The 251,460-nt window shown below is 49.5% G+C and overlaps 4 protein-coding genes across 5 annotated transcripts; 1 reads left to right on the top strand and 3 right to left on the bottom strand.

Annotated features, from left to right (window-relative positions):
- Nucleotides 1-21,400: 21,400 nt before the first annotated feature.
- TPX2 (TPX2 microtubule nucleation factor) lies at nucleotides 21,401-83,167 on the bottom strand. Its single transcript, XM_063147449.1, has 18 exons — nucleotides 83,164-83,167; nucleotides 55,769-55,873; nucleotides 53,982-54,101; nucleotides 50,652-50,775; nucleotides 45,926-46,054; nucleotides 44,294-44,347; nucleotides 44,045-44,137; nucleotides 42,782-42,915; nucleotides 39,675-39,829; nucleotides 37,435-37,609; nucleotides 35,435-35,573; nucleotides 34,247-34,466; nucleotides 33,256-33,360; nucleotides 32,681-32,857; nucleotides 29,513-29,659; nucleotides 27,413-27,524; nucleotides 23,661-23,827; nucleotides 21,401-21,511 (listed from the first exon to the last, which is right to left on the bottom strand). The coding sequence occupies exons 2-18, from the start codon at nucleotides 55,863-55,865 to the stop codon at nucleotides 21,401-21,403; spliced, it is 2,259 nt and encodes a 752-aa protein (XP_063003519.1). The 5' UTR covers nucleotides 55,866-55,873; nucleotides 83,164-83,167.
- Nucleotides 78,131-139,023, top strand: BCL2L1 (BCL2 like 1). 2 transcript variants are annotated; one of them, XM_063147448.1, is made up of 3 exons: nucleotides 78,131-78,253; nucleotides 84,755-85,425; nucleotides 135,794-139,023. In XM_063147448.1, the coding sequence occupies exons 2-3, from the start codon at nucleotides 84,880-84,882 to the stop codon at nucleotides 135,929-135,931; spliced, it is 684 nt and encodes a 227-aa protein (XP_063003518.1). In that variant the 5' UTR covers nucleotides 78,131-78,253; nucleotides 84,755-84,879; the 3' UTR covers nucleotides 135,932-139,023. The 2 variants fall into 2 exon arrangements, with proteins under 2 accessions (XP_063003518.1, XP_063003517.1); XM_063147447.1 differs by lacking the exon at nucleotides 78,131-78,253 and adding an exon at nucleotides 83,154-83,260.
- A 2,315-nt stretch (nucleotides 139,024-141,338) lies between these two features.
- On the bottom strand, nucleotides 141,339-167,293 carry LOC134413303 (cytochrome c oxidase subunit 4 isoform 1, mitochondrial). The gene is made up of 5 exons (XM_063147464.1): nucleotides 167,187-167,293; nucleotides 160,853-160,949; nucleotides 149,503-149,664; nucleotides 146,527-146,658; nucleotides 141,339-141,841 (listed from the first exon to the last, which is right to left on the bottom strand). Exons 2-5 carry the CDS (start codon nucleotides 160,947-160,949, stop codon nucleotides 141,708-141,710), a joined length of 525 nt encoding a protein of 174 aa, XP_063003534.1. The 5' UTR covers nucleotides 167,187-167,293; the 3' UTR covers nucleotides 141,339-141,707.
- A 6,900-nt stretch (nucleotides 167,294-174,193) lies between these two features.
- On the bottom strand, nucleotides 174,194-219,576 carry LOC134410579 (bactericidal permeability-increasing protein-like). Its single transcript, XM_063143959.1, has 17 exons — nucleotides 219,570-219,576; nucleotides 209,877-210,026; nucleotides 208,263-208,377; nucleotides 207,775-207,903; nucleotides 205,037-205,192; nucleotides 201,402-201,465; nucleotides 198,151-198,204; nucleotides 197,436-197,496; nucleotides 196,881-196,972; nucleotides 192,874-193,050; nucleotides 186,553-186,612; nucleotides 183,596-183,763; nucleotides 181,528-181,616; nucleotides 180,809-180,851; nucleotides 177,767-177,827; nucleotides 177,576-177,652; nucleotides 174,194-174,235 (listed from the first exon to the last, which is right to left on the bottom strand). The coding sequence occupies exons 1-17, from the start codon at nucleotides 219,574-219,576 to the stop codon at nucleotides 174,194-174,196; spliced, it is 1,545 nt and encodes a 514-aa protein (XP_063000029.1).
- Nucleotides 219,577-251,460: the final 31,884 nt, after the last annotated feature.

Here is a 251,460-nt window from a genome sequence, read left to right as displayed (position 1 = left end):
CCAAAGCAAGCGGGCAGAATCGCTATTGTCTCAGCTTTGTGCGGTGCCAGGAGGCAGGCAAGCTTTGCGCTCTGAGCGGACGACAGAGGTGCCGGGGGAGGCTCCCTCGCCTCCCAGAGGGGCTGCGGTCTATATTAAGACCAGGAAGGAAAAGGGGGTAGTTTGGATGGGGAAGTTGAGGATCAGCTCGGGCGGCCATTCCTAAACTCCGTGTCACAAGAGAGACATGCTATTCAACAGTTAGGAACTCCTGGATGCGGGCCTGGCCCTACCATTAGGCAAGGCGAGGCAACTGCTTCAGGAGGCAGATGCTGGTGGGGACGCAGAGCAGTCGCATGGCGTTGGAGGCCGGAGCTGCGTGCACCATGCAGCCTGCCGTGCGCCCCCTAACCTAGCCTCTGCTGCCTTCAGCTGCAGTGGAGGCTGCTGTCTTGTCACCTGGGGACATCTTGTCCCCTGCCTCAAAGCCCAAAGTAGCTAGGGTGACCCTATGGAAAGGAGGACCGGGCTCCTGTATCTTCAACAGCTGTAGAGAAAAAGGCATTTCAGCAGGGGTCCTTTGTAGGCATGCAGCGCCTGCTGAAAGTTCCTCTTCATCACAACAGTTAAAGCTGCAGGAGCCCTGCCCTTTTGACCCGATACAAAAGAGGGCAAGGCTCCTGCAGCTTTCACTGTTGTGATGAAGAGGGAATTTTACCAGGTTCTCTATATATACAAATGACACCTGCTGAAATTCCCTTTTCTCTACAACTGTTAAAGATACAAGAGCCCGGTCCTCCTTTCCATAGGGTCACCCTAAGGTAGCCACCACAGAGGAGGCTGCTGCCCCACAGCAAACGTGGATGATTTGCTTCTTCCCCAAAGCATCTTGCTAGGGCGGGGGTGGGGAAGCTCTTTCGGGCCAAGGGCCGGATTCAGTTTTGGAGAAGCCCCCGGGGGCCACATTCCACTGGTGGGTGGAACCCAAGCCAGAAGAGGCGGAGCCAAAGATAAGTGGGGCGGGGCCCAAAATACTAAACATACCAGCATATTTCAGCATTAGCTCTTCCTGCCAGTAAATAAGGGCTCCTTTAAACGAGCGATTTATAGCACATTTGTGACTGGCCACTCACAGACGTTCCCGGATAATTCTGCTGTTGGCGTGAGCCCCTGGCGCTTTAGAGATCAGGTGATATAAATTTGTGAAGGAGAGGTCCATCAACAATTTGCCAGGAAAAGGAAAATAGAACCTCCAAGTGCAGACAGTGTGCATCTGAACCGCAGACACTGGGAAGAGCTCTGTCTTCATGCCTACGGTGACCATATGAAAAGGAGGACAGGACTCCTGTATCTTTAGCAGTTGTATAGAAAAGGTGTCCTTTGTACGCATGCAGCACCTGGTGAAATTCCCTCTTCATCACAACAGTTAAAGTTGCAGGAGCCCTGCCCTTTTGACCCGATGTAAAAGAGGGCAAGGCTCCTGCAGCTTTCACTGTTGTGATGAAGAGGGAATTTTACCAGGTTCTCCATATATACAAATGACACCTGCTGAAATTCCCTTTTCTCTACAACTGTTAAAGATACAAGAGCCCGGTCCTCCTTTCCATAGGGTCACCCTAAGGTAGCCACCACAGAGGAGGCTGCTGCCCCACAGCAAACGTGGATGATTTGCTTCTTCCCCAAAGCATCTTGCTAGGGCGGGGGTGGGGAAGCTCTTTCGGGCCAAGGGCCAGATTCAGTTTTGGAGAAGCCCCCGGGGGCCACATTCCACTGGTGGGTGGAACCCAAGCCAGAAGAGGCGGAGCCAAAGATAAGTGGGGCAGGGCCCAAAATACTAAACATACCAGCATATTTCAGCATTAGCTCTTCTTGCCAGTAAATAAGGGCTCCTTTAAACGAGCGATTTATAGCACATTTGTGACTGGCCACTCACAGACGTTCCCGGATAATTCTGCTGATGGCGTGAGCCCCTGACGCTTTAGAGATCAGGTGATATAAATTTGTGAAGGAGAGGTCCATCAACAATTTGCCAGGAAAAGGAAAATAGAACCTCCAAGTGCAGACAGTGTGCATCTGAACCGCAGACACTGGGAAGAGCTCTGTCTTCATGCCTACGGTGACCATATGAAAAGGAGGACAGGGCTCCTGTATCTTTAGCAGTTGCATAGAAAAGGTGTCCTTTGTATGCATGCAGCACCTGGTGAAATTCCCTCTTCATCACAACAGTTAAAGCTGCAGGAGCTCTACTAGAGTGACCAGATACAAAAGAGGGCAGGGCTCCTGCAGCTTTAACTGTGGTGACAAAGGGGAAATTTCACCAGGTTCTCCATATATACAAATGAGACCTGCAGAAATTTCCTTCTCAATACAACTGTTAAAGATACAGGAGCCCTGTCCTCCTTTTCATAGGGTCACCCTGGGAGCTTCCAGGGACACCAGGATTGGAACAGCATGCTCAGCTGCATGGTCTTGATCCATCAAGACAGTTTCTGCACTCTTACAGCGGCTGGGTAACCTTTCAAACAAATTATATGGAGGGTGGATCTTCCCTTGTTTGATAGTAATACAGGCTAAAAATGGAACCTCCACGTTCAGCAGCAGTTTACCTCTGATCATAAAGGTAGTTGGGGCAAACTGCATGGCCTTTGCCGGTCCATCACGCCCCACTTGCGAGCGCCCCAGTGGACATGGGTCAAAGCAGAACGGTGGACGAGACGCCCAGCATGGCTGTGCTTGAGGGTCTTGGGTTCTTGCACATCGTTTTCGCCTCTTTCTCTCCTGGCACACACGTATGGGAGCTTAGAAGTCCAGCACGGAGGAGGCTGCCCTGGCCAGCCCTGGGCCTGCTCAGGAGCCACCAGAGCTGCCCTACTACCACGCCAGTTGCTCTGCTTCTGCCCAGATTAGCCAGCATCTGGGGTTTTAGCAGCGCAAGATCTCGGCTGCTGTCTGGGTCTTGCGAGAGTTCCTGCGAGACTTCCCAGCCAGCAGCCGAGATCTCACAAGAGTTCCGGCGAAATTAAAGATGACCACTGTCCACCGGGGAAAATTTAGGCCAGTAAGTTGGGATTGTGGTTGCCGCGGGCCCAGTAACCGCAACCCTGTTACTTTGGGCCCTAACTCCAGTTCCTCCGGATCTCCCCGGAGGTTTCTGGAGATCCCCGGAGGTATGGTCAGGCTAGCGACGCCTGCGCAGGAAGGAACTCCTTGTTTGCAAAATGTCAGGCACGTGTCCTGTGCGGCTCTTGGCACAAGAGCGGAGAGCCAAAATAAGCCTGGATATGGACCAGAGATGGGCAGGGGAGGTGAAGAGGGCCTCTCAAGCAGGGAAAGAACTGCTGTTGGTCATCGTCGGAGTGTTGCTGGGCCTGCACCCCTGGACCCCAGCACCAATTCGATTTCCTGGGCCTTTGGATCTACTCCACAGAGCCCTGAGTGTCTATTGGTCTTGAGTTTAGTTGCCATGCAGGGGGAGATTTTCAAGAGCGGGTGCAACTGGGGAGGCAAGGGTTAACTCTCCCTTCCTCACATGGTGCAACACAGCCTCCACCCCCAAATCTTTCCCTGCATGGCAATTATGTAGGGTGACCCTATGAAAAGCAGGTGTGGCCTCCTGTATCTTTAAGAATTGTATAGAAAAGGGAATTTCAGCAGGGGTCATTTGTATGCATGCAGCACCGGGTGACCAGATACAAAAGAGGGCAGGGCTCCTGCAAGTTTCACTGTTTAGATGAAGAGGGAATTTCAGCAGGTGCTGCGTGCATACAAATGACACCTGCTGACATTTCCTTTTCTATACAACTCTAAAAGATACAGGAGCCCTGTCCTCCTTTCCCTAGGGTCACCCTAAATTATGCTCAGAAACACACACACACACGTTTTATGATGATCTGTGCAAATTAATTGTAGATTTTACCTATTAAATCTGAAATTATTTCAATGAGGAATTTGATCTGCCTCCATCTTGTGTGAAATTGAAGAAAATACGAGGGACGATTTCTACATGTGCATATAGCGGTATAAACCAACAGATACACATTTGATGCAGGCTTGTGCCCAAGGGTCCTGGCCACTGGAACAATGTGGAGTAAACCCACCCCTGGGCATCATAATGGGAAGTGGCAGGCCAGGGAGCCGCTTTGACCTTTCCAGCCCAGCACCCGGCAAACAATCAGCCCCAGTGTGTGTGTGTGTGTGTGTTGTGTGTGTGTGTGTGTGAACAAAACAGAACAACAACAAAAAACCGTTGTGAAAACAGAAAGAAAATACATTACATGTACAGGAATATCCTCGTTTTTTCATCTGCTATACCATTAATTAAAAAAAAGGGGGGGAGAGATTTATGCATAGGTTTCAGGAAAAGCAGAAAAACTATCCATATACAGAGAATCATAGAATAGCAGAGTTGGAAGGGGCCTACAAGGCCATCGAGTCCAACCCCCTGCTCAATGCAAGAATCCACCCTAAAGCATCCCTGACAGATGGTTGTCCAGCTGCCTCTTGAAGGCCTCTAGTGTGGGAGAGCCCACAACCTCCCTAGGGAACTGATTCCATTGTCGTACTGCTCTAACAGTCAGGAAGGTTTTCCTGATGTCCAGCCGGAATCTGGCTTCCTGTAACTTGAGCTCATTATTCCATGTCCTGCACCCTGGGATGATTGAGAAAAGATCCTGGCCCTCCAGTTGCAAGTTACGACTATATAACACACGTTCAAATGTTGAGAGCGTTGTTAAGGCCTCAGTCCATTGGATTGGAGGTAAACTTTTATCCTTCCAACATGATAATGTAAGTCTTTTTGCTGTCCTAAGGGCTCTGATGATCCATTTGCATTGACCACACTCAGCCTCATTTTAGGGAGCTTCTGAAGAGCAGAGATGCCACCCAGAGTTCCCTTCTCCTTCCCATCCGAACTGGAGCTGCGCCGGTGCCAGATTTAAGGCCCTCTGATGCCCTAAGCACAGCCCCATCAAGGTGTCCCCTTGGCCCTTCCATTGCTTAGCCAGCAAGACCTTAAGAATCAATAAGGGCTGAAGGTGAAATAAGACATTAAAAACCTCAGTTTCCTTCAAGGTCATCTCCCACGCCAGAACACACAACGATATTAAATATAAACTGTTTTTTTATTATATTTATTTAACACGAAATAGCAGCAAGCAATATAATAGCAGCAAGCAATTTTGCAGCTTGTGAAAAATGCAGCGGCCAGATTGATTTCGGGAACCAGAAGGTTCGACCATATAACCCCTGCTCTGGTCCGCTTGCACTGGCTGCCTGTATGTTTCCGAGCCCAATTCAAGGTGCTGGTTTTGACCTATAAAGCCTTACACGGCTTGGGACCACAATACCTGACGGAACGCCTCTCCCGACGTGAATATACCCGGTCGCTACGTTCAACATCTAAGGCCCTCCTCCGGGTGCCTACTCCGAGAGAGGCTCAGAGTGTGGCAACAAGGGACAGGGCCTTTTCGGTGGTGGCCCCCAGACTATGGAATGATCTCCCTGACGAGGCTCGCCTGGCGCCAACGCTGCTATCTTTCCGGCGCCAGGTTAAGACTTTCCTCTTTGCTCAGGCATGTAGTGGCACATCTTAATCATCCACATGTTTAGTTTTTTAATGGTTTTTAATTATTTTAATTATTTATGTGTGTATGTTCTGTGTTTAAAATTTTTAAATTTTGTATACTTGTTTTTATCTCAATTTTAGAATTTCTGTAAACCGCCCAGAGAGCTCTGGCTATGGGGGCGGTATATAAGTGTAATAATAAATAAATAAATAAATAAATAATAAGCCAATTACTTATAACTAGGCAACAGAAAAAAAATACAAATTTTCATCCCTGTTTTATGCATTTTTTAATAAAAGTGTTATGGGGGGGGGGGAAACGCAAATGCAAAAATGTATCAAAAACGATTTTTAATCACCCTCCAAGAGATTATAAGACAAGATAAGATCTGATATTATTATCTCGACTGGAATGATGTGATCTCGAGGGCATACTTTTCGATTTGGGTGGTGCCCCCCCTTCCCTCGGCACCCTAAGCATGTGCTTGTAGTGCTTAAAGGTTCACCCGGGGCTGAGCGGCAGAGGTGCGGGTGGCGAGGAACGGACTCATCTAGCAGGGAACGTTGTCTGTTCTCCTGGACAGGAGGACTCGGCGAGGGCTCCCACCCTGTCTGGCTGCCAGCTCCAGCCTAATTAAACAAGTCATCCATCCGCTTCCTTTGCTCTCGTGCCGGGAGTCGGATTCGCTCAGCGAACGCGCGTGCCAAGGATCAGAGGCTACAAGGGCTTTGAGTGAGCAGCTGGCTGGGCCCAAGCACAGAAGCAGCAGCACACGCACCGGCTTGCGGGGGGCCGGCAGCGGTTCTCCGCAAGGCACCAACAAAAGCGGCGCGTGATCCGAGAGGTTGGGCCCCAGCGTCTTTTCGAATGTGGCAGAAGCTATTGGGGTGCGCTGCCCGAGGCGCATGATGCGCCTCTGTGCCTCGTGGGACTGGTGAGAGGAGACACTTGGTGAAGGGACGGCAGCGGTCCATGCCACTTCTTCAAGAGGCAGGGAGTTCCAAAGGGGTTTGCTTAGGACTTTTCTTGCTTAATCTGTTTATTGGCATGTTGGAACATGGAGAAGACAGGCGCTTAGACTACCGGACCAGTTTATGCCACTCCTTCTTCACCCAAAGCAAACACCCTCCGCTTGGAGTTCTGACCTCCTCATCGCCCCAGGGCTCTTTGGTTCCAGCCAGCTGAAAAGCTCAAGGATTCTGTTTGCTTTGCTTTGCTAGGTAGATCCCAGCTCCGACTGGGCCGACTCCTGCAGAACCAAGTGTGAGCCTCTGCATTCCTAGCTGTGATAGCTAGTAGCCGCCAGCAATCAATGCTCATGAAAGAAACACACTCTAGACATCAGGGACATTGAGCAAGCATCTTTTGCTAGCTCTAGCAATATCACCTGGCCGTCAGTGACCATTGCTTCCCAATCAGGCATATGGCCAACTCTTCTCTTGACAAGGCACATTCGCGAGTGAGAGGGGAATATTTTCTCGGGATCTTAAACTCTATTTAACTCTGTTGTCATAGAATCATAGAATAGCAGAGTTGGAAGGGGCCTACAAGGCCATCGAGTCCAACCCCCTGCTCGAGGCAGGAATCCACCCTAAAGCATCCCTGACAGACGGTTGTCCAGCTGCCTCTTGAAGGCCTCTAGTGTGGGAGAGCCCACAACCTCCCTAGGTCACTGGTTCCATGGTCGTACTGCTCTAACAGTCAGGACGTTTTTCCTGATGCCCAGCCGGAATCTGGCTTCCTTTAACTTGAGTCTGTTATTCCATGTCCTGCACTCTGGGAGGATCAAGAAGAGATCCTGGCCCTCCTCTGTGTGACAACCTTTCAAGGATTTGAAGAGTGCTCTCATGTCTCCCCTCAATCTTCTCTTCTCCAGGCTAAACATGCCCAGTTCTTTCAGTCTCTCCTCATAGGGCTTTGTTTCCAGACCCTTGATCATCCTGGTTGCCCTCCTTTGAACACGCTCCAGCTTGTCTGCGTCCTTCTTGAATTGTGGAGCCCAGAACTGGACGCAATACTCTAGATGAGGCCTAACCAGGGCTGTGAGGCCTAACCAGGGTCCTTCTCTCGCACAGCCTTTTATTTTTCCCTGATTCCATGCGCAGTTGCTCAGGTGCTGCCCACAGGCTACTAGCTTCTGTCTGAGGGTCAGGGCCGGTGCTACCATAGAGGCCACTCAGGCAGCCGCCTAGAGCGCCAAGCTAAGAGGGGCGCCAAGTCCCACGTGGCACTCACGCGCGTTGTTGGCTGTGAGCAGGGCCGGCCCAGCCCGAGGATTCAGCTGGGCCTGGGCGGGCGAGGTGGCGCCCTGCACCCGCCCAGTTGAAGTGACACTGGGGTGGGGTGGGGCTCCACGTTCGGACTTCCGCCTGGAAGCCACCCTCCCAGAGCCGGGAGGCCGCCACCAGAAGAAGAAAAAGCACATGGCAAACTGGACCCTGGCCCAAGCCAGCCTCTGCCTTACTCCCGAGTAAACGGCACTGGGTCACCTCGCCTCTCTCCTCAAACAGGCCACAATGTCCAGGCAGGCGGGCAAGCGAGACTCCCTCTCCCTTCCCCCAGGAAAGCGAGGGACTTGTGGACTCCTCGCAAGGCAAACTCTCCTGCTTCCCGATCCTGCACGCCTGGATCAACGGGACTTGCATCCGAGAAAGCGTTGCACCGGGAGGCACCAGTGCAGCCCAATCGGCCTATGCCTCCTTACTTGGAAGCCTTATTCCCCCGAGTAAATGTGTGGAGGGGATCGGGACGCCCGGCTGCATAGCGGGTTGCGTTCCCACGGAAGTAAGTCCTGGTGAATTCCAGATGGCTCAGTCCCAAATCGAAGTGAGCCAGTCCCAGCTCTGCACTCGGCGCACACGTTCGGACTTCCGCACAATTTGGGGGGGGGGGGCCTTGCAAGTAGCTCGCCTTGCCTAGGGTACAAAATAGTCGGGCACCGGCCCTGCTGAGGGTCAGGCATTGGAGGGGGTAAACTCCGGAACTAAGGAAAAAATGTGTCAATTTGCCTTTTAATGTGATTCTGCCTAACTGGCACTTTCTGAATTCAATAAGCCAAGCAAAGCGAAATGCAGTTATCCTTTGGTATTTGCATGCCTCCAAATTTTGCAGTGGTGTTGGCAAAATGCATGTTTTAAGAAAAGGTGCACAGAAAAAGGTGTTTGCTAGTGAAAACAATCTGCAAAAACATGCTATATTAGGGGAACCGGTGTGCAAACTATGTATAGATTAGGCAAAATTGTGTACAAAAATGTGTATATTTTCTTTTAAATACATTTATATCTCACATTTTTCTCAGCCCAAGGCTGCTTACATGGTCCTCCTCCTTTCTTTGTTATCCTCACAACAACCCTGCAAGGTAGGTTAGGCTGAGAGTCAGTGACTGGCTGGGGGATGCTGGGAGTTGAAGTCCAACACATGTGGAGGGCACCAGGTTGCGGAAGGCTGTGATATGCTTTCTGCATGTAGGTTGGAGTGTGTGATAATCTTACATACACATGTGAATCACTACACACGCATGTGCTAGGAAAGCACAGAAAAATCGCAGACTCTCACAGTTCAAACATGCTGTGACTTCCTTGTGCAGGAATCACCCAAATTTAATTTGATCTGCTCTGTGATCACTGGACAACTGCGAAAACATTTTTCCCAGGCCTAAACAGAGATCCATGTGTGTGTTCCTAAGTGTTGATTCTGGACAACTGGGCCATCAAGGAATGCCACTTTTGAGCTAGCTAGATGGTCTGCCCTCTCACTCTCGGCTGAGAGAGTTGTGGCAGGTATGTCAGCCATTAGGAGCTGCCTATACCACATGAACCAACCCCCAGCCTTCAGAGCAGCATCTGGGGGCCTCCTCTTGGCCCCAACCTTAAGAGATTCAGTTGGTGGGAACCAAAGAGAGGGTCCTTCTCCGTGGTGGCCCCACATCTATGACATTCACTCTGCTGACTGTTAGAGCAGTACAACAATGGAACCAGTTACCTAGGGAGGTTGTGAGCTCTCCCACACTAGAGGCCTTCAAGAGGCAGCTGGACAAGCATCTGTCAGGGATGTTTTTGGGTGGATTCCTGCATCGAGCAGGGGGTTGGACTCGATGGCCTTGTAGGCCCCTTCCAACTCTGCTATTCTATGATTCTATGCAGAGAGATTCACCCTGTCCAGTCCCTCCCTGCTTTGAAACACACACTGAACACCTTCCGATATTCGAAGCCTGTTAAAACAATTATTCTGTGTTTTACTGGTCGCTTCTTTAAAATTGCAATTGGTTCCATCGTAAGGTTTGTTGAACTGATTTTTTTTAACTTCATTTAATGTGGCATTTATATTTTTAGGTAAGAACATCAGAAGAGCCCTGATGCTGGATCAGGCCAAGGGTCCATCTAGTCCAGCACTCTGTTCGCACAGTGGCCAGCCAGCCGTCGGCCAGATAGCGCACAGAATCTTAGTATCGTCAGCTTCCTTGTGACTGTTTCTTGCCTTGAAACATGAATGCCTATAAGGCATACTACTACTTGGTATGCTCAGACTGAACGTATGAAATACTTTTAACTTGTTGGTTGTTTTATGATGGTTTTAATTTTTGTGAACCGCCCAGAGAGCTTCGGCTATTGGGCGGTATAGAAATGTAATAAATAAATAAATAAATAAATAAATAAATAAATAAATGTGTCAGAGCAGGGATCCACCTAGACTGACGTTGTGCTCTGAGGTCTATCCGAAAACAGCAGTTCAAGATGCTTTGGAACGGGAACGCTTTTGCACACGAAACATCAGAACATCAGAAGAGTCCTGTTGGATCAGACCAAGGGTCCATCTAGCCCAGCACTCTGAGTGGCCAACCAGCCGTCGGCCAGGAACCAAGAAAGCAAGACACAGGTGCAACAGCACCCTCCCACCCATGTTCCCCAGCAACTGGTGCACACAGGCTCATTGCCTCCGATACTGGAGGCCTCACACAACCATCAGGGCTAGTAGCCATGGATAGCCTTCGCCTCCAGGAATTGATCCAACCCCCTTTTAAAGCCATCCAAATTGGTGGTGCATCTCGTGGTAGCGAACTCCATAACTTAACTCTGCGCTGTGTGAGGCATGTGCTAGGACCATTGACCCGTGGCCGTGACCGACGGCCAATTAAGGCTGTTGCACCAGCCACGCACAGCCGGCTCCTCTTTCCTTCGCTAAGAACAGAACAGTGATTCATACATTGTTGTCTGCGGCATAGCAGCGAGTTAACACCCCCAAACTATTCCGCTCACCTCATTAGCCCTAATCAGACTGCGCCACGCGCCAGCCAGCAAACAACGGCACAGGAGCAATTGTCTAATTAGCGTAGGCTTTCACAAGGCTAACGAGGCCGGGCAGGTTGGGAGCTGCCGTTAGCGCACCCGGAAGACAGCAGAGGAGGCCGCAAAGGCTTAAAAAAAGAAGGCAGTCCTATTTGGCACGAAGGGAGCGGGCCCTAAGTCCCGGTGAAGGCCTCTTTAAAAAAAGTGGTAGACCAGCACAGGGCAATCTCAGGCCATGAGCCAAATCTTGACCTCTTGGGAGTCCAATCCGGACTGACTGGCCGCCAATCAGATGGCCACACTCATTTTCCCCTGACCGTTTGGTGCAGTGGAGGCTGGCGGCGCCGCTGTCAGTGGGGCGGAGAATCCGCTCCGGGTTTCAGTCAGAACTCAAAAGGAGCTCTCCAAGGTGCTCTTTTAGACTTCTGGCTGAAACCCGGAGCAGATTCGCAGCCCCACTGACAGCAGAGCCACCAGCCTCCACTGGTTGGGGGGGTCTTAGAGTTTTTGCACAGTTTTTCTCCATTCTAAAATGTTTCTCCTAAGGCTTAAGTTGCTGGTAGCAAGAGCTTCAAGTTAAAATATGCAGGTATTTGGGGGCTGTTTTTTTGGGGGGGGGGTTCCACCTGTTCTCCAGGTGGAATTCAGCCCTCGTACTGAAGGGGCCAAACTCATCGACTGAGTGATGGACATTTGCCATGAGATCCCAGTAGAGCTTCCATGATGAGCAGTTCTGTGCCTAAAGCCAGCTTTTCCCCACCTGATGCTCTCTAGATGTGTTGGACTTACGAGAGCTGCAGCCCAGCTCATCCAGAAGGCCCCAGCTTGGGCAAGGCTGCCTTGGGCAAACATGTCATAGAATAGCAGAGTTGGATTCCTCAATGCAGGAATCCACCCTAAAGCATCCCTGACAGATGGTTGTCTACCTGCCTCTTGAATGCCTCTGGTGTGGGAGAGCCCACAACCTCCCTAGGGAACTGGTTCCATTGTCGTACTGCTCTAACAGTCAGGAAGTTTTTCCTGATGTCCAGCCGGAATCTGGCTTCCTTTAACTTGAGCCTGTTATTCTGTGTCCTGCGCTGTGGGAGGATCGAGAAGAGATCCTGGCCCTCCTCCGTGTGACAACAATTTAAGTATTTGAAGAGTGCTCTCATGTCTCCCCTCAATCTTCTCTCCTCCAGGCTAAACATGCCCAGTTCTTTCAGTCTCTCTTCATAGGGCTTTGTTTCATCCTGGTTGCCCTCCTCTGAACACGCTCCAGCTTGTCTGATAGTGTGTACTATCTTTCTTGAAGTGTGGAGCCCAGAACTGGACGCAATACTCAAGATAAGGCCTAACCAGGGCCGAATAGAGAGGAACCAGTACCTTACGTGATTTGGAAGCTATACTTCTATTTATGCAGCCCAAAATAGCATTTGCTTTTTTTGCAGCCAAATCACACTGCTGGGTCATATTCAGCTCGTGATCTACAACAATTCTAAGATCCTTCTTGTTTGTAGTATTGCTGAGCCAAGTATCCCCCATCTTGTAACTGTGCATTTGGTTTCTATTTCCTAGATGTAGAACTTGGCATTTATCCCTATATCCCGGCCATGCCTATTGTATCAGTCTGCCTGCCTTTAAGCTTCTGACTTGCCTCTGTCGGAGACAGGACACTGGGCTAGATGACCTCTTTCTTTGACCGGGGAAGGCAGTTCTTATTTATTTATTTATTTAATTTATTGCATTTATATACCACCCCATAGCTGAAGCTGTCTGGGCAGTTTACAAAGATAAAAAACCTGAACATTAAAAATCAATATACAAAATGTAAAACCATAAAAATATAAAAACAGCTAACATTTAAAACAATTTTAAAACTCTTAGCCAGGCCAAAGACAGTTAACAACATATGCTGTTAAATGCCTGGGAGCAAAGAAAAGTCTTGACCTGAAAAGATAACAGTGTTGGTGCCAGGTGGGCCTCATTGGGGAGATCGTTCCATAATTCGGGGGCCACCACAGAGAAGGCCCGCTCCCTTGTTGGTGTCCTCTGAGCTGGCACCCGGAGGAGGACCTTAGATGTTGAACGTAGTGCACGGGTAGAGGCGTTCCATCAGGTATTGTGGTCTCAGCCTGTTCTGTTGGTTCTGAGTGGATAAAGAAAGGGAAGGAAAACCTGCATGCAATATGATGACCGGACGCATTCTGGAAACATGGAAGCTTCCAATCCCAAGAGGAGGAGCGTTAGGATTGAAGCCAGCCGTTAAAGACAGAGTCAAACTACCAGGCACCCCACCACCACAACTACACAGAGAGAGAGAGAGAGAGAGAGAGGCTGATGATGGGCGTGCTTGTGTGGCATTCTCTACCAAAGAGGAGAAAACAAGAAAACAAACTCACAGAGAGAGCTTTGGCTCCGTGAACAGAGCTGGAGGCCGGGAGGGTGGCTCCAGACGCCGCACAGAGTGTCCCGGAGAGTTGGCACCACGTCAGGCATGCCGGTTCCCCTGGCTACGCTGCCGTCACAGCCTCCGGCAGGACACACTTTAACCTTTCCGCTCTTTCCACCGGCCTGAGAAAGCCGGTGGAGCAGCCAGGCCTCAACCCCTCCAAAGAGAAACTCAATCCCTTGGCTAAATCGAGCCGCTCAGCAGGGCAGCTGATTTCAAGATCCGAAAGGGGATGTGCGGCCCTTACCTGAATCCCAGCCGCTGCCCCATCTGTAACCCGAGAGCCCGGCAGGTCTGCGGAGAACAACTCTGTGATGTAGTCAACGGCTTCTCAGCTACTTCCATCAGCGCAGGGGGCTTCCCCGGCGGGGCAAAAGCGCCGGGAACATGTTTTGACAACTCTTGAAGAGGGTTGGAGGACAAGTCTATAACGCTTGGCCTGCCTCACTCTTGAGGCACTAAAAAAAGCAACGCTATTTACAGCCAACACAATCGCAGGAATTGCTGCCCTGCGGCACCCAGGTCATCTGCTCTGAATATTAGATTTGCTTATTCCTCCACTCCCACCCATAGGAGCCGGAATTAGGGCAAATGGTTGTTTTGGTGTTAACGGCTCTTTGGTAGAACTGCTCTTGAAAATGTCAACCCAACGTGCGGCAGCTGTCAAGAAGGCAAACTCCATGTCAGGCATTATAAAAACATAAGAACATCAGAAGAGCCTGATGCTGGATCAGACCAGGGGTCCATCTAGTCCAGCACTCTGTTCACACAGGGGCCAACCAGCCATCGGCCAGGGACCAACAAGGCAGGACGTGGTGCAACAGCACCCTCCCACCCATGTTCCCCAGCAACTGGTGTGCATCGGTTTTGTGCCTCTAATGCTGGATCAGAACATCAGTATAGCCCTGCTGGATCAGACCCAGGGTCATAGAATCATAGAATAGCAGAGTTGGAAGGGGCCTACAAGGCCATCGAGTCCAACACCCTGTTCAATGCAGGAATCCACCTTAAAGCATCCCTGACAGAGGGTTGTCCAGCTGCCTCTTGAAGGCCTCTACTGTGGGAGAGCCCACAACCTACCTAGGTCACTGGTTCCATTGTCGTACTGCTCTAACAATCAGGAAGTTTTTCCTGATGTCCAGTTGGAATCTGGCTTCCTTTAATTTGAGCCCGTTATTCCGTGTCCTGCACTCTGGGAGGATCGAGAAGAGATCCTGGCCCTCCTCTGTGTGACAACCTTTCAAGTATTTGAAAAGTGCTATCATATTTATTTATTTATTACATTTGTATACCGCCCAATAGCTGAAGCTCCCTGGGCGGTTCACAAAAATTAAAACCACAATAAAACAACCAACAGGTTAAAAGCACAATTACAAAATACAATATAAAAAGCACAACCAGGATAAAACCACACAGCAAAATTGATGTAAGATTAAAACACAGAGTTAAAACAGTAAGATTTAAATTTAGGTTAAAATTAAGTGTTAAAAAACTGAAAGAATAAAAAGGTCTTCAGCTGGCGACGAAAGCAGTACAGTGTAGGCGCCAGGCAGACTATCATGTCTCCCCTCCATCTTCTCTCCTCCAGGCTAAACATGCCCAGTTCTTTCAGTCTCTCTTCATAGGGCTTTGTTTCCAGACCCCGGATCATCCTGGTTGCCCTCTTCTGAACACGCTCCAGTTTGTCTGCGTCCTTCTTGAATTGTGGAGCCCAGAACTGGACGCAATACTCTAGATGAGACCTAACCAGGGCCGAATAGAGAGGGATCTGTTCACACAGTGGCCAACCATCTGTTGGCCAGGAACTGACAAAGCAAGACACGGTGCAACAGCACCCTCCCACCCATGTTCCCCAGCAACTGGTGCACACAGGTTCATTGCCTCAAATACTGGAGGTAGCACACAACCATTGTTGGGTTATTGTGCCAGAACTTTTCTCTTTCTGGAACTCTGTTTGTGCTCAGAAACAAACACACATCACGCAGGTCTTACACAGCAGAGCTGGTTTATTTTCTTCAGGCTTCTGTGCAGTTCAATTCAGATCAGTTCAGATCAGCACACTGAGGCATACACAGAGAGCAGTGATCATAGAGCAGTGATCAGTGATCAGTGATCAGTTCCATTTTACACAAGTGAGAAACTATATACAGATCTACACAATTCTTATCTACATTACATACAGCTGTGATGAGGCTAACTTAGAATCTTGGCAAGGTTCCCAGAACAGCCTCTATCTCAAGGTAATTGCCCACAGATAGACTTTCTCTGTTTAACCCTGAGATAGCCATACACACACAATTTTAATGACTAAGCAAGTATTTCTTTCATATACTTAACAACCATCAGGGCTAGTAGCCATGGATAGCCTTCACCTCCTGGAATTTATCCAACCCCCTTTTAAAGCCATCCAAATTGGTGGCCATCACTACATCTTGTGGTAAGAAAAGGAATTAAGAATAAAACTGCCGGTATCATACTGCCTTTATACAAATCTATAGTGTGACCACACTGTATATAGTTCTAGTCACACCTAAAAAGAGAAATTATAGAGCTGGAAAAGGTGCAGAAAAGGGCAACTAAATTGATTAAGGGGGGCTGGAGCATCTCCCCTAGGAGGGAAGGTTGCAACAGCTGGGATTGTTTAGCTTGGAAAAAAGGCTATGGGGAGACATGATAGAGGTGCACAAAATTATGCCTGGGGTGGAAAATGTGAATAGGGAGACATTTTTGTCCCTCTCTCAATATACTAGGACCCAGGGTCATGCCATGAAGCTGATTGGTGGGAGATCCAGGACAAATAAGAGGAAGGACTTCTTCACACAGGGCATAGTTAAATTATGGAACTCACTACCACAAGATGTAGTGACGGCCACCCATTGGGATGGCTTTAAAAGTGGGGTGGATCAATTCCTGGAGGCGAAGGCTATCCATGGCTACTAGCCCTGATGGTTGTGCACTATCTCCAGTATTCGAGGCAGTAAGCCTGTGGGCACCAGTTGCTGGGGAACATGGGTGGGAGGGTGCTGTTGCACCAGGTCCTGCTTGTTGGTCATTGACCGATGGCCGGGTGGCCACTGTGCGAACAGAGTGCTGGACTAGATGGACCCCTGGTCTGATCCAGCCTCAGGGCTCTTCTGATGTTCTTCTGACATGATTAACTGCAGGGCAGAGGAAGCCTGCTCATAAGAGTGGCTATAAAAGGAAGGACCCCTCAGGCCTGCTTGTGCTGCTATCAAGAGTAGGAAATTGCTTGATGCCGTCTAAAGGGTAACCGTCTACATCAGCCTTCCTCAACCTGGGGCGCTCCAGATGTGTTGGACTGCATCTCCCAGAATGCCCCAGCCAGCAGAGCTGGCTGGGGCGTTCTGGGAGTTGTAGTCCAACACATCTGGAGCGCCCCAGGTTGAGGAAGGCTGGTCTACATGAAAGGTATTTACACACGTATTTGACGATGGACAACATGGGCAGTTGTCTGGGCTTAATTATTAATTCAATTTATATCTTGCCTACCTACAAAAATTTTAACTTCACTATTTTAAACCTGTACTAATCTCTGCATTGCTGCTTGTTTTTATCCTGGTTGTACTTGTATATTAAGAACATCAGAAGCGCCATGCTGGATCAGACTGAGGGTCTATCTAGTCCAGGACTCTGTTCACACATTGGCCAGCCGTCCGTCGGCCAGGGACCAACAAGGCAGGACATGGTGCAACAGCACCCTCCCACCCATGTTCCCCAGCAACTGGTGCACACAGCCTTACTGCCTCGGATTTTGGAGGTAGCACATAACCATCAAGGCTGGTAGCCATATCCTATTTGTTTTATATTTTGAATGGTTCTAACTTTTGTGAACCGCCCAGAGCTTTAGATATTGGGCTGTATAGAAATGCAATAAAAATACCCTAGGCAGCACAACATGGAGCACTCAAGGCCAGATCACCTGGTCCTCTCCAGCTGCTTGGGACTACAACTGCCAGAATCCCTGGATATTGACCAGGCTGGTTGAAAGGTATTTATTTATTTATTTATTTATTTATTACATTTTTATACCGCCCAATAGCCGAAGCTCTCTGGGCGGTTCACCAAAATTAAAACTATTAGGAACATAATAAAACATCCAACGAGCTAAAAACCCAAATACAAACTACAATATAAAAAGCACAACCAGGATAAAACCACACAGCAGAAATTGATATAGGATTAAAATACAGAATTAAATACAGCAAAGTTTAAATTTTAGATGTTAAAATACTGAGAAAATAAAAAGGTCTTCAGCTGGATGTATGTTGAGCTGAAGTCCAGCACAGCTGGAGGGCAGCTGGTTGCCTAGATCTGCAGCATATGCTTTGCATGCAGGGGGTTCCACAGGCTCAAACTCTAGTTTAAGAACAGGAAAGGCCCCCGCCCAAGCCGTTGGGAGAGCCGCCACATGGGTTAGACGAACAGAAGGTCTGACTTGACGCAAGGCGTTTCATGATCGGGTAACCTCCCTTGTGGACTGTGGGAATGCTGTGGACATCATATATCTTGACTACAACAAAGCTTTTGACAAAGTGCCCCATGATATTCTGATTAACAAACTAGCTAAAAATGGGCTAGATGGAACAACTATTAGGTGGATTCACAGTTGGCTACAGAATCGGACTCAAAGAGTACTTCTCAATGGAACCTTCTCAAACTGGGGAGAGGCAACGAGTGGGGTACCGCAGGGCTCAGTCCTGGGCCCAGTGCTCTTCAACATTTTTATGAATGATTTGGATGAGGAGGTGCAGGGAACGCTGATCAAATTTGCAGATGACACAAAATTGGGTGGGAAAGCTAATACCCTGGAAGATAGCCTATCAAGTGATCTTGATAGGATGGAGTGCTGGGTTGAAAACAACAGAATGAAATTTAATAGGGATAAATGCCAAGTTCTAGATTTAGGAAATAGAAACCAAAGGCACAGTTACAAGATGGGGGATACTTGGCTCAGCAATGCTACAAACGAGAAGGAGCTTGGAATTGTTGTAGATCGCAAGCTGAATAGGAGCCAAAAGTGCGATACGGCTGCAAGAAAGGCAAATGCTATTTGGGGCTGCATTAATAGAAGTAGAGCTTCCAAATCACGTGAGGTACTGGTTCCTCTCTATTCGGACCTGGTTAGGCCTCATCTAGAGTATTGCATCCAGTTCTGGGCTCCACAATTCAAGAAGGACGCAGACAAGCTGAAGCGTGTTCAGAGGAGGGCAACCAGGATGATCAGGGGTCTGGAAACAAAGCCCTATGAAGAGAGACTGAAAGAACTGGGCATGTTTAGCCTGGAGAAGAGAAGATTGAGGGGAGACATGAGAGCACTCTTCAAAGACTTAAAAGGTTGTCACACAGAGGAGGGCCAGGATCTCTTCCCGATCCTCCCAGAGTGCAGGACACGGAATAACGGGCTCAAGTTACAGGAAGCCAGATTCCAGCTGGACAGCAGGAAAAACTTCCTGACTGTTAGAGCAGTACGACAATGGAACCAGTGACCTAGGGAGGTTGTGGGCTCTCCCACACTAGAGGCCTTCAAGAGGCAGCTGGACAACCATCTGTCAGGGATACTTTAGGGTGGATTCCTGCATTGAGCAGGGGGTTGCACTCAATGGCCTTGTAGGCCCCTTCCAACTCTGCTATTCTATGATTCTATGTGTTTTAACCCTAAAAATGTGTAGTTGTGATGATGGTTATTACCTTTGGTGTCAGGGGCAGGGCGCCCATGTACACCAGCTGCTGCAGAACACGAATAGGAGGGCGATACTGGACTTGTGTCCTGCTCGCGGGTTTCCCATTGGGGCAGCTGGTTGGCCACTGCGGGAACAGAATTCTGGACGAGATAGGTCTCTATCTCATGTAGGCCTCTGCACCAGGCCTACACGGTTCCTTAGTTCAATGCCTAAGCAAGAGCAATTCTGTGCCACGCAAAGTCTGTACCGTAGCTTGGGTTTTTTTCCTAGAACCATCTCTGTCACTTGAGGCTCAGGTGGCCTCCGTGGCACGGAGTGCTTTCTACCAGATCCGGTGTTTGGCCCAGCTACGCCCCTCTCTGGACAGGGATAACCTAGCTTCAGTTGTCCATGCTCTGGTAACTTCCAAATTAGATTACTGCAATGCCCTCTACATGGGGCAGCCTTTGAAGACGGTTCGGAAGCTGCAGCTTGTGCAAAATGCAGCGGCCAGATTGATAGCTGGTGCAGGGAGGTTTGAGCATATAACACCGGTTCTGGCCCGCTTGCATTGGCTGCCTATATGTTTCTGAGCCCAATTCAAGGTGCTGGTTTTAACCTATAAAGCCCTACATGGCTTGGGACCGCAGTACCTGAGGGAACACCTCTCCCGACATGAACCTACCCGTACACTGCGCTCAACATCTAAGGTCCTCCTCCGAGCGCCTACTCCGAGGGAAGCTCGGAGGGTGGCAACAAGGGAGAGGGCCTTCTCAGTGGTGGCCCCCCGACTGTGGAACGATCTCCCTGATGATGCCAACACCGTTATCTTTTTGGCACCAGGTCAAGACTTTTCTCTTCTCCCAGGCATTTTAACAGCATTTTAAGTTAACAGCATTTAACAACGTTAAGTTTGTTTTTAATGGACCCCAGAACTGTTGTTTTTAAATGGATACTTTTGTTTTTAATGTTTCTGATGTTTTTTTTTTTTTAATTTTGTATACTTTTTAATGTTTACCATTTTTAACTGTTGTAAACCGCCCAGAGAGCTTCAGCTATGGGGTGGTATATAAATGTAATAAATAAATAAATAAATAAAATAAAATAAATACTTTGCACGGTGATTTACATTTAAAGCCAGCTGGACATCATCTAAATTTATTTTATTTATTACATTTATATACCGCCCCACAGACGAAGCTCTCTGGGCGGTTTACAAAAAACAGCTTCAGTTAAATATGTAAATCGTGGGGGCAAGTCAAACCGTGACAAAGCATTCATAAATGAGGGCCATCTTCAGCCTGAATTTACAGAATATAAAAGTAGGCACGATTTTCCTCCGGAGAATTGGATGCCCCGACCGGGACATGCAAGTAGGCCCTTGAGCCATTAACCCACACTGTGTACCAGGGCACTTGAGAGTGTTGCGAAGTGGGCTGAAGTGGGCCTGGAAACATTAAGCCACATCGTTGGATTGATCCGTCACTCTATGGGTGGAGCAGGGAGGCCCGGCAAAAGATTGGGCCATGGCAGCAAAACTAACCCCAGGGAAGGTGCCCGCCTTGCAGATGCAAAGGAAGCTGAGAAGGATCACTGCTGTCCAGTTCTTCTTCGAGCCCTGACCGAGTGGGCAAAGGGAACACCAAGGAGGTGAGGTGGACCACCCTGCAGGTAGATGCAAGCCCGTTTTTTGGAAAGGTGACCAAGGATACGTTTGAAGTTTGGGGCCTGCTTCCGGCTGAAACAAATCCTCTATGCAGAGTCAGTCAAACACAAGAACAGCTTCTGGGTCCTCCTCTGTCCTACAGCTGTGCGAAATCTTCTATCACTACCCACGAACGTCCCAATGCCATCATGGCCCTCGCTCAAGAGACACACCCCAGCCTGATTGCATTTCATTTGTATAATACTAAATAGGTTTATTTAGAACATGGCCCTCAGGCAGAACCAGCAATGAGGACAAACCAAGACCAGAAATACCCCAGAATTCTCCACTTGTCCGTTCAGTCTCAAGCGATGTTATTTACAGGGCGGGGGGGGGGGGGAGGGGGGGAGATGCAATCCCAAGTGTTTTTGGGGTTGGGTTTCACACTTGGGAAAGAAACAGAAAAATGATTCCTATACCTCCCAGGGGGCAGTGACAAACCCTCTGAGGAGTAAGATTTCATTTTGCTCATGAATACAATAGTTTATTGGGGTTACGTAGAAACAGGCCCACCTGGGAAAGGGCGCGCCGCTAAAAAAAATATATGCACACAGGCTCTAAAAGTGGCAACACGTTAAAACAAAGTCTAGTCCTGTGCCTCGTAAAATTCAACTACAACAAAAAGCCACCAAGGGGAAATTTAAGGAAGTCTGTATTAAGAACGCCAGCTGAGTGAAGCAGCCCGCAGGCGGAGAAAAAGAGGGCCCTCTCTTCTTTGTACACACGGGCAGATCTCCGCTCCACACAGCCTCCCATCAGCGCTGAAACCGGTCGGAGAAGTTGGGCGATTTCGGGACCGTCAATGACTGTTCGCTGGGCTTCAGCTCCACATTCGAATACTTGCGGATGGGGTTGGCTTTGTGCACCTGGGGAGAGAAAGGAAGAAGGTGCTAACTGTCCTGGGGTTACAGGTTCAGCTCTGGGGCGCACGTTGCAATTTGGGAAACTGTCCTGGGCGCCGCGCAAGAGGTGTGGCAAAGGACAAGGAACTTGCCCTGTACGCCTAAGGGCCTTGCTACACCTACCTGATAATCCGGTGGGGAGTCGGGGCGAGGCTGCGCTATAGCTAGCGCGGGCCGTCGCCCTTTTCTACACGTAACACACAATGGGGAAAGGGGAAGCCCCGTCGCGTCCTCCATTTTTTTAAAATTAAAGGGCCATGTGCGCAGGAGCGCACCAACAGAAAGGTAAGGGTTTTGTTTTTTTAAAAAAATAAAGGGTTCCCCGCTCCCCCTGATTTCCCCCCCACAATGTCTGATGCCCCCCTGCCCGCTCGCTCGTCCTCCCCCCGCTCGCCATGTCCGCCCCCGCTCGCTAGCCCGTCCCCGATCTCCTTGCCCTGGCCCCGTTCTTCTCCACCCCCGTCCACCATGTCTGATGCCTCCCTGCCCGCTTGCCAGCCCACTCGCTATGCCCACCCGATCACCCGCCTGCCATGTCCGATGCCCCCTCCGCCCCCCCCTCTGTGATCTCCCCCCCCTGGCTCCGCTCTTCCCCCCCATCTCTCCTGCCGGGTCCGCTCTTTCCCCCAGCCCCCATCTCCCCCCCGTGATTCCCCCCCCTGGCCCGATGGGCACAGCGCTCCTATGGAGTGCTGTGCCCAGTGCGCAGCTTCTCCCGGCTACTCGCATGTAAGCGAGCAGCCGGGAAAAGCCACAAAAGTAGCTAGACCTTCCGCAGCCCCGGCCTCAGCCCGGGGCTGTGGAAAAACCGGGCCATAAGCGGATCCGGTTATCCCGGGTCAAGGGAGGATTTAGCCCGGCCTGACCCCGGGATCCCCTGTGCGTCGTCTGCACGCACAGCAGGGAGCCCAGGCCTCGCACCGGGCTAAGTCCTCGTCTAGCAACGGCCTCAGACAATGGCCTGACTCTTGTAGAGCTTTTATATTAAGTACATCGGAAAAGCCCCGACTCTTGCAGAGCAACAATGGCCGGACTCTTGTAGAGCTTCATGTGGGAAGAGGCCAGGATCTCTTCTCGATCCTCCCAGAGTGCAGGACATGGAATAACGGGCTCAAGTTAAAGGAAGCCAGATTCCAGCTGGACATCAGGAAAAAATTCCTGACTGTTAGAGCAGTATGACAATGGAATCAGTTGCCTGGTGAGGTTGTGGGCTCTCCCACACTAGAGGCCTTCAAGAGGCAGCTGGACAACCATGCTTTAGGGTGGATTCCTGCATGGAGCAGGGGGTTGGACTCGATGGCCTTTTGGATCCCATCCAACTCTGCTATTCTATGTTTCTGTGATCTCTAGTAGCACAGCTCAAGACTGATTGCGCCCTGAGCAAGATGCAAGAAAGATAACGAGGAACTTTAAAGCAGATCTGCTCAATGGCCCTTTCAGACGCCCTCCAGGGTCTTGAGCCGACCATTTCCCCCAAAAGATCTTACAAGCAGTTGACAGAGACAGAACTTGGAATGTCCTATCCAGGACACAAGAGCTTCCCATTCAGCTACAGGCCCAGCTCAAGTGGTGAACCACCAAAGGCTGATACGCACCAGGGATAAATCCTGTTTACGGATCGGTCTGCATACTTAGGCACGGGTTGTTGTTATTATTATTATTGCTATTATTGTTGTTAATAATGTTGTTGTTGTTACTATCACCAACCTTCATCAACAACAACAATATCTATATATCGCTCAATTATCTAACACAGATTCCACAGCAGTGAACATAGGTATAAATAGTAAAAGAAAGTAGATTAAAAAAGCAAATTAAAATTGTTCAATTTAAAAACAAAGGAACCAGAAAAACAGTGGATGGTCAGTTGAGGAAGGCGTCTCGAAACGGTTGTTTTCAGGAGGCGCCAGAAGCAGCCTAGTGTTGGTGCCTGCCTGACCTCCAGGGGCAGGGAGTGCCACAGAGAAGGGGGCCACCACACGAAAGGCTCTTCCCCACAGGCCCACGTGGACCCACCAGGAGCACGCCCTCCGGCGACCTCGGTGATCAGGTCATATTATGACCAAGGCTCCCGTCCCTCGATCTCTGCCGGCCCAATTCGGGACTCACTCACCAGCTCTTCTCGGAGCGTGGCCAGCTCCGCCCTGGCGCGCTCCTCCTCAGCCAGCCTGGTCGCCTCTTCGAGCCTCACCTTCTCGGCTTCGAGCTCCGCCAGCCGGTTCTCAAACTCCCGCCGCTCGCGGGCCCGCCGCTCCGTGGCCAGCTCAAAAATGTCAGGGGCTGTGGAGTTGAGAGAGGACAGAGGGAAGCACCGCTGAGGCAGAGCGGCACCACCGGCCGCGCAAAGCACGCCCAGCCGGCATCGCAACGGGCAAGGGGATCGAGCAGCCTACACGGATCCAAGAAGTGTAAATTCTGCAGCTTTGGGGTTGGGCAGCTTCTCACATTAGAATTCCGTGAACTGAACAAGAGGACGCTTTCATCCCCTAAGAGCAGCCCTGCTGGATCAGACCAAGGCTGCGCCCTTTTCCTGGTTTCCCCACAGTGGCCAAGTAGAATTTCAGGGGCAGAAACCAAGTTTTGCATTCAACCCTGCAGAGCAGCTCACAAGAACATAAGTAGGAGGAGGGCTTTCTAGGAGCAGGGCCTTCTCCGCTGTGGCACCCCGGTTATGGAATGAGCTCCCCAGAGAGGTCCGCCTGGCGCCTACACTGTACTCCTTTCGTCGCCAGCTGAAGACCTTTTTATTCACTCAGTATTTTAACACTTAATTTTAACTTGAATTTAAGTTTTACTGTTCTAACTCTGTATTTTAACCTTATATCAATTTTGCTGTGTGGTTTTATCCTGGTTGTGCTTTTTATATTGTATTTTGTGTTTGTGCCTTTACCCTGTTGGTTGTTTTATGATGGTTTTAATTTTTGTGAACCGCCCAGAGAGCTTCGGCTATTGGGCGGTATAAAAATGTAATAAATAAATAAATAAATAAATAAATAAGTACCTGCCCGGACCCTAAGGTCATCCTCAGGGGTCCTTCTCCACAAGCCCCTGCCAAAGGAAGTGAGGCAGGTGGCTACCAGGAGTAGGGCCTTCTCTGCTGTGGCACCCCGGCTGTGGAATGAGCTCCCTAAGGAGTTTCGCTAGCACCTACATTATTGAAGACCTTTTTATTCTCCCAGCATTTTAACAGTCTATAAAGAAATTTTAACTTGGTGTTTTAAATTTGTAATTTTGCATTGCCGCTGTTTTGATCTGGTTGAGCTTTTGTATTGTATTTTATATGATGGTTTTATACTGTTGTTTTCTCCTCTGAATATTTTTAGTTTTTGTGAACCGCCCAGAGAGCTCCGGCTATTGGGCGGTATAGAAATGTAATAAATAAATAAATAAATAAATAAATAAAGTGCCCTGCTGGATCAGGTCGAGGGTCCACCCAGTCCAGCACTCTGCTCATACAGCGGCCAACGAGCCACTGGCCAGGGACCAACAAGAAGGACATGGTGCAACAGCACCCTCCCACCCATGTTCCCCAGCAACGGGTGCACACAGGCTCACTGCCTTGGATACTGGAGGCAGCACATAGCCATCAGGGCTAGTAGCCATGGATAGCCTTTGCTTCCAGGAACTTATCCAACCCCCTTTTAAAGCCATCCAGATTGGGGGCCATCACTACATCTTGTGGCAGTGAGTTCCATAGTTTAACTCCATGCTGTGTGAAGAAGTCCTTGCTTTTATTTGTCCTGGATCTCCCACCAATCAGCTTCATGGGATGATGTCCCCCTTGGGTCCTAGTATTATGGGAGAATTATTATTATTATTATTATTATTATTATTATTATTATTATTATTATTTATTTATTTATTTATATAGCACCATCAATGTACATGGTGCTGTACAGAGTAAAACAGTAAATAGCAAGACCCTGCCGCATAGGCTTACATTCTAATAAAATCATAATAAAACAATAAGGAGGGGAAGAGAATGCAAACAGGCACAGGGTAGGCTAAACAGGCACTGGGTAGGGTAAAACTAACAGTAGGAGAAAAATGTCTCCCTGCCCAAATTCTCCACACCAGCCTTCCTCAACCTGGGGCGCTCCAGATGTGTTGGACTGCATCTCCCAGAATGCCCCAGCCAGCTGGCTGGGGCATTCTGGGAGATGCAGTCCAACACATCTGGAGCGCCCCAGGTTGAGGAAGGCTGCTCCACACCATGCATACTTTTGTGCACCTCTGTCATGTTTCCCCTCAGCCTCCTTTTCCCCCAAGCTGAACCATCCCAGCCGTTGTAGCTTTCCCTCATAGGGGAGATGCTCCAGTCCTTAAAGGGCTGAGAAGGCTGCAACGGCTGGGATTGCTTAGCTTGAAAAGATGCCTTCCCTGCAAGGCACAAGTTATGATGTGGGAGAACTGCTCCCCCACCCAGCAGTGCACACACATATGCCTGACCCGACCACCAAATTTGAGGCTGGGGCTGTAAAGTCACTTGCACACCCTCCACCCAACTAAGCCAAGCAGGGCTGCGTGTCTATTCCAATTCCGTGGGAGCACAGAAACTGACTGGGCACCCCCACCCACCCACCCACCCCGGCTACGGGACTGAGCTCAGAAGCCAGCTTTGCAAGAACGTCAGCTCTTGCTTAAAACAAAAAGGCAAACACGAAAGAAGAAGAGGGCAGCCATCATCGCACGAAGACACCCACGGCCGACAATGCTGTGCGCTGCCGGTGAGGCTCCCGTTCCCTGCCAAGGTCCACGCCCTTCTTCATGATTAGCAGGCACCCAATTATGCAAATAAGCCCAGTGTGCATAACGGACGCAGGCCGCGGAAGGGAGCCTCTCGACCCAAATGATGTGAGATATCCAGGTGCAGAATTCTCAAAGGTTTTCCGCAAAGAACAAGCCGTCACTCCAACAACTCCCCTGCACCACACCCTTTCCAGCTTTTCTTAGAACAGCGGCATGCGGGAAGCCAAGGCACTCCCCGCAAACTGCTACGGGGTGAACCCCATGCTCCTCTCCTCCTTGGAAAGGCTCCTTCCAGATCCAGGCTTTTAGAGAGCAGCCATAAGCTAACCTCTTTGACCTCGACGAGCAGACAACGGAAGGGAGGGATGAAAGCTGTGGTCAAGATTGCCGCTTGCTCCTTCTGCCCGGCCCAACTTCACCCTCCCATTAAAAGCCGTGGGGCCACGCCACTGCCACGAGAGCAGGCAAGGGTGGCAGAGAACAGCCTCTCCCACCTCCACCGGGCACAGAAGCTATTACGAAGCTACAGCAAGCTGACCTCACGCAAGGCCCAATTCAAGGTGCTGGTCTTAACCTATAAAGCCCTACATGGCTTGGGACCACAATACCTGATGGAACGCCTCTCCCGACATGAACCTACCCGTACACTGCGCTCAACATCTAAGGTCCTCCTCCGAGTGCCTACTCCAAGGGAAGCTCGGAGGATGGCAACAAGGGAGAGGGCCTTTTCAGTGGTGGCCCCCCGACTGTGGAATGATCTCCCCGATGAGGCTCGCCTGGCGCCAACATTGTTATCTTTTCGGCGCCAGGTCAAGACTTTTCTCTTCTCCCAGGCATTTTTAACAGCATTTGAACAGCATTTAACAACATTAAGTTTGTTTTTAATGGACCCCACAATTGTTGTTTTTAAATGGATACTGTTGTTTTTATACTGTTTTTATGTGTGTGTGTGTGGTTTTAAATTGTATACTTTTAATGTTTACTATTTTTAAATGTTATAAACCGCCCAGAGAGCTTCGGCTGTGGGGCGGTATATAAATGTAATTAAATAAAAATAAATAATAAATAAAGGCGGCACCACAGGGCCGGCATGAGAAGTGGCCAATGGAACCTCACCTGCAAGAAGTTTGCTGTCCTTCCTTGGCACAAAGGGCTCCTGGTGCACCACGGTGCTGGGCTGGGCCTTGAAAGAGGCGGCTTCCTTCTGCCGTTTCATCTCTTCCTTGAGCTGCAGGGGGGCGAGGAGGAAAGGAGATTTAGAAGGATCCCCCCACTGGGGCAAATGAAGGCCACAGAAAACACCAAAAAGCAAGCTAGTATCCTTGGATTTGGGTTCAAATCCTCACCTCTGCCATGTATTACCCAAGGGCCAATTTATACAGACATTTCGCACTGGTACCCAAGTGCAAACAGTCTTCCTGTTAAGGCTCAGGGACACGAGCGCATATAGGACAACGTGCATTTTAAAACAACCGTGGACAGTTTCGAGGATGGGACCAGTCACCCGCTTCCGTATTGTTTTGAATGGGTGTGCACTGAGTTTAACTTATGCATAACCTTCACACGAGACGAAAGAGATGGATATTTTGTACTTTGGAATTTCATGGTATAATAAATGACATAGAGCAAGAAGTCTCCTAACCCTCACTTCCCCATTTATACAAAGGGTACCTTCAGAGGAGGGCGACCAGGATGATCAGGGGTCTGGAAACAAAGCCCTATGAGGAGGGACTAAAAGAACTGGGCATGTTTAGCCTGGAGAAGAGAAGATGGAGGGGAGACATGAGAGCACTCTTCAAATATTTAAAAGGTTGTCACACAGAGGAGGGCCAGGATCTCTTCTTGATCATCCTGCATTGAGCAGGGGGTTGGACTCGATGGCCTTGTAGGCCCCTTCCAACTCTGCTATTCTATGATTCTATGATCCCAGAGTTCAGGACACAGTATCATGGGCTCAAGTTACAGGAAGCCAGATTCCGGCTGGAAATCAGGAAAAACTTCCTGACTGTTAGAGCAGTACGACAATGGAACCAGTTACCTAAGGAGGTTGTGGGCTCTCCCACACTGGAGGCCTTCAAGAAGCAGCTGGACAACCCTCTGTCAGGGATGCTTTAGGGTGGATTCCTGCATTGAGCTGGGGGTTGGACTTGATGGCCTTAGAGGCCCCTTCCAACTCTACTATTCTATGATTCTATGAGGCCTGCTTCACAGGGGTGTTGCGATTGTGCTATTATAGAATCCTCAGTGCCTCAAGAAGTATTTGAATCCTCGTTCGCTAAACGAATCATTACACACAGCTATCTCCAGGGATTCACACCATTCAACAAGAAACGCTTATTTCACAGACCCCACAGTTAGAGCTTTGCTAGTCAGTGTGAGCCAGTGTGGTGTAGTGGCTAAAGTGTTGGACTGGGAGTTGGGAGATCCGGGCTCTAGTCCTTACTCGGCCATGGAAACCCACTGGGTGACTTTGGGCCAGTCACAGACTCTCAGCCCAGCCTACCTCACAGGGTTGTTGTTGTGAGGATAAAACGGAGAGGAGGAGGATTATGTACACTGCCTTGGGTTCCTTGGAGGAAAAAAGGCGGGATATAAATAGAAGAAGAAGAAGAAGAAGAAGAAGAAGAAGAAGAAGAAGAAGAAGAAGAAGAAGAAGAAGAAGAAGAAGTAGAAGAAGAAGACAGTTTCCTTCTGACTGTAACACAGGGGGAGTTTTGGCCAATAGAGACGCGGTTCTCAATTTGACCAGATACGTGTTGCACATCTCTGCAGGCCACTGGTTTGCCACTCTCTGTACACACATACCACCTTTGCTTCTTTCCTTCAAGGGAAAGGAACCCCCTCCCCGCAGACCTAGTATCTTTCCCCCCACGAGAGAGCAATTTTAATTTGGAAAACAGCCCCAGGGGAAAGAATTTCAGATCCTGCCTCACATTAAAGCCAACGTGCAAAAACCACCGGAGTCAGGAAAAACTCCACATTGCTGCCACTTCGGCTCACAAAAAGTGTTACGGGAAGAGGCCTCTCGGGAGCGTTCCATCCCAAACAGGGTGAGGGTGCGAGATCAGCCCTGCAGGACTGTGCTGAAGGCCTTGTCTCATGACAATTCCCCTTCCAAGGGCAGAGGCAGAGCAGTCAAAGGTACCAAGCAGGCCTCCGGGCCCAGGGGACAAGACCCGGCTTCCGCCGCGCAGCTCCGCAGCCCAGGCCTCTCACCTGCTGCTGCCACATTTCATGCTTCAGAGCCCCTCGTGCGTCGATGGCCAGCTGGAAGGGCTCCGGCTTGGTGGCGCTCTTCACTTTCTTCTCCGGCAGGCTGATGTGTCCAAACTGAGGCAGGGGGTGGGCTTTGAACTTGGGCACCTGCCGACAAAAAATGGGGCACAGAACAGGACTTAGCAGAGCGGCCGAGACGAAGGCTGACGAAAGCGGCAAGTAGGCCACTACCTGGACCTGGAAGGGGTGAATTGCTTTTGGTTTTCCATAGAAACGTTCCCAGTTTCATCGGTTCACTAGTAACAATGAATGGACGCCAAGCGCAGCAAGTACACTATTAGGCAAGCTCGCCGTTTCAAAGTTGTAATTAATGTTTTTCAAGTGATTATCCCTAGTAGCAAGTTTGTCAGAGGGCACATAGATATCTCAATGTGAAACTAAACTAATATGTAATGGCAGAAAAACCGAGGGTCCTCCAATAACCTCAGCGGAAGCAGGTTGAACTCTGTTGAAACTGATGAGTGGTTGTCTGCTTATCATGCACAAGTCTCTGGGTTGCTAAAAGGAAATTCGCCTGTTAACAGTTTTCAAACTTTGAAAAACAAAACAAAACTATGTAATATAAAATATAAATCACGCTCTGTACTTTAATTTCCCCTCCCCCTCAAATATTTTAGGACAAACACTTGTGGTATAGTACTAAAAGGCAGCACATTATTAAAAGGCATCTTAACATTCAAGTGGGTAGGCCGGCCGGAAGAGATCAGTCTTCATGGCTGATTTCTGGAAGACTGTTAAGTTGACGAATCTCTTCCGGCAAGCCATTCCACAGTCTGGGAGCAACAAAAGAGAAGGTCCTCTGGGTAACAGTTGTCAGCCTAGTGGTGGCTGACTGGAATAAACCCTTCCCAGAGGACCTGAGTGTGCAGGGCGGATTGTACGGGAGAAGGCGATCCCGCAGGTAGCCTGGACCCAAACCATGTAGGGCTTTAAAGGTGATAACCAACACGTTGTATTTTGCCCAGAAACTAATGGAACCAGTTACCTAGGGAGGCTGTGGGCTCTCCCACACTAGAGGCCTTCAAGAGGCCGCTGGACAACCCTCTGTCAGGGATGCTTTAGGGTGGATTCCTGCATTGAGCAGGGGGTTGGACTCGATGGCCTTAGAAGCCCTTTCCCACTCTACTATTCTATGATTCTAATTGGCAGCCAGTGAAGAGATTTTAAAGTTGGTATAATATGGTCACCCCTAGATGTACCAGTGACCAATCTGGCTGCCATATTTTGAACTAGTTGAAGTTTCCAAACTAGGCACAAAGGTAGCCCTATGTAGAGCGCATTGCAGAAGTCGAACCTCGAAGATACCAGCGTGTGCACTACCGTCTGTAGGTGTTAGATGACTTTTTAAGGCATCAGAAAAATTTCCGATGCAAACCACCCTATTAAAAATTGCTAATGTGCAAGGAATTTTTTTTAAAAAATGCACATCCCTGCCTATATGTTACCTTCTTTTTATTATTATTACAAAGGAACTAGTGCACATTAGAGGTCAGGATCAAGACATTGTTCCAACATACCTTGTTGGAGCAAGTCATTATTATACTTTGCCAATGTACTACACTCACATGAACATCCATTTAGATGCCACGGAATCCCCAAGCAAACCAGGACTGAAAGGATTCTTGGACTAACATGAATCCTTTTAAAGAAAGAAAGTGTGCGGGGTGGGTGGGTGTGGAGGAGATATTATAGGATGGAATGGACTGCGTAAACAGAATCAGAAGACCTTAAGACGGTTGTGCACGCGCTGGTAACCTCAAGGCTTGACTTCTGCAATGCGCTCTACATAGGGCTACCATTGTACCTAGTTCGGAAACTTCAACTAGTTCAAAATATGGCAGCCAGGTTGGTCACCGGTACATCTAGGGGTGGTGAGCACATTACCCCAACATTAAAATCACTCCACTGGCTGCCAATTAGTTTCCGGGCAAAGTACAAAGTGTTGGTCATCACCTTTAAAGCCCTAAATGGTTTGGGTCCAGGTTACCTGCGGGATCGCCTTCTCCCATACAGTCCGCCCCGCACACTCAGGTCCTCTGGGGTGAACTTAGTTCAGTCAGCTAAAACTAGGCTGACATCAGTTTCCCAGAGGACCTTTTCTTCTGTCGCCCCCAGATTGTGGAATGGCCTTTCCGGAGGAGATTCGTAAAATTAACTCTCTGTGTGATTTTAAGGCAGCTTTAAAGACTAGCCTTTTCCGGCAGGCCTATCCAGATCAATGTAAAATCAAGAATTTTTAAGATGTATTGATTCCTGTTCTGATGTTGTTCCCCGCCTCGATCCAAAGGGAGAGGCAGGTAAGAAATAAATAAATTTATTATTATTATTATTATTATTATTATTATTAAACGTGTAGTTTAATGAAGTGTGATGGAGGGTTACAAGTAGGTTATGAAAAGATGGGAAACTTAGCCTGGGTTGACAACCTCTTATAAGGGGCAACATGGAACCTTACACTTATTTATCTCCTTATATTCTGAAACCAACGGCCAACCACTAGGTCGACTGGAGGAATCAGAAGCCAACCACTTCCCCACAGGTATTTTAGCACCTGCCTACAAAGCAGATGGCAAAACCAAGAGAAGAGAGTCTCCTCATTGAGGTTCCACAGATGGGAACCTCTGGCTCTCTCCTCCCGTGACAAAAGACATTTTGAAGAACATCAGAGCATCAACGCCGAATTAGGCCAGGGGTCCATCTAGTCCAGCCTTCCTCAACCTGGGGCGCTCCAGATGTGTTGGACTGCAACTCCCAGAATGCCCCAGCCAGCTGGCTGGGGCATTCTGGCAGTTGCAGTCCAACACATCTGGAGCGCCCCAGGTTGAGGAAGGCTGATCTAGTCCAACATTGTGTTTAGCAAGTGGTGTACAGAGGCCTTCTGCCTCTAATACTGGAGGGATGAGAGGCCAGCTTTTTAGAAGCTTGGCCATAATGCAATCAGCCGCAAAGATACGGCGTCAGCGCAGCCCAGGCAATGACCAGCAACTACCCCTTTAGTTGTGCAAGGATCAACCTTTCATATCTGGCAGCAGGCCACATAGATGAGGAGGGCGACCTCCCGGCCAGAAGAACACATCCCCAAGGTAGGTGCCCTTTTGCTGCACCTACCTCTTCTCTCTGCAGCTCTTCAATTTTCTTCTCTTTCTGGAGCAGCCTCTCTTTGTCCCGGAACTCAAAGGAAAAAGGGCACATCTCCACCTGCCTTGGCTCTGCGGTTTTAGGCTTGAAGGGCACCCCAAAGTGTGGCATCGGCTTGGCTTTGATCACAGGGACCGCTTCTTCTTCCTACAGGAGACAACAGCGTCAGGAACGGACCCGGGAAGTGAGGCAAAGGAAAGAGGTGGTCTGGCCTGCAGCCCCCCACCCCATCGTAAGAGTTTCGTCTTAAGAAGGCTGCGAGAGAGTTGAATGGCTGTTATCTTGGAAAGGCTCAATGTGGCCACAACGGGATTCCCGAGAGGAACTCCAGAAAATTACTCTACCGTCTGGATATTGTCAGCCCAGCAGAGCCAGCCGGTGGTCCAGGGACAGCCTGGTGCGAAACGAAGAACCCTTGCTTGCAGGGGCCCTCTTGTGAGAAGGGCTGAGACGTTTGTTTAGCCATCAGCCTGCAACACTCCGCACCGCCACACCCTGGCTGGCTACTGCATCAAGCTGCCGCTCACTACAGAAGTAGGAGTCACCTTGTCTTTCTCCTCCTCTCGAGCCAGGGCACCGACTCTGTTCTTCAGGGCAAAGGCTGGGGACTTGGGAACTGTGATAGGAAGCGGCTTCTTCTCTGGAACACCCTGCAGGGACAAAGTAAGTTGCAGTGAGCCTTGCCAGTTCATCAGGGAATAATGAGAACGCACCACCACAATACCAGGCGTTTCAAAACTAATCCTTCTAAATCCTTCCCCGTGGACAAGTCACATTGCCCTGGGAACCCAAGGAAAACACAGTTGTACCCCAGGATCAGGCCCAAGAGACACCTTAGAGAGCAGAGTTTGTGTGCCCTGCACATGGGAACATCAGAAGAGCCGTGTTGGATCAGACCAAAGGTCCATCTAATCCAGCACTCTCTTCACACAGTGCCCAACCAACTGTTGAACAAGGACCCACAAAGCAGGACATGGGTTCCGTAGCACCCTCCTGTCCATGCTCCCCAACAACTGGTGCACATAGGAGGTAGGGTATAGCCATCAAGACCAGTAACCATGGAGGGCCTTGCCTGTGTGCACCAGTTGCTGGGGAACATGGGTGGGAGGGTGCTGTTGCACCATGTCCTGCTTGTTCATCCCTGGCCGATGGCTGGTTGGCCACTGTGTGAACAGAGTGCTGGACTAGATGGACCCTTGGTCTGATCCAGCATCAGGGCTCCTCTGATGTTTCCTCCTCCACATTTTACATTTCTTGGGTCTGCCCATTAAAGGGAGCAACTGGTAGCTGATGGACACACTGTCTTCCAGGAAGCTTGCATGCCATTCCTGATTGACCAGAGCTAGCCCAGCGTGTCGACCAAGAGACTGAGCTAAGAAGCTGGATGTCCTTGGTTCAAATCTCACTTCTGCCATGAACTGACTAAGGAAAACCACCCTCTTCCCTTCTGCAATATGGGGTGAAAACTGAGCGACAGAGCAGACCTGGCTATTTCCCACTTCTCCTTCCAAGGGACACGCAAGCCGCAAGACTCACCACCACATCCTCCAGGATTCTGGTCGGACACGGCCTCGAGTGGAACTCAAAGCGCTCCTCCCCCTCCTGGGGCTTCTTGCTCTCGCGCTCCTGAATGCGTTTCTCTATCTCCAAGTTGAAGCCGATGGGCTTCGTGAGCACCTTCAAGGGAGGCTTCTTGGGCAAGATCGGCCCACCCTCCAGGATCCGGTGGTTGAGCTCTTGAGCTCTGAACCTGTACCTGTCGAACAATGGAGCAGATAAGGGGGCTCTCCCGTGCAACGTAGGTCAGGTTGCTCTGGGACACCTGGAAAGGATCGCCTGCATCAGGGGTTGGTCGGAGGGGCCCTCCACTGATGCTCCCGGAGCACAGTCCGTTGCACCATGGAGGAGACCTCAAGGGCAAAACAGCGTGACGTTGCAACACAAATGTAGAGTGTGGAATTGGATGTAGAAAAGCTGGAGCGTGTTCAGAGGAGGGCAACAAGGATGATCAGGGGTCTGGAAAGAAAGCCCTATGAGGAGAGATTGAAAGAACTGGGCAGGTTTAGCCTGGAGAAGAGAAGGCTGAGGGGAGACATTAGAGCACTCTTCAAAGACTTAAAAGGTTGTCACACAGAGGAGAGCCAGGATCTCTTCTCGATCCTCCCAGAGTGCAGGACACGGAATAACGGGCTCAAGTTACAGGAAGCCAGATTCCGGCTGGACATCAGGAAAAACTTCCTGACTGTTAGAGCAGTACGACAATGGAATTAGTGACCTAGGGAGGTGGTGGGCTCTCCCACACGAGAAGCATTCAAGAGCATTCACTCTGTCAGGGATGCTTTAAGGTGGAATCCTGCATTGCGAAAGGGTTTGGACTTGATGGCCTTATAGGCCCCTTCCAACTCTACAATTCTATGAACCACTGAAGGTTCCCTTCTACACCCCTGCTCAGAAAGAGGGCCACAGCAGGCTTCACCACCATTTCTGCGGTGGCTGTACAAAGCTGCCTTATATCAAGCCAGGCCACGGGTCCATCTAGCCCAAGTGCTGGCCATTGTGACCTGGCCGCAGCTCTTCTGTGTCTTCCCCAGTCCCGCTCTCGGAAATCCTTCGCTGGAGATGCCTGGGACTGAACCAGGCGTCTCCGACGTGCCAAAAGCACGCTCAGCTCCAGCCCGCCAGCCGGGCTTCAGGCGCAGCCTTCGGACAAAGCGTTACACTCACTGTTGGAGCTTGGCGATCTCCTCGGCCTCCAGTTCCGCGGCGCTCTTGCAGGTGACCGGCCTCAAGCGGCTCTTGGTTTCAAGGAGAGGAGTTTGTGGGCGGGTCAGCTTGGCCTTCAAGGGTCTGTTTTGAGCTACGCCTACAGGAAAAGGCCCTGGGCAAAAGCACACAGCGCACGTCCATGACCCAGACAATGGGACCCAAGCCTGAGAACCTTTTTTAAAAAATTGATAGCTAGTTTGCAATGAATCCTAACAGCTAAAATCATTAGGAAAGCCGGCAGGGCAGCCCTGACGTATTCCGCCCATGCAAGAACCAGCCACCACTCCCCTCCTGAAGTTTACGCCCGGCATCTTCATCCTCCCCGCTCTGGATAATTCCACATTCTGAAAATTAACATGCTTTATTCTTTATTCAGGCTTTGAGCCTGTCATTTTTCTAGGCAAATTAAGTAAATGCCTCCATTTGAGATTCAGATATTTGGAGAAGCTTTGCAAATGATATGCCAACTACGCCCTTATCTGGACAGAGATAGCCTACCTACAGTGATCCATGCTCTGAAAACCTCTCGTTTGGATTACTGCAATGCGTTATACGTGGGGCTGCCTTTGAAAACGGTCCGGAAGCTTCAGCTGGTACAAAACAGGGCAGCCCGTTTACTAACAGGGACTGGCCAGCGAGATCACATTACGCCAGTCCTTTTCCAACTTCATTGGCTGCCAGTCCAGGTCCGGGCCCGATTCAAAGTGCTGGTATTAACATTCAAAGCCCTAAATGGCTTGGGGCCAGGCTATCTGAAGGAGTGCCTCCTCCCATATGTACCTGCCTAGACCTTAAGATCACCTACAGGGGCCCTTCTCTGTGAGCCCCAGCCAAAGGAAGTGAGGCAGGTGGGTACTAGGAGGGCCTTCTCTGCTGTGGCACCCCGGCTGTGGAATGAGCTCCCCAGAGAGGTCCGTCTGGTGCCTACACTGTACTCCTTTCGTCATCAGCTGAAGACCTTTTTATTCTCTCAAGCGCTCCTCCCCCCTCCTGGGGCTTCTTGCTCTCGCACTCCTGAATGCGTTTCTCTATCTCCAAGTTGAAGCCGACGGGCTTCGTGAGCACCTTCAAGGAAGGCTTCTTGGGCAAGATCGGCCCACCCTCCAGGATCCGGTGGTTGAGCTCTTAACCTGTACCTGTTGAACAATGGAGCAGATGAGGGGGACTCTCCCATGCAACGTAGGTCAGGTTGCTCTGGGACACCTGGAAAGGATCGCCTGCATCAGGGGTTGGTTGGAGGGGCCCTCCACTGATGCTCCCGGAGCACAGTCCGTTGCACCATGGAAGAGACCTCTCAACTGAGGTCTCAGTTGAAGTAGCTGCAGGACCGCGGATGGACGAAGGTAAGGGGGAGGAGGGAGGGGGGTTTACTTGGCCCTGCTGCCGCCACTGCCCGTGCAGCGACGGCGGCAGAGCCAGGTAAGGGGGCAAGGAGGAGGGGGGTCTTACCTGCGTCCGTCGCGGCCCATCGCCTGCTTCACTAGAGCTCGTGGCTCAACCCGGAAGTGTAGGCCGCAAGCGGGGCCTACAGTTCCTGGTTGAGCCGTTGGCTCTAGTGAAGCTGGCAACGGGCCGGGACGAACGCAGGTAAGGGGGAGGAGGGCCTTACCTGGCACCGCCCCCCGCCGCTGCGGAGCTCCAATTCGGAGCCAGAGCTCCACAGCGGGCCCTAGGCGGATCATGGCGGGGCGGAGCGGGCCCGATTTGCAATTTGCGTATCTGGAAGAGAAGAGGATCAGGGGGGTCCGTGCACAGCCCTAGTCTGAACTGCAAATGTAGCTTTCACCTGAACTTAACACTCAGTAGCTGTGGCTCTCTGTTGCCGGGATCTCCTGCAGTAGACACCAAAGCTTGACCGGGAGCAACATTCAGAGAGCGAGTGAGTGGATAATTCCACCAATGATTGGGGCGTCCCAATGCCACAAAGGGATTCCCCTCGAACGCATGCGCGGTCTTACCTTCCTCCTCCTCCTTCCTGCTCCTCAAATGGTAACGTGGAGGGGTGCGTTTATGGAAGTTCTGAACCTGCTGAGCGATGGATACGTACTCTGGGGCAACCTCGTCAATCTTCCTTTTGTTGCCCTGAGATAAGTTGAAGGGTTTGGGGATCGTGGGTCCCTTTGCCATTCGGGCCTGCGAGAAGAGACGGCAGATGACAGAGCGGCTTCTGCAGAGCCAACGGCTCAGGCACCTTCACTGGAAACACAGGACTAGAAGGAACGGTGTTTCCCCAAGCATCGATACATCAGCTGTACACAAAAATTACTTAGCCTGCAAGTCGATTAAATCCAAAAGCATCTTAATTCTGTGCAAGTTTAGATAGAAAAAAAGTCTTACAACTCAACTGTTGTGGGACCTTCCCCCCCCCCCCCCAACTGAACATGCATAGGATGGTGCCCTTAGCGTACTATTTATATGTAATAGTAATAAATTATACTATGTGGTCTCTAATCATCTTCAAAAGACTACATTCATTCCATGTATTGGTTTTATACTTTCTGCTTTTTTAAGGATTTTTGTATTCTGCTTCAAGTTCTGTAGATGTAAGCAATTTATAAATACCTGTAAATAAATCAAATAAATAGAGATAGGAGGGGAGCAGGTGATGCCTGTACATACAAAAAGCGCCCCTCCCCACTTTTTAAAGGCACAGCCCAAGAGTCTGCTCCCACACTGTCCAACCAGGTGCCCACGGAAAGCCCACAACAGGACACAAATGCAACGGCACCCTCCCACTTGCGTCTCCTAGCAACTGGTATGTATACTAGATGGTGTCATGGGCTGGGCCAAAAGGTTGTCACACAGAGGAGGGCCAGGATCTCTTCTCAATCCTCCCAGAGTGCAGGACACGGAATAATGGGCTCAAGTTAAAGGAAGCCAGATTCCGGCTGGACATCAGGAAAAACTTCCTGACTGTTAGAGCAGTACGACAATGGAACCAGTTACCTAGGGAGGTTGTGGCCTCTCCCACACTAGAGGCCTTCAAGAGGCAGCTGGACATGCATCTGTCAGGGATGCTTTAGGGTGGATTCCTGCATTGAGCAGGGGGTTGGACTCGATGGCCTTGTAGGCCCCTTCCAACTCTGCTATTCTATGATTCTACGATCTTTTGCTTCATCTCAGGGAGAGGGGTTTCTTTGTGTCTGAAAAGGGAGTAGCAAGGGAAATGCCAAGGCCGCGCTGGGCGAGAAGCGCCTGGCATCTGATAACGCCTCCCCGGGCTGGTACTGGGGGGAGAGTAACAAGTTGCCGCTGTGCAATGTCTGGGAGCGTTCCCCCCTCCCTTTGGGAGAGGTGTGGGTTGCTATGGGGTTTCTATTGGTCAGGGTGGGTCTGGTGACAAGGGGGTCCCAGAAAGGGATAAAAGACCTAGGCACCTAAGGGTCCGGTCTCTTTCCTGTGGGTGTCAGGAGTCCAGTGTGTGTGTGATGAGTCAGAGCATCCAAGCCGGGCCGGCTGGATGGCAGAGGCTCCACGCGGCCGCTGAAGGAAGGAGTCCTAGTTCGAGTGACGTAAAGTCAAGTCGGAGTGAGCAACAAGGGGTTGAGTTGCAGAGTTATATGTTTGTTTTAAGTTTAGGTTTGCATACAAGTGGGCAAGGGACCTTGCCGGAGTTACTGCTGGTGGGTGGTAAAAGTGGGGAGTGGGTGCGAATTCTATTAGGCTTGAGCGTGTAAAGGGGGAGGATAAGGTATTAGTCCCTGCTGTCCTGAATGTGGCATTCCTTTGTCCATGTTTTCCCCCCAAACCTCATAAGTGTTTACCTTAATGTGTGGACCCTTTTGAAAGTGTGTAGTGTGAAGAATAAAAGTGTTTGGTCCCTATCTCTGGAGTGCGGTGTGCTTCCTTGAGAACCTAGACTGCAAAGGGTTAACAAGCGGCAGTGAAGGGGTGTGTGTCTGGGCTGGCTGGGTCAGACCCCCCCCTTCTCCGGCCGGGGAATCGCTGGGTCAAACAGAGCGATTCCACTACAGATGGGTCTTTGAACAGAATTACAGCCATACTGGATTGGACCAAAGGTAACACCAGTGGAAGACCGGCACACGATCCAATAGCACCAGCCCTCGCTCTTTTTAATTTGCGTCGGCTCTCTACAGAATTTGCTCTTTGCAAGTGTTTTCGTCTGCGGCTTCATTCCCTGCCAGAACTGCCACAGCGGCCAGCTGATGGCCCTCCAGGCCGTGCTGTCCCCTCTCACCGGAGATGGCGGGTGCTTCCGCAGGGCAGCTGTGAAATCCACCTCCTTGTACTCGGTGGCAGGCCGGCTTTCCCCGTGTTGTTTAATCCTGTCATCTGTGCAGAAGTGGATGTCAACTGCCTTGGTGATATGGCTCACAGGCTTCACAGGTTGCCCTGATCGGGGAGGAAAGGAGATCCGAAATGTTAAACAGGAAGCAGCTATGAACCCACGGAGTTTCGCCCATTAGACTCAAGCTGAAGCCCTAATGTTCCATCTGGCCAAGATGAAGCGGCCTGCAAATATACTAGAGTAGCCTTCTCCAGCCTGGGCCTTTCTAGAAATCCCAGCCACTCCCAAGACATAGGATAACCTGCTCTAGGTAACATCAAACCAAATTCACGTGAACGGGGTGGGCAACAGCACAGTTGAACCTGAGAAAGTTTTTAAACACACAGCAGATGGGAGGCACGCAGTCAAGCAGGGCTTCTGCACTAGTCTCATTCAACAAGTCGCCAGACGGCTGATTATGACACTTCTGTACAACTTAAGGGACATAGAAGGTATCTAAAGAATTCCAGGGACTGAGAGATCCTCCCTATGAAGGAAGGCTTTGGACAATTAGTTCCCTCATTGTTCTTCCTCCAAGTCTCCTCTTCATGTCTGCATCTAGACTGTTAGGCAGAGACCTGTGCATTTTATGCATGTACAGTGCCTAGCATAGTTTGGGTGCTTCTATAAATAAGCCATGATGAGAAGAACAGCCATCCAGGGGGGCATAGAGGAGAGCAACGCGAGAGGTCTGAAAAGCGATTCCCCCTTTCCGCTTAGCTCACAGAGCGGAACATGTCTCACAGCACCAGAATTTGGAATCATCCAGTGAAACTGACAGGCAGCAGGTTCAAAGTAGGAAAAACATCAGGAAAAACTTCCTGACTGTTAGAGCAGTATGACAATGGAATCAGTTACCTAGGGAGGTGGTGGGCTCTCCCACGCTAGAGTCCTCCAAGAGGCAGCTGGACAGCCCTTGTCAGGGATGCTTTAAGGTGGATTCCTGCAATGAGCAGGGGGTTGGACTCCATGGCCCTGTAGGCCCCTTCCAACTCTACTATTCTATGATTCTAGGAGATACTTCACACAACTTTTGGTGCTCTCAACAAACAGGTTAAGAATTGCTACCAGTGGTCCATGATGCCCAACCTGGTCTTTAGGGGCTGGGACTGAAGCCTGCATAAGGCAGCATATACAATACTCAAGCATAAGTTTCTAGGAATGACACATGTCATAGAATCATAGAATAGCAGAGTTGGAAGGGGCCTACAAGGCCATCGAGTCTTGTAGGAATCCACCCTAAAGCATCCCTGACAGATAGTTGTCCAGATTTAGCAGTTGTCCAGATTTAGCAGACTTGGGCACATGCAGGGATGGCCAATAGACCAGGAAGATGCAGCTGTTTTGGAAGGCAGGCAGACTAGTCCATACACCATCACCTTCTACCGAAGCCCTCCTGCCACTTGCAGGGTGGCGGATGAAAACATGGGAGATACTCTCAGCTAGGCGCCCTACTTGGAATCCTCTCCCAAGGAAGGCTTGCCTGGTGCCTACGCTCGTCTTTTTGGCATCAAAGGTCTTTCTTTTTTCCCCCTTTTTCCAGGCTTTTAATTTTCGCCATGTTCGGCTATGTCTAACCCCTCTCGCGTTTTTAAATCATTTGTGGTTTACAAATGTCTTGTAAGCTGTGCTGAGAGCTTTGGCTAAGGGGCGAAGGTATAGCAATGTAATAAAACAAGTAAATAAATATGCTGTTGGGTATTTGTTGGCTGAGCTGGTACTTCCTTGCCTGCTTTTATTATATATATAATATCAGTTGCCTGGTGAGGTGGTGGGCTCTCCCACACTAGAGGCCTTCAAGAGGCAGCTGGACAACCCTCTGTCAGGGATGCTTTAGGGTGGATTCCTGGAGGTGGTACCTAACCCCGATTAGATTGAATAAGATAAATGAGCAGCATTCAGCAAATTGTTGGAGAGGTTGTGGGGAAAAAGGAACGTATTTACATATGTGGTGGGAATGCAAATATGTACAAAGATTATGGAAGATGGTGTTTTTGGAAATCGAAGAAATAGTGGGAATGAAAATAGAACAAACACCAAAGATTGCATTACTGTCACTATTTGAAGATTTAAAATCTGGAAAAGAAACTAAAGAGTTGATAACGAGTTTGCTGACTGCAGCACGATTGATGATAGCTAGGAACTGGAAGATTCAGGGGGAATATTCTATTGAAGAGTGGTATAGAGAAGTTTGGGATATAGCTATTAATGATAAATTGACTTGTAATATTAAGTGGAGGAAAGGCATAATTAAAATAAATGAGTTTGAAGGAATCTGGAAACAGTTCCTAATATTTGTGTTTACTAAGGGAAGTGGGAAACCGCCAGCGGAAGAAAATATGAGATTCTGGAAGCAGGAATAGATCCCGAGGTGGGGGGTGCACTTTTATGTTTAGTATGATTATATATGTAATGATAGGATAGGTTATGGTTAATATTTATCTTTTATATGTATTCAACATTTATTCAAAATGTATGTAGTATGTTGTGTTGTTGTTTCCTTTCTGTAAGATGTTTATTTGTGTGTCTTAAAATAAAAATTAAAATAAAAATAAAAATAGGGTGGATTCCTGCCTTGAGCAGGGGGTTGGACTCGATGGCCTTGTAGGCCCCTTCCAACTCTGCTATTCTATGATTCTATGATTTGACCTAAGGTGGAGGGGAGGCGGGAGGGGGATCATAGCAGATGTTTGCTGAACCAAGACCTCTTCTGCCAGGATGCTCTCTCTTGGCACAAAGCACTGCAGCAGACCAGCAAGGAAGGGGGTAGCCCTCGCAGGGCAAAAAGCAGCACTCTGACACCGTGTTCACCTACGGACAATCGTAAGCACAGCACAACTATATATATATATTTGTAAACTGTTGTGAAGAGGTGTATGGAAGGCTACAGTCCTGGGCACCAGCGTGCTGAAACAGGATATATAAATTTGGAACAAAGAAGTAAAGCGCAATAGAGCTGACCGCAACCTTTGTAAGCCACTATCCCGGCACTGGCAAAAGGTTATTTCCAAATTCACCTGGTCCGGCGATGGCCACTTTTAGAGACTCCTCGTTCTTCCTGCGCAACTCAGTCACCTCTTGCTGCAATTGCTGCATTTTCTCTAGCTCCAACTCCTCTGTGGACTTCCCTTTGATAGATGGATTCCTCCTCCTGAAAAATAAAGAGCGCCGATCCGTTCAGCAAGGAGAGTGGGACAGACACGGCAGCTCCAATGCGGAGAAGGACAATCACAGCTACGTGAGACCATGTGAGAGATTTATTCTATTTGTTTATTTATTAAATTTATATATCGCCCCATAGCCGAAGCTCTTTGGGAGGTTTACAAAAGTTAAAAATAGTGGACGTTAAAAAAAGTATACAAAATTTAAGACCATCAAAAAATATATAAAAACAACAGTATAAAACAGTATCCATTTTAAACAACAACAGTTCTGGGGTCCATTAAAAAACAAACAAACTTAGCATATGTTGTTAAATGCTGTTAAATGCCTGGGAGAAGAGGAAAGTCTTGACCTGGCGCCGAAAAGATAACCATGCTGGCGCCAGGCGAGCCTCGTTGGGGAGATCATGCCACAGTCAGGGAGCCACCACTGAAAAGGCCCTTCCCCTTGTTGCCATCCTCCGAGCATCCCTCGGAGTAGGCACTCGGAGGAGGACCTTAGATGTTGAGTGCAGTGTTCGGGTAGGTTCATGTCGGGAGAGGCGTTCCATCAGGTATTGCGGTCCCAAACCGTGTCCCAACTCTCAGCACAAAACAGAACCCTGAGGATTTTGCTCATTAAGAGCGACAGAAGACTAAAGCTGTTCTCATTCACCTAGTTATTACAGAGGCCAACCAGGGATAAGCTACCTAAACAACTTGGGACCAGGATACCTGAGAGAGCTCTGCCTTCTCCCCTACCGACCTCCCCTGTCACTGAGGTCATCCGAGGGCCTGCTCCTGGTGGTTCCACATAGACCCATCCTCCGATTGGAATCCACCAGGGGAAGAGCCTTCAGCGTGGTGGCCCCCCTCCTGTGGAACTCCCTGCCTCTGGAGGTCAGGCAGGCTCCAACCTTGTACTCCTTTCGGCGCCTCCTGAAAACATCTTTATTCCAAGAAGCCTTTCTTTAACATGCAGCCTTGGATTACTGTTATTGCTTCTTTTAAATTTTGTTTTAACTGTTTTTATTTTCATTTTACCTTGTACGCCGCTCCGAAATTTTTCAATGGGGAGCGGTATATAAATATTCTAAATAAATAAATAAATAAATAAATAAATAAATAAATAATACCAACTTTGGTGTTGCAAGTGCGATGGGCACTTTGGCCTTCACTGGCGAGACAGCTCTGTTCACGGGAATTTCAGCCAGCTTCTCCCGGTTATTAGATCTGGAAGACAGGAAAGGAAGGAGGTCAAGATCAGTCCTGCTAGCCTCAGACTCGCCACCGTGTCCCTCTCAAGCGCAAGAGTTTCCTGGCTGTCACCATTGTGCAGATAGGCCCCAAACACCAGTGCTGGAAGGCAATCCGAAACGTTAACCTTACCTCCACACACGGGCAGGTGCGCAGGGCTTAGTTTTCTTAGGAAGTCTGACAAGGCTGGGGAGGGAACGGCACAGGACGGTTTACAGAGCTGACGATCTCTTCATAGGCTTACCCTGAGTGCGCTATGGCGAACGCGGGCAGCCCCTCACCCCAAGGGTACCCTCACCCCCTCTCCAGAAAGGGAAAGACTTTCATCTGCCGCAGCAGATTTGGGGCACAATGCGCTGGGCAGGTTCCCCTGAACAAGCCCCCGACTGAGATGAACTGGGCTGCACAAGGAGCACCGCTCGGCAGCAGATCGCGCTCCAGCACTGATACGCTTGGGAAACGGCTCTGTCGGCACCGGCTCCCTTGTCTACACAGGCAGCTGTGGCAGCACGTTATCGGTGATCCGTCTATCAACTAAATTCTGCAATAGGCAAATTGGTTAAATTACTTCAGCCTTCCCCAACCTGGTACCCTCCCAGATGTAGGAAGCTGCCTTATCCTGAGTCAGACCCTTGGTCCATCTAGCCCAGCACTGTGGACAGACTGGCAGCAGCAGCTCTCCAGGGTTTCATAGAATAGCAGAGTTGGAAGGGGCCTAAAAGGCCATCGAGTCCAACCCCCTGCTCAACGCAGGAATCCACCCTAAAGCATCCCTGACAGATGGCTGTCCAGCTGCCTCTTGAAGGCCTCTAGTGTGGGAGAGCCCACAACCTCCCTAGATCACTGGTTCCATTGGCGTACTGCTCTAACAGTAAGGAAGTTTTTCCTGATGTCCAGCCGGAATCTGGCTTCCTGTAACTTGAGCCCGTTATTCCGTGTCCTGCACTCTGGGAGAACCGAGAAGAGGTTCTTCTTAGCCCTACGTGGAGATGCCGGGGATTTATTTATTTATTTATTACATAAATAAACCGCACAGAGAGCCCTGGCTATGGGAGCGGTATATAAGTGCAATAGGTAAATAAATACATAAATAAATAAATAAGAAGCTGCCTTATCTTGAGTAAGTCCCTTGGTCCATCTAGCCCAGCACTGTGGACACTGACTGGCAGCAGTGGCTCTCTGGGGTTTCAGACCGGATTCTTCCTAGGATTTCTCTAAGATCTTCTGGAGAAGCCCTTCTTTCAGTCCCACCTTCTTCACAGGCGCGCTTGGTGGGAACATGGGAGAGGGCCTTCTCGGTGGCTGCTCCAGTGCTTTGGAACTCTCTTCCCGGGAAAGCTTGGCTGGCTCCCTCCTTGATGGGCTTTCGGAAGCAGGCTAAAACTTTTTTGTTCAAGCAGGCCTTTGGAGAATAATCCGGCCCTCCATCCATGTTAATGTCTTATAATTTTGTTGTGTATTTTTTAATTGTTTATGGTTTTGTTCCCCCCCCCCATGTATATTTTGAACTATGTAAGGCTGCCTTGAGGCCCAGCATTGGGCAAAAGGCGGGATACAAATAAATAATAATAATAATAATAATAATAATAATAATAATAATAATAATAATAGAGGCCTAAGCAGGGCAAGTTCCTGGAGGATTTGAACTCAGATCAGACATGTCCAAGCACTCCAGCCTGAAGAGAGCCTAGAGAAGGTGGTGGTACGATTACCACCAGCTAATTCAAACTTGCACCACCCGCACCAGCAATGTGTCAGACTTACATTTTCTGTTTCTTGGGAGGAGGGGGATCTTGTTCACTGGCCAAGGGAGCAGTACATTTCTCTGCATGGCTTTTGGCCATGAGTCTGCGCTGGGCGCTCTTCCGCCGAGCGGAGAGCATTCTTGCCACCCTACGGAGTAGAAGAAAAAGGTCAGGTTACACACTGAAACCACTGGATGGCGTGACGGGGAAGAGACACGGACTCAAAGATACCAACAAGTTCCACCTCCTGCAAAGGTCTGGAGCCACTTCTGACCAGTTGGTAAACGTAGGAGACATTGTGGTGGCCAGCGAACATTGGGACATTAATTCCAGGGCAGCGGCCCTTGGAGGTTCTGCTTCGCATCCTGTCCAGGGCTGTGGAGTCGGAGTCGTGAGCAATTCTTGGGTTACTGGAGTCGGAGCCGGTAAAAATGTACCAACTCCGACTCCTAATAAATTTAAATTGTATATAGATTTGCGATATGTATATTCACTTGAATTTTATATTCAAACGATACTTTAATCTCGAAAAAGGTTTATAGAATCATAGAATAGCAGAGTTGGAAGGGGCCTACAAGGCCATCAAGTCCAACCCCCTGCTCAATGCAGGAATCCACCTTAAAGCATCCCTGACAGATGGTTGTCCAGCTGCCTCTTGAAGGCCTCTAGTGTGGGAGAGCCCACAACCTCCCTAGGTCACTGATTCCATTGTCGTACTGCTCTAACAATCAGGAAGTTTTTCCTGATGTCCAGCTGGAATCTGGCTTCCTGTAACTTGAGCTCGACATTCCGTGTCCTGCACTCTGGGAGGATCGAGGAGAGATCCTGGCCCTCCTCTGTGTGACAACCTTTTAAGCCTTTGAAGAGTGCTCTCATGTCTCCCCTCAATCTTCTCTTCTCCAGGCTAAACATGCCCAGTTCTTTCAGTCTCTCTTCATAGGGCTTTTGTTTCCAGACCCCTGATCATCCTGGTTGCCCTCCTCTGAACACGCTCCAGCTTGTCTGCGTCCTTCTTGAATTGTGGAGCCCAGAACTGGACGCAATACTCTAGATGAGGCCTAACCACGGCCAAATAGAGAGGAACCAGGACCTCACGTGATTTGGAAGCTATACTTCTATTAATGCAGCCCAAAATAGCATTTGCCTTTCTTGTAGCCATATCTCACTGTTGGCTCCTATTCAGCTTGTGATCTACAACAATTCCAAGATCCTTCTCGTTTGTAGTCTTGCTGAGCCAAGTATCCCCCATCTTGTAACTGTGCATTTGGTTTCTATTTCCTAAATGTAGAACTTGGCATTTATCCCTATTAAATTTCATCCTGTTGTTTTCAGCCCAGCACTCCAGCCTATCAAGATCACTTCGGAGTTTGTTTCTGTTTTCCAGGGTATTAGCTATCCCACCCAATTTGGTGTCATCTGCAAATGTGATAAGCGTTCCCTGTACCTCGTCCAAATCATGAATAAAAATGTTGAAGAGCACAGGGCCCAGGACTGAGCCCTGCGGTACCCCACTAATTGCCTCTCCCCATTATGTTACTTATGTACCTAACCGAGTTCATTTCTTTTAAAATAGTCATTTGTTAAGTTGCTTTAGGTGTTCAATTGTGTTTTTTTTTTACTTTTTTGTAGTTTTGACTTTGATATCAAAGTATATACTTTAGATTTTTGAACTAGTAGAGAAAGTTGTTCCTGGTTTTCTTTCATAGTTTCATATCCTGTTACGTTATACTCTATAGCCTTTTGATAAACCGCCCAGAGAACTTCGGCTATGGGGCGATATAAATGCAATTAAATGAATAAATAAAAATATAACCTCATTGTTTTCATTTTTGGGCTTCTTTAACAAATAAAATAAAAAACCCAGAATGTCTTTGCTATAGCCTTTAGACCCAGGCTTTAACAGGTTAGGCTTCTAAAAAGTTTCGTGCTTGCAGTCGATGTAGGAAATATATAGGAAATTTATTTCCTATATCAATATATAATTAAAGGAGTCGGAGATGCCATGAATAAAGGAGTTGGAGGTTTTATGTGCTGACTCCACAGCCCTGATACTGCCTACCCCTTTGAGTCACGATGGCTATATATTGCCTCCTGGGACAGAGGCAGTTTGCTTTTCGATATCATGAGCAGGAGAGGGCTTGGGCACTCATGTCCTTGTTGGCCACGGTGGGAACAGAAAGCTGGACGAGAGAGGCCTTGGGTCAGATCCGAGATGGGTCTTCGAATGTCAAGAGCAGATTGGTCGTGGAGGTCAGGGGCACCCAGTTGGAGAGGCAAAGGCACCGGAAAACAGTGATCCAGGAAAGAGCTTCATTACTCCGCAACTTCAGATTTTAAACCCTCTGGCTTTGAAATGCTACACAGAATAGGCCTGTCCACACGTGGTCATTAGTCTGACGAAGAGGGCCTTCGGACAATCGTGTTGGGGAAAGACGCTGCCATGGGTTCACTGCACATGTGCCCACCGTTTGCATAACCCCCATGATGCAGTGCAAGTCAGCATGTGGCGGGCTGTAGGGTGGGTATGAAGCCCCCCCTTGCTGCCCCACAGTCACGTGACACCCAACCCGCGTCGCATGGCAGGGAATTATGCAAATGCACCCCGTGCAACACGCATGGGGTGGGGACAACAAAGAACCCACGTGGGCTTCTCCTGCAGTGCTCATCCAATCACAATCAAACACTAATTTTTTTGGGGAGCAGCTGCTGAGAAATGAAAGCATCACTTTGCAAGAACGCATCTCATGGGACAACGTCCCCTCCTCACCTGCAAACCTAGACATTTCCAGCATGTGTTTGAGGTAATGAGAAAAAAGTCTGGTTGGTGTTCTCTTTAAGGACTGAATTGTATCCTAGATAGAGATTTGAAGGCCTGGAAAAAAAACAGGAAAAATTCAGGGGGGAAATGTTTTTTTTTCCGAAGCCTTATTGTTTTCCTGAAAAATTGGAAAAATTGAAAAAAATGAAGAAAAAACGGATTACGGGATGTTTCATTTTAGCATGATGAATAAAATGTTTAAGACAAGGTGTTCAGATATTTACTTCTCCAAATGATTTTTAAAAACTGTACAGGATCAGATTATTTCAATGTCTGTGCACCAAGGACAAGCAAGTCCTAGGTTGCAAAATGAGACTACAACTCTCCAATGCAAGGGGAAGATGCATTTCTGCCTCTAGGGGGCAGCACTGCCACGGAAGCAGAGACTGAAACTAATACTGATCGCAATAGGTCAGGAAATGAGTCTGATTAAGTTTCATGCATATTCATTGAATCTTGGTGTCTGTCCCCCCCACCCCACATTTTTCTCAGTTCTTTTTATGGGAATGGGGGCTTTATGTCTTGACACTGGAAGACTAGCAGAGATAGAAATATTTTTCTTTGTTACTAATGTTGGTGGTTTCTTCAGGTTTTTTAAAATAGTTTTTTGCCTGCTCCTCATAAACTGGCAGAACCAAAGAGGTTCCTTACAGTTCAGGTGTTCCTAACAGTTCAGGAGCTTGCAGCTCCATTTGTTACCAAAAAAAGTAAAAAAATAAATTAAATTTGTAGTAATTGTTTGAATACGCTACTTTTAATAGACCAAATGTAATAATTTTATGCCAAACCAACTTGGACATAATTACATTTTATGTTCCTAAAGTAGCAAAGTGACTTTCAATCTGTAAAAAGTGCTAATACCGCATTATTTCCATTTTTCCCGAAAATTTCCGTTTTCCCCCGGAAAAAAAAAAATTCCGGAAATTTTACATCTCTAATCCTAGAAAGATTCCCCCACCCCAACTTTGCCTATGAGAACTGTTTCAACGCAAATGAGCCAACTGGCTTCAGAACTAGATCACTGGGCTAGACGCCTGCCATCTCGCTTTATGAATTCAGTGACCTCACTTGTACAAAATGCTCTGTCAGAATTGCAGAGAATTCTGGTTCATCAGTAAGAAGTCGTGTGCCGATGACCTCTAAGCCAGAATTCTTAAGTCTCCATGAGTGCTCGCACAGCCACCCTTTCAGCGTGCCTGAGAACAAGCCAACTTTAGACAGGAAGCGCTCTGCGGTGCAACTTGTATTTATTTCCATTCAGATAGTTTTGCAGCTGATCAGAATTACGAACCCAGAACAGAGCAATGGGAGCAGGGTTCATAGGTCAGCTGGGAAGTCTCAGCAGGGCGCTTCTTGAGAAAACAGGAGGAGGAGGAGCACTCGTGGGACGCTTAAGGCATCAAGGCCGCCACGGTCTAGGTCCACGCTTGCCAGCTGCATCAACGCAATATCACAATACCTGATGGAACGCCTCTCCCGACGTGAATATACCCGGTCACTACGTTCAACATCTAAGGTCCTCCTCTGGGTGCCTACTCCAAGAGAGGCTCGGAGTGTGGCAACGAGGGACAGGGCCTTTTTGGTGGTGGCCCCCAGACTGTGGAATGATCTCCTTGACGAGGCTCGCCTGGCGCTAACGCTGCTATCTTTCCAGCGCCAGGTTAAAGACTTTCCTCTTTGCCCAGGCATATGGCAGCACATCTTAATCACCCACATGTTTAGTTTTTAATGGTTTTTAATGCTTTATGTGTGTATGTTCTGTGTTTTAAATTTTTAAATTTTGTATACTTGTTTTTATCTCAATTTTAGAATTTCTGTAAACCGCCCAGAGAGCCCCGGCTATGGGAGCGGTATAGAAGTGAAATAAATAAATAAATAATAAAAGTCCTGCAGGAAGGTGGACCGAACTGGAGATTTGCACCCTTACCTTCCTGGGGCCCTTGTAGAAGCCGCCACCGCCTCCTTGGACGCGCCGTGCCACTGTGCCATGGAACCAACCACATTTGGTGGCACCCCGTTCGCCAGTTCCATATTTTCGCTGGGATGCTCACCTAAAGTTAAAGATACCTTAACTGTATTTTTCAAGATTTTTTATCCTCTTCAGAGTCTCATGCCAGCTAAGAGCTTGCGCAACAGAACAAAAGACCCCAAGGGTTAGCCACACAAAACCTTTGCGGCAAAGACATTTTGGGAGTGAGCTCAAGGAACCTGCTGCGCAGCTATAGGAGGAGACACTACCCAAACCAGATGAGCCTTGAACTTGTCAAAGGAAGTGAGGCAGGTGGCTACCAGGAGCAGGGCCTTCTCTGCTGTGGCACCCTGGATGTGCAACGAGCTCCCTAAGGAGATTCGCTTGGCACCTACATTATACGCCTTTAGACGCCAGGTGAAGACCTTTTTATTCTCCCAGCATTTTAACAGTCTATTAAAGAAATTTTAACTTGGTGTTTTAAATTTGTAATTTTGCATTGCTGCTGTTTTTACCTGGTTGAGCTTTTATATTGTATTTTATATGATGGTTTTATACTGTTGTTTTATACTTTGAATGTTTTTAATTTTTGTGAACCACCCAGAGAGCTCCGGCTATTGGGCGGTATAGAAATGCAATAAATAAATAAATAAATAAATAAGGAAGCGAGGCCATGACCTCGAAGCTTCTAGCACAGATGGGGAGAGATTAGCACAGCGACCTTGTGCGAGCTTCGTCAGGAAAGAATTCATTTGTGCATTTGGGGTTGTAGCTCATCTGACTGTACTTGACAGCCTGCACGGCACCCTGCTTGGTGCATCCAGCCTGGCCACGGGCTCCTTCATAAGGCCTCCCTTTAGGGACATTCAATCCTAGGCTGATAGGGTGCAGCCTTAACATGCCTCTACTGCAGCCTTCCTCAACCTGGGGCGCTCCAGATGTGTTGGACTACAACTCCCAGAATGCATATTATGACAAGCACACAGCACCTCTTCCACCTTTGCAAGTAGGAGATAGGGTCAAGTTGAAAACAGCTTTAGGTGGGATGCCAGCATCAGTAGCTCAGAAAAGAAGAGAGCCACGCTCATATGTAGTGGAGACTCCCCAAGGTCAAACTTATAGAAGGAACAGGGGGCACCTCAGGAGGGATTGCTTTTCCCCTGTGGGTGCAACCAATGTGGATCTAGGGGTTGCAGAGGAGCTGGCGTCCCCTGAGGCAGTGGTCTTGCCAGAAGGACCTCAAAGTGAGCTGGAGCTTTCGTCAGATGTAACAGCAGATGGAATCGAACGGGCGAGAAGTGAGACTACCAGCAAAGTTTAAGGACTCTGTTATGGGATAGTGGTGAAGAGCTGAGATTGACGAGTTAAGATTTAATTGAACAAAAGTTATTGTTTTTATGGAGAAGGGGGGATGTGATATGTGGATGTAGATACCTTTAAGAGGCCTGTAGCTGCTAGTCTCCAGGTCCTCATGGAAGGCCTGGGCGGGGCCTCTGTTTCAGCCACTTGGTGGTGTGGGCCTTGCTACAGGGTTTTGGAGTGTCACTGTTCTAGGAGGTTTTAGTAATAAAGGAATCCAGCAAGGAAAAGACTCTGAAGTTATGTTTGCCCTGTCCTGGACGGGGTTGCACTCCCCCTAAAGGATCGGGTCCGTAGTTTGGGGGTGCTCTTGGATCCAGAACTGTCACTTGAGGCACAGGTGAACTCAGTGGCAAAGAGCACCTTTTATCAGCTCAGGCTGATATACCAGCTGCGCCCTTATCTGGACAGAGATAGCTTAGCTACAGTTATCCATGCTCTGATAACCTCTCGTTTGGATTACTGCAATGCGTTATACGTGGGGCTGCCTTTGAAAACGGTCCGGAAACTTCAACTGGTGCAAAACAGGGCAGCAAGGTTATTAACAGGGACTGGCCGGCGAGATCACATTACGCCAGTCCTTTTACAACTTCATTGGCTGCCAGTCCAGGTCCGGGCCCAATTCAAAGTGCTGGTATTGACATTTAAAGCCCTAAACGGTTTGGGGCCAGGTTATCTGAAGGAACGCCTCTTCCCATATGTACCTACCCGGACCTTAAGATCATCTACAGGGGCCCTTCTCCGTGAGCCCCTGCCAAAGGAAGTGAGGCAGGTGGCTACTAGGAGGAGGGCTTTCTCCGCTGTGGCACCCCGGTTGTGGAACGAGCTCCCCAGAGAGGTCCGCCTGGCGCCTACACTGTACTGCTTTCGTCGCCAGCTGAAGACCTTTTTATTCACTCAGTATTTTAACACTTAATTTTAACTTAAATTTAAATTTTACTGTTTTAACTCTGTATTTTAATCTTATATCAACTTTGCTGTGTGGTTTTATCCTGGTTGCGCTTTTTATATTGTATTTCATAATTGTGTTTTAACCTGTTGGGTGTTTTACTGTGGTTTTAATTTTTGTGAACCGCCCAGAGAGCTTCGGCTATTGGGCGGTATAAAAATGTAATAAATAAATAAATAAATAATAAATTATTGCCTGGTAGTCTAGGGGCAAGTGGCAGGCTGAGCAGGTAAGCTCACCCGTATGGTCCCTATGCCTGAGGGGCACTACTCTGCCCCAGCAGAGCTGGCTGGGGCATTCTGGGAGGTGCAGTCCAACACATCTGGAGCGCCCCAGGTTGAGGAAGGCTGCTCTACTGGGAATCGTGCTGGCAGAGGACACCCAACCCAAGCAGACGGCAAGGCACTCTGAAGGGTCCTCTCAGAAAACAAGAAAACAGGCAACAAGAGCAGTAAAGGAAGCACAACGCAAGCACAGAAGAGACGTGCAGCGCAAGAAAGCATTTTCACACTCATGCACAGCGGGGGAACTGGACTTGCTGCGACTATCCAGGGAAGATCAAAGTCATCACGGATAGCTTAGTGTTCAGCAGGAGCCGTGAAGGAGAATGGATTCCACAGTAGAGAAATTAGTGGCTGAGGTCACCTGGCTTGCTTCGGACCACACCCAGGGACCTCCCAGGTTTCAGGAGGTACGGGGACGTATGCTCTCCTCAGGTACTCAAGTAGCAGAGAGAGAGAGGGAGATTGAACTTCCTCCTAGCCCTGGATCTTGGGTCACATTAAACTGGTATGCAGGAACCAGAACAAAATGGCGTAGAGGTAGCTCCCTCAGGTGCCAAGCTGGGCCGTCGCCGTCGCCCGCAGAGAGCCAAGGCTCAACTGAACAAGTTTACAGGTGGTTGCTGGATTAAGCCCCCTACGTATACTTTAACACGATCACTTCGCAAAATACCATTGGTCTTCACTGCTGCAACTTACTGGATTTCACCATTGGCGAGACAATGGCGTGGGGGAGATTAGCCCTTGATGACGATTCTTTCTGCGGGAAGCCCATTGTCGACCCTTCTCTTGGGGTAGTCAGAAAGGAAGCCTTGACATCTACAAGAATCAACAACAACGCTACTAGGCAGGCACAGCGCCATGCGCATTACTGCCTGCCCTTTCCCTGTCTGAGAGCGAGGTGAGTGGGGAGGAGACTCCCGGAGCATCTTTCCAAATGCTCTGCTCCTTTTCCACCTATGGGGAGAGCGAAGAGTCAGAAAGGATGAAGGACCCACGGGTGGCTGGGCCTTCTGGACCGCCACCCCCCCCACACAAGGAGAGACGCTCCAGATACTGGGCAAGCTCTCTTGCCTGAAGAGCTGAGATAAGGTAGAGACACAATCCTGAGAGGAAGAGCCCCCAAAAAGTATTTGCTAGGCTTGAGAGCAGTCAGGGTTACTGATCCCGGTTTTGACCAGGGAACAGGTTAGGCGCGGATGGAGAGACTAGCTCTGGTGCCGATAAAAGTGATTAAAATCTTTAATAATTCTTGTCTGCGTCCAGACGTTTCGGATTAAAAATAATCCTTCTTCAGAAGCTGACGCTGAAAACCTTATTCTTATATTTTAAATATTTTCTGGAGCCTTTTTCCTTTTGGAGCATTCTGCTGAACTGCCTCTCATCAAAGAGTTCTGGCTCGTAGCGGCAAGTCCAGAGCGAGTTTCTCAATCCGTGCCTGCACAGTGGGGCCTTCTGACCCTGCCAACTACAGCGAACAGGTTAGCCTTTTTCCTGCCGGCTCTGCCTTTGTCTTATAACAGAGAATTTCCAAAGCTCAACGTTCCCAGAGATGGCGTGGAGAAAAGGCTCTAGCACAGCCTTCCTCAACCTGGGGCGCTCCAGATGTGTTGGACTACAACTCCCAGAATGCCCCAGCCAGCTGGCTGGGGCATTCTGGGAGATGCAGTCCAACACATCTGGAGCGCCCCAGGTTGAGGAAGGCTGCTCTAGCATTTCCCATGGTGTCTCACAGCTGGTTGATCAAACAGCACCACCCACCACCCATACACACTCCCTGCCCTAGGTGGAGCCAAGGCAACTATACCTCCAGGGGCCGTCATAGGGCACAGCAGGCTGACAGTATTTGAGGAGCGAGCACTCAAGGCAGCACCCCAAATTTATTAGGCGGGTCTTTGGCATCCTACGCCTTCCCCACAGCCAAGACATGCCAATTACCTGCAAAGAACCACAGGAATCCAGATCCAAAGTCCACATGCAAGGCAGCAGATCTGCGATTGGATATGCCAACATTTCTAAAAAGCAGGAACACCCAACACCTGCCCATGCCACAAAGGGTCCTTGAAAAGGTAACGACAGCTCTGGGACAGGGCGACCGAGACTGGGGAAAAGGCTGAACATTGCCTGCAGGCATGACGTCCCTTTGGTACATGTTTGTGGGTCGCTTTTCTAGTGCTCCATTGCATCACTTCCTGAACACCATGCTAAATGTTGTCAGTGTTAGTCAGAGAACAGGTACCCCAAGCATGTGAAACCACCTGGCCGATAGTACAGCAGCCCCCCTACCTACCAGAAGCATAGAATCATAGAATAGCAGAGTTGGAAGGGGCCTACAAGGCCATTGAGTCTAACCCCCTGCTCAATGCAGGAATCCACCCTAAAGCATCCCTGACAGACGGTTGTCCAGCTCTTGAAGGCCTCTAGTGTGGAAGAGCCCAGTTCCCCATCTTAACCTGGCAGAGAGCAGGGGAACTCTAGATACTCACCAAACCAAGCATCAACACCAATTGTCACATCCTCATTCATGTCTTTGAAGTTCGTACATGTATCTGGGACGTCAAAGGAATATGTCTCCTGAGCCATTTTGTCACCTCCTCCAGGTTCCTTCCCAGCAGCTTTGGAGCAGACACCTGAGAGGGAAATATATATAAAGCATTTATGGCATGGCAAAGAACTCACAAATGCTAGCTTATTCACCTCCGGCAGCTCTGGCAAAGCCAATCAATTATCTATGGTTGAGATGGGGCTGTTACCTAGTCCAAGTCCATTTCCCAGACTATCACAAGTGGGGCACTTTGTAACCAAAAGCATTGCGAGAGAAGAGGCCAGGACAGACGTTTGAGCTCCAAGTATTCTACACCTTTACAGCGGTCACCGTAAAGAAGGCAAACTCCATGTTAGGCATTATAAGAAATGGAATTGAGAATAAAACGGCCAGTATCGTACTGCCTTTATACAAATCTATGGTGCGACCACACTTAGAACACTGTGTACAGGGTCACCACACCTAAAAAAGGATATTATAGAGCTGGAAAAGGTGCAGAAAAGGGCAACGAAAATGATTAAGGGGCTGGAGCATCTCCCGTAGGAGGGAAGGTTACATCAACGGGGATTGTTTAGCTTGGAAAAAAAGGAGGCTAAGGGGAGACATGATAGAGGTGTACAAAATTATGCATGGTTTAGAGAATGTGGACAGGGAGACATTTTTCTCCCTCTCTCAAAATATTAGAACCAGGGGGCATCCCATGAAGCTGATTGGTGGGAGATCCAGGACAAATAAAAGGAAGGACCTCTTCACACAGCGCATAGTTAAATTATGGAACTCACTACCACAAGATGCAGTGATGGCCACCAATTTGGATGGCTTTTAAAGGGGGGTTGGATAAATTCCTGGAGGGGAAGGCTATCAATAGCTACAAGCCCTGATGGTTGTGCGCTATCTCCAGTATCCGAGGCAGTAAGCCTGTGTGCAACGTTTGCTGAGGAACTTAAAATACTTAAAAGGTTGTCACACAGAGGAGGGCCGGGATCTCTTCTCGATCCTCCCAGAGTGCAGGACACGGAATAACGGGCTGAAGTTACAGGAAGCCATATTCTGACTGGACATCAGGAAAAACTTCCTGACTGTTAGAGCAGTACGACCATGGAATCAGTGACCTAGGGAGGTGGTGGGCTCTCCCACACTGGAGGCCTTCAAGAGGCAGCTGGACAAGCATCTGTCCAGGATGCTTTAGGGTGGATTCCTGCACTGAGCAGGGGGTTGGACTTGATGGCCTCAGAGGCCCCTTCCAACTCTGCTATTCTATGATTCTATGAATTTCTCCCATGCAAATGACCCTATGGGGGAAAAATTCAAATTCGTTTTTTTCACAGGCCCCCCTCATCACCGGTGTTGGCACAGTGCAGCCCCCAGAACTTCCACAAAAGCCATCAGCTTGCGCTAAGTCAGTGGATCCCAAGTGGTGGCTTCGCTGAAGACAGGCTTTGAGCGCACGGCCTCCTCAGTCAGCCAAGGCCCAGGGCAGGATTACTGCCGGTTTATGTGCTTTTACAAAGCTGGCTTCGCTCACATGTGGGAAGGCTGCCCAGATATAAATTACAGCACCATTAGCAGGTGCCACCCTAATTTATAACCCTCAACCTCCCGTTGCCAAGCTATGGAACGCTGCCACATGCCAGAGGTGAAAGAGGTCTCCGAGAACACGAACCGGCTGGAGGCAGGCAGGATTGCGGGGGTCCTCCCGCAAGAAAAAGAACCTCCCCAGGGTTGCAGAGAAGTTGGGACGAGAAGTCAAGGTGCCCAAAAGGAGGGGAGGGGGAAGTGACAGGGTGCCAGAGCTCCGAAGCCTGGCTGGAATTAGATCCCTTCTTAACCCTGTTGATCGGGATCATGTTTCTGTCAACACTACTAACTTTAAAAAAATTAAAGTGCGTCATTGACGTTCTTTTCGCCCACTCGGCCGACAAGTCAAGCTGTCAAGAGTGGGGCATCGCATTTCAGAGATGGCTGGACCCGAGGCTAGCCTGCCTGCCTGCCGCCCCAGCCCCTGACTCAGAGGTGGAGTGACAACAGGCGTTTCATTATCAGGAGACGGCCAGGCAGCTGGAGCCAGAGGAACACATTCACTGGGGGCCCAGGCTGGGAATCCCCCCCTTCCCATGGGAGGGTTCGGTTACCAGCCCATTTCCATGTGGGGCGGCAGCAGCAGCCTAAGCAAGGGGCTTACCATTGGAGGGCATGCTGGATGCCACATCTCAGGGAGGGTCTGCAATTTGGGGGTCAGGGGTTGGGCCCAAGCGACCACTTCTGGTCGGCAGGGCCAGCGCTAGAGAGACTAGAGCAGCCTTCCTCAACCTGGGGCGCTCCAGATGTGTTGGACTGCATCTCCCAGAATGCGCCAGCCGGCTGGGGCATTCTGGGAGTTGTAGTCCAACACATCTGGAGCGCCCCAGATTGAGGAAGGCTGGACTAGAGGCTGTCATCCCCTCGTGCTGTGTAGCAGAAAGGCCAGGCTACAAAGCAACGTACATCCAGTTCAACCCTCACATCCAGTTCAACCCTCACCCTCACCTACCCTACACCAGGTAGCCTCAGGGAAGCCAAAACAGTTCAGCGTTCCAGCCCTCCATTTGCAACTGGGGAAGAACGACTTCGCTTACAGGGTTGTTGTGAGGATAAGACGAAGTTTAGCTCTTTCATCACCTTCAGGGGCCATACATACACACACACCAAGTGTTACCTTAAATGGGAAATATTCTTACGAGAACCAATAGTTGTGAACTGAAAACCTCAGGCCAGCCTTTCCCAGTATGGTGCCTTCCAGATGTTTTCGGGCTACCATGTCCACCAGCTCTATCCAGCAGGGCCAATAGTCTAGATCATAGAATCACAGAATAGGAGAGTTGGAAGGAGCCTACAAGGCCATTGAGTCCAACCCCCTGCTCAATGCAGGAATCCACCTTAAAGCATCCCTGGCAGACAGATGGCTGTCCAACGGCCTCTTGAAGGCCTCTAGTGTGGGAGAGCCCACAACCTCCCTAGATCACTGGTTCCATTGTCGTACTGCTCTAACAGTCAGGAAGTTTTTCCTGATGACTAGCTGGAATCTGGCTTTCTTTAACTTGAGCCCGTTATTCTGTGTCCTGCACTCTGGGAGGATCGAGAAGAGATTCTGGCCCTCCTCTGTGTGACAGCCTTTTAAGTATTTGAAGAGTGCTCTCATGTCTCCCCTCAGTCTTCTCTTCTCCGGGCTAAACATGCCCAGTTCTTTCAGTCTTTCTTCATAGGGCTTTGTTTCCAGACCCCTGATCATCCTGGTTGCCCTCCTCTGAACACGCTCCAGCTTGTCTGCGTCCTTCTTGAATTGTGGAGCCCAGAACTGGACGCAATACTCAAGATGAGGCCTAACCAGGGCCGAATAGAGAGGAACCAGGACCTTCCATGATTTGGAAGCTATACTTCTATTAACGCAGCCCAAAATAGCATTTGCCTTTCTTGCAGCCATATCGCACTGTTGGCTCCTATTCAGCTTGCGATCTAAAACAATTCCAAGATCCTTCTCGTTTGTAGTATTGCTGAACCAAGTATCCCCCATCTTGTGATGGGAACTGTAGTCTAAACCGTCTGCGTGGTACTCGGTTGGAGAAGGCTGCCGGGAAGACCCTCCTTCCTTGCGAAATTAAGCTGGCTGATGGCTAGCTTATCCGCTGCCACTGACCCATCTCCCTCCAAATCAACTGAAGGCCCCAGGCCTGGCCTGCGGGTGACGAGAGTAGGGCAAGCACAGAGCGCCCGCCCGCTGCCAAGCAGCCATGGCCATGCACGGGCTTCCTCCGTCTTCCCGGTTACTCTAAAGAGATCAAGGAGCACCTCCTGCAGATGTAGCTTCATGCCGGCCACCACCCGCCCCGACCCCCAGACACTAGGCCAGTCGAGAGAGCTGCTCTTTGACGTGGTTAGCTGGGCCCCACCCAGTATCTTGGGTTACTGCAGTTTACCGGCCCGTAATGTGGCGCAGAGCAGTAAAGCAGCAGTTTCTGCAGCTGAAACTCTCCCCACGGCCTGAGTTTGATCCCAGCAGAAGCTGGTTCTCAGGCAGCCGGCTCGGGTCGACTCAGCCTTCCATCCTTCCGAGGTCCATAAAATGAGTACCCAGCTAGCTGGGGGAAAGGGAATAACGGCCGGGGAAGGCAACGGCAAACCACCCCGCTATAAGGCCTGCCAAGAAAACGTCAGCGAAAGCTGGCGTCCCTCCAAGAGTCAGTAATGACTCAGTGCTTGCACGAGAGGTTCCTTTCCTTTCCTCTCAACCTGAACATGGCCTCTTAAACACACTCATTAAATTAAGCCGCGCACCTGCCCACACGTATGAAGGCAAGCTCTTTGCGGCAAGCTAAAGGCCCCTGAGAACCCACCCTTGCCATTTTCGAAGATGCTTCCTAAATGCTGCCTTATACCAAGTTAGACCCTTGGTCTATCCAGCTCAGTATTGCCTGTACTGACTGGCAGTGGCTCTCTAGCGTCTCAGACAGGGGACTTCCCCAGTCCTAGCCGGACGTGGCGACTTTCGTCCCGCAAGGGACTTACTCTGCCACTGAGGCACACTCCTTCCCTGCGTGGCTGCCTGGAGACGAATCTTACTAGGCACAGGCTGGCAGGCAAGTGGATCTTTAGACGCCTACACAAGAGAGCACCCCGCTGGACTAGGCCAAATGCCTCTGGAAAGCACACGAACAGGGCACTCAGCCAACAGCCCTTGCCCAACTGCCCTCTTCTCAGCACCCCAGATGCCAATGTTCTTGCTCACACTCTTGCCTGCCCTCTCGTATTGTGATGTGATGGGCACAGGGGCACCTAATACGCCTTAGTGAAGTTTAACACAGCTATCGATGGAGAACTTTTATAAAAAGCTTCGGTCAACTCGCTCCTCACAGGGCACCTTCTGCTCTTCTGCGGGAAACACCCTGGCTGAAAGGGTCCAAAACAGGGGTAGGCCCCTCAGAACTTTCTTGGGTGCCCACCAAGGTGTTTTTTTTAAAAAAAAAATTAACATATTTTCTTACTAGCAGCTGGGATTGTTGTGAAATAGGGCTCTGCTCGTACTGAAAATGGTGGGTTCAAAGGAGTTTAATGGATTGGAGCTCAGACCCCATCACTGCCCGGGACTCAGGCTTTGGGGCAGGTTCCTTGTCCTTTGCCACGCCTCCCGTGGCCGCCGTTTGTGGTAGGGCCCACGGCTGTTCCCCAAATTGCCAAACGTTGCACACTCCCGGTCTAACATCTCGCCTTCACAGCTCAGTCCCATAGGCGACCTTAGGCGCAATCCCAACTTTCACTGCAGCTACACTCAGCATGTCGAACACAATCGCCATCAATAAACGGAGGCTGGGTAACTGCAGGGAGGGATGAATTACACCCAAGGATAGAAGTTATCAAATTCTGCCCCCGTCCTCCGCCCCAGCGTGGCACTCCTCTTCACATCCGAGCCCACGCTCCTCCAACGGACGATTGTGCAACACCATACTTGAGGACATGAGCAACGGATGCTACAAATAGAACATGCTGGCAGGGCTGCTGCACAGGCCACTTGCGCTGTCGCCCATTTCCTCCGGACAACGTGCAGCCTTTTTTCCACCCAAGGGCCCACAACCTTCCACAGTTTAAATCCTTTAAGTATTCAAGGTTTCCTTCATCCCAAGGAAGTCCCGGTACAACTCAAGGCTTCCAAGTAGGAAACTCAAAAGGTAGATTGAATATCTCAAGTGTTTTAGATCCTCAGCATCTACTGAAAGGACGACCGCCTGGCCAATTCCAATCTATCACACGTATTCTGCGCTCTTGTCCCAGATCCTAGAATCATAGAGCTGGAAGGCGCCTCTAATGCCATCGAGTCCAACCCCCTGCTCAATGCAAGAATCCACCTCAAAGCATCCCTGACAGTTAGTTGTCCAGCTGCCTCTTGAAGGCCTCCGGTGTGGGAGAGCCCACGACCTCCTCTTTCCTTCACCATGCAATCCCCTGGTTGTAAAGGTAATCCTCAGGTGTGCGGGACTATTCCCGCTCCACCTGAGCAAGCAACGTGTAGGCTATCTGTGAGGTGCCTTTTGGTTTTTAGGTCAACTCCAGATATGGGAGAGGTCCAGGAAGTTTGAAACCAACAGGAAGGAACTGAAAACACACATTTGGGATAAGAAGCTGAGAAGAATGCACTATAGGCCGAGATTCTAAGAACACAAAATGCACTATTAACCTTAGCATGTAAAGCTAGTAATTTTTGTTATATTGAAGCATGAGTTCTGTAGTTTTGTTTAGGTCGTTTCAAATATAGCTAGAACTGCAACAACCGTATCCTCATTTTCCCCCTCTTTATAATCTGACATCAACTGGCAAAATACATTGTAAAATAGAACCCATTAATCCTGCTGTAAACAAAAAAGGACAGTTATGGTGTTTGGGTTGGAAGTAGAATGTAGATTCCATATTCTAACGCAGAAACAGGAAGTATTCCAAAATTAGAAGGAAAAGGGGGCTCAAAACGAACAACCCAATAATGCAATTAATATTGGCTAAGTTCTTAGGATAATATGCCACTCACTTATTAAGCCAGGCCATTCTCTAGAAATGCTGAGAAATTGACCTTTATTGAAAGAAAGTCCTTCTTCTGTCCACGCACCCACCCAGGTTTTTCCAGGCCTTTCTCTCTGGCAGACGTCCCCATGTAGCTGCTTTGGGATGCCATGCAAGGTCACTTGCCCCCTCAGCTGTGAAAAACCCCTCCTGATGCACAGCCTTTAACATAAACATCTGGGAAGCCCTGCATTAGAAGGCCGAGATGCAAGTCTGAAGTTGCCAGCCTGTTGGATCTGCAATATGATCCTCAGCTAATTCTGCTTATCCGTCATGCTTGATGTTGCAACAGACCCATTTGTGGAACAGGGACAGAGTCAAACGGGAGAAATACGGTGCCAGGATTTCCCAGGCTTCCAAACGCCGCCCCCCCCTCCCCGCTATAGTTAAATATCCGTGTCTCCCTTCCCAACAACCCAAAAATAAATGCCCCTGACACCACATGCCCTGTAATTCAGACCCCACAAGCTCTAGGAGACATCAAGATGGGACAAGTTAAAAATAGGCGTTAAAGGGACAGAAGAAGATTTGGGGCTGATGCATTGAACTTGGTGCAAAGGAGAGCCAGAAATCTTCCTTGGATCCCCCCCCAAGGCTGCCACTGAGAATGCCAGGCCAGCTTTTACCTAGCTGCCCCACAGATATTTGCTGCAAGACAGGAGATGGTATGGGAAGTGGGGCAGCTGAAATCATGGCTCGATTGTCATAATACAATCCATTCCTGTGGACACCACGCAGCCAAAGATTTGGCTGTTTACTGTGAGTCATAACGTTAATTCCAGTTATGCGCCCATCCTCTTGTCCAACATGAGTTGAACAGTGTTTTAAATCAGAGGCAGTGATCAAAAGCCCGCTGTTTTTAACTCTTCTGCCCCTCCTTGAGCCATGACAGTCATGACAGTCTAGAGGACCTTACCTGTATCAGGACAGCTGAACAGAGAGGACGTTGCCCCAGGGATGCATACTAAAGAGAGCAGATCAATGTTCCAGAACATGTTGGCAACTGGACTTAGAATCATAGAATACTAGAGTTGGAAGGGGCCTAAAAGGCCATCGAGTCCAACCCCCTGATCAATACTGCCCTTTAACACAGATCACAGATTAACCAACAGGTTAAAAACACAAATACAAAATACAGTATTAAAAGCACAACCAGGATAAAACTATGCAGCAAAATTGATATAAGATTAAAATATAGAGTTAGAACAGTAAAATTTAAATTTAAGTTAAAATTAAGTGTTAAAATACTGAGAGAATAAAAAGGTCTTCAGCTGGCGACGAAAGGAGTACAGTGTAGGAGCCAGGCAGACCTCTCTGGGGAGCTCATTCCACAGCCGGGATGCCACAGCAGAGAAGGCCCTCCTCCTAATAACCACCTGCCTCACTTCCTTTGGCAGGGGCTCACGGAGAAGGACCCCTGAGGATGACCTTAGGGTCCGGGCGGGCACATATGAGAGGAGGTTTTCCTTCAGATAACCTGGCCCCAGGCCATTTAGGGCTTTAAATGTTAATACCAGCACTTTGAATCGGGCCGGACCTGGACTGGCAGCCAGTGAAGCTGGAAAAGTACTAACATAATGTAGCTTTGTTGGCCAATCCTTGTTAACAATCTTGCTGCCCTGTTTTGTACCAGCTGAAGTTTCCGGACCGTTTTCAAAGGCAGCCGCACGTATAACGCATTGCAGTAATCCAAACGAGAGGTTACCAGAGCATGGATCACTGTAGCTAGGCTATCTCTGTCCAGATAAGGGCGCAGTTGGTATATCAGCCTAAGCTGATAAAAGGTGCTCTTTGCCACTGAGTTCACCTGTGCCTCAAGTGACAGTTCTGGATCCAAGAGCACCCCCAAACTACGGACCCGATCCTTTAGGGAGAGTGCAACCCCGTCCAGGACAGGGCAAACATCACCTCGCCGGACAGATGAACCACCCACTAACAGTACCTCCGTCTTGTCTGGATTCTCAGTTTGTTAGCCCTCATCCAGTCCATTACCATGCCCAGGCACTGGTTCAGAACAGTCACTGCCTCACCTGGGTTTGATGAAAAGGAAAGGTAGAGCTGGGTATCATCCGCATATTGATGACACCTCAGTCCACATCTCCGGATAACCTCCCCCACCGGCTTCATGTATATGTTAAACAGCATAGGGGATAAGATAGAGCCCTGCGGAACCCCATGGCTTAGGAGCCATGGCACAGAGCAATAATCCCCCAGCACCACCTTCCGGAATCGGCCATCCAAGTAGGAGCGGAACCACTGCAACACAGTACCTCCAACTCCCAACTCAGACAACCTATCCAGAAGGATACCATGGTCGATGGTATCGAAGGCCGCTGAGAGGTCCAGGAGAACCAAGAGGGTCGCACTCCCCCTCTCTCTCTCCCGACAGAGGTCATCCCACAGGGTGACCAAGGCAGTTTCCATTCCAAAACCAGGCCTGAAACCCAACTGAAGGATTTTCTCACCCAGACTGACACGGGGAAAAGTGTTGGTAAACAGGAAATGCTAGGCAGGAATATTAACTGCAGCGCAAGTGGAAGCAGCAACAGAATTTGCAGTGTGGGGCGGTCCTCTATACTGTTCCAATCAGCCAAGCCCACCTCCAGGATACTCCGTTCCATTTCTGCCCCCTTCTTCTGCCAGTCAGCATTTTGGGGCCACTGGGTGCAGGGCTGTTTTTCCCTCGCCACCGCTGCCTTTCCCCCTAAATATTTTTTATACTTATGCAAAACCTTGCAAGCCCCACACCCAAGATTGCCAATACTTCTCTCTTCTGCGTGGATAGCGCCATTTTGGCTCCATAAGCAACAACGCTCACCTCTGGACATCAGAAATAGAAGGGATGATTTAATTTGGGGAGCAAACCAGTTTGCAGACTATCTCGGGGTGGGGGGAAGGGAAGGTACATTCCAGCACAGCCGAATGCAAAAGCAGTGGGGCCAAAATCCCAGCATATTTTATATTAAAGTTCTTCCTGCCTGTCACTATGCCTTAGGAGAGGCATTTCAGTCTTTTAGCATAGCAGAAAACTACACAAAAGCTGAAAAAGCAAACAATCAAGGGTTTAGGGGGAAGGGGGCACAGCCTGCACAGGATTCTGGGATGGATGGATTTGGTCTCCCGGCTTGAAGTTCTGCACCCCTGACTTAAATAGTGAGTTCTGAACAGCACTATAACATTCGTCCTCAGGGTCTGCATGCCATCTCTAAGCCCAAATCATATAGCCTTCCTTTGATTTCGTACATCACCAACAAATTCCCAGAAAGGCTCTATTTTTCATCGGCTTCAAGATTTCTGGTTTCTCTAGGGCAGGAGACTTTGGAGTCGCGGGTTCAAGTTCCCATTTGGCCATGAAGCCCACCGGTTGACCTTGGGCTAGTTCCCTCTCTTTCTGCCTCACCATGCTGCAGTAAAGATAAAAAGACTTCGCCCTATGCCTTCCACTTTGAGCTCCTTGGAGAAAAGGCCGAATATAAGCATGGTAAACATACATTTTCAGAGATTATCTTTCCCTCCCGTATTTCATGACAAACTAACCATATCGGCAAGACAAAATTGGCACTCTTGGCAGCCTTACACAGAAGGGTTTTCTGTTTTATTTATTTATTTATTTAGCAAACAATTGAAAAGCAATCCAAGAAATTATTTTATGTAACGTAACATAACCCGGACATAACCAGGACAGGGCAAAGGAACATGTAAAGGAACATAACCAGCATAACAAATATATCTTCTGCCCCTGAACATATTAACGCAGGCTACCATCTGCCTAAAACATCCAAGGTACTACGCCACTTAAAACTCTAATGTGGCAATTCTGTACTCACTGACTTGGGAATAAGTCCCACTGAACTCACAGGACTTGCGTATGAGTCGACATGCACAGGATTGCACAGTTAGAATGCAGTTCTAAGCACACTTAAATGAGCGCAAACCTAATTAAATACAGTGAAGCCTGCTTCTGTGTAAACACAAATAAGTTTGGGCTGTACAACCTAGTTCTCATCAAGGTGGTACTCCTCTCTCTGGGATGTAAAATGTCAAGCTGCAGGCGTGGGCTCACATGACTGACAGACCGGTCTTCCATAGAGATAAACACCCTGCATGCAGAAAGCTACAATGCAAAGTAGTAGGCTAGAATGTCTCTCTGCTACACCTAGCTTACCACGTCAAGAGACATTCAATTATGTGGACATCTATCTTCAAGTTAAGCGTGGTACCAGCACTCTGAGAATTAGGACAAAGCTGGACTGGTTTAGAGCATTTCTTTTTAAGTGCATAGCTTACAATGCATTTATGATGATGATTTAAAAAAAAGCATATCTAAGCACCTGTCTTTGTTGTTTCCAGAGTCTTAAAAAAAACGACACTGCAGCTTAGCATAGTGGTCTCATAGTCCTTCCTTGTCCTCACAGAAACCTGGGGAGTGTAGCTCTGTGGGAACAAGGCAAGGATGTTTAGCAAAGATCCCAGGATTTACATGGGATCATGTTTTTATACTGTTTGTTTTATACTTTGAATGGTTTTCGTTTTTGTGAAGCTTTGGCTGTTGGGCCGTATAAAAATGCAATTAATAATAATAATAATTCATAAGACACAAGGGGTTCAACTTATACAGAGACTGCAGACAGACATTTGCATTCCAGACATACTTGCATTCCTCTCCTCTCCATCACCCTTCAATCTTTCCACTCCCTTTTCCTTCGAAGAAAACAAATATTGTGGTGTCACTGCGGGACCCACCTTTGCTTAGGGGCGGGGCACTACCAACCTACGGGCCCCAATCCAGAGAGCTTCAGCTACTAGGCAGTATAGAAGTGTAACATAGAAATAAATACATAAATCCATTAGTTGGAGGCTAATGTTCTACACCCATCCTCTGTTCACTCCCTCGAATCGCAAACTCAGGTGGTGCATGCCGACAGGATCAGAACCAAACAAGGACTATTGAGCAGTGAAAAAGAGATACCAGCATGTTGTTGTTATTTATTACATTTATATCCCGCCTTTTTTCCTCCAAGGAACCCAAGGCAGTGTACATAATCCTCCTCTCCATTTTATCCTCACAACAACAACCCTGGGAGGTAGGTTGGGCTGAGAGCCTGTGACTGGCCCAAAGTCACCCAGTGAGCTTCCACGGCCGAGTGGGGACTAGAACCTGGATCTCCTGACTCCCAGTCCAACACTTTAGCCATTACACCACCCCAAGGTTCACAAAACTAAAGACATATTTTTAAAATTATGGGTGTGGCTAAGATCATTAACAGATGTACCCTCAATGGATCTGTCTAGCCTTAGCTTTAAGCAACGCATCAAGCCATCGCTTTCCCTCATGCTAGGAAGCAGAAGTAGAAAACAAAGGATTTGTTACAAGCCTCTCCTTTGTTATCTCACTTAGAGCACATTTGCTTCACAGATGCAAGAATTAATAAGATAAATATTAATTGAAAAAGTATTAATTCATATTAACATTGTGGGGGTTTGGGGTGGGGTTTTTTTCATCTTTGTTTTTTTTACTATAAACAAGCCTTGAGTGCAATATCACTAGAACTGTCCACATTAAATAAATGTGTAGTTAGGACCACCCAATACCTATCCTTTACCATATCTTAGTACTACCAAGAACTCTTCGTTATCATTTGTAGTTTTATTTGATCGCACACCCATCTGGGAGTTTTATAGTGAAGGGCAGACCAACAGAAAAGCTTTCAGGGCACAATCCTACACATGTTTACACAGAAAAAAGTCCTACAACTCTCAGCTAGCTGGGGAACCATGTGACTTGTAGGACACTCTCCCCCACATTTAAACATGCATAGGATTATTATTATATTTATTTGTATCCCGCCTTTTGCCCAATGCTGCGCCTCAAGGCGGCCTTACAAAGTTTAAAACATACATTCGGGGGAAAGGAAGGGGGGGGAACCATAAACGTTTAAAATACACAACAAAATTATAAGACATTAACATAGATGGAGGGCCAGATTATTCTCCAAAGGCCTGCTGGAACAAAAACGTTTTAGCCTGCTTCCGAAAGCCCATCAAGGAGGGAGCCAGCCTAGCTTCCCTGAGAAGAGAGTTCCAGAGCACTGGAGCAGCCACAGAGAAGGCCCTGTCCCATTTTCCCACCAAGCGCGCCTGTGAAGATGGTGGGACTGAAAGAAGGGCTTCTCCAGAAGATCTCAAAGCATGGGCAGGCTCATAAGGGAAAATACGGTCTTTCAAATAACCTGGACCTGAGCCATAGAGGGTCATAACCTGCACTTTGAATTGTGCCCGGAAACAGACTGGAAGCTAGTGGAGCTGTTTTAACAGGGGAGTCGTCTGCTCCCTGTAACCAGCCCCAGGCAACACTCTGACTGCAGCTCTTTGAACCAGCTGCAGTTTCCGAACACTCTTTAAAGGCAGCCCCACGTAGAGCGCGTTACAGTAATCCAATCGGGATGTAACTAAGGCATGTGTCACCGTGGCCAGGTCCGACATCTCTAGGAACGGACGCAGCTGGCGCACTAGCTTTTTACTGTGCAAATGCACTCCTGGCCACCGCCGAAACCTGGCCATCCAGGCTCAGGGCTGAATCCAGAAGTACACCCAAGCTGCGGATCTGTGTCTTCAGGGAGAGTGTAACCCCATCCAACACAAGCTGAATCCCTATTCCCTGATCTGCCTTTCGACTGACCAGGAGCACCTCTGTCTTATCTGGATTAAGCTTCAATTTGTTCGCCCTCATCCAATCCATTACTGCCAACAGACACCGGTTTAGCACAGAAACCGCTTCCTTGGAATTGGGTGGAAAGGAGTAGTAGAATTGGGTGTCATCAGCATACTGGTGGAACTGCACCCCACAACTCCGGATACCCTCTCCCAAGGGTTTCATGTATATGTTAAATAGCATGGGGGACAAAACAGAGCCCTGAGGGACTCCACGGGCCAACGGCCAAGGAATTGAACAGGAGTCCCCCAGCACCACCTTCTGGGTCCGTCCATCCAGGAAGGAATGGAGCCACTGTAAAAAAGTGCCTCCAAGTCCCATCCCAGCAAGGCAGCCCAGAAGGATACCATGGTCGATGGTATCAAATGCCGCTGAGAGGTCCAGCAGAACCAACAGGGACACACTCCCCCTGTCCAGTTCCCGGCGAAGATCATCCACCAAGGATCACACCCTTAGGAAAGGTGAGAAGACACATCCTTTTAACTTCCCCCTTTCAAATGATGTAGCTTTAATGTTTTACTGTTTTCAATGTTCTTGTTTTTGTTGTATGAAGGTATTATTTTAAATTGTTGCACACCACCTCGGAAGGCTTCCTAACCAATAAGGCATATATATAAAATACACACTCAATTTAGCGAGACAAAAGTACAAGGTTTTTTTTGGGGGGGGGGTGTCGGTCATGCCCAACATGCATATCTATGCCCTATGAAGAGAGACTGAAAGAACTGGGCATGTTTAGCCTGGAGAAGAGAAGATGGAGGGGAGACATGATAGCACTCTTCAAATACTTAAAAGGTTGTCACACAGAGGAGGACCAGGATCTCTTCTCGATCCTCCCAGAGTGCAGGACATGGAATAACGGGCTCAAGTTAAAGGAAGCCAGATTCCAGCTGGACATCAGGAAAAACTTCCTGACTGTTAAGAGCAGTACGACAATGGAACCAGTTACCTAGGGAGGCTGTGGGCTCTCCCACACTAGAGGCCTTCAAGAGGCAGCTGGACAACCATCTGTCAGGGATGCTTTGGGGTGGATTCCTGCACTGAGCAGGGGGTTGGACTTGATGGCCTTGTAGGCCCCTTCCAACTCTGCTATTCTATGATTCTATCTCCCCCTCCTCCACCCACTTCCTGCTCCTTTTTGCGGTTGTTGCTGGCGCTGAGCATCCGGCCTGACAAAGAGTTCCGTGGGACCCTAAAGCTTACCCAGTTCTTTGCATATTGTTTTTCAGTGTCTTAACATTATTTATGTAAACCGCCCAGAGAGCTTCGGCTATGGGGGAGGTATACAAATGCAATAAATGGTAAATAACAATTTTATATATTGAAACCGTCAGTAAAATTAACAACTTTGCCACTCTGACTTTGGGGTTACCCCCCACTCACCCCACCCCAGAAGATGAAAGGGCCTGGCGGACCACAGGGGAAACAGCCCCTGCTACTCACAAACCTAGGGAGGGCCCAAAGCTATCCCTCTCCCCTACTGAGGCGGGGGGCCGTAACCAGCCCCCCCGTACCGGCTCCTACCTCACCACCAGCAGCCCGAACTCTTCCGACAACCCGCCGCTACCTCCGCCACCGTTAAAAAAAATTCAAATTTCCGCCTCACTTCCAAACTGGCCAATCACCACCCGCCGGACGGAGCCTCGAGCGCACCGATTGGACAGCCAGCGCAACGGAAGGACACGAGGAGGGCGGGGGAAAAGCATTCAGAACCCGGATGATGAACCCGCCCCACCCCCACACCCCGAGAGTCACGCTCAGATCGGGCCTTCCCGTCGCAGGGGATCCTGGGAAACGAAGTCCTGGAAGAGAAGCTCCCTAAGAGAGCGCTCAGAGTAAAGCTGTGGAGGCTGGTGGCTCCGAGTTATTATTAAATAATAACAATAATAATATTTAATATATTATAAAATATATTAATATTTATTATATTTAATATTAAATATTAATATATTGTGAACTTATAATAAATATATTAATATTTATTAATATATTATTATAAGATCATAATATATTAATATTTAATATTAAATATTAATATCTTTAATATTAATATTACGGTTCACAAAAATTAAAACCATAATAAAACAACCAACAGATTAAAAGCACAAATATAATTAGGGTGACCCTATGAAAAGGAGGACAGGGCTCCTGTGAATTTCAGCAGGTGTCATTTGTATATATGGAGAACCTGGTGATGTTTCCTCTTCATCATGCAGGTAAAGCTGCAGGAGCTACACTAGAGTGACCAGATTTAAAAAAGGGCAGGGCTCCTGCAGCTTTCACTGTTGTGATGTAGAGGAAATGTCGCCAGTTTCCCCATATATACAAATGACACCTGCTGAAATTTCCTTTCCAATACAACAGTTAAAGATACAGGAGCCCTGTCCTCTTTTTCATATGGTCACCCTAATAATAATAATAATAATAATAATAATAATAATAATAATAATAATAATCCACCTAATAGCTGAAGCTCTCTGGGCGGTTTACAAAAGTTAAAATCAGTGAACATTAAAAACAAATATACATAAATTTTAAACCACCAAAAGCATAAAAAAGTGGGGCTGTGGATTTCAGTGCAAACCAGCCAGAACTGGGTCTGAACAAAAGTCCACCCAGTACAACCCCCTGTTTCCTCACAGTGGCCAGCCACATATGCTTCTTGGTAGTCCACAAGCCCATCATTTATTTATTTAATTATTTAAGCATTTTTATGCTGCCATTCAGCCAAAAAAGGCTCTCACGGCGGCTTACAAAAGTATTTCATGACCGTCCCTGCCCACAGGCTTACAATCTAAAAGACATTAAATCATTAAATCCTCTTTTGCTGTTGATGACGTCCCCACCGCCACCACCCACAACTGGTGTTCAGGGGTACATTGCTTGGGAATATGGAGGCTCTATTTTGTGTGTGTTTACTCGTTCAGTCGCTTCCGACTCTTCGTGACTTCATGGACCAGCCCACGCCAGAGCTTTCTGTCGGCCGTCGCCACCTCCAGCTCCCCCAAGGTCAAGTCTGTCACCTCCAGAATATCCTCCATCCATCTTGCCCTTGGTCGGCCCCTCTTCCTTTTGCCTTCCGCTTTCCCTAGCATCAGCCTCTTTTCCAGGGTGTCCTGTCTTCTCATTATGTGGCCAAAGTACTTCAGTTTTGCCTTTAGTATCATTCCCTCAAGTGAGCAGTCTGGCTTTATTTCCTGGCGTATGGACTGGTTTGATCTTCTTGCAGTCCAAGGCGCTCTCAGACCTACTTCTATCTACTCTTTACATTTCACCACCTATTGGCTCACCGGTTTGCCATTTTTTATCCCATGTGTACGTCAGCAACAAGGAGTCGTGGGCCGGCCACCTGAAAGAAAATATGTCACCTGTCCTTATGCGTGTTTACTTCCATGCCACTGTGTTCAACGGAGCGTGCTCCTTAGCAAGTGGTTTAAAACTGCAGCCGATTTGTGGCATCAGATTTCCCCAAAGAATCTGCTTGCCACAATACTGCGGGGGTTTGTCTGTTAGAGCTACGTCTCTGTAAGCATCCTTCAACTGAAGATGCCAGTTCATGCATTTGATAAGTCCAGGAAAGCTTGGGCCGCAATAAATTCTTGATCCTCTTCTCGATCCTCCCAGAGTGCAGGACACGGAATAACGGGCTCAAGTTAAAGGAAGCCAGATTCCAGCTGGACATCAGGAAAAATTTCCTGACTGTTAGAGCAGTATGACAGTGGAACCCTAGGGAGGTTGTGGGCTCTCCCACACTAGAGGCCATCAAGAGGCAGCTGGACAACCACCTGTCAGGGATGCTTTAGGGTGGGTTCCTGCCTTGAGCAGGGGGTTGGACTCGATGGCCTTGTAGGCCCCTTCCAACTCTGCTATTCTATGATTCTATGATTCAATTTGCTAGCCTTTAAGGCAGGGGTGTTTAACTTCAGCAGGCCCCCCCGGCCAAATCCTGCCCAGCTGGGAGTCCCTAGTTGGCCATGCTACCTTTCCCCTGACGGCTCATCATTTGATTGTTTTATGGCTTTGGGGCAGGGTTTTTCCCACCCTATTTTAAAAGGTTGAAATGCCTCTCCTAAGGCGGTTACTGGCTAGGGTGACCCTACGAAAACGAGGACAGGGCTCCTGCATCTTTCACAGCTGCAGAGAAAAGGGAATTTTAGCAGGTGTCATTTCTATATATGGGGAACCTGGTGAAATTTCATCTTCATCACTACAGTTAAAGCAGCAGGTGCCCTGCCCTCTTTTAAATCTGGTCACTCTAGTATAGCTCCTGCACTTTAACTGTGGTGATGAAGAGGGAATTTCACCGGGTTCTTCATATATACAAATGACAGCTGCTGAAATTCTCTTTTCTTTGCAACTGTTAAAGATACAGGAGCCCTGTCCACCTTTTCATATGGTCACCCTATTACTGGCAGCAAGTCCTTTAAGCTAAAATATGCTGGCAGCCTTGGCCCCACCTGCTCTGCTTTGGCCACGCCTACCATTGAACCAACCTTCCCCCCCAAGCTTCTCTGATGCTGAATATGGTCCTCCGTCTGAAGAGGATTTGACACCTCAACTTTAAGGTGTCACAAGATTCTTAGTTGTTCTGAGATATGAACCGTGTGCTTTATGCATTTCCCAGGGCAAAGTAGCTAGAGCGAGGGTGACGTCTGAGTGAAGAGGCTGCCACTGAAGCCAGACAGACAAGAGAAGAGTGCTCCACCACACCTACTTTTTTATCTGGTTTTCATCTGCGGTTTCCCCCTCCGTTTCCTTAGCGAGTCGAGTGCCGGGCGCTTTCACGTCTGTGCACTGTTGCGCACTTTCAGCTCATGTATCTTTTCATCTGGAATGCTACTGTGCCGGCGAAATCTCCCACCCCGCCCCCGGGAAAGGTTTACAGGGTGGGGAGGGAAGGTTTGTTTTACTCATTTCAAAGGGTGGGCAGATGAACAAGCATTTTAACTAATTTCCTTTGTAAAGGTAATCAGATCCTTGTCCAGATAAAAAGATCAAACTTGGCATGGTGATAGCTCTTAGGAGAGCTTTAGCCACCCCAAGTTTGAATCAGATCTGTTCATACCTTGATTTTAAGGAATTTTTAAAATGGAAATTTAAAAAATGCTTACAACTGCATAATTTTTAAAGAGATCAAACTTGGCACACCAATAGGTTTTAAGGAGTGCTTTCAGCATGCCAAGTTTGAATCAGATCGGTTCATTCCTTGATCTTTTAGGATTTTTAAATTTCCCCCCCTCTTAAACCCTTTCCCTCAAAGTCCACTAGTGCGAAGGATCGCTTTTCCTTTCTAAAGACTGATCTCTTCCGGCAGGCCTACCCAGTCAAATTTTAAGATGTCTGGCTGTTATTTTAATAATATATTCATTTTTATAAGTTTTAATCAGTTTTATGTATTTTATAATATTTTGTATTCTATGTTGTTCCCGCCACTTTCCAGAGGGAGAGGTGGGTTGTTGTTGTTGTTGTTGTTGTTATTGTTGTTGTTGTTGTTGTTGTTATTATTATTATTATTATTATTATTATTATTATTATTATTATTATTATTATGCTCAAGGGCCTGTTGTGGAGACAGAATGCAGGGGTTGCCGGGGCTGTTATTCTGGAGACACGGCCTGTAATAACAGCCTTGTATCTTTTTATCCCCGTGTAGCAAGTGCAAGCCATGAGCTGAATGTGTAATAAAACGAACTGGGATGGGAGTTTGAAACTAAACATTGCCAAGACAACAGATGTCGTGGGTCTGAACCCGAGTTTTGGCTGAAGGGGCACAGTGGAAGGGAAGCCTTTTTCCAGCGCTGCAAAAAGAGAAGTGCTGTGACTTGGTGACAAATTGGATAGGGGGAACCAAGCGGAGCGAGGAATCAAAGATAAACATTTCCCTGTTTTCACAAACTGGGTCATTGTCCTCTCAGAAAATACTGTGTTGTTATGGGCCTGAATCACCACTCAACGTGCCACGCTAATTAGCAGTAACAGGACAACCCACTGTTTTTTCATCTGCTGGAAAGGTCCCAGTCCTCCAGTCCTACATATGGTTACTTGGGAAGAAATTGCATTGACCTCAGTGATGTCCAAATAAAGATGATGATGTTGATGATGATGATTGCTGAATTTTAGGGTGACCCTATGAAAAGGAGGACAGGGCTCCTGTATCTTTAACAGTTGCATAGAAAAGGGAATTTCAGCAGCTGTCATTTGTATATATGAAGAACCTGGTGAAATTCCCTCTTCATCACACCAGTTAAAGCTGCCAAAGAGGTCAATTAGAAGTAGACTCTGGTATGCTTATTATAATTAGGGTGACCCTATGAAAAGGAGGACAGGGCTCCTGTATCTTTAACAGTAATGTAGAAAAGGGAATTGCAACAGGTGTCAATTGAAGTGGATGAAATTCCCTCTTCACCACAACAGTTAAAGCTACACTAGCTATAGTAGAGTGGCCAGATACAAGAGAGGGCAGGGCTTCTGCAGCTTTAACTGTTGTGATGAAGAGAGAATTTCACCCTCTTCTATTGACACCTGCTGAAATTCCCTTTTCTACATTACAGTTAAAGATACAGGAGCCCTGTCCTCCTTTTCATATGGTCACCCTAATTATAATAATAATAATAATAATAATAATAATAATAATAATTTGTATCCCGCCTTTTGCCCAATGCTAGGCCTCAAGGCGGCCTTACAAAGCTTAAAACATACATTGGCGGGGGGGACGGACCCATAAGCGTTTAAAATACACAACAAAATTATAAGACATTAACATAGATGGAGGGCCAGATGGAGGCCTGCTGGAACAAAAAAAGTTTTAGCCTGCTTCCGAAAGCCCATCAAGGAGGGAGCCAGCCTAGCTTCCCCAGAAAGAGAGTTCCAGAGCACCGGAGCAGCCACCGAGAAGGCCCTCTCCCATGTTCCCACCAAGCGCGCCTGTGAAGATGGTGGGACTGAAAGAAGGGCTTCTCCAGAAGATCTCAAAACACAGGCAGGCTCATAAGGGAGAATATGGTCTTTCAAATAACCTGGACCCGAGCCATATAAGGCTTTATAGGTCATAACAAGCACTTTGAATTGTGCCCAGAAACAGACTGGAAGCCAGTGGAGCTGTTTTAACAGGGGAGTTAATAGAATCATAGAATAGCAGAGTTGGAAGGGACCTACAAGGCCATCAAGTCCAACCCCCTGCTCAATGCAAGTATCCACCCTAAAGCATCTCTGACAGAGGGTTGTCCAGCTGCCTCTTGAATGCCTCTAGTGTGGGAGAGCCCACAATCCCCATAGGTCACTGGTTCCATTGTCGTATTGCTCTAATAGTCAGGAAGTTTTCCTTGATGTCCAGCTGGAATCTGGCTTCCTTTAACTTGAGCCCGTTATTCTGTGTCCTGCACTCTGGGAGGATCGAGAAGAGATCCTGGCCCTCCTCTGTGTGACAACCTTTTAAGTATTTGAAGAGTGCTATCACGTCTCCCCTCAATCTTCTAACCATCCCCGGTCAACAATCTGGCTGCAGCTCTTTGAACCAGCTGGAGTTTCCGAACACTCTTCAAAGACAGCCCCACGTAGAGCGCGTTACAGTAATCCAATCGGGAAGTAACTAAGGCATGTGTCACCGTGGCCAGGTCCGACATCTCTAGGAACGGGCGCAGCTGGCGCACTAGCTTTTTACTGTGCAAATGATGGTGCTATATAAATAAATAATAATAATAAAATAATAATAAATGCACTCCTGGCCACCGCCGAAACCTGGGCATCCAGGCTCAGGGCTGAATCCTGAAGTCCAGAAGTGTAGGGATGTGCTTTTGCTGCTCCATTCTTGTGGAATTCACTACCACAAGGCCACCAATTTGGATCGCTTTAAAAAGGGGTTGGATGAATTCCTTGTGGAAAAGGCTGTCAATGACTACTAGTTGTGATGGTTATGTGCTACCTCCAGTATCAGAGGCAGTAAGCCTGTGTGCACCAGTTGTTGGGGAACATGGGTGGGAGGGTGCTGTTGCACCGTGTCCTGCTTGTGGGTCAACAGCTGGCTGGATACTGTGGATTAGATGGACCCTTGGTCTGATCCAGCAGGGCTCTTCTGATGTTCTTCTTTCATGTACTTCACTATAGTTGTTGTTTATTTGTTCAGTCGTTTCCGACTCTTCGTGACTTCATGGACTAGCCCACGCCAGAGCTTTCTGTCGGCCGTCGCCACCCCCAGCTCCCCCAAGGTCAAGTCTGTCACCTCCAGAATATCATCCCTCCATCTTGCCGTTGGTCGGCCCCTCTTCCTTCTGCCTTCCACTTTCCCTAGCATCAGCCTCTTCTCCAGGGTATCCTGTCTTCTCATTATGTGGCCAAAGTACTTCAGTTTTGCCTTTAATGCCATTCCCTCAAGTGAGCAGTCTGGCTTTATTTCCTGGAGTATGGACTGGTTTGATCTTCTTGCAGTCCACGGCACTCTCGGGATTTTCCTCCAACACCTCAGTTCAAAAGCATCTATCTTCCTTCGCTCAGCTTTCCTTATGGTCCAGCTCTCGCAGCCATAGGTTTCTACGGGGAATACCATTGCTTTAATAGTAGGCCTGCCTTTTACTTAACCTTTAAAAGCAAAAATATAAAGCTCCTAGTTTTTCAAAATGTATTTATTTTAGCACATGTACGTCCCGCTGTTCATCCATCATGGAATTCAATACATAGCCCAGGTCCAGGAGTCCTTTTCGTGCGATGCTGGCATCCAGCCAGAAGAGGGCGCGCATGTCTTTCCATTGGGCCGCGAGCTTCCAATTGCGCAAGCGCGTTCAATTCCGAAGGCCCCTCCCAGGACCCTACATTTTTTCGCATGCGCACTTCGTGCCATCATGCCTTTCCCCCCCCCTTCCAGTCGCGCACGCGCAACCGCCGGCTCGCACGGCGGCTCGCGCATGCGCACTCCTTTTCGCCCGGCCGGTCAAGGAGCGAGGCAGCACCAGCGGAGAAACCGCCGCCTAGCGGGCGGGGGCAAAGCGCTGCCGCCGCCGCCGCCGAAGCCACCGAGCCCTTTCGGCGCCCCGTCCTCAACGGTCCCTGTCAGCCGCCTCCTCCCCCAGAGAAAGCCGGCGGCCGGGGCCGGTGAGGAAAAGCGAGGCAGGGGGCGGGGCTTCTCCGCCAGTTTCTGAGGTAAGGGCGGGGCTGGGGCGTGACTGGCAGGAGGCGCAGCCAATGAACAGGCTTTCGAACTGGGCACGCGCTTCGCTTCGTGGTGATTGGCTCAGCATGGAGGGGGCGGGGCCACACTTGGACCTGGGAGTTGAATGGGAGGAAATGAATGGGAAGGGAAGGGAAGGGAAGGGAGGGGAGGGGAGGGGAGGGGGCGAGGTCAATGGGCCACCCTAGGAGAGGTGAGGGCGACTGAGGGAGGAAGGAGGGGCAGGGGTGGTGGTGGTGGTGGCCACCTCTGCAGCCCTGGCACTGGACAAGGGCAGAGAGGCAGTGTGGTGTAGTGGTTAGAGCATTGGCCTGGGACTCCACAGACCTGGGTTCTAGTCTCCACTCTGCCATGATGACGCTCACTGGGTGACTTTGGGCCAGCCCCTGCCTCTCAGCCTAACTTGCCTCTCTTGGCCATCGTGGATTAAACAGCCCTTGGCATATCCCAACTACTAATCGCCCCGATTGGGGAGTCCATGTGCCTGGCATGCGCCATGGTTCATCCTGGGTTAAATAACCCCACTGTGCAAACCGGGTCATTAAATCAAATGATTCCTGCATTGAGCAGGGGGTTGGACTGGATGGCCTTGTAGGTCCCTTCCAACTCTGCTATTCTATGATTCTATGAAACTATGGGTCCTTGCAGCCTGGTAATGTCTGTTCCCGGATCTTCCTCAGCCCTGCTCCCTCGTCTCCTCTTTAATGGGCGATGCCCGGGCTTGGACATGGGACTTCCCGCACTCAGAGCTTGTGCTTCTGTCCCTTCTGTGCTAGGCTGCCCCATCTTTCAGCTCCCTCGTCAAAAGGCTCCAGGAAGAAATTCTGCCTGAATCTGGGAGTGACGAGAGCGTTGGCAGGGTTGTTATTATTATTATTATTATTATTATTATATTTAATTGTATCCTGCCTTTTGCCCAATGCTGGGCTTCAAGGCGGCCTTACAAAGTTTAAAACATACATGGGGGGGGGGGAACAAAACCATAAACGTTGAAAATACACAACAAAATTATAAGACATTAACATAGATGGAGGGCCAGATTATTCTCCAAAGGCCTGCTGGAACAAAAAAGTTTTAGCCTGCTTCCGAAAGCCCATCAAGGAGGGAGCCAGCCTAGCTTCCTCGGGAAGAGAGTTCCAGAGCACCGGAGTAGCCACAAAGAAGGCCCTCTCCCATGTTCCCACCAAGCGTGCCTGTGAAGAAGGTGGGACTGAAAGAAGGGCTTCTCCAGAAGATCTCAGAGCACAGGCAGGCTCATAAGGGAGAAGACGGTCTTTCAGATAACCTGGACCCGAGCCATATAGGGCTTTATAGGGTTGCCCACTGGATGGCCATGGTATTGTCGAACGATGCCAGCTCCAGCCATGGGGAATGCTCTTAGGTATTCTGACCCCTGTAGTTAATTCCACCATTTTTGAAGGATGCCTTAGGTCAGGCGTAGGCAATCTGGAGCCCTCCAGATTTTGGGGGATGACAATTTTACATAATTCTTGACTGGGTCTGATGGGAGCTGTATCCAAAGCATCTGGAGAGATTGCTGACCCCACCTCAGTTAATCGAACAGAACTTTCCATCTTCTTGAAAAAACGTCGTTTGCCATATCAATAAAGTGCTCTTAAATGACCTTACATAAGACATTCGACGGGCAGGGAAAACAGATGGAACATGAGCTGTGGTGTATGGGAAGAATGAACAGTGGAAGAAGGAAGTGGTGGATGTGGAGATGTGCGATGGGCAGGATGGAGAAGTAGAGTCCGTAGAATCAGAGGGCAGGCCCTGTGCATATAGTGATCAGGAAATCCCTGAGCATAAGCAACACTCACCCGCCCTGTTGCTGGGGGGCGGATTTATTGAGGCGGCATACATCCACACAACTCATGAAGTGCCACATCAAGAGTCCGTCTAGTCCAGCACTCTGTTCACACAGTTGCCAACCAGCTGTTAACCAGGAACCCACAAACAGGACCGCCCAGAGAGCTTCAGCTGTTGGGCGGTATAAAAATGCAATAAATAATAATAATGAATGCAACAGCACTCTCTCGCCCATGTTCCCCAGCAACTGGTGTTTGTAGGCTTACTGCCTCTGATAGAGGAACAGAATTTTGCTAGCTGTGCTACTTCACGATGCACAAGACGTGATCTGAACCCACAACTGAGGCACTAGAATAGACATTACAGGATTTCTGTGTTGAAACCAGCAGGATTCTTCATTCCTACAAACAGCAGAAGAGCCCTGCTGGATCTGACAAAAAGTCCCATCCTCTTTTTCCCACAGAGGCCAACCAGATGTCTACAAGAAATCCACAAACTGGGCTCGAACTGGTCCAGAGAGCTTATTCCAGGTTTACACCTCTAATGCTTTCACATTACAATGTGTGTGTTTTTTTAAAAAATGTTTTTGTATTATAGAAATCTCAATTCCTCACACACCTGCTTTGGTACATTGTCTTCGCCATTAACATGTTAAAAGGAGCAGAGCATCTTGAGGTTGTAAAAAGCAAAGGACGGCTGTGAGCAGGGCTCTATGCATGTACTCATCACTGACAAATGCATCTTTTCTTCTGGAGAGACCAGCTTGATGCAAGGTGAGGGAGAATCCTCCCCTCACTTCAGCCGGCCCCTCCCTGATGCTGTGATGAGCTTCAGTGGGGAAGAAGTGTGTCTTGGGGCTTTCTGAATACAAATCGAAAATTCAGCATCACACTCGGGACAAGATCCTGCCCTGCCCTGGGGGACGGCCAGGGTCAGTGGGAAGCAATGGCTACCAAGGCTGGCCAAAATTAGTGGGCTACGGGATACAAAAGTAAGATCTTTACTGTGGTGTAACTGGTAGAGCCCTGGATTGGGATCAGGCTGCTCTTGCTACATGTCCTTATGCTGCTGCCTGGGTAACCTTGGGCCAGTCGCTGTCGCCCAACCAGATCTACCTCACAGGTTTGTTGTCAGGACGAAATGAGGATAAACCCATGTACATTGTGCTGAAGGAGACTGGAGCTGTTTCTACACCAGCCCCAAAATGCAGGCTGGTCATAGCCGAGTCCCTGTGCATCCAAATGACGCACAGGGACTCCCGGGGGCAGGGGGGACGAGTACAGGTTTTCCCAGGGATAAGTACTCGCTGGGAAAACCCGATTCCTCCCACGGTCTTGGAATCATCCCGAGACTGTGGGAGGCGTGTGGCCGCCCGTCCCAGCTTCTTCCCTCCTCCCTGCAAGTAGTGGGGGTCATCAGAGGAAAGGAGCCGGGACAGGGGGAGTCCGGGGCCATTGGGGGTGGGGTGGGGAGCAGGGTCGGGGCTTTTTTTTAAAAACCTTTTTTTTCGCTGGAGCGTGAGTGCGCTACAGCTCCTTTTCCTTTTAAAAAAATGCCCCCCTCCACTCAGTTAAAGCTGCAGGTGCCCTGCCCTCTTTTAAATCTGGTCACTCCAGTATAGCTCCTGCAGCTTTAACTGTTGTGATGAAGAGGGCATTTCACCAGGTTCTCCATATGTACAAACGACACCTGCTGAAATTCCCTTTTCTATGCAACTGTTAAAGATACAGGAGCCCTGTCCTCCTTTCCATAGGGTCACCCTAATTTATTATGACATTTCCTTTATGTTTACCTTTATATCCTGCCTTTTTGCCTCTTGTCAGGAACCCAAAGTGTCTTACATGGTGGTCTTCCCCTCCATTTTATAGTCACAACAGCCCTGTGAGGTAGGTTAGGCTGAGAGTCAGTGGCTGGTCCAAAGACACCCAGTGAGTTTCATTGTCCAAGTGGGGACCAGAACTTGGGTCTCCCGAGTCCTAGTCCAACACTCTGACCACTACACCACACTGTCTCTTGATTGTTGTGCGCCGGGAGAAAAACGGCATTGACGCAACTGTGGGTGAGGAGTGCTCCTTTGGGTCCTACATCCCGTTGCCGAAGGATGATAGTTTCTGCATCCCGTAAGCTAGTCTTCCCTACCTGGTGCCCTGCAGGTATTTTGGACTATAGTTTGGCATTCCTGAGCATGGGCCACGCTGCCTGGGGCTGATGGGAGTTGAAGTCCAAAACATCGAGTTGGGAAGAAGGCTACCATAAGCCATGAACATGAGCAAGCCCCCTGGACCCTTCAACAGATTATTTGCAAAGCTTCAGTCAGACCCTGGGCGTCTTAAACCGTGGCCCAAAAGGCTCTAAATGCACAATCCTATGGCCGTTTCAGCAGACCAAAAGTCCTACAACTTCCAGCATTCCCCACTGTCTCAAAATACTTAGGATTGCACCCTAAGTGGCATTATCTACAATTTTGCTCATGGAGGCAAATGTGAAATGGCATTCGGTTGTCTGTCCTTTGACAAAGTGGCTGCCCGCACGCTTCCCACATGCGGGGTGTCGGATCCGAAACTGCTCTCGAGGTCGGTAGGAAACCTATTTCCCCGCTGAATTTGGAAGGGCTTGCTTCCCCCCCCCCCCAACGAACCCCCCCCCCCCCCCCCCCCGTCCTTAGGATGGTGCTGCCAGGGAAAGACGGAGCAAAAATCACAGACGGGGTATTTCCAGTCCCCCAAATTTCCTTGCGATAGATGCCAAAGGAGGCTGGGTGCGTGCTGGGCACATTGCGTGATGCTCTTATCGACCGTGCAAAGAATTAGTAGTTTTAAAACACAGAGAGAGAGAGAGAGAGAGAGAGAAACTTCTGAATGAAGATGCTATTAACAAAAAGGGAAGGCACAGTCTTGATTTTGCAAGGGGGGTGGGCCAGGCTCAAGTGGTTTGTCATTTGTCAGGAGCCTGGGGGTGGGGGCAGGGAGGCTGAATGTTTTGGGGGCGGGACAGGACAGCCCAGGAGGCGGGGCCATGTGGAGGACAAGGAGGGCCGGCTAGCATTAGAACCTATCCCTGCTGCTGCTACCACCTCCTCCTCCTCCTCCTCCTCCTCTGCATTCACTCTAGCAGAGCTCCCTCTGCTGAGATTCCCCAGACCTGAGGTCAGCTTCCCTCTCCAGGGGGTAAGTACGCAGCTCCTTCTGACACATCCTGGTAGGGCAGAGCCTGGCTATTGTTACCCAGCTGTCCTGCAGGGAAGGAAGAGATGCTTCTGGCCACCGCCTCTCCCGGCTGCTGGAAAGGGAGGGGATGTGGGCAAAGAGGAGAGGGCAGGCGACAATCGCCTGGTTCTTAAGAGTAATTCAGCATTAAGTTGGACCCTCCGGTGCGCAGGGCATGAGCCCAGCCTGCCACTAGCCCTCTGCCTGGTGTCGGCACAGCGCTTTGCTAATTTGGGCCCAAGGTTTGCCAGTTCTTGGAATTGGTCTCACGCGTGACTCACTCCTGCTTGTGGGGCTGTTTGGGGAGGGTGGGTGGGTGGGTGGTAGGGGGGAGTCTGTGCCCTGAATTCGGCTGCAAGTTTTTCCTGAGAACTGCGCAAAAGGCTGAGGTCTGCTCTGCCTCCGCGTCCTTTCCCTCGTCTGCTTGCAACCCGTAGCAGTCAGTGCCCTAAGCAAACACAGAGCAGACTTTGAGAAGGCAGGAAACTCTTGCCTTTGACTTTGCTACCAGAGCAGGCTGCGGGGAGGAGGTGGAAAATGAGCTGCTTTTCCAGTGTAAAATGGAAAGTTGGAGTAATAAAACTCCCCAGACCTCTCGTGGCCTTGAAATCTAAGTCAAGGTGATCTACCTGGGCACTTGGCTTCAGCACACCTGAAACCAGCAGCTAACCCTTTCCCAAAGTTTTTTTTTTGTATTGTTTTTTTTAAAAAAATATATATCTTCTTTCCTCTGTCTACTCTCTGCTGTCATTCTGGAGTTCTCTTGACTAATGGGAAAGGCTGCCGGCTAGGAAGAAGAGGCAGCAGCATCACTGTTCATTTTTGAGTTATTGTTGGGTGACAAGGAAATACGTCCGGCTCTTGTCCCTTTAAAACAATCAGGAAGCGCTTTGATCCCAGGGAAGGGGAGAAGCAGGGGGCGTGAAGAGGGAGGGGTCTCCGTGCTTCACTGCTGCAAGGGAGCCGCAACACTCAATCAAGGTGGCAGAAGGAGTCCTCTTGGGTTTTCAGAGCCTGGTTCGCCTGCGGTCTTTTCAGCCTGCAGAAACACTCCAGTTGGAGCTGGTTTTGCTTCCGTGGGTTGATCTGGGATGAGGCAGAGGGACTGCCCGGGTGCCGAGGGTCCCGGCCCCGCTGCACAGAGCTTTGGGACAAAGGACATTGGAGGCGGCACCTGAGCCCGGAAAAGCAGCTGCTTGGGATGAACCCTGGGCGCATATCATTCGGGGACCGGGTTTAGGGCCAAACCAAACTGGGCAGGGTTGGCTTGCAACGCAGAGACCGGCATGACTAAGTCTAAGGATGAGCCACAGAGGCGCTCATGAATATTTGAGTTTCCCTGAGTCGTGAGCGACCGCGTCTGTGTCCATGCCAGGAAACGATGCTGAAGGCTGGCCCTTTAACGTTTCCCTTTTGCATCTCTCTTCCTTCCACCGCGCTCGTTGTCTCCTGAAGTTTCCCTGCTCGGCGTTCGGATGGTGGCCACAAGGATGGAGAGGAGCAGCACCCTGGCTCGGTAAACGTGCAGGTCAGCTGGTGTTCCGGACCATGGACTCACTGAGACACGCTGAGGTGTGAAAATGTCGAGCGGAAACCGGGCCCTCGTGGTGGACTTCATTTCCTACAAGCTGTCACAGAGGGGCCACAGCTGGAGTCAGTTCGAGGATGACAGCGAGAACAGGACTGAGTTGGCGGATGAGATGGGGAGCGTCCTCAACGGCAGCCCCTCTTGGCATGCCAGCGGCAGCCCGGTCGTCAACGGGGCAACCGGGCACCCGACCATCCTCGAAGACCTCGAAGACAGCCCGAGGGTGGATGTGAGGCAGACGCTCAGGGAGGCAGGCGACGAGTTTGAGCTGAGGTACCGGCGGGCGTTCAGCGACCTCACCTCCCAGCTCCACATCACCCCTGGCACTGCGTACCAGAGCTTTGAGCAGGTGGTGAACGAACTCTTCCGGGACGGGGTGAACTGGGGGCGGATTGTGGCGTTTTTCTCCTTCGGAGGGGCCCTGTGCGTGGAGAGCGTCGACAAAGAGATGCAAGTGTTGGTGGGCCGGATTGCCAGCTGGATGGCCACTTACCTGACCGAGCACCTGGACCCGTGGATCCAGGATAACGGCGGCTGGGTAAGCATTTGGCAAAGCAGGGTCAGGGGGTGGCGTGGCGGGGCAGGAGCAGCGCCTCCGGAGTTTTAAGTATAAAAGAGGCCAGTTTCTATGAGGAGCAATGTCTGATGCAGGTCTTGTGGGGTGCCGTGTTAAAAGAGAAGCGTCTGGCCGACCGGTTTGCCGCCAGGAGGGCCTCTCCTGTGGCAGCGGAAAAGGAGCTGCTATTTCTCTTGACCGCCGTTGTTGTTTCTAGGAGTTTGCCCCTCGTGCTTCATGAAAGGTGGCATTATCAGTGCCTCTTCCCTAAACTAGTGCATATGGCTGCTCTGTCAAGGTGCCTGCAAAGCCCTGGACTGCCGGAAGCTGGACAGATGTTGAAGACCTGTATTTGTGTCCCCTGCTTTTATACGTTTCATGTCTAGCCTCCTGCTCTCTGGTGGAGACTCGGCTAAATGCCCTCTGGGTTCCCCCTCAAGATTATAAGACACACGGAACTAAGGCCTTTGTTTTTCTCAGCTGTACAGCTGATAGGGGTCAGCTGGTCTTGTGCCTTTTGTGCTGGTTTGGTTCAAATCACCTCTGAGTTTTCTTATTCATGCAGGCGTAGGCAGCCTGGTGCCCTTGAGATGTTTTGGACTATAACTGCCATCTGCCCCAACCAGCACAGCCAACGGTCAGGGATTGTCGGCGTGGTATTCCAGAATATCTGGAGGGCACCAGGTTGCCCACCCCTACTAAAGTATTCCCTCATCACAAAGGCCCACTGATCAAATCTCAGAGGAACTTTGTACTCCTTCTATAATTTATCCATTCAATAGCTCTGGGTACAGAAAGATGGGTGATTAGCACATTGAACGTCTCTTTTCCCACATCCGGCCCCAGTATTTTGGTGAGTGTATCTATCGCACTGGGCCTTCATCTCTAAGATTCCACAGCTGTCGTTCAGAACCAGGAGCAGGTGAAGAGGTGAAGCAGAGGGTTGACTTCTTATTCATCCCAGTCTGGCATAAATGGGGTGCGTTTGTGGGACCGGGGTATTCCAAGGAAGGCATCACAAGACAAATAATAGCTGTTTATTTATTTATTATTATTATTATTTATTATTATTATTTATTTATATAGCACCATCAATGTACATGGTGCTGTACAGAGTAAAACAGTAAATAGCAAGACCCTGCCGCATAGGCTTACATTCTAATAAAATCATAATAAAACAATAAGGAGGGGAAGAGAATGCAAACAGGCACAGGGTAGGGTAAACAGGCATTGGGTAGGGTAAAACTAACAGTATAAAGTCAGAACAAAATCACTTATTTATTGCCGTTTGAAACCACTCCATAACCTATGTTCTCTGGCCAGTGTTCAATTTTTTTAAAAAAACCATTAAAAAGCAACAAGACAATAAAAACGAAAGAAGATCAAACAAGTAGCGATACATAATAAAACCAGAAGTAAAACCAGCAACAGAGATTTTTTTTTTAAAAAAAAAAAGTGCGAAGATCTACAGCAGCCTTCCTCAACCTGGGGCGCTCCAGATGTGTTGGACTGCATCTCCCAGAATGCCCCAGCCAGCAGAGCTGGCTGGGGCATTCTGGGAGTTGTAGTCCAACACATCTGGAGCGCCCCAGGTTGAGGAAGGCTGATCTACAGGCACCCAAAACAGTTCCTAAAATGCCTGGGGAACTAGAAAGAAGTTCACTTAGTGCCCCAAAGACCCAGCCGGAGCTGCCAAGTGAGCCACTCTGGGCAGAGTGTGTCACATACTGGGTGCAAAGGCCCTCTCCCTCGCTCGCCTTGCTCCTTGCCTCATTTGGCAGGGGCTCCTGGAGAAAAGCCACACAAAGTGACCTTAGGGTGTGTGCATTACTGGCCTTGAACCTGTATTTTTTCCCCTCCTCTATTAGCCCCGGCTGTGAATGATTACAACCGGTTGCCTTCCTGAGGCATGCAGTTTGGTGCCTAGCCAAAGTGCCTATCCCAGGTATGAATGCGCTGTGGGAAAGGTTAGGTCATGGGATGGCCCAGTAGCTGGTAGGATTTGGCTTCAAGGCCTGTGGGGTGTGGCTTGGCGCTTGCGTCTGGCAACACTGTGCTTTCCTTTGTGCTAGACAGGTTAAGGTCAAGCACAACTGAACTGAAGACAGATAACTGAAGACAGATAACCTGGCTTCAGTTGTCCATGCTCTGGTAACCTCCAAGTTAGATTACTGCAATGCGCTCTACGTAGGGCTGCCTTGAAAGATGGTTCGGAAGCTGCAGCTCACGCAAAACGCAGCAGCCAGATTGATTTCGGGAACCAGAAGGTTCGACCATATAACCCCTGCTCTGGTCCGCTTGCACTGGCTGCCTGTATGTTTCCGAGCCCAATTCAAGGTGCTGGTTTTGACCTATAAAGCCTTACACGGCTTGGGACCACAATACTTGACGGAACGCCTCTCCCAACGTGAATATACCCGGTCACTACGTTCAACATCTAAGGTCCTCCTCCGAGTGCCTACTCTGAGAGAGGCTCGGAGTGTGGCAACAAGGGACAGGGCCTTTTCGGTGGTGGCCCCCAGACTATGGAACGATCTCCCTGACGAGGCTCGCCTGGCACCAACGCTGCTATCTTTCCGGCGCCAGTTTAAGATTTTCCTCTTTGCCCAGGCATATGGCAGCACATCTTAAACCACCCACATGTTTAGTTTTTTAACAGTTTTTAATGCTTCATGTGTGTATGTTCTGTGTTTTAGAATTTTAAATTCTGTATACTCGTTTTTATCTTAATTTTATAATTTCTGTAAACCGCCCAGAGAGCCCTGGCTATGGGAGCGGTATATAAGTGCAATAAATAAATAAAATAAATTAAGGTCATGGGATGGCCCAGTGGCTGGTAGGATTTGGCTTCAGGGCCTTCTGGTCTCTGCAGCAATGGTGCCGTGCAGATGCGCTTTTGCTAGAGAGCGATGGGATGTTGTCAGCTGCAAGTCAGTTGCCTGGTGAGGAATCAGTTCCCTAGGGAGGCTGTGGGCTCTCCCAGAATAGAGGCCTTCAAGAGGCAGCTGGACAACCCTCTGTCAGGAATGCTTTAGGGTGGATTCCTGCATTGAGCAGGGGGTTGGACTCGATGGCCTTGTAGGCCCCTTTCAACTCTGCTATTCTATGATTCTATGATTCTAAGTCAGCGCCGGCATCGGGAGCACCCCTAGACCACCTGGGAACTGGTGCTTTGTTGGACAATTGAGATATATTTCTGGCATCCATCACACAGGAGGGAAATTGGGTTTGTGCTCCCTTGTATTCAAGTTTGCAAAAAGTTTTACTAGCCAATCTGCCTGCGTGGGCCAGTGTGTACCAGGATGGCCTGAACAGTAAGCCTCGTAGATGAGTCACCTGTTGGTCACTGTTGTCAAGGGGGGCAAGTGGTTAACTGGCCGGCTGTTTTTACCCCGGCCCAGTATAGTGACCGCTTCGCCATTGCATTAGGTTAAAGTGGGGGCAGCTAACTGGAGGCTCAGTCTGGCCCACCCCACCCCCATTAGAGCTTTCCATTCTATTGCGTCCAGTTCTGGGCTCCACAATTCAAGAAGGAGGCAGACAAGCTGGAGCGTGTTCAGAGGAGGGCAACCAGGATGATCAGGGGCCTGGAAACAAAGCCCTATGAGGAGAGACTGAAAGAACTGGGCAGGTTTAGCCTGGAGGAGAGAAGATTGAGGGGAGACATGATAGCACTCTTCAAAGACTTAAAAGGTTGTCACACAGAGGAGGGCCAGGATCTCTTCTCGATCCTCCCAGAGTGCAGGACACGGAATCATGGGCTCAAGTTAAAGGAAGCCAGATTCCAGCTGGACATCAGGAAAAACCTCCTGACTGTTAGAGCAGTACGACAATGGAATCAGTTACCTAGGGAGGTTGTGGGCTCTCCCACACTAGAGGTCTTCAAGAGGCAGCTGGACAGCCATCTGTCAGGGATGCTTTAGGGTGGATTCCTGCATTGAGCAGGGGGTTGGACTCAATGGCCTTGTAGGCACCTTCCAACTCTGCTATTCTATGATTCTATGATTCTACACTCCCAGTAGTTGTGATGCACCAAAGGGGTTTGTCTGTGCCTTTGCCTGTGTCCAGTGGGGTCCAGCTAAAAATAGGATCCCGATGAAAAACAATAACAGTTGCAGACTGGTGTGTTAAAGGTGGTCCCATCCTGTCTACCACGAGGCTCTGCATTGGTTTTGCTGGAGATGATAAACACTGCTTCCCCTCTGGAAAGTCTCCAAATGGGCTGTGGTGAATTTCCACCTAAGCACGGTTCCAAGGGTGAGCAGGGTGAGGTGGCTCTCAATTACCCAGAAGTAAATGCAGCGATCAAGGGTTAAGAGCAAATAGGTGCATCATCAGCCTGCCGTGAAATCCAGGCTAGGTAACTGTGGGTGATGAGAAAGCCAAGGGGGAGGTGGGAATGTTACTCAGGAATGCCCAGAATGCAGCTGTCCTGGGGGCACGACCTGGGGCGGGTCTGCTCAAACAGACCAGACTGGTTCCTCTTCCTCTCTAAGCCCATCTTTCTGACTGGTCCCATTAGGGCCTTCCTCTCCACTGCTGGTACCCCCCCCTCGCCTCCCTTCCAGCTTCCAAGATTAGTCCAGGATCCAATGGAGATTTCCACATCCCTGTCGCTCTGGTGACGATTGGGTTGTATCCTGGAGACCGAGGCGATAATGTAATCTGATTTTGTAAACGAACTCCCCGGGGGGATTTAGATTAAATCGCTGATGGAAAGTTACTGGCCCTTGCTTGTCAGGAGGGTGAGAGCCTAACCCCCCTTCCTCCCTCCACCCCACCCCACCCCCAGCTCACACCACCCGCTGAGACTCTTCCCTTTTTGTGTCTAAGCACAAATGCATTGTTTGGGCAAATATTTGTTCAGCCCTTTGTAGGAGGGCAGGATTGCTCTGGGGTGACACACCCACCAGTTCCGGCTCCTCTGATCTCCGTTCGCCTTCTCTGGGTTGCAGCATCTCCTTCCACCCTTCTGGTAACGCGCTACAGGGCACCGCTGGCCCTAAGTGGAGGGTGGGGGTAGCACAATGAGAGAAGCGGAGTTCTAGTCGCGGGAAAGTTCGGGGCCTTCACGTCCATGCGGAGACCTTCGTGAAGGCTGTACAAGGGTTCCCCCTCCCTTTTTTATCCTCTCAGTCAGAGTGGTGCCCGCGGGCACCGTGTCAGGGATCTCAGTGCCAGAGTGGCCCAAAGAACCAGATGGCTGTTCACGGCATGCAGATAGGAGCAAGCCTGAGCCGTACTGACGCATTGAGGCAGCCAAGGGCAAAGAACACGTCGCCGAAGAGGCTGCGGTCTTCCGGTTGTGCAAAGCAGATTGTGCCGAGGTGAACTTCATCCCCTCCCGCGGGGTCCTTGGAACAGCCGAGCCCTCTTTCTGTAGACAAACCACCTGTTATAACAAGGGGACCAAAGTGGCTGCATTTGTCCCGGAGTCACACCCACCCACCCACACACACACACACACACCCCTGGGTGGACTAGAGAGGTGTGTTCTGTTTTTCTTGTCTTCACGTGGCTCCCAACAGGCTGCCCTTTTGCAAGTCTTAAGCTAATGCTCACCTCTCTCTCCCTGCCACGGCCTTGTTAGCGCAGGATTAGTGCTCCCTTGGGGCCTGGGGAGCAGCCTTTGCCGGGCCCTTTCAAACAATGCTGTTGTGGAAAGGGCGTAGCTGGTGCGAAAGACCCACAGAGAGGCTTGCAAGTTCTGGCAGGCCTGCCCCTGGCAAGGAATAGACTCCGTGTGTTCGTGTGCATTCCCCAGAGTCGCTCAGCATTTTATGTCTTAGAAAGTGTCTTTGGAGAAAGCGGGGGAGGCAGCAGACCGCTTCAAAAGGGCTGCTCAGATTAATTCGTTTGGTTTATCCACCTTCACGCAATCAAAGTTAGCCTGACCGTTTTATAGATAAGCAGAGGCACGTTTGGAGGGCGAGGAAGGTAGTCGGGCGACGATACAGGAAGGGGGAACCTGTCCTGCCAGTGAGGCAGCGGTCCTTCTCCTCCGTTCCCCTTGCAAACTGCTCATGAAACAGTTTCTTGCCTTCTGAAGGACGTGATCACCTCTGTGCCCAAAGATGGATTTCTGCATGTGACAGAGAGTGGACTGTTGTTTTCTTCGCTCCAGTGGTGGTCTCTCTCCTGTGTTGGATGGGCTGTACGAGGGGTACCTGAGCTTCAGAGCAGGAGGGCTGGCCTAAAAACCTGGAATGGTGGTCCAGGCCCAGCCTAGCAAGTAGGAAACGGAGTCAACCATTCCAAAAGCACCTAGAGAAGTTTCGGAGAGTTTTGTAACACCAATTTTGGTTTTACAGTGTACGTGTGGTCATTTTCTAAAAAAAAAAAATAGTGCTGGAATTAAAACTTAGGCTGCAACTCTGTGCATGTTTAGAAAGAAAAAAAAAGGCATGTCTTACTGGGGAATGCTGGAAGTTGTAGGACTTTTTTCTGTCTAAACATGCATAGGGTGGTGCCCTAAGTTGCCTTCTGTAAGCTCAGTCTGTATGTCTTCACAGCGAATAGGTGATCCTTTTGTTTCCCTTTCTGTTGGTATGTGAGAAGGTGTGTACCAGGTGTGTCTTTGATTTGGATTACTCGGTGGTAAGATGAACTCTGACATTCACACCTTTCAGCCCGGCCCTGCCTCACTCTCACACTGCTCCATCAGGAATACCCCGTTTGCTCAAAGCTGGCACCAAAACCATCGGATTTAATTCTAGCGTGTTGATCTGCACACGTACTTTCTCGTTTGTGCCTTTTCCCCCCCGTCAAGCATAGAGATTTATTTATTTATTTATTACATTTCTATACCGCCCAATAGCCGGAGCTCTCTGGGCGGTTCACAAAAATCTATGCACTCTCTGGCATGGAAGCGGAACCCATCTGACAGGGCACACCCATGGGTTACCTGTGAAGTTAAGGCTCACCCATTTTATTTATTTATTTATTACATTTTTATACCGCCCCATAGCCAAAGCTCTCTGGGCGGTTCACAAAACCCATGATCATTGCAGCTGACTTCTCAATGTCTGGGCTAGAATGTGGCAGCCGTACGCAGCATATACCGAAATAGTCACGCTAAGACGCGGCTTGAAAAATCAGCACTTGGATATTGCTGGGAAAGGGTCTGCATGTTGACTCTTTAAGCAGAGGTGTTGGGGCCACACCAAGATACCAAGATGTCCGTATTGCATCCTGACTATTTCTCCCCCTTCTTCGCACTCCATAGAACCATAGAATCATAGAATAGCAGAGTTGGAAGGGGCCTACAAGGCCATCGAGTCCAACCCCCTGCTCAGTGCAGGAATCCACCCTAAAGCATCCCTGACAGAGGGTTGTCCAGCTGCCTCTTGAAGGCCTCTAGTGTGGGAGAGCCCACAACCTCCCTAGGTCACTGATTCCATTGTCGTACTGCTCTAACAGTCAGGAGGTTTTTCCTGATGTCCAGCTGGAATCTGGTTTCCTTTAACTTGAGCCCGTGTGCTTCTTCTCTTGTGCTTCTTCCTGTGCTTCTTCTCCAGTGACCTGGGGAGGTTGTGGGCTCTCCCACACTCGAGGCCTTCAAGAGGCAGCTGGACAACCATCTGTCAGGGATGCTTTAGGGTGAATTCTTGCATTGAGCAGGGGGGTTGGACTCCAGTGGTGGTCTCTCTCCTGTGTTGGATGGGCTGTACGAGGGGTACCTGAGCTTCAGAGCAGGAGGGCTGGCCTAAAAACCTGGAATGGTGGTCCAGGCCTAGCCTAGCAAGTAGGAAACGGAGTAAACCATTCCAAAAGCACCTAGAGAAGTTTCGGAGAGTTTTGTAACACCTTGACACTAACAGTTTATTTGTCTGTGTGGGAGTAAAGGCGCCCTACTTCTAGTTTTGATGTTATATCAGGTGACTCTTTTTTTCTTCTCTGCTCCGCTGAGTCCTCACTTCCTTGCATGAAGGCAAGGAAATGGATGTACTCGCTCAGTTCCTTGGGGTGGTTACACGGTTTGCTTCCTCAAAGGCTTAGAAATTGGGACCATGGGGCGGACAATGGGCGATGTTGCTGTTGAAGTCACTCAGACCCCTGGACAACGTTCCCTTTAGGGAATGGCGCTCTTGTGGAGCCCAGGGAGAAAAATGTTACTAACTGGAGGGATGGCCTGTCTCCCCATTACTATACATACCTTACAGCTGACATGCCTGGCTCAGGGAGAGAGGAGCCAGGGGATTTATTTTGACAGCCTTTCCCGACCTGTTGTCCTCCAGATTTGTTGGACTACAACTCCTAGCATCCCCCAGCCAGCCAGATTTCATAGAATTACAGAATCATAGAATAGCAGAGTTGGAAGGGGCCTACAAGGCCATTGAGTCCACCCCCTGCTCAATGCAGGAATCCACCCTAAAGCATCCCTGACAGATGGTTGTCCAGCTGCCTCTTGAAGGCCTCCAGTGTGGGAGAGCCCACAACCTCCCTAGGTAACTGATTCCATTGTCGTACTGCTCTAACAGTCAGGAAGTTTTTTCTGATGTCCAGCTGGAATCTGGCTTCCAAGATCAAAGCACATGAGAACATAGCTGGCCTACCCACTCTCTCCGAATCCACTCCATGAACAGAGTCCATCCCCCCAGGATCTACGCCATTCTTTCTTTTGCCTGCGTTTGAATTCGGTTTCCCAGGAAGATCCAGTTGCCTCCGAGTGGGACAATGTGTAGCCTGAGCTGTAAGCTGCAGGTAGCTCCTCCAGACAGAGAGACGGGATTGTTCCCTCTCTGCTCTCTTCCCCGGGTTTGGCAGCCACCCAAGCTGATTCGGAAGTGGGAGGTTTTTCTGTTGAGCTCTTCAGGAAATGCCAATGGAATGACTTCCCCCCGGCCACTTCCTTTCCCAAATAGCATTCTTGCCTTGGAGAATGTGAACGATGGAAAAGAGCCTTTGTAAACCTTAACTTCTCACCCCCTCATGTTTGGAGGGGCCTTGTTTTTCCTATGCTGGGTGGTTGAGTTAAACCCACAAATGTATTTACTTTCTGTGTGGATAGAGAAGAAGGATACTTAAAAGGTTGCCACACAGAGGAGGGCCAGGATCTCTTCTCGATCCTCCCAGAGTGCAGGACACGGAATAACAGGCTCAAGTTAAAGGAAACCTGATTCCAGCTGGATATCAGGAAAAAGTTCCTGACTGTTAGAGCAGTACGACAGTGGAATCTGTTACCTAGGGAGGTTGTGGGCTCTCCCACACTAGAGGCCTTCAAGAGGCAGCTGGACAACCCTCTGTCAGGGATGCTTTAGGGTGGATTCCTGCATTGAGCAGGGGGTTGGACTTGATGGCCTTGTAGGCCCCTTCCAACTCTGCTATTCTATGACTCTATGATTCTATGGGGAGACATGATAGCCCTCTTCAAATCCTTGAAAAGTTGCCACACAGAGGAGGGCCAGGATCTCTTCTCGATCCTCCCAGAGTGCAGGACACGGAATAACGGGCTCAAGTTAAAGGAAGCCAGATTCCAGCTGGACATCAGGAAAAACTTCCTGACTGTTAGAGCAGTACGACAGTGGAATCAGTTGCCTGGTGAGGTTGTGGGCTCTCCCACACTGGAGGCCTTCAAGAGGCAGCTGGACAACCATCTGTCAGGGATGCTTTAGGGTGAATTCTTGCATTGAGCAGGGGGGTTGGACTCGATGGCCTTGTAGGCCCCTTCCAACTCTGCCATTCTATGAGTCTATGATTCAGTGAGCTGGAATGCTGTCATCCTGCTTTTGGTTCTGTGAACCATACGAAGCTCACGTGGCCCTGACTGCATTTGTGTTTTAATTATTACTATCCTTGCTGCAGAAACCAGGCCACTGCGGCTTCCCCCAGAGCTGGGGGTTGGAGTCGATGCTCGCAGACGCCTCCGGCCGAAGCGTAGGCCGTTGCCTTTTCTCCGTGTTGCCGTCCTGTTCATGTGGGGCTTTGAGATGTGCTCCTGCCTGAACCTGGATTCCAGGCCCCTGAAGAGGAGCTGCTTCTTGTCCTTGCTGCCGAGATGTGGCGGCACCTCTGACGTGGCTGCCCGTGTGGGCGTTGGGGTTTCATTCAGAGAGCAGAAAGCTCTGTGCGCCTGGCACGCCAGGCTGTGCCTCGGAAAGTGACGTCACCCGCCGTTATATAACAAGAACATGAACGTGCTTCACGAGCCCTGGGGGCGCATGGGGAGGGGGGGAGGAGGGGAAGGCAGAGCTGAATGTCAGTTCTGAGCATTCGCTCTCTCTGCCCCCCACCCCACCCCGGTCCTTTTTGATGTTGTTGCCCTGAATTAAGTGAAATCTGGAAGCTGTGAGGACAGACTCCTCTCTAAGATACCGTAACATTGCCGGGGAGATTCTGCACTGGGCTGGGTGGGGTGCGGGGTGTGGGGGACGCGTTTATGTATCTGAACGAGAATGCCAGAGAGCTGCAATTGGCCTGGATTATTCATGAGATGGCGGCAGCAACAGTAAAGCAGAAGGTCTCTCAGCTGTACCATCGCATTAGATGGCTTTTGCTGGAATTAGGATTTCGATGGGAGCAGGGAGCGTGACCAGGCACACCGTCGCTGGAGCTCCGCCTTGTGATCTGGCTGGCTGGGGCTCTTCCACAGCCAAAGAGAACACCCGTGCCTACTGATTTAGTTGGGCCACGCTCTTGGGAGATCATAGAATCATAGAATCATAGAATAGCAGAGTTGGAAGGGGCCTACAAGGCCATCGAGTCCAACCCCCTGCTCAATGCAGGAATCCACCCTAAAGCATCCCTGACATATGCATGTCCAGCTGCCTCTTGAAGGCCTCTAGTGTGGGAGAGCCCACAACCTCCCTAGGTAACTGGTTCGATTGTCGTACTGCTCTTAACAGTCAGGAATTTTTTCCTGATGACCAGCTGGAATCTGGCTTCCTTTAACTTGATCCCGTTATTCCGTTTCCTGCACTCTGGGAGGATCGAGAAGAGATCCTGGCCCTCCTCTGTGTGACAACCTTCCTCTCTCTGCGTTCACATCACAGCAAGGTTCAGCACGGCTGGCGTAGCCACCGGCCACATTGGCTTGGCTGAAGGGGCAATGCTTTCCGTTCTCACTGAGTGATACCTGCCCAGCAGTAGAGGCTGGTTAAGCTAACATGTCTGTGGGGTGGACGGAGCCACCAACCTCCACTGCTGCAGGGTCAGAGAGTTTGCACCCCTTCCTGCCTGGAATCATAGAATAGCAGTGTTGGAAGGGGCCTCTGAGGCCATCGAGTCCAACCCCCTGCTCAATGCAGGAATCCACCTTAAAGCATACCCAACAGATGGTTGTCCAGCTGCCTCTTGAAGGCCTCTAGGGAGGAGAGCCCACAACCTCCCTAGGTCATGGGTTCCATGGTCATGCTGCTCGAACAGTCAGGAAGTTTTTCCTGATGTCCAGCTGGAATCTGGCTTCCTTTAACTTGAGCCCGTTATTCCGTGTCCTGCACTCTGGGAGGATCGAGAAGAGATCCTGGCCCTCCTCTGTGTGACAACCTTCCTCTCTCTGCGTTCACATCACAGCAAGGTTCAGCACGGCTGGCGTAGCCACCGGCCACATTGGCTTGGCTGAAGGGGCAATGCTTTCCGTTCTCACTGAGTGATACCTGCCCAGCAGTAGAGGCTGGTTAAGCTAACATGTCTGTGGGGTGGACGGAGCCACCAACCTCCACTGCTGCAGGGTCAGAGAGTTTGCACCCCTTCCTGCCTGGAATCATAGAATAGCAGTGTTGGAAGGGGCCTCTGAGGCCATCGAGTCCAACCCCCTGCTCAATGCAGGAATCCACCTTAAAGCATACCCAACAGATGGTTGTCCAGCTGCCTCTTGAAGGCCTCTAGGGAGGAGAGCCCACAACCTCCCTAGGTCATGGGTTCCATGGTCATGCTGCTCGAACAGTCAGGAAGTTTTTCCTGATGTCCAGCTGGAATCTGGCTTCCTTTAACTTGAGCCCGTTATTCCGTGTCCTGCACTCTGGGCGGATCGAGAAGAGATCCTGGCCCTCCTCTGCGTGACAACCTTTCAAGTCTTTGAAGAGTGCTCTCATGACTCCCCTCAGCTTTCTCTTCTCCAGGCTAAACATGTCCAGTTCTTACCTTGAGAGAGACTGGGGCCAGTGTAGCTCAGTACTCTCTATGCTCTTTGGAAGCAGCTCTTCAGGGCTTCTCAGATCGCCTGCTGCGTGAGACCCTTTTTAGTTGCAGATGCCTGGGCCTGAAAGCGGAGCCCCCTACCTACGAAGCACGTGGTCTGTCATTGAGGTATAAACCCTCCCTCTCCCTTCCTAAGAACAGCATTTACGGAGTGTTTTCAAAGCCCTTATTGCAGTAATCCTTTACAAGAACCGTGTAAGGTAGGTCAGTATTACCGTCCCCATGTTACAGGCGGAGGCCTGGAGCTGAGTGCACGTGGCTGGAGTGGGACCACCGAGCAAGTGTGTGGCTGACATGATGTTTGAGCCACGGATTCCCCAGGTTCACGCCGTCGGCCATCACTCCAGCTCCCTCCACCAGCAACGAAACAAGGCGGATTTGCTCGACTGTGTTCGGACATAGATCTCAACTCGTGTCCGAGACGTGTTCACAAGAGGACGCCCCCCTCCGCCATGATCCAGCCTGTGGAGGGAACAAGAGCATCCCCGTTCCCTGCTGAGGCTGGTGTTCAATGCACCAGCCTCAGTGCATTGAACACCAATGCACTGAGTGTTCAATGTGCCGGCACATTCAAGGCTGTTGTTCAAGGCTGTTGTTCAATGTGCCGGCAGGACTTTTAAAAGTCCTTTAAAAGGACTTCTAAAACTGTCAGTTTAAATATTTAAAAGTTTTAATATTGGAATACATTTAATACATTTTTAATTTTGTATGTTTCTATTTATAGGTTTGAAATGTATACGTTTAAAATTTTGTAATGCCACCTTGAGGCCCAGCATTGGACAAAAGGGTGTGATATAAATAATAATAACAATAATAATAATAATAATAATAAGAAGAAGAAGAAGAAGAAGAAGAAGAAGAAGAAGCAGAAGCAGCAGCCAGCCTTTCAGTGCTTGGTGCCCTCTAGGTGTGTTGGACTACCAACTCCGAGCGTGTCCTAGCCAGCCGTGCCAGCTGAGGCATGCTGGGAGTTGCGGTCCAACACACCTGGAGAGCACCAGGTTCAGAAAGGGTGCTCTGGGACTCCTTGGATGCAACAGCAGTGGTCTCCAAATAGGCCTTTGGTCTTCTACCACTTGTGAAGTGCCTGCTAGTGACTCCATTACAGGCTGCATTTCCTGTTAACAGCCCCCACTTTTCTCAGCCTGCCCTCCCCTGCATCACACCAGCAAGGGCTGCCGCCTGTTTCTAAAAAGAGGGGGCAAACAAGGCCCTTCTCGGATAGGCAGAACCGCCTCTGGCTTTAGCCCTCTCGGGAGCTGCTTGTTGTTGCCGTGCCCAGGTTTGGAGCGGGGTGGTAGTGGTTAAAGTGACACTTTGCCGCACAAGCAAAACAGCTGGGGGGAGGGGGCAGTGGGGGGGGGAGTGCAGAGGGCATGGCAGCAGGGCCCTGCCTTTCGTTGACAGATGGTTCCAGCTGGGGGTTACAAGGAGCAGGTGTGTTGCTCAGGAGGGCGCACCAAAGTGATTCCTCGACCCACGAGGCCTGCCGAGGTTGCTCGCCTGCGACGCCAGGGATCCGGCGTGACCCAGTTCTCGTGCAGCAAACGCGACAGGCTTTGGGTTTTCGTATTTTTAGGAGTTTTGGCTTATTTTTATCCTCTCTTTTATTTTAGCTAGACTGAGCGCGAGGGGAAAGGGAAGGGAAGGCAGCTGCCGGGCAGGAACACCCAGCGCAGCTCTTCTGTGCAGCCCGCTCATCCGTGCCGCTACACGTGCTCGCTCCCGGGAGCTGGCTCACGTGGACTTGGCCGGCACCATCTCTCAGGATTCCCGTAACAGGAGTCAGAGCTGCTCTCGGCTGCAGCTTCTCCAGGGAAAGTGGAGCGGTGGGGGCGGGGTGTGTGGAGCAGTGGATGAGAAGCAGAGGAGAGTTAACCAGGCTGCAGCCCAAGTATCCCTGGGGTGGTTTCAATGCAGTGTTTTTCCCCTTCTGAGGCATGCAGGGAATTGCAGGGGCGGCTTGGTTTCAGTGGCGCTTTGCACCCTGTGGACTCAGTGTCAGCTGGCTCTGATTTTAACCCTTGCCAGCCTGGATCCCCCAGGCCTTACTCCCGTCTGCAGCAGCCAGGGTGTGCATATTTATTTCCGTTTCAATCTCATCCATCCATGGGGCTCATCATGGATGGCCTCATCTAGAGTATTGCGTCCAGTTCTGGGCTCCACAATTCAAGACGGACGCAGACAAGCTGGAGCGTGTTCAGAGGAGGGCAACCAGGACGATCAGGGGTCTGGAAACAAAGCCCTATGAAGGGAGACTGAAAGAACTGGGCCTGTTTAGCCTGGAGAAGATGGAGGGGAGACATGATAGCACTCTTCAAATACTTAAAAGGTTGTCACACAGAGGAGGGCCAGGATCTCTTCTCGATCCTCCCAGAGTGCAGGACACGGAATAACGGGCTCAAGTTAAAGGAAGCCAGATCAGGAAAAACTTCCTGACTGTTAGAGCAGTACGACAATGGAACCAGTTCCCTAGGGAGGTTGTGGGCTCTCCCACACTAGAGGCCTTCAAGAGGCAGCTGGACAACCCTCTGTCAGGGATGCTTTAGGGTGGATTCCTGCATTGAGCAGGGGGTTGGACTCGATGGCCTTGTAGGCCCCTTCCAACTCTGCTATTCTATGATTCTATGATCAGGGGTAGCAGTTTGTAATATGGTGGAGCTCAGGGTACGTATCTTATGTTACCCTAAGAGCTGAGGACTACAGTCCTTTATTTGCTTGGAGCAGTCCTCCTTGAACACGATAGAATGCATGTCTGAGTAGACATGCATTGGATTGCATTATGTGCCTGTCTCTTAGACACTTACAGCCATTCTTTACGCTGGCTTTTATGGGCTTGGAATGAAGCAGGTGTGGGTTAGAGTAATGAGGAAGGATTGTTATCTTGTGTATTTGATTATGTTATCCTACCTAAGCCTTGGGATCCACAGATTCCAGTGAAGTGTCAGGCCTCGCCTCTTGCAAAGTTTCCACCAAAGGGAGTTCCACAGTTGTGAACCAGAGAGTAAGAATGTCTCTCTGCATACCTGTGTGCCTTGGGCGTGGTTCATTGCTGGTATAGTCAGGAGGTCTTTTGCAGTTGGACTTGCAGTTCCTGCTGGAGAGTAAGGGAGCTGTCCACAAACCACAGATCTCAGGGACTCCTCCCCGCAGCCCAGTTAATGCACTTGTCTCTGGACTTCCTCCTCTTCCTCAGCAGTGCTCAGGGGCCTGTAGGCTGAGAATGACTTCATGGCTGTCTCACACTCGAAGTGGTGGCTGCACGTCGAATTCACAGAAACACAGGCTGAGAGCAACACCTGCCCGCTAAATCACATGACCAGCAACAACAGAGTCTGGTGGCACCTTAAAGACTAACAAAAGGGGTCTGGAAACAAAGCCCTATGAAGAGAGACTGAAAGAACTGGGCAGGTTTATTTATTTATTTATATTTATTTATTTATTTATTTATTACATTTATATACCGCCCCACAGCCGAAGCTCTCTGGGCAGTTTACAACAATTAAAAATGGTAAACATTAAAATTATTATTATTATTTATTTATTTATTTATTTATATAGCACCATCAATGTACATGGTGCTGTACAGAGAAAAACAGTAAATAGCAAGGCCCTGCCGCATAGGCTTACATTCAAAAACCATCAAAACATTTTTAAAAAGTATAAAACCAACAGTATCCATTTAAAAACGACAATTCTGGGGTCCATTAAAAACAAACTTAACATTGTTAAATGCTGTTAAAATGCCTGGGAGAAGAGAAAAGTCTTGACCTGGCGCCGGAAAGATAACGATGTTGGCGCCAGGCGAGCCTCATCGGGGAGATCATTCCACAGTCGGGGGGCCACCACTGAAAAGGCCTTCTCTCTTGTTGCTATCCTCTGAGCTTCCCTCGGAATAGGCACTCGGAGGAGGACCTTAGATGTTGAGCGCAGTGTACGGGTAGGTTCATGTCGGGAGAGGCGTTCCCTCAGGTATTGCGGTCCCAAGCCATGTTTAGCCCGGAGAAGAGAAGATTGAGGGGAGACATGATAGCCCTCTTCAAATACTTGAAAGGTTGTCACAAAGAGGAGGGCCAGGATCTCTTCTAACAGGCTCAAGTTAAAGGAAGCCAGATTCCAGCTGGACACCAGGAAAAACTTCCTGACTGTTAGAGCAGTACAACAATGGAATCAGTTACCTAGGGAGGTGGTGGGCTCTCCCACACTAGAGGCCTTCAAGAGGCAGCTGGACAACCATCTGTCAGGGATGCTTTAGGGTGGATTCCTGCATTGAGCAGGGGGTTGGACTCAATGGCCTTGTAGGCCCCTTCCAACTCTACTATTCTATGATTCTATTGGGCAAAAGGCAGGGTACAAATCAATATAATAATAATAAGATAATAAGATGCTGCCATGGTCTTTGGGGAGCCACGAGCCCCTTGGTTGTTTTTGCTGCAACAGGCTGATGTGGCGACGCCCCTGGAAATGGGTGCATCGCATGGTCGCCCCCAAGGCGCCTTGGATTGGTTCTTTTGGAAGCCTGGGGGAGGGACGCCGTGCATCTAGAATAAGAAGGGGGCAAAGGGGTGGAATGAAGGCACCAAGCCCTTATCCCCACTTTCACGCTTCTCTGACATGGTCTTCTTGGCTTCCCATTTTGCACCAGGGATGCAACAGCCAGGAAGCGTAAAAGCAGAGGGAGGAAATTCCTCCCCCAATCTTTAAAATTTAAAATTCTACAACACAGAACATACACACATAAAGCATTAAAAACCATTAAGAAACTAAGCATGTGGGTGATTAAGATGAGCCGCCATATGCCTGGGCAAAGGGGAAAGTCTTAACCTGGCACCAGAAAGATAGCAGCGTTGGCGCCAGGTGAGCCTCGTTAGGGAGATCGTTCCAGAGTCTGGGGGCCACCACCGAAAAGGCCCCGTCCTTCGTTGCCACACTCCGAGCCTCTCTCGGAGTAGTCATCTGGAGGAGGGCCTTAGATGTTGAACGTAGTGACCGGGTATATTCACGTCAGGAGAGGCGTTCCGTCAGGTATTGTGGTCCCAAGCCGTGTAAGGCTTTATAGGTCAAAACCAGCACCTTGAATTGGGCTCGGAAACATACAGGCAGCCAGTGCAAGCGGACCAGAGCAGGGGTTATATGGTCGAACCTCCTGGTTCCCAAAATCAATCTGGCCGCTGCATTTTGCATGAGCTGCAGCTTCCGAACCGTCTTCAAAGGCAGCCCTACGTAGAGTGCATTGCAGTAATCTAACTTGGAGGTTACCAGAGCATGGACAACTGAAGCCAGGTTATCCCTGTCCAGATAGGGCAGTGGTTCTCAACCTGTGGGTCGGGACCCCTTTGAGGGTCGAATGACCCTTTCACAGGGGTCGCCTAAGACCATCGGAAAACACATATTTCCAATGGTCTTAGGAAACTGTATTGACTGAACTATGTCATGTATCATCTTTTGTATTATTAAAGCTATTGTTATGTATTATTTTCATTAGCAAACCATCCCATGACAATGGATCGTGTAGAGAAGAACGAAAATAATTTTATGGTTGGGGGTCACCACAACATGAGGAACTGTATTAAAGGGTCGCGGCATTAGGAAGGTTGAGAACCACTGAGATAGGGGATGTTTGAGCCCAAGACGTTTGTGCCTCCTAAGGGTACAACTGAATTTTTCCTGTCTGATCTCTAATGAAGTCCATAGATGGGGCTGTGTGTATGCCACACTGGGGAATAATAAAATTAAATGCCCAGACGATCCAAATTCTCCAACATCCATAAACGCTGAGTTGTGACTGTATACATTATGCAGATTGAAACAAATAGGCAGAACGCCCCTCGCCCCTGACAGATCATCCCCCACTGCACGGCTTCTGCGATTTTAGCTGGAGGTGCAAGCACTTGGTTCAAGCTGCTTTTCCTCCTGCCCTAGCCACACACACTCTTTCACAAGTTGCTGAACTCACAGGATATCTTGCAACCCCCAAAGAGAAGAAAATAGCTGGGTGAAGATGACGGCTCCATTTCTCCATCCCTGCCCACCTCCCGCGGCCGGCACGGACAGATGGTTTGTCACCGGGAGGCTGGATTTCTCAGATCCCAGCTCCAACATGGCAGCCTGTGGGAGTCCTGTAGACACGTTGTGATGGGTTCATGTTGCACAAACCCAGGCATCGTGGGTTGTTTGTGGGCTAAACAACCCTCAAAAAACCTTAGAACAGCCCTTGGTGGCTTATTGTGACATGCTAACCGGCTGTTTGTCTCCTCATCAGTCTCTCTTCCTTTCTGTCATCGCTCTTATTTTATTTTATTTAGAACATTTAATTTTTTTTTTTACATAATGTTTCACCGGTCAAGGAAAGCCTGTGTAAATAGCTGTGTAAAGCGGTGTTTAAAACTTGCCACTGTTTCTACCGCACTTGTGGGGGAGTGTTCCAAAGGGTAGGTGCCACCACTGAGAAGGCCTGCTTACACAGTGAGACCAGGTGTCATTGCATGGGCCACAGAACGTTCCTCAGAGGATCTCAGGGGATCGACTAGGTACACATATGGAAATGCAGTCAGTTAGGTATCCTGATCCCGAGACATTTAGGGCTTTGTTTGTCAGCAATGAAACCTTGGACATGGCTCTGGACCGAATAGGCAACAGTGCAGTTCTTTAAACATTGAGCATCCTACCTGCTGCGTTCTGCACTAGCTGCAGCTTATCATAGAATAGCAGAGTTGGAAGGGGCCTACAAGGCCATGGAGTCCAACCCCCTGCTCAATGCAGGAATCCACCCTAAAGCATCCTTGACAGATGGTTGTCCAGCTGCCTCTTGAAGGCCTCTAGTGTGGGAGAGCCCACAACCTCCCTAGGTAACTGATTCCATTGTTGTACTGCTCTAACAGTCAGGAAGTTTTTCCTGATGTCCAGCCGGAATCTGGCTTCCTTTAACTTGAGCCCGTTATTCCGTGTCCTGCACTCTGGGAGGATCGAGAAGAGATCCTGGCCCTCCTCTGTGTGACAACCTTTTAAGGATTTGAAGAGTGCTATCATGTCTCCCCTCCATCTTCTCTTCTCCAGGCTAAACATGCCCAGTTCTTTCAGTCTCTCTTCATAGGGCTTTGTTTCCAGACCCCTGATCATCCTCTGAACACGCTCCAGCTTGTCTGCGTCCTTCTTGAATTGTGGAGCCCAGAACTGGACGCAATACTCTAGATGAGGCCTAACCAGGGCCGAATAGAGAGGAACCAGGACCTCACGTGATTTGGAAGCTATACTTCTATTAATGCAGCCCAAAATAGCGTTTGCCTTTATTGCAGCCATATCGCACTGTTGGCTCATATTCAGCTTGCGATCTACAACAATTCCAAGATCCTTCTGAACCAGGGGCAAGGGCAGCCCCATATAGAGTACGTTACAGTAATCTAACCATAGACTAGTCATCTTTAAGTACTTAAACAAAATCAGAATGTGGTGGTTGTGGTTGTTGTCACCGGTCATTCTGTGATCCACTGCTTGGTCACAGCCCCACCAGTTGAAGGTCAGGGGGGCTGCTAGTCTGGTTGAAAGCTGCCCAGTGAGCTTTTTGGCTTGAGCTGGCGTTTGGATGCCTGCTCCCAACTTCGCACCAGAACATTCCAACTTAGCACAATAAAAGCAGCAGCAGCTACCCTTAAAAAGAGGCGACAGCAACCGCCTTCCCGAGGCTGTTGCGGGGATGAAAGAACTGGGCCTGTTTAGCCTGGAGAAGAGAAGATTGAGGGGAGACATGATAGCACTCTTCAAATACTTAAAAGGTTGTCACACAGAAGAGGGCCAGGATCTCTTCTCGATCCTCCCAGAGTGCAGGACACGGAATAACGGGCTCAAGTTACAGGAAGCCAGATTTCAGCTGGACATCAGGAAAAACTTCCTGACTGTTAGAGCAGTACGACAATGGAATCAGTTACCTAGGGAGGTGGTGGGCTCTCCCACACTAGAGGCCTTCAAGAGGCAGCTGGACAGCCATCTGTCAGGGATGCTTTTGGGTGGATTCCTGCATTGAGCAGGGGGTTGGACTCGATGGCCTTGTTGGCCCCTTCCAACTCGGCTATTCTATGATTCTATGAAGGGAGGCTGAGACAATGACTGGATCCCCGGCAGGTACCAGGCCGTGATTTCCTTGGTAACCTCAGAGAAGGGAGTCCCTTGGCCGCCTGAACTGTCCCTAAAGTTGTGGAGTTCTGCCTTTGCCGTAATTGAAACATGTAATTGCTTTCCTTGTCCTCCATCCGTCGGACTCTTAATCCCCTTTCGTTACACTGGCATGCTTTTAAGATAATCCAGGACTGCTCGTTTCCCACCACCACCCAGAGCAGTCTTCTCTATGGGACCCTCAACAGCGAGTGAGGCTTGGAGCCAGCAGATCCGAGTTCAGGCCTAACCTCCACCGAGGACCAACTTGGTGACTTGGCGTCCCAGAGAGCACGATGGAAATCGCAGTCGCCTACTTTGCAGGGTCGTTCTTGCCTGATTTGGTGCCACGTAACGGCCACAAATCCTTCTGTCTGCTTTGAAAGGGGTCTAGAAATTAGCGACGGTAAGAGGCTTAACGTGCCTCCGCCAACCCAAGTGGAGACGCCCGCTCTCAGATGCAGGTGGGTGTTATGGCGGAGGAGCGCGTCTCTCCCTATTGTGCCCCCCTGTGTTGAGAGAGGGGGGCTCAGACGCCATATGTCCATAGAAAGGGGGTGGGCGGCCAAGAAGAAGAAAAGCCAATGTTTTCCAAAGGGCATTAACTGGGATCATGAATGGGAGCGCCACCCCATCCCCAGCAGGTGCTAATCGCCAGCTCGACCTACATGTGCAGCCTTTGTTGACGCTGACCCCTCTCAGCTCTCCCCACAACCCCACCAGCGTGGCTGGATTATTACTGTGGCACCCAGAAGGTTCTCTCTCCTTTGTACGATGGATGCAATCAGGGTAGCCTATGGCATTGCCCCCATGTTTCCTCATTGTGAGGAGGGCGTGTACACCTCTGCACACCGGTGTGTGTGTAGGCACAAAAGAATGCCCTGATGGTGTATTTTGCAGACGTTTGGAAGCTGCTTTTCCCTAATAAAATAATAATTATTATTCTTTATTTCTTACCCACCTCTCCCTTTGGATCTCCCTAGTGTTGGGAAGCTGTTTCGAGGGGAAGAGCTTTGAGTTCAGGTGTTGGGAGGCTTGTTTGCGGAGTGTGTGTGTGTGTGTGTTCCTTTGACAGAGGACGGCATTTCCTCATGGGAAACTTTTTTTGGGGGGCATGCACCTGTGGTCGGTGGAGCAGAGCTTCCAAACTCTCTTACTCGTCCCTTCAAATACTTTAAAGGTTGTCACACAGAGGAGGGCCAGGATCTCTTCTCGATCCTCCCAGAGTGCAAGACACGGAATAACGGGCTCAAGTTACAGGAAGCCAGATTCCAGCTGGACATCAGGAAAAACTTCCTGACTGTTAGAGCAGTACGACAATGGAATCAGTTCCCTAGGGAGGTGGTGGCCTCTCCCACACTAGAGGCCTTCAAGAGGCAGCTGGACAACCCTCTGTCAGGGATGCTTTAGGGTGGATTCCTGCATTGAGCAGGGGGTTGGACTCGATGGCCTTGTAGGCCCCTTCCAACTCTGCTATTCTATGATTCTATGATTCTATTCTATGATTCACATTCTCACCTTCCTTCCCCTGAATTCTCCCCTCCGTGCCCCACTCGCTCCTTGCTCCTTTGTCCTGCTCCCCACAGCCCTTGGGTTTCTTTTTTTAAAACACAAAACTTCCCTTGGTAGCCACAGATTCTTTTTTAAAGCCTTAGCTGCGAATTCCTGCCCTGGGGGTGTTGAGATGGGAAGCTATAGGCCAGAGGTGGTGCCCCATAGGCTACATCTGGCTTGTGGGCCTGAGGTTCCCCACATCTGCCTAAGCTTGACCTAGACCTAGGAGAAGAGGCTTCAGATATCACTGCTGGCGTGATGGGCGGCTTGTCTGGGCGGGGCCAAGTCACTCACATTTTTATCCACCTTCTGAATACTATCAACTACCCAAGGGATAGAGTTCCCTAAAGATGGGTCCACCATAGAAGAGGCCCTGCTGCTCCTAGATGTACCTCCCCAGTCAGACCTATACCATGACAGCCTTCCTGACGGGTACCAGTCCAAGATTTTCCTTGAAACTGTCAAGAGATTAGTTTCCAAAACCTTTCTAGGCAGCTTCTTCCAGTGCTAAATCCCTCTTAAAGTTAGGGAGTTCTTCCGTTTCCGCATTTGAACGCCGTAGTGCAAGGGTAGACAGCAGGATGCCTTCCTGATATTCTGGACTGTGTCTCCCATCAGCCCCAGCCAGCATGGCCAATGGTCAGGGATTTTGAGAGTTGTAGTGCAAAACGTCTGGCGGGCATAGAATCATAGAATCATAGAATAGCAGAGTTGGAAGGAGCCTAAAAGGCCATCAAGTCCAACCCCCTGCTCAATGCTAGCACTCATGATAGCACTCTTCAAATACTTAAAAGGTTGTCACACAGAGGAGGGCCAGGATCTCTTCTTGATCCTCCCAGAGTGCAGGACACGGAATAACGGACTCAAGTTAAAGGAAGCCAGATTCCAGCTGGACATCAGGAAAAACGTCCTGACTGTTAGAGCAGTGCGACAATGGAATCAGCTACCTAGGGAGGTTGTGGGCTCTCCCACACTAGAGGCCTTCAAGAGGCAGCTGGACAACCCTCTGTCAGGGATGCTTTCGTGTGGATTCCTGCATTGAGCAGGGGGTTGGACTCGATGGCCTTGTAGGCCCCTTCCAACTCTGCTATTCTATGATTCTATGATTCTATGCAGGAATCCACCCTAAAGCCTCCCTGACAGAGGGTTGTCCAGCTGCCTCTTGAAGGCCTCCAGTGTGGGAGAGCCCACAACCTCCCTAGGTAACTGATTCCACCGTCGCACTGCTCTAATAGTCAGGAAGTTTTTCCTGATGTCCAGCCGGAATCTGGCTTCCTGTAACTTGAGCCCGTTATTCCGTGTCCTGCACTCTGGGAGGATCGAGAAGAGATCCTGGCCCTCCTCTGCGTGACAACCTTTCAAGTGTTTGAAGAGGGCTATCATGTCTCCCTGTCAGCAAGACTGGGTTGCAGGAGGGGAAGGTAGCAGCGGTCTGTGCAAATGAAAAGAGATGTATCAGTGTTGATTCATAAACCCTGTTCAGATGACACACTACGCCACGGTGGTTAAGCATTTTGGGCTAACACCTCATGGCTTAGCATGTCATGTGAACCATTCCTAACCATGGTGGATACATAACCACGGTTGAAACACGCGCACTACCTGTTTGCTACAAAAGGGTTAGCGGCCTAACCGTGGCCTAGCGTGTCGTCTGAACCAGGCCCATAGTAAGCTTGGCACTTGAACTATTCCTTTCCTTTTCAGACATGACTGGCACCTTCTGGGTGGCACGCAGGCACACACACCCCGCCTGTCACCTTTTCTGCCCCATAACTGAGCATAGTGGTTAGCCTGACTTCTTGTTTCTTTGTGTGTAAATGGACGAAGTCGCCATCCTGCTGCATTTAGACCACCCCGGCACATTTGAGCACCTCACGGCATGGTCAGCCACAGGGAAACCCGTTCCCAGCAAATGTGCACCTCATAGCTCCTGCCACGGAATGCAGGCCTGTGCAGTTGTTACGCGCCGGTTGCATGCCGTGGCCTCCATGGGGATGTTTCCCGTGCAGAAGTTTCCAGGCGCCTGAAGTGGCTTCTAAGCACTGGAAACTAGTTTGACAGGCAGCCGGCGGCGTTAGAGCTGGAATGGGGCTGACAGGAGGGCCAGGCCAGTCTGGGGCAGGGCAGGGCGAGAGGGCTGGCTGTGGCCCCGCCAGGCGGCCAGTCCTGGGCATGCTAGAAGGCTCCCCCCCCACCCACACTGGAAAGGCTGAATGTTGCCAGGGGCAGTGCCAACCAGAGCCAAGCTGCTTGCTGGCTTGCACAGGGGGAGGCAGGAAAAGAAAAAGGGACCAGGAATTGGGGGGGGGGGCTCTGCTTTTAATGCTTTAACCCTTTGTGGGCTCCCCTCCCTTTCAGCTCAGAGTTGCTTAATTGCCACCACTCAGGGTTTGTTTGCTCTGCGGGCTGCTGAGCCCAGAATTCCCTCTTTTGTCATTGAAATGCACCAGCTGCTCTCATGTAGGTCAGTCATTTGCATAACAGTTTAAACGGAGTCCCTGAAGCATTTGCACCTGCAGCGCACGGCTCACTGGGGTGTCTCCCCTCTTAATCCTGCCTCTGAGTGCATGGGGAAGGGGGGAGTGCTCGCTGCAGGGGGGCTGAGCGGAGCTTGAAGAGGGGAGGGTGGTAGAAGGGTCTCTCTAGACGGCTTCGGATTCCCCCCCCCCTTAAGATATGGGAGAGAAAAGGGGGTGACAGGCAGGCATGGTGGTGTGCTGGCTAAAGTGTTGGACTGGTTTCCAAAGCCTTTCTAGGCAGCTTCTTCCAGTGCTAAATCCCTCTTAGCCCACTGGGCAACTTTGGGCCCATCACAGACTCTCAGCCCAACCCACCTCACAGGGTTGTTGTTGTTGTGAGGATACAGTGGAGAGGAGGATTATGTACATCGTCTTGGGTTCCTTGGAGGAAAAGAAGTGGGGGGAAAGGAAAGGAAAGGAACCCCTCGTGCGAGCACTTGAGTCGTTGCTGATTCCTAGAGGGACGCCTGCTTTCGTTGACGTTTTCTTGGCAGACTTTGTATCGGGGTGGTTTGCCGTTGCCTTCCCCAGTCACGGTTACCTTTCCCCCAGCTAGCTGGGTACTCGTTTTACCAACCTCGGAAGGATGGAAGGCTGAGTCGACCTGAGCCTGAGAACCAGCTTCCGCTGGGATCGAACTCAGGCCGTGGGGAGAGTTTCGGCTACAGTAACTGCCGCTTACCACTCTGCGCCACACGAGGGAAAGAAGCGGGACATAAATATAATACCGTATTTTTTCGATTCTAAGACACACTTTTTCCCCCCATATAAACATCTCTAAAAATGGGGTGCGTCTTAGAATCGCAGGTACGATTATTATTCTCAGAATCAAAGCTTTTTTTCTGTTGGTGGTACTGAAATTAGTGTGCGTCTTACAATCGAGGGCATCTTACAATCGAAGAAATACGGTAAATACATTTTAAAAATCATTGCGGTGATCCTTACAACAGCCCTGTAAGGTGGGCCGTCCCCGTATTACCATTGCTGGGATTCAAGACTGAGAGACGGGGGTCGGGGAGGGGGGGGATTTGCCTGAGGCTTATGCCTGAAGTAAGATTTGAAATCAGGACATCCCGGCCTGTTCTCTGAACCACTGTGCTACCTGGGGTTGCAGCAGCAGACAAGTGATCGATTGTGCTTGGACCTTGGGAGTTTACCGGAGCCATAGGGAGTGGCAGGGCAACCCCTGGGCTCCTGAAGCTGCTCACTCGGGGTGATGTTTACAGGGTTACAGCTGCAGCCTCTGAGAATCCCTTGTCTTGTGGTGTTCCTGGAAACACTCAGTCGTCTTTTCTCAGTCCCCCTGGTACAGAGTTGGCTGCCCTGTGGGGCTGCCCTCGTTGCCAGGATTTCGCTTTGGCAGCGGTTCCAGTGCCACTCCTAGCTGGTGAACGCCCGTTAACAAGGGCACATGGGTTCATCTTTGTAAGATAACGAGGAGGGTGGGGAGGGACGGAAGGGACCTCAGCCCGACGGTGGCTTTTGCAGGGCCGGCTGGGAATCGTGGCAGGTAGCCTGATAGGTAGCTAAGAGCCTTCGCACCATACCTCTCCACTCCTGGGCGTAAGGCCCTCTAAATTTAGGGGCAGTTGGGGGCCTGACGCCTTGCAGGGAGCGGCTCGATGTGGTACATTGAGCTTTGTGTAAGAAATGATTTTGAGGTTCATTTCTGTCCAATTGTAGAGCTCTTCTCTGGGCCAGGAACATACAGGCAACACTGGCTCGCAAACCACGTACATTGCAGTAGGGTTGAGATTTTGGAAGGTTTTTCACAGTGAGTTGGACGGGCACCACTACGCTTTCCAGCAGCCGCTAGTTGTGGCTGCAAACCAGGGGCGCTGGACAGGAGTCACCGAAAGCTCTTTGGAAGGAGGGGATACCATTTAGAGAAAACTGAGGTCCGTTGTCGGTATTTATGAGGGGTCCAAAGACAATTGTAAACATTTCCTTTAACGGTCGTGGTTGGCTGGGAGGGCCGTTGCTGCCACAGCCAGGCAGTGTCCCTCCTATCTGTGTGCATCCTGTTGCAGAGTGGGTGAGGGGCTTCCTGCGTTACGAGGGTGCCTTCAGGGCACTCTCTGGCCCTGGGTTTCCTTGCTCTTTCAGGCGGGGGCCTGTGGAATGTGGCAGGCTGGCTGAGGCAGGGGCGTTGCCAGTGCTGGCAGGCTGAGGTGTGGCTCTCTGGCTCGCTTGTCTTCTCTTCTCAGCAGAGAATGCTGTGTGTGAAAGAGCCTTGGTGTTTGCTTTTGGACTCTGCCCCGTCCCCTCCTGCAGCTTGAGTTGAGTCGTTGGACCGCCCCTCTTCCTCCCCGTGGCTGCCACTTCCTTCTTTCTAGGAGGGGCCCTTGTGCACGCACCACACACCCGCTCCACGCAGCCACGTAGCTAATGCACAGTGCCAGGCACCCACTCTTTGCCACTCACATGCACACACACCTTGCATTGCAACGCATGCCCATCACACTCTCGCCTCACACCTGTCCGGCACTACCAGGGAACTGCAGACTTGTGCTCCTCCTCACACTTGTCCTCTGGCCGAGGGTCTTGCACCGAACTGTTGACATCCAACAGCATTATATGTTTGTTTGTTCTCAATGCAGAAACAGAAAACTCTCTTGTTCCATCCCACGATCAGTCTGTGACGCAAGTTAGGAACATAGATCAAGCCCAGAACCCATCTTCCACATTTTGTAGATTGGGCAACTGAGGTTGAGAAGGATGACCTCACCCTAAGCACAGCTGAGTTGGGATTTGAACTCGAGCCTTCAGTATCAAGTGCCACTTCTCTGCCCTCGGGACCTGGTAGCACCCATGTCCTCTAGCGCAACTTGTTTCCTATCATTCCAATTGGGCTTTTGGAGAAGAAAGTTCCAGGAGATTGGAGAAAGAAAGGAATCATAGAATCATAGAATAGCAGAGTTGGAAGGGGCCTACAAGGCCATCGAGTCCAACCCCCTGCTCAATGCAGGAATCCACCCTAAAGCATCCTTGACAGATGGTTGTCCAGCTGCCTCTTGAAGGCCTCTAGTGTGGGAGGAGGAGGAGGAGGAGGAGGAGGAGGAGGAGGAGGAGGGTGCTGTTGTGTGTGGTGTGTTCATGTATGGTATTTATTATGACACTTTTGTCCTGCCCTTCGTCCAATGAGCTTGGGGGCAGCACCCTGCTCTTACAAAGCGGCCTAGTACTGTATACCTCTGTCGCCAAAGCTCTGAGGTTGGCAAGCCTTGATTCTGCCGAACTCAGGTAGGCCCGGGACTGAAGCACCTGTTGGAACCCTGTGCCGTGCCAGAATCCACGTGGCTCTCTGCCATGCAGTGGAAAGCTCAGTCATGTGAAGCCTCTTGAGTTGCAGCCTGTCGCAGAATGTCCTGTCCCTTCGCAGTCGGACGGCTGGCTTAGTCACCCTCTGTGTGCAACAAAGCTGTTGCTACCACGAGTCATCCTTTGAGTAACTCAGGAATCCCAAGCATTTCCTCTCGGGTGAAGGGGAGGGATAGCAGCATCTGGACGTGTCCAGGCAAGTCTCGGGTCCAAACACTTGGCTGGAGAAGCCAGAGCCCAGGTCTCAGCTCTTCTAGGCGCCAGGGTTTCAGGATGCCAGCGTTACGAGGGCGTCTTGTGGTTAGACGTCTCCTTGTCCGCCTTGCCCCACTCTACATGTTTAGCTTTCAGAACGTGTTGACTCTTCACTGCGCATGGGGAGAGCAATCAAACATGCTTCTGCCCTATGGCTTAAAAGAGACACGTTATTTGAAGAGCAGAAAAATTGCCTTCCTGGATCAGACCAAGGTCCTGTCTAGTTCCCCATTCTGCTTGCTTTGCTACTGTAGGGTGTGGGGGTGGTGGGTGGAGAGAGGATGCACTACAGCTTATTGTGTGGAATAGAAACGAAATATATAAATGCATACACCTGCTGTGGACATCAGCTCATCCTTGTTAATTTTATTAAGCTTTCTAGCACTTTTTCGCCGTCTGAATCCTAGAACAGGAGTTCCGACCATAATCAATCTCTGCAGATGATCTTACACAGTCCAGTCAAACACACAAAAACACACACACTGGTTAGGCCTCATCTGGAGTATTGTGTCCAGTTCTGGGCTCCACAATTCAAGAAGGACGCAGACAAGCTGGAGCGGGTTCAGAGGAGGGCAACCAGGAGTCTGGAAACAAAGCCGTATGAAGAGACACTGAAAGAACTGGGCACGTTTAGCCTGGAGAAGAGAAGATGGAGGGGAGACATGAGAGCACTCTTCAAATACTTTAAAGGTTGTCACACAGAGGAGGGCCAGGATCTCTTCTTGATCCTCCCAGAGTGCAGGACACGGAATAACGGGCTCAAGTTAAAGGAAGCCAGATTCCGGCTGGACATCAGGAAAAACGTCCTGACTGTTAGAGCAGTACGACAATGGAATCAGTTACCTAGGGAGGTTGTGGGCTCTCCCACACTAGAGTCATTCAAGAGGCAGCTGGACAACCCTCTGTCAGGGATGCTTTAGGGTGGATTCCTGCATTGAGCAGGGGGTTGGACTCGATGGCCTTGTAGGCCCCTTCCAACTCTGCTATTCTATGATTCTATGATAGGTACTGGGTCTGGGTCTCTTAGCATCAGGCAACACTGTCCCCCTGGGGTTGCCCAATCTTATGTGGACATGAGGAGGGAAATCAGCATAGATCCAGGAAGGCACAGATGATGCAAGAGGAATCCGTTGTAAGAAATGTGCCTCTTCTTCCCCAAACCCACAGAAAACGGAGTTGGGACATTCCCCCCCCCCTCCCCTGCGCCTAAGGGCCAGCTACCGCCTGCTCTCTCCGCATGTCGCCCGGTGTTGCAGCCGAAGCAGGCTTCTCGCTCGTGCCGCCGCTCTCAGAGCTTGCAGCTCTTGGATAGCTCCTTGGTCCTGGTAGAAGAAGTTTATCTCCTGCTCAGCAAGTGCTTCTTTTCTTAGAAACCAGCCTTTCTTGGAATTTGACTTCCAAGAGCTGGAAATCTAGAATCAGAAGCTTGTACACAGCCAAGCTGGCTGTTTCCACCCAAGCATTTCTTCGTGTCTTGAAGCATTCTGTGTCTGGTTCTCCGCCCCCCACCCCCCCACCCCCGTTCTCCCCCCTGGCCCCTTCTCTCAAGCTGTTACATGGGGTTTTTTTGACATTTATTTAGTGCCAGCAGTGTGCTAGGTGCTGGACAGAATTACCGAAGCAGCCCATTTCCTTGCCTAGAGTGATTCCAGGCTAGCAGAGATGAGCAGCCCGAAGACGAAGGGGCACGTCCCGACGGTTATGTGAGGGTTGCCGCGCTGGGCACATAACTGGGTGGTCTGAACCCACCCACATCACCAGTAGCCTGCCTTTGCCGCTCAAGTCTAAGGCTCGCTGCTGTGCGAGTGACTCCTGCCTTCCTTTCCCTTCCTAACTGTTCTCCCCATGCCTACTGCGGTTTTCTCTAATTTGACACGAGCATTCCTGAGTGGCTTTTTTTTTTTGCGGTAACCCTGCCAGCAGTTGGTTTACTGACTCTGATTCATCTCACACGCCACGGTTCCCCTGGAAGGGCAGAGGGTGAAAGACGTTGGTTTGGAGCTGCGAGGGGCCAAGGGTGTCAGAGTCCAGTGGGAGGATCATCTGCTCATGGTGGTTGTGCTGCAGCCTTCCTCAACCTGGAGCGCTTCAGATGTGTTGGACTGCACCTCCCAGAATGCCCCAGCCAGCTGGCTGGGGCATTCTGAGAGGTGCAGTCCAACACATCTGGAGCGCCCCAGGTTGAGGAAGGCTGTGCTAGAGGGCTTTGTACTTGCCAGCCAAAAGTATAGCTGTGGCAGCCAGTATCGGTCTTGTTGGGAAGGTCCTCCGCGGTCCTCATCCTATAGTGATTCCTCTTGTAGGCTGGACTCGGGAGCAAGCAGTCAAAGGGTGTGGAGTGCATGTGTGTGTGTGTGTGTGTGTGTAGGGCTGGGAGGATGGAGCAGGTGTGTTGGTTTCTGGGAACAACAGGGTATTGTTTGCAGGAGATGTTCTACAAAGGGGAAGGGCTTTCCTGGGCCCTGGGCCGCCTCCCTCCGACGACTGGCTGTTGGTGCCGCTGAGAACAAAGGCCCCGTGTTTCCCCATAGAAAGCCGCGGCGGCAGTGTCCAGCCTGGGAGGGGGGTGCTTGTTTCAGGGCACCCAAGATGCAGAAGGCGGACCGGCCATTGCCTCTGTCAGGGATGCTTTAGGGTGGATTCCTGCCTTGAGCAGGGGGTTGGACTCGATGGCCTCGTAGGCCCCTTCCAACTCTGTGATTCTATGATTCTATGATTCTTCTGTGTTCCAAGCCCCGTAAGGAGGACTAGAAAAGAAAGCGCCTTCACGAAATGCGTTTCTCAGGCTGAAGATCTGGATCTACCTTTGAGGACTAGCCGCGTGGGTCAGTAGCAACTCAAGGGCCACGTTTGCCGTGGCACCAACTGGCTTATTGTGGCACGGACAGCCTCCTTTGTTCAAACTCACAAGAAGAGATGCGCTTTCCTCGAAACCCCGGGGATTTTTTTCTATTTGTGTCTCACATGGCACAGTTATTTTGCGAGTTATTCCTGAGCCAAAAAAACAAAATGTGGTTTGCGTTGGGTGTTTTTTTTTTTAAAGTAGCCAAGCTGTTGCAAATACTTGGCTGTTCCTTCCTCTCCCTCACCCCCACCCCCCCCCCCAAATCTAGAGGGGTCTTTCTCCCTTTTCTCCGGGCCAGTGAAATTGTATGTTTGGATGAAGTTTTACATTCCTAGGAGGTTGTCTTGTGTTGTGGCACTCCAAAGGAATAGGGAAGGGGGTGCGTGCTTTGGGACACGGGGCCCTAACAGGATGGTGTGTCTGCCAGGGCAGGACACCCCCCACCTAAGGCAAACCTGCCCTCTGGAGGTAATTCAACATGGCCATCTCAGGGCAAAGGATTTTGGTGGAAATGCTGGTGACGTTCACCAGGCTGAAGTGAGCGTCAGGTAATCAAAAGGAGAGGCAGGCATTATTTATTCATTTATTACAGCTTGTCTGCGTCCTTCTTGAATTGTGGAGCCCAGAACTGGACGCAATACTCTAGATGAGGCCTCACCAGGGCCGAATAGAGAGGAACCGGTACCTCCCGTGATTTGGAAGCTATACTTCTATAAATCCAGCCCAAAATAGCATTTGCCTTTCTTGCAGCCATATCGCACTGTTGCCTCCTATTCAGTTTGTGATCTACAACAATTCCAAGATCCTTCTCATTTGTAGTATTGCTGAGCCAAGTATCCCCCATCTTGTAACTGTGCCTTTGGTTTCTATTTCCTAGATGTAGAACTTGGCATTTATCCCTATTAAATTTCATTCTGTTGTTTTCAGCCCAGCACTCCAGCCTATCAAGATCACTTTGAAGTTTGTTTCTGTCTTCCAGGGTATTAGCTATCCCACCCAATTTTGTATCATCTGCAAATTTGATCAGCGTTCCCTGCACCTCCTCGTCCAAATCATTCATAAAAATGTTGAAGAGCCCTTGGCCCAGGACTGAGCCCTGCGGTACCCCACTCGTTGCCTCTCCCCAGTTTGAGAAGGTTCCGTTGATAAGTACTCTTTGAGTCCGATTCTGTAGCCAACTGTGAATCTACCTAATAGTTGTTCCATCTAGCCCACTTTCAGCTAGTTTGTTAATCAGAATATCATGGGGCACTTCATTGAAAGTTTTAGTGAAGTCAAGATATATGACGTCCACAGCATTCCCACATATACTAATATATACTAATATATATATACTAATATATACTAATTCCCACATATACTAATGGAAGAACGATAGCATGGTATCATGAGATGATGAGTGCAAGACTAAGTCACCCACCTTTCTGTGACAATGCAACATCTAAGACATGCAACATCCCTTTTGAATTCTTCCAGGTTTCAGCAAAGTGGTTTCTTCCATAATTGGGTAACGACCGTCCTTCTTTGAAAAGTGCAGTTCCACTCCTTCCAGAATACTTGAAGCTTTATATTGCTCTTCACTCATTATGTCGTCCGTCATTTTCATAGAATCATAGAATCATAGAATAGCAGAGTTGGAAGGAGCCTACAAGGCCACCGAGTCCAACCCCTGCTCAATGCAGGAATCCACCTTAAAGCATCCCTGACAGAGGGTTGTCCAGCTGCCTCTTGAAGGCCTCTAGTGTGGGAGAGCCCACAACCTCCCTAGGGAACTGATTCCATCGTCGTACTGCTCTTAACAGTCAGGAAGTTTTTCCTGATGTCCAGCTGGAATCTGGCTTCCTTTAACTTGATCCCGTTATTCCGTTTCCTGCACTCTGGGAGGATCGAGAAGAGATCCTGGCCCTCCTCTGTGTGACCACCTTTTAAGTATTTGAAGAGTGCTATCATGTCTCCCCTCCGTCTTCTCTTCTCCAGGCTAAACATGCCCAGTTCTTTCCGTCTCTCTTCACAGGGCTTTGTTTCCAGAGCCCTGATAATCCTGGTTGCCCTCCTCTGAACCCGCTCCAGCTTGTCTGCGTCCTTCTTGAATTGTGGAGCCCAGAACTGGACGCAATACTCTAGATGAGGCCTAATGATTTCCCCTATGGTCAGCAGCCAAGCTGCAGGGCTGTGCTTCATGCTGCCTTGACCCTCCCCACAACTAGAAAAACCAGGTCAAGTGAGAGAAGTGGTGCAAATCCCCCCCCCCCCCGCCATTTGCATGGTGTGGGTACAGGTTTTGGAATTCAGCTTGCCTACTTCCTGCTAGTGGCAACTGAGAAGATCTAAGAGGTCTGCTCATAGGACAGGAGACCTTGGCCATTTCTCATCTATTCCTTTCAGGTGCTTTAATATGTATTTGGTAGAATGGTTACATCAGTCATTTGGCATCCGTCTGGTATTTCGTGAGACACGCACGTTGTGAGCTCAGAGGAAGCAGGAGGATGCAATTTCACAATAACAGCCACAAGGTCTACAATGTAAGCACTTACGGATCACACTGGAGGAAGACCTTGGGCAATTATTTCTGAAAGGTGCTCTATCACGCAATGAATAGTGGCACTGGGGGATAGGCCCAGCACAGGCCCAGCTTAAAAGAACCAGTCCAAAGGGAATAAAAGGCTTCATTCTTTGCATCCTGGGTGGAGAACCTTTCTTGTATCGTGGACCATTGAACTACAGCCAGTTGTGGGGGATGATTGATTCCGGGGGGGGGGGGGCGGTGAGTCAGGGGCCCAAGAGATGCCCAATCCACAACTTCAAAGGTTAAAGCTCTGGACGCCCCCCCCCTTCTGAGAATGGAGGAGCTTTGAAGGTGCAGATCAGGCAGCTTCAGCTACGTAACCCATGCTTTTCAAAGGCGTCTTTCCTCAAATGGCACCTTTTCCTCCGGTTGGGAGAATTTTGAAGCCATGGATAGGACAGTTACCAGCCAGCTGACTGACACTACCAACGCTCCCCTCAAGTGGGAGGTGGGCGGGTGCCAGGTGACATTAGGTGGCAGTTTGCGTCCATCCCGTGGGCTGAAACACCCCCCTCCCCCTGGTTTTATATCAGTAAATCAGGCCATTATATTTATTACACTTATATACCGCCCCCATAGCCAGGGCTCTCTGGGCGGTTTACAGAAATTCTAAAATTACGTTAAAAACGAGTATACAAAATTTAAAATTCTAAAACACAGAACATACACACATCAAGCATTAAAAACTGTTTAAAAAACTAAACATGTGGGTGATTATGATGTGCTGCCATATGCCTGGGCAAAGAGGAAAGTCTTAACCTGGCGCCGGAAAGATAGCAGCGTTGGCGCCAGGCGAGCCTCGTCAGGGAGATCGTTCCACAGTCTGGGGGCCACCACTGAAAAGGCCCTGTCCCTTGTTGCCACACTCCGAGCCTCTCTTGGAGTAGGCACCCAGTTGAAGGTAGTGACCGGGTATATTCACGTCGGGAGAGGCGTTCCGTCAGGTATTGTGGTCCCAAGCCGTACTGTTTTATACGTGGTTGTAAACCACCATGTCAGGGCTTCTGCCCTGAAAGGCGGCTAAGAAATGTTTTAAATAAATAAAATATACAATAAGGACATAATAAGCCAAGAGAAGTGAGGCAGGTGGCTACCAGGAGGAGCAGGGCCTTCTCTGCTGTGGCACCCCAGATGTGGAATGAGCTCCCTAAGGAGGTTCGCTTGGCACCTACATTATATGCTTTTAGACGCCAGGTGAAGACCTTTTTATTCTCCCAGCATTTTAACAGTCTATAAATACATTTTAACTTGGTGTTTTAAATTTGTAATTTTGCATTGCTGCTGTTTTTCCCTGGTTGAGCTTTTATATTGTATTTTATATGATGGTTTTATACTGTTGTTTTATACTTTGAATGTTTTTAATTTTTGTGAGCCGCCCAGAGAGCTCCGGCTATTGGGCAGTATAGAAATGTAATAAATAAATAAATAATAAATAACACAAGAAGAGCCATGCTGGATCAGACCAATCTAATCCAGCTTTCTGTTCTCTCAATAGCCAGCCAGAATTTATTTATTTATTTATAAAATTCACGTCCTGCCCTTCGTCCCAAAATAATCCCAGGGTGGGTCATAATATTTCATTATAAAATCCATGCCTATTGGTAACGCACAAGTGGGATATAAGTGCAACAGCACCCTCCCGCCCATGTTCCCCAGCAAGCGGTGTGTGTATATAGGCTTACTGCCTCTTGAGACTGGAGGTAGCACTTAGCCAACAGGGCTAGTAGCCACTAGTAGCCTTCTCCTCCGGAAATTGGTCTAATTTCCTTTTAAAGCCATCCAATTTGGCTGCTGTTTCAGACTGGGAGGGACGCCGGCTTTCCCTTACTGGCGGACTCCTAATTTCAAAGGACTCCGCCGAAGAATTACTGATAAGCTACCACCAGGCAGGCTGAGCCTCCTGACACACCCTCGTCCACCCAGCTGCTTGATGGAGTTTCCGATCCCTATTGCCAAGGTCCCCCTGCCTTCAGCCCAGCCCCAGGAAAAGAATAAAAAGAAAAGGTGCGTTGGATTTTCTTTCCCATAGCCCAGAAACTCAGACCTTGTAAAAGTCCAAAGAATACAGGCAGTAGCTTCATAGCCATGTGCTCCTTCTGCAGGGAAGAGTTTTTAGTGAGAAAATCCCCTTTCAAACAACACAGCCAAACATCCACATACCAAAAAAAAGTGTTTATTTGGAGTGGAGGAAGAAGGGAAGGACTAGGGCTAAAATCACCACACATATAATTCCATATAAAATAATAAAAACTGTTCTAACTTAGCTTGTTCCAAATAATAATAATAATAATAATAATAATAATAATTTATTTATTTATTTATTTATTTATTACCAGCCTCTCCCTCTGGATCGAGGCAGGGAACAACATGGAATACAAAATATAAAATACATAAAACTGATTATTGCGTCCAGTTCTGGGCTCCACAATTCAAAAAGGACGCAGACAAGCTGGAGCGTGTTCAGAGGAGGGCGACCAGGATGATCAGGGGTCTGGAAACAAAGCCCTATGAAGAGAGACTGAAAGAACTGGGCATGTTTAGCCTGGAGAAGAGAAGATGGAGGGGAGGCATGATAGCACTCTTCAAATACTTAAAAGGTTGTCAGACAGAGGAGGGCCAGGATCTCTTCTCGATCCTCCCAGAGTGCAGGACACGGAATAACGGGCTCAAGTTAAAGGAAGCCAGATTCCAGCTGGACATCAGGAAAAACTTCCTGACTGTTAGAGCAGTACGACAATGGAACCAGTTCCCTAGGGAGGTTGTGGGCTCTCCCACACTAGAGGCCTTCAAGAGGCAGCTGGACAGCCATCTGTCAGGGATGCTTTAGGGTGGATTCCTGCATTGAGCAGGGGGTTGGACTCGATGGCCTTGTAGGCCCTTTCCAACTCTGCTATTCTATGATTCTATGACTAAATGGATCCGTAGCCTGATCCAGCATGCTCTTATGGTCTCACTTACTTGAAGAGAGTTTTCTGTTCCAGAGTATATGCAGAGTTCATTGCAGAGAGGATGCTCTGAGAGAAAGCATCTTTGTTTCCACTTAGATGGTGTAAAGAAAGCACTCCAGGAGGAGTGAGCAAACTCTTAATTTAATGGGAATCTGAGTTCACCACTTGTTCTTTTGTCCAGTAATGTGATAGTCTCCATGGCTGATGTCAGCGGTCTAGCCAGCAAATCAGAACATTACTTAGCAGCTGGACCCACCTTTCTAGTGACTCTGAACTTACATCTCAAAAGGCACAGCTGGTTTGGACCAGTTAGCCTGCTCTGAAAAAGAGCTTAAGTTTTGGGATGTGTATTTGGGAAAGAAGAGAGATGCCTGTTCAGGTTACCCAGAAGGTGCCAACTTAAAAGATACTCTAGGGGGCAGTGTTGGGCCACATCCAAATATAGGGGTTTGTCACAGCAGCCATCACTACATCTTGTGGTAGTGAATTCCATAGTTTAACTACGCACTGTGCAAAGAAATACTCCCTTATATCTCTCCTGAATCTCCCACCATTCAGATTCATTGGATGACTCCAGGATCTAGTATTATGAGACCAGAAGAAAACTCTTTCTGGACCATGCATGATTTTATACACCTCTTATCATGTCTTTCCTTACCTTTTTTCTAAGTGGAGGAGTCCCAAATATTGTAGCCTTCCTTCATAGGAAGAGCTCCGGCTATTGGGCGGTATAGAAATGTAATAAATAAATAAATAAAATAAATAGGGGAGTTGCTCTAGCCCCTTGATAATTTTAGTTTCCATTTTCTACAACCTCTTTCCTCTTATTTCATGACTGGCAAAGTTTGCTCAGTAGACTTTTGTAAAGGCTTTGTCGAAAGCTATCTGAAAGTCCAGGTAAACAGTGTCTATGGGATCACCCCGTCCACATGTTTATTGATGTTCTTAAAGCACTCTAAAAGGTTAGTGAGACAGGACTTCTCATTGTGGAAGCCATGCTGATTCTTCTTCAGCAAGACTTGTCCTTCTATATGCTTGATAATTTTATCTTTAATAATGCTTCCCACCAATTTACCTGAAATAGATGTTAAGCTACTTGAGTTACGATTTCCAGTCCCCGTCCCCCCCCCCCCCCCCCGGATGCCTTTTATAAAAACGGTGCTACACTGGCTACTTTTCAGTCCTCTTGCACACAGACTGATCTTCAAGACATGCTACATATTTTGGTTAAAAGATCAACAATTTCACATTTGAGGGTTTTTTTAAAGAACTCTTAGATTGATACCATCTATTTTGGTAGTTTTTTTATTTTTAAATAACGTCTAGAACTTCATTGAGAGTTGAATTCAGCATCCTAGAATCTGTAACAGAGAATGGGTCATCCCAATTCACCCAAAGTGAGGTACTGGTTCCTCTCTATTTGACACTGGTTAGGCCTCATCTAGAGTATTGCGTCCAGTTCTGGGCTCCACAATTCAAGACGGACGCAGACAAGCTGGAGCGTGTTCAGAGGAGGGCAACCAGGATGATCAGGGGTCTGGAAACAAAGCCCTATGAAGAGACACTGAAAGAACTGGGCCTATTTAGCCTGGAGAAGAGAAGATTGAGGGGAGACATGAGAGCACTCTTCAAATACTTAAAAGGTTGTCACACAGAGGAGGGCCAGGATCAATTCTCGGTTCTCCCAGAGTGCAGGACACGGAATAACGGGCTCAAGTTAAAGGAAGCCAGATTCCAGCTGGACATCAGGAAAAACTTCCTGAATGTTAGAGCAGTACGACAATGGAATCAGTTGCCTGGTGAGGTTGTGGGCTCTCCCACACTCGAGGCCTTCAAGAGGCAGCTGGACAACCCTCTGTCAGGGATGCTTTAGGGTGGATTCCTGCATTGAGCAGGGGGTTGGACTCGATGGCCTTGTAGGCCCCTTCCAACTCTGCTATTCTATGATGCTATGAAGAATTGTAATACAACAAAGCACCCCATACTGATATTGAGATGTGTGGAGGGCGGGGGGGAGTCATTTCCAGCTTGTTCTCTTCCTCCTCCTCCTCATTCAGTAAGCCGCCTTGCATTTGAGGGTAGGGTGAGATGTTGCACCCGATTTTGTGGAGTGTGTTTGGCTGCCACCAAAACCAGGCTCTCCTCTCGTCTGTAACCTCTGCTACTACAAAACGTGGTCTCGGCATTTCTGTGACCCGGCTTCTCATCACAGGATGTTGCTGGCAGGGAAAACTCGGAGCCTGGTGTTGCCACATTGCAGTTTCCTTGTTTCTAGATGAAATCTGGACAGCAAGATTGGTTCGGGAGACAGCCCCGTCTCTGCCTAGCAGTCTCTTTCCAGCTTTAAGACTGCTCAGCCTGAGATCAGGGTCTAGCTTTTAATGCTCAATTTCTCTCTGAAACTTAATGGGTTTCTATCCAGAGGGCCCTCCATCCCCTGCATTTTCCTTCTACGAGAGAGTATTTCCCCGCCTGCCTGGAGCGTAAGCGTTGCGGACATCCTGATTTCTCCTCCCCCAGCCTGTGTGTTGGAAACGTGCAGCTTTACATGCCTCACAGTCCCAAAACGTCATGCTGTGCGTCACACACACACACACACACACACACACACACACACACACCAGTTGCTGCCTTAAAACAGGTCCTGTGGTGGAAAAGAGAGGCACACATACACCCCTCGCCCTCTTGGGTATCAAGTGGCCGGAGAGAGTTCTCCCCTCCCTGTAAAGGGGGTCAGTTTTGAGCCCCATGGTTGTAAATTATGCCTTGTTGGGGAAGGACACAGTGCTTGTACCATGCGCCTTTATATGTTTAGGAAGCCACACACACCCTTTCCTGGTCTCAGCTCTGGGGTGGGCTGCACTGAACATTCTGCGCTATCCCGGTTTGCTGAAGTGTCGGCCTGTTGCAGATGACTTCCCTTTCTTTTTTAAAAAAATAATTTTTTTTTTATTAAACTCTATTTAACAAAGCGGTTAAAAAAGTTAAATATATATATATGTATAAAAACATACAAGTCAGACAGCGTTTCTAATAAAGATACTCTGTACAGCACCATGTACATTGATGGTGCTATATAAATAAATAAATAAATAAATAAATAATAATAATAATAATAATAATAATAATAAAGATACAAACAGAGACCTCATGATTTCTGTAGATCATAGAATCATAGAATAGCAGAGTTGGAAGGGGCCTCTAAGGCCATCGAGTCCAGCCCCCAGCTCAATGCAGGAATCCACCCTAAAGCATCCCTGACACATGGTTGTCCAGCTGCCTTTTGAAGGCCTCTAGTGTGGGAGAGCCCACAACTTCCCAAGGTCACTGGTTCCATTGTCGTACTGCTCTAACAGTCAGGAAGTTTTTCCTGCTGTCCAGCTGGAATCTGGCTTCCTTTAACTTGAGCCCGTTATTCCGTGTCCTGCACTCTGGGAGGATCGAGAAGAGATCCTGGCCCTCCTTTGTGTGACAACCTTTTAAGGATTAAGGATTAAGATTATTATTTATTTATTTATTTATTTATATAGCGCCATCAATGTACATGGTGCTGTTCAGAGTAAAACAATAAAATAAGATGCCGAACCGAGCTTGTTTCCTTCAATTTACTGTGGTCAAAGGAAGATTAGTTAAACCAGAGTTGGATGTCACATCTGTACCATTGATATAATCGAGAAAAGGAGGCCATATTTCATTGAATGGGTCATAGCTAAGTTGGCCCAGCAAAACTCTGCGGTGGTAGGTTAATTTTTCAGAGCAGGCTATATCCCACACTTTCCCTTTCCATCCAGTAAGCATAGGGCCCTTCGGATCCTTCCAATGTTCAGCGATTTCTAAACGAGCTGCCGTAAGGAGGATAAATACCAATTCTTTATGGGTAAGGGAGGGGTTTAGAGCATTGGGCAGGGACAGCAGGGCCAGGCTTGGTTCTGGCAAGATTATCTAATCAGTGGCCTTAGAAATTATATTGAAGATAGTTTCCCAGAAACTATCCCAGATGACTGTTGCCCGTGCAAGTGGTTTGTTTGCAAGAACTGCGTAACATCAGTAGAGGAGGGGACTCACGGAAGATCACTCCTCCCCTTCCCTGAGGTGAAAAATCACAAGAGCTGCCCACTTGCACGAGTGGCGGTGCAGGCCCGTCGCCTGGAACGACACCCACACCAGCCCCTAGCGAGAGCCACGGAGTAAATAGGAGGTACAAGTCGTGCCTCTTAAGTAAGGGCCAGTGGGTGTAAATATGATTCTTAACTAGTTGATCCTCACAACAACCCTGAAAGGTAGGCCACTACTGTTCACTTCGGGATTTGCAACTGTGAGATAGTGCATTGACCTCAGCTTCCAGCAAGGCTTTCTGTTCTCTTGCGTCACATTTGAACAGGGTGAGCGGGTCTCCCAACGCTCTGTGCCCCCTGGACCGCCCTGGGAGGTGCCTCGCTGCTGGTATTAAGTCGCAAAGCCATTAAAGCGCTCAGGGCCTAAGAGACTATTCCCTGCATCAAAATCCATGGAATTTTCCAAGTCCTGTGCTAACCTAAATTCCACCCTGCGAAGGACCAGGGCAGGCGGAGAGGCATTTTTGGTGGCTGGCCAAGAACCCTTGAATTCCCTTCTCCTGGAGACACTTTGGAGCACTTTGGGAAACGCTGAGAGGCTTTGTTGTTTGGGCTGGTGACTGTGGGGTGACTTCAGCTTGCATTTCTCTGCGGTGGAGATTTTGAAAGAGGCTCTGTCCATGCTGTGCAGCAACAACACCACGGCCTTGTCGATTCCTGCGCTGCAGAGAGCATTCCGGTTTTTTAAGCTAGTAAGGGACGCTTTATAACTGACGGAGGTATAAAGACCCAGCCTGATCCTTGGGAGCTGCCCAGAGCCGCAGAGCACAATAGATGAGCCACATTGCAAACCCATCGCACCAAATGGTGATCCGGCAAACCCAAGGCAGATGGCCAGAGTAGCACACGGGCACAGCCAGGGCTGGCATCATTGGGGCTCCCTGTGGTCATTCCTGTTTGAGTCAGATTGCTGAAAACGCAGCCCCTGTGTCCTGGCAACACTCAACAAACAGGGGCTATGACTGGTGGGGGGGGGGCAGCAGCAAACTGGAATGGCATGGGTGGGGAGGCTCTGAACACCCTGCTGGATCAGGCCAAAGGTCCATCGAGTCCGGCTTCTCATGGTAGCCAAACAGATGCACCCAGGAGCCCCCAAACAGGACATGAGAACTGTAGGCCTCTGCTGTTTTTGTCCAGCGTCCGGTGTATGGCTCCGGAATACGGAGGTCTTGCTTTCATGTATCATGAAACATGTATTCATGTTTCATGTATCAATTCATTCCAGAATCCAATATAAACTTCTCCTGTTGACCTTCAAAGCTCTTCACGGTCTAGCTCCTGCCTATCTCTCCTCTCTCATCTCACACTATTGCCCCGCTCGTGCTCTTCGCTCCTCTGATGCCATGCTTCTTGCCTGCCCAAGGGTCTCTACTTCCCTTGCTCGGCTTCGTCCATTTTCCTCTGCTTCCCCTCATGCCTGGAATGCTCTTCCAGAACACCTGAGAACTACCAACTCAATCACAGCTTTTAAAACACAGCTAAAAACTTTTCTTTTCCCTATAGCTTTTAAACTTTGAGTTTGTTCTGACTCTTTACTGTTAGCTTCACCCTTCCCGGTGCCTGTTTACACTTCCCTGTGCCTGTTTGCATTCTCTTTCCCTTCTTATTGTTTACTACAACTTTATTAGATTGTAAGCCTATGCGGCAGGGTCTTGCTATTTACTGTGTTATCTGTACAGCACCATGTACATCGATGGTGCTATATAAATAAATAATAATAATAATAATAATGTATCTAGAACCCTTTTCCTTCAAGACATCCAAGACATCTCCTGGCAGCAAACTCCCGGAGTTCCTTATGCAAGAGTGAATTAGTCTCTCTCTCTCTCTCTCTCTCTCTCTCTCTCTCTCTCTCTCTCTCTCTCTTTGTGTGTGTACGTGAGTGTGCATGTGCGTGCACCCTCTGAATCTCCTGCAAGTCAGTTTCATTGGATGACCCCCACATTCTAGCAAGATGAGAAGGCAAGGAATCATAGAATCATAGAATAGCAGAGCTGGAAGGGGCCTACAAGGCCATCGAGTCCAACCCCCTGCTCAGTGCAGGAATCCATCCTAAAGCATCCCTGACAGAGGGTTGTCCAGCTGACTCTTGAAGGCCTCTAGTGTGGGAGAGCCCACAACCTCCCTAGGTAACTGGTTCCATTGTCGTACTGCTCTAACAGTCAGGAAGTTTTTCCTGATGTCTAACTTCCTTTAACTTGAGCCCGTTATTCGGTGTCCTGCACTCTGGGAGGATCGAGAAGAGATCCTGGTCCTCCTCTGTGTGACAACCTTTCAAGTCTTTGAAGAGTGCTCTCATGACTCCCCTCAATCTTCTCTTCTCCAGGCTAAACATGCCCAGTTCTTTCAGTCTCTCTTCATAGGGCTTTGTTTCCATCCCACTTTCTCCACACTGTGCACAATTTTACAAACCGCTCTCATGTGTCGTCGTCGTCCCCCCCCAACCGACATTAAGTCATTTTTATGTGAGCTCAAAAGCCCCAAGCGCTTTCCCCTTTCCTCCTAGGGAAGTTGCTTCTGCCACACACACACACACACTGTTCATTTCTCTCTCCCCGTTCATCGCAAGGGTGAGCAGTGACAGATCGGTCCCAGGATCCTTCCCTGCCGTGATGACAACGAGGGGGTGGGAAGGAACTTCAGTGCATCTCGCGGCTTAAAGGGAGACCTGGATGCAAGCCATTGGGCGAGCGAGCTGTCGATCGCCTCGATGACCTCAGGGCTGGGAACGCCCCGCCAGCATCCTTGGCAACGGTCACCGCTCGGCTGGGCTCTTGATGTCATCGGTGGCCTTGCTGTGCGTGACACGGTTCTCTGGCAGCCCTGCAGGAAGCCAGCGAGCGCCGCTGAGGTGTGGCCTTACAAAGCGGCAGCGGGTTGCATTCATTGTAAGCTCCCATGCAGAAACCGGATGGAGGGGCGGGAGTGTGCGGGGAGATGTGGCATTAATAGCGTTGCTTTCCCCATGCCAGTTAAACAAGTGATGCTGTCCTTGATTGGGGGATACTCGGCTCAGCAATACCACAAACGAGAAGGATCTTGGAATTGTTTTAGATCGCAAGCTGAATATGGGCCAACAGTGCGATATGGCTGCAAGAAAGGCAAATGCTATTTGGGGCTGCATTAATAGAAGTAGAGCTTCCAAATCACGTGAGGTACTGGTTCCTCTCTATTCAGCCCTGGTTAGGCCTCATCTAGAGTATTGCGTCCAGTTCTGGGCTCCACAATTCAAGAAGGACGCAGACAAGCTGGAGCGGGTTCAGAGGAGGGCAACCAGGATGATCAGGGGTCTGGAAACAAAGCCCTATGAAGAGAGACTGAAAGAACTGGGCAGGTTTAGCCTGGAGAAGAGAAGATGGAGGGGAGACATGAGAGCACTCTTCAAATACTTGAAAGGTTGCCACACAGAGGAGGGCCAGGATCTCTTCTTGATCCTCCCAGAGTGCAGGACACGGAGTGCAGGACACGGAGTAACGGGCTCAAGTTAAAGGAAGCCAGATTCCAGCTGGACATCAGGAAAAACATCCTGACTGTTAGAGCAGTGTGACAATGGAATCAGTTGCCTGGTGAGGTTGTGGGCTCTCCCGCACTAGAGGCCTTCAAGAGGCAGCTGGACAACCATCTGTCAGGGATGCTTTAGGGGGGATTCCTGCACTGAGCATAGAATCATAGAATCATAGAATCATAGAATCAGAATAGCAGAGTTGGAAGGGGCCTACAAGGCCATCGAGTCCAACCTCTGCTCAATGCAGGAATCTGCCCTAAAGCATCCCTGACAGAGGGTTGTCCAGCTGCCGCTTGAAGGCCTCTAGTGTGGGAGAGCCCACAACCTCCCTAGGGAACTGGTTCCATTTTCGTATTGCTCTAACAGTCAGGAAGTTTTTCCTGATGTTTAGTGGGGTGGAAAGCTGCAAGGGAGAATTCCAATACTGCTCACTCGAGGCTGAGCCTGGCGCCCACCAGTGATCATGGAATGCTGGCTGACTGGGGTAGGGGGGCGCAGAAAAAATGAATCATAGAATCATAGTTCTTTCAGTCTCTTCATAGACCCCTGATCATCCTGGTTGCTCTCCTCTGAACACTCTGATCATCTCTCATTTGCGAGATGATGCCGGGCGGAGGTTCATCTCTCCCGCCTGGAAGTTTTATCCTTTGCCCTGAAACTCCGGCGTTCGAATGCTGGCCCTGTGCTACTTGAAGGCGAGGAGGGTGCACTCTGTGCATGTTCTAAGTGACGTGGCTCATGTACTCTCTGGCTCGACTTGTTCCAAGGCTGTGTCCTGGCTTTGAAACAGGCTAGGCTGGGAAGCAAGATGCTTCTTATTAAAACCTGGTTGATCTATTGCCTTATTGAGCAAAAACCAAGGAGAGTGGCCCAGACAATGTCCCCCTGGTCCCTGGAACGCTGCCCCAGGGAGCCTTCCCAAGGCTGGCCAAAGCCCCAGAGATGGCAGTGTCTTTTGTTCTCCTTGTCAGGCTGAACTGGCGTTTGGCTGGTTGCTGAACTTGGATGCAATAAACAACTGTGAGGAGGTGTGTGCGTGTGTGCGCGCGTGTGTGTGTGCGCCTGAAGGCTGTCTGCTGAGCAGGATCTTGGGGGTTGTAAATGGTCACAAGCTAATAACGAGGCAGGCATAAGATGTTCTGATTGCAGGCCGGAGCCGGAGGCTGGGGGCAGGGCCCGGCCTCGGCTATTTTGGGCTGTGTTAGCAGAAGTTCCGTATCCACAGCCGATGAGGTCATGGGCCTGTTCTTCTTGGGGATGGCTCCAGCCTCAGCGTTTGGGTACGGGACTGCAGCTTGGGCCCTACCCTTGAGAAGAGAGTGTTTCCAAATTGGAGACGGCTTGCAGGACAGTGACAGAAGTGCAAAAAGGGGCGTGGAAGAGGAGGCCAAGGGAGGTCTTGGTCAAAGGCAGGCCGGTGGCCTGGCATGTGGGACATGGCCTGTTTCTCCCCCCCTCCCCGCCGCTCTTTCCTAAATGCAAGCCTAGAGAACTGGGTGAAAAGCTCGGAGACGTGTACCCAGAGCAGCTCCTCATGTCCCACAGCATCACCGTGAGATGTTCAGTCTTTTTAAACTAATCTTTTTAATCTTTGTAAAGTGCCCAGAGAGCTTCGGCTATGGGGCGGTATAGAAATGTAAATAATAATAATAATAATAATAATAATAATAATAATAATAATAATAGTAATAGTAATAATAGTAGTAGTACCTCATCGACATAGCAATACCGAATGACAAAAATGTTGTTGAAAAGGAAGTGGAAAAGAGAGAGAAATAGACACCAACGGTCATGGAAGTCAAAGAACTATGGCAACAGGAAAGGGTCACAATTATTCCGTTAGCCACATCAGTCACCGGCATCACATCAAAAAACTATACCGAAAGCCATTAGAAACTGGGCCTACCAAAATACATCCATACCAACATCCAGAAAGCAGTCATACTTAACACATGCTCAGTTGTCAGGAAATTCCTGGATCTGTAAAAAAAACAGCATGCCTTGGCGAAGCCCGTCATGTTTGTTTAGAAAAATCACCATGAGCGAGAAAGAGATTTTATTATTATTATTATTATTATTATTATTATTATTATTATTATTATTATTATTATCTCTTTCTTCTGGCCTGCTGCTGGTGCTCTTAGAGGGAGATCGAGCATGCTGTGTGACCCTGCCCAGGCTGCCCAAGGGAGCCTTTCGCCGGCACGGTCAGGAGTGCTGCCCCCGAAGCTGACGGGTGCGAGTTCAAGTCACACCCCGTGTACATAACCACAGCTTAAATATATTGAGGAGGGGCCGTAGCTGGGTGAAAGAGCCCCTGCTCTCCACGCCTAGGTGCAAACCGTCTCAGGGGCCTCCAGGTGCTAAGATCCTAGAGCTAAGATCCATGGAGCCCTTTCTGAGCCTGAGATCATAGAATCATAGAATAGCAGGGTTGGAAGGGGCCTACAAGGCCATCGAGTCCAACCCCCTGCTCAGTGCAGGAATCCACCCTAAAGCATCCCTGACAGATGGTTGTCCTCTAGTGTGGGAGAGCATGTCGTGTTTGGCTTGGGGCAGCCTCAGCCAGTAAGCCAGGACAAAGTGCCGCTGTCTCTTCCCTCCCACCTCGTGGGGAAGCAGCATCTCCAGGTCTCGTGGTGTGCCTCGAGCTGGAGGCCCTTTCCTCCCACCGGCCCCACTCGTGATGGGTCTTGTGTTCCAAGCGCCTGCAGCCTTCCTGACTTCTCTGGGTAGCTCCGTCATCCATTCTGCAAAGCAGAGCCTTGGCCTGGCTCCGCTCTCCTGGGCAGCGCGCGCGCGCGTCTTGCCGTTTGCACTGAAATAAAATTCAGCCGTGTGGCTGGTCCCTGCAATAAATAATTTGCGCGCGTTATTTCACGGACAGAACCTTTATTGTATTACGCCTGCGGTGACGCCTGTGATGCTGATTGGCTGAGCTGGTGGGATGGCATGGAATGTTCCCAAATACCCAGGCTGCAGAAGCCGCTGGGATGTTCGCAGTCCAGCAGCTCCCGGGAGGGAAGGGAACGTTGTGACTGAGATTAAACCTTACACAGGCATTTTGAGGACTTAAAAGAGGTTTGGGAGGAAGATTGCAACCGTAGGCTGAAGAAACAGAGATGCAGGTGAGGAGATCCCCCATTCAAATGTCACTTCAGCCGTGGACTCAGTAGGTAGCTCTAGCCACGCTACTCTTCTCTGCACCTCAGCCCGCTCCTTCCCCAACACAGGGATAATAACGCCGGCAAACCTTGCAGGGCAGTTGCAATGAAGCACCTTGAACCCTTGAAAGGGACTATATCACCACTAAATTATTATTTCCACCAGTGCCCGGCAGAAAGCTATTCCCCCTTCCCCTACAATGTCCGTTCCCTGCGGGCGGGATCCTCCTTGCAAGAGTGCTCCGTAGGGGACAAGAAACAGGGGGTGGCCCGTTTCCTGTGTTCATGGGTGAAGAATTATTTATTTATTTAATTAATTACATTTATATACCGCCCCACAGCCGAAGCTCTCTGGGCGGTTCACAAAAGCTAAAAACAGTAAACATTAAAAACTATACAAAATTTAAAAAACCGTCAGAGACATAAAAACAACAGTATAAAAACAGCAGCATCCATTTAAAACGACAGTTCTGGGGTCCGTTAAAAAACAAACTTCGCGTTCAATGCCTTTAAACGCCTGGGAGAAGAGGAAAGTCTTGACCTGGCGCCTGAAAGATAACCATGTTGGCGCCAGGCGAGCCTCGTCGGGGAGATCATTCCACAGTCGGGGGGCCACCACCGAAAAGGCCCCCTCCCTTGTTGCCATCCTCCGAGCTTCCCTCGGAGTAGGCGCTCGGAGGAGGACCTTAGATGTTGAGCGCAGTGAGCAGGTAGGTTCAGGTCGGGAGAGGCGTTCTGTCAGGTATTGCGTTCCCAAGCCATGTAGATCCTAAATTGATCCAAGGCTGGAGACTCGTGGACTCTGTGCTTTGTGCCAGTGGGTCAGACGTGGTAGCATTTGTCTCCTTCAGGCTCCCAGCCCGCCTACCAGGTCGCCATAAAACACAGAACAAAACTCCCAAGTCATTTCCTTCCTCAATGACGGGGCATAAGGCACCCGTAGAGACAGACCATGTCAGCAGTAAAAGCATCTATTCCGAGATATTGCTAAGAAGCTCCTTCACGTTGCTTCTCCACTGACCCCCAGCCAGCCGCCGCCTTCCGCAGCACAGATCCAAAAGTATCGGCAGGCGTTTACACAGCAAGCAGCTTCCCGTGGCATGGCCTTGCTGGAAGGGACCACCCAGGTCTTCAGGGCAAGGAACGTGGCGTACCGAGAGGAGGAGCAAACTAAAAGCCTCTGCAGTCTTAACTAAACTGTTCAAAGTGCATTTTCACATCTCCGCTTCTTGTTATTTGGCTCTTCTGGTCTTGGGAAGGGGCTTATTCTGTGCGCTGTGTTTTGTTCACCCAGACCCCAATGACCGGAAGACGCCCTAGAATCATAGAATAGTAGAGTTGGAAGGGGCCTGTAAGGCCATCCAGTCCAACCCCCTGCTCAGTGCAGGAATCCCCCTAAAGCATCCCTGACAGATGGTTGTCCAGCTGCCTCTTGAAGGCCTCTAGTGTGGGAGAGCCCACGACCTCCCTAGGTAACTGATTCCATTGTCGTACTGCTCTAACAGTCAGGAAGTTTTTCCTGATGTCCAGCCGGAATCTGGCTTCCTGTGAGCCCATTATTCCGTGTCTTGCACTCTGGGATGATCGAGAAGAGATCCTGGCCCTCCTCTGAGTGTAAGCATCTTGAAAACAATGCAGTGATCATAGAATCATAGAATAGTAGAGTTGGAAGGGGCCTACAAGGCCATCGAGTCCAACCCCCTGCTCAATGCATCGGTCTCCTGTTGGCTTTTGAAATTTCTCCAGACACTGGCCACATTTTCCAATGTATTTCTGCAGGCGTAAGGACTAGAAACTTTAAAAAGCTACTGGAGCTGCTCCAAAATGCTTGGTTGTGCAGTCAGACTATATACTCACCCAGTGCAGTCACTGGTGCATGGAATGCCGTTGGTCCTGTCTTGGTCGACAGCATTCCAGGCGCCCGGAGAAGCGCTCTTCATGACCCTCTCGTTTACTTCTAACACGCACTGAAGTAAACTCTGAGATTTAAAATTAAAAATGACGTGTGTTTAACCTAGGTTTTAAATATTTGACCATTGTAGAACCAGGACTAGAAAGGCTGTTTATATGTACGGCTTTTTATAGACTCCTGATGTTTCTACAGAACGAACTGCAATGGGTTTGGTCCAGTTTGCAAATTAGGGTATGCAGGAGGGGCCAAGGTGCTTCCAGTCAGTCCATGGCTGGCTGGGGCATGCTGGGAGTTCAACACATATGGAGGACAGCAGTTTGGGGAAGACTGTTCTAAGGTGTCTTAGCCACATTCTCTTGCCTGCTGTTTGGGGGCTGCTCACAAGGGCGCGTTTGCTGCGAATTTCATACCCAAGTAGGAGTCAGTCCAGAAAAAAGAAGATTCCATCCACATGCTGCCACCATCGCCGCCGCCATCTTCGGGGTCATAGAATCATAGAATCGCAGAGTTGGAAGGGGCCTACAAGGCCACCGAGTCCAACCCCTGCTCAATGCAGGAATCCACCCTAAAGCAACCCTGACAGATGGCTATCCAGCTGCCTCTTGAGGGCCTCTAGTGTGGGAGAGCCCACAACTTCCCTAGGGAACTGATTCCATTGACGGACTGCTCTAAAAGTCAGGAAGTTTTTCCTGATGTCCAGCTGGAATCTGGCTTCCTGTAACTTGAGCCCGTTATTCTGTGTCCTGCACTCTGGAAGGATCGAGAAGAGAACCTGGCCCTCCTCTGTGTGACAACCTTTTAAGTCTTTGAAGAGTGCTCTCATGTCTCCCCTCAGCCTTCTCTTCTCCAGGCTAAACATGCCCAGTTCTTTCAGCCTCTCTTCATAGGGCTTTGTTTCCAGACCCCTGATCATCCTGGTTGCCCTCCTCTGAACATGCTCCAGTTTGTCTGCGTCCTTCTTGAATTGTGGAGCACAGAACTGGACGCAATACTTTAGATGAGTATTGCGTCCAGGGCCGAATAGAGAGGAACCAGTACCTCACATGATTTGGAAGCTATACTTCTATTAATGCAGCCCAAAGTAGCATTTGCCTTTCTTGCAGCCATATCGCACTGTTGGCTCATATTCAGCTTGTGATCTACAACAATTCCATGATCCTTCTCGTTTGTAGTCTTGCTGAGCCAAGTATCCCCCATCTTGTAACTGTGCCTTTGGTTTCTATTTCCTAAATGTAAAACTTGGCATTTATCCCTATTAAATTTCATTCTGTTGTTTTCAGTTGTTTTCGGTGGAACTTCTTCTGCCTCCGTCCTGTGCTTCGCACCTCACCTCCCTTCCTCTGTTTTTCTTCTGTTTCAGGAGCGGTTTGTGGACCTGTATGGGAACGACGCTGCCGCCAAGAGCCGGAAAGGCCAGGAACGCTTCAACAAGTGGCTCTTGACGGGGGCTACCGTGGCCGGAGTGGTCCTCCTAGGCTCTCTGCTGAGCCGCAAGTAGCCAGAGACTGACTTGCCGCCCGTCTCGGACAGCCCTCCGCCACCGGGGCCCAGAGACGCACGCGCCGCGTTCTGCTCTTCGGCTTTGTGATCATTCCAGGGGGTGGGCAACGGGGCCTCTGCCTTGCAAACCCCCCTCCCCACTCTGACCCCCAGCTCTCTCCCCCCACCCACCCCAAACAACTCACAGACCTCTTTCTGGCGCCTCCTACTCCACAGACACCTCCAGCCCAAGGTCACTGCTCCCTAGGTAGGGACAGACCCCCCACACACACACCTTTGGGTGCTGGGCCCCCAATCCCTACCTCTCCCCCAGAGCAGGCGTGCCCTGCTCCTTCTAGCCGTGATGGCTCCCAGTCCTGGTGTTTGGTTTGGCTGTTCTTTCCAAGCCCTCTGAGACAGGCCTGGCCCTTGGGCGGGTGGGTGTGCGGGGTCTGGTGCGGCACGGGATTCACGCGAGTGAGGAAACCCACCCCAGCCCCTGCGCCTTGTCTTCTGGGCTCCGCACCCGAGGCGAATAGGGATGCATTTTGTGCATCCCTGCGTGAGGGTCTCTGAGGCCCCCGAAGCAGGCCGAAGGCCCACCTGCCACGGCCAATGAGGGCTTTGCAGCCCATGGCTGTGAGTGCAGTGGTGGCAGGGGGAAGGTCACCTCCCAAGAGGCCCCTCCTTTCCAGGGGGCCCAGGTAGGCCAGGTAGGGGAAGGACCAGGCAGGCCTGAAGGAGGGGCCGTCGGGCACGGGGTCTGCTTCATGCCCCACCCGAGAGAGCTCACGCGCCCTTTGGAGAGTCCTATCCCTGGGAGGGGTCCTGAGGCTGGCCTGGGTGGCTCACCTGCTCCTTTTGAGGTGGTTTCCTTGGTTCTCCCTCCCCTGCAAGCCCTGTGCTAATCCCCAAAGCCTCACGGCCCTGGCTTTGAGTAGAACGCCCAACGCCTCGCGCCGATCGAGCCCCAGGGATGCCCGCAGAGGCTGCTGACCTGATTCTCCCCGTTGGGCTTCTGTCCCCTCTTGCCGGAGGCTCTCAGGGCCGCCTCAGCCTTCCTGAGCCTCTGCGCCCCGCCGAGGCTCGGCCTTGCCCCTTCCTTCCCCTCCCCGCGTAGCCCTTGCCCCTGGGTATCCCTGTCTCCACCACCCTGGTTCCTGACGTCCCTTCCCTTATGCCCCCCAGTGCACGAGAACGCCGCACGGTTCCAACTGTCTTTGTTTCCAAAACGAAGCTGTTGCCGGTGCCCGCTGTACCTGGATTTGTGGCCGTTTGGGCACGGCGAGACCGTGATAAAGCAGCAGGACGGCTGAGCCCGGCACACAGCAGGCCTAGCAGGTGCAGGGAACAGAGGAGAGCCCCAAGGTGACCCGGGAGGTGACGGGGTGGGACCCCCAGCTCCTCTTCCTCGCCTCCATCTTGAAACAGAGGCCATGACGGCCGGCTGGGCATTAGGGTCCACCCTGGGTCCCGTGCCGGGCGACCGGCGTTCTCTCGGAGGAGGAGGAGGGGACGCCGCTGTTTCCCGTCCTCTGCGGGTTGCAAGAAGGAGCGGGCGCGAGGTGGGGCCGAGAGGCAGAGGAGAGTCTGCTACGTGGGGCGGCCTCTGGAAGGTGTTTACGATCCGCTGCTAATTGCAACGCCGGCCCTCGGGGGACGCTGCGGGGCGGCCGCCCAAGGAACTTCCAGTAAGAGCAAAAATCAACAGCCCGTGCTTTGCCGGGCAGCGCAGAGTACTGTGGGGAGGAAGGGGAGTGCGAGAGGGGGGGGGCAGTGCATATGCCTGGGCTTTCCCCAAACTCCGCAGAGGCAGGTGGGTGGCACACATGGCTCCCCTCCCTCCCCTCCCCGCTGCCAACACACACATTTGGCTGTGTGGGGTGCTGCAATTGCTGGGTCTTTCTGCGGGGGAGATTCGTGGGATGGGGGCGAAGGGGCGGCGTACCCTCCCGAAGGGAGCGGAACAGCCGCAGGCCGCCTCGGACAGGGAGCGGCGGGCAGCAGGATGGACGGCCCGATGTAGGGCAGCCCCAGACGCGAGGCCGGCCCTTGCCTGACGGTGCCACCTCAGTGCTTTACCAGAATCGCCAGCCTCGTCTAGCGGTTGCCATGGCAGCGTGGCCCACGTGGTCCAGGCGGTGATGGGGATGAGGGGCGGGGGGGGTGGCTTGGCATTCAAAGGCAGCTCTGCTCGGAGGCCGTTTCTGCAGGACCTGCCGCTGTTGGGCGGAGAACAGCTCTCCTTTGGCAGTGGGGGGGGGGGCGAGGGGAGAGAGACGCTTCTGTGAGCGAGGACAGGGCCCAGCGGTGCCTCCCTTGGTCTCCGCAGCAGCCAAGGGCACGGGGTCTCCCTTGAGGGGTGGGCCAGGCGTGTTTGGCATGAGCCAGGCATTGCGCGGGGGGCAGAGGGCCCAGTTCTGTACCCCTTCCCCCCCACCCTCTCTCCCAACCGTAACAGCATTATCCGCGCCTCCCCCCCATGCGCCTGTCTCTGGATCGGGCCCCAAATGCCCTGCCCAAGCACCTGGGCCCCCTCCCCAGCAAGTGATGCCATTTCAACACGCACGCACGCACGCACGCACCCCCGTGGTTCGGCTTGTGACATAACCTCAAAACGCCCCCCTGCCCTATTGACGGGTCCGGGGGGGGGCAGCTTGCAGCTCCCCTGCCCCCACCCCATCCTCTTGCCCTGTACAGGCTCAGCTGTATATATCGAAGAGTAGTTTTTATTCAGTTGTGAATACGATAATACTATTTTTGTTAACTGTATGTCTGTATTTATGTGTGTTGGCTGTGCTCTGCCCCCACCACCACCCAGCCCCCCCCCCCCCGAATCTCAGTTAACCTCGTTTTCATGAACCAGACCCCAGCGAATGAGAATGGCCGCCACCGTGGACCAGACCCGGAGGGCTGGCGGCCCCACGCCGTGGCAGCCCGCCTCGCCCTCTTCGACGTGTGGCCGTGGAACCTGCGAAGTCGCCCGTCCGTCCGTCCGTTTGTGTTCAGGGTCCCCCCCCCCAAACCCACCACCACCCCATATTAGGAAAAAAGAAGACGTTTGATTTGAAGGTGGAAGTTGAGTTCTTCTAATAAAACTGTGGTGTTTGAGTCACGTCTTCTTCTTTGACCCTTGGGACTCCCCTCTTCCTTCAGAGCGAACGCCTCCGGCCCCGATCCCTGTGCAGCAGGCATGAATTAACCGCCCCCACTCACACCCATTTTCGCATGCAGAAAGGGGCTCTTTTCTTCTTTTTTCAAAGGAAGGTAAAAGCAGGATGCTGAAGCAGCAGTGCGGAAGGAATCATAGAATAGCAGAGTTGGAAGGGGCCTACAAGGCCATCGAGTCCAACCCCCTGCTCAATGCAGGAATCCACCCTACAGCATCCCTAACAAAGGGTTGTCCAGCTGCCTCTTGAAGGCCTCTAGTGTGGGAGAAGAGCCCACGACCTCCCTAGGTAACTGGTTCCTTTGTCGTACTGCTCTAACAGTCTGGAAGTTTTTCCTGATACCTAGCCAGAATTCGGCTTCCTGTAACTTGAGCCCGTTATTCCGTGTCCTGCACTCTGGGAGGATCGAGAAGAGATCCTGGCCCTCCTCTGTGTGACAACCTTCCAAGTGTTTGAAGAGTGCTATCATGTCTCGCCTCAATCTTTTCTTCTCCATGCCCAGTTCTTTCAGCCTCATATTCAATGATTTCATAGAATCATAGAATAGCAGAGTTGGAAGGGGCCTACAAGGCCATCAAGTCCAACCCCCTGCTCAATGCAGGAATCCACCCTAAAGCATCCCCGACAGATGGTTGTCAGGAAATTGGAACAGCCGCACTGGTCAACACTGGCTTGAGAAAAGCATCCCAGATGCGCAAGGCAGGTGCGTGGAGCGACAACGGCGTGTGACGCTTGTGCAGTAGCGGCTGGTGGCTCTGATATCAGCGGGGCGGTGAATCCGCTCCGGGTTCCAATCCTAGCCAGTCAGAATTCCTTAACCCGCTCCTCCTGACCAGTGGTGGCTGGTGGCTCCGATGTCGGCGGGGTGGAGAATCCGCTCCGGGTTTCAGTCAGAGTTCTGACTGAAACCCGGAGCGGATTCTCCACCCCGCCAACATTGGAGCCTCCTCTGCCTCTCCATTCTGCCTTGGCCAGTTGGATGCTTCCATTTAAGAAAGTTGACTGGGGCATCTGACTTGCCATAATGGGGAGAAACCGCGTGACACTGCAGACATTGCTGGTCACACCGAACTCTGGCCTGCCGCTGGTGCGCTTAGAGGGAGATCGAGCACACCATGTGACCCTGCCCAGGCTGCCCAAGGGAGCCTTTCGCCAGCACGGTCAGGAGTGCTGCCTCCGAAGCTGACGGGTGCGAGTTCGAGTCGTGCCCCATGTACATAGCCACAGCTTAAATATATTGAGGAGGGGCCGTAGCTGGGTGAAAGAGCCCCGGCCTTCCAGGCCTAGGTGCAAACTGTCTTGGGGGGCCTCCAGGTGCTAAGATCCTAGGATGGGTGGGGAATCTTTCAGCCTGGAGGGCCAAATTCCATTCCAGAGAAGCGCTTGGGGCTGCATTCCAGTGGCAGACGAAGCCCAAGGCAAAGGAGGGGGGGCAACCAGGATGATCAGGGGTCTGGAAACAAAGCCCTATGAAGAGAGACTGAAAGAACTGGGCAGGTTTAGCCTGGAGAAGAGAAGATGGAGGGGAGACAGGATCACGCTCTTCAAATACTTAAAAGGTTGTCACACAGAGGAGGGCCAGGATCTCTTCTCAATCCTCCCAGAGTGCAGGACACGGAATAACGGGCTCAAGTTAAAGGAAGCCAGATTCCAGCTGGACATCAGGAAAAACTTCCTGACTGTTAGAGCAGTACGACAATGGAACCAGTGATCTAGGGAGGTGGTGGGCTCTCCCACACTAGAGGCCTTCAAGAGGCAGCTGGACAGCCTTCTGTCAGGGATGCTTTTAGGTGGATTCCTGCATAGAGCAGGGGGTTGGACTCGATGGCCTTGTAGGCCCCGTCCAACTCTGCTATTCTATGATTCTATGAAAACATTCCAGCGTATCATAGCTTAAAGTTCCTACTGCCAGTATGAGCTGCAGGAGAGGCATTTCAATGTTTTAGAATTGGGGGGGGGGCATGCAAAATTTGGAAGATCATCAGGGGAAAGGGCTATCTGGGAAAGTCCAGAGGTCCGTTTTGGGACCCTGAGCACCTCGGTCCTAGAAGGATCTCCAGTACCAGAGCCGAATGGCTGAAGAGCCGCCGCCAGGCAGAGTGGTCAGGCAGAACCGGCCTAGACAGACCCACAGTCTGGACTGGCATAAGGCGTCAGCGTGTACGTCCCCAGGAAGGAGGTGCCTGGTGAGGCACATGGCCGAACCCATCCTCTCCTCCCTGTGGCAACTCCAGAGATGCAACACGACTGCCTGAACTCAGTACAGTGTTTTTATTGTGCGCGGGGAAAGATCAGGACACTTTGAAGGGCTCCTAAGGAAAGACCACGCAAAGGGCTTGTGTCTAAAGCCACCCTCTGCAGTGGGGCACAGGCGCCTGCTGGACATGCCCGACCTCTTCCGACCATGCCAGGGAGGTGAGATGTGGGCAAAGGCAGACTGGGTACCCCGGGAAGGCTTAAGGGAAGAGGGGATGTGGGGTGGTGGGTAGGAGAGTTCGCAAGGATGGGGGGTGGGGGGGTGGATCCCAGGTGATGCCCTCCAGATCGCCCGTTCTGCCACGGGAGCACAGCCAGGGTGGGGCCCACGGCCAGGGGCTGCCTCTGCCCGCCTCCTCCCGCTCGCTTCTACTTCCACTCGTTCTTGTCGTAGTCCCACTTGGCGGAGAAGCCCTGCACAGGGCTGACGCGCATGTCCAGCATCCGCTGGAGCTGCTGGGCCTTCCACTCGTCCGACATGGTGTGTGGCTTCGGGGGAGACACTGTGGGCGCAACAGAGAGAGAGGCCGAGTGAGCTGGGGAAGGGCGGGCCGTGGGCCAGGCTGCCCCCCCATGCTGTCTGGGGAATGGGGAGGCACAAATCGCGGCACGTGGCTCGGTGGAGGCCTTCCGGGCCACGGTGGTTCTCCCACCCAGGATGGTTAAGGAGCAGCCAAGCTGGCTGTTTGCATGCTGCCCTTCACATTCGCAAGTGCTGGAGGCAGCAGCATGAACTGTGGACCAGGGGGTGTACCCGGGCTGTGAAAAATCAAACATTGAAAGGCTTCCGTGAGCCCAGAGTTCCCTGCTAGGGAGGAGGCTGCCTGCTCCGTTTCTGCATGGCGTGCTGCTAGGTCCTGGATTCCTTCCAGTGCTAGGCAGCAGCCGGGTGGTCCTCCTGCAGCTTTCCCCAACCTGGCACCCTCCAGGTGTGTTGGACTACAACCCATGCTCCCGACACATCTGGATTTGTAGACCCAACACATCTGGAAGGCATCGGGTTGCGGGGAAACTGGCCTTCTGCAGCTGGGATAATGGGCTCTTTCAGTTGCTCCCGAAGCAGAAAGGCGGCAAAATCACATGCCCCTCCCAGGAGGATTCCCGTTGGGTCTCTGAATGAGTTGTCAGGGCTCCGGACTCCCCACCTTGCCTTGCACTAGGAAGACACCCCGTCGTGATGGTTCCAAACTCGGCAGAGAGTTCTTGTCCTTTGACAGTCTAAAAGTCAACTTGGGGGGCTAGGGAGTGAAATGTGCCTCATTTTAATTTTGGGGGGGAGAGGGTCACCGTGCACACTCCTTCTTGGAATGACTATCGCAGGTGGTGGTGGGAAAGCCGCGTTTAGCTCCCCCCCCCCCGCCCCGGCCCCCTGGCCATGAAGCTCACGGTGCAGCCTTGGGCATGCCACAATCTTCCTGATACGCATTTCTCAAAGGCCAGTTGGGAAAACAAAACCTTGGTCTAAGGCCCTTGAAAGAACGTACCAGGGTTAACGAACGGCAAAATGAGTCTCTCTCACGGCTGTCACACACGCACACCTCGTAGCGAGACTGGAGCGAAAGGATTGGTGGAAATCTACCCTTTCCCTGGGTATATTAACTCACTGGGCTGTTGCCAAAGAGGCCCCATGAATACGCTACACGTGATCCCTTCCAGTTTGCACCCTCTGGGCCAGCTTTCTCCAACCTGGCACCCTCCAGGTGGTTTGGACTGCAAGTCCCAACATCCCCCAGCCAGAAGTGTAGCCCTACACTTTTGCGGGGGCGCCGGTTGGGGGAAGGATGCCGTGGACATGTTGGGACCCTAATCTGCATTTGGGGCTGTGAGTTCAAATTCAGACGATGGGGCTTATCCTGGGCTAATTAGTGCAGAGAAGAAGGGAGGGGGTCTTGAGGATGTACCACCCTGCTTGTGTGTCGCCTACGGGGGCCATTGCGGCAGACTCTTGGCCTGCAGAAGGTCTTGGGTTCAATGCCCGGTGTCTCTTGTTTAAAAATATCTCTATTAGCAGGACACCAGGTTGCAGAAGGCTGTTCTAGGTTAACGCCTGCTGCAGCCCGTGTACACGTCATCTCGGTGCGTGTTGCTTCAGAACCTTTCCCCTCTCGTGCCCATTCAGTCAACTGATTAACCAACCAAACCTCATGCGACTGATGTACTAAGATCGCTTTGGTCAGATCTGGCAGCCCAGGATCCTGGAACTCTGCAGGGCCACCGCAACCTGCACAGTCCTGAGGATGTGTGACAGGCGCCTGGGCCGTCCTTCGCTGCTTTGGCATCCTTCGCCAGATTGCGCCCTTGCGCCCAGGCAAACTCATTTCTGTGCCATCAGAATTCTGCAACCCTCAAACTGAGAAAGGGTCCGTACAGTTTCTCAGCGATGGTTCATGTTCCTCGCTTGCAGCGAGGGGGTGGGCGTAAATTGCCCCCCACGTAGGCCCTCTGGATTGCCTAAGCACCCCGCGAGGCCCATGAACAGAAAAGCCCAGCGCTCTTCTTTCTGCAAAGCCAGGGAACAGAGCTGGGCCTTTCTCCTCCTTCCGCAGCTCAGCCTCCCTCCACGCCCTTCGCTTGGCAGATGGGCTGTTATTGCAAATCCTAGAAAACAGCTCCATGGGCATCGGACCAGGCTGAGCAAAACAGCGGCCCCTTTGTTCTTCCCCACCCCCGGCGTCCAGGAGCGCGAGCGGACAGGACTGGCTGTGGGTTGTTTACTCCCCAAAGGTCCAGGAACATCAGCTGTGGGCAGGGAGGCCTGAACTGGGGCTGGGTGGCCGGGGGTCAGGAGAAGCGTGCGCGCCCTCTGCTGGACAACGCCTTCTGGCACAGCAGCACCCCCTAACCCGGCCAAACCCTCGGCTTTGGGATGGATCATAGAATCATAGAATAGCAGAGTTGGAAGGGGCCTACAAGGCCATCGAGTCCAACCCCTGCTCAATGCAGGAATCCACCCTACAGCATCCCTGACAGATGCTTGTCCAGCTGCCTCTTGAAGGACTCCAGTGTGGGAGAGCCCACAACCTCCCTAGGTAACTGATTCCATTGTCGTACTGCTCTAACAGTCAGGAAGTTTTTCCTGATGTCCAGCTGGAATCTGGCTTCCTTTATCTTGAGCCCGTTATTCCGCGTCCTGCACTCTGGGAGGATCAAGAAGAGATCCTGGCCCTCCTCTGTGTGACAACCTTTTAAGTATTTGAAGAGTGCTATCATGTCTCCCCTCAATCTTCTCTTCTCTTCTCTTCTCTTCTCTTCTCTTCTCTTCTCTTCTCTTCTCTTCTCTTCTCTTCTCTTCTCTTCTTCAAACTAAGCATTTATGATGCAAAGCTTCAACCAGCCTCCCCTAACTGAGTTCTGTCCAGATGTGTTCAGCTGCAGCTCCCATAATTCCAGCACATCCAGAAGGCATCCGGTTGGGGAAGGCTGAGCTGATGTTTCCTGGCTATTTTGACGTGGTGGCGAAGTGCTCCACTAAATGCTTGGGCCTGTGGAAAGTTCAGCTCCCCTATATCCCGGCTACGTTCGTGGGGCATTCATGCACCTTAAGAAATCCCGAGGGATGCAGGATGCAGTGGCAGAGTCCGGCAATGGTAGGATGGACGGTCACTTCAAGTTGTAGTTTTTAGGAGCCTGTTTTGGGATGGAATCCGGTGCGGGGGGGGGGGGACCTTCCTGCGTAGAAAAATGTTACAGCAGGAAGAGAGTGAGGCAAAAACTTTTCTCCTTGATGTGCTAGCTTCCTACCTGCAGGGAGTGGGGGATTTATTGTTATTATTTTAACATCTGGGAGCTGCAATATGCTATCGGCCAGCAACAGCAGGTAACTAAAGCTGTCCCATCCCTTGTATTCTGCTGCATGCACAGATTCTTAAATCTCTTAAAAGGTTAAATACTTAAAAGGTTGTCACACAGAGGAGGACCAGGATCTCTTCTCGATCCTCCCAGAGTGCAGGACACGGAATAATGGGCTCAAGTTAAAGGAAGCCAGATTCCAGCTGGACATCAGGAAAAACTTCTGGACTGTTAGAGCAGTACGACAATGGAACCAGTGACCTAGGCAGGTGGTGGGCTCTCCCACACTAGAGGCCTTCAAGAGGCAGCTGGACAACCCTCTGTCAGGGATGCTTTAGGGTGGATTCCTGCATTGAGCAGGGGGTTGGACTCGATGGCCTTGTAGGCCCCTTCCAACTCTGCTATTCTATGATTCTATGATTTGACCTAAGGTGGGGGGGAGGGGGAGGGGGATCATAGCAGATGTTTGCTGAACCAAGACCTCTTCTGCCAGGATGCTCTCTCTTGGCACAAAGCACTGCAGCAGACCAGCAAGGAAGGGGTAGCCCTCGCAGGGCAAAAAGCAGCACTCTGACACCGTGTTCATCTACGGACAATCGTAAGCACAGCACAACCAAGCCGTCCTGATTTCCACTGGTGTTCTGCCCCATTGATGGCACCGGAACCTATAACCCCAGGTTTACGATGACCCTATGGAAAGGAGGACAGGGCTCCTGTGCTTTTAACGGTTGCATAGAAAAGGGAATCTCATTAGGTGTCGTTTGTATGCAAGCAGCACCCGGTGAAATCTCCTCTTCATCACAACAGTTAAAGCTGCAGGAGCCCTGCCCTCTTTTGTATCTGGCCACTCTAGCATAGCTCCTGCAGCTTTAACGGTTGTGCTACAGAGGGAATTTCACCAGGTGCTGCATGCCTACAAACGACACCTGCTGAAATTCCCTTTTCAATACAACTGTTAAAGATACAGAAGCGCTGTCTTCCTTTCCATGTGGTCACCCTACGTAAGAGAGGCATTTCAACCTTTTAGCGTGTGGATAAAGCTGCAGGAATACCAGGCAACCAACAAATGATGGATGATTGAGGGGGGAGGGGCAGCCAGGGAAAGGGGTGGGGCTACCTGAGGAATCCAGGCGGGCTGGATTTGGGCCCTGGGCATGAGTTCCTGCAGCCCTGCTTTAACAGTGGTATGAGAGGAAGCAATTCAACAGGTGAAGCGTGCACTTTTGCCATAGCAATGGGGCGATTGGGGAAAGGAACTCCCGTTGGACTTCTGCCAACCACGTGGCCGTGGGAGGCACAAGAGCCCCTCCCCACCCCCCAGATAAAGGGGACAAGCCTAAAACCCAGCTGGGGCTCTCGTCCCCATCGCGGCTGTCCCCTCCTTTTCCCGTTTCCATACCGAATTCCCGTTGCGCCCAAATGATGATTCCTGTGAAACCGAAGCAAAAGAAGATGCCTCCGAGCACGGTCTTCCATTCGCTGCTCGGTTTGTTGATCTCCGCGTACGTGTTGCAGAACTTCAGCCGGTACACTGCAAAGCAAGAGCGGCGTCAGGGCTCCCATCATGCACCTCTCCTCTGAAGGCTCTCCTGTCCCCAGCCTCGGGCAGATTCACACACGACGGGCCGACCACTCAAGGTCTTCCGTGCCAGTGTGATACGCAACCACAGTCCAGAGGAACAGATCTCGGTGTGGCTGATTCCACATTTGGGGGGTTGGGGCCTCCAAGCACTACCCAGTCTTTGCTCTTCCATTTTAAACTACAAACGAAATTGCAATCAGCTTTCCACATTATCAGGAAAACTGTGTTTTATCTATGTGAACATTCCTTTATGTTCATTCATACTGGTGGACATTACGTAGCTGTTAAGGGTGGGATATTTGAAGCTCAGCACATAACTCGTGTGCTGGGCATGATTTTATGACCCCGTTTAGATTTTTTTACTGATCTTTTCATTAGCAAACAAACAAACAAACACCTTTCTCAGCTAATTTTACTGACAGAAAGAACGATAGGGCAACTGCAACACAATAATGCAAAGGTGCTCGTTTTTGTGTTACGGCATTTGTGTTATATTGTTATTTTTCAAAACCTGTTTTGGTGACCACCTTGAACCCTGATGATGGTGACTTGCAAGTTTTAGTGATAGGGGTGGAAACATGCAAGTCACCATCATCGTCATAGATCATAGAATAGCAGAGTTGAAAAGGGCCTACAAGGCCATTGAGTCCAACCCCCTGCTCAATGCAGGAATCCACCCTAAAGCATCCCTGACAGATGGTTGTCCAGCTGCCTCTTGAAGGCCTCTAGTGTGGGAGAGCCCACCACCTCCCTAGGTAACTGGTTCCATTGTCGTACTGCTCTAACAGTCAGGAGGTTTTTCCTGATGTCCAGCCGGAATCTGGCTTCCTTTAACTTGAGTCCATTATTCCGTGTCCTGCACTCTGGGAGGATCGAGAAGAGATCCTGGCCCTCCTCTGTGTGACAACCTTTTAAGTATTTGAAGATGTCTCCCCTCAATCTTCTCTTCTCCAGGCTAAACAGGCCCAGTTCTTGGTCCCAGCCGTCAGGCCAGAGAAGGAGCAGAGGCAGTGGCTTGCCTTCCGCGGTCCCTATCCATCGCCCAGAAGACTTTGGGCTGCAGGGTTGCTTATGTAATGTCTAGTTGCAGGTGGGTGGGTGGTAGTCAGGGAGGGCTTGTGCAAGTATCTGTTGTCAGCCACCTAGAGAGGCATTCGATTGAATGCTGGAATATCAACCTTTGATGCAGAAGAATGAACAGATTCATGCGCTATCTCTTTCCAGGGCCGCCATTGAGCGCCTTCTGTTTAAAGAACATCAGAACATCAGAAGAGCCCTGCTGGATCAGACCAAGAGGCAGCTGGACAACCATCTGTCAGGGATGCTTTAGGGTGGATTCCTGCACTGAGCAAGGGGTTGGACTCGATGGCCTTGTAGGCCCCTTCCAACTCTGCTATTCTATGATTCTATGATTCTATGATCCATCTAGTCCAGCATTGCATTCACACAGTGACCGACCACCTGTTGATCAGGAACCCAAGCAGGACGCGGTGCAACAGCACCCTCCCGCCCATGTTCCCCAGCAACATGTGTACATAGGCTTGCTGCATATGATAGCATATAGCCATCAGGAGTAGGAGCCCTGGATAGCCTTCTCCTCGAGGAGTTCATCCAACCGCCTTTTAAAGCCATCCAAATGGGTGGCCAGCACTACACCTTGTGGTAGTGAGTTCCATCGTTTAACTCTGCGCTGTGTGAAGAAGGCCTTCCTTTGATCTGTCCTGAATCTCCCACCAATCAGCTTCATGGGAGGACCCCGTTAGGTTCTAGTATTATGGGAGAGGGAGAAAAAATGTCTCTCTATCCACATTCTCCACACCAGCCGTAATGTGGTACGCCTCCCCTCAGCCTCCTTTTTTCTAGGCTAAACAGTCCCAGCTGTTGTAACCTTCCCTGACAGGAGAGATGCTTCAGTCCCTCGGTCCTTCTACTTGCCCTTTTCTGCACTTTTTCCAACTCTACAATATCGTGCTTTTTTGTATGTGCGTACACAGTATTCAAAGTGTGGTCGCACCATAGATTTGTATAAATGCTTCACCACATACAGTGTGGTGTAGTGGTTAAAGTGTCAGACTGGGAGTCAAGAGATCCGGGTTCGAGTCTCCACTCGGCCGTGGAAACCCACTGGGTGACTTTGGGCCAGTCACAGACTCTCAGCCCAACCCACCTCACAGGGTTGTTGTTGTGAGGATAAAATGGAGAGGAGGAGGATTGTGTATATCGCTTTGGGTTCCTTGGAGGAAAAAAGGCGGGATATAAATGCAATAATACATACATAATACATAATCCTCAAACAGCTCTACCATCATGGTCATCACTGCCACCCACCTTGGTTGGTCCTTCCTGCCGCTCTTTCTCTATCTCCTTCTTTAAGACCCATTACCTTAGCAAGAACTATCCTGGCCCATCTTAGCTCCATCTTTCCCTCTTTGCTAGCCCTCTCGCCCTTGCCCCAGCATGTAGGCCCCTTTGGTTGATTCTTTACAGTCCTGCACCAACCTGGTGACCTTCCAGAGGTGCTGGACTACAGCTCCCAGCATGCCCCAGCCAGTTGTAGTCCAATGCGCCTGGAAAACACCAGTTGGGGAAGGCTGTCTAATCCCACTTGCCATCTTGCCTGCTTGACACGGATTGTTTCCTCGGTGCCCCTAGACATTTTGCCCCTAACGTAACTGCCTTTTGGTTGGTTACGTAGTCCCAGCCTGGCTGGATGCCCCCAGATTTCACCCAGCCCCAGTGGAGTGACAGCCCCATCACCAGGCCCCAAGGGTGGGTGGCTTTGCTGCTACGTACAGGCCACCTTCTCTTCTTTGCTCAGCTGTTGCCACGATCCTTTCTCTTTCTCCTTGAGAGCCTTCTGGGAGGAATCCAGCTCCGTGTGGTAGGGCACGTCCGGAAGCGGATAGGTGTTCGCTTCGCAGTACATGGGCATCGAGTGATCCTCTTGGGTAGTGACTAGGGAGAGACAGGAAGAGCAGAAGGAAACCTCAGCGTGGCCTGGCTGCAGCGCCTACACCTTCCATGGCTCACTCTCCTTCGGCTGATACGCCAGCTGCACCCCTTCCTAGAGTCGGAAGACCTAAAGACGGTGGTGCACACGCTGGAAACTCCGAGGCTTGACTTCTGCAATGCGCTCTACATAGGGCTACCTCTGTGCCTAGTCCGGAAACTTCAACTAGTTCAAAATATGTCAGCCAGGCTGGTCACCGGTACACCTAGGGGTGACCACATTACACCAACTTTAAAATCACTTCACTGGCTGCCAATTAGTTTCCGGGCGAAGTATGAAGTGTTGGTTATCACCTTTAAAGCCCTACATGGTTTGGGTCCAGGCTACCTGCGGGATCGCCTTCTCCCGTACAATCCACCCCGCACACTCAGGTCCTCGGGGAAGAATTTACTCCAGCCAACAAAAACAAGGCTGACAACTATTACCCAGAGGACCTTTTCTTCTGCAGCTCCCAGATTATGGAATGACCTGCCGGGAGAGATTTGTCAACTTAACAGTCTTCTGGAATTTAAGAAAACTATAAAGACTGATCTCTTCCTGCAGGCCTACCCAGCTGGATTTTAAGACACCTTTTAATAATGTGCTGCTTTTAATAATGTATTAGTTTTAAATGTTTTAATTATATGTATTTTATGGTATTTGCATTTATGTTGTACCCCGCCTTGATCCGGAGGGAGAGGCGGGTAATAAATAAATAAATAAATTATTATTATTATTGTTATTATTAGCTGGGGTGTAGACACAACAGGAACAGAGCCCTGGCATTTTTTATTAGCAGAGATGCTCACATCATTTGCCAGCCTGCTTAGAATTTCTGTAAACCGCCCAGAGAGCCCTGGCTATGGGAGCGGTATATAAGTGTAATAAATAAATAAATAAATAAATAAATATAGAATCCCCTATGCCCTCTGAGCTTGTCTGCAATCCTTACAATAGCTGGGGGCAGAGGGAGGAAAGGTGGGTGTGAATTTTCCCAGCAACAATATTTATTTATTTATTTATTTATTACATTTATATACTGCCCTGCAGCCAAAGCTTTCTGGGCGGTTCACAAAAGTTAAAACAGTAAACATTAAAAAGTATACAAAACCATCAGAAACATAAAAAACAGCAGTATAAAAACAACTGCTTCTGTGTTGCAATACCAAGTCCTTTGGGGGTGACTTGGTCCAAATCTACACCAAGCAGGATACAGCACTATGAAAGCAGTATACGGGCCGTTGCTAGACAAGGAGTTAGCCCGGTGTGAGGCCCGGTCTCCCTCCTGTGCATCCAGATGACGCACAGGGGATCCCGGGGTCAGGCCGGGCTAAGTCCTCCCTTAACCCGGGATGACCGGATGCGATTATGGCCCGGCTTTTCCGCAGCCCCGGGCTGAGGCCGGGGCTGCAGAAAGCCTAGCAGGGTCCATGGCTTTTCCCGGCTGCTCGCTCGCGAGTAGCTGGGAGAAGCCACGGACTGGGCACAGCGCTCCATAGAAGCGCTGTGCCCATTGGGCCGGGGGGGGGGGGAATCATCGGGGGGGGGGGAGATGGGGGCCAGGGGAAAGACCGGACCCGGCAGGAGAGGGGGGGAAGAAGGACGGGGACAGGCATGGCGAGCGGGGACGGGCTTCGGGGACAGGCACGCTGAGCGGGGACGGGCATCGGGGACAGGGATGGGCCTGGCGGACGGGGGGGGGGGGAAGAAGGACGGGGACAGGCATGGCGAGCGGGGACGGGCTTCGGGGACAGGCACGCTGAGCGGGGACGGGCATCGGGGACAGGGATGGGCCTGGCGGACGGGGGGGGAAGAAGGACGGGGACAGGCATGGCGAGCGGGGGACAGGCTTCGGGGGCGGGGGGAAGAAGGACAGGGACAGGCATGGCGAGCGGGGACGGGCAGGGGGAGCGAGGAACCTTTTAATATTTTTTTAAAAAAAGTACTTACCTTTTCGTTGGTGCGCTCCTGCGCACATGGGCCTTTAAGGGGGAAAGAAAATGGAGGACGTGACGGGGCTTCCCTCGGCCCCGTCGCGTCTTACATGTGGACGGGGCCTACAGGCCCCTTCTCCCACACGGATTATCTGGCAGGTCTAGCAAGGCCCACGGTCTGTGTCAACGGGCCCCGATAGTGGTCAGTGCAGTTCAACGCTGCTATAAAGCAGCAGGGTGGCTCCTGCATCTTATATACTGCTTTCATACCATTTTCATAGTGCTGTATCCTGCTTGGTGTATATCTGGCCTTGGTCTAGGATGGTCAATGAAGACCCACTGGCTTTACAAAAGACCTGCTTCGAGATGGAGGGGAAAACGGCTAGAACTGGCTAGCTGGTTCTTGGGGGCAAGGCTACGATGAGTGTCTTATGAATCCCCTATAAACTGGATGATTTAGCCACTTAGAGGTGGAATCCTCACTAAGGGATTAATAAATTTATTAAAACATTTATATCCCTCCATATATCATTAAGATCTCAGGGCAGTGTACAGATAAAATCAATTCAAACAACGAAAAATGTATTAAGCCATTAACAAACTAACATGAGTAAAATCTTTAAAAACAATAAGACCAAATAAACTCTAAAAGATTAGTGAAATGCCATGTTTGCAGAATATACCCGGTCACTATGTTCAACATCTAAGGTCCTCCTCCTGGTGCCTACTCCGAGAGAGGCTCGGAGTGTGGCAATGAGGGACAGGGCCTTTTCGGTGGTGGCCAACAGACTCTGGAACGATCTCCCTGACGAGGCTCGCCTGGTGCCAATGCTGCTATCTTTCCGGCACCAGGTTAAGACTTTCCTCTTTGCCCAGGCATACGGCAGCACATCTTATTCACCCACATGTTTAGTTTTTTAACAGTTTTTAATGCTTTATGTGTGTATGTTCTGTGTTTTAAAATTTTAAATTTTGTATACTTGTTTTTATCTCAATTTTAGAATTTCTGTAAACCGCCCAGAGAGTTCTGTCTATGGAGGAGGTATCTAAGTGTAATAAATAAATAAATAAATAAATGTTGATTCTTCTTCAGCAAGACTTGACCTTCTATACGCTTACTAATTTTGTCTTTAATAATGCTTTCAACGATTTTACCTGGAACAGATGTTAAACTAACCAGCCTGTAATTTCCCAGATCCCATTTTTAAAAATTGGTGTTACGTTGGCCATCCTCCGGTCCTCTGGTACACAGGCTGAGCTTAGGACATGTTGCATATTCCAGTTAGAAGATCAGCAATTTGATATTTGAGTTCTTTGAGAACTCTAAGATGGATGCCATCTGGGCCTGGTGACTTATTTGCTTTTAATTTGTCAGTGAGGATGAGAACTTTATCTTTTGTCACCACTATTTGCCTCAATTCTTCAGACTCCCTTCCTGAAAACATCAGTTCAGGCACAGGCATCCATCCTGTATCCTCTGCAGTGAACACTGATGCAGAGAATTCATTCAGCTTCTCTGCAATTTCTTTGTCTTTCGTGGTCCAACTACTTCCCTCACTGGTTTCCTGCTTCTGATATATTTAAAGAGTTCTTTAGTGTTGGCCTTGATATTGTTAGCAATATGCTCTTCAAAATGCTTTTTTTTTTTTGTATCTCTTATTGTCGGTTTGCATCGTCTTTGTGCAAGTTTGTGCTCCCTTTTATTTGGGCAAAACTTCCATTTCCCCCCTTTTCTATAATAACTTCCTTGACACTGCTAGTTAACCATGCTGGTGACCTCTTGATCTTGGTGCCACCTTTCCTAACCTATGGTATACATTTTAGCTTAGCTTCTGTTATTGTGGTTTTTTTAGTAACTTCCACACATTTTGAAGGGATTTAAACCCCTGGACTCCCCCTCTCAACTTCCTTTTCACTAGTTTGCTAATTTTAGAGAAGTTTCCTCTTTTGAAGTCAAATGTGACTTGTGTTGGACTTGCTGGGCATTTTCCTATTTAAACATCAATTTACTCTGATAGCACTGCGGTCACTGTTACCAATTGGTTCAACAACATTTACATCTCGTACTAGGTCCTGGGAGATGCCACTTAAAATTAAGGCCCGGGGTCAACTGTTCTATGTCACAATCGTTTAGGGCATCAAGATGGAGGGGAGGCATGAGAGCACTCTTCAAATACTTAAAAGGTTGTCACACAGAGGAGGGCCAGGATCTCTTCTCGATCCTCCCAGAGTGCAGGACACAGAATAACGGGCTCAAGTTAAAGGAAGCCAGATTCCAGCTGGACATCAGGAAAAACTTCCTGACTGTTAGAGCAGTACGACAATGGAATCAGTGACCTAGGGAGGTGGTGGGCTCTCCCACACTAGAGGCCTTCAAGAGCCAGCTGGACAACCCTCTGTCAGGGATGCTTTAGGGTGGATTCCTGCATTGAGCAGGGGGGGTTGGACTCGATGGCCTTGTAGGCCCCTTCCAACTCTGCTATTCTATGATTCTATGAAACTTAGCCTCCTTGTTCTGACTGGAAAATACAGTTATCCAGTCAATGTGGGGGTAATTGAGGTCACCCATTATTACAATATTTCCTCATTAGGATGCCTCCCTGATTTCATTTTCCATCTCAAGGTCATCTTGAGCATTCTGGTCTGAGGTGCAATAGCACATCATCATCATTATTTATATTCCGCCTTTTTCCCAGTACTGGGACCTTCCTAGCATTAAATTAGTTTTGGGGCCCTGTATTGTCACCCACAGCACTTCTGTTAGGGTGACCATATTTGGGAAACCAAAAAAGAGGACACCTAGTGTGTGTGTGTGGGGAAGCAGCTTTCTGAGTCCTGCAGAAAGTACGTTATTCCCCCGCCACCTTAAAGAACCCGATTGGAGTGGAGGAGGGGAAAGGATTTCATTCTGCACCACCACCATCCACTCCAATGGGGGCCTTTTCTATAACGTCCACGAATGACCCACTTTCCCCTTTAAGACCTCAATTGGAGCTCGGGGTGGGGGAATGCTGTGCCTCAAGAAAGCACGTCATTCCCTCCTGCCATGCTAATGGCAGCCTTAAAGGGGAAGGTGTGTCATTCCAGGACATTATTGAAAATGATAGAAAATCCCCCCTGACACCATGGAAAGAACAAAAACCAGGACAAATCCGGGGAAATCCTGACAGTTGGTCACCCTAACTTCTGTGGAAGGGTCCAACCCATTTAGGTGTCTACTCAACACGACGCCCTCTTTGACCTACAGCGCCAGTCGGACCTCCAAGGGGAGGGGCATTCCACAACCAGGGTGCCACTACAGAGAAGGCCCTCTCCCACATCCCATCATAATGTATGTCTCGCGTTGGTGGGACGCAGAGGGGGTCGTTTCTATCACTTGTGGCCTGAATCAAGATAATGGATTTTTGTCCCATTAAAAGTGATAATTATTAGCTCACCAATGCCAGAATACTTCCATTATCAACACTGTGTTGTGAATGGCCCCTGCACTTATTTTACATATATTTTCACTTTAACTTTGTTGCAGTCTGTACTTTTTGCATTGCATTCCCCTCTGACCTCACACACATCACCCTGGATAATGCCAATTTAGGATAATGCTATTTGCGACCGATGAAGTGAACTGTAGTCCATGGAAGCTATTGCCATGATAAATCCGTTTGTGCTTAAGGTGTCACAAGATTCTTGGCTGCTTTTATTCAAAGACTCATAGAATGTGCGAGGGTTGTTTAACTGTCACATAACCCACAGTCGCTGGGTTTTGCATGACACAAGGACCCCAGTCGGGGGCCGTGACTTGTTGTGGGTCATAAAAACCCAGTGAATGAGCTTTATCACACCAGGGTTATACTGTGCAATCACTGCGAATTGCGTGCAAAGGACTCTGAAGTTTTCCACCTTATAATCTGCTTTGATTGTGAAGTACTCCCAGGCATCCTGTTTTAATTGTGCTATAAAGGGAAAAGTCTTGCCGTATTTAGCCACTAGTTTTCAAGCATATCTTCCGAGCAGCCACTGGGGCACGGGAGCAGGATTTGAAGAAAAATTAAACAAATGCTTACACCTGCATAAGCTTTAAAGATAGAAACATCAAAATTGGCACAGTAATAGATATTAAGGAGAGCTTTAAGCATACCAAATTTGAATCAGATTGGTTCATCCATTGATTTTTTAATGAATTTTTTTACATTTCCCCCCTTAAGCCCTCTTGCTGGTGTGCAAAGCGCTGCTGCCCGGGGTACAACAGCAACAGCAACAAAAGCTAAACCCTGTAGGGGATAATTTGAAGGAAACAGGTACGTGGGATGAAGCTCAATGTCTCTACTTCTTTGTCCCTGTCTTTGTGCATCATGGATGCCTTCGGTTCATGTGAAATGTTAAGAGTTGTCATTCTTCGGGGTCCAACAGCTCCGTGCCCAGCTCTCTAGCAGATGAACCTCTGTGTTGAATAGATGCACCTTATCTACAGCAAACACATTTCATCCACTTAGGGTGGCCACTTACACATTGCCACAAAATAGGAATTGCAGCACTGAAAAAAGTGTACCACAGGGGAGATCAATTTGCTTTGCATATGCTAATTTATATGTGCAGAACAAATTTAGAAATAATAAGTATAATTAAAATAGAAATACATCTCACCTTAGTGTGGGAAACTGTGACCAGGGGGCTGTCCTCATGGCGCCAAGTTAACGCCCCGTCCCTCTTCAATCCCATGCTTTCCCTCTCCCGGGGCAGCATCAGGTGACCCCAACGCCATCTGGGTACCAGAGCCGCCCCAGCCCTCTTCCTGGTGAAAGGCGACCAATCGCTGGCCGCCTTCCATCAGGCTCCGCCCCCAGGTTGGCCCCAGATTGGCTGCGGAGCAACGTTACACGACGGAAGCCCCGTATTGACGTCGCTCCCTTTGAAAAAGTTGGGGTAAATCCCCCGGCTTTTTCAAAACGCAGCATCTCAAGGAAGCCCCACGGTGGCTGCAAACCTGCGCCTGCGTGATCTAACCGACGGGGCACAGATCCGCAGCCATCATGGGGCTTTCCCACGCATAGACAGCCCCAGATGACCTGTGAGCCTGCTTAGGCTACTGTCCAGGTGTTGATGGACAAGCACAAGGCCTCTGGGCTCTTCCTTCAGATGGTTCTTTGTCTTCAAAACAGACTTTTACTGGAGAGCCCCTCTGAATAGAGGACACCTCCAAATAGAGGACTGTCCCCTGTAAAGTAGGCCACCTGGCCACCTTACAATGCACTGCTGCCGCCGAGGAAAATTTTGAACTGTTGATGATGATCAACTGTTGTGGGATGACTGTGTTGTTGTAGTGTATTTTTAACTTAAAGAACGCCCACCGTCATGGCTTTTAAATCAGTGGAGGACAGACGATTGCGGAGTAAATGAACAGGGCGGAGAGAAGGCAGGACTGCAGACTTCGGCAATATGTCATCATCATTCCTGGTGGCGGCCCTTGGTACGGAAACGGGGGTGTTACACGCAGCCCAGGGGGTGGGGGTGGGGGTGGGGTTATGCGCTGCGCCTGTTGGTTGGCGAGGGGGATTTGCATTCTCAGAGTTCTCTCTGTTGTCTTTGCTTGAAGTCTATGATTACCGGAGCAGCTTGTTTGCCTAATTATATTGTGTCAATACAACGCAACTGTTTTTCTATCATTGTGATTCGCTTCGTAGCCCACGGCTGTTCGGTTTCTTGTGCCTCCAGCGTCAGGAACGTACGAAGCTGCCCTATTTTGAGCCAGGCCCTTGGCCCATATAGCCCAGTGTTGCTGACACTGACTGGCAGCGGCGGTTCTCTGGGATTTCCAGCGGGATTTTTTCCCTAGCTCAACGTGGAGAGGCTGGGGGTTGAACCTGGCACCTTACACACGCAAAGCAAGAGCTCTGCCACTGAGCTACGGCTTGCTGCTGATTCACCCATTCCCTTCTCCCCTCTTCTTTGGTTGTTGATCATAAGGGGCCCACAGGCTGCCAAGGGCATGGGGGTGGGGGGTGGGGAGACGGACGCCTGTGCCTCTGCTCTGCATCATCTAAAGCAGGGGTCCCCAACCCCCGGGCCACGGACCGGTACTGGTCCGTGGCCTCTTAGGAATCGGGCCGCGCAGGTGAGTTGCTTTCACACCCCCACCCCCACCCCAGCGTACCTGGGCGTGGGGACGCCATCTCGCCTGCCCAGCCAAAGCGAAGCCAGGACGCTGGGGTGGGGTGGGGCAGCTTCAGAACGGCGCGCCCGGCTGGAAGCCACTCTGGGAGACCTACTTCCGGGCGCGCCGTTCCAAAGCCGCCCGCCCGCCCCAGCGTCCTGGCTTCACTTCAGCTGGGCGCCCACCCAGCCGAAGCGAAGTCATGTCGCTGGGGTGGGGTGGGGTGCTTCCCAAAACCACCCCCTCAACGCCGCCCCCACCTCCGTGGAAAAATTGTCTTCCACGAAACCGGTCCCTGGTGCCAAAAAGGTTGGAGGCCTCTGATTTAAAGGGGGGCCAAGAAACTGGTCGGAGACTGGCGGCCTCTTGTGGGCATACAAGGAGCAGCAGCCAACCTGGCGTCCGGCTGGAGGAGCTGCAACTTTGAGTCTATGATTATGTATGTCCATAGATGCAAATTAGACACAATGCACCTGCAGATGTGTTGGACTACAAGTCCCAGCATGCTGGGAGTTGTAGTCCAACACATCTGGAGGGGTACCTGTGCCACGACACAAAGGCTCTTTACAACAGGCCTGTCCGCGGACACTCCCTGCTCAAGCTAAGCGCCACCACTTTATGAGCCGGAGTTGAGGGTCAAACACCACCTCTCTACAAACTATGTGGAGAAAGGGGTTAAACAGGAATAATTTCAGGGATAAAATAACGCGCTGTGAATTGTATGTGCTGAGGGTGAATTGTTGTCAGAACGGGTGTTATATGTATATAACTGCAGATGGTAAATGCCAAGGAGACACGTGGGGTTTTTTGTGGTAGTAAAACAAACTGAATAACAATTTATTTCAATGTTCACAAACTTTGTTTCATAATAAAACTGTTCGGACCCTTGTTAAAACCTCTCATCCAATCCTTTCTCTCTTCTCGTACACGCCTTCCTTTTTCTCACACCTTCACTCTTGAACTTTCTTTATTATCTGGATTGTTTAATAGACACCAACTGACTGTCTGCACCCTACACTCAAAAGACAACCCTCTTTACCCTGATCCCTTATCACCTCGGTCATTTCTTTATATATCCTCCTCCCCCCTCCTAAGATATTCAATCTCCCCCCATTCAGGTCAACATTCTAAACACACCAGACTTACAAATCTTAGACATACATTCGGGAACCGCTCCGACCATGTTACTCCGCTTCTGAAATCTCTTCATTGGCTTCCAATTCACTACAGAATCCAATATAAACTTCTCCTGTTGACCTACAAAGTTTTTCATTGTCTAGCTCCTTCCTATCTCTCCTCTCTCCTCTCACACTATTGCCCCGCTCGTGCTCTTCGCTCCTCTGATGCCATGTTTCTCGCGTGCCCAAGGGTCTCTACTTCCCTTGCTCGGCTTCGTCCATTCTCTTCTGCTGCCCCTTACGCCTGGAACGCTCTTCCAGAACATTTGAGAACTACAAGTTCAACCGCAGCTTTTAAAGCTCAACTAAAAACTTTTCTTTTTCCTAAAGCTTTTAAAACTTGATGTTGTGCAGACTTCTACTGTTACTTTCTACTGTTAGTTTTTCCCTACCCTGTGCCTGCTTACCCTACCCTGTACCTGTTTGCATTCTCTTCCCCTCCTTATTGTTTTACTATGATTTTATTAGATTGTAAGCCTATGCGGCAGGGTCTTGCTATTTACTGTTTTACTCTGTACAGCACCATGTACATTGATGGTGCTATATAAATAATAATAATAATAATAATAATAATAATAATAATAATAATGGGGTGTAACGCCACAGTACCTGATTGGGGAAGGCAGGAAGAGGTGGAAATAGTAGATAATCTGCCTTATTTCATTGCAGACGTTTGGTCTGTCCGGATCAGTACAACCTCCGCTGATGGGATGCATCTCTCCAGGGTTTCAGGGAGGATTCTTTGCAGGCCCTACCTGGAGATGCTGAGGACTGAATCCAGGGCCTTCTGCAGGCAAAGCAGAGCTTCTGCCCCTGGACTGCAGCCTTCCCCTTGCAATCACGGCGAGGCAAAACCCATCCTGGCCATGAGATGATGGTAGTGCAAGAACCATCTCTGGCCCGCTCCCATTTGTCAAGGTATTTCAATTCTGGTTTGGGCGACGCTGCCCACGGATGCTCACATACGGAATGGGCTTGCTCTCAAGGAATCCAACGGTGCTCTCTCCATTTCTACCATGATAGGGTGGCTCTGTGGAAAGGAGGACCGGGCTCCTGTATCTTTAACAGTCGTACAGGAAAGGGAATTTCAGCAGGTGTACTTTGTATTTCACCTGGCAAAATTCCCTCTCCATGGTACTAACATTCAAAGCTCTAAACGGTTTGAGGCCAGGTTATTTGAAGGAACACCTCCTCCCATATGTGCCTGCCCGGACCTTAAGATCATCCTCAGGGGTCCTTCTCCGTGAACCCCTGCCAAAGGAAGTGAGGCAGGTGGCTACTAGGAGCAGGGCCTTCTCTGCTGTGACACCTTGGTTGTGGAACGAGCTCCCCAGAGAGGTTCGCTTGGCACTTACATTGTTTTCTTTCCGTCACCAGCTGAAGACCATTTTATTTTCTCGGTATTTTTACACCTAATTTAACTTAAATTTAAACTTTGCTGTTTTAATCTCATATTTTAACCTATAATAATTTTTGCCGTGTGGTTTTATTCTGGTTGTGTTTTTTATATTGTATTTTGTATTTGTGTTTTAAATTTGTTGGTTGTTTTTATGCTCTTCATGGTTTAAATTTTTGTGAACCGCCCAGAGAGCTTCAGCTATTGGGTGGTATAAAAATGTAATAAATAAATAAATAAACAAACAAACAAACAGTTAAAGCTGCAGAAGCTATACTAGAGTGACCAGATACAAAAGAAGGCACGGCTCCTGCAGATTTAACTGTTGCGATGAAGAGGGGATTTCACCAAGTGCTGCATGCATACAAATGACAGCAGCTGAAATTCCCTTTTCAATACCACTGTTAACGATACAGGAGCCCTGTCCTCCTTTCCGATAGGGTCACCCTATACCACGAGGACAAGAAAAGGAAGACACAATGGGGGCTTCTCTCTTACCATGTCCGCTGTGGCCATGGGCTGCTCGCACACTTGCCATGCCCAGGATCCCTTTTCTGGTCCAGATCCCTGTGCGCAGGGATGGCAGCGACAGCATCTGCAGGGCCAAAGCACAGACACAATTCTGTCAAATGGGGGGGGGGGAGAGAGGGGGAGCAGAGTCACCAAGGGCCACTGTGAGGCTGCACCCCTGTGCCTCGGCAGAAAGAATATCTAGGAAAACTAAGAACTGGTGCCTTAATTTTGCTGCTCCTGTTTTTCCTCCTCCCTCCCAATCGCTTTTCCTTGTGTGTCGTGTCTTTTAGATCGTAAGCTTAAGAGCAGGGCCTGTCTTATTATCTGTCTCTGTAAGCAGCGCAGGAAGCATTCCCCCTCCTGAGCACAGCAGTCCTCATCGCTGCCAAGGGCACATGGGGAAACCTGCTGCCCTTGTTTCGGGAAACGGACCGCTCTTTACATTTCGAGAATCTGGTGTCTTGCATTGACATGCGCTCTTGTGCAGTAAATAACAGGCATGATCTACTTCCAAGGGGGAAATGCCCAGGGACATGCAGGAGCCCCAGTACAATTTCTTGCAGACTGGCAGGCATGGAATTTGCTCACACTCAAGAGTCTGATAGGTGTTCATATTTGGTACCTTGAAAGGATCTCCCAACCCAGGCTAGAACAGTGAATAATGGAGCTATACTAGAGTGACCAGATTTAAAAGAGGGCAGGGCTCCTGCAGCTTTCACTGTGGTGATAAAGAGGGAATTTCACCAGGTTCCTGCTGACACCTGCTGAAATTCCCTTTTCTATGCAGCTGTTAAAGAGCTTCATCACACCAGCGTTATACTGTGCAATCACTGCGAATTGCATGCAAAGGACTCAGAAGTTTTCCACCTTATAATCTGCTTTGATTGTGAAGTACTCCCGTGCATCCTGCTTTTATTGTGCTTCAAAGCCAAAAGATTCGCTCTATTTAGCCCCTGCTTTCTGAGCGTATCTTCCTAGCCGCCGCTGGGGCACAGGAGCAGGATTTTAAAGAAATGCTTATATCTACATAAGCTTTAAAGAGAAAGACGCCAAAATTGGCACATTAATAGATATTAGGGAGAGCTTTAAGCATACCCAATTTGAATTGAATTGGGTCATCCGTTGATTTTTTTAAACGATTTTTTACATTTCTCCCCTTAAACTCACTTCCTGGTATGCAAAGGATGTTTGTCGCCCAGTAGCAAAAACAACCACCACCGCTATGGGAATAATCCGGAGGAAGCAGGGACGTGGGATGAAGCTCCAAGATACAGGAGCCCAGTCCTCCTTTCCATATGGTCACCCTACACATCTTGTCCTATGCTTTTGTGGCAGTGGCTCCTGGTGTTGCTGCCGCCACTGTACTGAGAACATCCTTTCTCAGCGCAGCAGATCCCTTTTTCCAACTCCGCATGGCTTTGCACGTGCTTTGAAAGGCTTTATGAGTCTGCCCAGCGGCTGTGGGTGAGCCCACCGCCTCGAGGAGCATTGGATGGTTCAGGCTGCTTTTTAAAGAAAAATTCTTCTTTTTAAACTTATGAAATGTGCTCAGCACAAAGGCTGAGCCTGAGCCATCCAATGGGAAAAGTCCCCTTCCTGGGGCTGGGACCCATTAGGGCAGCCAATCTTTAAGCTAAACAAGAGATGGGAAAACGAGAGAAGTAAATGAGTGGAGTGTGCACACTCGTGCACGCTCGCCTCCTTGCCTCTTTTCTGTTTACTTAGAGGAGCCAGCCCAGCTCAGAACAATTCTGGTATATAAACTTCTTTAAGTAGGATGGGGGAAGCAGAGGAATATATAATTTTTTTTTATTATTATTATTATTATTATTATTATTATTATTATTATTATTATCTCTCTTCTTGCTTGTGGTGGTTTTTCTAGACAGACGTGATGGGCTTTGCCAAGCCATGCTGAAGAGGCTGGACAGCCACCTCTCATGGATGGTTTGATTGGTTTTCCTGCACGTCGCAGAGGGTTGGACTAGATTATCTTTGTGGTTCCTTCTTACTCCACAATTCTATGATTCTATGCTGTCTTTTTACTGATTCATGAAATTCCTGACAATTGAGCATGTTTTCTGGTTGAGCATTGCTTTCTGGATTTTGGCGTGGATGTATTTTGGTAGGCCCAATTTCTGACAGTTTTCTGTATAGTTTTTTGATGTAACTAATGGAATAATTTTGACCTTTCCCTGTTGCCATAGTTCTTTGACTTCCATGGCCAGTGGTGTATATATTTCTCTCTCTTTTCCTCTTCCTTTTCCACAACATTTTTGTCATTGGGTACTGCTATCCCGATGAAGTAAGTGTTTTTTTCTTCTTTTCTTTTTTCTATAACGGTTATGTCTGGTCAATTGTAAAGCGTTGTCTTGTCCATATGAATTGTTTTGTCCCAGTATATTTTATGATCTGTATTTTCCAAGATTGTTTCAGATGAGTATGTAAAGTTTGGTATAGGTTGTTTGATGAATTATTATTATTCTCCCCACCCCTTTGCTATAAATCTGGACTCTGCCACAAATTGGTTTCTCTGTGTTGTTATATACTCTGGAGAAATTGGTGTGTGTGTGTGTGTGTGTGTGTGTGTGTGTGTGTGTGAGAGAGAGAGAGAGAGAGAGAGAGAGAGAAGGGGATAGTTAATGGGATATGTAGAGCAATCCATTAGATCTACTAAGAAGTAAGTCTCACTGAATTCAGTGGGACTTACTCCCATGTAAGCATGCTTAGGAATGAAGCACTAAGGAAAGGAGAAAAATGTGTGTCTCTGTGTAAATGCCTTGTTGTGCGAGTGTGTGTGTCTCTCGGCTTGTGGATGCCTTGTGGTTTCTGTGTGTGTGTGTGTGTGTGTGTGTGTGTGTGTGTGTGTGTGTGTGCACAAACGCTTTAGGGCCTGTTTGTGTGCTTTTGTGAGGGTTGTGTTGTCTAATTCTTCTTCCACTCCCCCCACCTCTCTGCAGACCCCTTGCATTCATGGTTTCAAAGACACTTTTCCTTCTCTGTGCAATGTGGGTTTTCCTTGGAAAGAAAAAAACAAACGTGGCTTCAAAGGAGTGCTTTTGCATGCATTATCTTTATCATGACTATTGCAGTTGTTACAATAGGCAAAAGGATGGGTCTTGACTGGTCTGAGAACTTGCTGCTGGTTCTGCACATGGTTTATATCAGCGCTGCAAGTAGTCTGTGGTTGTGGCTATAGCCATGTTGTTGGGAGGGACAGTAGTGTTATGACATCAGTGTAGTTATCTAGTTTAGGGTGACCCTATGGAAAGGAGGACAGGGCTCCTGTATCTTTAACAGTTGTATTGAAAAGGGAATTTCAGCAGGTGTCATTTATATATATGGAGAACCTGGTGAAATACCCTCTTCATCACCACAGTTAAAGCTGCAGGAGCCCTGCCCTCTTTTAAATCTGGTCACTCTAGCATAGCTCCTGCAGCTTTAACTGTTCTGATGAAGAGGGCATTTTATCAGGTGCTGCATGCATACAAACAACACCTGCTGAAATTCCCTTTCCAAGCAACTGTTAAAGATCCCTGTCCTCTTTCGTATCTGTTCACTCTAGTATAGCTCCTGCAGCTTTAACTGTTGTGATGAAGAGGGAATTTCACCAGGTTCTCCATATCTACAAATGACACCTGCTGAAATTCCCTTTTCTATGAAACTCCCTGTCCTCCTTTTCATATGGTCACCCTACCTCAAGCATCATGGGAGTTGTAGGCCAAAACAACTGGAAGGCCAGAAGCTGCCCAGGACTGCTGTTAGAAGCACTGAGAATTTCGGCTCCCTGGTATGGGAAACATGCAAAGCTGAGTACCCGGAGGGTAGGGAGCGCGTACATCTTGTCCCCAGTCTAGAGGACACCGGGCTTGGCCAAGCTTCTGTGATCAGGAGCTATTCTATATACTGAATATACTCCATTGTGGCTGCGCAGCAGCCAATTTGCAGCCACCTCGTGCTATTCCCTTGCACTTGTTAGTGCAAGTGTCAGTGGTGTCTTCAGTTTTGGTTAAGAGAGTGGGCGTAGTTAGGGAGTTGATCCCAGCGCAGGGGAGGCGTGAGAATGCAGGGCCCCAGGTGAGTGTTTAGTAATGGCCACCATGGCGACATTAAAGTCTGATCCTCAAACAAAAGTAAGGACAGCTGTTATGTATAACGCATAAACTCAATGAACTGTCCCTGCGCAGCTGCGCAGCTGCGCAGCTGCAGACTTTCAAAGCTACAACGTTGCGCAGCGTTGTCAGAAAATGGGGGAGGGAATCTTTTTGGAGGTTTTACCACTGTGTCACAATGGCACTGCAAATTTCCCTGGCTGAATAGCCCATGCTCACTCCTGCCATGTAACGCTATTGTTTCTACTTTGTAGCAGGGATGCTGCAGGGTTGTGGGGGTTTTTTTGGGAGGGGGGGAATCGGTAGCAAAATTGGTGCTGAATACACACCCCACCCCAGGTGAGGCTCACAACACCCCCTTTCCTCCCAGACCTTATTTATTTATTATTTATTTATTTCATTTATATCCCACCATTTTTCCTCCAAGGAACCCAATGCGGTGTGTACCTAATCCTCCTCCTCTCCATGTTCATAGAATCATAGAATAGCAGAGTTGGAAGGGGCCTACAAGGCCATCGAGTCCAACCCCCTGCTCAATGCAGGAATCCACCTAAAGCATCCTTGACAGATGCTTGTCCAGCTGCCTCTTGAAGGCCTCTAGTGTGGGAGAGCCCACCACCTCCCTAGGTAACTGATTCCATTGTCGTACTGCTCTAACAGTCAGGAAGTTTTTCCTGATGTCCAGCTGAAATCTGGCTTCCTTTAACTTGAGCCCGTTATTCCATGTCCTGCACTCTGGGAGGATTGAGAAGAGATCCTGGCCCTCCTCTGTGTGACAACCTTTTAAGTATTTGAAGAGTGCTCTCATGTCTCCCCTCAGCCTTCTCTTCTCCAGGCTAAACCTGCCCAGTTCTTTCAGTCTCTCTTCATAGGGCTTTGTTTCTAGAGCCCTGATCATCCTGGTTGTCCTCCTCTGAACCCGCTCCAGCTTGTCTGCGTCCTTCTTGAATTGTGGAGCCCAGAACTGGACGCAATACTCTAGATGAGGCCTAGCCAGGGCCGAATAGAGAGGAACCAGGACCTCACGTGATTTGGAAGCCATACTTCTATTATCCTCTGTTATCCTCACAACAACAACCCTGTGAGGTAGGCTGGGCTGAGAGTCTGTGACTGGCCCGAAGTCACCCAGTGGGTTTCCATAGCCGAGTGGGGACTTGAACCCGGATCTCCCGACTCCCAGTCTGACACCTTAGCCACTACACCACACTGGCTCAGCTGCTTCCCCCAAAACCAGGTTGGTCGTGGAGCTCGTCGGACGCAAATTTTCAGGGGCAACATTCCAGTCATGGGCCAAAGACAAAATGGGCTGGGAGCAAAATGTCTGAAATACCCACTCTGCCGCTTAAGCATCTCACTGCAAGTGTATGTGTGTGAGAGAGACCGAGACCCAGAGAGATTCACCAACTGGGTGCTGGAACAGTGCCGGAACCCGAAAGTTCTGGGAGGGCCTCTCCTTGCACCCTTCAGCCCTGCCTCCCCACCGGCTCCTCCACTGTCCCAGCTGCCCCGGGGTCTGGCCGGCAGCCACTGAACTCTGGGCAAGGTGGCTGAAGGCCGGAAGTGGCTGGAGGGGGGGGTGACCCGTCCTCTCTGACCTCTAGCCATGGGAAAAGGTCCCCACCCAGGCAAACGGGTCAGGAGAGCCCTGGCGGTGGGTGAACGGCTCTCGAATGGACCTCCCCAAGACAGGAGGTGGCCTCTGTTGCAGAGGAATCAGGACAGATTTTAAAGTGGACGTGAGATGGGGCCCATCTGCTCCACTCGGGGTGGGGTGGGTGGGGGAGAGGGCAGATCGGAAAGGGTGCCACCCATAAAGGGGGCAGAGAAGCTGCCCCAGCTTTCAAGGGAGCTAAGCTTTGATTCCGACCCAACCCTCCACCTTAAGAAAGCTGGCTTGTGATGAAAGAAACTCTGGCACTTTCTCCCAGGCCTGAAGGCGAGCAAAGAAAGTTTCCCCTCAAGGAACTTGGCCGAAAAGGAGCCCAGGCCCTGGCAGAGGGTCCCGCAGGCAGAAGTGGGACCCCCAGAAGCCACCAAGGGGCAAATCTCCCCTTCCCACTCAGCTCCAGCTGGGGAGCCCGCCCTCCGTTATCTGCCCGGCCCCGGGGCACAGCAGCTGGCTGGCTCCCCCACGCTGGGGACCCCAGGGTACCAGCGCCCAACGGAGCCCTGGCAGAGCCTGCGCGGGCCAGGAGGACGGGACTTACCGTGGGGCAAGGGAGTTGCTGCGGCCGACGTGGGAAATGGAGGCAACAGGAGGCGTCCTCCGAGCGCAACTGACCGGAGCCTGGCAGCTCGCCAAAGCACAAACAGCTGCCAGAGACTCTTATTTTAGCACAGAGCTGCCGGAGCAAGGGAAGAGGCAGGCCGCCCCTGGCCGGCCCCTTCCCCTCCCCAGCTCTCAGGCTCCAGGAGATGGAAGGCAGGCAGGCAGGCCTCCTGGGCTCCTCATCTGCACAGCCCCCAACACACCCACACGCACCCACTGGGCCTGGCATGCAACAGATGTAAGGGTGGCCAATTTGGAGCAGAAGCAGCAGCAAGCCAGGGCCGGCCAAAGCCCCAACAGCCAGACACCCCCCTCTGCCTGCGTGCACCCACTGGACGCTCCAAGTGAAGAGTCTTTGGAGAAGGTGGGGGCAGGGGAAGGCAGAGGAAGGGGCCCCCGGCAGCCTGGGAGGCGATTCTGCCTGCTCACTTGCCTCCCTGGCCAGCCACCAGCCGCCTTGCCCTTCTGAATTCCCCAAAGGACTTTGTGGTCTTCATCACGGTGGTCCATCCAGAAACGTCTTTCTGTCCCATTTCACAGAAGGGAAACTGAGGCTGAGAATGACTCCAGACCACCGTGGTGGTGAGGAGGAGGAGGAGGAGGAGGAGGAGGAGGAGCAGGAGACGCCGTGGCCTCCTTGCTCCTTGCCTCTCTGTCTGTTGAGCAAGCGAGTGGGCGCAACCATGAGAAAAGACGAGGAGGACTAATAGCTGCTGGTGACAAGGGGGGAGAGAAAACAGGCTCACAAAGGGAAGGGGCTGATGGGGGACGTTTAGCCCAACGGCCCTCCAAAGCCTGGAGTTGGCACTGGCTAGATCGACCGATGATCAACCCCCGTTTCTACAATCCCAGGTTTGTTTATTTATTTATTTATTGCACTTCTATACCGCTCCCATAGCCAGGGCTCTCTGGGCAGTTTACAGAAATTCTAAAATTAAGATAAAAACGAGTATACAAAATTGAAAATTCTAAAACACAGAACATACACACATAAAGCATTAAAAACTCTTTAAAAACTAAACATGTGGGTGATTAAGATGTGCCGCCATATGCCTGGGCAAAGAGGAAAGTCTTAACCTGGCGCCGGAAAGATAGCAGCGTTGGTGCCAGGCGAGCCTCATCAGGGAGATTGTTCCACAGTCTGGGGGCCACCACTGAAAAGGCCCTGTCCCTCGTTGCCACACTCCGAGCCTCTCAGAGTAGGCACCGGAGGAGGACCTTAGATGTTGAACGTAGTGACCGGGTATATTCACGTCGGGAGAGGCGTTCCGTCAGGTATTGTGATCCCAAGCCATGTAGGGCTTTATAGGTCAAAACCAGCACCTTGAATTGGGCTCGGAAACATACAGGCAGCCAGTGCAAGCGGACCAGAGCAGGGGTTACATGGTCGAACCTTCTGGTTCCCGAAATCAGTCTGGCTGCTGCATTTTGCTCGAGCTGCAGCTTCCGAACCGTCTTCAAAGGCAGCCCTACGTAGAGCGCATTGCAGTAATCTAACTTGGAGGTTACAAGAACATGGACAACTGAAGCCAGGTTATCCCTGTCCAGATAGGGGCGTAGCTGGGCCACCAACCGGAGTTTGTAGAAGGCACTCTGTGCCACTGAGGTCACCTTAGCCTCCAGTGACAATGATGGGTCTAAAAGAACCCCCAAGCTACGAACCTGCTCCTTCAGGGTGAGTGCAATCCTATCCAGAACCGGTAGAACACCCCCCATCCTGTGAGCGGAGTCACCTACGAACAGCATCTCAGTCTTGTCTGGATTGAGCCTCAGTTTATTAGCCCTCATCCAGTCCATTGTCGCAGCCATGTTGTGGTTTCCTTCTTATGGCTGTTGTGCTCCCCCCTATGGCTCCAAGCAAGAAAGGGATTTTGTTGCTGTTTTTGATGTGTTGTATATTTTTATACCACATAAACCCAAAATAAACCCGGCAGCAGTTACAGCTCAGGGAAAGCCTGTGTGAAAAGACCTGTTTTTCAGGAGGTGTTTAAAGGATGTTACATTTTCCGCCTCCCGAACCGCACAAGGGAGGGTTTTCCAGAGGGTGGGTGCCACTGCAGAGAAGGCCCCGCTGTCAAGGTTCTCCATGGTGACATGCTGTTCATTTTGGAATGACCAGCAAGACGGGAGGGTGCTGTTGCACCATGTCCTGCTTTGTTGGTCCCTGGCCGATGGCTGGTTGGCCACTGTGTGAACCGAGTGGTGGACTAGATGGACCCTTGGTCTGATCCAGCATCAGGGCTCTTCTGATGTTCTTAAGACCTCCTCTGAAGATCGTAAATGTCACCTGGGTGTGTGTAAAGGAAGGTGGTCTGCTAGGTAGCTTGGTCCCACGTTGTTTAGGGCTTTGTAGGATAATAACGTAACCTTGCATGTTGCTCGGTAGCTAACAGGAAGCCAGTGCAGTTCTTTTAGCACAGGTTTTATGTGAGCAGAGCTGGGCGTCCCGGTGGTCACCTGACCATTTTACGCAAATCAGTGTCCTCTTTTGCCTTCTGTTTTGGCGATTCGTAGGGTCAGTCCTATTGACCCACCTGGCACTAGGCGACAGGAATCTGACAGACACTGCAAGCTCAGGTTAAGTGAATGGGCGTTTCTAGACCTCTCCATGTTGCAAGAGGAACCAGAGACTCATCAAATTGCCCTGCCAGGCAATTGGGCAACGAGGCTTCCATTCATATGGACTCTGCCCGGCACCTGTTCCCCATGGGCACAGGAAGAAGTATTTCCCGGGATATTAAAACGTTTCTTATCAGGAGAAGACAGGGATTGAACGGCAGACCTTCTGCACCCAATGCCCCCCTTCCCAGGTGTAGCCGGACTTCCCCAACCTGGTGCCCTCCAGATGTGTTGAGCTGCAATACTCAGCATTCCCTGCCAGCATGGCCCATGGCCAGTTCAGCACATCTGGGAGACACCAGGTTGGGGAAGGCTGATGGGGAGAGATTTGTCCCTTTTCAGTTCAGGAGACACACTGTACAAAAGCAAGTGAAGCGGAAACTTTAAAAAAGCTACCCCCTTTTTAAAAAAATCACTGGGAAATATGGCAAGTATATAAAAAGGACTTACTTCCGAGTATTTCCCCAATATCACCAGTGATAATGATGCGGAACTTTCCGGGAAATTTAAAAGACAAGTTGGGGAAAAGTTTAAAAGAAAGGTAATGAAGTTAAAAGATTGGCTAGAAAAGATGAGAACTCGAGAAGTATTAAAGGAGAGATTAAAAGAGGAAAATTTAACGTGGTTAAACTATCTTCAGTTAGAACAATGGACGAAGAAATGGCTAAAAGATCATGGAGAGTGTAGAGCGATTACGAAATTTGAGGAGCTGATCTTAAAAAAGAAACTGAGAAAAGGGAAAATAAATTAATAAAAGGGTTAACGAGTGAAATATATAGAATATTAGCAGAAAAAGGGGAGACGGAAAGTGTAGGCAAGGTGGTTTGGGAAACTGATCTGAAGGAACAAATAGGGCAACAGAGTTGGGAAGGGATATGGAAACAACGAGTGTTGAGAAATATGTCTGTGAGGATAAAAGAAAACTATTCTAAGATTGTATGGAGGTGGTACTTAACCCCGGTGAGATTAAATAAAATAAATAAGACGAATTCAGCAAGCTGCTGGAGAGGTTGTCAAGAGAAAGGAACGTATTTACATATGTGGTGGGAATGCGAATTTGTACAAAAATTATGGAAAATGGTGTTCAATGAGATAAAAGAAATTTTAGGAATGGAGATTGAGGAGACACCTGTAGTGGCATTGTTATCATTATATGGAGAATTGAATTGTAATAAAGAGACAAAAGAATTGATAACGAATTTGTTAACAGCAGCAAGATTAATGATATCTAGGAACTGGAAGGTTCAAGGAGATTATCATATAGAATGATTGCTATAAAGAAGTATGGGATATTGCTATCAATGATAAATTAACATGTAATATAAAAGTTAGAAGAGGAATGACAAAAATGAATGATTTTGAGGGAATATGGAAACAGTTTCTAGAATTTGTTTTATCAAGGGGGAAAGGGAAAACACCTCCAGAGGAAGCAATGAGATTTTGGAAACACGAATAAGATCTCGTGGGTGGGGGGAGCACTTTTATGTCAAGTATGATTGTGTTAATAGAATTAAGTTAGAATATATGTTATCAAATGTTTATTTTATATTATTAAAAAAGAAAAGAAAAGAAAAAATCTTTAAAAAAGCTTTATTGAAAATATCGATGTCCGCTCCCCAATTCACAGTGGTCTCAAGCAGGTCCCAAGGTGTGCTTCACCCAGAGGATGGCTGAGGGGGCCTTTCCAGTAGGGAACACCTGAGCCCCGTTGGCGATCCCTCGTGGGGTGTGAGCGTGGTGACCACTGTGTGAACAACACCGCAATTTGTCTCCATCTTCACAGGAGAGTGGTGGGTTTAGTCCCAGAACCTGAGGGACACTTCTCCCCTCAGACTGGAAAAGCCCTAAGGCCGACTTTCCCCACCCTCCAGATATCTTGGCTACAATTCCCACCAATGATGAGTCCTGCTGGCTGGGGTTGATGGGAGCTGTAGTCCAATGCACTGGGGAACACTCCTCTGGGATACAGAAATGTATTTATTTATTGCATTTATATCCCGCCTTTTTTCCTCCAAGGAACTCAAGGGGGCATGCATAATCCTTCTCCTTCCCATTTTTATCCTCACAACAACAACCCTGTGAGGGAGTTTGGGCTGAGAGCCTGTGACTGGCCCAAAGTCACCCAGTGGTTTTCCATGGCTGAGGGAGGACTAGAACCCGGATCTCCCAAGTCCCAGCGCAACACCCTAGCCACTACACCACATGGTGCCCCCGTCTTGAAGGTGGCGCTTTGGTGCCGTGAGGCGACTGGCTCTCACACTTGCGTTCTTTCCTGGCATCTGCAAGGGAAGGAACACAAGCGCGAACTTTCTCCGGGGCGCTGAGGGGGAAAGGAACGAGGGAGCAGGAACGAGGCAGTCAGGAGGACGAGGAGAGGAACGCCAGATGCCTGAACCACCTCTCCTCCCTCTGGCCTCCCTCTGGCTGGCCGTTCCTTCCCCCACTTTTTAAATTTTTATTATCTGTACCTGCACAGATACAGATAATAACAATTTTTAAAAGGGGGGGAGGAACCTGTTCCTCTCCACCCCCGTTTTTTATTTTAAATTTTTTAAGCGGTGCAGGCCCCGTTCTTCTCTCCTCCCCCCGTTTTTTAATTTTTAAAGAGGCATGGGGTCCATTCCTCTCCTCCTCCCCCCCCCCCCCGTTTTTTAATTTATATTTTCCACGGGGCACAGGGCTCTCCTGAGGTCCACCCGCTTCCCTGTGCAGGCCCTGGCAACCAGTCAGGGGGCGTCAGGGGCTGTGACAAGCCTCCGCTGCTAAATATTGTATTTTATATTATGGTATTATATTGTTGTTTTATACTTTGAATGGTTTTAATTTTTGTGAACCGCCCAGAGAGCTCCGGCTATTATGCGGTATAGAAATGTAATAAATAAATAAATAAAAAAGTCAACTTTTTTTTTTTCCAGCCCCTGGATGGCTTTCCAGTGGTGGCTGCGTCATGTAGACGACGTGCCGCTACTGCACAGCCACTCTGGGGCAAACCCTTCGGGTAGACAAGCCCTGACTCTGTGGTTCGCGGGGTGGGGTGGAGGGGGATAATGTTCCAGGAAGGGGTAGATGCTACAACAATTACAGTTTTCTGTATGCACCCCAACATGATTTAGCTGTGTTGTAACCATGCTTTAGGGTGGATTCCTGCATTGAGCAGGGGGTTGGACTTGATGGCCTTGTGGGCCCCTTCCAACTCTGCTATTCTATGATTCTATGTTTTGCTTTAGGAACTGGTCAAAGAAATCTTATCGTTACGTACTAACAGTGAACCTCTTCTCCTAGCATGGATCCCCATGCAGCCAAAATGGAAGAGGGGAGACCCAGTTGTGTGCGGAAGTAAACAAAAATCTTTAGTGGGGTGGAAAGCTGCAAGGGAGAATTCCAATACTGCTCACTCGAGGCTGAGCCTGGCGCCCACCAGTGATCATGGAATGCTGGCTGACTGGGGCGGGGGGCGCAAAAAAAATGAATCATAGAATCATAGAATAGCAGAGTTGGAAGGGGCCTACAAGGCCATCGAGTCCAACCCCCTGCTCAATGCAGGAATCCACCCTAAAGCATCCCTGACAGAGGGTTGTCCAGCTGCCTCTTGAAGGCCTCTCGTGTGGGAGAGCCCGCCACCTCCCTAGGTAACTGATTCCATTGTCGTACTGCTCTAACAGTCAGGACGTTTTTCCTGATGTCCAGCCGGAATCTGGCTTCCTTTAACTTGAGCCTGTTATTCCGTGTCCTGCACTCTGGGAGGATCGAGAAGAGATCCTGGCCCTCCTCTGTGTGACAGCCTTTTAAGTATTTGAAGAGTGCTCTCATGTCTCCCCTCAATCTTCTCTTCTCCAGGCGGGGGAGGGGGATTTGAATGGAGTATCCTGGAGTGGAAGAAGGCACAGCTGGGTGGCCGGAAGCCTGAACAGAAGCACTTCACGCACTGCAACATTTTGTTGCGGGGAGTTAGTCTTCTAATGCCAGGTTGACTAACACACGGCAGGTCCTCTCATGCAGCAGTGGGCTGCACACATATAACTGCACATAACACACACACACCCCAAACTATCATCTGTGGTTTGGGGAGGCCCAGCAGAAGGTTGAATGTGTGTAGAAGGAGATATGAATCCATACATTCGAGAAAACCCAGGTTTTTGTTGCAGGAGCAGGAGCCAGTGGCCAGCAAGGCGACCGTGCAGGATAGGGCCTTGAGGTGGGAGCAGCAGGGATTGGGGACCCTGCCGGCTGGATGAGACCTCTGGGCTGGAGGTTCCCGAGCTGTGAAGTTAGGGATAAATGCATTTCCTTGCCTGGTTCCTTCACAGACTGTTGTCGTAGAGCCTATTACGGCTTATAGTGCATGTCCGTTGTTGCTACCATGTATCCCTGCGGAGAAAAAACAAGAAGCTAAGTCTCTGGGCCATTCCGCTGTCTCTTGTATAGCTTAAACCTGCTTAACTACCAGGTTTCTTTATATTTTGTTTCATAGAATCATAGAATAGCAGAGTTGGAAGGGACCTACAAGGCCATCGAGTCCAACCCCCTGCTCAATGCAGGAATCCACCCTAAAGCATCCCTGACAGAGGGTTGTCCAGCTGCCTCTTGAAGGCCTCTAGTGTGGGAGAGCCCACAACCTCCCTAGGTAACTGATTCCATTGTCGTACTGCTCTAACAGTCAGGAAGTTTTTCCTGATGTCCAGCTGGAATCTGGCTTCCTTTAACTTGAGCCCGTTATTCCGTGTCCTGCACTCTGGGAGGATCGAGAAGAGTTCCTGGCCCTCCTCTGTGTGACAACCTTTCAAGTATTTGAAGAGTGCTCTCATGTCTCCCCTCCATCTCCTCTTCTCCTGGCTAAACATGCCCAGTTCTTTCAGTCTCTCTTCATAGGGCTTTGTTTCCAGACCCCTGATCATCCTGGTTGCCCTCTTCTGAACCCGCTCCAGCTTGTCTGCGTCCTTCTTGAATTGTGGAGCCCAATTAAAAGTTTCTGAACTTCTTTTTCACATTTAGTATATATACACGTGTGTGCGTGTGTGTGCGTGATGTCGGTTCATGTTTGCATTGGTTTGTTTATGAAAACGTTTAGTACCATGAAATTTCATAAATGCTGTGTAGTGGGGGGGGGGAGCCCATTACTGCAAGAATTATTACAAACATCCTAAAAATAAGCAGGATTTTGTATACTAATGACTTGGCTCAAATTATTCCAAGGGGTGCTGAAGGATCTTTTGTCACAAATTCACACTGAGCCTGGAGAAGAGAAGATTGAGGGAAGACATGAGAGCACTCTTCAAATACTTGAAAGGTTGTGACACAGAGGAGGGCCAGGATCTCTTCTTGATCCTCCCAGAGTGCAGGACACGGAATAACAGGCACAAGTGAAAGGAAGCCAGATTCCAGCTGGACATCACAAAATACTTCCTGACTGTTAGAGCAGTACGACAATGGAACCAGTTACCTAGGGAGGTTGTGGGCTCTCCCACACTAGAGGCCTTCAAGAGGCAGCTGGACAACCATCTGTCAGGGATGCTTTAAGGTGGATTCCTGCATTGAGCAGGGGATTGGACTTGATGGCCTTGTAGGTCCCTTCCAACTCTGCTATTCTATAATTCTATGATTTCGAAGGTCCTGAAAACCTCACATGTTGGCAGGAAAGCAGGAAAGAATATCCCAGGAAGACCTGTTTTCTTCTACACCTGGGTGGGGAACTGGCAGCTTAATTAGGGTGACCCTATGACAAGGAGGACAGGGCTCCTGCATCTTTAACAGTTGTATAGAAAAGGGAATTTCGGCAGGGGTCATTTGTTATGCGTGCAACACCTGGTGAAATTTCCTCTTCATCCCAATCGTTAAAGCTACAGGAGCTGTACTAGAGTGACCAGATACAAAAGAGGGCAGGGTTCTTGCAGTTTTAACGGTTGTGATGAAGAAGGAATTTCACCAGGTGTTGCACGCATAACAATAACACCTAAGAACATAAGAACGTAAGAAGAGCCCTGAGGCTGGATCAGACCAAGGGTCCATCTAGTCCAGCACTCTGTTCGCACAGTGGCCAACCAGCCATCGGCCAAGGATGAACAAGCAGGACCTGGTGCAACAGCACCCTCCCACCCATGTTCCCCAGCAACTGGTGCACACAGGCTTACTGTCTCAAATACTGGAGATATCACACAACCATCAGCCATGGATAGCCTTTGCCTCCAGGAATTTATCCAACCCCCTTTTCTAGCCATCCAAATTGGTGGCCATCACTACATCTTGTGGTGAAATTCCCTTTTCTATACGACTGCGAAAGATACAGGAGCCCTGTCCTCCTTTCCATAGGGTCACCCTAGCTTAATTTCATGTGACCCTCAAAATCATGCAGCTCTCCAGAGAAAATCATGGTGTTCTCTGCGTCCCCACTCAGGGAATCACTTCCAATTTATATGGTTTAATTTGTTGTTAGCTGTGTATGTTTATTGTTTTATATTGTGTTATTTTATCTGTACGCCACCCTGAGATCCTAAGTGATATAGGGCGGGATACAAATGTTTTAAATAAATGAATAATAAGTAAACGTGTGTGAAAAAGGTAGAGAAGGGGTGGATTGGCACAGAGAGTGGGAGGGCCAGCAAGAGAACTGTGCAACCCTATGATGTTGCAAACTCAGTTCACTTCAGCGTGTGCAGCACAATTCATTAGGGTGTGCACCGCGAGAAGGCTACTGCAGTGGGTGGGGGAGAATGAGGAGAAACGGCCATCTCAATTCAGCGCTTATTGCTTGAGACATCATTAGGGTGTGCCTGGGAACACCTGGCACACCCCTTGTACACGCCTATGTCCATTCATCTTTGGCTCTGGGTCTACCCACCATCAGCTGCCGCCCCAATTAACTCTCCCCACCCCAGCATGGTTTAACAGCCTTTCGTAGGAAAATCTCTCCATCCCTGCTCTGCACTTTCAGGTTTTGTGGAGAGTGCCTCTGAGCATATTATTATTATTATTAATTTATATAGCACCATCAGTGTACATGGTGCTGTATAGAGTAAAACAATACAATAGCAAAACCCTGCCGCGTAGGCTTTCATTCTAATAGAATCATAATAAAACAATAAGAAGGGGAAGAGAATGCACCAAACAGGCACAGGGGAGAGTAAAACTAGCCGTATAAAAGTCAGCTCAAAATCAAGTTTTAAAAGCTTTAGAAAATATAAAAGTTTTCAGCTGAGCTTTAAAAGCTGCGGTTGAACTTGTAGTTCTCAAATGTTCTGGAAGAGTGTTCCAGGCGTAAGGGGCAGCGGAAGAAAATGGACGAAGCCGAGCAAGGGAAGTAGAGACCCTTGGGCAGGCGAGAAACATGGCATCAGAGGAGCGGAGAGCACGAGCGGGGCAATAGTGTGAGATGAGAGAGGAGAGATAGGAAGGAGCTAGACAATGAAAAACTTTGTAGGTCAACAGGAGAAGTTTATATTGGACTCTGAAGTGAATTGGAAGCTAATGAAGAGATTTCAGAAGTGGAGTAACATGGTCAGAGCGGCGAGCCAAGAAGACGATCTTAGCAACAGAGGGGTGAATAGAAACCAACGAACTGATGTGAGAAGAAGGAAGGCCAGTGAGAAGAAGGTTGCAGTAGTCCAACCGAGAAGCTTCAGCACCACGTTGTGCCTCAGAACTGGAAAAGGGCAAAAGTCTGGGTTGACAGGCTAGGAAGAAGCGGCAGCACCTGGGTCATGAGGACACTCACCTCGTGCATCGTGACTTTGGGGTTTTGGAGGGTGGTCTTAGGGACGTACGGAAGAGGAATCCCTTCCTTAAGGCGGTCTAAAGAAAGGCGAAGGAGGGTCATGTGAGGACAGAAGGGGATATAGAAAAGGGGAGCCCCCACCCCCAAGATGGAGCGGAAAGAGGGAGCGCGGGAAGCAGTTCTGGACTCACTGTTGAGCTTTGATAGCACCCTCTGCCCGTCCTCCTTCAGGTTGTCCTCCATAGATTTTATCTGTGCAACAGAAAGAGATCTGGCTTGAGCAGGCACAAAGGACAAGGGGCAAAGGGCAGGGCTGGCCCTACCGTGAGGCAGAGAGAGATAGCCGGCTCAGCAGATGCTGGAGGCAGGTTTTGGAGGGCCCCTGGATAAGATGATGATGATGATGGTTTAATTTTATTGTATTTGTATACCATCCCATATAGCCAAAGCTTTCTGGGCAGTTTACATAATAATAAGACAGGGCAGCCCGTTTACTAACAGGGACTGGCCGACGAGACCACATCATGCCAGTCCTTTTCCAGCTTCATTGGCTGCCAGTCCAGGTCCGGGCCCGATTCAAAGTGCTGGTATTGACATTTAAAGCCCTAAACGGCTTGGGGCCAGGCTATCTGAAGGAACGCCTCCTCCCGTATGTACCTGCCCGGACCCTAAGGTCATCCTCAGGGGTCCTTCTCCACGAGCCCCTGCCAAAGGAAGTGGGGCAGGTGGCTACCAGGAGGAGCAGGGCCTTCTCTGCTGTGGCACCCTAAGGAGGTTCGCTTGGCACCTACATTATATGCTTTTAGATGCCAGGTGAATAATTAATGCCAGCAAAATAACTCTGGCCAGCCCTGGCAAGGGGAAACCTCCAGGCCATGGAGGTCCACCAAGGCCATCTCCTCTGTCTGACTGGATCCACGCCCCCAGCGTTGAGGGGACGTGTATTTGCCTAGTGCCAGGTCAGGAGTGGGCAACGGGCGGCCCCCACATTTATTTATTTATTTATTTATTGCATTTCTATACCGCCCAATAGCCGGAGCTCTCTGGGCGGTTCACAAAAATTAAAACCATTCAAAGTATAAAACAACAGTATAAAACCATCATATAAAATACAATATAAAAGCTCAACCAGATAAAAAAAGCAGCAATGCAAAATGACGAATTTACAATGCAAGTTTACAATGCAAATTTACATGCGGCCCTCACTGCTGCGGCCCTGCCGAAATTTGGCAGCATGGCAGGGGGAGGGGGATTGCTCCTTTCCCAAGCAGAAGTGTGCCGTTTTCTGCCAAAAAAGCCCCGTTTTGCTGCTATCACACTACTGAATTTTAGAACCATGTGATGAATTCCCACTTTTAAAAGGAGGCGTCCCCCACTCCCCCCAGGCACTGCCCCACGGCTGAATGTTCAGCAGGGGTGCGTCCCACAGTGGGATCCAGGGGGCATCGCCTGACCCCCCAGAAGCTGCTGGCCCTGTGCTAGGCCCAAATGGGCGAAGGGAGTGTGGGACCAGCCGCAACACCCATTTGGACTCTGGCTGACCTGCTGTGCGCTCCAAGACTATTTATTTATTTATTTATTTATTACATTTTTATACCGCCCAATAGCCGAAGCTCTCTGGGCGGTTCACAAAAATTAAAAGCATAATAAAACAACCAACAGGTTAAAAGCACAATTACAAAACACAGTATTAAAAGCACAACCAGGATAAAACCATGCAGCAAAATTGATATAAGATACAGAGTTAGAACAGTAAAATTTAAATTTAAGTTAAAATTAAGTGTTAAGATACTGAGAAAATAAAAAGGTCTTCAGCTGGCGACGAAAGGAGTACAGTGTAGGCGCCAGGCGGACCTCTCTGGGGAGCTCATTCCACAACCAGGGTGCCACAGCGGAGAAAGCCCTCCTTCTAGTACAGCCTTCCTCAACCTGGGGTGCTCCAGATGTGTTGGACTGCACCTCCCAGAATGCCCCAGCCAGCTGGCTGGGGCATTCTGGGAGGTGCAGTCCAACACATCTGGAGCGCCCTAAGTTGAGGAAGGCTGTTCTAGTAGCCACCTGCCTCACTTCCTTTGGCCGGCTTTGCCGGCATAATCATGACCATGCCTGCCTTCTTTTCCATTCTTTGCTTTTTCACGTCGCCATGGGACCACGAGAGCAGAGGTGGGGAACCCTGAACCCAGGGGACAAATCCGGCTCTCCCAGGGCCCCAATCCAGCCCGCTGGGGTTTCCCAGAGAGCCACATCCCCTGCCCCAGCGCCCCTCCTTTTCCCACCACCAACGATTGCTTGGTGTTTTCCAGTGTTTTGCGCAGTTTTCCTCCAGCAGTTAAAATGCCTCTCCCACAGCTTAGTTACTGGCAGGAAGACTTTGAAGATCAAATATGCTGGTATTTGGGGGGTATATCCGCCCCCTCCCGTTTTGCCTTTGGATCCCAGGAGCTTCTCTGAGATGGAATTTGGGCCCTCGGGGTGAAAGAGGTCCCCCGCACCCCCTGCTCAAGAGCAATGCATAGGGCTCCCCTCCTTGAAAAATCCTCCTTCCTTAACAGCTCTGTGGCTTGCTTGGCCTTGCAGGCGGGAGATCCCTGCATGCAGAAAGCCAGCATGTCAGGATGACACCTCTCCCAAACAGTTTGTGTGTGGAAGGATTCTCTTGTCTATGAGTTTAGGGGATCAAAGTGTGGTATAGCCGAAATGCAAGTTTATAGAATCGTAGAATAGTAGAGTTGGAAGGGACCTATAAGGCCATCGAGTCCAACCCCCTGCTCAATGCAGGAATCCACCCTAAAGCATCCCTGACAGATGGTTGTCCAGCTGCCTCTTGAAGGCCTCTAGTGTGGGAGAGCCCACAACCTCCCTAGGTCACTGGTTCCATTGTCGTACTGCTCTAACTGTCAGGAAGTTTTTCATAGAATCATAGAATAGCAGAGTTGGAAGGGGCCTACAAGGCTATGGAGTCCAACCCCCTGCTCAATGTAGGAATCCACCCTAAAGCATCCCTGACAGATGCTTGTCCAGCTGCCTCTTGAAGGCCTCTAGTGAGGGAGAACCCACAACCTCCCCACCACCTCATCACACTGGGAATACACACACACACACACACACACATACACACACACACACACGAGAGGGTTATGGGATCCCACAACAGGGTTCATAACTCACGTCTCTGCAATCCAAGACACACACCCCATTTATACCCCCTCCCACTCATGTCCTGCCCCACTCACCTTGATATCTCCAACCTTTGACCACTCCTGGGACAGTTGGATGCTGTAGGACACACAGGGGGGAGGGGGGAATGCTGAATCAGAGTCCTTGTTACGCTCTCAGGAAACACCCAAAGGTGCTTCCAGACAGGAGGCTATTATCACTATCCAACGGCTTTCTGCTGGATCCAGAATTGCAGCCAAGCCTCTCCACGCGAGGGACAGAGTCCAGTCCCCCCCCCCCATGTATTCTCTCCCTGCTAAAATGATGCCAAGGGAAAGGAAGGGTCACCCAGGCAGGGAAAGGAGAAGGTGTGTGGACAGGGCTCAGCCTCCCCAAAACATCTCTGCAGGTGTCAAAACTCAGCCTTCCCCAACCCGATGCCCTCCAGGTGGTTTGGACTACGACTTCCATCAGCCACGGTCAGGGATGGTGGGAGTTGTAGTCCCAACACATCTGGAAGGCATCACGTTGAAGAAGACTGTGCTAAAGGCGTCCACACTCTTCCATTCTTCCCCCTAAAATGGGATTTCCCAGTCTTTGGAAATGAATGGAAGACACAGGAAGGGTTCTGCGTGTTGACTACGATGAGCGGATGCCCCGTAAAAGGTGGGTGAGGGACACAGGGCAATTCTACACTAAACCCCCCTAGTGTGGAAACACCCCGAGGGATGGTTCTCCTGGGAAATGGGAGGTGATTTGGTGGTGTAGGAGGAACACAGAGATCAAAGGGACTCACTTTTCCAGGGTCACCGAGCCCCCAACTTTGCCAATGGACTTCCCCGACTTGACCGCTTCAAAGGAGATTTGTCCCCTAAGGTTGCTGTCCTGTTGGCCAAAGGAGAACTAGAATCATAGAATCCTAGAATAGTAGAGTTGGAAGGGGCCTATAAGGCCATCAAGTCCAACCCCCTGCTCAATGCAGGAATCCACCCTATAGCATCCCTGACAGATGCTTGTCCAGCTGCCTCTTGAAGGCCTCTCGTGTGGGAGAGCCCACAACCTCCCTAGATCACTGGTTCCATTGTCGTACTGCTCTAACAGTCAGGAAGTTTTCCTGATGTCCTAAGCCAAATGCGTTTCTCATAAGAAGAAAAGCTTCGCCGGATCAGAACAGAGGCCTGTCCAGTCCAGCATCCTGGGTGCTGGCTACACACCTTGTATACCCCGTGGTGGCTGCGCGGTGCTGCTGCGTCATTTATACAATGCAGCCGCCAACTCACAGGCACAACGGGCTTTTTAGACGAAACTGTACACTTTTTATTGTTTTACTCTGTACAATGTACCATGTACACTGATGGTGTTATATAAATAAATAAATAAATAAATAAATAATAATAATTTTAACGTAGAACCATAGAATCATAGAATAGCAGAGTTGGAAGGGGGCCTACAAGGCCATCGAGTCCAACCCCCTGCTCAATGCAGGAATCCACCCTAAAGCATTTCTGACAGATGGTTGTCCAGCTGCCTCTTGAAGGCCTCTAGGGTGGGTAGCTGACTTATCGCAGCTTTCCCCTTTGCTGTGAGGTCACCACCTTCTTTCTGCCATACGTTGGTGGTGACCTCACTTCAGGTTGAATCTGGGGGCCTCCCTGGGGGCAAATCAAGGCACATGATAGGATGCAGCCAACCGGGAAGACAAGGCAGAGGGCCAAATGGCCACTAGCACTGTAGCTTTTTCAGCTCCCTCCCAAAATGAAGATTTAGCGTTTCCACTAGGGCTGTGCTCCGCTTCGCATCGGAGCGTAGAAGCGAGGCGGCCTGGTTCGCCTCCGACAAAGGCGGAGACGAAGCGGATCGGGGGGGCTGCGGATCGAGGTGAAGGGGATCTAGGGGATCATCCACCTCATTCCGGAGCTCCGAAGAAAAGGTAAGTGGGGGCTTACCTGGTGCTTCCACAGTCCATGCGGCAATGGTGGCAGAGCCAGGTAAGGGGGCAGAGGGAGGGGGGCTTACCTGCCTCTGTCGTGGTCCGGTGGCAGGCTTCAACTGAGGCTGAGGCTCAAACCGGAAGACCAAGCCACAACCACGGCCTGCCCTTTCACTTTGAGCCTCGGCCTCAGGTGAAGCTGCTGCCAGAACGCGATGGACGCAAGTAAGGAGGGAGGAGGCCTTACCTGGCGCCACTGCCACCGCAGTCCGTGCGGCGACGGCCACGGAGCCAGGTAAGGGGACAGGGTCTTACCTGAATCTTTCACGTTCCGGCAGCGGCTTCACCTGAGGCTGAGGCTCAAACCGGAAGACCAGGCCGCAACCGCAGCCTGGTCTTCTGGTTTGAGTCCTCGGCCTCAGGTGAAGCTGCTGCCGGAACGCGACGTACGCAGGTAATGGGGGAGGGGGGCCTTACCTGGTGCTGCCCCCGCCGCTGCGGAGCTCCAATTCAGAGCCAGAGCTCCGCAGCGGAGCGAACCATAGGCGGATTGACGTGGGGCGGAGCGGGCCTGATCCGGAATTTGCGGATTGGGTGTGGAGCAGATCGGGGGGGGTCCGTGCACAGCCCTAGTTTCCACCCCGCGGCTGCGATGCTGCAGGTTTTCAAGAGAACGAGTGGGCAAAGGTGTTGTTAAGACAGAGTCCTGCTTCCCACCAGGTGCCTGCGACAGCTCCACCAGCAGAATGCAAGGGCAGAATCTCGCTTTTGCTTCCCAGCCACTGGGATCGCTAGGAACTGATCCTGGCTTCAGAACTAACCTCTGCTTAGTAAGAGAACGCAACGCCCACAGCCCCTCCACCAGCCCAGAGATGAGGAAAGGAGCCCTTACTCCCCACCCCACCCCACCCCACCCTCCGGCTCGGGCGCTTACAAAATTTAGCAGGAATACAGGGACCAGGCTGGCATTGGGCAGGATAACAAAGGCCTCCGCAGATCCAGCGAGGGTTGCATTCAGACCATCCGGCTTCATGCTCAGGTGGGGTGCCTTCCGGGCAGCAATGTGGACCTCCATCAGCATATGTGGGAACTGCTCGTAGAGCTGGGAAGGGGAGAAAGGGGAGTGGGGGTGCCGATCAATATTTCCGTCTTCACGATTTACTTTGTTTCGTGAGCATTTCTGTGTATCACGCAGAGAGAGTGCAGTTTTTAAAGCTGTTTATCCTGCTGTTTTTTCCTGGTTTTTTTTTTTTAATTGTTTCTCACCATTTTATCCCACTTGTCATCCAAAGAGGTCATAGCGGCATACATAACCCCTCCCGCTTTATCCTCACAACAACCCTGTGAAGTACGTTAGGCTGGGAGAGACTGGCCCAAGTTCATGCAAAGAGTTAAGAACGTGAGAAGAGCCCTGCTGGATCAGACCGAGGGTCCATCCAGTCCAGCACTCTGTTCACACAGGGGCCAAACAACCATCAGCCAGGGATGAACAAACAGGACATGGTGCAAGAGCACCCTCCCACCCATGTTCCCCAGCAACTGGTGCACACAGGCTTACTGCCTCGGATACTAGAGACAGCACACAACTCTTCTCGATCCTCCCAGAGCGCAGGACACGGAATAACGGGCTCAAGTTAAAGGAAGCTGGATTCCAGCTGGACATCAGGAAAAACTTCCTGACTGTTAGAGCAGTATGACAATGGAACCAGTTACCTAGGGAGGTTGTGGGCTCTCCCACACTAGAGGCCTTCAAGAGGCAGCTGGACAAGCATCTGTCGGGGATGCTTTAGGGTGGATTCCTGCATTGAGCAGGGGGTTGGACTTGATGGCCTTGTAGGCCCCTTCCAACTCTGCTATTCTATGATTCTATGATTCTATGATCAAAGCTAGTAGCCCTTGATAGCCTTCTCCTCCAGGAATTCATCCAACCCCCTTTTAAAGCCATCCAAATGGGTGGCCATCACTACATCCTGTGGTAGTGAGTTCCATAGTTTTAACTATGCGCTGTGTGAAGAAGTCCTTCCTTTTATTTGTCCTGAATCTCCCACCAATCAGCTTCATGGGATGACCCCTTTGGGTTCTAGCATTATGAAAGAGGGAGAAAAATGTCCCAAATGTCCTGATCTAAATTGAAGGCTATGCCCCCCACACACACACTCACACCAGGCCTCTTTTTTTAAAAATAGAAACTGTCACTACTGTAGTAACAGAAGAACAGAAGGTTGATTTCATTATCTGGGCTTAGAAACAGCATGCAGACCTCCTTGGGGGGGGATCTACACTAGAGCTTTAAAGCGTTTTATAACAGTTTTGACAACTGTTGGAGCCCAGGACACACTGCATATACAGTTTTCAAAACGTTTTCTCATAGCATAGCACATTTATTTCTCTAAGCAGAATCTGTCTGAAAATGGATGATTTGTTAGGGCTGTGCACCTCCTACCCGAACTGCTTCGGATCCCAATCCAGACCTCCCGGGCCCGAACCGGTCATCTGGGCCTCCCCTGATCCACTCCAGAACCAGATCCGGAGCAAGATCCGGAGATCCAGATCGTTATTAGGCCCCCATTTTGCCCATCCTTCCCCACTTACTTGCCTCCGTAGCTGACGGCGGAGGCAGGTAAGTGGGGAAGGGGGGATAAAATGGGGGGGGGCGAATAGACCCCCCTCCCCCCTTATCTGGCTCCGCCGTCCACTGCTGCACAGACCATGGCAGACAGGGGAGCCAGGTAAGGTCCCCTCCCCACTTACCTGGCTCCAAAGCTTCAGACCGTTCCGAACTGCTTCGGGCTGATCTGGACCTCCCCCGATCTGCTCCAGAACCTGGCTTTGGAGGCCCGGATCGGCCCGCTTCACTTCGGATCCAGGGATCCATAACGGAGCAGAGCACACCCCTAAGTATGAATTGAAAGGGAAGGAAAGGAACCTCTCGTGCAAGCACTTGAGTCATTGCTGACTCAGAGGGACGCCTGCTTTCGCTGACGTTTCCTTGGCAGACTTTGTAGCGGGGTGGTTTGCCATGGCCTTCCCCAGTCACAGTCACCTTTCCCCCAGCTAGCTGGGTACTCATTTTATCGACCTCAGAAGGATGGAAGGCTGAGTCGACCTAAGCCGGCTGCCTGAGAGCCTGGCTGGGTCAGACCAAGGGTCCATCTAGTCCAGCACTCTGTTCACACAGTGGTCAACCTGTGGTTGACCAGGAACCCACAAGCAGGACATGAGTGCAGCAGTACCCTCCTGCCCATGTTCCCCAGCAACTGGTGTACATAAGCTTACTGCTTCTGATACTGGAGGTAGCACATAGCCACGGGGCCTAGTAGCCATTGATAGCCTTCTCCCCCAGGGAATTGAAACAAACTTCCAATGTTTTTCCCGGTGTGTTCATCTGTTCCTTTCACTTGTCATAAAGCAGGAGTGGAGGACATGTGGCCCTGCAGATGTTGCTAGACTCCAACTCCCATCAGCCCCAGCTGGCATCGCCAATTGTCTGGGATCATGGGAGCTGAAGTCTAACAACATCTGAAAGGCCACATGACCACCACAAGAGGCCTCACCGACTTCCAGGCAACGCAAGATGGCGTGCAACGTTTGGAAATGCTTTTGCAATATTAAGTCCAAAGAATATTGCTCAATTAGTAATCTAGCCACTAACATTGCAACGGAGGAATCTTAGATCTAGAAGAATTGCGGCCGCGTGAGTTGGCTGTGACAATATTATTTTTAACTCACGGCATTAGTGATGGGGGGGGGAAGTATTTTCAGCGTCCGAAAGCGGGGAAATACTTCACAAATATTTCATATTTCATTTTTTCCCATTTGAAGCTGAAGAAAGAGGAAGGCACAAATCACATTTCTTTGTGATGCCGCAGGCCTTCACATTTCTCGACTCACCTCCTGTGAGTAATTGCCGATGTTCTTGGTGTTCATACGGAACAGGAAACCTTTTGGGATCTGAAAGAAAAGCACAGAGGAATGTTGGATTGAGAGATCCCAGATTGCATGTTCAGCTTGTCTGCGTCCTTCTTAATTACAATTCAAGAAGGATGCAGACAAGCTGGAGCGTGTTCAGAGGAGGGCAACCAGGATGATCAGGGGTCTGGAAACAAAGCCCTATGAAGAGAGACTGAAAGAACTGGACATGTTTAGCCTGGAGAAGAGAAGATGGAGGGGAGACATGAGAGCACTCTTCAAATACTTGAAAGGTTGTCACACAGAGGAGGGCCAGGATCTCTTCTCGATCCTCCCAGAGTGCAGAATAACAGCCTCAAGTTAAAGGAAGAGTTAAGGTTACAAAGGGAGCCAAAAAGAATCTAACATATTTTGATAATGGTTCCATTACTGAATTGCTCCCCGACACTATAGGTCTCCCAGGCGGTGGATAGATATTTTTATGAATCTTGGGTAAACCCAAGTTAAGATCATATATAAAGGATTCAATGGACTTCATTAATGTTAAATACACTCAACAATATTGATTCAAATGATATAATGGCGACTCCAGACATCTCTTCCCTGTATACGAATATCCCACAGGAGGAGGTGTTGATATGTATAGAGGAAATAATGAACACAAGAGAGAACAAGGTACCACCTCCTCATTACATTATGGATATAGCTGAAATTGTTCTATCTAGAAATTACTTTAAGTTTCACTCTCAGTTTTATTGGCAAATCAATGGCATTTCTATGGGTTCTCCTATGGCACCTGAGTTGGCTTGTCTATATATGGGAAAATATGAAGAGGACTATGTTCAGAGGAGGGCAACCAGGATGATCAGAGGTCTGGAAACAAAGCTCTATGAAGAGAGACGGAAAGAACTGGGCATGTTTAGCCTGGAGAAGAGAAGATGGAGGGGGGACATGGTAGCACTCTTCAAATACTTAAAAGGTTGTCACACAGAGGAGGGCCAGGATCTCTTCTCGATCCTCCCAGAGTGTAGGACGCCAAATAAAGGGCTCAAGTTAAAGAAAGCCAGATTCCAGCTGGACATCAGGAAAAACTTCCTGACTGTTAGAGCAGTACGACAATGGAATCAGTGACCTAGGGAGGTGGTGGGCTCTCCCACACTAGAGGCCTTCAAGAGGGAGCTGGACAAGCATCTGTCAGGGATGCTTTAGGGTGGATTCCTGCATTGAGCAGGGGGTGGAACTCGATGGCCTTGTAGGCCCCTTCCAACTCTGCTAATCTATGATTCTATGTATACTCCTTAAATAATCCATTTTGTGATAAGATCAAGTTTTGGTGTCGTTACATTGATGATGTGTTTCTTATATGGCAAGGGAACAGAGAACAGTTGATCCTATTTTGGAAATGGTTAAATAACAGAGCAGACAATATTAAATTTGGAATGAACAGTAATGTACAACAAGTTAATTTTCTAGACATATCTGTAGAAAAAGAAGGTGAGAAATTATGTACCAAACTATATAGAAAGCCCACAGATAAAAATAAGCTCTTAAAATATGACAGCTCACACCCCAAACATATTAGGGATAACATCCCATATGGCCAATTGATTAGGATTAGAAGAAACTGCACTAGGGAATCTGATTACAAAAAGGAATCTTGGACTTTACAACAGCAGTGTTTACAGAGAGGTTACTCAGAAAAGTGCATATCAAGAGCAAAAGAAAAAGCAGACAATATAGATGGAAGCACCCTTTTGAGGTCTAAACCAAAAAAGATTAATAACAGATTGATATGCAGTTTACCATTCAACAATGTTAGTATGTCTTTAAGATGCTCTATAAATAGAATCATAGAATCATAGAATCATAGAATAGCAGAGTTGGAAGGGGCCTACAAGGCCATCGAGTCCAACCCCTGCTCAATGCAGGAATCCACCCTAAAGCATCCCTGACAGATGGTTGTCCAGCTGTCTCTTGAAGGCCTCTAGTATGGGAGAGCCCACAACCTCCCTAGGTAACTGATTCCACCGTCGCACTGCTCTAACAGTCAGGAAGTTTTTCCTGATGTTCAGCCGGAATCTGGCTTCCTTTAACTTGAGCCCGTTATTCCGTGTCCTGCACTCTGGGAGGATCGAGAAGAGATCCTAGCCCTCCTCTGTGGGACAACCTTTCAAGTATTTGAAGAGTGCTCTCATGTCTCCCCTCAATCTTCTCTTCTCCAGGCTAAACATGCCCAGTTCTTTCAGTCTCTCTTCATAGGGCTTTGTTTCCAGACCCCTACTCATCCTCCTTGCCCTCCTCTGAACACACTCCCAACTTGTCTGCATCCTTCTTGAATTGTGGAGCCCAGAACTGGACGCAATACTCTAGATGAGGCCTAACCAGGGCCGAATAGAGAGGAACCAGTACCTCCCGTGATTTGGAAGCTCTACTCCTATTAATACAGCCCAAAATAGCATTTGCCTTTCTTGCAGCCATATCGCACTGTTGGCTCATATTCAGTTTGTGATCTACAACAATTCCAAGATCTTTCTCGTTTGTAGTATTGCTGAGCCAAGTGTCCCCCATCTTGTAACTGTGCCTTTGGTTTCTATTCCCTAAATGTAGAACTTGGCATTTATCCCTATTAAATTTCATTTCATAATAAATACTGGTTTTTAGTGAAGGATGTCATGGGTTGTCATGAGAAACCCTAGATTGCATACAAAAGAACACAAAGCTTAGGGGACCGTATAATTAGAAGTAACACAACTAAAACAATTACAACCTTGACTACGCAGTGCCTCCTACCAGGATCAGGCCCACCTGCAGGACATTTTCCGTGTGGACATTGTAAATATTGCAATCATTCTCTCAAATTAAAGCACTTCGTTAATCCAACAGATAACAGAGAGTATCCTTTGAAAGATTTTACCACGTGCAATACAGGGTTTGTAGTATATGGCATAATCTGTCCCTGTAATAAACTATATATTGGCAAAACTACAAGAAGTGTTAAAACCAGGATAGGTCAGCATATTAGCAAGATCAAATGTGGAATAGAAGGAGCACCATTAGTTCACCGTTGGAAAGAGAAATCACATCAATTAAAAGATTTATCATTCTGGGTTATAGAAATAATCAAGAATAAATCTGATAGGATCCTTTTAGAGAGAGAGGCCAGATGGATCATCAGGCTTAATACGACCAGCCCCTCTGGCCTCAATGAGTCTTTGGAACTATCAGCATTGTTATAAGAAACAGCTGTTTCCAACTAATTGTCAAGGTCTCTTTTCCCTATCTCTCTCTCACTTCTTCCTGTATCATGCTAGTCTAGCAGCTTCTGCAGATAACTTCACGAATGTTGTAAGTAAATACTGTTGTTTGTTATTGTAACATAGATGATTTGTTCCTGGTTGGTATATTTTGCATAGATACTCTAATTAGCTGAATGATGATGTATTACACCTTTTTGATTGCAATTTGTATGTCTTGTTATACATATTGTTTTAAAGTTTTTCTAACTAGATATTATAAATTTTTAAGGTACAGATACCTGTAAAATGCCTCTAATTGTAAATATTATGATACAAAGGACGTCTTTGTTTTTTAGATAAAGCCCTGAGGAAGAATGCAACTGTGTTCGAAATGCATAGGCACCTTGGCACTTTAATAAAACTTTTGCTAATATTTATGTTTGAAGATTACTTGGTTCCACCCTTGCCTTTGGCTATTTTTTACTCCCCCATGGGGTTTTCCTTGCATTCGCACTTCAAGTTAAAGGAAGCCAGATTCCAGCTGGACATCAGGAAAAAGCTTCCTGACTGTTAGAGCAGTACGACAATGGAATCAGTTGCCTGGTGAGGTGGTGGGCTCTCCCACACTAGAGGCCTTCAAGAGGCAGCTGGACAACCCTCTGTCAGGGATGCTGTAGGGTGGATTCCTGCATTGAGCAGGGGGTTGGACTCCATGGCCTTGTGGACCCCTTCCAACTCTGCTATTCTGTGATTCTCGATCCTCCCAGAGTGCAGGACATGGAATAATGGGCTCAAGTTAAAGGAAGCCAGATTCCAGCTGGACATCAGGAAAAACTTCCTGACTGTTAGAGCAGTACGACAATGGAACCAGTTCCCTAGGGAGGTTGTGGGCTCTCCCACACTAGAGGCCTTCAAGAGGCAGCAGGACAACCATCTGTCGGGGATGCTTTTGGGTGGATTCCTGCCTTGAGCAGGGGGTTGGACTCGATGGCCTTGTAGGCCCCTTCCAACTCTGCTATTCTATGATTCTATAACAGAGGTGTCAACATAACAATACCCCTGGCACCAAGCTGAAAACAGAATCCATAAAATCATTTTATCACAACAGTGTCAACAAGTGACAATCAGGGCTGACCCAATACATTTTGCTGCCTGAGGTCAACAACAAATTGGCACCCCAGTCCCCCACCCTCCATAAAGAGAAGACAGCCTGGGGGGGCATTAAATCTCACTTCCGCACAGGTGACAGGGCACCATCTCCCACTGCAACTGAGGGCAGCAGGGTGGCTTAAGGACACTAATGCCACCGGAGCACCGGCTTAATGGCATTAGAAAGGCCAGGGGGCTCAGGGGTGGGGGTGGGTGGCTGACGGGTGGGAGGAGGGGATTGCCACTGCTGCCGCTGCCACCTGAGGCTGCTGAACAATAAGCAAATGAATGGAAAGTGTACCCTCATAGAATCATAGAATAATAGAGTTGGAAGGGGCCTACAAGGCCATCGAGTCCAACCCCCTGCTCAATGCAGGAACCACCCTAAAGCATCCCTGACAGATGCTTGTCCAGCTGCCTCATGAAGGCCTCTAGTGTGGGAGAGCCCACAACCTCCCTAGGTTACTGGTTCCATGGTCATACTGCTCTAACAGTCAGGATGTTTTTCCTGATGTCCAGCTGGAATCTGGCTTCCTTTAACTTGAGCCCGTAACTTGAACCCTCAATTCTCTTCCTATTTGAATTCCTGGGAACATGACCTTTGTCACCCTATTGTCACTTGCTATCTAAGCAGGACCGCCCGCAATTAGCAGCCAAGGGGCAGCATCCAGTGGTCACGTTCCGCAAACTCAAACAGTCCGGTTGCCGGAATGATTTGCACAAGGGGCTGCAAAGCAGGTTTGCACAGCAGTTATGCCCAACTGGTTGCAAAAGGGGTTGCGCAAGCAAAAAGCATCGCCGCTTGCGCAACCGTGCTTGCGCAACCGTAACTTGCGTTGGATCCTTGTCTTGCGCAGAGTTCGGAACCTAGTTTGAACTAGCGCAGCATCATTTGTGCTGCTAATGGAATGACGAAGTTGGATACGACCCCAAGAGAAAGCATGTGAAGAGGCGGCAGGGGGAAGCTCAGGGGGCAGGATATAACGAGGCAGGGCCATGAGAAAACATCTGCAGGACCATGGACAGCTCCTAAGCAGCAGAGCAGTTGCTCCAGCAATGGCAAAAAATCCCTCGATTGTTGGCTGCGGTTAATGGAGTTGGATTCCAACAACATCTGGAGTCTCACAGATTTCTCAGTCCTTTCTGAGATAATCCAGTCCTTTCTTAGATAATCCAGACCAGACCAATATGTTCCAGGGGGTCACCCCTAAGGAGAAGGTTTAAGGGATTGAAAGGGACAGGGTTCCGCTCTGGAGGTGTGCATTGGAACACTGCTGAATGGCCTCAAATTGTGCCTGTTGCATTCTCTGTTTGGGACACACACACACACACACACACACCCACCCAAGGGAAAGAACAGCTTCGAGTGGCTGTGGGGTCAAATCGGAGGTCTGGATTGGCAGCACCTCCCGGCGGAGCGGGGAGGATCTCAAGATATGCTGATCATGAGATCTTCCCCCTGCGTCCACATGCGGCATGCGACATCTAGGGAGGAAGGAGGACGTCATGCCCGCGCTCCAGCGAAAAAGTAAGGGGGGGAAATGAGCCCTGACCTGGCTCCTCACCCCACCCCTGATGGCCCTGGACTCTTCCTGATCCGTCTCCTTCCCTCAGAAGACCCCTGCTACTGGCAGGGAAGAGGGAAGAAGATGGGCCAGCTGGCCACACCACCCGTGGTCCTCAGGATCATCCTGGGACCGTGGGAAAAGCCATGAAGAAAGGGTATGGCGGTATCCCGGGGAAATGCAGGGATCTTGCCTCCCTGCTCCTGGGATCCCCTGTGTGTCATGTGGACATACAGGGACGATCCCGGGGATATCGCCCAGTGTAGACGTGCCCTGGGAAACAGGATGGACTAGAAAGGCCTTTGGTTTGACCCAGCAGGGCTTTGCTTATGCTTTGACCTTTATGGCCTTACCGTATCGTTTGTGAGCTTCACCCGAAGCACCCCTGCGGTGAAGTAGGCAAAAGCAGCTGTGTTGAGGACGAATTCGGAGACACCGAGGACGACCATGGAGTTTGACTGCTTTGGGAGGGAGAACGGGGCAGGCTGGAGGGGCGCCCTGCTGGGCTTTCCCAATGGATAGAATTCACCCTGAAAGGCAAAAAAAAAAAAAGGTGGGAAGAACTCACGGATGCACTCACAGCTGGATTGCTACCTCCGTTGGAAAGAAGGAAGGGCTGGATGGGAGGACCTCAGGCAGGGAGGCTGAAAAGGAAGTTGAAACTCCGCGGAGAGGAGAGTAGTCCCTCTAGTCCAAAAAGCTCCATGCGTGACCTCTTGGGGAAAGTTATAAGTTCCTCACAGGGTTCCCTAGAGCAGCGTTCCCCGAGCTAATGTCTTCCAGATGTGTTGGATCACAACTCTGGCATGCTGTGTTCAGAGGAGGGCAACCAGGATGATCAGGGGTCTGGAAACAAAGCCCTATGAAGAGAGACTGAAAGAACTGGGCATGTTTAGTCTGGAGAAGAGAAGATGGAGGGGAGCCATGATAGCACTCTTGAAATACTTAAAAGGTTGTCACACAGAGGAGGGCCAGGATCTCTTCTCGATCCTCCCAGAGTGCAGGACACGGAATAACGGGCTCAAGTTAAAGGAAGCCAGATTCCAGCTGGACATCAGGAAAAACTTCCTGACAGTTAGAGCAGTACGACAATGGAATCAGTGACCTAGGCAGGTTGTGGGCTCTCCCACACTGGAGGCCTTCAAGAGGCAGCTGGACAACCATCTGTCAGGGATGCTTTAGGGTAGATTCCTGCATTGAGCAGGGGGTTGGACTCGATGGCCTTGTAGGCCCTTTCCAACTCTGCTATTCTATGATTCTATGATTCTATGACACTCACTGAGGTCCCAAACAGTCCTTCTGTTATTTAAACTACTTCTATACTGCTTTATATCACAACATCTCTAAGCAGGGGCTTATCTACATGTTCTAGATACCCTGTTGTGACCACGCAGTTGCGCCCCGTTGTATATACGACGCAGCCACCAACTTACAGCCATATCATGCTTTCCCCCCACAAAGCTGCCCTTTTTTGATGTGTCGTTTTACTGTGACTTTTTGCATTGTTTCCACATCACCACGGTTGTTTGTTGTCTGTCAACGGTGGCTTCGGTTCTGATTAAGAGAGTGGGTGTAGTTTGGATTGGATCCCAGTGCGGGGAAGGTACAGGATTGCAGGGCAGTGAGTGTTCTCAGCAAGCTGAGTCACGGCTGGGAGAAGTTATCTGGAGATGTGAGCTGAGGTGTCTTCAATAAGGAGGTGACACCCAGCTCATCAAACCCAGGTGAGGCAGTGGCTGTTCTGAATCAGTGTCTGGGCATGGTAATGGACTGGATGAGGGCCAGCAAACTGAGACTCAGTCCAGACAAGACGGAGGTACTGTTAGCGGGTGGTTCATCTGTCCTGCTAGGTGTTGTTCACCCTGTTCTGGACGGGGTTGCAGGTTCGTAGTTTGTGGGTGTTCTTGCATCCAGAACTGTCACTTGAGGCACAGGTGAACTCAGTGGCAAAGAGCACCTTTTATCAGCTTAGGCTGATATACCAACTGTGCCCTTATTATTTATTTATTTATTACGTTTATATACCGCCCCGTGGCTGAAGCTTTCTGGGTGGTTTACAAAGGTTAAAAACAGTGAACATTAAAAACAAATATATAAAAAATTTAAACCATCAAAAGCGTAAAAACAATATCCATTTAAATCAGCCTTCCTCAACCTGGGGCGCTCCAGATGTGTTGGACTACAACTCCCAGAATGCCCCAGCCAGCTGGCTGGGGCATTCTGGGAGTTGTAGTCCAACACATCTGGAGCGCCCCAGGTTGAGGAAGGCTGATTTAAAACAACTATAATGGGCTCAGTTAAAAACTCAGCAAATATTGTTAACTGCCTGGCAGAAAAGTCCATGCTCTGATAACTTCTCGTCTAGATTACTGCAATGCGTTATACGTGGGGCTGCCTTTGAAAAGGTCCAGAAACTTCAGCTGGTACAAAACAGGGCAGCAAGATTGTTAACAGGGATTGACCAACAAGGCTACATTATGTTAGTACTTTTCCAGCTTCACTGGCTGCCAGTCCAGGTCCGGGCCCAATTCAAAGTGTTGGTATTAACATTCAAAGCCCTAAATGGCCTGGGGCCAGGTTATCTGAAGGAAAACCTCCTCTCATATGTGCCCACCCAGAACCTAAGGTCATCCTCAGGGGTCCTTCTCCGTGAGCCCCTGCCAAAGGAAGTGAGGCAGGTGGCTACCAGGAGGAGCAGGGCCTTCTCTGCTGTGGCACCCCGGCTGTGGAATGAGCTCCTTAGAGAGGTTTGCCTGGCAGCTACGTTATATTCTTTTCAATGCTAGGTGAAGACCTTTTTATCTTCTCAGTATTTTAACTTTGCTGTTTTAAATCTGTATTTTAAATCTGTATAAATCTCTGTTTGGTTTTACCCTGGTTGTGCTTTTATATTATGTTTTTATATTGTGGTTTGTTTTGTACCTTGAATTGTACTTGATGGTTTTAATGTTTGTGAACCGCCCAGAGAGCTTCAGCTGTTGGGCGATACAGAAATGCAATAAATAAATAAATAATAATAAATAAGGCTGCCATGACAGTCCCACGTATAACGGACTGCAGTAATCCAAACGAGAGGTTACCAGAGCATGGATCACTGTAGCTAGGCTATCTCTGTCCAGATAAGGGCGTAGTTGGTATATCAGCCTAAGCTGATAAAAGGTGCTCTTTGCCACTGAGTTCACCTGTGCCTCAAGTGACAGTTCTGGATCCAAGAGCACCCACAAACTACGGACCCGATCCTTTAGGGAGTGTGCAACCCCGTCCAGGACAGGGCAAACATCACCTCGCCGGACAGATGAACCACCCGCTAACAGTACCTCCGTCTTGTCTGGATTGAGTCTCAGTTTGTTAGCCCTCATCCAGTCCATTACCGTGCCCAGGCACTGGTTCAGAACAGCCACTGCCTCACCTGGGTTTGATGAAAAGGAAAGGTAGAGCTGGGTGTCATCCGCATATTGATGACACCTCAGTCCACATCTCCGGATAACCTCCCCCACCGGCTTCATGTATATGTTAAACAGCATAAGGGATAAAATAGAGCCCTGAGGAACCCCATGGCTTAGGAGCCACGGCACAGAGCAATAATCCCCCAGCACCACCTTCTGGAATCGGCCATCCAAGTAGGAGCGGAACCACTGCAACGCAGTACCTCCAACTCCCAGCTCAGACAACCTATCCAGAAGGATACCATGGTCGATGGTATCGAAGGCCGCTGAGAGGTCCAGGAGAACCAACAGGGTCGCACTCCCCCTGTTTCTCTCCCAACAGAGGTCATCCCACAGGGCGACCAAGGCAGTTTCCGTTCCAAAACCAGGCCTGAAACCCGATTGAAATGGATCTAGATAATACCGTTTCATTCAAGAGTGCCTGGAGTTGTCCTGCAACCACCTTTATCATATATAGATAAAGCGCCGTATTCCCAGTCGTGTGGAAAGTCAATTGCAATTCCACTTGTAGCTTACAATGGAAGAGTAGCGAACGCTACAATTGCTAGCCAAGGTGTGAAGCAGGCCAAATTCAGCACCTGGTGAAGCACCTTGGAGAGCTCTTTTAGAGTCCTGACTGGAACCTGGAGCAGATTCATTGCCCCGCCGATATCGGAGCCACCAGCCTCCACTGACTACGACTCCCAGCATCCCCTGGTCAGCTATGCCAGGAGTTGTGGCCCAACACGTCTGGAGAGCACCAAATTGGGGGAGGCGGGCCCCTCTCCTCCTTGCAGACTTTCCACTTCTACCCTAAACGCCAGAAACTCTCCATTCCGCGACCCCCAGGGAACAGGAGTTTCCCCCCCCCACAGTTCAACAGATAAGCTGAAAAGATCAAAGAGATTCAGGCTCCTCCCCCAGCTGTCCATTACCTTGAACTCCCCAGTGCATTGATCCACACCAATTACTGGCTCGCTCATCAAGGTAAAGTCGATCCCTACAAAGGAGTCGATTGGGGCCGTGACTGCAGAAAGGCAGGGAAAAAATGCAAGCTCAGGAAAGACGCCAGAGGCTGAGTTGGTACTGCCTTCCTCCTCAACCCCGTGCTTTCCGTCTCCCACTGCAGCATGGGGTAATCCCAACGCCGCCGAGGAAAGAGAGCGGGGTTTCTGGGTGGCCATATGGGTCCCGGAGCCACCCCTGCCCTCTTCCTGGTGGAAGGTGACCAATCACTGGTCACCTTCCACTGGGCTCCACCCCCAGGTTGGCCGCTGAGTGATGTTACATGGCACGAAACCCCGACTTTTTCAAAACGGAAGCCCCATGGTGTCAGTGAAGTGGTGCCTGCGTCGTCTAACCCACAGGGGACAGGTCCACAGCCACTGTGGGGCTTTCCCTGTGTTTTGACAGCTCCTTGCCTGGGAATTATTATCCCCAGGGCAATGAAATTTTTTTTGGAATTTGCAGGTGCGGGCACACACGCTTACCGCCCGCGACTTTCAGGATTTCTGCAATGTTGTCAATTCCTTCCTCGATCAAAGGACATAGCTGGAAATAAATGGAAACCAGAATATTAAGCGGGACAGACAGTAGGGTGTCCTGGGCAAGTCTTCTATTTGAAGGGCTGTCCAGTACAAGGGGATGTTTAGCCTGGAGAAGAGGAGATTGAGGGGAGACATGAGAGCACTCTTCAAATACTTAAAAGGTCGTCACACAGAGGAGGGCCAGGATCTCTTCTCGATCCTCCCAGAGTGCAGGACACGGAATAACGGGCTCAAGTTAAAGGAAGCCAGATTCCAGCTGGACATCAGGAAAAACTTCCTGACTGTTAGAGCAGTATAACAATGGAACCAGTGACCTAGGGAGGTTGTGGGCTCTCCCACACTAGAGGCCTTCAAGAGGCAGCTGGACAACCATCTGTCAGGGATGCTTTAGGGTGGATTCCTGCACTGAGCAGGGGGTTGGACTTGATGGCCTTGTAGGCCCCTTCCAACTCTACAATTCTATGGTTCTATGATACTATGTCTATATGTGGGGAAAGCCCTGGGAGGCTTCGCAGGGGCACAGTGGTGGTTACGCAATGCAGCAGCCCCTGCGGACCCATCCAGGGGCTTTCCCCCGAAGCTCCGAAGTAAAAACGTTGGGGACTTACCCCAACTTTTTTCTCCGGAGCGAGGCAAGCATGGTGCATCCGCTGCCCACCTCTGCTCCGGAGTAGCGTGGCCGGGTGAAGGGCGATGCCTGATTAGTCGCTGTCTGCCCAGGCAACGGAGAGGGGGCAGGCCGATGAGCCAAATGGCCTCCAGAACACCCCTGCAGTTCTTCCAGTGTGGGGAGAAGTGAAGTTCTCCGTTCCTTTGGCAGGGAAAACCCTGCGAGGTGGTGGTGGTGGGGAAACAGCCAGGGAGGGACAGGTAGCGGCACAGCGCAACCCCCTTCTCTGACGCATGTGCACCCCGCACTCGCTCCTTGGCATGGGGACAACCCCACAGGAGCAAAACTGCGGGTTTTTGTGGGCTCGCGGCGGCAATGCGTCGTCGACAAGACAGGCCCCTAGTCCGTTTAAGAGCCATAAGAAAGGAGAGTAGCAGGCGCCTGGAAATTGCCCATCCACAGTTAGCATCTGGACAGCAGACTGAGCAGCACCAAGGCCATCTGGAGGGGATCTACATGTCGTACTGAAGGCGCTTGCGTGCGCCTCCAGTGCGCCCCCAAAACGATGGTGTAGACGGAGAAAGAAGAGGCGGAGGAGGAGGAGGCTGTGGAATCCGGCCGCGTCCTTGCTGCCGCCGCCCACCTCCCCGCCGGCTTCCTGCTGCCGGCGAAAGAGCCACCCAGGTCAGAGAGCTCGCCGGCAGCAGGAGGCCGGCGGGGAGGTGGGCGGCGGCAAGGCCGCGGCCGGATTCCCCAGCTGCCTCCTCCTCCGCCTCTTCCTCCACCTCTTCCACCAGGATCTACACCATCGTTTTGGGGGCGCACTGGAGGCGCACACAAGCGCCTTCAGTACGACATGTAAATCCCCTCCTGGTCAATATCTTTCCTGCTAGGCCAGAGGCTGGGGAATCCGGCCGCATCCTTGCCGCCGCCGCCGCCGCCGCCCACCTCCCCGCCGGCCTCCTGCTGCCGGCGAAAGAGCCACCCGCTGCTGGCGAAAGAGCCACCAATATCTTTCCTGCTAGGCCAGAGGTAGGAAAGCTTCAGATGGCCTTGGCATTGGGTGACCCTATGGAAAGGAGGCCCGGGCTCCTGCATCATATACAAGAAAGGGAATTTCAGCAAGTGTCATTGTTATGCATGCAGCACCTGAAATGCCCTCTTCATCACAACAGTTAAAGCCTGCAGGAGCCTTGCCCTCTTTTGCATCTCATCAAGAGGTCAGGGCTCCTGCAGCTTTAACTGTTGTGTTGAAGAGGGCATTTCAGCAGGTTCTCCATATATACAAACGACACCTGCTGAAATCCCCTTTTCAGTACAACTGTTAAAGATACAGGAGCTCTGTCCTCCTTTTCACAGGGCCACCTAAATTCGCATACGCACGTTTTATGCGAATCTTTGCTCTATTTTGACCTCTTTGGTGGGGCTATAAGTAAGTGGTCACCCTATCACAGTGGGCTGGTTCGTACGATAAAACACGGTATGCTGTGATGCATGCAGGCGGCCATTTAAAATATTCAAGCCATGATTGTGGCTTGTTGTATTGTCTGAACCCAGTGGGAGGGGGGTGTTGTGCGAAGGTTGTGGCTTGTTCTAGGGTTATGTGAGGGTTGATTAAACCTTGCACAACCTGTCACTATTGAAGTCGGATGATACAACAAGCTGTGGCCACAGTTTGAATTTCAAAAGCTGCCCAGGATGCACCATAATCTATTGCGGCTCTTAAATAAGCCATGGTGGGTTGCTTTGATTGTGTGAACCAGGTCAGTGACTGTCCTCCTGACCCAGAGCACTTTATTTATTTATGTTTATTTTATTTATTACACTTATATACCGCTCCCATAGCCAGGGCTCTCTAGGCGGTTTACAGAAATTCTAAAATTGAGGTAAAAACAAGTATACAAAATTTAAAACTCTAAAACACAGTACATACACACATAAAGCATTAAAAACTGATTAAAAACTAAACATGTGGGTGATTAGGATGTGCCGCCATATTCCTGGGCAAAGAGGAAAGTCTTAACCTGGCGCCGGAAAGATAGCAGCATTGGTGCCAGGCGAGCCTCGTCAGGGAGATCGTTCCACAGTCTGGGGGCCACCACCGAAAAGGCCCTGTCCCTTGTTGCCACACTCCGAGCCTCTCAGAGTAGGCACCGGAGGAGGACCTTAGATGTTGAACGTAGTGACCGGGTATATTAAAGACACAGATCTGGTTCACGTGACCACCACAGCCCACGAGTGCCAGTTGGGCAATCCAAGCACCCACTATCGTAGCTTCTCGTTATGTGTGAACCTGGCACGGGTGAGTTGTTTAGGGGACTGACCCAGAACCCATGGGCTGTTTGGGGGCTGTGGATGGCTTATCCACCACCCCAACAACCCACCCTCGCCACATATGATGGCCTCCCACCACGCCCCAAATATTCAAAGTGACCGGGCGCTTTTGCACCGAGAAGCCCTGGGGGGAAATTACCGCACAGTGGCTTCTCATTACAAGCAAACAGAAGCCGTCTCAACTTAAGAAGGGGAAACTTGTGCCAGCTAGAGAACAGGGAATACGCTCCTTTGCAAATGATATTGCCACCTCGCAAGCCCCAGGAAGCTGGTCTACCTCCAGGAGGCTAAAGCGATTCATCTCGAGATCTCTGCTGTAGCTTGAACAGCCACGGCAGATTGAGCGTGGGACCGGATGTGAAGGGATGGACCCACAAATATATGCCTTTAATGTATCCGGGCTTGGAGGGGCCGGTGAGAAAGCCCAGCTTTGGCCCTTTATCTCATCTCATCTTCCAAGCCTAGCCTTGGGCCAGGCTATCTGAAGGAATGGCTCCTCCCGTATGTACCTGCCTGGACCCTAAGGTCATCCTCAGGGGTCCTTCTCCACGAGCCCCTGCCAAAGGAAGTGAGGCAGGTGGCTACCAGGAGCAGGGCCTTCTCCGCTGTGGCACCCCGGCTGTGGAATGAGCTCCCTAAGGAGCTTCGCTTGGCACCTACATTATATGCTTTTAGACGCCAGGTGAAGACCTTTTTATTCTCCCAGCATTTTAACAGTCTATAGACAAAATTTAACTCGGTGTTTTAAATTTGTAATTTTGCATTGCTGCTGTTTTTATCTGGTTGAGCTTTTACATTGTATTTTATATGATGGTTTTATACTGCTGTTTTACACTTTGAACGGTTTTAATTTTTGTGAACCGCCCAGAGAGCTCCGGCTATTGGGCGGTATAGAGATGCAATAAATAAATAAATAAACAAATAAAATAAGAGGAGAGAATTGCATTCAATGCGTAAGATCTCACACTTTTGTTGATTTCGGATTTCAGCGTTTTCTTGAAGGCAGGCACGAGGCTGTTATAGAACCAACTATGGGCAAAAGAGAAGAAACGTCAGTGGCTCATGAGCGCGGCCCCTCACCCCACACAAAGTGTTCCTGTGGCCATTGCAAAATATCTCCCCCTCCCTCCTTATGAAACGCAGGGGTGAGATTCTTCCCACAGAGAGGCGGCTTTGCCCTACAAATGGGGCAGGGGATGTCTCTCCCTGCTGCAGCCCTTCTCTATGCAGGAGGAAGATCACCTGTGCTTTGCATAAAAAGAGAGAGGTTTAACTTTGCAACGCATCTGCTTATCTGCAGATAGAGCCTCCCTGCACTCTCTGGGCTTACAAAGAGGTATTGCATTTCCCCCCCACCCCGGTCCTCTCGAGGGATCAGTGCAGCTGACATCAACCTGGTGCTCTCCAAATGTGCTCAGCTACAACTATGCTGACTGCCAGTAGCCCTGGAGGCTGCCAGGTTGGAGTGGCTGCTCTGGGACCTGTGCCTGCTGCTTCTAATGAAGGTGTGAATCTGCCTCGTGCCAAGGGTCAAGCCATTGCTGGACAATGGCTTGACCCTTGTCCAGCAAGGGTCGGCCCTGGTTAGGCCTCATCTAGAGTATGGCGTCCGGTTCTGGGCTCCACAATTCAAGAAGGACGCAGACAAGCTGGAGCGTGTTCAGAGGAGGGCAACCAGGATGATCAGGGGTCTGGAAACAAAGCCCTATGAAGAGAGACTGAAAGAACTGGGCATGTTTAGCCTGGAGAAGAGAAGATTGAGGGGAGACATGAGAGCACTCCTCAAATACTGAAAAGGTTGTCACACAGAGGAGGGCCAGGATCTCTTCTCGATCCTCCCAGTGCAGGACACGGAATAACGGGCTCAAGTTACTGGAAGCCAGATTCCAGCTGGACATCAGGAAAAACATCCTGACTGTTAGAGCAGTACGACAATGGAACCTGTTACCTATGGAGGTGGTGGGCTCTCCCACACTAGAGGCATTCAAGAGGCAGCTGCACAAGCATCTGTCAGGGATGCTTTAGGGTGGATTCCTGCATTGAGCAGGGGGTTGGACTAGATGGCCTTATAGACACCTTCCAACTCTGCTATTCTATGATTCTATGATTCTAAGGACTGTCAGCTGATCCCCTCATTCTATGAGCTATGAGTGCACCCCCAGGTGAAAACTAAACCCTAAACTAGTGTGGCATAGTGGGTAGAGCAGAGCTTTCCAAACTTTTCATGCTGGTGACACAGTTTTTAGACATGCATCATTTCGCGACACAGTAATTCAGTTTTGCTAGCAAACCAGAGGTTAAACTAAACCCCTCATAAGAGATACGGACATATACATAAATCGTAATAACAAAATGTATGGGGACACAACATATCTCATGGAAACCTTTCATTTATATTTTTAAAAATATATGATTTGCAAGATAATCACATACATTTCCAAGACTTTTCACATTGAACCAATTTTGTCAAGCTGCGATCGAGCGGCAGTTGAGACGGTGTTCTACCAAAAAACTGGACCCAGGGAATTTCTCGAATGCGTCACTACAGATGCAGCCGCGTCACCGGAAGTGACGCGGAATCAGCTGTTTCGACCCGATTATGCATACTGCGCATGCGCAGTACCGGTATGATCCCTCAACCGTGGTGTGCCTACACGGATACGATGGAAGGGGAATATACTAGTGCACCATACTAATCGGCACCTTTGCTGCGTAAAAATGCATGCAAGCTGGTATTGCTTATTTCATATAGACTCAGAGGTTTCTCGTTACGTTCGCGTGACGCACCTACACACTGCAGTGGACACACAGTTTGGAAAGCTCTGGGCTAGAGTATCAGTCTGGGAGTTGGGAGATCCGGGTTCCAGGCCCCACTCGGCCATGGAAACCCACTGGGTGATTTTGGGCCAGTCCCAGACTCTCAGCCCGACCCACTTCTTAGGGTCGCTCTTGGGAGTATGAAGTGGAGAGGAGGAGTATTTTGTATGCCACCTTGCGTTCCTTGGAGGAAAAGAAGGCAGGATATAAATGCAATAATAAATAAATAAACTGTTCCCAACTGGAGTGAAGAGTTGAGGGCATACCGCCAGCCATCTCCAGACCTAGGAAGAGAAGGGACACCCCTCTCTGGGCTGCAGTCAGCTAACCAGGACTCAGGGTGCAATTCTATGCATGTTTAGACAAAGAAAAAATCCTACAACTGTATTGCTGCGAGTTGTAGGACTTCCCCCCCCCCTTGTTTAAACATGCACAGGATTGATTGTATCCTTAACTGCACTGAGATGCTTTCCTTGAATTGACGCAACACCTCTTTAGATCCGTTAAGGGCTTGTCTATATGCCCTCTACATGCCCCATTGTGGCCATGCAGTGGCCCTGCATTGTTTATATGACGCAGCTGCCAACTCGCAGCCACATCGGGCTTTTCCTTCCCGAAACTGCGCTGTTTTCAAAGTGTCATTTCGCCGCGACTTTTTACTTGTTAAATTTATTGATTTATTGAATTTATATACCGCCCCATAGCCGAAGCTCTCTGGGCGGTTTACAAAAGTTAAAAACAGCGAGCGTGCGATTGCTCTGAAGCAAGTCAACGTGGCAACGCTTCCCGTGCAACTTTGCTGAGTGACTCTTGGCCGTGCCAGCTCAGCCTGGGCGAAGGGAGGTCACATGGCAGGAAAATTTGGGGGTGACGCCGGGGAGTTACCGGAGCAATGCAGGGGAGGGGGGAGCATCCCAGGCACCCAGCAAGTGGCCATGCCTGCAGGTCGTGGGTCTGGGCTTCAATCTGAGCGGAGGTCGTGGGACTTGGAGGCAGAGGGGCTTGAGGAGAAGAGCGTATAGAATCATAGAATCATAGAATAGCAGAGTTGGAAGCGGGCCTACAAGGCCATCAAGTCCAACCCCTGCTCAATACAGGAATCCACCCTAAAGCATCCCTGACAGAGGGTTGTCCAGCTGCCTCTTGAAGGCCTCTAGGGTGGGAGAGCCCACAACCTCCCTAGGTCGCTGGTTCCATTGTCCTACTGCTCTAACAGTCAGGAAGTTTTTCCTGATGTCCAGCTGGAATCTGGCTTCCTGTAACTTGAGCCCATTATTCCATGTCCTGCACTCTGGGAGGATCGAGAAGAGATCCTGGCCCTCCTCTGTGTGACAACCTTTGAAGTATTTGAAGAGTGCTCTCATGTCTCCCCTCCATCTTCTCTTCTCCAGGCTAAACAGGCCCAGTTCTTTCAGTCTCTCTTCATAGGGCTTTGTTTCCAGACCCCTGATCATCCTGGCTGCCCTCCTCTGAACACGCTCCAGCTTGTCTGCGTCCTTCTTGAATTGTGGAGCCCAGAACTGGATGCAATACTCTAGATGAGGCCTAACCAGGGCCTGTGTATCCTGTGCTCCCCTCGATATAGAGTTTGCGTTGAGCTTTCTCGCCCCTCTCTCGGCTGTGGCAGCTGCTGCGTAGCTCCGTCGGTGCCACTTCAGGGCAGCGACGCTGCAGGGTTTGGGGGGAATCAGGAGGTAAAGCAAGGTCATCTAGACACGGCCAGGGTGTTCTCACGACCAGAGCGCAGTGCATGGGGGAATCTGGACTTGGGGGCGCTGCGTACCTGTTTTTCCCTTGTAATTTCAGGGCCAGGCCTCCAACGCTGGTTTTGCATTCGATGACCTTCACGGACAGCTGCCCTTTGACTTGTTTGCCCACACCAAGGAGAGTGGAAATGGACAGCTGTCTGATGGTGGTGTTAATATCGCCATTCCCTTTTCTAGGGGGGAAAGGAGAGAGAAGCCGGGAGTTCAACGCTGTCCGCAATCCCGGGATCTGAGCGGAGCAGGCAGAGCCATCGTGTCCCTCGGGCAGAGCGTTAGGCTTGGGTGATGGCAGACCGGGGTAGGCTGGTGGCTACGATGTCAGTGGGGTGGTGAATCTGCCTCGGGTTTCAGGCAGAACCAGCCAGAATTCTAAAGGCGCTCTCCAATGTCCCCACTAACTTTGGTGCTACCAGCCTCCACTGTAGTTCATGGCGAGAAACTGAATGGGTTTCCAGGCTGGCTGTGTTCAGCGTTCTCAGGGGAAAGGCCTTCAAGGCCCACGGCTCCATCAGCCAGATGGGTGCCACCTCCACAACAGAGTCCTGATCAGAATCCCACCCAACTTCACATCAGAAGAGCCAGTGCGGTGTAGTGGTGTTGGCCTGTGACTTGGGAGACCTGGGTTCCATTCCCTGCTCAGCCATGAAGCTCACTTGCCAGTGTGGTGTCGCGGTTAGAGTGCTGGACTGGGAGTTGGGAGATCTGGGTTCCAATCCCCACTCACTCGGCCATGGAAACCCACTGGGTGTCTTTGGGCCAGTCACAGGCTCTCAGCCCAACCTACCTCACAGGGGCCGGATCTACACTAGTCTTACACCATTGCTAGTGTCCCTTTCTAACGTGGTTCTCTGTATCGGTTCTCTGTATCACGGGGCACACTAGCGTGACTTACGTTTCGCTGTAATGTTACTGCAGGGCACATTGTTAAATCCTTTCCGTTGTTCTCCCTCTTCTCTGAGAGTAGCAGAGTTGCTGGGTTTGCTCCGCCCACTGCCTGCCTCATTTTTAGCCAGCAGTGCAGGGCAATAGTCATAAGCACTCACAAAGCCCCTCCCAAAACATCTTAACACAAGTCCCAGGGAATTGCCTGAATGCATAGGAGCCAGCCACTTTGCTGAAGCTAAGCTGGGCTGGGTCTGGTCAGGGTTTGGATGGGTAACCAGGAGGGGATCTACACAGCGTACTGAAGGCGCACGCAAGCGCCTTCAGTGCGACCCAAAAGTGCGTGTGTCGATCCTGCTGGAAGAGGCGGAGGAAGAGGCGGAGGAGGCGGCGGCTGGGGAATCCGGCCGCGTCCTTGCCACCACCGCCACCCACCTCCCCGCCAGCCTCATCCCAGCCACGGGGGTGGGGGCGAGACCCCCTCCCGCCGTGGACCAGGCTCCTCCTTCCCTGCCCAGGCCAGCCCCAGCCCCAGCACGTCCTCCGGGCTGATCAGGAGGCTGGCGGGGAGGTGGGCGGTGATGGCGGCGGCAGCAGCAAGGATGCAGCCGGATTCCCCAGCCGCTTCCTCCTCCGCCTCTTCCTCCGCCTCTTCCAGCAGGATCTACACACGCGCTTTCGGGTCGCACTGAAGCCGCTTGCGTGCGCCTTCAGTACGCTGTGTAGATCCCCTCCAAGTTGAAAAGTTTTAACAACAGCCCTGTTTTGGACTGGGAGCAGAGACCCTTGTTAATTTTCCTGCACGGAGCTACAGAGCTCCTTTGAGCACTCCTCAGCTCCTTTGCAAAAAGGGGGGGGGAATGTTAAAAAAAAATATCATCAAAAATCAACCGATGACCCAATTTGATTCAAATTTGGTATTTGAATTACTGTGCCAATTTTGGTGTCTTTATCTATAAAGCTTACGCAGATGTAAGCATTTGTTTTAAATCCTGCTCCTGCGCCCACAGCAGCGGCTCGGAATTAGGGCGAATCTTTTGCAAAAGGAGCACAATTAAGGCAGGATGCCTGGGAGTACTTCACAATAAGAGCAGATTCTAAGGTAGAAAACTTCTGAGTCCTTTGCATGCAATTGTCAGTGATTGCACAGTATAACGCTGGTGTGATTTATCTGCTGTAGCAGATAAGATAGCAAATGGGGCGAAGGAAGGAGAACAGGAAGTGGGCGGAGCAAACCCAGCAGCTCTGCTACTCTCAGAGAAGAGGGAGAGGAAAATTACCGGTAGAACGAGGCACATGGATCTGTAGCCGCGCTGCAACTAAGAAATAGAACCAGTAAGTAGAACTCATTTGCAACGTTGGAGACCCAGGGTCACGTGACGCTGTGCGTCACAGTAACCCATTCAAAACGTTTGAATTACTTCAGTGTAGATTCCCGCAGGGTTGTTGTTGTGGCGATAAATGAGAGAGGAGGAGGTTTATGTATGCCGCCTTGGGTTCCTTGGAGGTAAAAAGGCAGGATATAAATGCAATAAAAATAAATAAAAAATAAAATAAAATAGGAAGGAGCAAGACCATGTGTGGCACCTTAGGCTCCTTGGAAGAAAGGTGGGATAGAAATACGAGAAACTGATAAGTAAATAATCCGGGGGACATGCACAGCTGCTCCCTCGGCATTACAAATTGTGTGTGTGTGTGTGTGTCTTGACAGCCTTTACATAAAAGGCACAAATCCTCCTTTCATAGCATGCCAGGTAAGCCCGGATCGTGTACCTTGGCTGCTGGGACAACGACCCTCCGCCCTTGACGTGCGCTTGCTCCGCGCCTTGCTTGGCTGCTTGAACCCGGTTCCCAACAGCAGGTCCATCCTTACCCAAGCTTATGGGACAATTTCCACTTGCCAGTGAGCGAGATCTGGGCATTTTCTATGGTAAGGTTGATCCCCTTCCTTGCAGAGAAGTCAGCTTTGGAGCTGCTCACCTGGACCTGGAGAACCTTGATCCTAAATACAAGCACAGCGCCAGGGAGACGTTAGTTCAGCCTGCATAAAACAGCCCAGGGAAAGGCCTGAGAGCAAGGGCTGGCCACGGAGGACCGTTTCTCAGGGGCGGGGTGTGTGTGTGTCTCAATGCCCTTTGCGTCCCCTCCAGCTGCCCATAATAATTCCACGTTGGTCACCGTGCCTTCCCGGTTGCTGAGAGCGGCTCCCAAACTGCGACACGGCCAGCCGCGTCCCACCCTGACAGAGAGGGCCTTAGGAATGAGGTGGGGAGCACGGAGGAATGAATGCGGTGGAGAGGTTTGCAGTGCAGTTCGCAGCCATACGGGCCCAGGAAGATGCTGGAGCCTCACATCCCTTACCCTGATAAAGAATAATCTATAGTCCCAGTGAGCATTGATTTGTAAGAGCCTTGTAAATCTTGGATTGCCGCCTTCTTTATCACGGACTTCAACATCTCTAGGCCCAGTTCCTTTCCTGTAAAGAGTCAACGGAGGCAGGGATGAGGGGATGAGAAGAGGCAACGTTTTGGGAGTAACAAGGACGTGTGTTCTTGGAACATGACATGCAGAGGAAAAAGGCAGCGTTTTCTGCCCCCCCTCCCCCCAATCCTATCCTCCACCATTGATCTGTGCAGCCCTTACTTCCTCACAGGCTGCAACGGCTCAACCTAAGCCCGGCCATTTTTCAGCTGCAGACTGTGCAGAGACGCTGAAGGGATTCTCCGGGGGTTTATATACCACCCCATAGCCGAAGCTCCCTGGGCGGTTTACAAACGTTAAAAACAGCGAGCGTGCGATTGCTCTGAAGCAAGTCAACGTGGCAACGCTTCCCGTGCAACTTTGCTGAGTGACTCTTCACCGTGCCAGCTCAGCCTGGGCGAAGGGAGGTCACATGGCAGGAAAATTCGGGGGTGACGCCGGGGAGTTACCGGAGCAATTTGGGGGAGGGGGAAGCATCCCAGGCACCCAGGGTCTGGGCTTCAATTTGAGCGGAGGTCGTGGGACTTGGAGGCAGAAGGGCTTGAGGAGAAGAGCGTATAGAATCATAGAATAGCGGAAGGGGCCTACGAGGCCATCGAGTCCAACCCCCTGCTCAATGCAGGAATCCACCCTAAAGCATCCCTGACAGATGGTTGTCCAGCTGCCACTTGAATGCCTCTAGTGTGGGAGAGCCCACATCATCCCTAGGTAACTGATTCCATTGTCGTACTGCTCTAACAGTCAGGAAGTTTTTCCTGATGTACAGCTGGAATCTGGCTTCCTTTAACTTGAGCCCGTTATTCCGTGTCCTGCACTCTGGGAGGATCGAGAAGAGATCCTGGCCCTCCTCTGTGTGACAACCATTGAAGTGTTCGAAGAGTGCTCTCATGTCTCCCCTCAATCGTCTCTTCTCCAGGCTCAACATGCCCAGTTGTTTCAGTCAGTCTTCATAGGGCTTTGCTTCCAGACCCCTGATCATCCTAGTTGCCCTCCTCTGAACATGCTCCACTTGTCTACATCCTTCTTGAATTGTGGAGCCCAGAACTGGACGCAATACTCTAGATGAGGCCTAACCAGGGCCTGTGTATCCTGTGCTCCCCTCGATATAGCGTTTGTGTTGAGCTTTCTCGGCCCTCTCTCGGCTGTGGCAGCGTAGCTCCGTCGGTGCCACTTCAGGGCAGCGACGCTGCAGGGTTTGGCAGGAATCAGGAGGCAGAGCAAGGTCATCTAGACGCGGCCAGGGTGTTCTCACGACCAAGCGCAGTGCATGGGGGAATCTGGACGTGGGGGCCACATTATTTACCTGCCTTACAGTTATGAAACACCTACGCCGGAGTATTCCCACGTTATATTTTGAGAGATCTTCTATTAAACCTGTTTCCCACATAGCTGGGGGAAAGGTTTTATTTAACCCTTTCAGCTTTGCTCAAGCCTGACCTACGGGCCAAATGCTTTGTGCCGCATGGAGAGCAGGGGTTGTCGTGAGATACTCACCATATTCCAGCCCCTTCTTGGTCACTTGAACTTTCGCACCTCCATTATCCGCTCTCGTCAGCTGTACGTAGGAAGTTAAGAGCGGCAGGGCAAAGAGCCAGAACATCTTCTTCAGGTGCAGGGTGTGTGTGTGCAGGTCGTCTGGATCACCTGGAGCAGGAAGAGAGGAAGGAGCTAGAACCACCCCAATGTCACCAGTGATAATGATGAGGAACTTTCCGGGAAATTTAAGACAAGTTGGGGAAAAGTTTAATAGAGAGAAAGGTAACGAAGTTAAAAGATTGGCTAGAAAAGATGAGAACGAGGGAAGAAATAAAGGAGAGACTAAAAGAGGGAAATATAAAGTGGTTAAATTATCTTCAATTAGAACAGCTTTCCTCAACCGGGGGCGCTCCAGATGTGTTGAATTCTGGGAGTTGTAGTCCAACACATCTGGGGCGCCCCAGGTTGAGGAAGGCTGAATTAGAACAATGGACGAAGAAATGGTTAAAGGATAATGGAGAGTGTAGAGCTATTACGAAATTTGAGGAGCTGATTTTAAAAAAAGAAAATGAGAAAAGAGAAAACAAATCAATAAAAGGGTTAACGAGTGAAATATATAGAATATTAGTGGAAAAGGGAGAGACGGAAAGTGTAGGTAAGATGGTGTGGGAAACTGACTTGAAGGAACAAATAGGGCAACAGAGTTGGGAAGGGATATGGAAACGACGAGTGTTGAGAAATATGTCTGTGAGGAAATATGTCTGTAAGATTGTTTGGAGGTGGTACCTAACCCCTGTGAAATAAAATAAAATAAATAAGATGAACTCAGCAATATGTTGGAGAGGTTGTCAAGAGAAAGGAACGTATTTACATATGTGGTGGGAATGCGAATTTGTACAAAAATTATGGAAATTTATTTATTTATTTATTTATTTATTACATTTTTATACCGCCCAATAGCCGAAGCTCTCTGGGCGGTTCACAAAAATTAAAACCATGATAAAACAACCAACAGGTTAAAAGCACAAATACAAAATACAGTATCAAAAGCACAACCAGGATAAAACCACGCAGCAAAATTGATATAAGATTAAAATAGAGTTAAAACAGTAAAATTTAAAGTTAAAATTAAGTGTTAAAATACTGAGTGAATAAAAAGGCCTTCAGCTGGCGACGAAAGGAGTACAGTGTAGGCGCCAGGCGGACCTCTCTGGGGAGCTCATTCCACAACCGGGGTGCCATAGCGGAGAAAGCCCTCCTCCTAGTAGCCACCTGCCTCACTTCCTTTGGCAGGGGCTCACGGAGAAGGACCCCCTGTGGATGATCTTAAGGTCCGGGCAGGTACATATGGGAGGAGGCGTTCCTTCAAATAACCTGGCCCCAAACCGTTTAGGGCTTTAAATGTCAATACCAGCACTTTGAATCGGGCCCGGACCTGGACTGGCAGCCAATGAAGTTGTAAAAGGACTGGCGTAATGTGATCTTGCTGGCCAGTCCCTGTTAGTAAACGGGCTGCCCTGTTTTGTACCAGCTGAAGCTTCCGGACCGTTTTCAAAGGCAGCCCCACGTATAACGCATTGCAGTAATCCAAACGAGAGGTTATCAGAGCATGGATCACTGTAGCTAGGCTATCTCTGTCCAGATAAGGGCGCAGTTGGTATATCAGCCTGAGCTGATAAAAGGTGCTTTTTGCCACTGAGTTCACCTGTGCCTCAAGTGACAGTTCTGGATCCAAGAGCACCCCCAAACTACGGACCTGATCCTTTAGGGGGAGTGCAACCCCGTCCAGGGCAAGGCAAACATCACCTCGCCGGACAAATGAACCACCCGCTAACAGTACCTCCGTCTTGTCTGGATTGAGTCTCAGTTTGTTAGCCCTCATCCAGTCCATTACCGTGCCCAGGCACTGGTTCAGAACAGCCACTGCCTCACCTGGGTTTGATGAAAAGGAAAGGTAGAGCTGGGTATCATCCGCATATTGATGACACCTCAGTCCACATCTCCGGATAACCTCCCCCAGCGGCTGCATGTATATGTTAAACAGCATAGGGGATAAAATAGAGCCCTGTGGAACCCCATGGCTTAGGAGCCACGGCACAGAGCAATAATCCCCCAGCACCACCTTCCGGAATCGGCCATCCAAGTAGGAGCAGAACCACTGCAACGCAGTACCTCCAACTCCCAGCTCAGACAACCTATCCAGAAGGATACCATGGTCGATGGTATCGAAGGCCGCTGAGAGGTCCAGGAGAACCAACAGGGTCGCACTCCCCCTGTCTCTCTCCCGACAGAGGTCATCCCACAGGGTGACCAAGGCAGTTTCCTTTCCAAAACCAGGCCTGAAACCCGATTGAAATGGATCTAGATAATCCGTTTCATTCAAGAGTGCCTGGAAAATGGTGTTTAATGAGATAAAAGAAATTTTAGGAATGGAGATTGAGGAGACACCTATAGTGGCATTGTTATCATTATATGGAGAATTGAATTGTAATTAAGAGACAAAAGAGTTGATAACGAATTTGTTAACAGCAGCAAGATTAATGATATCTAGGAACTGGAAGGTTCAAGGGGATTATCATATAGAAGATTGGTGTAAAGAAGTATGGGATATCGCTATCAATGATAAATTAACATGTAACATAAAAGTTAGAAGAGGAATGATAAAAATGAATGACTTTGAGGGAATATGGAAACAGTTTCTAGAATTTGTATTATCAAAGGGGAGAGGGAAAACACCTCCAGAGGAAGCAATGAGATTTTGGAAACATGAATAAGATCCCGTGGTTGGGGGGAACACTTTTATGTTAAGTATGATTATGTTAAGAGAATTAAGTTAGAATATATGTTATCAAATGTTTACTTATATTATTGTGTATTATGTAGTATTGTTTTATAGCGTATTGATGTATTGTAACAAAAAAAAAAGGGGGGGGAGCTAGAACCACACAACGCCGGAGCACCCAGATCTATAATAACCATCTCAAGTAAAAAAAAACATCCCTTTCTGTGACTGGAGTACTGTATGCAGCAGTTGCTTTTAACATCCCTTTCAAAGGGCAGGGGCAAAGCAACATTTTTTTCTCTCCCCAAGGATCATCCTGCTTCAGCTGCTACCAAGTACGTTTCTTGAAAGAGAACGCCAAAGGAACAACGTGTAGGTTTCAGAAAGAGATGCGGTCTGTCCAATTCGGGTTCAAAGATAAAGAACTATAGGGTCTGTCGCCCATTCATGGTGAGCCCATGGACAGCAGGCTGAACAGGTGGACACAAGGTCACAGTCTTCTGCACTATGGTGAGTTGTAATATTTAAATTATGGTAATTATTTTTCAGTTTGCATCTTGATGTATGAATTAGTATATGTTAAACTGTATGCAAATCTGCGTCCTCTTTTGTCCTTTTGGAGATGTGTTCCATCTCTTTGGTCATTTTGTAAGTGGCCGCACTAATCATGCAGTGCGATATGGCTGCAAGAAAGGCAAATGCTATTTTGGGCTGCATTAATAGAAGTAGAGCTTCCAAATCGCGTGAGGTCCTGGTTCCTCTCTATTCGGCCCTGGTCAGGCCTCATCAAGAGTATTGCGTCCAGTTTTGGGCTCCACAATTCAAGAAGGACGCAGACAAACTGGAGCGGGTTCAGAGGAGGGCAACCAGGATGATCAGGGGTCTGGAAACAAAGCCCTATGAAGAGAGACTGAAAGAACTGGGCATGTTGAGCCTGGAGAAGAGAAGATTGAGGGGAGACGTGATACCACTCTTCAAATACTTAAAAGGTATTACACAGAGGAGGGCCAGGATCTCTTCTCGATCCTCCCAGAGTGCAGGACACGGAATAACGGGCGCAAGTTAAAGGAAGCCAGATTCCAGCTGGACATCAGGAAATCTTCCTGACTGTTAGAGCAGTACAACAATGGAATCAGTTACCTAGGGAGGTTGTGGGCTCTCCCACACTAGAGGCCTTCAAGAGGCAACCCTCTGTTAGGGATGCTTTAGGGTGGATTCCTGCATTGAGCAGGGGGTTGGACTCGATGGCCTTGTACACCCCTTCCAACTGGGTTTAGACAAGGCAGAGGAACTAGAGACCAAATTGCCAATATCCGCTGGATAATGGAGAAAGCCAGGGAGTTCCAGAAAAACATCTATTTCTGTTTTATTGACTATTCTAAAGCCTTTGACTGTGTGGATCATAACAAACTGTGGCAAGTTCTTGGTGGTATGGGGATACCAAGTCATCTTGTCTGCCTCCTGAGGAATCTGTATAACGAACAAGTAGCAACGGTAAGAACAGACCACGGAACAACGGACTGGTTTAAGATTGGGAAAGGAGTACGGCAGGGTTGTATACTCTCACCTTACCTATTCAACTTGTACACAGAACACATCATGCGATGCCCTGGGCTTGACGAATCCAAGGCTGGAGTTAAAATTGCGGGAAGAAACATTAACAATCTCAGATAGGCAGATGATACTACTCTGATGGCTGAAAGCGAGGAGGAGCTGAGTAGCCTTATGACAAAGATGAAAGAAGAAAGTGCAAAAGCTGGGTTGCAGTTAAACCTCAAAAAAACCAAGATTATGGCAACCAGCTTGATTGATAACTGGCAAATAGAGGGAGAAAACGTGGAGGCAGTGACAGACTTTGTATTTCTGGGCGCAAAGATTACTGCAGACGCTGACTGCAGCCAGGAAATCAGAAGACGTTTACTTCTTGGGAGGAGAGCAATGACAAATCTTGATAAAATAGTTAAGAGCAGAGACACCACACTGACAACAAAGGTCCGCATAGTTAAAGCAATGGTATTCCCCGTAGTAACCTACGGCTGCGAGAGCTGGACCATAAGGAAAGCTGAGCGAAGGAAGATAGATGCTTTTGAACTGTGGTGTTGGAGGAAAATTCTGAGAGTGCCGTGGACTGCAAGAAGATCAAACCAGTCCATACTCCAGGAAATAAAGCCAGACTGCTCACTTGAGGGAATGGTATTAAAGGCAAAACTGAAGTACTTCGGCCACATAATGAGAAGACAGGATACCCTGGAGAAGAGGCTGATGCTAGGGGAAGTGGAAGGCAAAAGGAAGAGGGGCCGACCAAGGGCAAGATGGAGGGATGATATTCTGGAGGTGACAGACTTGACCTTGGGGGAGCTAGGGGGAGCAACGGCCGACAGAAAGCTCTGGCGTGGGCTGGTCCATGAAGTCACGAAGAGTCGGAAACGACTGAACGAATAAACAACAATGATTCTAAGTATGAGCATTCTGTGTTGGCTTGTGTCCTTGTGGTTTAAATACTAAACAATAATTTATCTTCCATCTCAGCCTCTACAGATGGTAAATAATTGTCCTAGCCAGACCTCCTAACTGCCCAATGAATAATCAATAACACTTTGATGCTTAAAGATAACACCTTCTTGACATTTTCTGACCGAATTCGACACAAGAGGAGCAGCATCACATTCCGATAAGGCTTATTAGAACAGCTGCAGTTTACTTACTCACCCGGACCCACGTTGCCAAATGTATGGAAATATCTAGATGTGTGATCCCCGTCTTTCCCCAAACATCGGGATGAATGGAAGGAACTCCTCAGCTCACACCTGTCTGGGCACCTGCTTGTGAGAGATGCTGTGGCATCATGCTCAGAAGGGTTCTAAGTAGTAGTTGGCAAAGGGGGAGGGCATTTCTGCTTGGAAACACACCCACCCTCCAAAGGGCTGTGAAGCCATCTGAATTGTTCCTGATCTGGTTTGACCAGTAACTCATCATTTGTAATGGCCTTATTCTTGGGAGCTATTTCCTCCCTAGCTGAGTCACCTACACCTAAAGGTTGGATTAGGGAGGAAGGGAAGGTTATTTTTAAGCAGCTTCAGGGCCAAGTGCTGGTACTAACATTCAAAGCCCTAAACGGTTTGGGGCCAGGTTATTTGAAGGAACGCCTCCTCCCATATGTACCTGCCCGGACCCTAAGGTCGTCCTCAGGGGTCCTTCTCCACAAGCCCCTGCCAAAGGGAGTGAGGCAGGTGGCTACCAGGAGCAGGGCTTTCTCTGCTGTGGCACCCCAGCTGTGGAACGAGCTCCCCAGAGAGGTCTGCCTGGCTCCTACACTGTATTCTTTTCATCACCAGCCGAAGACCTTTTTTATTTTCTCAGTATTTTAACACCTAAATTTAAACTTTGCTGTTTTAATTCTGTATTTTAATCCTATATCAATTTCTGCTGTGTGCGTTTTATATTGTATTTTGTATTTGGGTTTTTAGATTGTTTGGATGTTTTATTATGTTCTTAATGGTTTTAATTTTTGTGAACCGCCCTGAGAGCTTCGGCTATTGGGCAGTATAAAAATGTAATAAATAAATAAATAAATAAAACAGCGACTCGTGTGACTTGGCTGAAATGCAAGGACCACAACAGTAGGGTGACCACATGGAAAGGAGGACAGGGCTCCTGTATCTTTCACAGTTGCTTAGAAAAGGGAATTTCAGCAGGTGTCATTTGTATATATGGGGAACCTGGTGAAATTCCCTCTTCATCACAACAGTTAAAGGTGCAGGAGCTATACTGGAGGGACCAGATTTAAAAGAGGGCAGGGCACCTTTAACTGTGGTGATGAAGAGGGAATTTCACCAGGTTCTCCATATATACAAATGACACCTGCTGAAATTCCCTTTTCAATACAACTGTTAAAGATACAGGAGCTCTGTCCTCCTTTTCATAGGGTCACCCTACACAACAGGGTGTGTTATACTGTTAGTTTTACCCTACCCAGTGCCTGTTTACCCTACCCTGTGCCTGTTTGCATTCTCTTCCCCTCCTTATTGTTTTATTATGATTTTATTAGAATGTAAGCCTATGCGGCAGGGTCTTGCTATTTACTGTTTTACTCTGTACAGCACCATGTACACTGGTGGTGCTATATTAATAATAATAATAATAATAATAATAATAATAATAATAATAATAATAATCGTGTGGTGAGTCCCTCTGGCAAGATCCAGAGGAATGCTCTATTTTCTGCATTGCCAGCATCCGGTGGGGCTGGCCAACCTAGTCGGAACCCACTTTCTAAGAAGCCACAAGCGGTTTTAGGGAGAGATTTAGTGGCTAGGAGGAAATATCTCCCAGAGCCCAGTCATTTGGGGATTGAAATTAGGGTTCGGGTGCTTGGTTTCCCTTTTTCTAACATTTGTACTAGTAGCGTGCATCATTTGCTCCTCTTTGGTGAGGTGCAAGCAGGTGGCCACTTACAGAATGCCCAAAAAGGAAATGCATCACCCCCAAAGAGGAGAAAAGATGGCACAGAGTTGCATACGATTTGTATATGTTCATTCATGTGTACAGGTGCAATTGGAGAAATAATCAGTGTAATTTAAAGAGAAAATTTACAGTACATCTAGCCACAATGCGGAAGATTGTGAGCAGTTCACCTGTGTGCCCACCTGTTCTGCCTGCTGCCCAGGTGCTAACCATGGACGTGCCACGGCTCCTATGGTCCTTTATCTTTAAAGCAGGATTGGACAGGGGACACTTTCAAAATAGAGGACAGTCCTCTGGCAGCCTTTCAAACAGAAGACTAACCTTCTGCAAAAGAGGACACATGGCCACCTTCCACGCAAGAAGGGCGACATCTCTGCTCTCTATGATGTCTGCTTAAAGCAGCCTTCCTCAACCTGGGGCGCTCCAGATGTGTTGGACTGCATCTCCCAGAATGCCCCAGCCAGGCTGGGGCATTCTGGGAGTTGTAGTCCAACACATCTGGAGCGCCCCAGGTTGAGGAAGGCTGGCTTAAAGAATATGTCAACAAGCCACCCAAAGCTAGGGACTTGTTCTTAAAAAATGAAACCTCTGAGATCCTTATAAAGCTGAAGCCTGCATGAAAGCCCATATCCAGTGCTTTTTTTTTATTTTCCTATTCCTTTTTCTGCACTCAGGAGAGCCCTGATTAGCCTGGGACAGTAAGTTCAAGAACCGACACAGTTAAGAAACTGTTTCCTTCCTATGCAACCCATCACAATCCATATTGACTGACAATTAGAACATCATTGTTGTTGTTTATTCGTTCAGTTGCTTCCGGCTCTTCGTGACTTCATGGACCAGCCCACGCCAGAGCTTTCTGTCGGCTGTCGCCACCCCTAGCTCCCCCAAGGTCAAGTCTGTCACCTCCAGAATATCATCCCTCCATCTTGCCCTTGGTCGGCCCCTCTTCCTTTTGCCTTCCGCTTTCCCTAGCATCAGCCTCTTCTCCAGGGTGTCCTGTCTTCTCATTATGTGGCCAAAGTACTTCAGTTTTGACTTTAATACCATTCCCTCAAGTGAGCAGTCTGGCTTTATTTCCTGGAGTATGGACTGGTTTGATCTTCTTGCAGTCCAAGGCACTCTCAGAATTTTCCTCCAACACCACAGTACAAAAGCATCTATCTTCCTACATCATAGAACATCATAGAATCATAGAATAGTAGAGTTGGAAGAGGCCTGCAAGGCCATCGAGTCCAACCCCCTGCTCAATGCAGGAATCCACCCTAAAGCATCCCTGGCCATAGCTAGACCTAAGGTTTATCCCAGGATTGTCCTGGGGTCAAACCTGTTCATCTAAGTGCCACACAGGGCATCCAGCGCTCAGGCAGGGACGAACCCAGGATGATCCTGGGATAATCCTTAGGTCTAGCTCTGGCCCCTGACAGATGGTTGTCCAGCTGCCTCTTGAAGGCCTCTAGGGTGGGAGAGCCCACCACCTCCCTAGGTCACTGGTTCCATTGTCGTACTGCTCTAACAGTCCTGCACTCTGGGATGTACACGTAGAGAAGCAATCTGTGGGTTTGCACACAATTATGGGACTTATTTCTTGCTCCAGATCTGATGGAAACCTAGGCCAGTGCCTCCTCCATTTACCAGCCTTTGCATTGCATTTTTTATTGTGTTTTGTGATGCATTTCACGACTATGATGCAAAATCTATATGCATGATTTATCCCTCTCATATAATATGGTAAATGTGCATGCATGGATACGTGCAGCTGTATTTATTTATGCCATAACTAATAAGGAAACACTAATGGTGTTTCCTCTAAGCTTATAGAAGCTTTTCCATTATAAGAATAAATAAAAAGGTACTAACATTAAAAAAAAAAAAAAAAACTGGACTGTTTGGTTCGACAGTGGTTGGGCCAGTATTTTATAGTTGTATAGTTATGATGTCCAGGTTTGCTGAACCCATTGGAGGCTGGTGGCTCTGATGTCAGTGGGGTTGTGAATCCACTCTGGGTTTCACTCGGAACCAGTCAGAACTCTAAGGGCCTTGCTAGACCTACCACATAATCCGGTGGGGAGTAGGGGCGCCATCGCGCTACAGCTAGCGTGCGCCATTGCCCTTTTCCAGACGTAACACGCAACAGGGCAAGGGAAAGCCCCGTCGCGTCCGGCATTTTTTCCCCCCCTTAGAGGGCCATGTACGCAGGAGCGCACCGCCGAAAAAGGTAGGGGATTTTTTAAAAAAAAAATAAAGGGTCCCCCGCTCCCCCTGCCCCTGATTCCCCCCACACACACAATGCTTGATGCCCCCCGCCCGCTCGCTTGCCCGTCCTCCCCCCGTCCGCCATGCCCGTCCCTGTTCTTCCCCCCTGTCCGCCGTGCCCATCTCCGTCCTTCTTCCCCCCGTCTGCCATGCCCGTCCCTGCTCGGCATGCCCACTCGTCATGCCCTCCCCTGCCCGTTCGTCATGCCTACTCGTCATGTCCGATGCCCCCTCCGCGCCCCCCCCGTCCGTGATTTCCCCCCCCCCGGCCCAATGGGCACAGCGCTCCTATGGAATGCTGTGCCCATTCCGTGGCTTCTCCCGGCTACTCACGAGTAAGTAAGCAGCAGGGAAAAGCCATGGACCCTGCTAGACCTTTTGCAGCCCTGGCCTCAGGCCGGGGCTGCGGAAAAGCCGGGCCATAACCGCATCCGGTTATCCCGGGTCAAGGGAGGACTTAGCCCGGCCTGACCCCGGGATCCCCTGTGCGTCATCGTTAGCAAATGAACTTGCTCCCTCAACATGCACTCTGTACATTTCCCAGAGTGAAATACATTCCCAAGTAGAGAAAGACAAGCCTTGGGAAGGAACTACCACTGTGCCTGGGATAGCATCATATCATATTGTGCAGGCTAAACCAAATGGTCTAATTGCCTTCAAACACCATGCCCTGGAGAGTGAAGAATCTGTTCCTGTTACTAGGCCTACTTCAAATGTGAAACTCAATATAGGTACTACTTGGTGCTTCTTTAGTTATAATAAGGTGGCCTACCCAGGCAGTGTTTTGGAAGTCTGTGGCATGGATGGAGTTAAAGTGAGTGTAATGGTTCCTGCTAACAAACATCATTATAAGTGGCCCACACTCCTGATTGTATTACATACTCCTTTAAGGACCCTCCAACTGTGACTTTGAACTCTCGTCACTGCACCATGTATAAATTTTCAGAATTATTCTAATGTAAAGGAACTTTTCAAATATCAATGCTTAAACACTCTAACTACATTATTTGTTGATGCTAGTGTCTTAAATCAATTAATAATTCATATTTAGTAGTCCTAAGTGAGTTTTTTATATTGTAGTGCAGACAGTGTCCCATACGTGACATCAAAAAAATTTTTTTTTGACTGAGCTAAAATGTAAAAATTGAGTCTAACATGGATATAAATGTGAGGTGGTATCTCAGGAATTATCAGAAAAAAGTTGAATTAGTTTCTAGTTCACAGTTCACAGAAATATTTAATTGAAGATAACCATGTGCACGAAGATGGAAATTCTTGTGTCCCATACGTGGCATAATATTAATAGTATCTAAGATAATTGTTTCTTGCTGAATTTAAAGTTACAAACCCTGTTCTGCTAGTAATGACCATTGTATTCATATGCTGCAAAATAAATCGTTTCACTTTAAACATTAGTAGTATATGCAAAAGATTCTTTGTCCTGAACTTGAGTATAAATGTCCCATACGTGACAATGGAATGCTCCCAGAGCAGATTCACTGTCCCAGTGACATTGGAGCCACCAGCCTTCACTGGTTGAATGTCTTGGCCCCCAAGAGCCATTTTCCATTTTGGAGAAGCTCTTGGAGCCTGCATTCAAGTGGTGGCCAGATTAGGGTGACCCTACGGAAAGGAGGACCAGGCTCCTCAGAACTGTTACCCGTCACAGAGAAGAAGGCAATGAGTCCTATTGGCTCTATGCTACCTCCAGTATCAGAGGTAGAGAGCCCTGCCTAGTGTGACCCGATACAAAAGAGGGCAGGGCTCCTGCAGCTTTAACTATGGTGATGAAGAGGGGATTTCATCAGGTGCTGCATGCATGCAAATGACATCTACTGAAACTCCTAATAACTATTAAAGATACAGGAGCCCAGTCCTCATTCCATGTGGTCACACTAGGCCAGATCCAGAGGCAAAATAAGGTAGGAGCAAAGCCAAAGATGGCAGGAACATCTGGGCAACACCAGAGAGTCGGATTGGGACCCCAGATGTGCAGGATTTAGCCTCTGAACCTGAGTTTCTGCTACCCTGCTGGAGTCCATTAGTTCAAAAGGTACTTTTTCTTACCTTTACTCTGGCAAATTGAAGCACAGTGCCAGAGATACCCAACGACTGGACAATGGCATTTTTAATAGATGTAATAGCAAGCGATGTTAGCCATTGTCCATCCAAGTTATCTTTTAATGAGCCCTAAGCCTCAGAAAGCTATATCTGCCACTCTGTCCCACCCACCCCTAAGCCTGGGACACTTCTACCTCACACGTTTGTTGGGATGTTTCTTTCTTTGGGAACCCAGTCAGGACAAGTTTTCAAGAAAACTTGAAAAATGGTGTCATTTCTTTACAATTATTGGAAGACCTCCCCACCCTCCTCCGGGCTAAAAGAATTATATTAGAATACTAGGGAATATTATTGAAATGCATCTCTTATGGAGGCATTGGCTGAAAATGGCATTGCTGTGTATGGAGCATTTTGCGAGTGTAATATTTAATTTCTAAACCACTCAATAGCTGGAGCTCCCTGGATGGTTCCCAATATATTCACCATAAATAATCTCACCAGTTTCATTGCTTTTCCCCCTCTCTTTTTGAGGCCTGGCAATAGGGGCAGAGTTTGGCTCCCAAGGACTTCCACAAGCCTCAGAACTCAAGAAGCTCAAGTCCAACTTTAAAAACAAGTGCCTAGACCTCAAGGCAGCAGCTGAAAGTTGGGAAGGCCCCAAAGATGGAGGAGAGGAAGAAGAAGAAGAAGAAGAAGAAGAAGAAGAAGAAGAAGAAGAAGAAGAAGAAGAAGAAGAAGAAGAAGAAGAAGTAGTTATTTATTGTGGCTTAGCAAATTGCCATTATACACAAAAAAGATGAAAGTCCGTTCTACATTTTGCAGTTATTTTGCCCTTCAGATAGTGGCTCTTTGGCCATAGCTAGACCTAAGGTTTATCCTGGGATCATCCAGGGTTCGCCCCTGCCTGAGCACTGGATCCCCTGTGTGTCACCTAGATGAACAGGTTTGACCCCTGGACGATCCAGGGATTTATTTATTTATTTATTTATTTATTTATTTATTTATTTGCAATATCCGTATACCACTCCACATCCAAGATTTCCAAGCAGTGAACAGCAGATGGTATAATAATAAATAATAATAATAAAACCACCATGTTAAAAATTACTATTCTTAAGAGAGAGAAAAAGAAACAGAGTTCTGATAAAACCGTGGCCGGTCAGTCAAAGAAGGCTTCCTGAAGTAACAGTGTTTTCAGAAGGCACAACGTTGGTGCCTGCCTGACCTACAAAAGCAGAGTATTCCATAGGAAGGGGGCCACCACACTGAAGGCTCTTCTCCGGGTGGACTCCAGTTGGGCTATAGGTCCATATGGAACCACCAGGAGCATGCCCTTAGATGACCTAAGTGACCAAGCAGGTTGGTAAGGGAGAAGGCGCTCTCCCAGGTATCCTGGCCCGAAGTTGTTTAGAGCTTTGTACACTAGTACTAGAACCTTGAAGCTGGCCCAGCAGCAAATATAGGCAGCCGGTGCAGTTCCCTCAGCAGAGGAGTTACATGCTGGAAAGAGGCAGCTCCTGACAACAGCCGAGCTGCAGCATTCTGCACTAGTCTGGAGCAGCTTCAAGGGCAGCCCCACATAGAGTGCATTGCAGTAATCCAGTCTTGAGGTTACCAATGCCTGTACCATCAGCTATCCTTGTCCAAGAGGGGCCATACCTGGCAAACCAGGGGATGCTGGTAAAAGGCACTCCAAGCCATCATGGTCAGTTGGGCCTCCAGTGACTGTGATGTATTATTACTAATATTTATTTATATAGCCCCAACAATGTACTTGGTGCTGTACAGTATGTTCAAATAAAACAGCAGCAATATCCTGCCAGAGGCTTGCAATCTTACACATTAAAACATATGGGGGTGGGGGGAAGGGGTTACACAGAGAGAGAATAAGGGAGTCATCGAAGCATTGTGAACAATAAGTCAGGCTAGGGTTCCAAAAGCTAGGAAAAAGAGATGAGTTTTCAGAGGCTTTTTAAAATCTAAGATAAAATTCGGAGTTTGTAGATGTTCTGGGGGAGCATTCCAAGCAAAAGGGGCAGCCAAAGAGAACGGGCGGAGAAGAGAGAGAGACAGACAGAGAGAAAGAGAGAGAGAGAGAGAGAGATTGACTGTGGCCTCATCTACACCAAGCAGGATATTCCACTATGAAAGCAGTACGAAAGCGGTATATAAAAGGCAGGAGCCACACGACTGCTTTATAGCGGTATTGAAGTGCTCTGCAGGATCTATACTACTGCTTTATAGTGGTACTGAAGTGCACTGTCAACTGTTGGGGCCCAGGACACATCTACACCAAGCAGGATATAACGCTATGAAAGTGGTATGAAAGCAGTATATGGTCTGTGTCCTGGGCCCCAACAGTTGTCAGTGCACTTCAATACCGCTATAAAGCAGTCGTGTGGCTCCTGCCTTTGATGTAGCGCTTTCATACTGCTTTCAAAGTGGAATATCTGCTTGGTGTAGATGAGCCCAGAGACTCTTGGGCAGGAGAGCAACATAGCATTTGAGGAACGGAGGATATGAGGGGGATGGTAGAGTGAAATGAGAGAGGACAGATAAGAAGGAGCAAGGCCATGACAAGCTTTAAATGTCAGCAAAAGAAGCTTATATTGAATTCTATAGGGAATCGGAAGCCAGTGGAGAGATTTCAACAAAGGAGAACCATGGTCAAAGCCACGAGCCAAGAAAATGATCTCGGCTGCAGAATAGTGAAGAGAGACCAGAGATGAGCAGAAGGAAGACCAGTCAAGAGAAGATTACAATAGTCCAAGTGAGAGATAACCAAGGCATGCTCAAGAGTCTTAGCGGAAGGTACAGATAAGAACGGACGAATCCTAGCAATGTTATATAGGAAAAAGCAGCAGGACTTGGCTACAGCCTCGACATGTGAGGTGAAAGAGAGTGAAGAATCAAATATGAAGCCAAGACTAGGGCCACAGCTAGACCTAAGGTTTATCCCTGGATCGTCCAGGGGTCAAACCTGTTCATCTAGGTGACACACAGGGGATCCAGTGCTCAGGCTGGGGCGAATCCTGGATGATCCCAGGATAAACCTTAGGTCTAGCTGTGGCCTATGAGCTTCTTCTACCGGATAAAGTGTGAAATTATTAACAGTAACAAAGAATGAAGAACGAAGGGACAGTTTGGGTGGGAATCATAGAATCATAGAATAGCAGAGTTGGGAGGGGCCTACAAGGCCATCAAGTCCAACCCCCTGCTCAATGCAGGAATCCACCCTAAAGCATCCCTGACAGATGGTTGTCCAGCTGCCTCTTGAACGCCTCTAGTGTGGGAGAGCCCACAACCTTCCTAGGTCATTGGTTGCATTGTCATACTGCTCTAACAGTGAGGAATTCTTTCCTGATGTCCAGCTGGAATCTGGCTTCCTGTAACTTGAGCCCATTCCGTGTCCTGCACTCTGAGATGTGTCAAGTGCATGGGCTACAGTCCCCCTGAAAGACTGCGTTCGTAGCTTGGGGGTGCTCCTTGATCCGGTGCTCCTAATGACAACCCAGATAGATGCGACAGCTATCAACTTCGGCTGATATGCCAGCTGCGCCCCTTCCTAGAGTTGGAAGACCTAAAGATGGTAGTGCACGTGCTGGTAACTTTGAGTCTCAACTCCTGCAATGCGCTCTAAATAGGGCTGCAGTCTGGAAACTTCAACTAGTGCAAAATATGGCAGCCAGGTTGGTCACCGGTACATGTAGGGGTGGCCATATTACACCAACTTTGAAATCACTTCACTGGCTGCCAATTAGTTTCCGGGCAAAGTATAAAGTGTTGGTTATTACCTTTAAAGCCCTACATGGTTTGGGTCCAGGTTACCGCGGGATCGCCTTCTCCCGTACAATCCACCCCACACACTCAGGTCCTCTGGGAAGGGTTTACTCCAGCCAACAAAAACAAGGCTGACAACTATTACCCAAAGGTCCTTCTCTTCTGCCGTCCCCAGACTGTGGAATGGCCTGCCGGGAGAGATTCGTCAACTTAACAGTCTTCCCAAATTTAAGAAAGCCATAAAGATGGATCTCTTTCGGCAGGCCTACCCAGTTGAATTTTAAGATGCCTTTTAATAATGTATTAGTTTTATATGTTTTTTAAATCAGTTTTATGTATTTTATGGTGTTTTGTATTTGGTGTTGTTCCGTGCCTTGATCCAGAGGGAGAGGCGGGTAAGAAATCATCATCATCTTCATCATCATCATCATCATCATCATCATCATCTAAACTTTGACTGGGTTACTTTTAACTGTAGGAGTCTCTTAAACCTTCATGATTTGTTTACTGCCAATATGTTATTTGCATATCATTATACTTTGGCCTGCCTCTGGGTTTATAAAGCATAAAGACACTTTTTTGTGTTCACATTTCATTTTAGCCCCATATGCAATTAATTACGTTTGTGTGTGTGTGTATGTGTGTGTGTGTGTGTATGTATGTGTGTGTGTATATATATATATATATATATATATATATATATATCTCAAAACTTTATACTGCATTATTGCAGCCTAATTATATTTAAAAAATGTTTATGGATATAAATAAAATCCCAACTTTGAATTATAGTGAAAACCGTGGATATTCATTGAATCTGCATGGCAAGAGCTTTCCAATGAAGTGTATTTCATGAGAATTGGTCAATGGGAAGACAGTCAAAAGCGGAGCAGAGTTGGAAGGGGCCTACAAGGCCATCGAGTCTAACCCCCAGCTCAATACAGGAATCCACCCTAAAGTAAGGTGACCATATGTCTGGTTTTGGCTGGACATGTCCAGACATGGGGGGGGGGAATGTGTCCGGGGGGGGGAATCCCAGTTTCCCCCTGTTTTGTCCGGGCAAAGACAAGCTCCCCCACCAAAAAAACCCCACGCTTTTAAGGCCCTCCAGGCTTCCATCCAGGCCTCTCCTTGCTCACCACCATGATGTCACTGTGGCAACCAACAAGAGGCCGGGATGTAAGCTTGGACGGGCTTTAAACTGCGCGTTTCTGGGACATGTGGTTTAAGGCCCACCCATGCTACCATCCCTGCCTTGATGGGGCCTTCAATCGCGCAGGCCAAGTAGAAGGTCCCATTGCCGTGGGGGGAGGGGACTAGCATCCCTGACAGATGGCTATCCAGCTGCCTCTTGAAGGCCTCTAGTGTGGGAGAGCCCACAACCACCCAAGGTAACTGGTTCCATTGTCGTACTTCTCTGAGGAGGTTTTTTCCTGATGTCCAGCTGGAATCTGGCTTCCTGTAAGTTGAGCCCTTGATTCCGTGTCCTGCACTCTGGGAGGAGCGAGAAGGGATCCTGGCCCTCCTCTGTGTGACAACCTTTTAAGTATTTGAAGAGTGCCATCATGTCTCCCCTCAATCTTCTCTTCTCCAGGCTAAACATGCCCAGTTCTTTCAGTCTCTCCTCATAGGGCTTTGTTTCCAAACCCCTGATCAACCTGGTTGCCCTCCTCTGAACACGCTCCAGCTTGTCTGCATCCTTCTTGAAGTGTAGTGCCCAGAACTGGGCGCAATACTCTAGATGAGACCTAACCAGGGCCGAGTAGAGAGGAACCAGTACCTAACGCGATTTGGAAGCTATACTTCTGTTAATGCAGCCCAAAATAGCATTTGCTTTTTTTTGCAGCCACATCACACATTTGGGTCATATTCAGCTTGTGATCTACAACAATTCCAAGATCCTTCTTGTTTGCTGAGCCAAGTATATATGTATTATATAAAGTTGGGGGTTAGTTGGATGACCAACTAACCCCGACTGTATATATAGAATAACAAAACTTTCCCCTCATGAAACAAGCAAAGTACATTGCAACATACATTGCAATTAAGATGATCAGAAGCATAACAGAAAGCATATTCCTTTGTAAGGTTAGCGTTCTGTTCTTCTCAACCAATAAAGCAATCAGTTATCTGGTGGCATGGTTGGCAGAACTTAAGGCAATCGTATTTGATAGGCTTCCTGGATCGTTCTTCCTGGATCTCCTCTGGTCAACCGTGTCAAAATCTTAGTACTTACTGTATATAAAATTTCCTAGCAACTGCTCTGACTCCTTTATCTTAATCTTATCTGTGGACCCTGACTTTCTGGACTGAGTCAGAGCTCCTGCTCATGACCTCAGGAGGACCTCTCCATTTATTTATTTATTTATTATTTAGAGTACTTTTATCCCGCACATCATCCAAAAAGGCTCCCGGAGCAGCTTACAATAAATCAGTACAGTTCCTGCCCTCAGGCTTACATTCTAAAAGAAAAAAAAGTCATGACACACGAGGAAAAGGAGATGGGGAGGGAAGAGGGGGAAAGGAAAAATAAATTAAGGAGACTGTTTAGCAGGACTGATAGGAAGGCCCTGCTCCCACCCCTCTCATCTCCCAAGGGAGGGGCAGACCCACAGCTCCTTCTTCTTCCCCACAGAGTGAAGATGACAGTTAGCCCTGTGTGGGGAGGTCCAACTGAAGCAGGCTCTGATGGCGTGTGCCTGTTCCAGTCTCCCTCGCTGCTTCTTCCCTCTCCAGGCTAAAAGCTTTCTTCAGAAGCACCCTTGTGAAAGTCCATCACCTCATGAGGCTTTTTATTTCCAAGAACTCAGCAAGCCATTTGTAGCTAGCCTCTCTGCCCCAGAACACATTTTTTTGCACTTAAAGCTAACTTAGAACATACTTAGCTAATCACTTAATAGTTAGAATTACCACAGATTATAATGAACAACACTACTAGGAAATAGAATCATAGAATCATAGAATAGCAGAGTTGGAAGGGGCCTACAAGGCTATCGAGTCCAACCCCCTGCTCAGTGCAGGAATCCACCCTAAAGCATCCCTGACAGATGGTTGTCCAGCTGCCTCTTGAAGACCTCTAGTGTGGGAGAGACCACAACCTCCCTAGGTAACTGGTTCCATTGCCGTACTGCTCTAACAGTCAGGAAGTTTTTCCTGATGTCCAGCCGGAATCTGGCTTCCTGTAACTTGAGCCCGTTATTCCGTGTCCTGCACTCTGGGAGGATCGAGAAGAGATCCTAGCCCTCCTCTGCGTGACAACCTTTTAAGTATTTGAAGAGTGCTCTCATGTCTCCCCTTAATCTTCTCTTCTCCAGGCTAAACATGCCCAGTTCTTTCAGTCTCTCTTCATAGGGCTTCATACCATGAATGCTTTTCGATAATACATGTTGCATCCCTACTTTGTGAGAGCAGAGAGTTCTACCAGGTGCCCAAAGGGGTCCACACTTAACCCCAAAGTCTAGCAGTTTCAATTCAGGCAGTCACCTCCCTGTCTTCCAGGATGTAGTGACACCCCCCTTCCAGCAAGATGAATGGGGAAGAAGCAGCTCTCTCACACCCAATAGCAGAGAACCATCCAAGTGGTTGCTTCACAACAAGTTCCAGCAATTATTTATTTATTGCATTTTTATTATTATTATTATTTATTGCATTTTTAAACCACCCAACAGCCGAAGCTCTCTGGGCAGTTCACAAAAACTAAAACCATTCAAAGTATAAAACAAACGGTATAAAAACATGATATAAAATACAGATTAAAAATTGATTAAAAACATACCATACATGATATTATTATTTTGATATTATTATTATTATTATTATTATTATTATTATTATTATTATTATTATTATTATTATTATCCTATCTGAGGAGAGGTGGCAAAAGGATGGACATTTGCTCCAGCATTCAGACTCTGCTGGACACTTGAGAACCATGAGCTGGAGTTTTGCTGTGGTATTGGAAGAAATAGAAATTGGTCTTACTCCACAGATCTCTCAGGTCTTCCCTACATGAGTGATTTATTGTACAATCACGATTAGCCACTCACAGAAGTTTGCAGGTCCGTTACATGATGCCACCAATCTCCATGATGTCTCCCAAGTTTTGCCTGGTAATCTTGCTTTTTTAAAAATTGAGATAATGCAGTATTTAAAATGATGCCGGGATATCCCCACTGTGTAAAGTTGGTGTTGCCCTATAATACATCCACTAGATGGTGATGTTTCATTGAGCATCTTGGAGCATTGCCGAGATGGGAAGTTTTCAATTAGAGATTATTTATTTATTTATTTATTTAGAATATTTATATTCCGCTCCCCATTGAAAAATTTTGGAGCGGTGTACAAGATAAAATGAAAATAAAAACAGAATAAAACAGTTAAAACAAAATTTAAAAGAAGCAAAAACAGAGATTCAAGGCTGCATATTAAGGAAAGGCTTCTTGGAATAAAGATGTTTTCAGGAGGCACCGAAAGGAGTACAAGGTTGGCGCCTGCCTGACCTCCAGAGGCAGGGAATTCCACAGGAGGAGCGCCACCACGCTGAAGGCTCTTCCCCTGGTGGATTCCAATCAGAGGATGGATCTAGGTGGAACCACCAGGAGAAGGCCCTCGGATGACCTCAGTGACCGGGCAGGTTGGTAAAGGAGATTATGTGGTCGCTGTTGGCCATCATCCAAAGGAGCTGTAATAAACATGGAAAGATCCCATAAGAAGAAAGTCTGGTAAGGTTGTGGAAAGGGAAGGAAAGGAACCTCTCATGCAAGCACTTGAGTCATTGCTGACTCCTAGAGGGATGCCTGCTTTCGCTGACGTTTTCTTGGCAGGCCTTATAGCGGGGTGGTTTGCCATTGCCTTCCCCAGTCGCGGTTACCTTTCCCCCAGCTAGCTGGGTACTCATTTTATCGACTTCGGAAGGATGGAAGGCTGAGTCGACCTGAGCTGGCTGCCTGAGAACCAGCTTCCGCTGGGATCAAACTCAGGCCATGGGGAGAGTTTCGGCTGCAGTAACTGCCGCTTACCCCTCTGCGCCACATGAGGTGGGTTTTTTCTTTAATGTAGAGAAGCTCTCAGTCATACTTCACTTCTGATAAGCACACTCTTTCTCTCTGTGAAAGGAGAAATGTACCACACCACATGCCCAGGGTGACCAAGTGACACACTGGCCCCGTTCAGAAGACACCTTAAACCACGATAGTTAAGCCAGAAAGCCTGGCTGTGTTTGGAAGACACCTTAAACTATGGCTTTAACCATGGTGAGTAAAGCGAAAAGCCTTACTCACCGTGGTTAAAGCCATAGTTGAAGGTGTCTTCTGAATGGGCCCACCATGAACAGGCCTTTATATCTCTCAAACAAGCGTGCAGCCCAAGAACTACACCCCAGAATCTTTTGTGGCATTGCAAGGGATTATGGTATGGTGACCCTATGAAAAGGAGGACAGGGCTCCTGTATCTTTAACAGGAATGTAGAAAAGGGAATTTCAGCAGCTGTCAATTGAAGAGGGTGAACTTCCCTCTTCATCACAACAGTTAAAGCTGCACTAGCTATAGTAGAGTGGCCAGATACAAGAGAGGGCAGGGCTTCTGCAGCTTCAACTGTTGTGATGAAGAGAGAATTTCACCTTCTTCAATTGACACCTGCTGAAATTCCCTTTTCTACATTCCTGTTAAAGATACAGGAGCCCTGTCCTCCTTTTCATAGGTTCACCCTAGATTATGGGACATCCTTACTACATACCACCATAATGGGCAAGATTCACTAGATGTCCCCAGTCCCTGCACAGCTCACTCTCCAAGTGGAGCTAACTGTTGATGGACACTTCAAGAACCCGCCCCCTTTTCCTTCTTAGTGTACTTTATCTTTCAACTGGTCTTGGACTGGATGGTCCTTCAAACAGAGGATGCTCCAATGTAAAGTAGGACACCGTAGAGTGACCCTATGGATAACAGTTCAAGGCTCCTGTACCTTTAACAGTTGTATTAGGGTGTCCCTATGAAAAGGAGGACAGGGCTCCCTTATCTTTAACAGTTGCATAGAAAAGGGGATTTCAGCAGGTGTCATTTGTATATATGGAGAACTTGGTGAAATTCCCTCTTCATCACAACAGTTAAAGCTGCAGGAGCTATACTAGAGTGACCAGATTTAAAAGAGGGCAGGGCACCTGCAGCTTTAACTGGTGTGATGAAGAGGGCGTTTCACCAGGTTCCCCATATATACAAATGACACCTGCCGAAATTTCCATTTCAATACAACTGTTAAAGATACGGGAGCCCTGTCCTCCTTTTCATAGGGTCACCCTAAGTTGTATAGAACAGGGAATTTCAGCAGGTGTCCTTTGTATGCACACAGCACCTGGTAAAATTCCCTCTTCATCACCACAGTTAAAGCTGCAGGAGCCCTGCCCTCTTTTGTTTCTGGTCACTCTAGTATAGCTCCTGCAACTTTCACTGTTGTGATGAAGAGGGAATTTCACCAGGTTCTCCATATATACAAATGACATCTGCTGAAATTCCCTTTTCAATACAACCATTAAAGATACAGAAGTGCTGTCCTCCTTTCCATATGGTCACCCTAGTTGTACACCGGCCATCCGACCCCACCTTCAGAGGCCTCCACCTGCAGGAAAGATGACAGCGTGAGAGCAAGCGAGAGCCTTTTACACCCAGGGCGGCTTTGAGAGATGGCACCAGAGACATCTTTGATGTTCCCATTCTCTCAGTTATAGACTGATGGAAAGGAAAGCCAGTAAAAGGGGGGGGGCACACAGCATCTCCCTTTGAAGTGCAGCCCAATAATTGCCACCACAACCGGCCTCTTTAAACCTCTCTGCCAGGTGCAAGGCCTTGTCTTTCTCCATCTCTGATGTCAACAGAGCCCAAGGGGATGAAAGCCACACACACACCCCGGACTCCAGTTTGTACAAAATCCAGGCAGGTGGAAGGGAGGCTGCATTAGGTGGGGTGGAGTGGGGTGGGTTGAGAACAGATTGAGAAAGACATTGGGCCAAGATGAAAGCTACCCACGGCCCACACCTGAACTTGCACTGACCGTGGATTTCCGGGGGGTGGGGGTGGGTGGGATGTGATACTGAAATGAAAGTGGGAACAAGTGTTTGTTTGTGTATAAGTGCCTGGGCTTTTCACTCAGTGCATTGTTTTATTGTTCATTGCTTTGAGAGTTTCAGAGAATTTTTGTGGCTGCTTGTTGTTGTTATTATTATTATCATTATTATCATTATTAATAATAATAATAATAATAATAATTTATATAGCACCAACAATGTACTTGGTGCTGTACAGTATGTACAAATAAAACAGGTTTTCATAGAATAGTAGAGTTAGAAGGGGGCTCTAAGGCCATCTAGCCCAACCCCCTGCTCAGTGCAGGAATCTACCTTAAAGCATCCCTGACAGATGGTTGTTCAGCTGCCTCTTGAAGGCCTCTAGTGTGGGAGAGCCCACAAATTCCCTGGGTCATTGGTTCCATTGTCGTACTGCTCTAACAGCCAGGAAATTTTTCCTGTTTTCGCACATTTTTTATTTATTTATTTATTTATTATATTTCTATACTGCTCAATAGGCGGAGCTCTCTGGGTGGTTTACAAAAATTAAAAACATTCAAAGTATAAAACAGCGGTATAAAACCATAATATAAAATACAATATAAAAGCTCAACCAGATCAGAACAGGAGCAATGCAAAATTACAAATTTAAAACACCAAGTTAAAATTTATTTATAGACTGTTAAAATGCTGGGAGAATAAAAAGGTCTCCACCTGGCGTCTAAAGGCATATAAAGTAGGTGCCAAGCGAACCTCCTTAGGGAGCTCGTGCCACAGCAGAGAAGGCCCTGCTCCTGGTAGCCACCTGCCTCAATTCCTTTGGCAGAGGCTCGCGGAGAAGGACCCCTGAGGATGACCTTAGGGTCCAGGCAGGTACATACGGGAGGAGGCGTTCCTTCAGATAGCCTGGCCCCAAGCCGTTTAGGGCTTTAAACGTTAATACCAGCACTTTGAATTGGCCCGGACCTTTTGTCCCCTCCGTGTTTGTGTCATTTCACTTTCCAGTGTCAATTGTTTTAGACGTATTGATTTTGATGAAGTGTAAGCCTCCAGAAGGTTTTCGATGAGGCAAGGTGCAAATATGTTCATTAAATTAAATCAAGGAAGAAGGAAGGCCTTGGTGGACTGCATTTCGCCAGCCAATAAACACCTGTCCCTAAAGGAGGGGTGTCAAACCTCAGGCACACAGGAGAAATTCGGCCTGGCTGGGGTCCCCATCCAACCATCTGGGGTTCCTCCAGGAGGCCACGCCTCCTTCCTGTGCCCCCACCCCCTTTCCCCAATTGCCAGTCTTTTGGTGGCAACTCAGCTTTAAGTGTCCTGCATCTATTCTAAAGCATTGCAATTCTTCCCCAAGATTTAGTTACTGGAACTAACAGTAGGGTGACCCTATGAAAAGGAGGACAGGGCTGCTGTATCTTTAACAGTTGCATAGAAAAGGGGATTTCAGCAGGTGTCATTTGTATATATGGAGAACCTGGTGAAATTCCCTCTTCATCCCAACAGTTAAAGTGCAGGAGCTATACTAGAGTGACCAGATTTAAAAGAGGGCAGGGCTCCTGCAGCTTTAACTGTTGTGATGAAGAAGGAATTTCACCAGGTTCTCCCTATATACAATTGACACCTGCTGAAATTCCCTTTTCAATACAACTGTTAAAGATACAGGAGCCCTGGCCTCCTTTTCATATGGTCACCCTAAAAGCTTCATCCCACGTCCCTGCTTCCCTCGGATTATCCCCGTAGTGCTAAGCTTTCGCAGTTGTTGTTGTTTTTGCTACCGGGCGACAGCGATCCTTTGCATACCAGGAAGTGAGTTTAATAGGGGAAATGTAAAAAATCATAAAAAATTAACAGATGAACCAATTCAATTCAAATTTGGTGTGCTTAAAGCTCTCCATAATATCTATTACTGTGCCAATTTTGGTGTCTTTAGCTTTAAAGCTTACACAGATGTAAGCATTTCTTTAAAATCCTGCTCCTGTGCCCCAGCGGCGGCTCAAAAGATACGCTCAAATTGTAGCGGATAAATACGGCGAATCTTTTTGCTTTATTGCACAATTAAGGCAGGATGCATGGGAGTCCTTCACACTCAAACTGATTGTAAGGTGGAAAACTTCTGAATCCTTTGCATGCAATTCGCAGTGATTGCACAGTATAACACTGGTGTGGTAAAGCTCTAACTAACGGCCAGGGGCGGTGCTACCATAGAGGCCACTCAGGCGGCTGCCTAGAGCACCAAGGTAAGGGGGGCGCTGAATGCCACACCTGGAAGCCGCTCTCCCACAGTGGCTGTGAGAGGGCGGCTTCCGGGCGCGCCGTTCCAAAGCCGCCCGCCCACCCCAGTGTCCTGGCTTCGCTTCGGCTGGGCGCCCACCCAGCCAAAGTGAAAGCACGCCCTCCCTCCCACCCCAGCATCCTGGCTTTGCTTCGGTTGGGCGCCCACTCAGCCAAAGTGAAGCCACGCCTGCCCCCATCCCCACCCCAGTGTCCTGGCTTCACTTCGGCTGGGTGGGTGCCCAGCCAAAGCGTAGCCAGAACACTGGGGTGGGGGGACGGGTGGGCGGCTTCGCAAAGGCGCGCCCAGAAGTCGCTCTCCCAGAGCGGCTTCCAGCACAGCGCGCCGTTCTGAAGCCGCCCCCCCCCTCCGAGCGTCTTGGTTCAGCTTCGGCTGGGCGGGCGAGATGGCGCCCCGTGCCCATGTACGCTGGGGAGGGGTGGGTGGGTGAAAGCAGCTCACCTGCCTAGGGCGCAAAATAGTCTGGCACCAGCCCTGCTAACAGCTTTAAGGTAAGATCGGCTGACACAGAAAGGGGGCATCAGAGAGAGAGAGAGAGAGAGGTGCTTTAAAGTTGTATACAAAGACTATGCTAATTACGTTATGAACATCTGACCTAATCCATAATGGAATTTCCAACGGATGCCGCGGGAAGCATCCTGGTCATTCACGATGTTATTTAAAAGACCTGCAAACTTTCGTGAGTGGCCAATCACGAGCGTGCAATAAATTGCTCATTGAGAGGAGTCCCTTGTCTCCGTGCTGAGGAGCAGAAGCTGTACTGGAGATGCCGAAGGTGGAAGCTGAGACCTTCTGCATGCAGAATACTGATGTGTCATGGCAGGTTTTCAGAAGGGAAGGGACCAGTTCTCCTCTGGGCCACCCTGTGGAGAAAAGCGAGCACGAACCAGATGGCAAACGTGCGGAGCCGGAGCTAGCATTTGGCTTAGGATCAGTGGCTGCTAGGCCACCATAGTCCATCATGGTCTGCAGCCAGGTTTCCCAGGAGTCCAGGACTGCAGGCAGAAACTGGAAAATGCGAGCCACCAGCACTTTGCGAGCCATGTGTTGAAAATCCACCAGAGGGCACCACTGATCCAGATTAGGCTCTCTGGAACCAGGTTTGCTCTGGGATACTTCTGTGGCTTTCTCCTGACCGGCTGTATTGGTGCTGCGCTCAGGACCGAAGAAGCACAGCGGCATCAACCTGGGCAGTCCGGATATAAGTTACTCGGATGTACCCATTTATTTATTTTTATCTCAGTCAGCCTTCCCCAACTTGGCACCCTCCAGATGTGTCCAACTGCAACTCCCATCATTCCCAGCCAGGACAATGAACAGGGAACCCAGGGGTACTGCACAGAGGAAATCCTAGGATCAGTGGAGGCTGGTGACTCCGATGCCAGTGGGATGTTGAATCCACTCCATGTCCATGTTTCAGTCAGAACATGGACATGGGAGTCACCAGCCTCCACCGGAATCAGCTATGCTGATGTAACTCTGCTATGTATCAAAGTGTGGCTATTGGGCTTCGGCTATTGGGTGGAACAGAAATGTAATAAATAAATAAATAAGGGTGAGCTAGAAGTGGGCATTGAACTGCACATCAAACCAGGCTGGCTTTGCTTTGCTGGGTGTTGCATTCCAAAGCTTTAAGGTGGATTCCTGCACTGAGCAGATTTGATGCCCTTATAAGCCCCTTCCAGTTCTACTATTCTACGTTCTATGAAATCATAGAAAATAAGAGACTGAAAGAACTGGGTATGTTTAGCCTGGAGAAGAGAAGATTGAGGGGAGACATGAGAGCACTCTCCAAATACTTGAAAGGTTGTCAGAGGAGGGCCAGGATCTCTTCTTGATCCCCCCAGAGTGCAGGACACGGAATCATGAGCTCAAGTTACAGGAAGCCAGATTTCGGCTGGACATCAGGAAAAACTTCCTGACTGTTAGAGCAGTATGACAATGGAGCCAGCTACCTAGGGAGGTTGTGGGCTCTCCCACCCTAGAGGCCTTCAAGAGGCAGCTGGACAACCATCTGTCAGGGATGCTTTGGGCGTTTTTTGTAAACCGCCCAGAGAGCTTTGGCTATGGGGTGGTATATAAATGCAATAAATAAATAAATAAATTTGAGGTGGATTCCTGCATTGAGCAGGGGGTTGGACTGGATGGCCTTAGATGTCCCTTATGACTCTTCTATGATTCTATGAAAGCATCTCAAGGGCTCCAGGCAGTGAGAGGCTGCTGTAAGCTCTAGTGGGTGAATGGACCAATACTCTTTCTCAGTCTACATTCAGTTACTGTGGGCACAGAGGTTTTTGTATGAAGTGCAGATCTGTACCCACACACAAAGTTAAGAAATATATATAATCTCACACATGCACACAGTTCCAGGGTCCAGTACTTGCTCCATTAGAATGTGCCCAGACAGAGAGCAAGCCAACCTGACAGCAACCGGGTGGTCCTTCGCCTGTATGCAGTTCTCTTTCGATATCCCCTTCCTCTCGCTGGCTGGGAGTGCACAGTCCCTTCTGGAGCACAGGGCGGGAGCAGGGAATTTATTTGAGGTGCTCCCTGCCACACGAGTAACTTCATAGAATCATAGAATAGCAGAGTTGGAAGGGACCTACAAGGCCATCGAGTCCAACCCCCTGCTCAATGCAGGAATCCACCCAAAAGCATCCCCGACAGAGGGTTGTCCAGCTGCCTCTTGAAGGCCTCTAGTGTGGGAGAGCCCACAACTTCCCTAGGTCACTGGTTCCATTGTCGTACTGATCTGACAGTCAGGAAGTTTTTCCTGATGTCCAGCTGGAATCTGGCTTCCTTTAACTTGAACCCGTTATTCTGTGTCCTGCACTATGGGAGGATCGAAAAGAGATCCTGGCCCTCCTCTGTGGGACAACCTTTCAAGTATTTGAAGAGTGCTCTCATGTCTCCCCTCCATCTTCTCTTCTCCAGGCTAAACATGCCCAGTTCTTTCAGTCTCTCTTCATAGGGCTTTGTTTCCAGACCCCTGATCATCCTGGTTGCCCTCCTCTGAACATGCTCCAGCTTGTCTGCATCCATCTTGAATTGTGGAGCCCAGAACTGGACGCAACACTCTAGATGAGGGCTAACCAGGGCCGAATAGAGAGGAACCGGTACCTCACGGGATTTGGAAGCTCTACTTCTATTAATGCAGCCCAAAATAGCATTTGCCTTTCTTGCAGCCATATCGCACTGTTGGCTCCTATTCAGCTTGCGATCTACAACAATTCCAAGATCCTTCTTGTTTGTAGTATTGCTGAGCCAAGTATCCCCCATCTTGTAACTGTGCCTTTGGTTTCTATTTCCTAGCTGTAGAACTTGGCATTTATCCCTATTAGATTCCATTCTGTTGTTTTCAGCCCAGCATTCCAGCCTATCAAGATCACTTTGAAGTTTGTTTCTGTCTTCCAGGGCATTAGGTATTAGCTATTAGGTATTAGCTATCCCACCCAATGACTTCAACAGTCATCTGACTTTACAAAAGGGGCAAATTCATGGAGGGCAAATCGTTCTGCCGTTATGAACTATGACCACTAATGAAGTGCAGAAGCCCCGTTTTCAGCTGCAATTGGGCCTCTGATGGCCAAAGGGTGTTAGCCAAGCAACAGATGACACGCTGCCCATCACCCATCCATGCACAAGCATCTAGCTGACCACTGCTGGAGACAGGACATTTGATTCAATAGAACAGGGCTGCAGCTATTGGCAGACACCAGCAGAGAGGAGCAGTAAGGACCCCCAGGGGCTCAATTTCTGAGCCTCTGGGCATAGGTAGAGTCTGCAACTGCCTTCCCCGCACCTGACGCCCTCCAGATGTGGTAGACTACAACTCCCAGCATGCTGGGAGTTGTAGTCCACCACATATGGAAGGCATCAGGTGAAGGAAAGGCTGGTCTACAAATTTCAACCGGTTTGGGGGCCTCTGTTCCCTCGTCTCTTTCCCCAGAGAGATCCACCCACCCACCCTCACTGGCTGAACAAGTGTACAAGTTTGCTGTTGGTGTCAAATTAGGCTTGTTATAGAACCTCTGGGGCTGGAGCAGGGTCCCCTAACTCATTATCACCTGCTTGCTTTCATTAGCAGCAATTAAAGCCCTCCCCTGCCCTCCCCAGGGGCGGGCTTGCTTGCTATTAACCCTTTCCCTCCTGGGCCTGCTCTCTCCACCACCTACGCGATGCAACCCGCGGGTCGCCAGAGGGAGGCAGCGATCCACCACAGTGATCCATTCCAAGTCATTTGAAGGGCTATGGAGCTGCCGGTGTCTTTTTCCTAGCAGCCTCCCTCTGCTTTTCACAGGCCACAGCTAGACCAAAGGTTTATCCTGGGATCATCCAGGGTTCGCCCCTGCCTGAGCACTGGATCCCCTGTGGCCACAGCTAGACTGAAGCATCCCTGACAGAGGGTTGTCCAGCTGCCTCTTGAAGGCCTCTAGTGTGGGAGAGCCCACAACCTCCCTGGGTAACTGGTTCCATTGTCGTACTGCTCTAACAGTCAGGAAGTTTTTCCTGATGTCCAGCTGGAATCTGGCTTCCTTTAACTTGAGCTCATTATTCCGTGTCCTGCACTCTGGGAGGACTGAGAAGAGATCCTGCCCCTCCTCTGTGTGACAACCTTTCAAGTATTTGAAGAGTGCTCTCATGTCTCCCCTCAATCTTCTCTTCTCCAGGCTAAACCTGCCCAGTTCTTTCAGTCTCTTTTCATAGGGCTTTGTTTCCAGACCCCTGATCATCCTGGTTGCCCTCCTCTGAACACGCTCCAGCTTGTCTGCGTCCTTCTTGAATTGTGGAGCCCAGAACTGGACGCAATACTCTAGATGAGGCCTAACCAGGGCCGAATAGAGAGGAACCAGTACCTCCCATGATTTGGAAGCTATACTTCTATTAATACAGCCCAAAATAGCATTTGCCTTTCTTGCAGCCATATCGCGCTGTTGGCTCCTATTCAGCTTGCGATCTACAACAATTCCAAGATCCTTCTCATTTGTAGTATTGCTGAGCCAGGTATCCCCCATCTTGTAACTGTGCCTTTGGTTTCTATTTCCTAAATGTAGAACTTGGCAGTTATCCCTATTAAATTCCATTCTGTTGTTTTCAGCCCAGCACTCCAGCCTATCAAGATCACTTTGAAGTTTGTTTCTGTCTTCCAGAGTATTAGCCTTCCCACCCTATTTTGTGACATCTGCAAATTTGATAAGTGTTCCCTGCACCTCCTTGTCCAAATCATGAATAAAAATGTTGAAGAGCCCTGGGCCCAGGACTGAGCCCTGCGGTACCCCACTCGTTGCCTCTCCCCAGTTTGAGAAGGTTCCATTGATAAGTACTCTTTGAGTCCGATTCTGTAGCCAACTGTGAATCCACCTAATATTTGTTCCATCTAGTCCACGTTTAGCTAGTTTGTTAATCAGAATATCATGGGGCACTTTGTCAAAAGCTTTGCTGAAGTCAAGATATATGACGTCCACAGCATTCCCACAGTCCACAAGGGAGGTTACCCGATCAAAAAATGAGATCAAATTAGTCTAACAGGACTTGTTCCTGACAAATCCATGTTGGCGTCTAGTAATCACTGCATTGATTTCAAGGTGTTTACAGATTGACTTCTTTATAATCTGCTCCAGAATTTTCCCAGGGATGGATGTCAGACTGACTGGCCTGTAGTTCCCAGGTTCCTCCTTTTTGCCCTTTTTGAAGATAAGTCATCTGTAGTTCAGTGGAACTTACTTCTTAGTCAGTGGAACTTTCTTCCGTGTAAGCATGTATAACGTCACACTATTAGTCACCCGGAACAACTTTTTCTACACAAACCAAGCCACCTCCAAGAGCCTTCGTAATGTGCCAGTGGAGACACACAAGGCCCAAGAGTTCAATCCCAGCATGGTCAGCAACATTGCAAAGGCATCCTGGGCCGTACAGCAGTGTAATGGAACCAGGGCTCCCAGGTTCAAAGTGCCCAGTCATTTTGAGTAGCCGGGACGATGACGGCATCTGCCACACCCATCCAATTTCCCTGTTCCTTCTGAGCTCAGCTGCAATCTTCACAGTTAAGATGGAGGACGACGACAACAGGGTTTTCCCAGCAGCTGTGTACTGCTGTGCGCTGTTTTAGAGAACCACGAAAGGGAAGCAAACAGTCAATTATTAAGTTGATTTTATATTATTATTGTTGCTGTTATTGTTACCACCACTATTAAGAGGCGCCATTGGGATCTTCTGCATAAGGGACCCAAATGTCTCGGGCTGTCCGCAAATATATTTTTCTCTAGTGGATCCCAGGACAAGGCAATTAGAATGTGGTTGTGTGTGTGTTTCTAAAGCAAAACTTACTTTTTCAACTTGTATATTAGCGCGCCAGTTAAATAAATCGGTGTAATAAGCTGTACAAAGAAACGGAGGAAAATTTATAGAGGAAAAATTCCAATTAACATATGAAATTACAATTCATTGTAACCATGGATACACCGACAGCACAATCTAACATAGAATCACGGAATAGCAGAGTCGGAAGGGGCCTACAAGGCCATCGAGTCCAACCCCCTGCTCAAGGCAGGAATCCACCCTAAAGCATCCCTGACAGATGGTTGTCCAGCTGCCTCTTGAAGGCCTCTAGGGTGGGAGAGCCCACAACCTCCCTAGGGAACTGATTCCATTGTCGTACTGCTCTAACAGTCAGGAAGTTTTTCCTGCTGTCCAGCCGGAATCTGGCTTCCTGTAACTTGAGCCCGTTATTCCATGTCTACATATTGTAAGAACGTAAGAAGTGCCCTGCTGGATCAGACCAAGAGTCCATCCAATGATAGAATCATAGAATAGCAGAGTCGGAAGGGGCCTACAAGGCCATCCAGTCCAGCCCCCTGCTCAAGGCAGGCATCCACCCTAAAGCATCCCTGACAGAGGGTTGTCCAGCTGCCTCTTGAAGGCCTCCAGTGTGGGAGAGCCCACAACATGTTTACTTGTACATCAGTCCCACTATATTCAATGGGCCTTACTCCTGGGTAAGCGAGTTTAGGATTGCATTTGTTCTTTATTCGTTCAGTCGTTTCCTGCTTTTCTTCACAGTAGTAAATATGCTTATTAGATATTGATTTAAGAATATTTCCTAGGCGTTGATGGATATAGATCTGAATGATTTGTTAAATTGTACGTTGCCTGGCGAAGGAAGTGGGCTATATGTTTTAGATCTGCCGTTCCCAAACATGTGCTCACCCTCCAGACGTTGTCACACAGAGGAGGGCCAGGATCTCTTCTCCATCATCCCAGAGCGCAGGACACGGAATAACGGGCTCAAGATAAAGGAAGCCAGATTCCAGCTGGACATCAGGAAAAACTTCCTGACTGTTAGAGCAGTGCGACGGTGGAATCAGCTACCTAGGGAGGTTGTGGGCTCTCCCACACTAGAGGCATTCAAGAGGCAGCTGGACAACCATCTGTCAGGCATGCTTTAGGGTGGATTCCTGCATTGAGCAGGGGGTTGGACTCGATGGCCTTGTAGGCCCCTTCCAACTCTGCTACTCTATGATTCTATGTTCAGGAAAAACTTCCTGGCTGTTAGAGCAGTACAACAATGGAATCAGTTACCTAGGGAGGTTGTGGGCTCTCCCACACTAGAGGCCTTCAAGAGGCAGCTGGACAACCATCTGTCAGGGATGCTTTAGGGTGGATTCCTGCATTGAGCAGGGGGTTGGACTCGATGGCCTTGTAGGCCCCTTCCAATTCTGCTATTCTATGATTCTATGAACTACAACTCCCAGCATTCTTGACTGGCCATGCTCCCTGGGGCTGAGGGGAGTTCAAATCCAGAGTTGTGTGTAAAGCTAGTGTAGACAGACAGGATACCCTGGAGAAGATGCTGATGCTAGGGAAAGCGGAAGGCAAAAGGAAGAGGGGCCGACCAAGGGCAAGATGGATGGAGGATATTCTGGAGGTGACGGACTCGACCTTGGTAGAGCTAGGGGTGGCGACGGCCGACAGAAAGCTCCGGCGTGGGCTGGTCCATGAAGTCACGAAGAGTCGGAAGTGACTGAACGAATAAACAACAAGACAGACATGAAATCAGTAGCAGTAGCAACGTAGTGATGGCCACCAGTTTGGATGGCATTAAAAAGGGGGTTGCATAAATCCCTGGAGGAGAAGGCTGTCAATGGCTACTAGCCCTAATGGTTATCTCCAGTATTCGAGGCAGTAAGCCTGTGTGCACCAGTTGCTGGGGAACATGGGTGGGAGGGTGCTGTTGCACCATGTCCTGCTTTGTTGGTCCCTGGCCGACAGCTGGTTGACCCCTGTGTGAACAGAGTGCTGGACATGATAGACCCTTGGTCTGATCCAGCATGGCGCTTATGTTCTTATTATTCCAGAAGTCCTTTCATTACAACAGCCCTCCGAGGTAGGCCAGTGTTATTATCCCCCAGATTCCAGAGGGATATTTGAGACCCAGAGACTTGGGGTCACCCACTGAGTCGAGAGTGAACCGGGGGTGGGGTGGTTCTTGATTGGTACCCCTGCCTCCCGGACTAGGCCGGGTCCGTCTCCCCCTCGCCCTGCGAAGCTACTCTCTCTCGCTCTGCCTCCTCTCTGGAGCTGCAGCTAGACCTAACGTTTATCCCAGGATCATCCCAGGTTTGCCCCTGCCTGAGCGCTGGATGCCCTGTGTGGCACTTAGATGAACAGGTTTGACTAGAATTCTAGAATAGCAGAGTTGGAAGGGGCCTACGAGGCCATCGAGTCCAACCCCCCTGCTCAAGGCAGGAACCCACCCTAAAGCATCCTGGGATAAACCTTCGGTCTAGCTCCAGCTTGGGAGAAATCCAAAGCCGTCTTCTCCCTGCTCTCTCCCTCCCTTTTCCCTGGGAGCAGCGATGTGGGCCCCGGAAGGCGGAGGCAGCGGCAGCCGTGGCCGGCTGAGTCACGCTGCACAGGATGCGCTGAGGCTGGGCTGGGCGGAGCGCCCCGATGCCCTCCATCCGTCCGGTCTGTTGGCTGCCCGGCGAGGTTTGCCTGCAGCTGCAGCTGGGCTGGTGTTGCACAACATTGTACGACAATGGAATCAGTTGCCTGGTGAGGTTGTGGGCTCTCCCACACTGGAGGCCTTCAAGAGGCAGCTGGACAGCCATCTGTCAGGGATGCTTTAGGGTGGATTCCTGCATTGGGCAGGGGGTTGGACTCGATGGCCTTGTAGGCCCCTTCCAACTCTGCTATTCTAGGATTCTATGGTTCTATAAGCCCCACTGATGCAACGCCGGGCTTCTCTGGAGCTGCCCTCTTCCAGCATCGGGCGGCCCTTTTACCCTCTGGGCAGGGGAGGAGGAGGGGGAGTGCTGGGGGGTTGGAGCGGCGTGGGAAGGTGCAGCCCGGGGCCAAACTTGGCTGGAGCCCTGAGTCACAAGGGAGACTGTTTGCCTTTCACCCGGCCGGCCCCCACGCCTCCCCTCGGGCCAGCTGGGGAATTGGGCAAACGCAGCAGCGGAGGCAGGCCTGGAGGGGGGGAAGCGGCAGCTGCGGCCCTTCCCCGAGGGCGCTTCGGAAGGGTTGCCACTCGCCGCAGCATTTGAAACCGGTTTGAAACCGGTTTCAGTTGGAATTTGCTCTCGTTCTTTTCTTTCTCTCCTTTTTTTACGGGGGGGGGGGCAGTGAGGGTTTTTTTCAGCCACCCGGACCTCGTCTTCCTCCAACAAGCAGCGCGCAGCATTTCTTAGGTGCATTCCCTAAAACAGATTAACGCTCCCAGTGTTTGCGCACATTTTGCAAAGATGCAGCGAACAAACTATTATTATTATTATTATTATTATTATTATTATTATTATTATTTTATTTATTTATATAGCAGCACCCTCAGTGTACATGGTGCTGTACAGAGTAAAACAATACAATAGCAAAACCCTGCCGCCTAGGCTTAAATTTTAATAGAATCATAATAAAACAATAAGAAGGGGAAGAGAATGCACCAAACAGGCAGAAGGGAGAGTAAAACTAACAGTATAATAAGTGTCATTACTATAATTAATTTCTGTAAACCGCCCAGAGAGCCCTGGTTATGGGAGCGGTATATAAATGCAATAAATAAATAAATAAATAAATAAAAGTCAGATCAAAATCAAGTTTTAAGAGCTTTAGAAAAAAGAAAAGTTTTTAGCCGAGCTTTAAAAACTGCGATTGAACTTGTAGTTCGCAAATGTTCTGGAAGAGCGTTCTAGGCGTAAGGGGCAGCAGAAGAAAATGGACGAAGCCGAGCAAGGGAAGTAGAGTCCCTTGGGCTGGTGAGAAACATGGCATCAGAGGAGCGAAGAGCCGGAGCGGGGCAATGATGTGAGATGAGAGAGGAAAGATAGGAAGGAGCTAGGCTGTGAAAAGCTTTGTAGGAGGGCTTATCGTCTAACTCCTAATTTTATTTGTCTTCTTTAAAAAAAAAATTAAATGGGTTAAGTCCAATATTTAGCCGGAGAGGCAGTGTGGTGTAGTGGTTAGAGCGTTGGACTGGGACTTGGGAGAGACCTGGGTTCTAGTCCCCACTTGGCTATGAAGCTCACTGGTGGACTTTGGGGGCAGTCCCTGACTCCCCTCCCTAACCTACCTCACAGGGTTGTTGTGAGGATGAAATGGAGAGGAGAAGGGGCACCCTGGGCTCCTTGCAAGAAGAGAAAAGTCAGGATGTAAATGCATCAAATAAATAAATATTCCTACTTTGAGTAGACCCATTGAAATAAATGGGACTTTAAGTTTAGGGCTGCAGTGTTCAGTCAATTAATTGGTTGGATCAATTGATTAAAAACATTTTGATCAACTAGAAACCTGTCTGGATTAATCGGCCAAACAGTGGATCCCTTCCGCCTAAAAAAAGGTTATTATTTTTAATGCAAGTACCATTTTCCAAAGAGGCAACGTATCCTAGCGTCCAGTGTTTTCCAAGCGCCAGGTAACTGCTCCCTTCCCCACAAACAATTCTCTGCACTTGATTCTGCCCCATGGCTCAGGCCTGGCTCTCATTCCGTTGTCCCTTGGGTGTCCCTAAATCGGCTGAGCGAGGCGGCTGCAAGGCGGGACCGTGTCTGCCTGGTCTCTAGCCACCCCTCCAAGGATGACCAGCGGAGATGATGGAATCTCTACAGCACATGGCTGCCTACAGAGGTCACCCCAGAAGCCTCCCGGAGGAAATAGGGACTTGTTTGTCTTGTGGATCTGGTTGGACGCAAACCGGGAGTGCCCAGGCGTCAAAATGGGCGTGTGGGCAGCTTACAGACTACCTCACCAGAGGGTAATGAGGACAACCGAGAGAGAACATGACAAAGAGCATTTTTTTATATATCAAATAGTTCAAGATGAGGGCTTTTCTCCCCCTCCCATAATATCAGAACCCAGCATCATCCCATGAAGTTGCTTGTTGCAAGATTCAGGAGAGAGAAGAGGAAGTCCGTCTTCACACAGCACAGAGTTAAACTGTGAAATTCGCTACCACAAAATGTAGCAACGGCCACCGGTTTGGACGGCTTTAAAAGGGGGGGCGAGACAACCGCCCAGAGAGCTCTGGCTATTGGGCGGTATAGAAATGTAATAAATAAATAAATAAATAAATTTACAGAGGAGAAGGCTATCGATGGCGACTAGTCCTCATGAGGGCTATATGCTACCTCCGGTATCAGAGTCTATATGCCTCCCAATACCAGTTGCTGTATCCTGCCTCGATCTGAAGGCAGAGGCGGGTAACAAATAAATATTATTATCGTCATGGGTGGGAGGTGTACTCATGAGCAGGGCCGGTGCCAGACTATTTTGCACCCTAGGCAAGGCGAGCTACTGCACACACACACACACACACACCAAAAATTGCCAACTTCAATTTTTAAGAACATGTTTTGCAGAAAAAGTATTTTCCTTTTATTTTATTTTATTTTCTTAAAACAGCTAATTTGTATAAAACTGTGACTCTTAAAGGTCAGTACTGCACACCTCTTAGTTCTGCGCCCTAGGCGGCTGCCAAGTTGGCCTAAAGATAGGGCCAGCCCTGCTTGTGCGAAGGAGGCTGATGGGAGACATAGAATCATAGAATAGCAGAGTTGGAAGGGGCCTAGAAGGCCATTGAGTCCAACCCCCTGCTCAATGCAGGAATCCACCCTAAAGCATCCCTGACAGAGGGTTGTCCAGCTGCCTCTTGAAGGCCTCCAGTGTGGGAGAGCCCACAACCTCACCAGGCAACTGATTCCATTGTCGTACTGCTCTAACAGTCAGGAAGTTTTTCCTGATGTCCAGCTGGATTTTGATAGAGGTGTACAACATGATAGAGGTGTACAAAATTATGCATGGTAGGAGAATGTGGATAGGGAGATATTTTTCTCAAAATAATAGAACCCAGGGTCATCCCATGAAACTGATTAGTGGGAGATCCAGGACAAATAAAAGGAAGGACTTCTTCACACAGCACATTATTTGTTTGTTTGTTTATTTATTTATTACACTTATATACCGCCTCCATAGCCAGAGCTCTCTGGGCAGTTTACAGAAATTCTAAAATTGAGATAAAAACAAGTATACAAAATTTAAAACTCTAAAACACAGAACATACACACATAAAGCATTAAAAATCGTTAAAAAACTAAACAAGTGGGTGATTAAGATGTGCTGCCATAGGCCTGGGCAAAGAGGAAAGTCTTAACCTGGCGTCGGAAAGATAGCAGCGTTGGTGCCAGGCGAGCCTCATCAGGGAGATCATTCCATAGTCTGGGGTCACCACCGAAAAGGCCCTGTCCCTCATTGCTACACTCCGAGCCTGTCTTGGAGTAGGCACCCGGAGGAGGACCTTAGATGTTGAACGTAGTGACCGGGTATATTCACGTCGGGAGAGGCGTTCCATCAGGTATTGTGGTCCCAAGCTGTGTAAGGCTTTATAGGTCAAAACCAGCACCTTGAACTGGGCTTGGAAACATACAAGATGTAGTGATGGCCACCAATTTGGATGGCTATGAAAGGGGGTTGGATAAATTCCTGGGGGCAAAGGCCCTCAATGGCTAGTAGCCCTGATGGTTGTGTGGTATCTCCAGTATTCGAGGCAATAAGCCTGTGTGCACCAGTTGCAGGGGAACATGGGTGGGAGGGTGCTGTTGCACCCTGTCCTGCTTTGTGGGTCCCTGGTCAACGGACGGCTGGCCACTGTGTGAACAGAGTGCTGGACTAGATGGACCCTTGGTCTGATCCAGCATCAGGGCACTTCTGATGTTCTGTGGGCTTCCCGTAGGTATGTGGTTGTCCACTGTGGGAACAGAATGCTGGACTGAATAGGCATTGGGTCTGATCCAGCACTGCTTGTCTTATGTCCTTATAAAAATAGCAGCAGCAGCAACAACAAGAAATAATGTGTGACTCCATCCAAAATCAGTCGCCTTCAAGCCGCCTCCCCCAGCCTGGTGCCCCTCCAGATACATGTTGGACTACCACTCCTATCATTCACCAGCCCACACATCTGGAGGGCACCAGGCCGGGGAAGGGTTGCCCGAAAGTCTCCTCCACACTTTTATTTCTTTTGAGGCCGGTTGCTTTGGCAAGATAACCCGTTCAAGGCCAAATCCACGCACCCACTCCGATCCAAATTTGGCTCAGAAGAGGTTAATCTAATTATTTTCCAGGCAGAAGTTGAAAGGAAGTGTGCGTGCGCGCGCACACTCACTCACACACACTCTCTCTCTCTGCCTGCCCCCTCCTGCCTTTTCTTTCTTGTGCAATGGAACGCGGTTCCCAGGGCCCAGTTGCAGCTGTGGAGAGGTGGGGGGGGTCATTAGCCACAGAAGGCAGCTGTCTCTCTCTGTGTGTGTGCGTGTGCACGCGCGTCAGAGAGAGAGAGAGAGAGAAAGTGAGTGAGTGTGTGCGCGTTTCGGGGGAGGCGGTGTTTGTATAACTGTTTGGTGCCAGAGGGAGGCGAGGCGGCCTGGGAAGGGCTCCGCGCCTCAGACAGTGTGGCGCCTCTGTACACCTGGAGAAGTTCAGGTTAAATAACGTGCACATTCCACAGCGTACAGCTGATTGAAACATTAACAAACAGGCAGGCCGAGCCAGGCTCCAGATGGGCTGGGCGGGGAGCCAGGGGAGAGGGGGGGGGGGAGGAAGGAAAGCCCTCCCACTAACAGGGTCAGTATACAGGGCTGTGCAACCAATACCACCAACCGTGTTAACCCCCACCGCCAGCCATGTCAGGGGAGAAGGTTCTCAGCAAAGTCTTAAAAGCCGCCTCTTCGAGATATCTAGGGCCGCAGCTAGACCGAAGGTTTATCCTGGGATCATCCGGGGTTCGCCCCTGCCTGAGCACTGGATCCCCTGTGGCCACAGCTAGAGCGAAGGTTTATCCTGGGATCATCCGGGGTTCGCCCCTGCCTGAGCACTGGATCCCCTGTGGCCACAGCTAGGCTGAAGGTTTATCCCAGGATCATCCCAGGTTCACCCCTGCCTGAGCACTGGATCCCCTGTGGCCACAGCTAGGCCGAAGGTTTATCCTGGGATCATCCGGGGTTCGCCCCTGCCTGAGCACTGGATCCCCTGTGGCCACAGCTAGAGCGAAGGTTTATCCTGGGATCATCCGGGGTTCGCCCCTGCCTGAGCACTGGATCCCCTGTGGCCACAGCTAGGCTGAAGGTTTATCCCAGGATCATCCCAGGTTCACCCCTGCCTGAGCACTGGATCCCCTGTGGCCACAGCTAGGCCGAAGGTTTATCCTGGGATCATCCGGGGTTCGCCCCTGCCTGAGCACTGGATCCCCTGTGGCCACAGCTAGGCCGAAGGTTTATCCCAGGATCATCCCAGGTTCACCCCTGCCTGAGCACTGGATCCCCTGTGGCCACAGCTAGGCCGAAGGTTTATCCTGGGATCATCCGGGGTTCGCCCCTGCCTGAGCACTGGATCCCCTGTGGCTACAGCTAGGCCGAAGGTTTATCCCAGGATCATCCCAGGTTCGTCCCTGCCTGAGCACTGGATCCCCTGTGGCCACAGCTAGACCGAAGGTTTATCCTGGGATCATCCAGGGTCCGCCCCTGCCTGAGCACTGGATCCCCTGTGGCCACAGCTAGACCGAAGGTTTATCCTGGGATCATCCAGGGTCCGCCCCTGCCTGAGCACTGGATCCCCTGTGGCCACAGCTAGACCGAAGGTTTATCCTGGGATCATCCAGGGTTCGCCCCTGCCTGAGCACTGGATCCCCTGTGTCACCTAGATAGACAGGTTTGACCCCTGGACGATCCAGGGATAAACCTTAGGTCTAGCTATGGCCTGTGATTATGTTCCAAACCCACCCTCAAAGAAGTGCATTTTTTAAGAGCATTTCTTCTGGTTATCTTTCCATACAGCACAAAAACTACAGTTTATATCAATCCTATGCATGGAGAAAGTCAACCCACCAGACAGCAGGTCCCTGCCCCAAGGAGTCTACAGTCTTCAGATGGACTAGAAGAGAGGCAAAAGAAGGGGGGGGGGGCTTCGCTTCAGCAAAGAAGCTGGGATCAGAGTGTGCCTTGGGGACCAAGGGCTTCATGGGCGGATTTTGCAGTGGGGTCTGGACGGAGCTAAGAGCGATGCTGCCGAGAAGGCCAGCCTTACTCAACCTGCTCACTGGCCCCGTGCCCTGGAGTGCAATTCCCATCAGTGGGAGGGGGCCAGCAGTTTCGGGAGCTCCAGGCGAAAGGGCCCCGCAGGGCGAGAGGAGTGGGCGAAGGGGCAGGATGAGGCCTTGGGCTGCAGAGAGGGTGGATCTAAGGGAGCAGAGGTCACAGCAGCCACAATGGGAGGGTGGAGAGAGGCGAGGGTGGAAGGCAGGGCTTTGGAAGGCTTCGGGCAAGATCCAGCAATGTGGCCAGTGCAGGTCAGAGAGGTCAGGCCAAGGAAGGCCGTGTGCCTCTGGCGTGATAGGGGAACCCCCGAGGAACAGACACGGGTGATTGGAAAGACAGGGAGGGCCACGTTTCTCCTAAGAAGGCGCTCCTGCACCCCATCAACTAGGGCAGCTTTGCCCACCGTGGCACTGTCCAGATGGGCTGGATTACAATTCCCATCATGCAAAACCAGTAGCTCAGTTGTCTGCACTGGCTGTGGGTGATGGGAGTTGCAGCCCAGTGCACCTACAGGCAGCCAGGAGGAGGGTGTCTCTCTTCAGAGAGGACCTCACTCCTCCTATCTCACCTTCAGCTTTGATTTTTCTCTTAGTACACGTCTGTGTGATCACACAAGGAGGCAGGTACAATGTCCGTCCCCCGCTACTTGGAATATCAAAGTAGTAGAAGGGGTGACAGTGACACACCCAACCCAGGACCCATAAAGTAGTGACAGACACTTCCCAAATTTGAGGGAAAGGCAGGATTGCTCTTGCAGATCTGCAGACAGGCACGTCTTTGTTTTGGGAAAGTGGGCTTTGTTTTGCAAATGATTGCTACGGCAAGAAGGACCAGGAACTTGACTTTCTGAACAGGAGCAGGAACTCCTGGGGTGCTTGCTGTGAAGCGGAGACCCACACCAATGGATTTATGGTTGTGGGTGGGGTGAAGGGATACTAACCATCCTCCTAGTAAAAGAGTTACTGATGACTTTGCTCTCTTCCTGTGTACATGAGTACCCAGCATGGCTTACTCACCCTCCTCCCCCCATGGGCCAAACAGCTGCAGTTACAGTAGGGCAGATGTGATGGTACAGAGCCAAGAACGGCTTGTTGGGGAATAGCTGCCTCTTGACCACCATGCTGTGAATCATAGAATCCTAGAATAGCAGAGTTGGAAGGGGCCTACAAGGCCATCGAGTCTAACCCCCTGCTCAGTGCAGGAATCCACCCTAAGAACCCTGGGCCGGGCCCACCTCTTCTCCTTCTGCCTGGGGTGTGTGGTGGGGAAATCCTTGGAAATTGTAGCGGTGGCAGAGGGGACAAGCAGCTTCAAGTGGAGAAATCTCAGT

This window comes from Elgaria multicarinata, chromosome 1 (assembly GCF_023053635.1).
Source record: "Elgaria multicarinata webbii isolate HBS135686 ecotype San Diego chromosome 1, rElgMul1.1.pri, whole genome shotgun sequence".
NCBI classification, from domain to species: Eukaryota; Metazoa; Chordata; class Lepidosauria; order Squamata; family Anguidae; genus Elgaria; species Elgaria multicarinata.
This window is presented reverse-complemented; position numbering and strand designations above follow the sequence as displayed.

Coding starts and splice junctions, on each gene's coding strand:
- TPX2 (XM_063147449.1), bottom strand. CDS start 55,865: ATGGCTCAGGAGACATATTCCTTTGACGTCCCAGATACATGTACGAAC. Junction 37,610..39,674: donor GGAAGCACCCGCCATCTCCG/GTGAGAGGGGAC, acceptor CTCTTCTCGCAG/GCCCGAATGGCAAAGGGACC. Junction 27,525..29,512: donor ATGAAATGTGGCAGCAGCAG/GTGAGAGGCCTG, acceptor GCCCCCCTGCAG/CTCAAGGAAGAGATGAAACG.
- LOC134413303 (XM_063147464.1), bottom strand. CDS start 160,949: ATGCTGTCGCTGCCATCCCTGCGCACAGGGATCTGGACCAGAAAAGGG. Junction 149,665..160,852: donor CCATGGCCACAGCGGACATG/GTAAGAGAGAAG, acceptor GTCTCTCCCTAG/TCACTACCCAAGAGGATCAC. Junction 141,842..146,526: donor TTGGGCGCAACGGGAATTCG/GTATGGAAACGG, acceptor TTGCGCCCACAG/TGTCTCCCCCGAAGCCACAC.
- LOC134410579 (XM_063143959.1), bottom strand. Junction 198,205..201,401: donor AATCCGAAATCAACAAAAGT/GTGAGATCTTAC, acceptor TTGCCTGGGCAG/ACAGCGACTAATCAGGCATC. Junction 186,613..192,873: donor TGAAGCTCACAAACGATACG/GTAAGGCCATAA, acceptor CTTTTCTTTCAG/ATCCCAAAAGGTTTCCTGTT.
- BCL2L1 (XM_063147448.1), top strand. CDS start 84,880: ATGTCGAGCGGAAACCGGGCCCTCGTGGTGGACTTCATTTCCTACAAG. Junction 85,426..135,793: donor TCCAGGATAACGGCGGCTGG/GTAAGCATTTGG, acceptor CTTCTGTTTCAG/GAGCGGTTTGTGGACCTGTA.